Source organism: Eulemur rufifrons, chromosome 28, assembly GCF_041146395.1.
Source record: "Eulemur rufifrons isolate Redbay chromosome 28, OSU_ERuf_1, whole genome shotgun sequence".
Lineage (NCBI taxonomy): Eukaryota > Metazoa > Chordata > Mammalia > Primates > Lemuridae > Eulemur > Eulemur rufifrons.
In genome coordinates, this window is record NC_091010.1 from 45351529 (window position 1) to 45561513 (window position 209985).

Genomic DNA, 209985 nt, shown 5'->3' on the forward strand with positions numbered 1-209985 from the left:
GCATTCCTTTTTAATTGCTTCATTTTAGTTCATTTTTAATTAATTTAAGTTTAAATAACCACGTGTGGCTGGTGGCTACTGTGCTGGACAACCAGGAAGCTCTGGTACCTTCTGGGCCTGAGGCCTCCCAGTGTCTGCTGGTACCCAGTTCCCCAAAGCAGCCAAAGCTTTGGCCAATGACTGAGGCACATCCAGCACATTCTGAGGCCACATGCACTGTATATGTCAACTGACTGAATCCTCGCAGCCACCCTGTCCTGCTGTCATCCCTGACCTAGAGAGCGGGAGACGGAGGCCCAGGGTGATGAGGTAACTCGCTCAAGGTCACACAGCCTGATCCCGGAGCTGGCCGGTGAGGGCAGCAAGGACCCCAGCTGCACACACACAGCGCACACCTGGAGGAAGCACTTTCTAGTTGCATCTCATACTGGCCTTTCTGAGCTAAGGGCTCCCTGGGACCTGGTGCCTCTCTGAGTCAGGAAGGGGTGGCCGATGGGACCCCCGGAGCAGGATTAGGAGTCGTGCCCATCAATTCCCCATGGTTCGTCAATGAGTAACCCAGCCTGTCGGGGTCCCGGTGCCCTCTGTAGTCCCCACTATTAATTGATCTGGGAAGGGGACTCTGTTAATTGCCGACCCAGAGTAAACAGGGCTGGTTAAAACGGGGCTGATAGCAGATAGCTTTCCTTGGCTGTGCTGCCCTTTGCCCTTGGGGAAGGGGCAGTGGCAAGGGGCCACGGAGGGCAGAGGGGAAGGGGCGGTCCTAGGAGTGTCTTTGCAGTGGGGGAGGGAAGATGGGCTCCTTGGGGCCCCCGGGAATCAGTCTGTGTGGCCCCCTGGAAGCAGAGCCCTTGCTGGGCTCCCCATTTGCTGTGCCCTGCCAGGGGGATGGGGAAGGGGCCCGCAGGACTGACATCCAGCTCTCCTCATCCCTCCCTCCATCCATCTGTCCGTCCATCTCTTCATCCTCCTTTCAACATCCTTCCTTTCTTCCATTCACCCATCCTCCCCTTTTATCCATTCATGCATTTCTCCCTCCTCCCTCTCCCCTCCAATTCATCCATTCTTCTCTTATTTATTCATCTGAAGGTCCATGCCTGCCTGGTTCTTCCCTCCCTTTCCACCTCTCCCCACCCCGTCTGCCACGCATTCCTCTTCCTGTCTTCCCTGCCCCTGTGTGGTGACCACACTTCTTGAGAAAGCTAGGGAAGAGGGGGATGGGCGTCCTCTGGTCCCTCAGTGGCGACCAAGCCCAGCTGTGGGGCTGAGTCTGGGCCCTTGTGGCCCTGGCAGAGCTGCCTGCCCGACTGCAGACATGCTGGCCACTCGCTCAAGGTCAGATGGAGTCCCACACTCCCCGAGGGAAGCATAAAACTTTGTTCCTTCAACCTAGGGACTATATAACTTATTGTCCAAACAGGGACACCCTGGAGAGTGAAAGTGGTGCTGTTAACACCAGGAGTTACCACACCTGGGCAAGAGGAGTAGCCTGGGACCGCCCTGGGCAAAGGGGGACATTGTGGCCTCCTTCGGCCCCGGCCTTGGGAGGGCCTGTGACTCAGGCACCCGTTCTCTCCCAGAGCTGAGCTGGATCTCGGGGTTGACCCGTGAGTAGAACATCAACCCCTTGGTCCGAGTTTGGTGTCTGACTCCCTCTGGGATCCCGAAGCCCGTGTTCCGGTATGACGTGGAATAGTCCCTCAAGGGCTTTCCAGAAGTTATCTCACCCAGCAACCCTGCGTGGAGGGCAGCGTGGAGATTGTCACACCCCGTACCGATGGGAACGGGAATGCTGAGGGTGAAGGGATTTGCTAAAGCCTCACGACTGGAGAGACCCCCAAGCCCGCCCTCAGTTTCCTCAGTAAAATAACATACAAGAAAACGAGACCTACAACCCCATGTCCAAGTCCCAAACATGTGCCTGTTTTACAGAGGGGACACCTGAGGCAGGAGTGGGGCGGTGACTTCCTAGTTACACCCCACGGGCTGTGCAGGGATCTTGCCTTTGTCTATCGAGTGAGACAGCTCAACCCCAGGGCAGCCTCTGGCCCAAGGACTCCAAGAACCAGTAATAGTAGCAGCAGCTGCCATTTATTGAGCCACTTTAAGTACTGGACCTGTCCCAGTGCTTTACCTATTTTGCGGTGGCTCAGCCAGTTCAGGTGGGAGAGCAAGGTGGCGGCTGGAGAGCAGCCCGATTTGGAACCCTCTCCTCCTGCTCCCCGCCCTCCCGTGGAGCTCTCAGGTTGGTCTGGGGGGCAGAGTGTGTTCTGCCGGGGCCCTGCCACCTCCCGTCAACCCCTAACCACTGCAGCTGGGAGATAAGATAGAGCTGGCCCATTAATCAAGGCTGCCTGGCAGGGAGGCTGGGGGTGGGGTGAGACAACACTGCATCCCAGGTGGAGATAAGCCCCCTCCTCGGCCCCCCGGGGCTGGGCCAGTGGGGGTTGCTGGGAAGTTTGGCCCAGGTGCGGTTCCCAGGTACCTGGATCGGGTGGGTGGGGCCTATGGCGGGCACTGGGGCAGCCCGGCGCTGGGAGGGCAGCAGGCAGGCTGGGGTGAGAGGAGCCAGGAGGCCTGGGCTCTGGCCTCAGTGCTCTTGCAGTTGCCCGTGTCCTTGGCTAACTCACTGCACCTCTCCTGGCCTCTGTTTCTACATCTGAAAAAAATGGGGAGGGGAGACAGGGATTGGACTAGAGGACATGAAGGACCCTTACACTTTAAAGGTGCTCAGTGACCAGCACTGGGGTAGGTGAGGGGCAGACTCACCTGTCAGTGGGGAGAGGAACAGAGCGTGTGTGTGGGCAGAGGTGCCCCCTGACTAAGGGACAACAGGCTGGATAGGATTCGTCCCAGCACCTGTCTTAGTCACCCTCCCAGGAGAGCAAATGCGTGGTGGCAGTGGGAGGGCCTGGGGGGACAGGAAGGGGAATGGGCCCTGGAGCCACTGTGCACTTCAGGGGACCGTGCCACACACTGGCTAAGCACCCAGGCTCTGGAGTCGTGGCGTCTAATTCACATCCCAGCTCTGCTACTGCCCTGTGTGATCTCGGGTGGGTTACTCAACCTCTGGTATCTCAGTTTCCCCATCTGTACAGTGGGCATGACGGTAGCCTCTAGTTGTCATTTCTGGGAGGATTTCCTAGGAGGATGAATGCAGAGAGCTTAGCTCAATGCCTGGCAGATGGCAAGGGCTCTGTAAATATTAGTTCTCACTTCTTTCCTGTTCATTGCACATTCTCCGTGACTGTGGCAGAGATGGAGCAGCTCAGCCTCAGGGCAATTGCCGGCCCAAGGATGCCGATTATCAGTGTGTTACAGTTTCATAACTAATAAGTGACACATTTAAAATGACCAACATTTATGATCTCGCAATAACATAATAAATAATTATAATGAATAATTCTGTGGATCAGGAATTCGAGTGTCTTAGCTGGGTGGTTCTGACTCAGGGTCTCTCGTGAGGTTGACATCAAGCACTGGCCGGGGCTGTCTGGTCCCAGAGCCTGGCCATTCCCACCACACCAGAACCTCCAGCTCCTGCCACAGCCAAGCCAGCACTGGCTTGGAAGCCACTCAGGACCAGCTGGGGTAAGGGACCTCCTTGGCTGTAGGATTACAGGTAATGTATGAGGCACAGGGCACGGGCAGAGCAGGGACTCTCAGAGCCACACAGACCTGGGTTCGAGTTCTGACTCCAACCTTTGCTTTGTGCCTCAGTTTCCTCATCTGCATGTCAGAAGCAGTGTGATCCACCGGCAGGACGGCTGCAAGGATTAGACGAGGTATGTACGCAGTAGGTGTGCAGTGCTGGCTAGGGATGGGCCAGGTGGCTGGCAAGCTGGGCTGATAGAGGGCTGCCCTCCCTCTGAGCAAAATGTTTTCTTGCTGGGAGCAGTGTCCCCCGTCCTGGTCTGGGGCCCCCAGTCCAGACCTTGTTCAGCAAAGACAGAACATCTGAGGCATGTAGCTGCTTTGCCAGCCCTGTGAGCAGGCCGAGGCCAGGCCGCACCCCTCAGTGCAGGAGCCCCTCGCTGCGGCAGGACTCAGGCCAGGCTACCAACTCCCCCCAGCCCTCCCCACCTGCCTCTTCATAGGCTCAGGGGGTCCTGGCTGGGAGCTCCGCCAGCCCTTCCCTTCTGCCTTCCCAGCGCCTTCCCCTATTTCCAGCTGGGAGGGATCTGGGCGCACTTGTCTGCTTCCGCCAGCAGAGGGAGCAGGTGCTGTGTCTGAGAACATGGGAGGCTCCAGGTGAGGAGACCGCGGGCAGGGGTGTTCTTGTCCCAGATTCAGCCCAGAGGCTGACTGGAGTGGGTGACTTGGAGCAGAGCTGGCAATCGTGGGGGCTGCATCCTAGACCTCCCCCCAGAAAGACCAGTCTCAATTCCTTAGAGACCTGGACAAGGAAGAGAAGGGATGGAGTTTCCTGGGCCTGGGATCTCAGATCTCGCCTCTGCCTTGCCTGCGATCTAGAGGAGGAACAGAAGTCATCACGTTTTACTCCACAATCCATTCTGCACAGTCACTGAGTGCCTACTGTGTGCCAGGCATACAGAGGGGAACAAAGCAGGTGCCAGTGGATTCAGTGTGTGCAGGAAGTAAGCAGGAGGCTGAGATGGGCAGTACCTGGGGGCCCCACTCGCTCACCTAGATTATCAGCTGGGATGGGGTGGAGCGAGTCAGTGAATGGGACCTGCCTCGTCTGCAATGCCCCTCTCAGCTGTGGGCCCCTATTGTCACCAGAAATCACCAAGCGTCCCCATAAGGACGTGGCACTGAGTGCAGGGAGGGGTTAGCCCACCAGACACCTGCAGGATCATCACGGAGCAAACCCGCTGGAGGCCCTGGCTCCTGACCTGGCTCCGTCACTCACCAACTGTGTCACCTTGGCTAAGACACTTCACCTTTCTGTTCTGGCATCCGCAAAGCAGTGATAAGGATTCCTACGTAGTGCAAGGACTGTGATGTGTTAATCCTGCATATGCCCTTGCCAACGTGAGACCTTAAACACCTGTGTACTGGTTTCTATTGCTGTTGTAACAAATGACCACAAGTTCAGCGGTTTAAAACAACACAGATTTATTACCTTGCAGTTTCCACGGGTTGGGAGTCCAGGCACAGGTTAGCTGGGTCCTCTGCTCAGAGTGTCACAAAGCTGCAATTGAGGTGTTGGAGGAGGCAGCCAGGGTCATCTGAGCCTGGGAGGCTTCTTCCAAACTCATGTGGTTTTGGCAGAGTTAATTTCCTGACAGCTGTAGAGCTCATGGAGGCTGCATCTTCAAGGCCAGCTGGAGAGATCTCCCTGGCACATCATCATCTTTAAAAGGGCCCACCTGGTTAGGCCACACCCTCCCAGGGTAACCTCTCTTCTGATGAACTCAAAGTCAACGGATTGTAACATCCCATTTCATTCCTTGGTCCTGCCCACACCCAGGGAGAGGGGATTGTGCAGGGATCTACACACCAGGGGGCCAGAATCTTGGAGGACATCTTAGAATGATCGACATGACAAAATTATTTTCACTAATAATCATGTAATAATCAGTAATTATTTTCATAACTTGTTCTTTAGTTTTGAAACAAACATAAAGGAAGTGTCAATTTTAAAGATATTGTTCAAATTCAGTAAACTATTTCATGTTTATACAGAAGTTGCAGCCGGGCATGGTGGCTCATGCCTGTGGTCTCAGCACTTTGGGAGGCCGAGGTGGGAGGATCACTTGAGGCTGCGAGTTCAAGACCAGTCTGGGCAACAGAGCAAGACCCCTCTCTTAAAAAAAAAAACAAAACGAAATTAAAAGTTGCACTTACCAGGCAAAAGCATTCTATTTCTCAGTTCTCACTCTATATCCCAGTTCTGCCATAAGCCTTTTCTTCTCTCTTTCTGGATCTTCTATTAAAAGTATGATGAACCTTCTCTATCTTCTATGTCTTTTACTTTTGCTTCTATATTTTCCATCTTTAATCTCTCGGTGTTATATTCTGGATAATTTTTTCAGACTTAACTTCCAGTTCACTAATTCTTTCTTCAGCTATATCTAATCTGCTATTAACCCCATCCCTTGAGATCCCAATTTCATTTTTTTTTTCAGGCTAGAATTACTATTCAGTTCTTTTTCAAGTCTGCTATGTCATTTTTTGTAGTCTCTTGTTCCCTGTCAATTTTTTTAAGCTTAGAATTTTATTTTTTTGAACACAGTAAGCATAGTTGTTTTTAGTTTGCACCTAAAAATACTAATATTTCATGTACTTCGGGTCTGTCTCTGTTGTCTGTTGTTTCCTTTATTCTAGTCATGAATTGTGGAATAATATCTTGAAGCCTAGGATTCAAAATCCAGAGGGTATTTTTACTTGCTTCAGCCAAATGCTTGGGAATGTTCACATTCAGGGACTGTCACAATTCAATTTCAAGACTTGCTATTTCCTGGGTGTGAGTCTGTGTGAGGGCTCATTTATATTAGTTTCCTTCCCTGCCTGCCCTGTGCCACATCCAGTGTGTGTAGCCTCAGTTTTGTGCAGAGCATGGGTTTCCAGCATTCCCACCTTCGACAAGCTCTGGGTTTTCACTTTTTCCCCTCCAGCCCAGAGAGGGATGCCCAAAACACGGCCCTCCTCCTGTATCTGTTTCTCCCAGGCAAGCAAATGTCGTTTGCACAAAAGCAGCCTTGTAGGCTGGACTTACCTGTCTGGATTCTTATCTTCTTCCAGGTCTTAGCCCAGCAATTCCTCAGTACTAGATAATCTTTGGTGTTTTCAAGATGTTTTTCGAAATTTTTTGATCACTTCCCTTTCATTGTCCTCAGTGGAAAACTGGCCTGAATTACCATGAACACCACAAGCAAAAGCTTACACAAAGAATGAGCGACAGTGACTTTACTCCCAGAGAAATAGCATCCATGGTCTTATTCTCTAAAGGGGGCTTTGCTGCCTTCCTGGGCTTATTTTCATCACAAAAATCCCCCATATTGGCAAAGATCCCACCTGCCTTAGTCATGCAGGATGGGTAGCACCGTCCTTGTGTAGTTATTCTCTCAGCCCAGATTCTTCTCTTGCAATAGCCCAGGAGTCAGAGATTTGGTTTCAGTGCTGGTTTGCCACTTACTCGTTCCTTGCCCTGGAGGAGAAAGTTACTTCCCCTTTACGCCTTTGTTTTTTTCAAATAGTTTATCTGCAACGTGGGATGAAGCATCAGCTTTTCTAAGATAACGACTGTGAACATCTCCATCATGCTGCTTGACACATCTAGATGCTCAAAAAGTGTTTGATGAATATTAACATGAACCAGTTACATGACTATATCGATTTAGTTTCAAATACTAGAAAATCCCCCAATTAACAATGGCTTCCAACAGAGAGTTTCTTTCTCTCTCTCTCTCTCTCTCTCTCTCTCACTCTCTCTCTCGTGTCCCGGACACCTGGGGGCAGGGAGTCTGGGGCTGGGGGACACCTCCACTTGCCAGGGCCCCAGACGCCGGCCACCTTGCTGTCCCTCCGTCCTTAGCGCAGTGCCCCGTGTCTCAAGGTGCTGCTCAAGCTGCACCTGTTCTTTGGGCAGGGGGAGGAGGCAGGGCAGGAAAAGGGCACACCCGCCCATTCAAGGGGACTTCTTGGCAGTCCTGCATAATACACCTGCTTAATCTCACGGACCAGACCTTCTATATGGCTCGCAAGGAGCTGCCAGGGAAGTGGGGAAATGGAACCTCTGAGCTGGATGGCCCTGGGTGGGCTGTTTGTGCAATTCTTTTTCTGAGGAAGACAAGGAAAAGGGGAATTTGTAGGCAACTGGCAATTTCTGTCACCATGACCTTGACTGAATCATTTTTCCTCGTTGGACTTTAGTTTATCATCTATAGAAATTGGTGGGGAGGCACTATTGGCATTTTGGGTGGCACAGGTCTTCACTGTGTAGAACTGTCCTTTGCCATCTACTGTGTTTAGCTTCCCTGGGCCCTGCCTAATTTTTTTTTTTAATTTTAGAGATAGAGTCTCACTCTTTCACCCTGGCTGGAGTGCAGTGGTGTGATCATAGCTCACTGCAGCCTTGAACTCCTGGGCTTAAGGGGTTCTCCTGCCTCAGCCTCCCAAGTATCTAGGACTACAGGCACCTGCCACCATGCCTGGCTAATTTTAAAATTTTTTGTAGATATAGGGTCTTACGATGTTGCCCAGGCTGGTCTCGAACTTCTGGCCTCAAGTGGTTCTCCCGCCTCAGCCTCCCAAAGTGCTGGGTTTACAGGCGTGAGCCACCGTGCCTAGTGGCCCTGCCTGTTAAATTTATGCCAGTAGCATGCCTAGGCATTGTGACATCGAAACAACCCCACTGTTTTCTAATTGCCCCTAGGGGACAATACTACTCTCTGCTGAGAACCTGAGGACAAGATGATTCTAAAGTCCTTCGAACAGTGGCATTCTGTGGGCCTGTGGTTCTGTAATGCTTGGGTCTCAGCAACGTCAATCTGTCAGGTGTGCAAGGGAAGGGGAGAGGCTGGGAATGCAGATGTCTGTCTCTTCAGCTCTCCCTGTCTTTGAGGGAGAAAGGAATCACTGTACAGCTAGAATCAAGATTGCTGGTCTCCATGTGGTCAGAGAAGGAGAAAGGACAGAAGGATAGAAGGGGCCAGGACAGAACTTTCCAAGGAATGAGAGGGAGGGGACGCAGAAACCAGAACACCCAGTCCCAGCAGGGGCCCACGGCCCCTCCCCAAGCCCCTTCCCGTGTCCCTGGTGTGAGGGATGGAGGGAGAGCCATCTCCCGCGACGCTGGCACACTGGCCTTCATCTGTCATGATGCCCTTATTAGTGGCTCCCACATCCATTGGCGGGACCTCATAAGTGGGGCCTGCCTGACCTTTGGGGCAGCAGATGCCACGTCTGGCAGGGCTAATCAAAGAACTCCGGGGCCAGGAGGCCTCAGGACTGGGCTGGTGCCCAGGCTCTGCCTTTTCTCCTGCAGGCTCTCAGCCGCTTCCTGCCGCTGGTCCTCGCCGCGGTGGCGGCAATTAGGTGGGTCATGTTGTGCTCACCCCAGTGGGTTCTGGTGGAGCCAGAGGGGAGGAGGTGGGTTCACGCTGCCTGGATGCCAAGCTGGTCCCCACACTTACCTGTGTGACTCTGGACAAGCTGCTCAACCTTTCTGTCTCGTTTGTTCTCTCATCTGCAAAGTGGAGATACAACAGCCCCTGTCTCAGGGTTACTGTGAGGCTTACATGAGACAAGCTGGGTAGAGTATGGAGAAGAGTGTGTGCATACAGGAGGCGCTCAGTAAGTGGTAGTCATTGCTATTCTGGGTAGAGCTCCACCTCTCCCTTTGTCCCTGGCCCTGGCGATCCTGGTGCATACACTGTGGCTTGGAGGGTTCAAGCCGTTTGCTGCAGGTTCCACAGTCAGCCAGCGTGGGCAGGGGCTGCCCGCCACCCTGCAGCAAAGAGAGGGGTTCCCTGGAGGGAAGGAGCAACCTCAGCGTGCACCCTGAGCCCCAGCTGCCTCAGCGGAGTCCATGGTAGAGCTCAGAGAGCCCCTCCCTGCAAACACAGGTGCAGACCTGGGCACTGTTAGGGCGTCGTCTTCGGCTATACCGCAGAATGTGTGCTGGGAGGCGGGTAGAAGCATTGGCACAACCCAAAGTGAGATGCCCTTGGGAACTGCCCAGTCTTAGGGAGGGGGGTCTTCCCAGGCCCACTAGTGGCTCCCTGAGTCAGCCAGCAGATCAGGAGCCCGTCCTGCTCCATGCTGGGGAAGGTCGCACACAGCGCGAATGCAGCGGGTCTCAGGGGCCACAGCGAGGCAAACAGAGCCACCATTGGGCCCCCTCGCGTCCCCCCACAGGATCCACCCCTGCCTGCCTGGCACACCAGCTTAGCTGGAGGGGGAGAGGGAGAGTGAGGACTGGGGCAGGGGGACAGAGGGGCTTCTGGCCGATGTGCTGGGTCTGAGGTCAGAAGACCCACGTGCCAGTCCTAGTTTTGGCATTCATTATTATCGAGTATAATATTTAAGCTGACATAATAGTTAACGGTGCTCTCACTACAGATGCCAATGAATAATCAATATGAATTAATAATGAGAATAACTATTTTTTAAGTGCTCACCATGTGCCGGGCATTGTGCCAAGTGCTGTCTATGAACTATCTCCTTCAATCATCTCAGGAATCTAATGAGGAATCTCCCTTTTCAAAGAGGAAACTGCACGGTGACAGCTGGTGACTTGTCACGGTCATGCAGTAGGCAAAGGGTGAAGGCTGGGACTGGATCCCGCGGCGTCCACTCCACAGTCACCCTCTGCGTCATGGACACATGTGCCACCTATTATCTGTAAGCCACTCTACCTCTCTGAACTTCCTTTTGTTCATCAGCAAAATGCTTTCAAATACTTTTATCCTGGTTACGTCACAGAGTAGCAGTTAGAATCAACTGAATGAGGGATGTCACGAGTACTTGTAAGTCCATTCATTATTTAATCAATGGTGACTTACGGAGCCCCTGTCTTGTGCCGGTGGCTATTCTAGGGCCCAGAGATACGGCAGTGGACAGGATAGGCAAGGTCCCTGCTCTCGGGGGATCTAAACTCTAGCGTGAGGGTGGGAGATGTACGAGCAACGAGTCAATGAATAAACAATACGGTGTTTCTTTCTCAGAGTGCTCAGTGCGCAGAATAAAATAACAGGGTGATGGAACTCAATGTATATCAGACGGACTGGCAGAGAGAGGCGGTCTGAGTGGTTACACTTGGAGCGGAAGCCTGTTGACACAAAGGAGCCAGCCATGGAAGGAGCCTTCCTGGGGAGCAGAGAGCGAGGGGGTCTGCCCGGTGGCTGGAGCCCAGCAGGTTGAGGGACAGCAGCACGACAGGACAGTCAGGCTGGTGCCAGGCTGCAGGCACTGGCGGGGTGTTTGGATCTCATTCTCAGGGCACTGGGAGCCGAGTTGTATTGCAGTAAACTAGACCAACAGTGGCATAAACAAATAGAGGTTTATTTTTCTCACTCGAAAAGAAGACTGGAGCCAGATGGCTGTTGCTACTGGCTCGGTGGCTTGACCGTGTTTGGGCTGACATTTCCGTGGCTCTCTGCGCTCTCCTCCTCCTGTTGTAAGTGGCCAGGGCAGCTGTAGGCGTCACATCTACGTACAAGGCAGATTCTGCTGGCTTCTCCTTAATCAGAACTGCTCTTAGCTGCAAGGGAGGCTGGAAAAGGGAGCCAAGTACAGGAATGAACATTTCTGGTCCCAAGGTAGAGACAGGAAGGAGGGCTAGGCTGGAGGGTGGGAGAGGGTGAACCTTGGCATCTGCTGCATCGGCGCATCTCAAACTTTCAGGACATGGGATGCGCCAGTCTGGGCTGGAGCCCGAGATTCTGTGTTTTAGACACGCTTGTAGGAGATGCTGTTGGAAGAACACAGGTGGATGCCACCGGGGAGTTTTAAGTAAGGAAGTGCTCACCTGATTTCTGTGGCTCTGGGGAGAGTCCAGTGTAGGGACCTGGGAAACCATTTGAGAGACCAGAAATCACTTGGTCACTTGGGTTAGGGTGGTGGCAGGGGAGATGGGGCTGGTGGTTGTTTTTTTTTTTTTAATTTGGAACAGAGTCTTGCTCTGTTGCCAGGGCTAGAGTGCTGTGGCGTCAGCCTAGCTCACAGCAACCTCAAACTCCTGGGCTCAAGAGATCCTCCTGCCTCAGCCTCCGGAGTAGCTGGGACTACAGGCATACACACCATGCCCGGCTAATTTTTTCAATATATTTTTAGCTGTTCAGCTAATTTCTTTCTATTTTTTTAATAGAGATGGGGTCTCGCTCTTGCTCAGGCTGGTCTCCAACTCCTGAGCTCAAGGGATCCTCCTGCCTCGGCCTCCCAGAGTGCTAGGATTATAGGCGTGAGCCACCGCCCCTGGCCAAGGGTTTTAAAATATATATATATATATATATATATATATTTTTTTTGAGACAGAGTCTCACTCTGTTGCCCAGGCTAGAGTGAGTGCCGTGGCGTCAGCCTAGCTCACAGCAACCTCAAACTCCTGAGCTCAAGCGATCCTCCTGTCTCAGCCTCCCGAGTAGCTGGGACTACAGGCATGCGCCACCATGCCCGGCTAATTTTTTCTATATATATTTTTAGCTGTCCATATAATTTCTTTCTATTTTTAGTAGAGATGGGGTCTCGCTCTTGCTCAGGCTGGTCTCGAACTCCTGAGCTCAAACGATCCGCCCACCTCGGCCTCCCAGAGTGCTAGGATTACAGGCGTGAGCCACCGCGCCCGGCCAAAAATATATTTTTTGACTTTTTAATGTTTAAAATCATAAAATGTACATAACATAAAATTTACCATTTTAACGACTTTTAAGTGCATACAGTTCAATGGCATTAGGTACACTCACAATGTTATACAACCACCACCACTATTCATTTCCAGAACTTTTTCATCACCCCAAGCAGAAACTCTGGACCCAGTAAACAATAACTTCCTGTTCTCGCTCCCCTCAGTCCCTGGTCACCTCTGTTATACTTTCTGTATCCATCAACGTGACTACTCTTGGTGCCTCATGTATTAGAATCATAGGATATTTTTCCTTCTTCTGTAACTGGCTTATTTTACTTAGCATAATGTCTTCAAGGTTCATGTTTCCTTCCATGTTAAGCTGGGTGACATTCCAGTGTACGGATACACCGCATTTCGTTCCCCTGCCGATGGACGTGTGGGTTGTTTCCACCTTTTGGCCATCATGAATAGTGCCGCTAAGAACACCGGTGCGCAAGGATCGGTTGCATCTGGTGGTTGGTCTTCAGCTGTATTTTGGGGCAGGACCGTCAGTTCTTGCTGACAGGAGGACGCAGGGGCAGGAGGAGAATTAAGAACGACTCCCGGGTTTTTGGCTTGGGAGTGATGGTGGCATTATTAAGTCGGAGAAGAAGCTGTAAAGTGCTCTGCAAACGTCGGGTAGCAGCATTTTATTCAGAACTGTTTTAAGGATTTATCAGCCATGAAACTGCCTTAATAAAGGGACCAAAACCTCCCTTTAATAAGTCACGCACCTGGGGCCTGGGCACTCGGGTTTCCATCCTCTTTCAATAATCGCCTGATTTGAATCAGCAGTTGGCCAAGGGCGGCCCACGGAGCAAGTCCAGCTCACCACCTGGTCCTGTGCTGCCTGAGCTAAGAACAGTTTTCACATTTTTAAATATAAAATGTGAAGAAAAAGACTGTGTAGCCCTTCAGCTAGAACAGTTGGTCAGTTTTGCCTCTTGGCTCTGCAGAGCCTGAAACATTGGGTCTCCGGCCCTTGGCAGGAAGCGTTTGCCGGCCCCTGGGCGACGTCTGCTGCCGTGGCTCCGACTGGAGAAGACAGTGAGCCCGAGTGGAAATAACAAGACGACAAAACCCCCCTCACCACTGCTGACCTACTTCTGGGGAGGTTTCTGTTTGGATGAGCACTTGCTGGTTACAAGACACGGCGAGCCACACCACCCACCCCGGCCCTGCTGTACCTCCCACCCCGGGCGGGTCCTCTGCGGCCACCGCAGAGAACGGCTTCAGCCAGCTGAGCCTATGGAACCGGTTCACGCCAGCGCGGTGCTGTTTCCCAGAACGAGTGATTTACTCAGCTTCTAAATTTCAGATGGTGCCTGTGTTTCCCAGGAAGCTGTCTGGTTTAGAAAATTGCCTACAATAAATCCATTTTTGAACCTAAAGAAAGGTGTTCAAGTCTTATAAGAGACAAGCAATTTCTCCTCATCTTCGCTAAATACGTGTTGTGTAAATAATTACAAAGAACGGTTTGAATGGGTGCTAAATTATCAACTCGCCACAATGTAATTGTGCCTCCTATTTTTCCAATTAATCATGTAACAAATCCATTTGCTGGTTTCTTTCTCCCTGGTGAGGCCTCCTTCCCACCCCTAAATGACCCAGGAATCCGTGGTGCTCACTCAGTCCCGGGGGCTCAGTGGGGCTTGGAAACACGGAGCGGAAAGACGTCTGGAGAGGGCGACCCCTCCACGCAGGGTTTCCAACTGCTGGGACCAGGCCTGGGCGGTCCTGTGCTTCCTCACCTGCTGCTGCAGGGATGCTCTGGTCTGGTTTTCATGCAGGTTGTGGGGCTGCCTGATTCTCAGGCTCTCAAAGTTCTAGTTATTTAAGTTCATGTTCACTCAGCTCTCGAGGGGCTGAGTCCTAAGAGGTCGTGAGCTTCGGTCCTAAGCCGCACCCCCTCCCTGAGACTTCAAGGCCAGGGATTAGGTCTAGACCAGGGCATCCCCACGACCTCTCTGCTTGGAGCCTGTTGTGATTTCTATCAAGTTGATCTCAGTCAGCATCAAAGCACTTCACTGGAGTGAAGCTTTTCAGACTTTCAGGATGTAGGATGCTATGTTCTGACATGTGGATGTCACCTTATTCACCTTTGAGTGCAGGGGTAGGGCAGGACATCCTTCCAAGTTTACTCACCTGGTCTGCAGTAATTACTTCTGTGTACCAAGGGAGATGGGGAGCAGAGGGATTCCCAGGAGTCTCTTCGCCCAGCTGAGAATATTGGTTCCAGAGTGACTTGCTTGTTCACCGGGTGGCAGTGGCCAGCAGCCTCTGTCCTGTGAAGTCCATGCATTCCACAAGTGTTACACAGCACCGCCCAGGCGCTGGCACTGTCCTAGGCACTTGGGGTACACCAGTGAGCAAAACAGGCCAAGATCCCTGCCCCCAGTGAGGCCACAGGGCGGTGTGTTAAGTTCTGCTCTTGAATATGGTGCAGTGCCGGGGGCCCAGAGAGCTGTGGGCATGAGTCCAGGGCGCCGGGAAAGGCTTCCCACGAGAGGAGATGTTTGACAGGGGCCTTGAATGCTGAGTGGGATTCACCAGGACACACAGGGGCAGGGCAGGGGAGGGGCACACCTGTGTGAAGGTCTGGACATGAACAAGAGCTGGGCGAATTCAGACTGGTAGGATCCACGCGGCGGGGGCCCGGGATGCTTCGGAGCACAGTTTGCCCACAGAATTCCCAGTTTTTTGCAAATAAATCAGCTCCAGGAGGAGCCGCTCAGGGAAAAGGCATCTGCCTGTAGGGTGGCCTGGGGCCTGACTCTGAGGGGCTTTGAATGCTTTGCAGAGGGTTTGGACTGTGTGTGTGTAGCCCGGTTCTAAGGGTCCCCAGCAGTGAGCAACTCTACAGGGTACTGTTCACAAAGACCTCAAGGCTAGTGGTGCCCCTGCGGTTGAGTCCTGCCCCCTTCACATCCACGGTTCTGGGTCTCCCCAAGTCTCCCTCCCAGGGCTGGCTCTGTGGGTGCCTGTCCCAGAGGAGCACCCTGACACGCTGGCTCATCCCCAACTGTTCAGGAGATCACGTTGAATAACTTCTCTCCTTCCCAGGTGCTGCGTGCCACACCTCCTGATTTAGGTCCAAAATTCATTAGCGCCTGCTTTGTTCTTGCTCTGGGCACCTCCACGGGTGGGGATGGTTCCCCCCGGGGCCTGTCTTCTAAGCTCAAAGTAGTTCTTTGTGTACAATGTTTCTAACTGTGGACTCGGCCCCAACCCTTGAGTCTCTGAAACAGCAGCAGGTGGGAGTTTAGGGCAGGGGTCCTCACGTTTGGTCCCAGTAGATCTGAGCTGAGGGTCTGCATCTCCAACAGATGAGCAAATGCAGGTCCAAAGAGGTGAAGAGTCTTCCCTAAGTTTACATGACTGGTTTGTGCCAGAGCTGGGATTTGAACCCAGGTCTGCTAGAACACCAAGGCCAGAGTGCCGGCATGACCCCCCACTTTATAGACAGAGGAGCTGAGGCTCAGAGAAGTTAGGACTACCTAAATTGCACCGCGGCAAGTGGGAGGGCTGGGAATGACACCACAGCCTGCGTTCCTAATCACGATGCCAAGCCCTGCCTTCCCACGTGGCGATCATGCCATGTCACAGGCTGTGCTGCTGGACACAGGGCTGGCAGGCACGCCGTGAGCTTCACAAAGAAATATCGGTTAATAGGATTATTGATATTATTCTTAGAGATTGACACTGCTCTCACCTGATATGACTTATATATGTATTTATGGACAAATATACCTGTCATATCAAAGGGAATACATTTTTTAACTTGACATACTCTAAGATGACTAAAATCGCCGTGGCTTGGTGGCAGAGAGGCTGCTTCAAACCATGCTTGGGAGTGACTGGTGCCACTCACTGAAAGCGGTGTTTACTGAGCAGCCAGCACGCGCCGGGTGCTGGGGGCCCCGTGGCAGGTCCTGTGGCAGTCCGTCACAGTCAGCCCCTCCTTGCAGACGGAGCCGTATTTTGTTCTGATGTCAGGCGGCTGCGCATTTCATGACCCTTCTCCAGCTCCAAAGGCCAAATATAAATTAGCCCAAACCCGTCTTCCCTCCGGGTGACACTTACTTGCAGTCCCCTTGCTAGGGGTTGCCTTAGGTCTGGGCCTGTGGTAGGTGCTCCGTGGCCTAGGGACTGGCCAGTGAGCCACCAGCAGAAGCGTGTATGGGGGAGCACCCGGGACCAAGGCATCCACTCCTGTCTTTGGATGTTCTTGTGTGAGCATGAGATGTTTGTCACTGTCACAGGCCTCTGTGACCACGTTGGGCAAAGCCAAGAGAAGGCCAGAGATAACCCCAAACCCTGATTTTGTTGAACACTGAATTGACATCATCCAGAAGTCCCCTGCCTCTAGGTTTCTTGGATGAGATGATAAATGTCCTCATTACTGAGCTACTTTTATTTGGGCATTCTGTGACTTGCAGCCGAAAGCATAACCTAAATTCTTACAGTCCCTACAGAGCTTGCAGGGCTGCTGGGGAGACAAGGAGCACGCTCAGGTGTCAGGAGGTCACCTCCTGGCAGCAGCCAACCTTGGCACCAACCACTGTATAGCACGTGGCAGCAGCAAATACCAACCACCAGCCACGCTGTACAGCATGACATGCTGGGAGGGGAGGGTGCAACCTGCATCTGGGAAGCACTTGCAGAGCAGGAGGAGGGGAGCTGACGAGTGGGTGGACTTGGGATTCAGAGTGATTCAGAGCTTGGGCTTTTGAAACCTGCCTCTACTGCTCACCAGCAGTGAGACCTCGGGAAACAGACTTAAGTCAGTTTGGCCTCAGTTTCCTCATCTGTGAAGTGGGGATAATAAGAGGGCCTAAATCATGGGGCTTTGTGAGGATCTGAAAAGACATCTGGCACAGCGCTGGGCACACAGCAAGCTCTCAAGTGAAATCATGGTGATGATTATTCCGGAGGTAGGAAGCACCATGAGGACCCTGGCTGCAGCCACACTCCTGCCACCTGTCCTGCACCAGCCAAAGTGCTTTCCTTGGCTGGGCACGGTGGCTCACGCCTGTAATGCTAGCATTCTGGGAGGCCGAGGCGGGAGGATCGCTCGAGGTCAGGAGTTTGAGACCAGCCTGAGTAAGAGTGAGACCCCATCTCTACTAAAAATAGAAAGAAATGATCTGGACAGCTAAAAATATATATAGAAAAAAATTAGCCAGGCATGGTGGCGCATGCCTATAGTCCCAGCTACTCGGGAGGCTGAGGTAGAAGGATTGCTTAAGCCCAGGAGTTTGAGGTTGCTGTGAGCTTGACGCCATGGCACTCTAGCCCGGGCAACAGAGCGAGACTCTGTCTCAAACAAACAAACAAACAAACAAAAAAAGTACTTTCCTCCCTCTGGTCTAGGCTCAGGTGTGTATGAAGAAACTTCTGGCAAAGATCTTTCTCCAGGATGCTTCTGTTGTGTCTTGCTTCTGCTGTGGTCTTATTCTATGTGGTTCTAGATTTCAGGGCTCAGCTCTGACCTGGAACCCAGACTTCTGGCTTCATATTGATCCCGAACTGGCCCCAGATTGGTGGCCTTTTTCTGGCCATGAATTTGGAATCCATGGTCTTGAAGATCTTGAGTTACCCCTCTGATCTGCCCCTGTTGGATGCTCTGAGGATAAACGTCCTCGCTGATGAACTGGCTCATAGGCAGCGTGGATTGGTGCTTCTTCACCGTCTGCCTGCAGGCACCCCGTACGCCAGAGGAGCATGAACGCTGTTCCTGTCTGCCACAAGTGAGAAAAGTTTCTGAAGCCTCAGATCTGATCTTTAATTCATGTGGCTTTTGCAGCTTACTTCCTGACTTGAACAAGTTATTATAACACAAGCAGTTTAAAATAACTTACCTTCAGGAAGGAATACAAAAAGCTGCCATAGCTGCCCTGTTCATTAATGCACGGACAGCAGTTGCATTGAATCCAGCTATTTTTTAGTATTGGGCTGAATTGAAAAGAGATCACCTTGCCTAGCAGATCGGTTTCTCTCTTCTGCCCAAGTTACAATATGTTAAAGACCCTGATCCATGTAACTCTGTGGCTGTAAGGGACAACGGCTCTTTGTGCGCTAGCTTTGGGTAATCACTGATGAGAGACACCTGGAATATCATCAGAGCAGTGGGCCGTGGTTCTGCTTTTGTTGGCAGGCCAGACAGTCCAGGAAATGATGAGAATGGACTCCTTGGCCTGGTGATGCCACAGAGCTATGCCTCCTGCTGCCCTCCGGGTCCTTTTCTGGCCTGCCCCAGCTTCTTAACCTGGTCTCAATCATGTGGCTTGAATCCTGCAGCCTGTGTCTGTCTGCCTCTGCTCTTTGAGTCAGATAGGATACAAGTAACAGAAGACCCAGGGGACAGTAGCTTAAATCATAATGACACTGAATTATCTCAGAGGTCTGATCCAGAGTTGAACAGATGAAAAATGTCAACAAGGACTCAGGTCCTTTTGATCTCTCTGCTCAGCTGCTCTCATCATGCTTGCTTTTCTTAAGCTTGTTACCTTTTGATGGCAAGCTGGCTGCCACAGCTCCAGCCATCACGCCCTCACTCAAACACAGTTAAGGCAGAAAGGAGGAGGAACGGGCAGTTTCTTCCATGAAATGTCTATCTCTTTCACCAGGAAGCAAGAAGCCCTACAGCAGATTTGTCCTTGTGTCTCACTGGCTAGAACTGTGTCCTGACTGCAAGGGAAAATGGGATAATGAGGCTCTGGGAAAAGCAAAGGAGATGACAGTGTCAGCCTTAGCCCAGGCATGACTCATCTTCTGGGGCTAGAACAAAAACCAGAGTCTGTAGCAACGAAGAGGAGGAAATGACTGCAGGGTGGGCACTCAACAGCGTCCACCACATCTTTCTAATTCCCTGTGTCACCAAGCACCAAGCACCACCCCGTGCCTGCCTGAGGAGACCTCAGGTCCTGGCCAAGGGGTAGAACATCCCCTTCGTTGTCAGACCCTCCTTTGTAGCTGCTGATGCCCTCATCGGGCCTTGTTATAAAACCTGTCAAACGGAAGAGATGTCCTCTCTCCTCTAACCTTGCAGGGTTGCACCCTGGGCTGTCTGCAGGCTGTAAATGAGCAAGACGGAGACAGCTCTCAACCCAGCACATCCCAAAGACTGCTGTCTCAGGAGAGTAGAGGTTTTTCTGAAGAAAAGGCTGACCACAAGCCTCCCACACAAAATTATTCCCCAAAGCAAGTTTGGGTAAAATAACTGTCCCTTGTAATTGGCTATTGCTGTAGACAAATAATTCCACGCATCTGCCTTGCTATCAAATGCAGCGTAGCCTAGGAGGGCCTTGCTTTCTTCTGGAGGTAGAAGCAAGGGCACAGATTTGGAAGCCGAGGTTTGAGTTGCCAGTGTGACCTGGGGCAAGTCCTTGAACTCCCTGGGCCCTCTGTTTGTGCCCCTCTAAATGGTAGCCACCCTTTGGGGTTGCCGTGAGGATGAACTGGGGTGACTGAGGCTGAAGGACGTCGGGGAGAGGGCTGGAGTGCTCTAAGTGCGGCGTTACTGCCTGCCTTCAAGTCTTCTTCCATGAGTACATTTTCAATTATGTATTTGCACTTGAACTTGAGCCACCTGCTGGCCAACTAACTTTGTTAGAAATCAGGACTATAGCTTATTTGGGAGTGAGGTTCTTACACATCGTTGGCCTTTGTACCTCTTTTTAAGCTTTCCCACAGAGCAGGTAAGCAGGTCTCCAGCCTCTTGGTTTATGGGTGTCCGCGGGAGGCCTTTCCTCTTCTTTCTTCCATTGCTTTTTTTTTATTATTGAGGTGAAATTTACATGGGGGGGAGATAAGAAATTTACATACAATCAAGTCCATAAATCTTTAAATGCACTGTATAGTTTACATATTTTTTTCTACATGTATACACCTGTGTAAGCACCAGCCAGAGAAAGGAACATCTCTGTCACTCCAGAGGCTTCCTCGGCCCCCCTCATCACACCCTCCCCCGCCCCTTCCCCACCAATCCAGCTTGTCCTCAGGTGCCAAGCTGGGGCCTTAGGGAGGGAGTGGATAACACTGGTGGCCCCAGAGAGGTCTGCACCATAGGGGGTGCTCACAGAACACCGGGGGTGTTGGAAGCGGCAGGTACCAGGGCTGGGTGAGTTAGGCATTAGCCTGGCCCTCCACCGAGAGTGGGGGGACATAGGACTTTCAGACAGGGCCCCACCGCGCTGATTGGCAAGCCCGATCTCAGGTGTGGTAAGGCAGGAAGTCCCCCTTCTTCACAAAAGATCCCTCTTGCCTGCCTGCCGACACCATGCTTTCACCTACTTGTCTGTGCAGTGGCCCTTTCCCGGGCCCTGGGTGCGAGGATGCCCTCTGGGCCTGTCGTTCTGAGGGGCTCGCTGTCCAGACAGGCTACACGTGGGTGGCTGCAGGGCAGATCCGGCCCTCAGATGTGCTCGTTTGGCTCCCACAGTTTACAAATGAGGAAATTGCTCACACAGGTCAGATTTCTGTCTTCTCTCGACAAATCAGGAGATCTGGCAACCCCGGTCTACATTCCTCCCGGGCAGCAGATGGCGCCACCGTGGCCCCTCCAGGGGGGCACGCCTTCTCCAGTTCGCTACAGTCCCCACGACCCCCTCTGGCCTCAGCCCGCTGGCTCTGCAGGTATTTCAGCTCCTGGGGATGAATGGGGAGAGCGGGTGCAGGTGCACAGGGGAGGGAACGAGAGGTGACCTCCTTAGAGGGTCCAAGTCTTCTCAGGCTCTTGGGGGGGCGAGTGCCTCCGATCCTCTCTCCTCTCCCGAGAGAGGACTGACAGTGTGTGCTGGGGGGATGGAGGGAGAGCAAGATGCTGCAGTGGTGGCACCAAGGCCCAGGGAAGTGGTTCTTAAGGTACGGACCACCTGGGTCAGGACCACCTGTGGTGCTGGTTCAAAACGCTGACCCCCCGCAGCAGCATCTGGAGGGCCGTTCCCCAGGTGGCGTCCAGCTGGCCTGTATGGGAACCACAAGAGGAGAAGGCTGGGGCTGAGAGGCCCGTGGGCTCAGACACGAATCGTGTGTTCTAGGGCAAAGCTGGCGACCCGACTCCACCTTCCGGTCCCCTGGGGGAGCCTTGTTCCGAGCACCCCCATTCTGGGCACAGCTGATTCCCCACCAGGCTCAGGGCATGAGAAACATCTCCAGCTTTCTGGCTCCTGCACCTGGAGGAAAGGTCACGCTTGCCTTTGCCAAGTCTTGCCATTTCCCAGAATCTTTGAACTGTCCCCCTAGGCAGGGAGCCAACTGTGGGACGTGGGATGGTGGCTGGCTGGCCTGTAAGGGCCACCTTGTGCCCGCTTCCCTTTGATGTGTGTACCTGCTTCTCAGCCAGGTGGCCTGACAGTCACTGGGCTCTGTGCAGGGAAGAGGGGAGGCACACTGGGGATGGCCGGGGCAGGGAGCGGGGAGTATGTAGGGGATGCTCATTCTCAGGTTCCTGGAGCGACCCGAGAGGGAGGGCTCCTTAGCAGTGCAGTGCCTGGGGAGCAAAATGTAGCAGACCCTCATTCTCAGGGTGGGGACGTGCCCTCCTGCTGCTGCGAGAACCTGAGAATGAGGCCTCCCTGAGTGTCATCTCACCTAACCCACCCTCTGCACCCTGGTTAGGGCACTCTGGGAGCCCGAGACATGTGCCTGGACTGAGGTGGAGGACGGAGTGGGGTATGGGGAACCTTGGGGACCCCTTGGACAAGACCACTGCTTCTCAACCTTGGCCACACATGGGAAGCTTCTGGGGAGCTTACAAACTTCCTGATGTCAGGACCCCATCCCCCAAGATTCAGATTTAACCAATCTGGGGTGCAGCCTAGATGTTGGGGTTTTTAAACAACTCCCCAGGGCATTCTCATGTGCAGCAGAGTGTGAGAACCTCTGATCTAAGCAGAGTGGGGTGGGTGTTTACCGGTTTTCCTTTCATTGGTTTTAGTTGTGAGCAACAGACTGACAAGTGGGACACAGACTTCCAAGGGCAATGCCAGAAAACACTCGGCCAAGCGCATGGAATACGAGGAGAGTGGAAAGAAGCCTGAGACCCAGGTTCCCAGCCTGTGCCAGATGCTTCATGTTTGTTACTTAACAACCAATCTGAGGAGGTCAGTATTCTCACGCTCAGTTACAGACGAGGACCCCGAGTCTTGGCTGGGTTAAGGACGCTGACGTGCCCCACTGCCGTGACATAGTAGAGCCTTGCATGAAACTGTCACGTGGCAAGATGCAGGAAGGAGTGAAAGCCAGTACTGTTGCTCTCAGACTGATTTCCCAAACTAAGTATTTTTGGGGTCAGCTGGTGGAGGAGATGACAGGAAGAACTGAGCTCCCACCTCCTCTCTGCCTGGGGAACAGAGGGTAGGGTGCCAAGGGTGCAGGAATGAGTTTCCCATGAACGTACCCAGTAATGCACAATATGATGTAACCAGTTGGACGTCTCCCCCATGTTCCCTTCCATGAGTATCTTCTGGTTGAATTTAAGGAGGTGAAGGCCCTCCGCCTAGCAGATTCTGTTGGAGTCTGGCCTGAGCCAGCTGTCCCAAGTGATTTTAAGGAAAGGTGCCACTGTCTTCTTCTCATTAAAACCAAATAGGTCCCTGGACCCAAAGCAAGTTGACTAGGGTGAGAAAGAGGGGACCCCCCCTTATCTCCAAATCAGCACACCCCCTGGTGCACGCACACACGTGCACACATGCGAGTTGTGCAAGTCCACCAACTGGGTCATTAGATTCAGCCAGAAAACACTCATGGGAGGGTAAATGGGGGAGACCGTCCAATCAGTCACAACACATTGTGGATTCCTGAGTGTCTCTGTGGGGAGCCCATCCCAGCATCTTTGGCAGATGGGTGCCTCCTGGCAGACAGCAAACACCAACACAGGGTGTCTGAAGGTGTAAAGAGAGCATTTAAGGTGAAGCTTGAAAGATGCAGAAAGTTTCTCTTTAACGGGTAACTTTATGCAAAAGAATTGTCACACTGGTTTCCAAAGCAGGTGACAATGGTGTGAGCAGCTTTTTGCTGGGCTGGCAAAAGTCCGCTTATCCTGCTGACAGGGCTTTCTGCTTTCTCGGTGGTTCATGCAGGAGCTGTGGGGCAGGGAGGAGCACCAGGTCTGGCTGGAGTCCTGCCTGGCCGCTTACTAGCTACCTCACCTTGGGAAGGGCCTGGCCTCTGAGATCGGGCTTCCTCATAGACATAATGGGGACTGGAGTTACCTTCCCACCCGAAACAATGAAGAAAACCCAGACAAAATACATAAAATAATTGTTTTCAAGACACTAGATATCAGGCCACAAGGTTCAGGGACCCCAGAGAGCTCTATGATTGTCCCTGCTCATTGCCTTGAGAGCATTTCCAGGACACGGCACTGAGAGGGGAAACTGAAGCCAGGAGGGGAGAAACGGAAGTAACTGTTGTAAGATTCTTACACTTGATGGGAAGTGGTACAACATCACTCGCAGGTAGACTGTGAAAAGGTCAAGATGTATATCACAAATGCTAAAGCAACCACTAAAATAGCCAAGCGTTATAGCTACTAAGCCAACAAAGGAGATAAAATGGAATCATCAAACATAATCCAAAAGAAGACAGAAAGAGAGAATAAGAAACCAGATGGGACAAACAGAAAACAAACAGCAAAATGATAGACTCAGACCTAACCCTATCAATAATCACATTGAATGTAAATGGTCTGAACCATTGAATTTACAGGTTGTCATATCGGATAAAGGAGCAAGACTCAATTATGTGCTGTCTACAAGAAACTCACTTTAAATAGAAAGATACATATGTTCAAAGAAAAAAGGTGGAAAAAGATATACCATACTAACACTAGTCAAAAGAAAGCTGGAATGGCTATATTAATGTCAGACAAAGTCGATTTCAGAACAAAAGCTATTACCTGGTAGATCTATTTTATATATCTGTATCTAATCTATGTTTATACTATAAGGAAACAATGATCCTTGCCGCACTGGATTTTGGTAAGAACTGAGTGAGGTAATACCTGGCAAAGGGCTTCATAGCTGTAAAACGTGACATGGTATGATTGGGCCTTAGTTGTTAGAAGTAGGACCATCTGAATCCTTATAAAGAGTCAGAGAGCCAGGTCTGAACTGTTTGGCTCACATGAAAAAGGAAATCCCAGACAGCAGCAGCTTGGGGGAGGGCAGGGGAGGGCTGGCTGGAGTAGCCAGGGCCCAGAAACTCCACCAGCACTTCTTAGGCCCAGCAAGTTTACCAGAATCTATGGTAGTAAGGCGGCTTCCTTCAGCTGCAGGAGGAAAGACAGGGCCGGCCTGAGCCTGAATCCCTAGGACCCCAGAAACTTTGGTAACCCCAGCAGATGATTGGCTAAAAAGAAAAGTAAGACATGGAGCAGTCACTGCGTTCAGTCTTTTCTGAGCATTTTCTCATTCGTTAGTTCTACTTGGTGGGGACTGGCATCATCATCCCATTGAACAGATGGGGGCATGGGAACTCAGCGCCACAGGGCTGTCACACCACTGAGTCGGGGCTGGGGCCCACGCAGTCTAGACCAGAGCCCGGGCCCTAGTGGCTCCCTAATCCTGAGATGAGGGATGGGGCCCTCAGGCAGCCAGAGGATTGCATCCAGACTCCCACGCAGGGAAGGAGAGGGGCAGAGCTAGGCATGCTCCTTCACCCTCCTCTCCAGGCAGGGCCTCCCTCCTCCCCATGCCCATGCCCCTTACCCACCTTGCAGGGGCCAGCAGGTGAGGAGCGGTGAAGCCAGCTAGGAGGAGCCGGTGCCGGGCAGCAGTGGGGAGCAGGCCTGGGGCTGCACCAGGTCCCCTGACTGTCCTCCTCCTCGGAGTCAGGGGGCCCCAGCCCTGCCTTCGAGCCACACTGAACTTTGGTTTTCTCATCTGCAGAATGGGATGGAAGTACTGACCTCTCGGGGGTGTCTGGGGGTCCATGAGAGTGCTGGCGCCTGGCGCAGAACTGTGGCTGTGCCTCTCCTCTCTGTCCTGCCCCGCTCCTGCCCTGCTTGCTGCTCTCTCACTCGCCGTATTTGTTCTCCTTTGACTCTCTGTGGCCTTCTTGGAGCTGGCGGCTCTGCCCTGCTAGGGGCAGGAGGGAGGGTTCTACTCCTTGACGCTCTGGTTGTGAGGGGTAGGGACTGGGTGGAGGGGACATGAAGGCTGAGTGAGACTGAGTTTTTCTTTTAGTATGTCAGTGGTCTTTTTTTTTTTTGAAGGGAAATTCACATAACATGCAATGAGCCATCTTATAGTGTACAAATCAGTGGCATTGAGTATATTCCCAATGTTGTACAAGCTCCAGTTTCAAAGCCACTAGTTTCAGAATTTTTTATCACCCCAGAAAAACACCCTCTACCCATTAATTAATCAGTCCCCATTCCCTCCCTCCCCTAGCCCCTGGCAACCACTGATTGCTTTTCCTCTTTATGGATTTCCCTATTCTGGTCGTGTCATATAAAAGGAATCATATAAGGCCGGGCGCGGTGGCTCACGCCTGTAATCCTAGCTCTCTGGGAGGCCGAGGTGGGCGGATCGTTTGAGCTCAGGAGTTCGAGACCAGCCTGAGCAAGAGCGAGACCCCACCTCTACTAAAAATAGAAAGAAATTATATGGACAGCTAAAAATATATATAGAAAAAATTAGCCGGGCATGGTGGCACATGCCTGTAGTCCCAGCTACTCGGGAGGCTGAGACAGGAGGATCGCTTGAGCTCAGGAGTTTGAGGTTGCTGTGAGCTAGGCTGACGCCACGGCACTCACTCTAGCCTGGGCAACAGAGTGAGACTCTGTCTCAAAAAAAAAAAAAAAAAAAAAAAAGGAATCATATAATAGGTGGCCTCTTGTGTCTGACTTCCTTCATGTCACATGTTTTCAAGCTTCATCCACGTGGTAGCCCGTGTCCCTGCTTCATTTCTTTCCTCGGCTGAGTAATATTCCACTGCATGTATGTAACACGCTTTGTTTATCCATCCAGCCACCGGCGGACATGTGGGTTGTTCCCACACTGTGGCTATTGCGCATAGCGCTGCTATGAACGTTTGTGAACAGGTATCTGTTTGAGTTGTGTTTTCAATTCTCTTGAACCAAAGGGTGGAATTGTCGGGCCATATGGTAATTCTATGTTTAACTTTTTGAGGAGCCACCAAACTTTTCCACAATGGCTGCACCTCCCTTTAGTTTTAAGATTGTGTTATGCTAAGTGCAGAGATAAGACATGTTAATTAAAAAAATTAATTGGTGAGGTCTATACTTTGGAAAAAGGAGAGATTTGTTTCTCATAAAGGGTAGCAAACTGCTGGGTGGCCATTCCAGCAGGGTGGGAAGCCACACGTGCTTCAAAGAAGAGACAGAAGGGAACAGGATCTTATCCTGAGTGGGGCGGTGAAAGGGACATATTTAACGAGCAATAGGAGGAGTCATGAATATTTATGGAGGGAGATCATATGCATGTAGTGTGCCTCACCTCTCCGCCCCGGCAGGGCTGGGAACTCAGTTTCAAGGTGTTTCTGGGGTCCCCTTGGCTGAGAGAGGCCCATTCAGTTAGCAAAAGGCTTAGGATTTTTAGTTCACAGACAATACCATAGAAAATTTGGAAATTACTTATTGAGCCATTAAAAGAAGTTTTAATTTAAAAAAATTATAAAATTATATGTAAATACATGCTTATTGTAATAATTCAAAGAAATTTCTACAACAAAAAATCCCTTTTTCTGCTCTGCCACCCGAATCCTACTGCCTTCCTCTGGGCTGAGGAGAGTTAACCCTTGAGTGTATGTCTTTCCAGACATTTTCTAGGCATAGAGAGAGTTTTGGATTTTTACTTTTTACACAAACAAGTCATACTATCCATATTATCTTGCTCTGAAATCTTTCTACCCATTTCTTGGGAATTTCAATTGTTCCAGAGACGGTCCAAGGGCCAGGCTGAGGGTCCCAATCTGAGACCTGTCCTTGCTCTTTTAAAAAAGTCTGGAAGTCTGGGCCTCAGGTATGGACAGAGCTGTCCCTGAATGGTTGGATAATGAATGTATGGTAATTTTCCTTTTGTTATCTGCATATACAAATTCTTTGTAAAACAAATATGAATTGCTTTTATGATAAGAAAAAAAAGTAAAGAAGAAATTAAGGGCATACAGGCTCAGCGCCCAGCTTGTACCTTAATTTAGCACTTACTTCATTCTTCCTCGTTGCATAATGAGTTGTTTATGCCCTTGAGGGCGGGACACGCTTATTCATCTCCCTGCCCTCCCCACTGCCCCCCACAGAGCCCAGCCCTGCGCCAGGCACACAGCGGCTTTGCTGAACAAGCAAGTGGCCCCTCCACGGTGGTGGCGGAGGCTGGAAGGAGAGGGCAGGTCCCAGAGATCCCCACGTGCTCTCAGCTCAGGCTCATAAAGGGGTGTGCACAGTCTCGCAGGGACATCTGGGCCCAGCCTGCGTGGGAAGCTGGGTGTGAGCGCAGGTGCATCTATTCCTGGTGGCCTCAGCCAGGGTGTCCATGGCAGGCGGCACCCAGCTGAGGAAGTAATTAGAGCGCTGCCAGGAGCAGGCAGGGGGAGGGGTAGGAGGCTTGGAGGCTCAGGCTCCCTTTCCAGAGTGATAGAAATAGCTGGTCTCTTGGCGGAGGTGGAGAGCCGTACACACAGGAGCAGAGGTGGGGGCAGCCAGCGCCTGGGGCACGGGGTGAGGTGTCTTCTTGGGCTGGTTAGTCAGTCTGGTCTGGGCAGTGAAGGGGAGGGGCATGTGGTCTGCACCGGTAGGGTGCCTGGCCTAGGCCCTCCTTCCCCTGCGTGGGGCTCCCCCATCTGTCCCCACAAGCCTGGCCTGCCAGGGCTCCTGTTCCTGCTGCAGGCTCAGACCACTCGTGGGGGGCATCACGACCGCCCCACAGACCCTTGCCGGTCCCAGCGTCCTGCCTCTACCTTTCCACGAGGAGCGGGCTACTAGGGGTCGGGGTGGGATTCCAGAGCTCAGGGTCATGATGGCATTTCTGAGGGCACAGTCCCTGATGGTGCTGGGCAGCTCCGTGCCTGACTCATCTGCAAACACTTTATAAATAACCTAGCGGAGGGACGTGGGCTGTCCATCTCCATTCCCCCACGCTCTCTGAGCAGGTGGTGGCACCGAGGTCCTGAGGGCTTCAGAGGCGTCCAGGGCAGAGTTCTGGTCGGGAGCCAGGGCCAGGGATGCTGGGAGGGAGTGTTACTGACCTCTGTCCTGTGGTGCTGCAGGGGCGCTGGGCCACCGGAAGTCCCCCATTCAGCTGTGACGTTGTCAGCGCCCCAGCCTTCCACGGGAGCACTGGGATTTCTGGCTGGACAAACTGAGCCACTCTGGTCTAAACTTGCTGGGCGGCCCAGGACAGGTCACTTCCCTTCTCTGGGTCTCAGACCCTCGTTAGTAAAATGAGAGGGTTGTGCTAGGTGAGTACTAAGGTCCTGTCGGCTGTGACATTTTTGACTCTGCTCAGTGGGCACGGGTTGGCTTTCCTAAACTAGCCACCACTGCTCCTTACTGAGCCCCCACGTACCTGGCACTGTGCCAGACACCCCGTGCTAACATACTGCACTAAGGCTCGTGGCTGCTAGTTAGTCCGCTGGCTAGGGACCCGTGCTGGTCAGCCCACATCAGGGTCCTATGCCAGGGCGACAGCTGCGTATGTGTCACTCGTCCAAAGGACCAGCAAGGGGTGTGGCAACGGGTCAGGCAAAGGCAGGAAACGCCTGGCACTGAGAGGGAAGGGCACTGTGGCCTCTGGTGCTTGTTTGAGTTTCTCCCCAGATGGGCCCAGTGACTTGCTCGAGGTCACACAGCCAGAGTGGCGGAGGTCGTATGATAACCCAGGTGGTTTGATTTCAAGCCCAGTTTTCTTGGGAGGAGGGATCGTTATTTCTATCTTCTCTATTTGGAAAGATCTAAAGTTGACAGGATCGTACCAGGAGCCAGATGGCAGAGAAGGCAGGGCCCTGCTTGTCCCTGATTAGGGCCTGCTCTGGTCTCAGACTGGGGAGGACATAGTCTCCTGGCACTCGGCACCGTGTCTGGCACGTCACAAGTGTGACTGAGGGACTAGATGTTCCCACATGGCAAGGTGGGCGTGTGTGGGGCTGGGGCAGACGGAGCCCGTGTGCTGGACAAGCGGTTTCTTACTGGTCAGCCCAGGGGGACACTGGGGACCTCCAGGCCAAGGACAGCACCGGGAGGCCAGGGGTCCAGAGGGTGTGCTCAGGCTGGCCCCCATCATCGTCCCTGAGAAAGAATGGCATGTCGTAAGAAGAGACGTTTGACTGCTTTGCCACAGAAGGTGGGCTGATTTCAGCTTGGCACGGCCTGGGCACCCACTGGGCATTTCTGACTTGTGAGGTGGTGAGCTCCTGGTCCCCGGGTGATGCTCTTCTGGAAGGGTGTGGAGGAGCAGGGCCCTTCCTGACGGGAGGGCTGGACGAGACTGGGCCCAGTGTGCAGTGTGCCAGAGTCCCTGCGGCGGCTTGCTCATAATACGGTTCCCTGATCCTCCCCACCCAGCTGGCTGGGGCTGCCCAGGGCTGGGCGTCTCCGGGCCACACGGCTCCATGTCAGCCCCACGGTCCTGATGCTGTGGTGTGACCGCGAGGGGCTGGGGCTCACTGCGTCCCAGCCTCCCTTGCCCTCGCCCCTGCATTACGCCACTGCCGTAGTAACCATCCACAGGCAGAGAACACAAGCGCAGGGACCAGGAACGTGCAGCTTAACCAACTGGCCTGGCAGCTGTGCAGAGCCCGGACAAGTGGCTTCCTCAGAGGCCACTGAAGAGACTGATGTCAGGCATCGTGCTTTTTGGGATTGGGCCTCTGGGAGGGTTTTGGTGTCTGCTGAGCCACAGGGCCTTCCACAAGCCTCTCTGCTCCTCTGGCCAGCCCGATTCAAAGCCGGCAGCCCGGTGCAGCAGGAGCATGGTCACGGGCAAGTGCAACGCCCCTTTGGACTCTGCTCCTCCTCACTTTGCTGTGTGACTTTGAGCTAGTCTCTCACCCACTCTGGGCCTCTCATTTGTAAAGTGAGGGAGAGGGACTTTCAAATCCTCCCTGACCTGACACATTACAGTATCTCGAAAGACCAGAGCTGGGGTATTTGCCAGTTCCTGGCACCAAACATTGTTCTGGCCTGTTTCACTGCCATGGAGTCTCCCCTCCTTACTTCCCCAAAAGAAGCCCCATCCCCCTCCTTTTTTGTTTCCCACTGTCTGTCGGAAGTTGGCTGGCTTGGCAGATCCGGCTTGAAGGCCTGGTAGCAGCGGATCCAGGGGAATTGGTGGGAGGGAGAGAGTGAGCCTGTGGACGGGCTCAGGCGGTGGGGACAGGCCAGGGGCCACTGCGAGGTGCAGGGGCTCTTCGGGAGGGACCAGAGCAGGGGAATCTGCCAGGAAGCTACAGGCCCTGCCTCGGAGCCAGGACTGGGGCCAGAAGGGGGGATTCTGGGTTATCACACAAGTCCCCGAGAGGTGTGAGGCCTCCCAGGAGCACAATGGCCAAGTGTTGACGCACAGGACACTGGGGTGTTAGGAGGGGTGGACAAGGGGGCATTAGTGCCACCTCCTGAGGCCACGCCCAGGGCCAGGCATTGCATTTGCACTATTTCCAACTCCCACAAAACTCACGGGAGAGGACATCATTTGCCCCAGTTTATAGACAAAGACAGAAAGGCCCAGGTTGAATAATTTACACATAGCCACCTGGCTGGTGAGAGGCAGAGCAGGATCTGAACTTGGGTCTGGCTGATTCTAAAGCGCACAGGGCTCCCTCCGCACCAGGCACCTCCTCTGCTGTTACAAGTGTCATTCTCCTAAAGAGAATGTGGTGGCACCCCTCACCCCAGGTTCTGCGTACATCTGTCTGAGGCCAGGGGTATGTACACAGAAATGAACGTGCATGAAGGAACTGTGATTGAGACTAAGATTGCACTGGAGAAATTTGAGATATCCTAGGATAACCCTACAGAGTGTCGGCAGGATTTGAACCTGATACTTACCTGGTTGCAAAACTGATTGCTGGGGAAACGGAGGTGAATAAGCTCCGGCCCCTGGCCTTGAACTCATGCAGTGTGTGGGAGGCCGGCTTCAGGATCACTGAAATGCCTCGTGTTTCTGGGGAAGAGGGCATGAACCGCTGTGCTGGAAGCCATCAGGGAGGCGTCCCCCAAAGAGGCAGGACTCGAGTTGTCTATCAACTGATGGGTTGGAATTTACGTGGCAGGTGTGGGAGAAGGGAATTCCAGGCAGCTGGAACAGCATCTGCAAAACAATCAGAGGCCTGGAAGGACATGTGCAGCTGGGGACACTGGGAGCAGCATCCTGGGGCTGGAGGCCAGGGGCAGGACAGGCTCTGGAGAGGGTGTGTCTGTGTGACTTTCTGCCTTTGGCTGAGCCTCAGTTTCTCTGTGCGAGGTTGTTGTGAGAGTTAAACTAGGTAACAATGATAAAACTGGCAGCAGTGAGCCCGACACAGGTGCAAAAACTGGTTGTAGCTGCTGTTGGTGACGATGACAGTAATAGTAACTGGGCTTCCTAGTTCCCTTTTAGTGTGTTCTCAACACAGCAGCAAGAGTGATTCTGTTAAGACATAAGGTACATCACAGTCTTCCTCTGCTCACAAGCCTCCAGGGACCCCCATTTTGCTCATAGGAAAAGCCACAGTCCTTGTGACAGTCTTCATGACCTGACTTTCCCCCCACCTCTCTCCCACGTGTCCGATGCTGCTCCCCTTCTGTCACTCTGCTCTAGCCACACCGGCCTCTTTGCCGTGCCTGGAACCTGCTGGGTTACTCCTGCCCCAGGGCCCTTGCACTCGTGCCCCCTTGGCTTGGAATGCTCCTCCTCAGGTATCCACGGGCTCACTCCCTAGCCTCCTTCAGGCCTTTACTAGGGCGTCACCTCCTTAGTCTTTCGGGCATGCCATCTAAAATTGCAAACTGCCTCCTGCCCCGAGCCAGCGCTCCCCAGCTGCCTTTCCTCCTTTGTAGCCCTTGTCAGCATTGATCGCCTTCTAACCTATTACGTATTTGTATCGTGTTGCTTGTCACTCCCATTAGAATATAAGCCTCACGAAAGCAGGGATTTTGTCTGTTTTGTATCCTCAGTATCCTCAGCATCTAGCTGAAAACTGCTGCTCAGCAATATGCATTGTTACCTTCATGTTATCTCTGGAGGACAGGTGGGCCAGCCTTCCCTGCTGGGTGTGGCCAGGCCCATGACCAGGGGCCTCCAAGCTTGCTGCGCTTCTTTGGAAAGGCTCCTGTCCTCAACAGGAGCTCGAGAGGTGCAGGCTCCCAGCTGACACCTCTCCCTTCCTGCAGACATCCCTGCTTATTTCAAAACGCAGCCCCTCTGCTCTGGGCTCCCTCCCTGCTAGGGAACTCAGTGAGCACGGGGGTTGGGAGGCTGGCCGCCCATGTGCCATGTCATTCTGAAGGAATTTCCTCAGTTCCCAAGGCAGCCGAGGGCCTGGAGCCCTGGAGCCCAGTGTCCAGATTTAGATCCTGGGAGCAGGGCCCCAGCCGCAGGCTTCCCTGTCCAGCTGGAACCCGCTCTGCGGCCTTCCCTCCACAGCCTCTCTGGCCTTATGCATCCCCGCCCCAGGGAGCTGCTCTTTCTAGATCACTGGGCTGTACCCGAGCATGGGAGTGAGGTACCACGGTCCCTTGGTCACACTGCTGGGCCAGGCTCCTTTCTTTGGAAGCACCTCCTGGAGCCACCCTTGGGTGTCTCCAGGCCCCCTACTCCCCAATCACACGCTGCTGTGGGCTGTGACGTCTGCTCTGGGGCCTCCCCAGCAAACCTTGTGCACCCACATCCCACTTGCTCGTTGCCTGGCCTGTGGGAGTGGCTGGCAGTCCCATGCGTTCCCCATTTATTGTGTCCCTTCTGGGACCTTCAGGAGATGTGGTGTTTTAATTCTGAGGTGTGGCTAATGGAATTGCAGGCTGGCAGGGGTGGGATTTTGGAATGGGCTGGCCTTCGGTCTCTGAACTTGCATGAGGCCCTTAGCTCAGAGCCCGGCCCCGAGTACAGGTTCGCCAAATGGCAGCGGCACTGCTGCACCGGGCTGCGGGTCAGGGCTTCTTCCTGCTGTGTGCCGAGCCATCGGCGGTGTCCAGCTACCCCACGCCTGTCTGAAGCAATTCAGGAGACAGCTGGTCCCCTGGAAGCTGCCCTGGGCACGAGGCAAGGGCCCCTCTCCCTGGGGTCCAGCTTCTACCTGGCCGCGGCTCTCTGTGCAAACCTGCTTCTCCCAGTTGCTCTTTCTGCCTGACCAGGCGGGGACCTGAGGAAGTGGCCACCCTGGAGCCCGTGGGGGATCCCTGCCTGTTGTGTTTGGCAGACGCTCTGGCACGCAGGGACTTCAATTTCCCAGAGGCCTCTCGGGGATCCCAGTTTCTCGCTGTCTTGTGGATAAAGTGACTCTAAGGATGGAGAGAAACCCAGACCCAGGGGAGCAGCTGGAAGGCAGGAGAGTTTGCACATCTCAGGGTGTCAGGCCTGGGAGAGCCCGTAGGGTCATGAGGTCTGCCCTCCTCTGTCAGTGATGGAGAATCTGAGGTCCAGAGAGGGCCTGTGACCTGTCACATGTCACACAGCTAGCAAGGGACCCAGCTGGGACTCAAACCTGGGTTTTCTGACTCCCCATCCCGTGCTTGGTCCATTGCGCCCCACCAGCTAGGACAGCCAGCACGCTGGTGAGCACACGGGGAGCCCCAGTCTCACTTCCTGCCTCTGCGTCTTGACCCGCACCCCCGTGCCAGATCAAATTAGAAGGTTACAAGGAGCCATTGACACCACAGGGGGTGGCGAGGATTGGAGGGTCTCTGATTCCAAAGGGGCCAATTACAGGAACTGGTCGGCTGCCGTCCGCCACACTCTGTCCGTGCACTTCGTGTAGCCCGGTGTGCTCTCCCTGGCTCTGCTGTCAAAACAGGCTTCGCACACCTCAAAATCTCACACCTCCCGTGGAGCTTTCTCCCAGGCTCCCTGCCGTCCCCACCAGAAAGGAAAGACTGTGAACTATTCTTTTGTGTCCCATATTACACTTTTTAAATGCTGCTTTTGTGGCACTGGCTTCTATGTGTTAATTGTTGGCTGCAGGCCACCCTGACCTTCATGCTAGGAAGTTTGGGAGCCAAGTCAGTTTCAGAGGCCACAGACAGGGAACCAGGGATCGCCTGTGTCCCAACCAGAGCCGAGCCTTTGCTGGCCTGGCTTCATCCCACGCTGTCATCCCACTCGGCCACGCTCTCACCTTCCTTCCCCCAGCCTACTGGAGATGGACCCGTGAGCTCTGAAGTCTTAACAGGTACTTTAGACTAGGGACTGGGTCCTCCTGCAGCCTGGTCTTGTGCAGATGCTCACAGACAAACCCTCATCTCTGTCGCGGGAACCAGAGAGGACAAAGGCACAGGTCCTGAGGCCGGAGGGCCTGGTGCCCACTGTGCCAGCAAAAGGCTGGGGTTTGGTTCGTTTCTCCTGCCTCAAAAGTAAAGGATAAGATGTGGCACCTGCCTCCCCAGGCCCTCCTGCCGAGAGGACCAGCTCTCAGAAACCTCACGCTGCTGTGGGCTGTGGTGTCTGCTTTGCAGCCTGTCGCCACCTCTGTGCGGCACTTCCTGAGTAGCTCCTGCGGGAAGTTGCGCCTCAGAGCCAATCAAATCCTCTGCTGTATCCTCCTCCCAGCATGGACCAGAGAGCCCAGCAAAATCTGAGTGTCTCCACGCAGGGCTTGTGGTTGACACTTAGTGCACTTACTTACCTGGCACTGTGACAAGAGGTTATCTCATGTAAGCACCCCGGTAACCTTTAGCACAGGTGGTGGTGTCACTATTTCAAAGATGCAGAAACTGAGGCCCTGGGCCGTTGAGCCACATGCCCAAGGTCACACAGCTGGAAGGCTGCCGGCTGGGACTGGATTCCAGCTCTCTGACCACAGAGCCTGTGCAAATGACCATCACACCACCCTGCCATCAGGTCACCTCTGCCCCCCAACCCTGACCCCAGCCTTCTAGGATGAGGCCACCATACTTGAAGGGTCTCCAGGTTTGGCTTAAGATGAGCTTAAATGCCACGGGGGTGGCACCCCGCTCCTTCCGTTAGGAAACTGCTGCCCAACCTCAGGGCTTTTGCTGGGAGGAAATGGTTCCCGCCACTAAGCCTAAAATTCCCAGGGATTCATCTCACTCCATTTCACGTAATTATACCCTCTCACGTCCCTCCCCAGTGCTTCCCCTCCCTCGAAAGCCTTCATACCTCTTAGAGCCTTGCACACAGTTACCTTATTCTGCTTCATCTGGCAAAGCCCAGAGCGTGGGTCCTTTCCTGTGCTATAATTTTTCCATTTCCCCCGTTCCTGCATTGTTTCAGATATTTCATCTTTGAACATCCTTCAATTTCAGGGTATATTTCTGGAGCGGTGGTTGCCAAGAACTCAGCGCTGTGATCAGGAGGGGCTCATTAGGAGCAGATGGAGGGAGGGAGCGTCCCCGCTGGGTACAGGTGTGCCCGGGCTGCAGGGCGAGGCCATCTGGGAGGTCTTACTTCCGCCCTTCCTGAGCATCCAGGGCTGCTGGCAGAGGGGGCTTACCAAGTGCCCTCCCCGGTGCAGAGGGGGTGGCTAGAGCCTTCTCTGAGCAGGGACCTGGGTCTGAATTTGTCTGCATGTCCCTCATCTCAGCCTCCTTTCACTACTGTGGTTCAGCTTTTTATTCATTCAGCAAACATTTATTAAGCACCTGCCATATGCCAGACCTAGATCTGGCAGTGGTTGAAGCGCAAGGAGGGCAGGGGCCAGTATCCAGGGAAGGAGAGAGACAGAGGGGCCCCAACTGGTGGCCACAAGGGACCTCTGTGCAGGTGGCACTGCAGCTGAGACCTGAAGGTGGGAAGGACCCTGCTGGGAAAGAAGTGGACAGGTGGGTTTCTGGGAGAGGCCGAAGGATGTGCCAAGCCCTGTGCAGGAAAGGCTTGGCTGAGTGGAAGGGTGGATGGAAGATCCGTGTGCGTGGGCTGAGGTTGGAGGGGAGGCGGCCCCGACTGGGAGGAGTTTACGTGTTTGGAAGTGCCTGGCTTCCCACGGACTCACTGTGTGACACGCAAGTGACTTAACTTAGGTCAGCCTCTGTCTTCTCTTTGGTGAAAGACAGTAATTCCGCCTTCCTAAGGCACACCCTGTTGGATGTGCTGGGCCCAGGACAGTCAGGAGCCCTGGGTGTTGTGGCCTCGGTGAGGAGGGGGCGACACTTTTTAGCCCAGGAAGCTATAGGTCCAGGGGAACAGCAGGGGGCCCAGAAGGAGGGATAGATGACATGGAAGCAGGACATGGTAAACAGCCAGTAGAACTCTGAGGACAACGGAAACGTTCCAATCGCTGGAACTTGCCCTGTGACCTGGCCAATGGTCAGATTCCAGAAGGTCTGTAGCGTTGAGCTGGAAGGGCATGGTAAGATAGGAGCCACAGAGAGGGGCACGGAAAGCCCGGTGTTTGGGGTGGGGTGTTGCAAGAAAGGCTCTCAGCACCGAGGGACTTCAAGATGCACGGGCGAGGTGGGTCTCACAGTGCTGGGGTGGGTGGGGGTAGCACGGCGTTCTCTCCTTCCTGCTAGGGCCCTGCACAGTGCCTGGAACACAGGAGATGCTCAGTGTCAGCCCATGGCTAAGGGCTTCTGGCTTGGGGGCCTCTGGTGGCCCAGCTACCCCTGGAGGAAGCACCTCTGCCTCTCCTTCCCACAGCAGGAGCTATCCTTGGGAGCGTGGGGTTGGCAATGGCCATGTCCTTGACCTCCACTTCCTTCCCAAACTCTATCAGGCTAAGCAAATAGCTATGTTCTTTCCACGGCAATTGGAGCATCTTGTCCAGACATGCAAAGCCAACACGTGAGTCTGAACTAAGGTCTTTATCTATTATGGCCCCACCTCCATTGTCCAGAGTAATTTTGTACCATCTACAAAATGAAATTTTCATTTATACTCCTTCCCATAGAACAAATCAGATGTAAAATGATTGATTCTAACAGTATCTCAGAGAAGCTCCCTTTCCAGAGAATTCTGCTTTAATTGATTCAACAAATATTTATTGAGTCAGACATTATTCTGGGCATTTGGGCTGCAGCCGTGAACATAATAAAGATCCCTACCCAAGATTACAATTTAGCAGGCAGGACAAACAGAAGACATAATAAGGAAATTACATAGTTTTCTAAGAAAAGGTGATGAATGCTGTAGAGAAAGAACAAAAATGGAAACTAAATAGAGAGTTCTCTTCTGCACAAGCGGACCCACCTGAGTGGGAAGGAGGAAGGGAAGGGCAGGAGGGAAGGAAGAGATAGGACACAGCTTCTGTGTTATGGTGCCTAAGCCAGGTTTCCCAAGCAAGACTGAAAAGTCCTTTGTGATTGGAACATACCTCTCCCAATCGGAAGCTTAACACTGGGGTACTAAATGGAGATGTTCCCTTTCCCATAAGTCAACCCACCTGCCTGTACAAATATTAAGTGAGCATCTACTATGTTCCAGGTACTATTGTAGGCACTGGAAATGCAATTGAGGAGACAAAGTTCCTGCCCTCCAGGGGCTTATTGTCTAATAGGGAAGACAAAAAAACTTTAGAAAGGCTACCTGTATAAGCCTTTTGTCCTTGGCTGGAATTTTAAACCAATTGCATGTATCACTTTGATAAAAATAAAAATTAAGTTTAAATAGTGATATAACTATATTGGGAGGTGAAGGCAGCAACATGACCCAAGTTCTCTTCTGTCACTGCACAAAACAGGACAAGTTTTCTAAAGTTAATAAACCAAAAAGTGGAAGTACAGGCGTAATACTTAGCAACGTAAAGATAACTATCAGAAGAATTTAAAGCAGAAACCACTAGAAGAGTGAAAAGTCATTTCTCCTAGAGGAAAATGACAGGGTGGGAAGATGCAGGACAGAGTTGGAGGTGGACTCTTGCCTTCTTTTTAAAATAATTCTTTGTGTATTTGAATTTTTAAAATCATAGGCATGTGTTACTTTGATGATTGAAAAAAATTCTGGGCGGGGCATAGGGGTTCACGCCTGTAATCCTAGCACTCTGGGAGGCTGAGGTGAGAGGATCACTTGAGCTCAGGAGTTCAAAACCAGCCTGAGCAAGAGTAAGACCCCGTCTCTACTAAAAATAGTGAAAAAATGAGCCGGGTGTGGTAGTGCACAACTGTAGTCCCCACTACTCAGGAGGCTGAGGCAAGAGGATCGCTCGAGCCCAGGAGCTTGAGGGCACTGTAGCCCAGGCGACAGAGTGAGATCCCGGAGGGTGCATGGTGAGGGGAGGTGCCTCGGGGGCTTCTGCAGGGAGCAAAGGGAAAGGGGAGGCCGAGCAAGCAAGTTCTGTTTCCCTCCGTCCAAACCCACTTTCTTTTATTTGTTTCATGTACCTGACTTCCACCTGAGATTTGTTTCAACAAAGGGTTCTGCAGCTGAAATTGGTTTGAACTCCATGATCCCTTTTGGCTCTCATAATTAATGATGCGTTATAAGTACCGGTTACCCTTTGTGCTCAAGCTTATTTACTTCCTGAAGTCATTTCCCTAATTTGGCCAGAAGCCTTGCAGACTTGCCCCAGTTGGCTATGGTTTGAATGGATTGGTGAATTTGTTGCCAGTTTGCTTGGTGTGGAAGTGAGACCCTGAGGTCAGTCATTGATGACTGCTACTCCAGAGTGCCTCTGGAGCCCCTGTTAGGACAGGGGTCCCGAGGGCGTTCTGTCTGGCCTCCAGCACAGCGGCTGTTGTAACAACAGGTAAACTTTTTGGCTAATAGTCCCCTGATGTCATCTCAGTATCTTCAGTCTCTCCTGGGGTAGCTAGGAATCTATTTATAGAACCTTGCCTCCCACTCCACTTCCTGGAGAAAGAGACAGAGAGAGAGAGAGAGAGAGAGAGAAAACTGACTATGAATGAAGTTAAGAAAGGGAGGCAACCCTCCTTTGGCTTAGTCACCTCCTAGTGACTGCACTTCCAGACACGTGTCATGGTCTGCCTGCTCTGGTATTATTCTTAGGGCAGGTCCCCTCCATACATTCATGTTTCTGGGGCCTCTGCAGTTGTCCCTGTTTCTGCCTGGCAGCTGCTTTCTTGAGTTTGAGGCTGCAGAGGTTCTGTGTTTTTGGGCACCTTCGTGCCTCCTTGCCTTTGTACGCCATATCCCTTTATCCACCACCTGGGGACGTGACACTAATCCTTGAAGTCCAAGCTCAAATGGCATGCAGTTTGTAAAACTTTTCTGGGTCCCTAGCTCCAAAGAATCTGTCACCACTTTAGCACTTATCACAGACCCTGGCCATTACTCGATTATATACTGGCATCCTTGGAGGGTTGAAAACATCACATGGGCATCTTTCTGCAGCATACAGTGGGTGTTCAGTAACTGCTCACCGAGTGAAATGAAGCATGTTTGCTGATATCTCGTCTGTGTTTTAGGAAATCCTGCTGGGCCTGGAAGAGATGTCAGTGTGGGAAGATCTCCAGCAAGACATCTCCACAAATCTTTTCCCGTTTTCCTCTTGAAAGACCAGATTTGAAAGAGTCAGGTAACATCTAGAGGAGGGCTCCTGTATTTGGGTGGATCCTATCTGGGGAGGGATCATTGTCACCATTTTACAGAGCAGAGCACTGAAGCTCAGAGAGATTGAGACTTGCTAACGATCAGTAAATAGCAGAGCCAGAGGTGGGAGCCCATGTCATCTGACTCCAGAGACGCTGTTTCCTACCACACACTTCCTAGCCGTCTCCGCAACGTGCTGTGAGACGACACCAGTTAAGACTTTCCAGACCACAGTTTCCCCCCGGAGCTTTCATGCAGTTGTTTTCCGTCCAGACCCAAGTGCTGAGAATCCCGTCTCCCTGCTTTTGCCCCGTTTCCCTGAGGGTTACTAGCTCTCTCCCAGGCTCCTCTGCAGCCTGTAGAAGTTCATTCTTCTCTCATCTCTTTCCAGATATCATGGTTTCCAAATCTTTAAACTGGTTTCTTTTTCCGGCTGCGGTCCTTTTTTGGGATGCTTTCCAATGCCGCCGCAGATTGGAGGATGATAACAGTGAATTAGTTAGTGGATCTTCTTTGATGTTATTTTGTGGGTGAGCTCATTAATTTATGACAAAAAACATCAAAGAGCTAGGCTCTTGCGTAGGGCTGGGTTGTCCTAAGGCAAGTGGAGAATGATGGTTAGTCAGATGAAATCTCAAAGGCCTCTCTGCCTCAAAGATAGGAGTTAGAGTCCGGAAGACTGAAGTGTGGGGACATCCCATCCCACAGCACCCGACACAGCCTTGAGTCAGCACAGCTGAGACTGTCCCCATCGTGGATGTGGACCTCTCTCCATGGCTTCCACTTTGACGCCTTCGGGTCTGTCGAGATTGTTTTAACGAACCTGGAGACAATGTAGGGACAAAGGCTGAGGCTGTTAAGGTCTCTTTCCCATCTGAGGAGCTGGATATTGAACGGGATCATTTGTCCTTGCGTGGATGACCTCAGAGCCCTAAACCTGTAATGTCAGTGGGAACAACTCTCTCTGGGCTGCACAGGGAAGTGCCAGCACCATGCATGGCTCATAGCAACTTTCTATACGTACGGGTTGAAAGCGCCTGTTGAGTAGTCATGACGCACAAAGTCTCTGGCTGGTTGAGGTGGAGTGGGGGGTGCTCAGGTTTGTGTTTATGGTACGAAATCTCCTAACCACTCACATCTGTGGCTATTTACCATGTTGCTTTCACCTCCATGTGGAAAATTGTGCTCCTCTCCAAAGCCATCCTCTCTGTGTTCACCCTGGCTCCCATTCCCTGCTGACCTACTAAGGGCTTGCTCTTGCAGCTAACCCTCTTTTTCCTGAACCATCAGTGTTTCCCTCTCTACTAGACTATTCCCGTCAGCGTACAGACATCCCTAGTGTCTGCCAGCTTAAAAAGGACCTCCCTTGCCTCCATGTCTCCCTCAAACCGCACTAGCTTTTGCCCCCTTTATAGTGACGAGCCTCTAAAGGGTTGTCTACACTCTCCGTATCTCTACTTTCTGTCCTCCATTCGGACTCTCAAACCCACTTTAATCTCATCTCCACCCACTAGAATAGCTCTTATCAGAGTCACGGGTGACCTTCCTGCTGCCAAGGCCAGTGGTGATTTCTGGGTCCTCTTCTTATTCTACCTGGGAGCAGCGCTCAGCACAGTGGGCAGGGCCCTCTTCCCAGCCTTCTTTGCTTGGCTCCAGGACACCACCTTACTTGGGTCTCCTCCTGCTTCACTGGCCACTCTCCTCTGTCTCCCTTTGATAGAGTGACAAAGTGTCCCGAATCAGTTCTTGGGCAACTTTTCTAGCTATGCCCACTCCCTAGATGATATCCTCTAGTCCCATAGTTTTAAATACCATTCACATAATGGTGGCTCCTGAAGTTTTATCTCCAGCCTCTTCTCCTCCCCTAAATCCCAACTGCCCAACTGCACTGCTTATAATATGTACACCAAACTTCAAACCTAAAGAGGGGAAGACCACCCAGCCCTCAGTCTTTCCCCCTCAGTAAGTGGCAACTCCCTTCTTCCAGTGGCTCAGATCTCAACACCTGGAATCATCTCTGAGTGTCCTGTTTGACACCATACATCCAACCCATCAGCAGATCCGGTCAGCATTACTTTCAAATTATATCTAGAATCTGCCCACTTCTCACCGCCTTCACTGCTACTCCCCTGTTCTAAGCCACCAGCAGACTTCCAAGCTGGACTACCCTAACAACCTCCTAGTCGGTATCACAGCTTCCAGCCTTGCCTCCCCTCCAACGCTAGCACCCAGAGTCATATTTTTAAAACTGCAATTAGATAATGTCACGTCTCTACGCTAAGCCTTCGGAGGCTTGCCATCTCATTTTATGAGTAGAATCTAAGTCCTTATCATGGTCTACAAGACCCTATAAGACTTGAGTCCTGCCACCTTTCTGGTCTCAACTTCTACCTCTCTTCCCCTCACTCACTCCAGTCTAGCTGCCCTGGTCTCCCAGCTTGCACGTCCCAAGCCCACCCTGCCTTGGGGCCTTGGACTCTGTCCTCTCTGTCTCCTCGCACTTTCTCCGGGTATCTATGTGTCTAGTTCGCTCTCTTCCTTCAGGCTTCTTCCCAAATCTCATCTTATTAAAGACCTTTTCCCTGACTATTCGTTCTAAAATAACCCCCGTCTGTCAATCTCCATCTCCTTACCATGCCTCATGTTCCTTCCTAACGTAGTCACAACTTGACATATTTTATGCACGTTTGCTTATGTTGTGGACCATTACCCCCATTTAATATGTGAATTCAAGAAGAACAGAGTCTTTGTGTTTTTAGTCCCTGCTGTATCCCAAGCCCCTAGAATAGTGCCCAATACACAGTGGGTGTTCAACAAATATACATGGAATGAATGGATCGTTGAATGGGCCCATCCAGGTCTCTAATCATCAGGTGAAGAGAGCAGTTTCCAGATGGTTATCTAAGTAATATGATCAAAATCAAGTGGGAGGAACTGTGAGGTGTACACGGAGATCATCGGATTATGTGTTCACTTATAACCGGTGACCACCATGGGACTCACACATGTTCTGTTTGCTCCTTGGTGCCAAATCGTATGCTGAACTATAAGGTGGAATGAAACATGAGATGTGGTTACTGCTCTGCCAGCTCATGGTCTACGAGGTGCTGGATGGAGGCAGTACAGTTCAGAGGATCAACCCCACCGGCTTTGGAGTTTGACTGCCTGGGTTTGAATCCTGCCTCCATTTCTCACAAGCCGTGTGACCTTGGGCCACATACTCAGTGCCCTTGTTTGTAAAGTGGGAATAACAGAAAGATAACAGCATTTAACTCAAAGAGTAATAGTGTCGATCCCATAATTAATACATGTAAAATGTATAGTGTAGGGATTTGGCACATAGTAAGTGCTCAATAAATGTCAGCCACCATGAACAATTCTGGGGGAATTTCTGAGGGATTATTGCTATTAATGTGTTTTAGGGACAATAAACTACCCCAGAATATTAGATGACATGGAAATTTTAAAGATGTGATAATGATATTGTGCTTATGGAGGAGAACGCTCCTATTGTTAGAAGATACATGGTAAAATACTAAAGGATAAAGCCTAATAATGTCTGTCACTTTCTGATAATCTAGTAACATACATCTCTGTTTCTATGTCAATAAAGCAAGCATGGCATCATGTTAACATGAAGCTAGGTGGACAGTATGGTTTATTGTACTGTTCTTTCAACTTTTCAGTATGTTTAAAAATTTCAAAATAATAGGTTTGAAGGAAAAAAGGAAGGACCCTAGAAGGAGTTTAGTAAGGTCCAACCTCATATTTTACAGAGAGAGGGCCATGAGCTCAGAAAATGAGACATTTGCCCAAGGTCACACAGCTGGAGAAGCGGGGCCAGAACCCAGGCTCCTGTGCCCGGGGGCCCCTCAGGACAAGGCAGCAGTGAGCAGAGGGGACCCACCCAAGGGGTATTGTGCAGGTGTAAAGAGGTGCCTGTGTGGGTGTTTTCTTTTTGTTTATTAAGCAAATAGACAGGTCATTCGCTTGGAAGGAATGATGTCAAAAATATGCCGGCAGTACCAGGACCAGTCCTGCCATCCCGGGAGAGTGGGCACACTGGTTTAGCACCGCCTGCTTGTGATTTACGAGCGGTGGTAGTGGGGGGTGTGTGTGTGTAAACTCTGGGGTTGCAGAGGACAGAGGCATCAGTGAGTGGCGGGGGCCAGAGCCAGGAGGAGCAGCAAGGAGAGACTGGCTTCAATTCCGGAGCTCCCTGAAAGAAGGGACCCCAGTATGGCTGGGAATGAAATGCGGACACGTAAAGAAAGGAAATGATTTTCTGCGGTCTGCAGCCGTCTTTGTCTAGCTAATGGGGTTCAAGGAAGTGCAAAGGAGAGAGAGGGGAGAGGAGGACTGTCCGTGCAAGCCTGGCTGTGTGTGTGTGGAGCTCACAGAGAGGAAACGGGAGAGAAAGAGAGAGAAAAAAAAAATACTGAAGAGGCAGCCTGGAGTAGGGTGGGGGAGGGGTTAGCGCCGCGCTGTTGGGGTGGCTGGAAAGGTAAAGAGGCCGCACCTGGGGGCCCGCGAACAGGTCGGGGACCGTCTCCCCCGTGGGCTGGAGTGTCTTGCCCCAGAAAATTCCTGCCCCCCTCTCTCTCGGGTCTGGAAGTCCCTGGGGCCACGGTAGCGAGCGCAGAGCTCCTGGCGCTTTTGCTGGGGGTGGGGTGGGGAGGGCAGGAAGGAGAGGCGGGGCCTCCGGGCGGGGCGGGAGCGGAGCCTGTGGCCCGGGCGGGGCTCCTCTCCGGCGGGCGCCGGAGTCTGGGGGCCGCGGCGTCCCCCTCCCCGCCCGCCCGCGGAGGCGCCTGGCCCCTCCTCCCCCCGCCGCCCCCACCCCCGCCGCTGCCGCTGTCAAAGCTAAACTCGGCCGTTGCCTGCAGGAGCGGCGGCAGCGGGCGATCGGGCCGTGCGGAGCCTCGGGCGCGGCCTCGCCTCCCGGCCCGGCGCCCGCATCGGCACCGCCGGCGGCACAGCGCCCCTGGCCCGGACCTGGCCGCCGCGCCACAGCCCACCTGCGCCCGGCCCGCGGCGGCCGCATCAGCACCGCGGACAGCGCCCCGAGCCGCACCTCGCCGCCGCCAGCCCGCCCGCTTCCCGAGTCAGCACCGCGGACAGCCCCCCTAGCCGGGCCGCGGCCGCCCCGGAGCCGCCGGCGCCCGAACATGGCCACCGAGGTAGGGGGCGAGCGCCCTGCCCGCAGGCAGTGCCCGGCTGCTGGCACAAATCCCAGGGGCCGGCTGGGCGGGAGGGGAAGGCGGGGGCGAGGGGTGGGATGGGGTGATCCCCTGGCTGAGTTGGAGGGAGGAGGTGGGGATGCAGCGGCAGGGTGGAAGAGAGGAGCTCTTGGTGCGGGCTCATGCCACCCCTGGCCGTCAAGCTTCCCCGTGTCCCACCTGAGCCCCCAAGCTGCCCACACCACTTGTTGGCACTAGCGCCGGGGTTGCTCCAGGGCCCCAGGCTGGGGTTTCCGCTCCCCCTGGACTACACGAGTCCTGAAGCCGCTTTCCTAGAGGACTGGAGGCGCGTGTACGCGCGTGTGTAAGGGGAGGGGAGGCGGCTGTCTGCTGTTGCTATGCAGTCATCCAGCTTCTGAACCCAAAAGCTGGGCTAAGGGATGACAGACTTACCTCCACATCCGCATTTCCTCTGGGGGAGGGAGGTGACAAAGACATCCTCAGGCAGAGAACCCAAACGGTTGCTTTTAACGAGCTGCCTGCACCAGTCCCCACTTTTGCATATCACTCTTTCTCCCCTTTTCACCCCGTTCAAGTTTCCTGTCCCAGGATGTCCAAATTTCCCTTGTGTCTGATGGGAGGTGCTGCTTTCTTCAGGGTGTGCCTATAGGTGTGTCACCTTCAAGGACTTGAACACTGAACCAAGGGACTTGTTAGCTCACAGGGACTCTTGAGATCAGGGATTACCGCCTTTGCCCCTAGGGATTTCCCCTCCCCCTCATTCTGAGAGGAGGATGGGAGCCCTTTATGTTCTCTCTCTGTACCTGATAAAGCCAACATGGGGGGGGGCATTTGATACTCACACAGCATGTGAGCAGCAGAGCTGAAAGTTTCTCCTTTGTATACTATATCTGGAGTGGAACCAGGACAACAGGGTCTCCCCAGTTCTGATGCTGACTTCCTTTGTGGTGTCTCCCTAAGTCCAATGCAGCTGGAACACAACCAGGGGGAGAGCAGAGGCCTTTGAATAATTCTATTCAGTGCCTCTGGGCATCCTGGTGAGCAGTGTGACACCAATGCCAAGTGTTATTGTTGTTATTCTGCTGAAGTCTCTGCCACAGAATAAGGTACAGTTGCTTGGCATTGTTCAGCTTTCTGACAAGGTACGAGGTTAGCTAGGAGGAGGGTTTGCCCCCTAGGACCCGGTGTCGGGGCAAGCCCTCGGCAGGCCCCTGGAGCTCGGTTTCTAGAGTGGAGGAATGCACAGTACTCAGAAAGTGCCAAAGATACCGAGCAGAGCAGGAAGAACAAAGGGAGAAATGGCCAAGGAGCTGGTTCCCTTCCAGGCAGGGCTGCCAGACTGCAGCAGACGCTGCTGGTGTTGGGCAGAAAGGGGGAACTTCAGCTACATGAGCTCAGCTGGGCCAGCAGTGTGGGCAGAAGGCAGCTGCCTCTGGGATGTGATCTGACAGATTCCAACAGGCCCGTCTGTCCCAGTATATCTCCCTCCCAGGTCTGCTGTTGTCCCCAGATTCCAAGGGGCAGCCTCACCTCTCTAGACTGAGGCAGTGTTTCCAGGTGGCTGCTGTTAGGCACACATGACTCTTCCCCTGGGAGAGGCTCTGCTCATAACGCCTCTGTGTACAAAGCACTATCACACATGTGATCTCCTTTGAGCCTTAGAATAACCCTGTGAAGTGGGCAAGGATGGTGTCATTATCCCCAATTAACAGATGAGACAACTGAGGCTCAGAAGCTTGCCTCATCCCTGTGAAGGAGCCAAGGAAGCATCATTATCCCATTTTACAGATGATGCAACTGGAGTGTGTTATTCAAGAAAATACAGCTAAAAGGTGGCAGGGCCAGGATAAGAACTTGAGTCTTTTGCCTCTGTGGCCAGTGTTCTTTTTTTTTTTTTTTTGTTCTGCATCCAAGGTTAGTGTATCCAATTGGCCAATCATGTTGCCTAATAGAGAGGAGGGTGCTCAGGGTCTTGACATGAGGCTTTGATGGGGAGAGGGATGCAAAGGAAGTCGTGAGAGCTGGAGTGTGGGGACTCAGGCCCGTGACTGGCCTGGCTGGGTTGGTTTGAGGGCAGAGGGACAGGAATGTCCAGAAGAGATGGGGAGCTGAGGACAAACATTTGCCACTTCACAGTTTGGCCTGGGGTGGACTCTGGTGGCAGTTCTGAGGGAGGAAGCTTCAGCTCTGCCAAGGCACAGGACTTGCGCGTTTTCTGGGCTGTGGGGTGAATCATTCTCCCCAGGCTGTGTGTACTGTTAGGATTGAGTTGCGATTACCAGGACAAACCTGTCGGGAGAAAGAAAACCTCACTCAGGTTCTCACGCCCATCCCCTTGGGATTCTGGACAGGAAGTCCTCCCTGCCAGCAGGTGTACTAAGAGGAGAGAAGGGGGAAAAGGGGAAGAGAGAGAAAGAGAGAGCAAGAGAGCGAGCTATGAGCGATATCCCTGGATAGAAACTTGATCTTTTCTGCTCCCTAATTTCTGTTTAGGATTTAGCATTAGGGGAGGGGTGTGTGCGAGGAGCTCAGAGGAGGGATGAAGCCTCTTGAGCGATACACTGACCTCATTAGGAAAGCTGTAATGAGCCCATTCCTGAGCAGCAAACCTCGGCGAATGTGTGTCACCGAGAGCAGGGTCTGCCCCAAGACACAGTCCAGATGGCCAAGGACAATGGGGAAGTGTGTGGCTGGGAGGGGCTCCTCTAATTGGTGGAGTTTGGTCTCTAAGAGACATTTAAATGCACCCAAGTAGCCTTATCCAAACAGGGCATTTGGAGGTTTGATCTTCAAGGCATGGAGTTAACAACCAGCCCACAATAAGTCGGGCTTGGGTGCTGCTGTAGGCTGAGAAGGACGGTCTTGTGCCCGCTTTTTCATCCTTAGGTGCAACCTGGCTGCCTGTGACTCACACACCCCTCCCCCACATGCTAGCCAGGGAGCAGAGTGCTGGCACGTCAGCGGAACCCCCTGATTGCTGTGTAGAGCCTCACATGCATCCTATAGAAGGAGGGGGCTTTTTAAAAGATTAAGTTTTTTCTCACATGCCACTTGATTTCATGGAATGGGATGGTTTTTAAAGAGGATGGAGATGTGAGCCAGGTGGGACCTGTGGTCTTGGGCAGACTGGGCCTGGGAGCTCCTTTGCCCTCCAGTGTATGTTCCTCCCCAGCCCAGCCTGGTGACTGTCGGGTGGACAGGCCCTAAATGTGTGACCTGTGGTACCCAGCCTCCCCTTCCTTGGCACGCTGCAGTTTGAAAATTGGAGCCCGAGGGTCTCACCACCAATTTTCTTCCTCATGAAATGCCTCTTGGTCCTTACTCAGCTGCCAGCCGGCCAGGGGCTGGGGATGGGAGAGGGGCAGGATTGGGGAAGGTGAGAAGTGGGGAGAAGCTCAGGTCTCTGGGTCAGTTAAGAAACTCCTGGGGAGCAGCCCAGGGGAGGCACAGGAGCTGCAGCCGCAGAGAGAGGTGGTCACAGACTTTGGGATCCTCCTAGAGGATTTCTGAGCATCATGGGTCCCTGCTGAGAATCCCCACCAGCTTCCTGAAAGCCAAGTGGCTGGCCAGTGACCTGGAGCCTGGCTTCTGGCTCTTGCCCAAGGGCCCTGGCTGTGGGATTCTTTATTCAGAGGTCCTGAACTGGCAGCTCTAGGGATGAGGCTGGTCCACAGGTGTGTCTTTTTTGGTCTTCTTCGTGCTTATACATTTTTTAAATGTTAAGAAAATCTGGATATTTGATGTTAAGAAAATCTGGATTTGTTGCTTCTCTTGAAAAATCAGAAGTGCTGGCACCTGGGCGCACATTCTCAAATGGCAGTGATCAGCTGCCGCCTCGAGACAGGGCACGTTCTCTAATCAGCCTCAGGCCCCACCTGGCCCACTTAGTCCTTCACCTCTGTAAACATATGTGTCAATAATCCCCGATAAAGCCAATAGAATGTCAGAGCTGGAAGGGGCTCGAACGATTACATAGTTCCAACTTCTTAGTTTCCAGTTGAATAAATGGAGGCCCAGAGAAGGGAAGACTTTCCCAGGGTCATGTGGCCCAGGGTGAGGTCCCCTGGGTCCAGGTAAGTGGCCATCTTTCCACCCGGGCTTCTTGGTACTTCACACCTGAGCCCCCACGGATGGAGAGAGCCAGGAGACCCTGCCTGGCCTTGAATCTTGCTCCTCACTAACTACAGATGAGTCTGTACTGTGTGTCCTTTATGTAGGTCTGGGACACTCAGGCTCTGTCATATAAAATGTGTCTGTTACCACCCTCTAGCAACTCAAGACCCCCACAAACACTCTCCAGAGAGAGGAGTGGATCTCTAGTCACCCCGAATCTGAATTGTATTCTAAGGCTCCAAATATTGTTGAGGTTGGAAAGGGTGTTGGCCCTTCCCATTCTGACCATTTTAGAACCCATGGATCAAAGCCAAGAGGACATGGGACTGTATTGTGTAAAGCGGCATCCTAAAATCTTAGTTAAGATTAGGATAGAAATTTGTTTCCTGCTCAGTAAAGTCCCAGACAGGTGTTCCTGATCAGTAGGTGAGTCTCTTCCAGGCAGTTGATTCAGGGACCCAGGCTCTTTCCAACCTGTGGTGGCTGTGTCTTCAACACATGGCCCAACTGGCTTCCATGGAAGGGGAAAGAGCAGGGAGGAGTGGCACAGTTCTATGAGTCAAGCCTAGACCTGGCCTTCATCACTTCCACTCACATTCCACTCATTCAGGTGGCCACACCTAACTGCCAAGGAGGCTGGGAATTAGTCTATCTGTGTGCCTAGGAGGAAGAAGAAATGGCTCTGGTCAACAGCCAGCTGGTCACTAGAGACACATGCTTTCATGACAGCACACGCATGTGTATGCATGTGTGCATGTGGGCACAGACCAGTGAGGGTGCTGGAGGGGAGGAAGCCGAGGCTGTGTCAGAATGGCTGAAGCACTGTTTCTTCCCTTTCTTTCCATTCTCACCATCAGTTTTCTTGATTTAGACCCACTTTAGTTTTCCCCTGGACTTCTCCGAAGAGAATCATCCGTCCAACTGGCACCTCACCCTAGTCTTGCCCACTTCCCAAAAACTGCCAGAATGATCCTTCTAGGACTAGGAAAGTCCATCCTCAGGATCGACTGGCTCTTCTAAGTTGGTTTTAGAAGGGCAGAGGAAGGCCACAGCCCTTCCTTTTCCTTTGAAGATACAACATTACAAAACCTTAACCAGACAGAGCAGACACATTAACGATTAACGAGTTTGTATTACCAAAGAATTCTTTATTTGTAGATGTTACCATAGGATCCTACTACATGTCAAGGGGACTTCCTCCATGAAAACCTTGATTAGAGGAATCAAGGAATATTAAGCCTAGAGGGGCACTTATGCATTATTTAATCCAATTACAATACTTTGGAATCACATTTCTTACATGGATCAAGGTTCACCTGGATTTGGGAAAGTCATCTATAGTATTCTTGGATTCCCACCTTTACAGGACCTTGATGCATCAATTATTTGCTCCTTTTACCTTATTTTATTTTATTTTATATTATTTTTTTTGAGACAGGGTCTCATTCTGTTGCCCTGGGTAGAGTGCAGTGGTGTCATCATAGCTCACGGCAGTCTCCAGCTCCTGGGCTTGAGTGATCCTCTGGCCTCAGCCTTCCCAGTAGCTGGGACTACAGGCGTGTGCCACCATGCCCAGCTAAGTTTTCTATTTTTTGTAGAGACGGGGTCTCACTCTTGCTCAGGCTGGTCTCAAACTCCTGGCCTCAAGCTATACTCCTGCCTTGGCCTCCCAGAGTGCTAGGATTACAGACGTGAGCCACCGTGCCTGGCCTCCTTCCACCGTATTGACAACCTTTCTCTCTCTCTTTCTTCTTTTCCCCGGCTTTTAAGCAAGTTTAAGTATCTTCCATGTTAAAGAGGCCTCCAGCTCCTTGGGATCTGACCCTGCCTCCTCTCACCTCTTACTGCTCTTATGTAATCTGCAAACCAACTCCAGCCTGGCTGAAAGCTGCCTCAGGCCCTTGGCGTAGACCACATGCTCTTCTATCGTCCTCACTTTGCACAGCTGCTCCTTTTGCCGGGGCTGCCTTTTCCTCCCTCTCCCTACTCCCCGCCCGTCCCCTGCCACTGTCTTCCTTCACACTCAACACAGGCCTTAGGAAGCCTTTCTGAGTAAGCATTTCTGGGTAAGATGCTACTTCTCTGTCGCATTTATCACTGTCCAATTCATTATATATTTACTTGTCTTCCTCGTGGAGCTCACAGGCTGTCTTTTGTCGGCCCCTCCAGAGCCTGGCAGTAGCAGGGACTTCATCAGTGAGTGCCGAGTGACTGAATGGATTCAGCTTAATTACACGGGATGGCCTGGACTCCATGTGGCTCCAGCGTTGGGTGGGATGCCTGTCTCGAGTGCGGGTGACAGGCGGGAGAGGTGGAAGGAAGGGGCCTTGTCCTTCTGTGGATTTGAGTCTACAGCCCCAAATGCCGGAGTCTGTATCAATGTCAAGTCCAAAGGAGCGTACCAGGATGGAAATCACCCCAGGCTGTTTCTGCAGTTTCTGGCCTGAGTCCACTTCATCCAGACTTTTCTCTGGGGAAGTTTGGACGCTCACGGGCCCTGTCTTTCCTGTGCTGACAAGTGCTGGATGTGGGGGACATCCGTGGTGCTCTCTGGCCGGTCTCTGAGTTCAGTGGCACGTCAGGTGCTTTTCTGTCCCACATGGTCCCCGTCCCCAACCGTGTCCTAAGATCCACTCAGCAGGGTCTGAGGCTTCCGTCTTGCCCAGCACTGGGTTCCCCAAGCACGGGCCTCATGAGTTGAGAACACTTGGTTCTTGGTGAATGAATGAAAGCGTGAAAGGTCCTGCCGTGTGTGTGTGTGTGTGTGTGTGTGTGTGAAAGAGAGAGAGAGAGAGAGAGAGCGCGCGCGACTGATTGGGAGAAGAGTCTGGGTTGGCCACCAGGAGGTCTCATTCCTCTTGTTAAAATTTGTTTCTGGCTCTGTTGATGGTGCTAGAACCTCTCATTTTGGCTCAGCTTTGGCCCTGCTTTAGGTTTTTAAAAGATCTTTCTGGGATAGCTCAGGGCAGCTTCTCGTGTAAACTCCGCGGTCTGCTCCCCACGGCCCTCCTGGGGCACTGGCGGTGTGGCCAGCTCATTCCCGTGTGCCAGCGACTTTCCTGGTTTTCGTGCCGAAAGACGCATATTCTGGGAAATCCCTCAGTTTCAGATAGACCGAGACGGACGGTCACCCTCCACGCGTGTCTCCTGTACACCTCCTCAGGTCCACAATCTGCAGGAGCTCCGGCGAAGTGCCTCGCTGGCCACCAAGGTCTTTATCCAGAGGGACTACAGCGATGGGACCATCTGTCAGTTCCAGACCAAGTTCCCCCCGGAGCTGGACAGCCGCGTAAGGACGCCTTTTTCTAAGCTTGAAACCCAGGGCCATGACGGAGCTGAGGGTCTCATTGCATGTGTTTTGTCCCAGGATCATATGACACATAATGTCATAGCACACGTGAGTTGTTCAGCCGCTTCAAATGGAAGGATAAATGGCTGTCTCCCCGTACAGAGTTAGAGCCGAAGAAGCCTCAGAGATTATTTTAGTCTAGCAGCTCTCAAATTTCAGCTGCATGAGGATCATGTGGAGAGCTTGTTAAACAAATGGAAATTCCCGACGACACGTGTCATCGCGAGGTGCCGACGCGGTTGTTGGACTGTGATTCAGGAATCTCCATTTCTCAGCAGCTGACCTCAGCCTTGGCTGCACATTAGGATTTCCTGGGGAGCTTAAAAAATCCTGATGCCCGGGCCTCACCCCAAACCAGATAAGTCAGAATCTCTGGGGGTAGGGCCCCACATCAGCATTGTTTTAAATCTTAATTTTAAAATTATTTTAAATCATAATTGTTTAAATCTTAGTGTTTACTAGCCACCCCCCCCCTCGGTGAATCGGAACTGCGTGATTCACAGAGCACACTTGGAGACCTGCTGGGAAAAAGGAGCCTTGCAGGGCGTCGGCTTGGGGAGGGTCGGGCAACGGTGGCCTTTGCTGCTCTGATCCATTCTCCCCTTCCCGGACCCTTTGACTCAGAATCTCTCCGCAGGGAGAGTTGGGCGTCGCAGCTTTAAAAGCTGCTCGGATGACTGTAGTGTGCAGCTGGAGTTGAGAACCACTAAGTCCTTGTTGCTCTAAGTGTGGTCTGTGGACTGACCACGCAGCATCACCTGAGAGCTTGGTAGAAATGCAGACTGTCAGGCCCCACCCTGGATCTACTGAATCCAAATATGCATATTTTTTTAAGAGAAAGGGTCTCGCTTTGTCATCCCAGGAAAGTGCAGTGGTGCCATCATAGCTCACTATAGCCTCGAACTCGGGCTCAAATCATCTTCCCACCTCAGCCTGCTAAGTAGCTAGAACTATAGGCGTGTACCACCATGCCTGGCTAATTTTTAAATTTTTTATAGAGACAAGGTCTCACTATGTTGCCCAGCCTGGTCTCGAACTCCTGGACTTAAGTTGTCCTCCTGTCTCGGCCCCCCAAAGTGCTGGGACTACAGGTGTGAGCCACTGCACCCAGCCCAAATCTGCATATTTAACCAGATCTTTGGGTTATTCATATATGCATTAAAGTTTGAGAGGCACCACACTTGTCCATCCCTCTCAGTTAGAAGAGGAACCGAGGGACAGAAAGAGGAAGTTACTTGTGGGAGTCAGGAAACAGTAGAAGGGCCTCAGTGCCGGCTTCTCTGCTTTTTCCCAGGACTCTCATTTTCTTACTGCTGCAAGTGCATCCCTCGTGGTACAGAGAAAACTAGATGCCTTTGTGACGAGAGTCTTGGCAGGGAAAGCGTGGAGACCCAAAGGAAGAGCTGGAGGCTGCTTTCCCCCCTTCCCTGACTTGGGCAAAGGGGAGAGCCTGACATTCCACCCCGGAGTCTGCCGGGTGTCATCACGGACAGCCAGCCCAGGGCTCTGCCCATGGCCCCCTGCCTCTAGACTCAGCTACCTGGGTGACACACTGGGCACAGGTTCCCTGTGAGGCATCAGCTGCTCCTGGTTCTGAGGGTGCACTCAGCCCTTGTCCCAGGATGCCCTGGAGCTGGCCTGGTGGCCTGGGCTTGGGGAGGGCAGGGCAGATCCTGACCCTTCCATCCTGCAGCTCAGGCAGATCTGAGTGCGTCTGGGAAGCGGGGGCAGGGCTGGCCTTTACTGATCTGACCCCCAACCAGCTTTTGGAGAAAATGTAGGTCCTTTTCTCATCTTAGCATGCCTGTCCTTCGGGGTGGATGACCCCCAGGTAGAGCAGCAAGGCTGTGGCCTGGACGAGATGCGCCCTCGGAGGGCCTGGCGGGCACTGTAAGGGCTTCTTGGATTTTAATTGGAGAGAAATAGGAAGACTTCGGGAGTCCTTGAAGGAAGTTAGGGCAGGGGCAGGGCCAGGCAGGCCAGTGACGGGGCCAGAAATGGTGGTGGCTGGGACCAGGGAGCACATGGTCCATGTGGTCTTAGAACCACAGAGCAGTCCTCACCTGTAAAATGGGGATGGCAGTGTACTTTTCTGATAGAATTGCTATGAGGATTAAGTAAAACAGTATATAAAAAATCCTGGCACATAGAAAGTGCTTAATATATATTAGTTATTATTATGGGTACAGGCAGGACAGCTCAGTTGTCCCAGTACACGGGCTGTGGTGCTCTGGGTGACCTCTTAGCCAGGAGGAAATGCCCCACCGGAGAGACACTCACCCAAGCAGTCTCATGCAGTTGGAGTCCCATCCAAGCAGAGAGCCTCTGTGAATTTGGTCCTGAGCTCTCGCACAACTGTCAAGATGGGAGGTGTCAAAGTCACCAGAATACTTGTCTGTCTGCAGAAAACATCTAGGACACCACGGGAGTTTCCTGTTTCCAAGGGAGGCCAAGCAGCCATTCTAATCCCCGTGTTGTAGATGAGCAGACTGAGGCCTAGACAGTTAGGCCCAGGGTCACACAGCCAGTTGGGGGCCAAGTCTGGACCGGCCCCAGCTCTCCTAACTCCCAGACCAGTGTTCTCTCTGCTCCGCCTGCAGCCTCTCTGGTCCTGTCTGTGTGCCAATATGTCATCGCCCCCGACCCACGCGACCCCACCACTGTCCCCTGAGCCTGGCCTGTGACTGTCCACACTCCAGGGAGGCTAACCGCAGCCTGGCTCTGCCCCTCTCTCCCTCAGATCGAGCGGCAGCTCTTCGAGGAGACCGTGAAGACCCTCAACGGCTTCTACGCGGAGGCTGAGAAGATCGGGGGCAGCTCCTACCTCGAGGGCTGCCTGGCCTGCGCCACGGCCTACTTCATCTTCCTCTGCATGGAGACCCACTACGAGAAGGTGGCCCTGCCTGACCTGCTCTGCGTCCCCTTGCCCAGGGCTGCCCTGCTGCGTGCTCACCCTCCACCCGCCCCTCCTTTTGCAGGTTCTCAAGAAGATTTCCCGCTACATCCAGGAACAGAATGAGAAGATCTTTGCGCCTCGAGGCCTCCTGCTCACGGACCCCGTGGAGCGTGGGATGAGGGTTGTATCCTTCTGGGCTGTTCTGTGCGAGGGCACAGGGCTGACAACCAGTGGGGTCCCTGGGGAGGCTGCCAGGAAATGGGGACTACCCTGGGGGCCTCCGCTCAGGGTTTTCCCAGGATTCCCCACATCAATGCACCCCCTCCCCTATCATAAGTTATTGGGGCTTTGTGAGTTTCAGGGTTTGCACTTACTGAGCTGTGTGCAGTCAGTGCCTAGCGTGTGCCAGATATCGTAGTAAGTACTCTGAAATATGAATTCATGTACTCCTCACAGCAGTCCTACGAGGTGGGTAGCTCTAGTGCCCTTTATAGATGGAGACGCTGATGATAAATAACTGCCGCAGAGTCACGCAGCTGGGGAATGTCAAGGCAGGTTTTCAGCCCAGGCTCACTCTTAACTGCAAGAACCCCTCCAGGAAGATGCAAATCACCACATTCATTTACAGTCCACAATTTCATGCCGTTCTCATTTCATCTTGTGTCCCTTTTTACAGAGAGAAATATGAGATGTAGGATGAGGTGATGTCCCCAAGGTCTCAGTCCCAGTGGGAGTCAGGACCAGGGGTGGGCCACCATTCTGCTGACTTTACCTGATGCAGTGACCAGGTGTGCACATCTCACACCTGGGGTAGTGTGGCCCAGGTGTGCACGCCTCTTACATGGGGTAATGTGGCCCAGGTGTGCACACCTCCCACCTGGGGTGATGTGGCCCCGGCGTTCACACCTCCCACCTGGGGTGGTGTGGCCCGGGCGTGCACACATCCCACCTGGGGTGGTGTGGCCGGGGTGTGCACACATCCCACCTGGGGTGGTGTGGCCGGGGTGTGCACACATCCCACCTGGGGTGGTGTGGCCCGGGCGTGCACACATCCCTCCCCCTATTCAACAGCAAGAAGAGTAGAATTGTTAAAATATAAATTTTGCTGGAACACTGAGGAAAAGAGTAAAGAAAACAAACACCCAGAATCATGTTTACAAAGCCCAGTGACGGGTGCTTCTTTTTATTGAGCCTTTACCATGTGCCAGGTATTGCGCTTGGTGCTTTACATACATTATTTTATCTAATCTACACTCTAACTCCAAGATTCTATTATTATCCCCATCTTACAGATGCCATAGTTGTTGGCTAACAAGTTAAGTGATGGGCCTAAGGTCACTTAGGTGAGTGGGTGAGTCAGGATTTGAATTCAGGACACCAAAGTCCTCACACTTCCCACGCAGTAACACCACCTCCCTGGGCACATCGTGTCCTAACATACGGTCATTAGACCCACTAGAATGTAAGCTCTGTGAGGGCAGGGACTTCATCCCATGTGACCACGGCTGTGCACCCAGCACGGTGCCTGGCCCTGCAAATCTCCGTAACTGTTAGCTGAGTAATGTGCATGGACGGGCTTGGGGAGCCCTGGGGCGTCCAGCTCCCAGGCTGCCACATCCCTGTTGTCCAGGAAGCAGCCCAGCCAGCTTCCCACGCCCCTGCTGGCCTGCACCCACTGGTTCCCGGCTGACCCCTGCTCAGCAGCTGGGCGGCTTCAGTGCTCCTTGACCGCCGACCCCAGATTGAGATCTCCATCTACGAGGACCGGTGCAGCAGTGGCAGCTCCAGCAGCGGCAGCAGCAGTGGCAGTGGCAGCAGCAGCGGTGGGGGCGGTGGGGCTGGGGCCCGGTGACTGGCCGAGAGTCCCTGCAGGGAGGTGTATGGCCGGAGTGAGGGCCTTGCAGACCTGCGGCGGCTGCGCTACCAGAGCACCCGCTTCTGAGTCACTCTCTGGGCCCGCCCTGCTGCCCGGGGTGGGAGGGAGGGTGGCTGGCCTAGTATTTCCTGCAGGCCATCAACCCCTGTCCCCTGCCCCCACCCCCTGGCAGGATCAGTCCACTTCCTGACCGGGGGGCTCTCCTTCCCTGATGGGGCTGGTCTGGGCCACAGGGAGCCAGACCTTCCTAGGGAAGGCGGGGGTGGGGAGAACACAATCTAGACAGCCCCCCTCTTCTGCAGCCCCTCTCCCAGCCCTCCAAGGGGGGCCCAGGTCTGTCACCCAGAGAATTCCCCCCCTGCATGATTCCTGTCCCAAAGCCCATGTCCACCCAGACTCTCTCCCCTCCGGCCCCGCTCCCCGCGGCTGTCTCCCAGAGTCTGCTCCTCCAGTGCCATGCAGGGCCCCTGCCTGTCTGTGATCCTGCCTCTGCCGTGTTCGAGGTCTGGGGAGATGGGTGCCGTGGTGGGGAGCCCTTCAGCCCAGGCCTGGCCTCTTCCAGACCTGTGGCTTTCCTGTCCTGCACCCAGAGCTGGAGGCCGTCTCAGCCCTGGCAAGAAGGGTCCAACTCTGAGACTCTGAAGGCCACCAGCCACTGGTCGGGGAGCACATGGCCTGGGGCTCTGGGAGGTTATATGGGGCCTGGAGAGATGTAGCCTTGGGGGGTTTGACCCTCCTGAATCGGAGCCAGTTTCCTGAGATGAGCCTGTGTGTCTGTGGGAATGAGTGTGTGTGTGCACGTGAGAATGCATGTGTGAGTGCGCTGTGTGCGTGCATGTGGGTGTATCTGTGAGCACATCTGTGTGAGTGTATGCATATCTGTGTGTGCATGAGTGCACGTGTGAATGTGTGTGTCTGTGTGTGAGAGCACCTATACGTTCCCCTTGGCTGCTAGGCCAGTGACTGTCCCTCTGCATTCTGCCTTGTCTTTGCTACATGATGGTCTGTGGCTTCTTTCCAGCACAGGTCCAGCCTGGTCCCCTATAAATAAATGTCCTAAAGTCCCTCGCCCCTTGCCTGGGGCTGCCAGCTTGGCTCTTCTTCCTGGGCTCTCCCCCACCTTCTGACTCTGCTGTGTACATTCCAGCAGAAGAGAAGCAGGGGTTCTAGGAGAGCAGAGCCAAACTTGGGTGGCCTTCGGTGTCCCTCTCCCAGCTCCCATGACAGGATAATGCGGCCACAGACGTTGCATATTCAGCCTGCCTAGGCTGGGGCTCTTTGAGTCTGTGTAGGTGAGGCTCCCTTGGACATTCAAAGGAGCTGGCAACCTGCAGGGGCAAAGGCAGACCCCCTCCTTGCAAGGAAAGAGGGGACATCCAGCCAATGATGCCCTGGCTCCCAGGGCCCAGGGAGCCTGTGGGAAGGCAGCAGCTCTGGGCCTGGTGCCCTGCAGGTGGACAGAAAGGGCTGCCTACCTCAGTCGGCAGGAGGTGCTAGAAGTGGCTATGCAAGACCAGCCACTGCAGGTAGCTTTCTGGAACCAAAGAGGGGCCAGGGTTTTTAGTGGACATGGGAGCAGTGTGTGGGAAGCAGAGCCTACCCTGAGAGCTGGAGAGGGTTGGCCCCATCCCCGAGGCCTCAGGAAGTCCTGAGCCCAATGAGTCCTGGTTCAAGGATCCCCCTGGAGAGCTGCAGCCCCCTGGCCATGGCCCGTGCCACCCTGGCCCGCTGTGTGGCTGGGCATCGTGTCTGACCTGTGCACCTCCCATGGGAGGTCTGGGCACGGGCCATGCTGTGGCCTTTTGTTATTTCTTTTTCCAATAAAAGGATTTGCCCAGCCGGAGGCTCTGTGCTGCTTTCTCTGCCCCATGGTGATGGGGGGCCAGCTCTGTGCCACAGGGTCACGTGAGGGGACACTCGGCTGCCTGAGCTGGACCTGTCACAGGGGCAGGGTGGACCCTGTCTTCTTGTAGCTTATTGTGCCCTGGGGAGGCAGACACTCCAGCGCCTCTAATCTGGAATATCTGGGGCTCTTGCAGCCGTGGGTGCAAGAGGAAGGAACTGATTAGTTACAGATGCTCGTGTCTTGAGCTCTTCCCCTGGGTAGGGCCCTGTTAGGGGCTGGATCCCATGGGTCACTCGGTGCTAAAGTTGAGAAAGTGGTGGATATGGGAACCTTGCAGAGTTGTGTCTTGAATTTTATTGTTTATTGAGCACCTACTGTGTGCCAGATACTTTGCTAAAATCATATGCCAGAGTGGGGAGGGGATTTAAAGATCACCCAAATCCTCTTATCTTATAGGGGTGGAACGGAGGCCCAGAGAGGGTGAGTGACTTGCCCCAGGTCACACAGCTGGCTGTTGATGACAGTGCCCAAGCTTGGAACCAAGGTCTCCTCTGATGCCATGGGAATGGCACCCAGCTGGGATGTTGCCTGAGGCTACCAGGAGGCTGGGGTCACACACTGAGGTCTGTGGGCCAAGGCTCTGTTTCCAGGGAGGATCTCAGCAGACTGTGGGAACAATGGCTCCAGTCCCTTCTGGGTGGTGCTAAATGGGACTCTGGGCGGCTGTCACGCTTGTCCCAAGAGGCAGCTTGGTGCTTGCCCGAGCCATGGGCAGCCTGGACGCACTACCTCTGCTCAACCCGGCTGTGTGTGGGTTGTCACAAGCAAGCTTGTTCTCTAACGTGCAGGCAGGTTCATTCTGTTTGGGGATAGGAAGTTTGTGCTATCCTGAGGCCGCACATGAACCTGCGCCCAGCTGTTCTGGGGAGGGGGTGAGGATTTACCAAACTGGGAAAACCGACTCTGAGTGCTTGTCTGGCTGAGAGACACTCAGCCCTTGCACTTGCAACAGTAGCAATAGTCACCACCATCACCAACAACAACAACTGTAGCTCCATTTATTTAGCACTTACTATGTGCCAGGCACAAGGCTAAGACTACATAATTCACCATTCAATCCTCACAACATCCCTCTATGGTGTGGACTGTTATTCCCATTTTACAGATGAGGACACTGAGGCTCGGAGGAGTAAATAACCTGCCCAGAGTTACACAGCTAGGAGGTGGCAGAGGTTGGCTCTGAATCTAGGCATCTGATCCCACTGCTGGGAGGAAGATAGATCCAGCTTGAGAGGCTGCCTCAGCCCCGTGAGGGCCAGACATCCCAGGGTCATGGTCTGGTTCCCAGGGAAGGGCTTGGAGCTGTGCCTGGGCTCTGAGGCAGGGCTGGTACCTCCATGCCTAGGGCACCCCGGGAGTGTGGGTGGGTTGTGCTCGTGGGCGTGTTGGACCCCCAGGGGCAGCCTGGTGAGAGACAGTGGGGGACCCTACTCACTGTGGCCGGGTGAGGTGTGGCTTCTCTCTATCAGCTCAGTTATGGGGGAAGTGGCCTCTCTCCTGGGTCTGGTGGCAGCCATGTCCCTGTGTCCCCCTTGCCAGCCAGGGACAGGCCCCATCAGGACCCAGGGAGCAGAGGAGCCTTGCTACTGCCTCAGCCAGGGGGTCCCCCAGGTCCCATCCGAATGCCCCAGCCTCACAGGCATGCCCGGGCAGCTCTTGCTGCGCTCTGTGCCCCTCCCTGCCTCCAGCCCTCTGCCGTCCGGCTCCCTTCAGCTGCAGGCAGGGCGTGCGTGAAACCGCAGGTTTACAGAAGCTCGGGGTGCCACTGAGCGGAGGACTCGTGCACTGCACCCGGGAATCAAAGGTGGCCGGGGAGGTGGGCAGAACTAACCAGCTGTTGCAAAACTTCCCCCTGGATCCCACACTGGCGGCTGCTGCCACGTGCAAGCAGCATTCTCTACCTTCTCGAGGTGCTGGGCCAAGGCGGAGGCCGCTGTTGGCGACTCTTTCTCCCCGTGGCCAGTCCCTGTGGCCGTGTCGTCGGGGCACCACCAGCCTGGGAACCTCCACCGCCCTCTGCGAGCACTCCCAGGCATCCCCGCCTGGCGCTGGCTTCACTGTTCGCCCAGGGATAAGGCAAGGCAAGGACCCCTCCGGATCAGACCTGGATTTCAGCTCCGGCTTCATGACATTAGCACAGAGTGGGGACTCCTGGAGCCTCAGTTTCCTCAGCTGTAAAACAGGGATCCTGAGGGTTCAACCTTGGCTTTAATTGGTGCCACCTGGGAGGATGAAAACCAGCAATGCCTGAGCCTAGCCCCAGAGATTCTGATTTGTTTGTGGGCACAGCCTGGGCGTCAGGATTTTAAAAAGCTCCCTTGGTGGTTCCAATGTGAAGGCAAGTTGAAAACCCCGGGTATCAACAACACCTACAGCTGTGAGCCTTTTATAGGCCTCTGAAAGTGTCTGAGACCTGAATGAAAAGTTCACTGGCTCCACAAAGGCAGCCAGACACAAAACGAGTGTGAACTGTTTCATTCCACCTGCAGCAAATTCACAGACAGGCCACAGCAACCTTTGGTGTCGGAGGTCAGGGTCGAGATTGCGCTGGGTGGGGGCAGTGACGGGCAGGGACAGAGGGCCTTCCCGACCAGAGTGCCAGTGACACAGGGCGCTCACTCCTTGGAGTTTCACGGACTTAAGATCTGTGTATTTTTCTGTACTTGTGACATATTTCAGTAAAATTTACCAAAAAAGTGTATTGGCTCCAAAATAGGAAAAGAAAGCACAGAATTGATACTGTACTGATATTCATTAAATATCTACAGAGATACGTCAAATAGACAACTACAGTTCCACTCGACTCTGTGTGTATTTACTGTGGGGTTGCAGATGTATCTGAAAATATTTGATACCGTGAGGGCGGGGCTGTCCCTGGTGCCCAAGAAAATCTTACAACAGCCCAGGTTGCAACAGGAGTCCTTAACCTTGACCTCTACACTTGTACGCATAATACATACCTTTATCTGGAGGAAGAGAGTCCACACTTTCTGTGGATTCTCGAAGGGGCATGCAAACCCCAAAAAGATTAAGAACAACTGGTTTTGAGGAGTCGGTGAGAAGCTGGCTGAGAATGTGCTTGGTATGATATAGGTGCCATTGTCAGTTTATGTCCTTCCTTTCGGAGCCCAGCCCTCAGGGGTCTCCACATGACCCTTCTTGGGGACTTCTAGGAGGATTTATTCTCCCGCAAGCTCGAGGGCAGCCTGCACGGAGCTCATGGCTCTTCCTCCAAGAGGCCGTTCAAAGGGCCAGTCATTTCGGCCCCTGCTGGCCGGCAGAACTTAGCATCTGGCGCTGCACAGGGGCTTGTGTTTGGAATCGGGGGTGAGGGAGGAGGTGGGAAAGCGTGCGGGGAGTCGGAGGGCTGCACCAGCCGGGGGACCCCAGTAATTCACTTAACTCTCCTGAGTCTCAGCTTTGTCATTTGCAAAATGAGAGCATTATGAGAATGCATAAATTTGTAAGTGACAATCTGTTTCTCCAATGTAAAGTGTTATTTCAGAAGTGACACCAGGACCTCATTATACGGTGGCCTCATGATACAGATTTATAGCAGGTTTCAGATACTTGCAGAGAATAAACAGATATTTATCTAAGGGTTCAATGACTCCCTAGTAAATGCCAGGAACATTCATGTACATTGTGATTCCATTGAGTTCTCTAGCACCCTGGTGGGTGGTTATATTTGAAATCTTATTTTATAGATGAGGAAACTGATGTTCCAGGTGGTTAGGTAGCTTGACAAGGGCCCACAGCTACTGTCAGAAGGGAGACTTGAACCTAAGTTTCTGACTCTCACTCTGCCACACTCTGTCACAGTCAGCTGAGAGACTCGGCGGTACCTGGATCGACTCATAAAGACAGATTCCAGACGCAGAGAGAAGCACGTGGGCAAAAGCAGACTCAGAAAAATTAGCTTTGCAGGGGCATGAAGGTGCTAGTTATTTTGGAGTAATTCACATTATCGATTTCTGTAATGGAAAAGTGATTGGGGACCAGCCACCACCTGAGTGCAGTGCTGTGCGAGGCCCGGGAAGGGGGGAACGCTACACACAGCTCACAAGACCTCGCAGGTGGTGACAGTCCTTTCCCCGCTCCCCTAATTGATCGGTAACTCCTTGAGGGTGGGGGTCTTGCCTCACTCATTCTCACCCTCTCCCTCCCCCGCCCCAAGTGCTTGTCACAGGCCTCACCCAGGGCAAGTGAACAGAGATGTACCCATCGCAGCCCGGCAGGAGGCGGCGAGACTATACAGACGTGTCACCCGCAGACCCCGGGGCAATGTGCCAGCAAGCAGCAGCTCAGGCCAATGCACGGGCAGTGGTCACCGAATGACACAATTCACCTGCACACGGTCACCTTATAACTCAATAAAGTGGCCCCAGGCCATGCCCTGTGCTGGGCAGCAGCTGCCGGTAGCATTGCTCTGGCCTTGTTCCTGTGGCTCTGCTCATGGCCCCCACCTGTCCCGGGAGGGGAGGGGAGGAAGTGAGCACCCCTGCTCGGCGCGGAGGAAGCGAGCACCCCTGCTCGGCGCGCCCTGAACACCCCTGTGTTGAGGTGGGCGCTTTGCCTGGGAAGTGTGGGCCTGGGGCCCTGGGGGGTGAACTCCCGTGGGTGGGTGGATAGATGGCTGAATAAGTGGATAGATACAAAAAAGATGGGGGCAGGGAGATGACCGAGGGATCAGAGACGAGCGAGAGGCCTGCCTGGCTTGAGACGGATGCTCGCAGAGCCCGGGGAGGCAGGTGAATGGATGGGGACCGATCGGCCCTGGGCTCCCAGCACAAATCTAAATACAGCCCAGAGCTCTTCAAAGGGGAGATGCTGTGTTAACCCAGCCCCAAAATGAGCTCCACACCTGTAACTCTGAGTGATGGATGTGTCTTGTTCGGAAGGATTCTTAGAAGTCTAATATCGCCCCAGTTAATGACTTACAGATTGGTGTAAAATCAGGCCCTGCTAGAAGTGAAACGAGGAGGCTAGCGGGCCTGGAACAGGTTCTGTGATCATCTCCGCATTTCGTCAGCCCAGGCACTGCACTGGGTGCTCCATGGGCTGTATCCCCACGGAGACTTGCAATGACTCTGAGGGTTTTAACGCTGCCTCCATTTTGCAGATGAAGAAACTGAGGCTCAGAGATGAAGTAACTTGCTTAAGGCCACTTCAGAGTGCACGGGTAGGGTGTCTGGGATTCACGTCTGGCTGATCCAGAGTCTCTGGGTGAGGAAAACATTTTAAGCATGGAAGGAAGGGAGGAGGGAGGGCCATAGGGTTTTTGCACCGGCTGAGAGAGAACAGGGCATTTTGGCACGTGTGAGATATCGCCTGCAGTGGGACGAGGCACTAAGACTTCCCAAGGACCGAGGGCCCTGGAGACGGCCCCAGGTTTCCTTCTCCCTCTCTCCCCTCTGTGCCTGCCTTTGAGGGCTGGAAACCTTGAGTCTGGGGACCTCAAACTGCAGAGAGAGTGTATATTTGGGTCACCTTCTTCCCTTTTGCCTAAACTTGTGCCTCTGCTGTGGTGCCCATGAGCAGTTGGGGAACTTGGGAGTACTCTTCTCTTTGCCCAGGAGCTCTGCACCCAGGTCTGGGCTGGAGGGAGGAAAGTTAGCCCTTAGATTTGGGGGGATGCATTAAATGCTCCTGGAAGATAAGATTCTTCATGGCTGCTCTGCAGCTGACCTTGGAGGAGAAGGAGCTACCTTTACAGGAGTTATTCTGGTCCCAGACGGCTTTCCTTCTGGCAGGCAGGGGGCATGAGGTTCTGGGAAGGGGTGACATAGGTTCTCCCTCTGCCTGGCCCTTATCTTCCCTGCTCCTGCCACCCCTGTCCTCCGCTGGGCAGGCCCCTCCCTGCACTCCGGTCTCTAATCACTTCGATCTCTAATCCCAGCTGTGTCCCAACGGCCCACGTGGCTCTTTTGTTACTTGGTGGGCATGTACCCTGACTCAGTTTCCTCGTCAGCAAATGGGAGGAGCAGGCACTGCGCCCTTATTCCTGAAACTGCTCATACACTGCTGCTTCTGGAATACTTGGAGCTTTCTAGAGAAGGGGGCTGGCAGTGGCTGGGGCTGAGCTCTTCCGAGCAGCAGCGGGCAGAGTGGGCAGGGAGGAGGCAGGAACGTCACAGCTCCTTTTTGGGCCTCAGTTTCCACATCTAAAAAGGATGTGGCAGGACCAGATGATTTCGCGGGTGCCTCTGGGTTTCATGCTTTAGCGTCCTGTGATTGTGAGGGCTGAACCCCCAGCCGGGTTCGCTAGTTCCCGGTGACCTCTGCTCTGTGGAGCCCGGTCGGTCCCACGCCCACCTGCTCGGTTCCCGTACTTTGTGACGGTTCTCTCTGGAAACCGCACCGGGTGAGAACCAAGCTGCGCACAGACAGCCCAGGCCCCAGGAAGAGTGGCTCTGCCCTCTTGTGGCCATTTGTGGTCTTGCCATCTGTTTCCTGCTCACCGTCGGCTCCCAGGTGTCCGGCAGGAGCAGGGTGTGCTGGGAAGCACAGGAGCTTTGGCATTGAATTAGGTCCAGGGCTCCATCTGAACTTGCTACTTCATAGTAATACTATCTCTAATTTATTGGGCGCTTACTCTGTGCTAGGCACCATGTCGAGTTTAATACAATAGCCATGTGATGTATTATCCCATTTCACAGATGAGAAAACTGAGGTTCAAGGACAGCCTGCCCACTCTACGTCTTTGCTCCGACCCGCCCTATTTAGAATGGTGTCCTGCCTCCCTCTTGGCAGCCCCACATTGCCTCGCTGCTGCTCTTCTCCCAGCCCCACCGCACTGACCACCATCTAGCATGCACATGCTCGGGATGCTTATGTTGGCTGCCACGTGTTGCGAGGGCAGGAGTCTTTGCCAGTACTGTTCATGTACAACCCAAGCCACTAGAACAGCACTTGAGCACACAGTGCGTGTCCAATCAATGTATGTCACATGCACACCTGGTTAAATGACTTTCCCAGGTGTCAATTACCGGGACATTGCATAGCATAGGGCTTAAGAACTCAGGCTCTGGAGCCAGGCAGTGGTGGGTTTGAATTATAGCTTTTGCCACTTCAGCTAGCCGTGTGACCTTGCGTAACATATTGTTTCTGAGCCTCAGTTTCTTTGGTAATAAAATAGATTCATAACATTTATCTTGTAGGATGGGTGTGAGGATTCATGGAGACACGTATGTAAGTTCTTGGCATATGGCAGGCACCTCGTAAATGTTAGCTCCTTTCCCTGAGGATGTTTTTCTTCTCTTCTTGCCTCTCACCTTCCCTCTGCTGGCCTCCCCTTTGACCACGTCCCTGCTCTACAGCAGCTCCTTAAGAGGACGAGACGCTGCAGGAGGAGCCGGCATTATCTGTACTGTTAAGCAGCCCCTGCTCTCTTGCCTTCTCCTTCCAGGATGTGTCTGTTGCTAAGGAGACGCAACAGCAGTCCCTGGCGGGTTCCTGGCCCTGTGGCTGGGTTCTGGCCACAGAGAAGGCTGAGCCTGGGGAGGTGGAGGAGGGGAGGGATTCGGCTTGCCTCCTGGGCTGGGAGTCTGGGTGGGGGTATCAATATGGAATATGCTGGAAAAAATTCAGCTGGCTCTCTGAGAAAATGAAGCGTTCATTCTCCCGTCTCCATGTGGCTCTTGGAGGCTGGACTAGAGTTTCTGCGTGGGCCAAGGTCCAGTGGCACTGGTCTGGGTGTGATGCCCAGACCCTAGGAGGGGGCCATAGCAGCCAGAGTGACACATAATCAAACTCCTGGCCCTCAGAATGGCACCTTCCCAGAGCAGGGCTGGTGACCGTGTAGATGCGTGTAGAGAACTCGTGGCTGATTTGCCATTCTGCCTGGCGAGGGGACTCTCCCTACGAACACAGCCATCTCCTCTTGCAGGTTTGAATGTGACCGTGGGGAGGACTGTCTCAGATCACTAGCCCTCTGGGGACTCCATTTTTCCCTCCCAAACCCAGCCCTGGACTCTGGGCAGCACGAGAGATTGGTTTTGCATAAGCCAGCCAGCCACCCCGAATGAAAGAAGGAGCGTAGTTGTGAGGGCAGGCTGGGAGCCAGACTGCTGCAGTCTAGTCCTGCCTTTGTCTGTCCCAGTGTGTGACCCCAGATGAACCCCTTAGCTTATCTGCAAACTTGGGATAATTATAGCACTTTCCTCTTTGGACTGTTGTGAGGACTAACTGAGCTGATTCTTGCAAAGAGTTTGGACCCGACCCGGACACACCGAGGTCACTAAACGTAAGCTATTGTTGTCATCTTAAGGGGTACCTGCCTGCGAAGGGGGAATATTCTTGGCCAAAATAAAAATGTCGTTGTTGTTATTATTATTATTGGGCTTTTCTTGAAAAAGGGAGGTCTGGCGACACTGGCAGAGCTGTGGCTGCCTGGGTCGGGCTGGGCACCGGCTCCTGCATTTGCGGGATCCCTTCCGGGGCCCATTTCATTACTGGCCTGCTCCTGAAGGCATTTACTATTTTTGTTACAAATTCAAGCCCAGCGTAAGCCAACAAAGATGTCAGAAGCCTGAGCAGGGGTAGGGGGCAGAGAACAGACAGACTTGTACCAGCTTAGAAAGGGAAGACAAGGGTTCGAGCCCCCATGGCTCTCAGAGGAAAAGGAATTAGAAGAAAGAAGGGGGTGGGCATGCTGAGCCTGGCTAGCGTGGGGGTGCCCTCGCGCCCACACATCTGTGCTGGTGTAGCACAGACCGTACCTGCACTGAATTTGAGGCATCTGCTCCAAAAGCCTGGACTCCTGGCCCCATCGGGAGGCCCTGGTTTTGGGGGCAGGTAATGTTGAGTTGGTCCAGTACCCACCTGTCCCCTGTATCTTTTACCCTCGTGTTTCTTCCAGCACAAGCATCTTGGTGGCAGGGGATCTGACCTTCTCCTGGGAGAAACCTAGTGCCCGCCATACAGGGAGTTCTCAATAAACGCTTGCTGAATGAATGTATGAGTGAATGAATGCAGAGCCCTGCTTTCTGGAACAGCGACCCAAGTATCCAGCCAGACCTTTCAGAGAATCCCCTTGGTGTGCCACTCCCATCCCACATACGAGGCTAACTCCATCTGGCTGGAGGGGAGGCAGTATGGGGGCGGCAGCCACGTTTCCTTCACTCACCATTGTACGCCTAGAGCCTAGCTCAGCACCTGGCTCATAGTAGGTGCTCAACCAATACTTGTTGAATGAATGAATGAATGAGTCAATTGGAAGCCTTCTTACCCTGGAGTCCAAATGCTGTAGCTGTGCTCTTAGCAGCTGGGGGTACTTGGAACTCCTCTTTGGAACTCACCTGACTCCACCCACCAAGTAGGGTAAAATATACTCTATCCACAGATACACCCTGTTAGAGAAAACTCGATGCGCAAGGATTCATGGTTATCACTGATAAGGCATCCTCTGAAGTTTGTTGTCACCATGAACCTCCTGAAGTCCTTGGCAGGCTGTCTCGATAGTTGTCCTGTCCCTTACTTCTCATGCTGTTACGTGTGGCCAGTCAACGGGCACTACTATCTTGTCATTTACCACTGCATGTGGGACCATTCCTTGCAGGTTTGGGGTTGTACCATCTCACTATCTTAGATCCACTTGCTCATTTTTAAAAAGGCAGCAACTTCCAGAATGGCTGGGGAATAGTCTGAACAGCCGCAGAGCTGCCTGTGAACCCTCTGACGAGGAGGGTGTGCTGGTAAAGGGCTCCAGCCCCGGCCTGGGGACCAGCTGGCTCTGTGACCTTGGGCAGAGTGACCTGGATCACGTCATCTCTCTGAGCCTCACCTCTGGACCCCTTTCAGATCTTTAACTCTGCGTCGATACACAGGAGTGGGCTTTCTTTAGAAGTGGAATGATTTTTAAGTTGGTATATGCTTTTCAGGGAAATTGTAGCTGTTTTCATTTTAAAACTTTTCATTTAAGCTCCTGTTCTGAGTATAAAAACAGCACTAGCTACAAGGAATTCATATTTTGTGATTTATTGGAAGTATTATTTTGATATCAGAAAATGGTAGTTTTTCTGTTAAATATGTTTTTAAAACGCTTGCTGCATTCTTAAGTGTGATTTTATTGTATCTTGGGGTGACTTTTTTCCCCATGAAGAATAGATCTGTGTTTTATAACAAGCCTTTACTACCAAGGCTGGTCGTGCGCACGTTCTGTGGCCTTACATCATCCCCGAAGTGTGCTCTGGCTATAGGAGCTTTCACTTTCCTAAGCATATTGTAGAGGCCAAGTTGCAAGGTGCTTTCTAGAAATCAGGGTAACCTGAGATGAGCCACGCCTATGTCCAGCCACACACTGAGGAGTCTTGCAAAGGACAGGGCCCTTAGGGATATACCAGCCCAACTCCCATGTCATTTAGATTAGGGAAACTGAGTCCCAGAGTGGACAAGTGACTTCCTCCAGGTAAAAGGCCCAGAGTACACCCTCTATGCCTGCCCCTCACTCGTCTTACCTCCCTCACCTGGTCCCAACCCTGGTCCCCCAAATGTGAACATTGCTGCACACACCCACACCACTGCTCCTGCCTGGAGGGGGTACTTTTCCCATAGCATGATTCGCTTTCCAAGCACCCCAGATGGAAGGGCTGCTGCATTCCAACCAGCATCTACTTGCCCCAGATACTTTTTTCCACCAGCTAGGCGCTAATATCTAGCAGAGAGTTTATTGGCATAATTTCTCCAGAAAAGAGGCTGGAAGACTTAGCAAGTTCAAACTTTAACATTTTTATCAACAGTCCCACAGGATCACCCTTTTCCCTCCCATCATCACCTCTGACCCCAATAAGGCTTTCTCTAGCACAGGAAGTCGGGGCGCACAAAGCAGAAACAGCAGGCACATGATACATTATCGAATCCACTGGGCAAGCAATCACTTGGGAGCCATCTTTGTTAAGGGCAAAATAAGAAGCTCACAGGACACTGGAGGATGCAGTGCTATCTTGATTCTTCTGAAGGGGTGAGGGAGGCTGCATGGGGCATTGGGGAGACTTTCCTTTTCTGTTTTCTCAGAAAACATGCAAAGAAAGGCTTCGCAAACAATTAAGGTTGCACCAGTATCTCCCAAACTTCCCTTTTCAAAGATGGCCACCCTGCCGTCCATTCAGAGGGAGCAGGCGGCAGATTCTACCGGGCGTGGAGAGAGAGACAGGCAGCAGGAGAGAGATTTAGTTTTCCACAAAGGTTGTTAGTTTGTTTTGTTTTTTCCTTTATTGATAGGATTTAAAGTGCATATAACTGAAGGCAAAGTCCAAGGCCTAGTGAAAGATATGAGGCCTGAGAGAGAGGCTCAGAGATTCTAAAGGCGGCAGAAGACCCACCTAAAAAGGCCACTTGAGCTGCAAAAAGGATGGGGCAGGGAGACAGAAAATGGGAAAGAGAGAAAGGGGGTGGGGATGGGGTCGGGGTGGAGGAGGGAGTTTGGGAGGAAGAAGACAATTACCAGTTCAGAAATTCAGCCAAAGATGCTTAGCAGGCACTAGTTTCTATCCCAGCTACCAAAATACGGGCTGACTGCAAGGTAGGAACACTCGTTTTAGGAAATGAAAGAAGAGCGATAGCCTCAGGCCGGGACATAGCACCCTGGGGTCCTTCAGGTGATGGCGGCAGTGATGGGGCTTCTCCAAACCTCTGTCATGGTCTTCCCTGGAGGCCCAGTGTGGGTCTAAGGAGACTCTGTCCAGCCAGGAGAAGGCAGGGGCCGGGGCCTTGCTCTGGGGCCCCCCCCGGAGCTCCCCAGTGGAAGGCGCGTCCCTCTGCTGCCGGTCTGCGCTGGGGCCCCACTCACCTACGCAGGCCGTGCCGTCCTCGTTGGGCTCGTAGCCCCGACTGCACTTCTTGTTGGTCCTGCACTTGTAGCTTCCGTAGGTGTTGACACACACGGGCTTGTCTCGAGGGCACACGAATGGGAACTGGATGCATTCGTTGGTGTCTGAAAGGTCAGGGCAGCCACTCACCATGCAGGTGTGGGGCGGGCGGTCCTAGCTCAGGCTCTGCCTGCCCACCCCCTGTGTGGCTTTGGGCATGTCCTCCCTTCTAGGCCTTGGTTTCCTTCAGTTCCTTGGCTGGCTCCTCCTGTACTTGGCCTCTACACGTTGGGGGGGGGGTGCTTGGGCTTGGTCCTGGGACCTCTCCTCTATCCACCACAGCTTCTCTAGGTGATCTCTTCACACACGGTGATTCCAAGCTTCCTACCTCCAGCCACAACCGCACACCGGCCCCTTCCTGCCCCTCGGCACCCGAGCCCTAGGCCTGCCTCCTGCTCCTCGCTCTTCCTTCAGCTCCTTCTGGGCTGGGTCCTTCGCATCCTGCAGGTGTCGGCTCACAGACCCACTTCCCAGAAGGCCTCCTCGACCCCTGGTCCGACGGTATCTGGAGAGCATGCTGCCTACTCGGCTCTTACACTGCCTCCTCCCTCTGTGTGGTCACGTGGCTGGGGTTTGTCTGCCCCCACTAGTGTGAAGGCCCCTCCAGGCGGCGCTCGGCTGGCACCCCAGCCCCCAGCACGCTGCCTGGTGTGCGGGAGGCACAGAAACGCCTGTTGGACGATGAAGAGGCAGACGGACTGGGCCGGGGATCTCAGGGGGTCCTTCCAGCGGGCAGAGAAGACTCTGGAACTCATCTGAGTCTTCACTGTTTGGAGTGGGGCCCACGTGGGGACATGGAGCATGGAGAGGAGTCATTTCCTCTTCAAGCCACCCTTAGCACTGCGCTCCCCACTTCCTCAACTGCGGTCATCTGCCCAGGCAGCACCTGCCACCAGCAGGCTGTCTCCCCTCTCTGTGCCTGTCTTGTTCCTTGTCCTCCCTCAGGTCCCAGCTTAGAATTCCCTTGCCCTGGGGCACCTTCTAGGGCCCCCAGGCTGGTCTAGGGCCCCTGCTTCATGCTCCCAAGGCCCTGCCCTCCCGCATCACGGCCCTGATCACACTGTGGCCATCAGCTGTTTCCTCGTGTGTCTCTCCGTGGTGGTCAGCTCCCTGAGGGTTGGGGTTGTGTGTGTCTTGTTTGTTCTCGTCTCTCAGCAGCCAAGTCATCAGCCGGGCTAATGAGCGGCTGCAGGGTGGACTTCAGAAGCATGCTGCCCAGGGTCTAAGGAAGGAGGAATCCCTGGCCTGACCCCTCCTCACTGGCCACTGGGACGGAAGGGGTTGGGTTGAAGGTCTTCTGGACACGGAGCCTCTAGGCTGCCCCTTCCCATTCCAGGCAGGCCCCTGGACCCTCCCGGAGCTGCCGTCTTGAGAGAGCTGCAGTTGCCTGCCTGTCCCCAGTACCATGCCAGGCTGCGTTCTCCCTTCTGCACTGTGACCACGCTCCGCACCCGGTTCTGCCCAATGCCCTGGAAATGCCCACCCTCGCCTGCCAGCCCCCTTGCTTGCTGCCCTGCACCAGGGTGAAGCACGGCCACCCCAGCCACCACAGTCCCCAGTGTCTAGGTGGCAGTGTGTCTCCTCCCCACGCATGCTCTCCCTGGCAGGGAAGCCCCGGCCAGTTCCCAGAACTGCAGTGATTCAGCCTGTGGTCACTGACGTCACTCTCTCCTTGGTGAGTCTTGGTTGTCTTGGCATCTGGAGCCCCAGAGACCAACAACACCCTGCCCTCTCTGCCTTTCTGCCCCTGGGCTGCACCCTGGACCTTGCCTAGGGTCAGGCTGACGTTACCCAGGGCAATCTGGCCTCTGCCCTAACCCCTGGTGCCTGCGGGCAACTCACCCATGCAATGGCCACTTTCCTGCTGGGAGAATCCTTGGCCGCACTGCAAGGTGGGCAGAAACAGAGACACTAGTGAGTCGAGAAGGTGTCATCTCTGGTTCCCTCCTAGTTACAGCCACAGAGCGCTGTCATCTTAACACCAGAATGAGGGGTGCTCTTAGCTCTGGCCTGACCACTCCCCTGCAAGACCCCTGGGACTAGGAAACTGGGAGGAAGGCCACAAACGGATACAGTTCAAACTCCTGCTCATTTCCCTGTTCATGGGATCCACACGCCCTAGCTGGGACACCTAAGAGAGCCTGTCCCTCCTTAGTGTCACCTAGACACAGAGACTGGGTTTGTCAGGGCAAAGTGTAAGGAGGGCTGGGAGGTGCTTTTTGAGGGGTCTGCTCACTGCCCACCCCCTCTCCTCTGGGAGACCCTCCCCCTCACAGGGGTGGGCACCTGCAAGCCATGTTTGTGTCCCATCTCCCCCAGCCGGGCTGGTGGAGGAGGGGCGGACACCCGGCGGGAGACATGAAGCAGAGGCTTTGTGGCAAGAGTCTGAACTAACTGACACAGAGACAGAGAGCTGGGAGCTGGCCGCGCCGGCTGGGGGGCTCCACTCTGTCTCTGCGGAGGTCCCAGAGACAGCAGCCCGGTGGTGGGGTGGGGGGATTCGAAACAACACTCACACGAGATGGGCAATGTCAGCCATCTGTACTGACGAATGGGGGGCAGGTGGGGGCTGCTGGGGAAGGGTAGCCCCCCCAAAGCCAGTGCACTAATGACAAAGGTCCTTGTGCTCCTGGGGCCGAGGCCATCAAGCTGCCGCCATTCCTACTCATCCTTAGCTTCCCCTTGGATTCTCGAGCTACCCTAGGCCCTCCTTATAAGCCCCTGTCATTTGTGTGACTTTGAGTGGGTTCCTGCTACTTGTAACCGAGTGAACACATCAGAGTTGGAAGGACGCTCTGGATGTGGGCCCAGAGCTGCTCCTCTCAGAGCCCCCAGAGGCCCTGCTACTGGGTCCGCGCCCCACCCTCAGGGCAACAGAAAGCGTCATCAGAGACTTGGAAAGAACTAGGAGGAGAGTGGGAGACCTGGGGTCAATTCCTAGCTCTGCTCGCAACTGGCTATGCAGCCTCGGCTGGCCTTGGTGGGTTCCCTCTCTTGGCCTCTGTTTTCCTCCTCTGTAAAATGGGTGCAAATATACTTGCCCTGCCGATATGCTGGGTTTCTGTGAGAAGCACAAGAGATGTGGGTGTGATAATGTCATGCAAACTACAAATGTAGGAATCGTTATGAAGGCTTCCCTTTGCCAAGATTTCCACCATTCTAGAGGCTAAGTCTGCCTGGGAACCCAGCTTCAGCTTGTGCGGTTGAGAGTGGAGCCTGCTTTTCTGGCTGCCAGGCCCAGACGCCCGTGCCCACCTCCAGTGGGGCTGCATCCTGGAGTCCGTCCTCATCCCGGGGGTAGGGGATCTCCAGCACCGAGTTCATCTCCCCACTGGCCACATTCCGGCTCACCATCTTGCCATCTGGCCACGTCACCTCCACACTGCTGGCTTCGTCCTTCCCTGTGGGACAGAAGCAGAGAGAGTAAGCAGCAGAGGAGAGCGGGAGGCTCTCAGCCACAGTATCAACTTTAATGTATTCATCCATTTAATAAAAATATTAATTGAACACTGTTCTAAGTGCTAGGGAAATGCTGAACGAGACAGATTTGAGGTCCCTCCTCTCCAGAGCAATGCTGTCCAATAGAACTCTCTGCAAGGACAGAAATGTTCTGAATCTGTGCCGTCCAATACGGTAGCCACTACCGTATGTGGCTGTTGAGCACTCAGACCAGCAGGACTGATGAACTGAATTTTAAGTTTTATTTAATTCTAATTAATTTACATTTAAATAGCCACACATGGCTAGTGGCTACCATATTGGATAGTGCAGCTCTAAAACTTACATTCTAGCAGACTGGCCAAGCGGCATGAGGTTGCATGTGGGGAGCAGGTAAGGGCTGGTGGTAAGCAGGTTGACTTGGGCGTCCGGGGTTCAAATCTTGGCTCTCCCACTAACCTGGCACGTTGGAAAGAACGTGGCAGGCGGTGGGCTGCTGGGAGGCCTGGAAACATCCCAGCTCGGCAGCTGCTCACTTTGTCACGCTGGGCATGCCTCCGACATTTATAGTTACTGAGCTCTGCTAGGGGCTGGGCTGTCTTTTGTCACTGGGGATGTCCCTGTTCTCACAGAGCTTCCACTCTAATGGGAAGATAGCCAAACAGACCAACAGGCAAGTAATGCCAGATATTGACAAGCTTTGTGAAGAAACCAAAAATAGGGCAATAGGTCAAGAGGAGCCTGGGGTTGGCCGGGTCCTTTACTAGTCAGGGTGGTCAGGACAGCCTTTTGGGGAGGAGGCATTTGAGCTGAGCCCTAAATAAAGAGCCAGGTGTGCTGGTGTGCACCTGTAGTCCCAGCCACTTGTGGGCCTGAGGCAGGAGGATCTCTTGAGCCCAGGAGTGTGAGGCCAGCCTGGGCAACATAGTGAGACCCGTTTCTCTAAAAAAAAAAAAAAAATTAGAAAAACAACTTAGAAAAGATGTGATGAAGAGCTGGCGGGTGGGGGGCACAGGAGAAAGAGCGTTCTGCAAAGCTGGGATGTTTACAAAAGATAACGTGAAGCTCAGAGAATATTTACGGTGAGCCCGTTCACACACACCCCTAAAGCGACGTTATAGCATGGGCAGGAAGCAGTTTGGAAAGATTTGTCGGGCGTTTAGGCGCTGTCAGAGCCTGTCCCGGCTCCCTGTGTAAGAAACAGGCACTGTGGCCAGGTCAGGCTAATGGTGATGGATTGGGGGCTGGGCCTCACTGGCAGGAAGGTGGGCAGCGTCTCTGTGTCAGCCACCAGGGTGACCAGCTGTGGGGGCACAGGGTCCTGCAGGGGCTCCTCAAATCCATCCATTCCCCCAAGCATCATTCTCGGGCTGCATAAACAATACATCCCCCACGTGTATGCACTGCTACTTTTCCTAACGTGTGTAGATAGTGTTAGAAAACAAATTAAGCTTAAAAGTGCTGTTGAATGTATACTAGCCTTTGGCCATTCCTATCCACCAGTGGATTTTACAGGGATTACTATAGGGGCAGAGGATGGTCTACAAAATATTTTGATGTATAAAAGGGGCTCCCATATTTTAGAAAAGGGGGTTGGAAGCCACATGCAGACCTTGAGGAGAATCTGTGTGTAGATGCCTGGGTGCTGCGGGGCTTGGGCGGCTCAGATGGCATTGTGGAGGACAGGACATCCATGGGGGCTTCCAGAGGAAGTGACACCTTGGGGGCCACACCACCCAGCTTCCTGATCCTCCCTGTGTTTGGCTCCCTTTTGCTCTTGCCCCCTGGAGAGAAGTCTTGTTGGAATGTTCCAGCCTTGCTGCTGCCGTGCTGTGAGTTAATGAGGGCAGGGACCAGCTGCCACACTCTGGAAGAGTGGCAGCGACAGCAGTCACTGCCCCCGTGGGCACACGGGGCCGCAGTAGGGGCCAGGCTTGGAGGGCAGAGACTGTACTCACAGGCCCGTCTCTCCTCCCACAGAGACCCTCTCGTTACTGGCTCTGGGTTTTGCTTTACGAAGCAGAAATTGTTTCCCAGCAGTGCCTAGGCCTCCGCTACCTCCATCCACAGCCAGCCCTCCTGCGGAACGGGGTAGAAACAGGGTGCCGACAACAGATTTTTTTCCTAGTTTTAAGTAGAATCTTGAAGTGCAAGAGATTTGGCATTTTTAGGGTGTATAAGTGCCCCAGCTAAGTGGCACATGTAAAAAGTAAACATTTTCTGTTAAAAAAAAAAAAGAGAAAAAGAAAAGCAAATGTTTCTCACCTAAGACAACAGAACAGCGACACGAATACATTTTCCAGCCTGACTGAAGTGCCACAAATAACTCAAAGGAGTCGCCGAATATTCATAGACAATCGCAAATTTACATCTGGCATTTGCTGCACCCAGTTCTGAGTCCTGCTGCCTCTCGTCCTCCAGGCCCGCGGCTGGGGCTACGAGATGGTCTCCCTCCTCTGCTGCTGAGGACGGGGCTGCCCTGGGCATCCTCTCTAGGCCTCAGTTTCTTCATCTGTAAGATGGGTGCCGGCTGAGAGCCCTAACGCTCCCGGGAAGCGCAGCCCTTCTTCACGGAATAGGAGCGCGGATGATTCACGACCCTGAGCATCCCCGTCGCGTGGGCTCTTAGACATTGGGTCTCCTGCCGTTCCCGGGGGGCTTCCACTTGTTGGTAATGACAGCGAACACTTACAAGGTGCCCCACGCTGAACCAAGTGCTTTACGGTGTTGACCCATCGAATCCTCACATCTCCACGGGGAAGGAACTAGCTTTATGATTCCCATGTTGGCGATGAGACAGCTGAGACTTGGAGCGGTGAAGTGAATTTCCCGAAGTTACCCAGCTAAGTTCTGCCTGATCCCAGAGCCCACCCCACCCCCACCCCTGGTGCCAAGCACTGCGCAGGGATGTGGGATTCCGTAGTGAATGGGACAGGCCCAGGCCCCATTCTGGAGGCGCTGATCCCCGTGGGAGCAAAGAACACAAGTGCCTGGGAAAGGGCAGCAGCAGCACTGGTACCACTCGGTCGGTGAGAGAGGCGGGTCATTTCATTTGGGTACTGCAGGACAAATAGGAGTCTGTGAGGCAGAGAAGGGAAGGAAGGAAGGAGTACTCCAGCCAGAAGACACAGCATGGGCAAAGGTACAGAGGTGTGAACGGGCGTGGTGTGCTGGAAGGTCAGGGAGAAGTTCAAAGTGGGGGAAGCGGAGTGTGAGAATGTGTGTTAGGTGGGGTGGGTGGGAGACGAGACTGGGGAGGGACTTTGGAGCCTGTGCTCCAAACCTACCAGGCGAATGTTTTATCCCCATTCTCCAGATGGGGACATTGAGGCTGGACAACGTGGAGTGACTTGCAGGTGTCTGGGCTAGGACTGGAACCCAGTCTCCTGTCCTCAGCTGACCCCTCTGCCCCAGGCTGCCTGTGAGACATCTTAAGTCTTCACGAGGCCGCAGGACCGACCGAGGGGCCCGGCTCCCAGACACCGCGCAGCAGCAGCCTCCCAGCCGGGCCGCGGGGCAGGGGCACAGGGGACACCCCATGAACCAGCAGAGACGTGAGGTCAGGAGCTGCGGCGAGTCACCTCTGGCAGCCTTTGAAGGACAAAGGCCAAACAGGCACAGAGAATTGCGCTTTTCAGAAGAATTACAAGCAAAACAGATGGTGGGAATACAGTTGGTAGAATATTTTTGCACTTTAATAAAGCAATTTTTATGTGGGCCACTGAATTTTCCTTCCTGAAATGAGCACCAGCCGGTGGGAAGCAGCTCTGAGTCACTTGCAAACAATTAGCTGAGAGGAAGGTGGCTGTGGGGGTGGGGCTGGGGGCGGCCATGTCTGTGCCCAGCTGCCTGAGCCGTGATCCCTAGTGGGCTGGGGAGGCAAGCGGATTGGGGGTGTTTCTGTGGTCTGGTTTGCTAGTGAGACGCCTCTGCCTGCTGCCGGCGAGGAAGTGGAGGTGGGTGCGTGGGGCCTGCAGGGAGAGCCAGAGTTCAGACCAAGAACAAATCCCGTGGCCTGGCAAGGTAGCCAGACTGGCACTCGGGAGGGCTCCCGACCAGGGGCAGTGCCTGTAGCCCTGAGAGTGGGGGGCAGACAGCCCAGAAGGGGTCGTCCCACCCTTGATCCCACCGACGGCCCAGCCAATGCCGCCCAATTGAGGAAGCAGGTCTGTCCTCTGCAGGGGCAGACTCTGGCCAGAGAAGGGACCCAGTGAGGCCCACAAAACACATCTTAAAACAGCAGAGGCTGTCGATGGGACGTGGGGAAGGAGAACCTCAGCCCCAGTCCTGGCCTCACCATGGGTTTGCTACGTGCACCTCAACTTCCTTTTCTGTTCAATGGGGTGGGGTGGATGGCCAGCCAGACACCTGCATAGACGTTCCACCCATGCTACTGCGCCATCACCTTGGTGCTTGGATGGCATCACTGGGGTCACCTGGCAACTGAGGGGATGTGGACGTCCAGTAAGAAAGAAGCATCTCGAAGGGCCCTGCCTGGCTGCACACAGCAGCGACAGTACGTGGTGATGGCAGTGGTCACAACTCAGGCCACGGTGTCCAAGGAGGTGGGGTCCCAATCCAGCTCTGCCTGTTTTCTGGAGTGATCTGGGGCAAGTTACTTGACCTCAGCCTGAGTTTTCTGGATGCGGTCATGATCCATCATGTGGGCAGTGTGTGCCAGGCACTGGGCTCAGTGCTCTGCATAAGCCACAACTTGAGGAATGCCGGCCACTGCCACTCTGCAGGCGAGGACTATGTATTTAAAAGTCATCTTGTGCCTTTAAAGCCAGCAGAGCCAACAGCTGACTTGGGAGTGATAGATGCTCCAACCCCAGGCTGACCCATCAGGGTGAAATAGCCCGAGAACACAATCATATAACCAGGCCCTGGGTCCTCTAAATATTTATTGCTTCTTTTTCAGACTACACATAAATATTATGTGTTCCCTGTAAAAACTGGAGCACACACACGCACACCAAAACACGTGGAAGAAAATAAAAAATCACATACTCTAGGAGGCCTGGGTTTGAATCCCAGCTCTGTCATTTAAGTGACTTTGGGCAGCAGGTTTCTTAATAGTTCTGACCCTCGGTTTTCCAGTTTATAAGACGAGGATAATAGTGTCCATCTCACAAGTTAGTCATGAGGATTAAATGAAGTACTAAGAGCAAGGCGCGTGGCACTGTGTCACTGTGTCTGGAAGAGCGAGAGCTGCTATATTAGTCCAGACACTCAGATAGAATGGTTGTTCTCACTTTTTGCATTGCTTTTTCAGTTTTTTCTGCACATGCGATGTGTATATAATATTAACGTATCTATTTATTAATTTGAGACCATATTGCCTTCTCTTTTTATAGTAAAATTATAGCACCTCTTGCAATGCTAACACACGGAGAAGTTGTCTGACTTTGAACCCAGCAATATTTGACTCAAATGCCTTCTTAATCACTGCATTTTAGTAAAGACCCTCCTGGCGCCTCTGGTGTTTCTCCATGTTTTATCCATTATTATAATCCCCCCTCCTGCCAGAAGACTTTTCAGACGTTTTTCCCTAATCCCATCCTCTACCATGCATTTCTTTAAAAATATTTTATTTTGGAATAATTACATAATCACAGGACGTTGTAAAGATGTGTACCTTTCACCTGGTTCCCCCCAATGGCCACAGCTCACATAACTACGGTCTGACATCAAAACCAGGGATCTGACCCTGTGTGTCACTGTGTGTAGAGTGCCACATCACATGTGTAGGTTCGTGTAACCACCACAGCAAGACACAGAACTGTTCCATCACCACAAAGATCCCCTCCGGCTGTCCCTTTAAAGTCGCAACCGTCCCTCTCCTTCCCATCCTCTCTAACCCCTGGCAACCAGCAATCTGTTTTCCACCTCTACGATTTTGTCACTTCAAGAATGTTTTGTAAACAGAATCATGCAACCTGTGACCTTTGGAGATGAGCCCTGGAGACCTATGATGTTGCGAGTATCAGTAGTTTATTCCTATCACTGCTGAGTAATATTCCAGGGTCCACATGTACCCGTTTGCTGAACCATTAACCTACTGAAGGACATCCAAGCTGTTTCTCGTTTTGGGACCCAACTCACCCAGGCCAAAGTGCGCCACAGGCTCCATCTCGCACAGGTAGCCCGAGCCCCCGTCGATGATCCTCAGGTGGGCCCCGCTCTTCCTGGTGTAGAGCACGACCTTGGCCCCTCTGGCGAAGGCCCCAAACCGGGTCCGAGGCACCACTCGCAGCCAGTTGTTGCTGAAGCCCTGCAGGGAGGGAGACAGGAGGCGCGGGGGCATCAGCGTGGCGGGGGAAGAGCAGGGAGGACGGGAGGACAGGCGGGCAGGAGGACGGAGGAGAAAGAGGAAGAGGAAGAGGGCTAGGAAGGTGAAAGGGGGAAGACAGATTGGCTGAAGGAAGGAGAGGCCCTGGGAAAACGGGAGGGAAAGCCAAGAGACCAGGGAAGCGAGTTTTTGGCAGGGAAGTGACAGCAGATGGCCAAGGGGCTGAGTGCTTGTCCCGGGAGGTGGCCCTTCTTGAGGTTTACTGCCCTGCCAGGAATTCATACGCTTCCTTCCGGCCTAGGGATTATGTATCCCGCCACGCAGGCCAAGCCAGCACCCGGCACCTTGCCCTCGCCCCCAGGATAGCACCCGGGCTGGGGGTTGTGGGTCCAGAGGTCCCTGCACACCTGATTGCCGCGGAAGACGGACAGTGGCTGAGCCATGGACTCTCCGTGGGACACGATGAGGTCTAGCATGCCGTCTCCATCGAAGTCGGTCACCACGCCCCCTACAGGCAATGCAGATTCCCTTCTGGCCATTGGTCAGGAGACCCCAGGGGAGAGGGGCTCCCAACCAGGCCAGTGTCCGCAGGCGGGCGTGGGAGGCAGAGAACAGCACAGCGCTGGGGCAGGGGGACCGGGGCTTCCAGCCTCTCTCCTCTCCTGCCCAAGGGCTGGCTCGAGATAGGGACTCACGAACACAAATTCCCTTCCTTCCCCCAGACCCGCCATGGAGAGGGTGGGTATAAATTACTCGGGCCTTACAGACTTCTTTCTGGTCTATTATGGTTTGAATAATGCATCCCTGTTATTTTTGCACAGCTTTTTGTGAATTTATCTAATGTTTGCCTATACATGTTCCCCTTTTGGTCCTCATTATGACCAGAGAGGTGAGGACGGCAGGTATAATTTCCCCCATTTTATGTATGTGCAGAACAAGACCCAGCAGATAAAGGAGCTTTTCCAAGATGGCAGAGCAGGGCAACGGCACAGCCAGCTCTTGGGACTACTGGCCCAGTGCTCTCTGTCTGACACCACGATGAGTGCCAAGGGGAGGGCTCAGATGGCGGGGTCCCCTGCCTGAGAGCAGGGGGGCTCACTCCTCTCCTCTTCATCCCCACCAGCAAGGCTTGGCCAGAGAAAGCTCCTGCCCACAGACCCCCAGATTCCCATGGCCCCGCCCCCACCCCATCAGCCTGGGGTTGGGGCAATGGACCGTCCCCTCCTCTGCTCCCTGCCTGCAGTCCCTGGGGCTCCCCGACCTCCACTCTCACCCCTGCCCTTGAAGCTCAGCCCTCAGGGATTGGCTGCCCCGACCCCCACCCCCATTCCTCCCGCCCTCACCCCAGGGTATGGGCGGCACTGAGTGGGGGGGGGAGTGTGGGCTGGAGCCCCAGGTACCCCTCACCTGTGCCCCGGCCCTCAGGCTCCAAGGCGTCACCAGGATTGAGCTCCTCGATGAGGGGGTCTCCGTGCTCCCTACGGACGACGCTGCAGGAGAGCAGACAGGACGGTTCTGGTGGGTCCCAGCTGGCCCCCTGGGCCTGAAGGCCCACTTGCTCCATTCCGTTCCCCGAGTGTCCCCAGGTCCCCGTGTGCATGGGCTGCCACCTGGATGCCCACGGAGCCACTCTCTGCTCACAGGCCCTGCCTGCACCCTGGCTGTTCGGGTTTTAATTTACGTTGGTAAATATTGATTTTCCTTTCTCTGATGGATGAATTATAGACAGCCCGGGGAGGGCAGCTGATGGATGGAGAAGGGGCAGGGACACGACTACCTTCAACCGACCTTTGCTTTCCCTCACGTGGCCCCTGGGCTTCCCAGTTCTGGATGCCGCCCAGGACTCAAACCCCACCCACATGCTGCTCCTCCACACCTCCACACCCTCCCTGGTTGTCCTTTGTCACTTGCTGCCCTGCTTAAAAGCTCTGTAAGAATGTGTCTCATCCCCCTGGTCAGAGGGCGCTCTGTGCAGGCTGGGCCCCAGCCTCCGTCATCTCTGCGTCGCTCACAGCATCCAACACAGCATCCGGCTCTCAGAAAGCTCCAGGCATGTGTCTGTGGGACAGGTGGCTGAATTCCAGGGGCACAGCAGAGGCAAGAGGTCCCCTGGGTCACAGGGGTTCTGTCTATTTTGAACTCTGGATCTTGAGAATGTCTGCTTCAGAAAGGCTGCTATACAAGTCCCGCTCCTTTTCCACGCCAAGCTTAACCCTGGTGACGGTGGTGGGCTTTCGGCTCCGGTTTTCCTCACTCGTTATGTTCTCACAGCCCGGGGTGCTCTGGATGTGTGGGGCAAGGAGGGGAGGCGGGAGGCGGGGAGGGACTGGCATCACCCTCCCTACCGCGTTGCAGGTTGCACGTTGCTGCTGTCTGCCCAGATCACAGAGAAACACCCAGGCTGTGATGTGGCCAGTGCTTTCGGGAGGGGGTCGGCGTCCCCTGAGCTGGAGCCTTCGGCGGCTGGATGGCGGAGAGAGTTGGCAGAACGCACAGAAGCCCTGTGAGGTGGACTTGAGGGCAGGCGTGCGTGGGTGTGATGCCTCAGCCTGCTGACAGCCACAGTCCCTTCGACCATTTGTGTGCTGCAGACTCTGCCACAGCTGGGCAGAGACACCTCTTGGTTCAGGCGACAAAGCAGTTAGAGAGTCTTAAGGACAACATCCAGCAATTCCCTGCATTCCTGTGTTCACTGAACACGTTCTTAGGCAGCAGCTATTGTGTGCCAGGCCCAGTGTGGGGGGCCGGGAGGCTGGGGGCACCAGGAAGGACGGAGCTCAGAGTCCACGTGCACAGGAATCCCCCTGCAGGGTGCTGGAGGCCCAGGGAGGGCGGGGATGTGGGCAGTGAGTGCAGGGCTGGGCAATCAGGGAGGGCTTCCGGAGGAAGGGCCAGCTAAGCCAAGACCAGGACGGTGAGTGGTCTTGTGTCACTCCGATGAAGAGGGGCCGGGCCTGGCACAGCCCAGAACTGAAAGCTCACTGTGTCTGGGACTTAGACGTAAACAGGGACGTGGAGGGATCCCAGGGCAATGCGGAGCCTCTAGAGGGTGTTCAGTGGAAGAGGGGTGTGGCCAGACGTGCGTTTGCAACAGCTCACTCTGCAGGACCAGGGACAAGGAGACCAGCTGGAGGGGCGCAGGAATCCCGAGGATGCTGGGTGGAGGACAGATCCGAGGTGTGTCTAGACGTGTCAGTGGGGTGACCAGCCACACCCCAGTTGGCCTAGGAGAGTCCCGTGGTGATTATTAAGATGGCTCCCTTTCACTCTCATTCACCGTCTGGGTGAATTCCCCGGTTGTCCTACTACGTATCATTAAAGGACTCGCAGACTCAAGCACCCCGAAGCTTTGGGTCCCTAGCGCCTGACATGCCCCAGGAGAGCACCAGGGCCAAGGAGCCCACAATGTTCCATTCAGCGACAGGTGAAAAACCCATGCAGTATGGGACAGGCAGGGGTTAAACTTCCAGAGCTTCCAGCTGAGTGGCAGTCCCAGCTGTAGCCCCTCACAAGCTCTGCTGTGTGCTCAGGACCCAGCCATCTGCCACGGGGACTTGAGGCACAGCCACGCACCTGGGCAGTGGCTTCCACTGCTGCTGCACGGAGGCAAACACACCCACCCACTGGGCGGCCACGTGGTGACTCACTCTGTCCACTCAGGCCAGCCCACCCTGTCTTCCCTCCTAGCCCACCCTGGGAGGCTGGAGGGGAGGCTGGGGGTCTGAGGTAGGCTGGACAGGCAGGCAGACAGGGGAGATGCCTGGGTTCTCGGGCCACAGAGACAGAAGCACTAGAGTCCTCAGTGCTCAGGGGCTCTGGCAAGTGACACTTTATTAGGCAGGGAAGGAAAGCAGTGTCTCTGTTAACTAGCAATTGATCTTCTGCAATTAATCTGGAAGTTGTGAATAAGCTTTCTGCAAGGCACCTAATTAGTAAATCTGGTGCCTTCGGGGGGTGATTACCTCCAACCAGGATTGATGCTTTGTTAATAATTACATTTTAAAGCACGCTTAGTCACAGGTCATGCCTTTTATTAATAGCTGGGCCCTCCTGAGAGACAGGGCAGGAGCCTTTCGGGGCTGAGCAGGTGATCTGGCCCACCCTCCTCTCCCCTCCTGGTCCTGAGCCCCGTTAGAACGCTTTAGGCCAGGAACAGGGACATCTCAGGCCACACGCGTTCTGAGGTTTGTTCCTCAACAGTGGTTCGCAAAACTTGAGAGTGATAAGAATCGCCTGGCGCCTACTGCCCACGGGCTTCCTGGGCCTCACCCCCTGAGATTCTAATCCCGAGGCCTGGCATGGGCTCTGGGATTCTGTGCTTAAGCACTCTAGGAAATTCTGATGTCAAGGGTCTCTGGACGCCCTTAGACAAATGTTGCTTCAGAAAATTCCTCCCTAGACACGCTGCTCAGATGCCTGCAGATTCCTTCCATTTCTGAGACTTCCTTTTCCTCGTCTACCAGGGATACTTGTCACCTGGCATTTCCCAAAGGATGGTTTACAGACCACCAGTCCCAAGAGAAAAATCTCTGAAGGAATTGTCCCATGGTCAAATCTATTTGGAATACTCCATGCATCGTTTGGGAAGTTGAAATATTCATAATTATGTTAAAGGCTCTGAGAAGTCCTGCAGTAAATAAACCTGTTTGTCTTGGCGTACCCTGGGTTTACCCAAACAGATTTGGCCCTGTAACCCCCTTTTGTGGTGGTGTGCATTTATGGGCTCTGGGCACACTAGGGCCCTGTCCCTCTGCCATGTCCCTGCAACACTGGGAACACGGTGGCCTAGTACTCTCCTTCTGTTCCCGCAGCCTCTTGCTCAGCCCCTGTCCTGTCTGTCTCTCCATCCTCAGCACCGACTCCCTGGCCCTTGAAACCCTCCCCTCCTGATTCCTAAGCCCTCCTCCCCGACCCCTCCTCCCCACCAGCCCTTAAGGGTGAAAGACCATGAGCCAGGCTGGAGCATCTACCGGAAGAGGCGGTTGGCCGAGGAGCTGCGGTAGGCGATGTTGTTGAAGAAGATCTCCAGCTCCTGGTCATTGTCGAAGTCGGCGGCGATGACTGTGCGGACAGGGGAGGGCATGGAGAACTTGGGCGAGGCGATGTCCTGCAGGAGAGAGGCCTGCGGTCAGCGGATGGGACAGTGGGCACGAGCAAGGGGCCGACTCTGCTGTGCGTGGGGCCATCAAAGTCAAGAGGCAGCCCGACCCTCGCCTCCCCGTAAGGGACGTGCGGTGGCTGCCTTAGGACCACAAGAACCCCAAGCTGCTTGTAGGAGAACAAGGAGGGGAGAACAACAGCCACCGTAGGCGCCAGCGAGGCGCTGAGCTGTTCCCCAGTCAGGACCACACCAAGCCCTCTCAGCAGGCCCTCGCGGCAGCGCAGACATTAGCAGGCCCATTTTCAGGGCAGGTAACTGAGTCCTGGAGAGGAAGGTGAGTCACCCAAGTCACAGCTAATGAGTGGGGCCGAAGCCAGGGCTTCCGATTCCAGATGCTGTGCGCTTTCTGCTACGCGTCCCTCCCACCGTCGGAAGCTGGGTGGGCGCTGAAGTCTGTGCACTTGAATCCGGGCTCCGGCACTGAGCGGCCGTGTGATCCAGGCAAGTTACTAACCCCCTGGATCACAGTATCCTCATCAGTAACTTGCCCGGGTTGTGAGGAGTGCATGTAAAATGCTTGGCACAGAGCCGGCAAGAGACAGATCTCCGGCAACCTGTCCTGCCTTGTCCTGCCCTCAGCCTCACGGAGGGTGGATGTGGCTGCCCGTGGCTCTGCTTTTTGCTGTCTCTACTACTTAATGTTTCTCGGGAGGCTTTTGATTTTTTTTTTTTTTTTTTTTGGTGACATTTGCTTTGAGGAGGCTGCAGTATCAGCTACACCTGTCCAGGACTCATGGGGAGACCCCAGACCCAGGGTAAGTCCAGCTGGGACTCCAAAGTGCTGGGAGGGCCCCAGGTGGCCCTGGCAAAGGGCCCTAGGTGTGGGCCTGCCTTTGAAATAAAAGCAGAGCTGTGCAGGGCGACGTTTTATTTCTGAGCAGAATATCCCCATTATAGGTGGGTTTATCCCTTAAAGACCGAGGAGCCTGTCCAAGCCCCAGGGTCCGTGTGGAGAGGGCTGGGAAGGGCACACTGGTGCCCCCTCCTGCTGCAGGCCCTCTCTGGTGGCTGCAGAATGAGCCGGCTGGGTCAGCCGGTGAGCTGCCGGTTCTGGGGAGGCCAGGAAGGAGGTGGTCCCCATCAGCGCGGTAACGAGGTTGATTAAGAACCTGGCCAGCTGGTTGGGGTGGGCCGAGCAGGGCCTTAAGAGCCAGGGAACAAAGAGACCTCAGGCTCTCTCAGATGTCATTATTCTAGTGATCCTGTAAAAATGGAAGCCTCCACAGCCCCCTTGGGTCGCCCCCTCCGAAGCCTGGGCTTCCAAGATAACGTGCTTTGGCTCCAGCACAGTTCCTGGCACACGGAAGGCACTTGACAAACGGGGCGTTTGCTGTCATCATTGCCATTGCTCCCGTGAGCTGGGAGGAGCCAACAGAATGGTCAACCTGGTCTTCACCCTCGGCCCGTCCACATTGGGGTGGGTAATTCTCTGTCATGGGGGGCTGTCCTGTGCACCGTAGGATGTTCAGCAGCACCCCCTTCCCTAGTTGTGACAACCCCAAAGGTCCCCAGACATTGTCAAATATCCTGGGTCAGGGCAGCAAAACTGTTCCTGTTGAGAACGGAAGCTGAGTGAGGATGGAAATCACCCACCTTGGTCTTCACCAAGGTCCCAGAAGGATCAACTGTGCTGAGCTCAGGACGTGCCCTCCCAACCCCCGAGAGCCGGGGCTCAGGCCTCAGCCGGGAGGGAGCACTGGGCCCAGCACCCCAGGGTGGCGGCCTATGATGGGGGGGCCTTGCGAGGTGGCTTCTCCATTGTCACACACACATAAGGCAAACCCTGAGGTTTCATGGTCCCAGGGACGTCTCCAGGAACGTTCTCACTCACTCGGTTTTTTTGCAAGACCTAGGCACCTCCAGAACGATCCCTGAAATCAGCTTCAGCGATCCCATGCCTTCTGCCGCCCTCCCCGAGGAAGCCCCAAGCCCAAGCCCATCATGCTGGTGGCCCCTCCATGACTGTCACCAACAGTTCTCTCGAATTCTCGGCCTCAGTCTATTGACAGTTCAGGGAGGAGGCACAGAGAGGGTCTGAGGCCACCTTGTCCACCATTCGCTGTTTGTCCCTACAGGTGGCTGTTGAGAATTCTGTGGCCTCAACCTTCCGTTCTCTCCCACCATTTTGCCCTTGGTCTGAAGCTCAATTTGAAAAGCTCAGGCTGGCCGCAGATCAGGTTTTCCAGGAGCCACCAGGAAAAGTGGCCTCGATCCAGAGAACGAAGCCCACCTCACAGGGGCCCCAGCCCACCTTGAGAGGCTGCGCTTCCTCCCCTGCCGACCTGGCTCCTTCTTGGGCACTGGTGTCTTCACCGAGCCTGGGCTGGAGCCCATCGTTCCCCAGCTGTTACCTTCACTGTGACCCCACCCCCTCCAAGCCCCTTCTCAGCCTGGTGGGAGGCACAGGCCAGGGCGGCAGCTCCTGTGACCTGCCGGGGCCACTGCAGTGCAGGGGGGCGGGGGTGAGGTGGGGGAGGGAGAGGCCCCTTCTTACCCGAAAGCGGACCTTCCCGTGGGCGCTCATCTGCAGATAGAGGCGGTGCGGGCCGTTCCAGTTGCCATAGACGATGTCCACTTTGCCGTCACCGTTGAAGTCGGCCAGGGCGACACCTCGCCCGTGCTGGTGGGGGTCGTCCACACCTGGGGGCAGCGGCAGAGACCCTCAGTGTGGCGACCCCACACCCCACACGTACTCACCGTGCTCGAGCTCTGTGACAAGGAACAAAGCATGGTGGCCCTAGAATTGTTCCTGCCCTCCCGGGAGTGGATGGGGAGATACGGCTGCGGTCTCAGAAGTTTTCACAGGGGCAGGAGGTGGGAGGGCCACCCGGTTGCAAACGGGACCAGAGACTTGTCCTCAAGCCACGTCTGCCCGGCAGGTACAGTATTTCTGCTCAGTCTGGGGGCAGCAAGGGTGGGAGGAGGGAGACTGGGGACCCTGGAGGACCCTGGAGGACCAGACCCCGCCCACCAGCCCCAACACTGCCACCGGCGACAGCAGGCTGGTCACGCCACTCCTTTACTTAAATCTCTCAGTGACTTCCCAGTACTCGTGGGTCAAGTTCAAACTCCTGCCTGGGGAACATGAGGCCCTGCCTGGCCGTGGCCCTGCCCACCTTATCTGGTCTGGATCTGCTACCACTCTTCCCGCTATTTGCTGAGCTCTGGTCCTTTTGCTCCTCAGATGACCCAGGCTTTTTCCAGCTTCTGAGCCTTTGCTCAAGCTGGTCTCCCCACCTGGCCCGCTCTCCCATGCTCTAGGGTACCTGGCTCCTGGTTTTCCTGCTCTCAGCCACGTCACCTCCTCAGGGAAGCCTGCCCTGACCATGCATCTGAGACAGCCACTCCGCCCACCCTGTCATGTCCCCGACAGCCTCCATCCTTCTGATCACCCTGTGTGGTCATGTTCCCGTGCGGTTTCCTTGCTCAGGGTCTGGTTTTCCCACTAGCTCTGACACTCTGTGAGGTTAGGACTGTCTTTTTGGTTCCTCTGGGTTTGCACACGCAGTGTCTATCTCAGGGCCTGCGGTGGCCTAGCAGTTGCCAGTAAATACTTGCTGAATGAATGGAGAGATATAAATAACGTGACAGAAAGCAAACATAGGTGACAGCGGAGGAAACGCCGCGGGCAGCGTGCCTGGTGCGATCTGGGAAGGGAAGCCTCTGTGCACAGTGCCCATCCCCCACACCACCCCCTGATCGGGCCCGGGGGAGGATGGAGGGCGGCGTTGCCCAGGTGACGGCCTGACTGGCTGCCCCAGGCCAGTGCAGAGCTGAGAGACAGCGACTCTAGGCGTCCACCCACACTGACCCTTGCCGAGGACAAACAGCTGTCAGTCATCAGGCCCTCTGGGATGTCAGGCAACAGGACAATATGATGGGCGGTGGGGATCAGAGACCCCGGGGCACACACAGAGCTCTTGCCAGCTGCAAGCACAGAGATCTGAGGGTGGGAGCCAGGAGAGGGCAGGGTGGGCCCCTGAAAACCTCAGAAGCTAACCTTCTCCTCTTGGGAGAAGAGGACACAAGGAGAGAGAGGAAGTGGGAGGAGAAGAGGCAGTGAGACCCAGGCTGGAGGAAGAGGGTTTGCAAAGGACTGGGGGCAGCCTCCAATCCCTAGGATTAATACCCCATTAATTCTCTGCAAAACTCCTGGCCCGAGTGTCGGTGGCCTTCTGCGTCGGCCCATTTCTCTCCTATCTATGAGGCACCTTGACAAGGAGCTGGTTCCCTTTCACGGGAATAATCGGTGCCAGGCTGCATTTCACAGCAGCATCTGTTTGGGTGATGAATGCCCTCTTGACATGTCTTGTTAAACCCCTGCAATCACTCTGACTTTCAATTACGGGCCTAGCACCTTGCCTCTCTCCTCCCGCCTGATACCTTCTCCCACTCCAACTTGTTCGCTCACCTCTGCTTCCATCTCTTTAACACCTTATCAAATCCTCTAGGTTTTCTCCCTTCGCTTTATGATTTCTCAGCAATGAGAAAATTTGCTGCCAGAGTACAGCACTGCGAGGGGTGAGCTGGTGGGAGGACAGGCCAGGGGAGCTGCCCCCATTTCGGCTTTGCCAGGGACGGACAAGCGGTGAGGCAAGGATGAGGGCTGACGGGCGACAGCTGGGGCCGGGTGGGTGTTGTGGGCCAGGAGTCCCCCAAAATGGAGCCTCCCAGGCCGAAAGCCGGTACTCTTAATTCAGAGAGTGGACTGGCACATGCCCAGGGGTTTGATGCTGGCTGTTGACAACAGCCAGAGCTTGCGGGACCTTTGATCTATGTGTCTAGATCCCAGTCACCTCTTCTTTTAGGGCCAGAGCTCCTCCCCATGTCTCCAGGAAGAAGGTGAAATCAAATCTTCCATTCTCCGGCAAGGCAGGGGCGGCGGGATGGCCAAGGGGCAGTAGCTGAAGGGCAGACGTGGGATGTGATCCCACATCTGTGGACTTTTCTGAAGTGCTCGCTCTGTCACTCGGCAGAATTTACAGGGTGGCCACCGGGTGGCAAGCATTGTGTCAAGAATGGATAGATCAGTGCCCCGGTCCGTGCAGAGCTCCTAGACAAACCACGATGGCCACATAGGAGCCTGCGTGAGAGGTGCGAGGGGCGGTGGGAACGTGGAGAGGGAAGGGCCAGTCTCCGCCGGGCGGCGCAGAGGGTGGCAGGAAGGGCTTTGCAGGGGAGGCATTTGAGCAGGGTGGGGAAGGGCAAATGGAGGTTCTGCAGGTTGGGGTAGGGGCAGTCCAGGCAGAGGGAAGGGCAGGTGCAAAGGCTCTGAGGTTGATGAGGAATGAGCACAAAGCTGGGAGCCTGGGCACTGTCTCGTGTGGATTTTGTCCCGCTGCTCATTCTAGCTGTTTGTGTCTACAGCTGTTTCTAGAATGTCAGTGCCGTTCTGTGTGTGGGGTGGTCTTAGCTTTATTCATGGCAGCATCCCCAGCTGCTAGCACCAGCCTGGCACTGCGCAGGGGCTCCGTGAATGGTTGCTGGACTGAACTGAATGTTTAGGATAAATGTGGGAGGGGGCCACGGCGGGAGAGGCAGCTCAGAGGGGAAATTAACGCTGAGGACACAGCAGGACTCAGAGGACTGTGGGCCACTTCTGCTGTCGGAAAGTGACACTGGTCCGGAGTTCCAGACTCCCTCTCTCCAGCAGCAAACATGCCCTGTGGCCTGAGCCACATGGGGGATGAGGAATTGGAGTGACAAGCACTGTTCTCTGTGTGGTGCTGAAGACGACTTGTCTCACCCTCCCCGAGGCTGGAGGGGCAGGGCGGCCCGGTGTTCCCCGCGGGTCTGGGGGCTCAGGGGGCTCAGGGTGCGCAGCGCGGCGGCTGCACCCACTCACCAACACTGGCCGCAGCATCCACGAAGGTGCCGTCGCCGCGGTTGTGGAAGAGGAAGTTGGGCCCGTTCTCGTTGTCGCAGAAGATATCTGAGGCGCTACTGCTGAGGATGGGGCCCACGCTGACGCCCCGGCCTCCTAGGAGAGGACAGCGGCCCACAGTGAGTGGCGGAAGCAAAGCCCCAGGCCCTGGGAGGAATTCTGACCTTCTGGATGCGTCCCTGAGCCTGGGCTCACCGTCCCCATGAACCTGTGTGCAGGGAGACAGCACTGAGGGAGCGGCCAGGGAGGAGCTAGACCCAATCACTCTGTGGCAAAGGGCGATTCCATGCGCTAAGGAGCACAGACGGCACAGGCCCCAGATGCCAACGCCCTGCCCTGCCCTTCCGAGAGGGGTGGCTGAATTACGATAGTCCTAAACCCGGCTCTGCCACGCCACTTTGGTGAAGTCACAGACCTCCCGACAGCCTCCCCCACTCCCTCTCTGAGTCACAGATGTGCTGGTCAAGGCCACTGGGTATGCTCTTCTTTTAAGAACCTATAGGAAGAGGTTCCAGCCATAGGCACAAGGATGCTCACTTGGCTTTGTTTGACGTAGGAAACAATTACACATCGATAGTGAAGGGCTGAATGGATTACGGTGCATCCATATGACGGGCCATTCTGTAGCTACTCAAAAGACTGTGTAGATCCACAGGTATTGACTTGGAGGACTGCCCATGATACAGTGTTGAAAAATAAGCAATTCATCAAGTAACGGTATCATGTGATCTTACTTTTATTTTAAAAAGCATAGGAAAATACATGATATTTCTGAGTATACATGTTTGTGCAAGCTTCTTCCGTTTGAAGAAAAGTGGGAAAGGCCACACCCCAAGAGTCAGAAATACCAGGCAGGAAGCAGCCCCACTAGGGCCAGGACATGGATTCTAGTCCCAGCTTGGCTTCTTGCAAACTGTGTGCACTCGGGCAGTTTGCCTTACCCTTCGAGCCTCAGTTTCCTCATCTGTAAAAGGAGGATAGTCTGACCTGCCTTTTCCACTTCAGGGTTTCTGAGAGGACCCAATGAGGTGAGATACACCCTTTAGAACAGGTATTATCAAAAAGACAAAAGATTACGGGTGTTGGTGGGGCTGCAGAGAAAAGGGAGCAAATGCACACGGCAGGTGGGAACGTACATTAGTAAAGCCATTATGGAAAACAGTATGGAGGTTCCGAAAAAAGTTAAAAATAGAACGACCAAATGATCCAGCGATCCCACTGCTGGGTGTACATCCAACAGAAATGAAATCAGCGTGCCTGAGACGTATCCGTGCTCCCCGTTCACTGCAGCGCCACTCACAGCACCCAAGATACCAGGTAAACCTGGGCTTCCATCAATGGATGGATGAAGAAAATGAACATATATACATGATGGAGTGTTATTCAGCCTTAAGAAAGAAGGAAATCCTGTCGTTTCAACAACATGGGTGAACCTGGAAGACACTATGGTCAGTGAAATAAGCCAGGCACAGAGAGACAGATACTGCGTGATCTCACTCATATGTGGAATCTACAAAAGTTGAACTCACAGAAACAGAGACTAGAATGGAGGTTACCAGGGGCTGGGGGACGGGTGGGAGTTAGGGAGGTGTTGGTCAAAGTATACAAAGTATCAGTTTAACAGGAAGAATAAGAGATTATTGTACAGCATGGTGACTGTAGTTAAGAATAGTGCACTGTATACTTGAACTTGCTGAGAGAATAGATTTTAAACATTCTCACTACAAAAAAATGGTAAGTAGGAGAGGTAATGCATGTGTTAATTGGCTTGAGTTAGCCATTCCACAATGCATACTTATTCCAAAATATCATGTTGGACACCGCAAATTTATTAAAAATATAGTGTGATACACCATAAATATATACATTTTTTCAATTAAAAAAATAAGGTGAGCTCCACATGAAAGGGCTTTGGGGACCCTCCAGCCTTGCTGCTCAGAGTCAGACCTGTGGGCAGCTGCAGGAGTGGCACCTCGGAGTTTGCTAGAAATGCCGGATCTTGGTCCCCTACTGAACCAGACCCTGCGTTCTAACCAGACCCCTGGGTGGTGTGTGTGCACTATACAGTTTGAGAAGTACAGCCCTAAAGGGCTGTTCAGTGTAATAAGAGTTATCAGAGCACTCCAGAAGAACTCAATTTTTTTTTTTTTATATATAAATGAGAGCTCAGGCAGACCTGTGTCATGATGGGCCAGCCTCCCACCCCCACCCCCGCCACCCGCAGGTCTCTGGGGCAGAGGTTTCCCCGAAGTGACTGTGCTAATTAGAGACAAGGGTTCTTTTGGTCTCTGGGCTCCTCCCCCCCCCCACCCCGAGAGATGCCCCCAGAGGAAATCATGGGGCCTTTCTCACCTGCCCACCAGAGCTGGCCTCTGGGGCCAGGGAGATGGGGGTGGGAGGGAGGTGGCACTGTCACTCTTTTTGCTGTCATGGTTGGACTTCTTGTTAACACACTCTGGGCCCTATGCCTCCTGCTTCCTCCCAGATAATCTGATTAACTCTCAAAGGGAGCTCAAGCCTCATGAAAATGGAGCCACTAACTTCACATCATTCCCGTGGAGCATCCTCCAAGACATGGCATCTGCTTTTCATGAGAGCCGTGGGGTACAGTGGGGTGGCTTTCAGAGGCCTTTCCTAAAGCCAGCAGGAAAAGGTGCTGGGTTACAACCTGGGCCCTGCCTCTGCCCATGGAAAGAGGAGCCGTTAAGTGGCTGCTGGCAGCTGTCCCCGTCCTGGTCCTGCCAGACGCCAGCCGCGGAACAGCTTCCGTGAGAAACCCTCCGCCTTGCCTAGGCCCCTGGAAATTCCAGGTGGGACCCAGGGGCTGGCCGCCATGCAGCTCCATCCTTCTTCCCCTGCTTCCGCATCCTCCAATTTCCTCTCTGCCTCTGGCTCCCAAGCTGTGACACATTCCCTTCATTTTCTACAAAGCAGGTTATTTCCTTTTTGGACAAATTTCTAAATCTTTCTAATTAACTAATTGGGTTGGGTTGAAGCCTTGTACCATTTGTAACCTGTAATTACTAGAAAATTGCCATGGTAACCACACTACTAATTAGCCACAATTTATTGCCATGGCAACCGGACCATAACAGAGATGTTACCCACAACTCCTTGGCAAGTTGGCTGCACAGTTGGGGAGCAGGTGAGTCGGCAGTCAGGGAGCTGGCCTCCTGGGCACCAGCCCCAGCCCCTTACCCTGGGCGGCTGAAGGGGGGTTTGAGGCAGCGGTGGCCAGGTGTCTGCATTCCTTGCTGATGCCACGGGGGAAACTCTACTCCCAGGTCAACATGCAAGTCCTGTTCAAGCCAATAAAATCCACGCCTTATAAATGTAGGCTGCCCCTTCTATGCCCCGCCAGGACACTGACAAAGACCCCTCATTCAGCAGGTATCTTCCACTAGGACCCTCCCCCTCCTCTTCTTTCTCTTGCCCACCTTCTCCCCCACCTCCTGAGGCTTAGCACACAGCATATGGGTTTCCCAGGGGGCAGGTAGGAACATCTTTATTTAGACTTGGAGAATGATGTAAACTCCACTTTATATCAATTAATTCTTTTACATCTGAGGCCAACACATTCTCTTGGGGACAAACAGTTCCCCAGGTGAGGCTGGAAAGGCAGCACTGGTGGTGGGAAACCACAGGACTGGGGATCAGAAAGTCCAGGTTTGAGCTGTGTGACCTTGGGCACATCACTGAACCTTTCTGGGCTTCTGTTTCCTCAGCTACAACATAAGACTGATCATATAATAATGGCTCCTTTTCAGGGCTGTCATAAATATTAAGTGAGCTGGTTTTTGGAAGGTGCCTTGGAAAATGTCAGGTGCCACATAGTCATTAGCTGGGACAATTTACCACCTGCTGGGTGAATAATATCCCTTTATTTTTCTCTGCACTTTCAAGCTTCAAAGGCCTCCTAGTTCTGCTGTTGGGGTGTGAATGCTCCTCCCTGCTCATCCCTCCCTGAAGGCTTCTCACTCTGCCCACCTGGCTGGGCAGAAAGGGTGGGGTTAGAGGGGCAAATGCCCTTCCGTGGCCCCCATTTCCTCTGGCCACGTTCCAGCATTCTCTCTGATGCTCCGCTCATTGAGCCCAAGCCCCATAGGGCAGCTTTGGTTGTCCTCAAGAACAGCACTCCTTTGGCTGGGTGAGGTGGCTCATGCCTGTAATCCTAGCACTTTGGGAAGCTGAGGCAGGAGGATCACTTGAGGCCAGTTCGAAACCGGCCTGAGCAACACAGCCAGACCCAATCTCTGCAAAAAATAAAAAAATTAGCCGGGCATGGTGGCGCATGCCTGTGGCCCCAGCTACTGGGGAGACTGAGGCAGAAGGATCGCTTGAGCCCAGGAGTTTGAGGTTGCTGTGAACTTTGATCACACCACTGCACTCCAGCCTGGATGATAGAGTGAGACCTTGTTTCTTAAAAAAAAAACTGCACCCCTATACCTCTGAACCCTAGCACATTGGTGATATAGACTCAAGTATAATAACTCAGGTGCAGGTGACCCAGCTCTCACATAGCGCCTGGGCCAGCCCTCGGGGATGGGGTGAGCATGCTGCTGAGCTACTTCCCACTGAGGGCCCGGGGCCCAGGGACGAGGCAACACGGGGTTCATGGTGCTAAGGAAAGGCCTCGAGCTCTTGCTTGGCCTCTGCCCTCTGCACCTGCAGGATCTTGGGACATGTGCTGCCCAAGCCTCAGTCTCCATCCCTGTAAAGTGGGTGGGAGAATGAGAAGATCTCCAAGGTTCCTTCCTGCTGTACTTCTCAATGAATGCATCCTCCAGAGTGGGCCACAGGATAAGTGTGTTGGGAGCCGTTCCAGCTCCCGTCTAGACCCAGCACCTGTGAAGACTCTGAAGTGAGGCCTGCCAGGCCGGGGGGAGGGGGGGTTTAATCTGCTGGGGCTTTGACAGAAGCAGGATTCTGGTAGACGCCAAGGTCTGTAGGCTGCCAAGAACATCCGTGATGTAAAAGAGCAGGGCAAAGATGCTGGAGAACGTGGGATGGAGGAATGGGCGGTGTGTGCATGCCTGCGTGCGTGTGTGCATGCATGCATGCGTGTGCATGTGTGTGAAGGGCAGGGTGGTAACAGGGGCTCCCATCCTAAATTTCTTGAAAAATGCTAAAACAGAGTAACACTGTGTGGGTGCTGGCGTTGCCACTGCCAAGCCCTCTGGAGGCTTCCAGATGCCGGGCAGGGGTCCGGCTGTGTGGAGGGGAGGGCGTTAGACAAAGACAGCTGTTGCCCTCTCGTTCCTGCCCTGTCTCCACTGAGAGTTAAGGGGAGGGAGGGGGGAGAAGGACAGGCCCCATCATTTGTTCCCTGGCAACAGAGGAGGGGTGTGTACTGGCAAGCCTGGGGGTGTAGCCTGGAGTGGCCAGCCACAGGCTTGACATTTCTGTAAAATCTCTTGTGTTAGCTGAGAAAAATGCATACAAAAATTACATTTCCATTCTATAGCATATCTATGTCTGTTTTAAAAGAAAAATGATGTTACCCCCAACCCTGATTGAATGCGTCTACCCCAGGAACATGGTCCCTGTGTATCCTGGGCTTCGGGTACCCCTGGCAGGCCCACGCTGCACTTCCTGGGGGTCCTGAGCCCTGGCTGAGGAGCCTGTCACTGCAGCTCTGCCTGGTCCCTGGCTCTCAGATCTGGCTTTGCTCCTGACAAAAGGCCAGCGCCTGCCTGGGTACCTGGGAGGCTCCCCACTCTGCGGCCCCTGGTCAAGCCCGCTAGTGGGTATCTGCCAGAAGGCCTCAGCTGGGCTTTAGGCATCTCTGTCTCCTCCAATAATGACTTCCTATAAATCAGATCTGCCCTCTGCTTTGTTCCACACTGCTCCCAGCCAACAGCAAAGCTCCCCGCCCGACATCATAAATCCACCTTCACTTTCTTTCCAAATTTCTTTTAAGGCTTCTTTAATCACCACCTTGCAGCCTGGACAGATGCTCCCTCAAAGGGTGAGGCCAAAATGCAGAGTTCCTGGGAGGGGTGGAGGCCTGGGGGTGGCAGGGTCGGGCGGGAAGCAGGGAAGAGAGATGGGGCCAATGGGGAGGGGAGAAAGATGCCCCTGCCCGTGTCGGGGGCTGGAGGTCAGCCTGGGGACACGCAGAGAATGCCTGCAGGGCAGGGGCCCCTCCTTGTGTACGTCCCCCTGTGCCTAGCACAGCACTCCCTGCACCCAGGGGATGCCCCGCCAGAGGGCCCTGGTGTCGCTCTGGCAGCGCCTCAGAGCAGGAGGGTGTTGGTATTTGCTACGCTCCACGGGCACTGCCCATGTGCCAGGCATGTTCCGTGTGTGCCTCCTTTCTTCCTCACAATGCTCCCATTTTGAAGGTGAGAAAACCGGGGCCGGGAGAGGCTAATAGTTTGCCATTGCTGCCTGAATCGGAGCAGGATGTGCACCTGTGGCCTGGTTCCAGACCCTGTGCCCTCAGCCACTCCTAGACTGCAAGCTCAGGGTGCCCAGGGTCACAGGGCTCAGGGCCACACAGGCAGGGCAGGGCAGGACTCTCGGCTTCCACCTACCCTGCACTGGTTCCGTGCCAGGCTCTGCCGTGGCCAGAACCCAGTTCCTAGGATTCCCAGGCAGGGCAGCTGCCCGCACTGTCCTCGGGCAGCCTCTTGGAAGTGGGGGCTTGGGATTTTCAGGGAACCGGGGGTGGGGAAGTGGTGGTCCTACTGCCCCAATCTCTCTGTCTCTCGCTCCGCCACCCTCAAGGGCCCTCAAGTCCCCCGAGAGCAGGCATGGTGGCCGCTAGATGGCACTGTGACCCAGCAGAGCGGAGGTGGCCGCCGGAATCGATAGTGTCTGGAGAGGAGGCCTCTCCTCCCCCTCCCGCAGAGCCCGACAGCCGGTGCACCAGCAGCGCCCTTGCCCGGCCTGCCCCGGGGTGCCCGGGCCTCACCCTGCTGCCCTGAGCACCCCAGCCGGGCAGCTGCTTCCACCACGACAACCTGGGGCTGCAGTTCAAGGCCTGAGTTCCAACCTGGGGCTGCTTCCCAAGGGTGCCGGGCTTCGCCTTCCCCAGCCCCTCCTGTCCTGCAGGCTGGAGCAGGATTCTCCAGCCGAAGCTCAGCAGAAAGGCCAGCTGGCTGTGGCAGCTTAGGCATCAGGAGATGGGGCTCTAAGCGCGGGTTCCCTACAAACTCCTGTGTGACCTTGGAGGGTCCGCCAGACCTCAGTTCTTCAGCAAGACGGGAGGTTCTCCCAGGTCACACAGCTGTCCAGCGGGTGGGTGCTGTGAGGCTTGGCTCCAGGGACCTTCAGCTCCCTGGCTGCACACCCGGCGGTGGCCTGCTTCCCGCCTGCCTGCTCAGGGCCCTGGCACTGGCCTGCGCTGAGCACTGGCCACGTGCCCAGGGCCTCAGCCATCAGGCGGGGCTCAGCACGGTGGCCTCTATGGTTGGGGTCCATCCCTCGGGCTCAGGGGGGCACTCTGGGCTAGTTTTGCAGCCGGTTGTCCATGTGTTGTTAGCCGCATGACAAGGGGAGCTGCAGGGTAGTGTTGGGGGGCTTGGCGGGCAGGGAAAGGGTGGGCTGGGGAAGGCAGGCAGACAGAATAGTAACATGGTGGGCCAAATGGGTTCTTGTCAGCCAAATGGCTCTTGGAAGTCTGCGGAGCTGCTCTAACGTGTCCTCTGGGCACGCCAGCTGCCCAGCCTCCCTCCATGCCTCTGCTGTCGCCTCCTTGAGCTGCCCATCCTTCCAGCCCAGCCGGCACAGTTGGCTGGGGCTCCCATCCCCGCCGTGCTCCTCAGCTGCCTCCTCTGGGTCCCCTCCATCCCCCTGCTCGGTTCCATGCCAGCCCAGCCAGCGTGAACAATGCCCCCTTCATGCTCACCCAGCCGCCACCTCTGAGTTCTTTTATTTCGTGTCTCAGCCGCTCTCCCAGTTGGAGCCTCCCTTCTATCTCATCATTTTCAAGGGCTTCATTCCCCGCCCCAGCCCACCCGCCTTCCCCTGCAAGATCAAGCCACTTAATTGCCACGCTAACCCAGTGCACAGAACTGGGAACTATTCAGAAAAATCGACTGAACAAATCCAGGCTGAAGCGCCTGCATGTTTGTTCCCTTTCCCAGGGAAACGTGGTTTATTACTGAGACGGCCTTTCTGTGGCACGTTCACGCACAGAGCTCTCGGGCACTTTGAGGGGGCTTGAGCTGTGCAAACTAGCTTATTGTCTAGTCATTTGTTTCCACAGACTTTGCCAGACAGGTCAGCATTCATCTCCCCCTTTCTCTGGGGTGGAAAGTTGCTGAGAGGAAGGCACCATAAACTCAGGGGAGGCAGTGACAATCCTTTCTGGGCAGGACTTTGAGATTATGCCACCAGCCAGGTGTCTGGAGGCGACGGGATTTCCCACTCGATCTCTCAAGGATGCTTTCGGCCCCAGCATTTGGACTCAGGCTGGCTGCCACTTTGGAAGTCTCTGTAAGCACAAGACAATCTCTACGTCCGAAGCGCAGGTCGCGCGTGAGTGGGGCTGAGGTTCGCATGAGAAGTTGTTGTGCACAGCTCTGGCTTCCTGATTTTTGGCACCCAAAAGAGGAACTGGATTGCTCTGCCATCAGCAGTCTATTGGCAGATTATCAGAGTTTAGTCAGCAGCCGTGCTGGAATTAGAAAAACAGCCTTCCCTAGAAAGATCTCCCTGTCAGAGACTCTGACAATAGGTCCTCCATCCAGAAAGATGAGGGAGGAGCGTGCCTTCAAAAAAAAGTGCTGGAGAGGTTTTGGAACAAGAACACAATTCTTTGAGCTCAGTTATCTGAGACGGGACCCAACTGAAGCTTAGGGATTTAGCACTCAATTCCTGGCTGCATATGTGTAAGTAAATAATTTCATCTGCTATTTGGCAATAAATAATGCTTTAAATCTCGGCTTTTGTGATTTGTCAGTTTTCTCCTATAGAACCTGCTCACCCATCATTGGGGTTACAGCCGGGAACGGGGCAGGGGTTCCAAGGAGAGGTTGCTGTTGTGTGTTCTCACACCCCACTTTCCTGCAAGCCACTATGCCTGATGTCTCCCATTGGGCACCCCGAAACTCCCACCTGCCAGATGTCTCCACAACCCTTGGACAGGCAGGCAGCAGTGGGGGAGCCTTCTGTGGGTGGTGGGATGGAATAGAGCCTTTATCCCCCTCCACAGGGACATAAGCACACCCTCTCTTTGTAGTCGCTGCTGAATTAGACTCAGCCTTGCCGGGTGCTGGACTCCAGCCCCAGGCCCCATCCCCCCGCTGCACAAGCTGCCAGGTGGCCCTGCATACCTGTGTATTTGCTGACCCCGGCCTCAGCAGCCACATCTCTGAGTGCCAGGATGCCCTGGGACAGGTCACTGGCCTCGGGGTCCATTTCGATGAGCGCATCGGGGCCCACGTTGCCGTAGGCGTAATTGGCAATGTAGATAGAGTAGCGTCCGGAGCCCTGAGGAAGAGGGAAGGAGGCGGGTGAGCAGGCCCCTCTCGGCTCATCCCAGTCTTTCCCCAGAAACCCCCCTGCCCCCTGCAGGGCCATAGCTCTTCCAGGGGGTCTCATTCTTCTCCCCAGGCCTGTTCCGGTGGCCTTGCAGGCTGTGCACGGCACACCTCCAGAGGGGCTTTGCACAAAGGCTACCGCGTGAATGACACCTCCGGGAGTCGTACAGCAAAGCAGCCTGCTTCTCCTTCCATCCTGTTCCAAAAGAACACATCCCTCCCTCTCCCCCACAACCACCTTTTTATAGACAATTTTCTAATGTGCCTCCCTCCAGCTGAGCTCTCTCCAGCTGCCAGCCAGGGTAGCTGCTCAATAAATATTTGCTGATTGATTGATCTACCAATTCCCATTATTCTCAGTCTCTCTCTCTCTCATTCAGGCTCACTCCAGCCAAGATGACAAGCAAATTCCTGAGCCACCTCCCTCTCCCCCTTCCTGCCCTGCGCTTCCTCATGCCTCTATTTTGGTCGCACAAGAGGCACAGACTCGTAGGGGTCCTCCCTCCCTCTTTCACTCCCTCCTTTTCCCCGTATTACCAGAAAGAAAGATTATATTGCTTCTGCCTTCATAACACTGTCTCAAATATTTTATTTTTCCTTTGCATCCAGTGGAGGCCCTGGGCATCGGCTTCTCTTTGCTACAGTCATTCTCTTCTCTAGTCCGAAACGCTGCTGATGAAAGATGCTTCTTTTCCGCCTGTTACTGTAGTGGTGTTATTTCTTCAATGGACGCCTTCTTCCCAGGAGATCCACACAATTTCTAAATCAGTTGTCTAGCTTTCCTTTTCATCACTTCCCTCCAATTAATCAGGTGGTAAATACTTCTTGAGCTCCCACTCTGTGCAAGGCGCTCTGCTATAAATGTACTTCAGACAAAGTCCCTGTCCTTAAGTTGCTTCTAGTCTAGTTTGAAAGGCAAGCCATGAGCACAAAAGGACACCAGAGAAACAGCTGAGCTCAAGGCAACAAAATTGTGCCATCACCCCTCTCTCTCCGCCGGCTTTGCCTGCTTCTACTCCTTATCCAGTGGCACCATGAGCAGAACCCTTCCCCACCTAACTGGTCACCGACTTTGTGCCTGCTGAGGGACCCTCTTCTTTGAGGAAGCTGATTAAGGGCCACTTGAGTCTGCCTGACTAGGGGCTGGGGCCAAGGAAGGAGCTCAGGGTGTCCTGGGGGTGAGGATACATCAACAGTCATAGACACACACGGCAGAGAGTACGCACAGGATTTCCTGGGAGCGCAGAAGAGGGGCTCCTAACCTAGAGGAGGGGCCCGAACTATGGGGAGTGCAGAAAAGGTTTTCTAGGAGGAGTCTCAGCCGGGTGAAACGGAGGGGAGAGAACCTTCCGGGCAGAGATGAGAAAGGGAATGATGGACGTAGGGAAACCACAGCAGTCATGTTAGCTGCATGTTGCTGGAATGTACGATGCAAGACAGTGTCAGGGGACAAAGCCAGAGAAGGTGGTAAAAGCTGTTCCCTACAGACTGCTCTGCGCCTTCTCTTTTGGTCATCTGAGTCTGTCTCCTGCCACCTGGGAATCCGTGCTTTACAAATCTTGTTACTCAAAGTGGTCCCTGGACCAGCGGCTTCGGTGACATCTGGGAACATGTTAGAAAGACAGAATCCCAGGCCCCACCCCAGACCTGTTGAATCACCATCTGCATTTCTGCCAGACTCCCACGTGGTTCTTGTGCAAACCTGCAGTTTGAGATGCTCTGCTTCTCAACACGGCTCCCTGATCAGGGGAGGACTTTGAGAAGTTCTCAGCCGACCCTGCAGCATGTGTGTGTGTGTGTGTGTGTGCGTGTGTGTGTGTGTGGAACGACTGGCTGAGGAGTGAGTGAGGGGCCAAAGGGGAAAGTGTGCCATTCCCGACCCCACCAGCTGGCAGCAATCTCACCCACAAATGAGCAATCAAGCCCAATGGACTGAAATGCAGTCTGCTAGAAATTGGGATATTTATAAAATTCAGTTGTACCTAGTACCTTACTTCAATTTATTGGGCTGATAAAACTGAGAAACATAGATGTGTTTCGGTTGTAGAAGATTGCAGAAATTCACATGTACACTTGACTACAAGGATTCTGGGAGGGTGACCTGATTCCAGGGGAAAGAAGATGTTTCTACAGTTTTGGGTCCAGGGCAGTGGTTCTCACCCTTTCCCCTACATCAAGGCCACCTGGAGGGCTTGTGACAACACGGGCCCTCTCCCCGCAGTCTCTGAGTCAAGAGGTCTGGGGTGGGGCCTGGGAATTTGTATTTCTAACAAGTTCCTGGATGCTGTTGACACTCTTGGTCAACACACTTTGAGAACCGCTGGTCTAGGGCTGGTCGCCTGGGTCCCAGTGCAGGCTCTGTCCCTAACTGGCTCCTTGTCCTTGGGCAAGTCCCTCACAGCCTCCAGGCCGCGTCCCCTCGTGTGTTAAACGGGGATCATGTTCCCCCTGCTTCCTGGCAGGGTTTTTGAGACGATGAAATGAGACAACGTATGTGAAAGGTCTTTGAAGAGATAAAAATGCTATATAAACATGAGGCATAATCATTATCGATCAGGGAACGCTTCTTGTAAGAGACCAGCTTTGAGCTGGATCCAGAAGGGTGGGTGAGTGATGAGTCCGCTGAAGATACAGGACAAGCGGGGGCTCCAGGTTTGGGGCAGAGAATGAGCGAGGGCAGAGGGAGAGGATGGCGCGTGGCGGGGGCTGAGACAGTCACCTGGCGCGACGGCTCTCCGACTTCACACGCATCAGCATCACCTGCAGGGCTGGCTGAACCCCGGATCGCTGGGTGGCCCCAGGGGTTCTGATTCAGGGGAGTCGGGGGGCCTGAGGATGTGTATTCCCAATAACGCTGACGCTGCTGGTCTGGGGCCCACACTTTGAGAATCACTGACCAGGCGCACAGATTAAAAGGCCCCAGGTACAGGCTGTGGGGCTGAGTCAGGATGACTAGGGTGAACACGTGGTTCACCCTAAAACCTAAAACCTGTGGTTGGAAACGTGTGTCTGATACCATTTCACCCAGAGGCAGGGTAGCCGAGGGGTAGTGAGGGATCTGCTTCAATTTGGGGCAAGCAGGACTCATTCCTGGCTTTGCCTGCCACGTCATGTGTGACCAAGGTCAAGTTGCCTAATTGCCGGAAGCCTTAGTTTCCACATCTGTAAAATGGGATAATGATAGCACCTACTGCACGGGCTCATTATTACAAGGGTTCAGGAAGGTGATGCATCTAAACTACTTAGCACAGGGCTTGGCATGTTGTAGTTTAATCAGCCTTAGCTGCTGTTATTGTTATCCTGCTCTTGTGTTTTCCTGCTCCATGCTGCACTCCTCTTGCTCAGCTCCCAGGCTGGCGGCGGCCTCTCTCTGTGCCTCCCCTCACGGTTCTCAGGCCCCAGGGACCGCAAAGGTGGCGGCTGGATGCAGAAAGCAACCCTAGTCCTGGTGGCAGACCGAGGCTTGGGAGCTGAGTCTGGGGCTGAGCACGGGGAGCCCCGGCCTCTGATCACCCACCTCCGGGTGCAGTGCCAGTTCACATGGTGCCTTTGTCCTGTGGTTAAATGCGTGGGTGTGCAGATGACCTTGTGAGGACAAAGAGCACATCTCCTCATGATTAACCTGCCCGCCCCTCCCTCCAGTTCCCGGCGAACTTCCCACGGCAGCTGGGCATGGGGAGCCGGGGTCCTGGAGGAGAGAGACTGCTCCTGAAGGAGGAGGCCGGGCAGAGGCCCCCAGCCGTGCCCAGGCCTGGCACCCCCCCTCTCTGGGGCTGTTCACGGCTCGCCTCCCCGTCCCCTCCCACCAGGCAGGAGTCCAGGTGGCAGAGATTCAGGTCAGGGCTAAATGTGGCTTCACAGCCCAGCTTGGCTTCTCTTCCCAGCACCAGCTTGTTAAGAAATAAATATTTATACCTGGCACCTGCCTTCTCCCAAGGCCTGGAGGCCCCTGCTGTGAAGATTCACGCCGAATCCCCAATCCCCCAGTGCCATCTCAATCCCAAAGTGAGCCCACCCCCTTGCCCCTGCCCCCAGAATGGGCAGCAGCTGGGCCCCTGATTTAGAGATGACTGTTTACTCAGCCAAGGAGGTGGGTGGCAGGGGAGCAGGTGACAGGAGGGATAAATCACCTCCACAGCAAGCCTCCGGCTCTGGCTGGGTCTGCTGGGACCTGGGCCTGGGTGGGTGCCCCCCCCCCCCCAGGGCAGATGGCTGCAGCTGCTCCTGGCCCTCCCCACTCGGCCTTTCCTCCCGTCCACTTTGGGTGGGGCCACTGATACACTACAGTGCTTGTGTATTCAGGTACCCTCTGCCCACCCACCTATGAAGCCCCCACTGTGCCTTCATTTGTCCCTAAGTATTTACGAAGGGGCCCATGGCTCAATGCCTGGCACACAGGACACGCTCTGTAAATGTTAGTTGAATGAGTGAATGAGCACAGGATTTAGAGCTAGAAGGTTGTGACTCATGTCCTGACCACACCCCTAATCCATTCCGTGTCCCCAGGCAAGTCACTGCTCCAAGCTGGGCCTCTGTCCCTCCCAATGTCCAGTGGACACAATGACCCCCAGTCAGCTTCCTCACTGGTTGCTGGAGGGCCGCATGGGAGAAAGGATGTGAAAGGTCTATTGCAGCTCATCCTGCAAGGCTTAGTCATTAGCATTTAGCAGCCACTCTGTGCAAGACACTCTGCAGGCCACCGCACTGGTGAGAGCCACCACTCTGCCGGGGGATGTCTCCCTGGTGGCTCCTCTTCTGGCTGTCATTGCTGTGTGTCCTCTGCTTCTCCCCAGCCCCCCTCCATGCGCCCCTGCACTCACCTTCCTGTCCACACAGGCCACAGAGCGTCCGGCAAAGAGGCTGGCCACGCCACGGGCCACATTGACCTCGTCACTCAGGATGTCTTCCCACCGGTTATTGCGGAACTTGAACAACTTGTCGGTGTACGTGGCCACCCCTGGAGACAGGAAGAAAGGGAGGGCTGGTGGACAGCGGACCAGGGTCCAGGTTCTAATCTCTGTGCATGTCTCGTAGCACCTGCCACGAGGTGGTTGGGCCTGAGGTGGATGGTCCATCTGCTGCAGGAGACCTCAAGCAGGTGAGACTCCTCCCTGTTTGGGTGACACTCAGATGCTCTCAGCTGTGAGAGACTGAAGCTTATGAAGGTGGCCAGCCCAGGCCTCAGGAGCTAGGGAAGAATGCTACTGCTCCTACGTGTCTGGGATGACCTTCAACAGCTGGATTTCACACCCTGCACCATGTGCTCCTGCAAAATCATGAAGGAGAGCCTGGGACTGCCCATATTTCAACACCCAGACCCAACCCAGAGCAGCTGTCCTTATGTCCTCTGCTGGATCGTAGGAGAACTTGGGTCTCAGCAGAAATGGTCCTGGTTGGTGGGGAGGCCTTAGTCCACACTGAGGAAGGCACTGGAAGTTGAGCTCTGAGAGGGTGAGGGGTGACGGGTGCTTCTGCCTGGGCTGTGAGAAGGGGTTTGGGCAGCCCTGGGCAGCCCTGGTCTCAGGACTGGGGAGCCCTGGTGGGCTGTGGTCTCCACCTCTTTTGGATAACTGACCCCTTTGAGAACTGGATGGAGGCCAATGACCTTCAGCACCATACGATGTTCTGTATGTAATGTCAGGAGATCTGTGGCCTTCTGAAGCTCTTCCTGACTAAGAAGCCTGTTCTGGGGAACTGGGAAGAACTCCCGGTGGCTGGAGCCTCAAGCCTTTCTGAGCTCTCCCCTCCACCACCACCCTTAGTTTATTTCCTATTACAGCAAGACCCAGAGCATTGGTAGCTTAGGAGGGGCCACGTCCCACCCTCAGGGCCCGGCACAGGAAACACAGGGAGGGGAGCAGCTGGAGGAATTGGGGAAGGTGAACGTGGGGAAGAGTGGACTTGGGGCCAGAACCCTGAACTTGACTGGCGGGCTGGCAGGGAAAAGGCAGTGGGTGTAGACTGAAGGGTGACCACGTGGCCCAGGGGAGGAATTCCCGGCTTCCAGGAGATGGGCCGGAGTCCCAATCCCAGGGCTCCCTGGATTCTCCATCCAGGCTCTAGACTTCAGGCAAGGTGCTTAGCATCTCTGAGCCTCGGTTCTCTTATTCATGAATGGAGATGACAAAAATAACTGCATTCAAATTTACTGCAAGGAGTAGGTGATGCACATTAAAGGTTGGCTTCCCCCCCACCCCCAAAGTGGTCGCTATTACTAGGCAGAAATGAGTTTTCCTGTTTTATAGATGAGCTACTTTCTAAGGTCTTTTAGAGACATCAGCTCTGCACCGCAGGGGCTTGGTGAGAGTCGGTGATTCCGTGAGTGAGTGTGTGAGTGAGATTGAGTGTGCACATGCGAGTGTGTGGGAGAGGATGAGCACGAGAATGAGTGTGAACTGTGGAACAGAGTGTGACCATGACAATGAGAGCGAGTGTGAATGAATGAGTGTGTAAGAGTATGGGTGAGGATGTGTGAAAGTGAGTGTGAGAACGTGTGAGTGTATGAGCACAAGAGTGAGTGTGTCAGTGACGGCGCGTGGTGGGAATAAGAGTGTGCGAGAGCATGTGTAAGAGACTGAGAGACTGTGGGAGAGTGTGGGTGTGAGAGAATGAGTGTGAGAACGAGTGTGAGTGAGAGACTCAATGAGTGACTGCGGGAACGAGGGAGTGTGAGAAAGTGAGCGTCACGTGAGAACACGGGAGTGACTGTGTGAACGCCGACTGCAGGCGTGTGTAGGGGGACCAGAGTAATGGCCCCTCAGGTGGCTCAGCCCAGCAGAGGGCAGAGGGTTTGGTCCCAGGGGCCTCCCGCTGGGCCTCCTGAGACCATGGGACCCCCAGGGGCGGAGTGTCATCCGTGGGCCCTGGAGTTGGCCTCAGGGATGCCCACCGGACACCAGGGGGCAGAGGCCCTGACCCCGGGAGGAGGAAAAGGCCCTTCACGGGGAGGAGCCGGGGGGAGACAGACCCAGAAGGCCTGCCGGTGTCTGGGTGGCAGCGTGAGCTCAGGACCATCTCTGAGGAGCCCACACAGGGACCTGCACAGAGCTGCCGTGCTTGGGGGGACGCCCACAGGGAGACGGAGGAGCTGGTTCCCGGGACAAAAACACAGGTACCCGACCCAGTCGGCCCGAGTCTCCTCCTGTCAGCTGTGAGGTCTGGGGCAAGTCCCTGATCCTCTTCCAGTCTTGGTTTCCACTGAAAGTCGTGCATAACAGCTGTGCCTCTCTCCCAGCGTCGCGTGGGAATTACACGAGAAAACGCACGTCGAGAGCTGGCGACAGCTCCGAGAGACCCCAGGCCCACAGCCCCAGGCCCACCATCCCTGGGGTCCAGATGTGTTTAGAAAGTTGGATTTTTTCCTTCATGCTTTAGAACGTAACACAGCGCACACGCCGGTTATTACATAACAGCCCCGGCAGGGACTGGGGCAGCACCCTGTAATTAAACACATTAATATTTCTGCAGTAAAACATGAATATTCACACCAAATGGGATAAATAAAGCCTATAAATAGCTCATATCAGCTCAGGACAGGTTTTGCTATCAAATGAGTTTCCCCCAAACTTGAAAAAAGCACTTGAGGCTTTCAGACTGTTCTGGATTTCAGGACTGTGGTGAAGGCACTTGGACTTTGGCTGCCGTCTTCACGGCTGTCCCAGAGGCAGTGGCAGGCTTGTCACTGCTTCCAGACACCTGGGGGGCCTCTGAGGATGGCCCCCGCAGGCTTCTGGGTCCCCAGCCTTCCCCCACAGCAAGCAACCCTTGCCCATCTGTCCAACCAGGGCCCCCTTGGCCCTGTACCTGCAGCCAGCCTAGTCCTTTCCCGAAATACCCTGGCTCCACTGCTGCACAGCTTGGGCCACAGCGAGAAAGTGGCCGTGGCAGCCAGGGCTCCACAGAGCTCTGATGGGCACCCCTGGATTCAGCAGAAGGAATTCCTCAAGCTGCTGAGCTCCTGCCTCAGCTAGGAAAGGGTGACCTGCTTTGTTCACCTCCTCACCTCCAACTCCCTCTGTCCAACCCAGACAGCCTTTCCCCCTGTGTGCTTTGTGGGACCCTAGTCTCTGTGAGCTGCCTGGAGAAAGGGTTCCATGATCATCTGAGTTTGGGAAGGACTGCACGCCCACCTGCCTCTTGGAGATTCACAAAGACGTTGGTCTGTCAAAACTTTGAAAAGTCCTGCAATAATTACCTGCTTAATTTTTTTTTTAACCCAGCCTTACCCAAATGTTCCTTGGCCATGGAACCCCTTTTTGCAGACCACCTATTAGCACCCTGCAGAACCAGCACTGTCCTTGGCAAATTGCCATCCTAGGGTGCTAATGTCCGGCCAGGCTCTGGCTTTTTGGCCAGAGGGGTTAGGGTGCCTCGTGCCGTTGGCACCATCCCTCTTCAGCCTCCTGGCCTCCGAGCTCACCAGGGACGCCCAGAAGAATAAACTAATTAAGGTAAAATGTGCAACAGCGATGCGGAGCCTTGTAGATCATAAATGGGAACGGCAAAATCAATGGCAGCCCTTCTGCAGGCAGAGGCCCGGAGGCCGGGGCGGCAGAAGCGATGGGAGCCCGTGATTTAGGAAGAGCAAACGCTCTGGCAGCTGCAACCTGGGTAATTAGGTGTGTCAGGAAGACAGATAAACAGCGAGCTGTGCAGGTCGATGGCACAGGCAATAAACACCCAGCACTGGCCCCCGGCCCGTGTCCGCGTGTAATCCTGCCTTCTGGCTCCTTGTAGCTGCATCCCGCCCTGGGGGCCCCTCACTGGGCCAGGGGGCAGCTGCTCTGCAGGAGGAGAGGCTGTCAGGGGCAGGAGAGAGGGACTTTTGAGTACCTGGAGGAGACACTGAGAGGGTGGAGGCCTGGAAGAAACAGCGGGGGAATCGTGGGGTGGGGACAGGGGGCTCTGGGAGGTCATAGCCCGCATGAGAGGCAAGTCTGGGAATTTCCATTCCCACCCTGACTCTGGCATCTTTGTATTGAAAGAGCCTTGGAGGTCTCAGAGTGCAGTGGAAGTGCCAGTTGTTGCCAGGCGGCCATGGGAAGACGCCACCGTGCTTGCTGCGGCCAGGCGCCATGCCAGGTGCTGCGGGAGGCCACGGGAAGTGCCAGCCTTGGTCCTTGCCTTGGGTGCTAACAGTCCATTCACAACACAAGGAGTAAGTAAAGGAGAGGCCATGAGGCAGCAGTGACACTGAGGACACCTGCCAACTCCACAGCACCTTCTCTGTGCCAGGGGCTTCACATATACTCACTCGCCCTCACCACACCCACGAGGTGGGTCTCATGCCTCCTTTACACATGAAATGCCTGAGCCATGAGAGCTGCGGTGCTTTGCCTAGGAGCCCACAGCTAGCAGAGCCCAGCAGGGCAGGACGGGACTGTACATCCAGGAGACGCCATGAAATCAGGACAGAAGAGGTTGCTGGGATCAGGGAGGCCTTCCTGAGGGAGGAGGCACCTGACCTGGGACTTGAAGAGTCACAGTAACAACAGCAATGACTCTCGTATGTATGGGGCACTTAGCATGGCCCGGTTCTGCATGAAGCACTTTCTTGTTTTTACAACCATTATCTCGTCTAAACCCTACAGACCCTGAGTGGTGGTGTGGCCCCATTTTACAGATGGAGAAATTAAGGGGGGAGAGGTTAAGTCAATTACCCAAGGTCACAGATCTGGTAAGGGGTAGAGAGAGAGTCAAACCCAGGTCCTCCGACTCTAAAGCCTGGGTCAGCACTGCACTCCACAGCTCAGGCAGACGGGAGGAGTGGTGCTCTAGCAGGCAGGACGGCAAGAAAAAGGCACAGAGGGGACACTGAGCTGGCCTAGAGAGGAGGAGAAACATGGCGGGGCAGGGGAGACCCAGCAACCCCAGAACTGAGGGCAAGGGGCCATTCATTGGTGGCTTCTGATCTGGGGAAAGTCAGGGGAAGACAGTGTTTCTAGAAGATTGAGTTGGCCGTGGAGTGAGCTAGCAGGGGAGAAAATGCAGTGAGCAGCCACTTCTGCAGGAGCTCAGGCTTGACTGGGGTGTTGACAGTGGGGGTGGGGAGGAAGCGCCCATGGCAGGGGCCACAACAGGAGGCCAGGAGGGACCCGCTGAGTGTGGCTGCAGAGCAGGGGAGCTGTCCACAGTGTGGGGATGGTGACCCAAACAGGGATGCTGGGCCAGCTGGAGGTGAGGAGCAGGAGCTTGGCTTCAGAGAGTTTGCATTTGAAGTGGTCAGGAGGTAGCCAAGAGGTCACTGGCCATTAGGGGTGGCAGCAGCGGGGCTGGAGCTGGGGAGGGGAAAGACCAGGCCAAAGCCTGAGTCCCAGGGAGCAGCCACATTTGGGGTAAAGGAGGGAGAAGGGGCAGAGAAGGAGTTATTAGACAAACAGAAAATTAGAACTACAGGGCAGCCTGGAGCCATGCCAGGGTGAGACTGGGTCATAAAGAGCTGTTCTTCAGGACCACTGGGTGGAGTGCCCCCTCCCCAGGGGCTAGCCCCTCCCGGGAGATGGCCTGACTCATGGTCTGACACTGGTGACACAGAGAAGGGCGGGCAGGTGTGTGCGGCAGGGCAGAGGCCTCAACCTCCAACCTCACCCATGAGGCAAACAGCAGGGCTGGCGGGGTAGCCAGGAACATGCCTTCGTCTAGGCTGACCTTGGGCAAGTCATGAACTTGGCTTTTTCTCATCTGGAAAATGGGATCCTGAGAATGGGCACATATTTACCAGGTTGTTGTGAGGGTTAAATTAGATAACGTATGTAAAGCACTTAGAACAATGCCTGGCACACGATAACTCCAGTAAATAATAACAATGCCATCCTCATCCTCATCCTCATCCAGGGAATTACAGGGCATGACCACAGCAGATCCTCAGTGATCCACACCCCAGGACGCAACGGTGATGTTAAGTATAAAAGGCTTTACAAGGCTCAGTCAATGGAAAGCCAGCAAGGCAGTGATGGCTCCAGGGGAAGAAAGTAGCTCGGACAAAGGACACTGTAGCAGAGAAGGCCAGGCTCCCCTGGGTCCCATATAATTGCTGGCCCCTGCCCTCCTTCCTCCATGCCAGGGGGAAGGGGGAAACCCCTTCGGCTCCTGCCGGGAGCTCTGCCCACATTGGCTCCTTCAGTCCTGTCCGTGGTCATGCCAGGAGCATGGAGTCTTCATTCAGCAGAGCGAAATCAGGGCTCAGCGGGTTCAATCCTTTGCCTAAGGCTGCACAGCTGCTGTGAGGTGGCAACGCTGTGCTTCAGACAACGGTCTGCAAAGCCCCCTCACGTGGTATGAGAGAGCTGGGGCTGCTCGTGGGGGACAGCGCCAGCTCGCAAGGAGCCGTGTTCTTCGTCAGGACCATGGACGTGGCCTCCTCGCTCCCTCCCTGCTGCTCACTGGGCCACGTGTGTTGAGGAGCCCGAGCAGGTCCCCAGGCGCGGCCGTGCTGGGACAGCTGCAAATCAGGATGCTGCATCCACGTGAAGGCTGGCTGGGGATCAGGAGACCCTAGAATCCGATTTAGGACCTAGAGGAGCCTAGGAAGAGAGGGCGGAGACTCGGGGCAGTACATCTCAGGAAGATTAAAATACAGATTCTGGCCTAGGAGCTCTGGGAGCTGAGAGCCTGCATTTGTAGGAGCTTCCAGCTGGTCCCAGCGCTGCTGGGCTGTGCATCACACTCTGAGTCGTGAGGTGTAGAGTCCCTGGGCGCGGCTGGCACTGGCCGTGGGGGGAGGACCCGCCGCACGAGGGGTGCTTCTCTCGAGAGCAGACGGCTCATCTGCTGTGAAGGCAGAAGAGGCTGGAAGTGCCACCACCCGAATCCCCCTCTTTCCTCTAGCACAGTAATTGATGCCACCTCTCTTCTCTAGGAGGTCACAAAAGCCCCTCCTGAAGGTCTCTCTAAGTATGACACAGAGCCAGAAGCCATAAAAGAGTGATAAATCCACGTCCATAAAGATGAAAATTTTCCACATTACAAAACCCACCATGAGCAAAGACACAAGAAAAATGACAAACAAGGGAAAACTAACTATTTGCACCTTGCATTACAAAGGGCTGATTTCCCTAATTTATAAAGAGGTGTTACAAATCAATAGGAAAAAGACCAATAATCAATAGAAAAAATGGACAAAGGCTAGGAGCAGACAAGAGATTCAAATATATAAAAATATTCTCAGCCTCACTCATTTTAAGAAAAATGAAAATTAACACTATACTTGGATATCAATATTTTCCCATCAGATTGGCAAATACTAAAAAAATTGATGAAACATTGTGCTGGGGAGTGTTGGAAAGTGCCTGCTCGCATGTGTGGCCGACGGGAACGGAACGAGGAGTGTCCCCGTGCGGGGCAGTCTGGCAACGCCTACCCAAGCTGCACACTTACAGTCCTTTGGCGCAGTAATTCCATTTCCAGGAACTTACGTTACAAATACACCTGCCATTGTGGAAAACAGCATGTTGGACAAGCTTATTCATTTGGTGGCACTCTTTGTAAGGCCAAAAGATTGCAAGTAATCTTTCATCAATAGAGGACTGATCCAATTAATGGCAAATCTATACAATGGAGTACTATACAGCCATGAAAAGAATGAGAAAGCTCTCTGTGTACTGCTAGGAAATCATATCCAAAATATATTGTTAAATAAACAAAGAGCAAGGGGAGGAACTGTGAGTAGGACACACCACTATTTGTGCAGGAAGGAGGGAGGGACGTGTATTCTTTTAGCAGGGCCCTGCACATGGCGGATCTTCAATGAACATTTTGTTGAATTAAGTGAAAATGAGGTAGTGGCGGGGATCACGGTTCACACTGACCCATATGCTACCCACGCTCCCCTTTCCCGGGCCAGGCCACGTGGGCAGGACAGCTTGGGCTGCCCAGTGGAGCAGCCGGCATGGGCTGGAGCCCAGGCGATGGGCTCTGACCAGGAGCTGCAGGGATCCGGGGGTCCCCTCTGCCCCGCACACTCTCCCACCTGGTTTTCACTGACTAGTGCCGCCTGAAGTACCCGGGCTTGTATTTTTCTAGGTCAATTACACCATAAGCTGGTTTCCGGGCCCAGGCCTCCTTGGATGATGGTCAAGCTTCCTCCTTTTGTTTCCCCTTCCCTACATGCCAATTCCTAACCCTTGACCCAAGTTCACCTGGAGCCCTCGTCTGGGCAGTGTCTTGTTCATACATGGTCCTTTTCTGTCTCTGCTCCTAGGGCCTCTCTCCCACGGGCCAGCAGGACGGCCAGGGTGCCTTTACAAGCTCTGACCTTCTTCATAGCCACAGAATGACAATGGCTTTTGCTCAGAGTGCGTAAGTCTGAGGCACCATAACAAGTGCTTTTCATTCATTATCTCAAATATTTATTCAAAAACATGTATTTAGTGCTCGCTAAGGGACTAGCACTTGTTTGGGTCTGGAGCAGTGAACAAGACAAAGTTCCTGGCCCCACGGTGTTAAGACTGCAGCGGGGGAGACGGACGGCAAACAGCGTATTTTCAGATGAGTGCTGGGTGCAGTGAAGGAAAATCAGCCAGTTGAGGGCATGGGGAGGAATGGGGCTGTGACTTTAGATCAGGTGCTCAGGGAAGACCTCCTCTGAGCAGGGCCCTGAGTGAAGAGAAGTGAGCCTTGAGGACATCAGGGGAAAAGCATTTTAGGCAAAGGGAACAGCAAGTACGAAGGCAGCAGGCAGGAATGTCATGAGTGAGGACGAATCGGAGGAAGGCGGCCAGAAAGGCAGGCTGGGTCACACTGGGAGCGATGGCAAAGACTTTGGTCATAGTCTCCCGGGCCATTGCAGGGAGGGGGTGTATGAAGTCAGTATGTTTCCTGTCCTGCAGATGAGGGAGTGGGCACAGAGAGGTCAAGTGTCTTGCCCACGGTCACCCAGTAAGGGGCAGACCCCGGGTTTGTACAAACTCGCTCCCACAGGACACTGCCGGGAGCAGGTTCTCAGTCCTCTTCTGGGGACTGCAATGCCAGCTTCCCTAAGGCTGGCTGAGGCAGGGGAGAGGGACTGTCCTTCTGTGGGTCCCTCCAACACCCTGGCGCGGGCTGCTGAAGCCCACAGCTGAATGCCACAGCTGTGCCGGGGCTGGCCGGGGCCTCTGGAGAGGCTCTCAGGTTCCCCACAGTGGGCAGAGTGTCAATGGCTGAGCGCCGTGCCAGGGACCGAAGGAAGTGCTGACACGACACAAATGTCCCGGCTCCACACCCCACCCACTGTCGATGAGTCAATGGAACCACTCAACTGAAAAATTAACTCAACCCACAGACATCCCTCAAACCCACAGAAGGGCAGCAGGAGGTGTGGGCCTGGGGCTGAGGCTGCCGGCCACTGTCATCCTTACCCCAGCCCTGGGCCAGCTCCAGCCTGTCCAGATGTGCCCTCAATCCCAGGAAGCCCAGGGCTGAATGTCCAGCGAGGGCCAAAGGGGACCACAAAACGAACAACACAGGGACTTTGCCCTCAAGGTGCTTTGAGTGCAGGGGCTTGGGAGAGAGGAGTCAGATACCTGGAGAGATATACGGGACAGAGAACTGAGGACAGAGAGTGAACTCCACGAGGGCAGGATCCTTGTGTTTCGTTCACTGAGGCATCCTCCGTGCCTATGATGGTGCCTGGCACATACTACGTGCTCCATACTCGAGTCGGGCTATTGCTGGGCTGGGCGTGGAACTAATGTGATGCCAAGTTAGTGGCCTTTAACCTCAGCTGCACATGGAAATCACCTGGGGAGCTTTGTGATCCGGTGACAGGGTCTCACCCCCAGGTTCTGAGGGGACCGACAGAGTGCAGCTCAGCTAGGATGGGTGACAGCTCCCAGGTGGCTCTGATGTGCAGCCTGGGTGGGGAACCGCTGCTCTCGGATCCCCAGTGGAGCACGCTAAGAGCGTGGGAAGGGCTGGGCTTCGGAGCCACCTGGTGGGTCCTCTTGCCAGGGCCCCTCGCTTGTTGAGTAGGGGCGAGTGTGCCCCTTCCTCTGGCATCCTGCCTGCCGGGCCACACTGAACGTCCCTTCCACGGTTCTCGTCCCTACTTCCCAGCCCTCCGGAGTCTTCCTTGGGACTCCCCTTTTATAGGCAGCCCTTGACATTGCTCCCTTCCTGACCTTGTCCCACATTAAAGAGTTTATCAGCCCATCAATTAATTGTGTCCTAATCCAATCTTGGCTTGGCTGGAGAGAGGGCAGTAAATCCAGCTGGGTAATCATGCCCTGATATTTGTGTAGGGATAATTACTATCGCTCGGGCCTCACTTGGTGGCACGATGAGATGAAAACCCATAAAACACCACTTGGGGCTGTGGCTCATTGTTTCTTGGCTGCACTGGGCTGGCCGCCCGCCAGCGCGCCCGCCCCTGCCCCTGGCAGGGGCCCCAACCTCGTCCCCTCCCATTCATGCCGCTGGCAAGGCTCAACGTCACGGCAGTCTGGGGGCTGGGTCCTGGCTTGGACTTGACATTGTGACCCAGGGGAAAGCCAGTGTGTGTGGTTGAGGGGCAGAGAAAGGTGGTCCCAAAGCCAGGCAGTCACTGACTCCAGGAGGCTGGGAGGTCCCAGACGGTGACTGCTCGGGTCTGAAGTACAGGGTCTCATCCAGAGCCAACACAAGAGGCTGCTGCCATCTGGAGGAGTCCAGTGCACGCCGGACCTGGCCCCACAGGGACACAAGGCCCTCTGTCCTCCTGGTGGGTGCCATGGCCTGGGACTCCCGCATACGGCCCCACAGGAGTGGACTTCATTCTAGGGGGCCGAGATCCTGGGATCTGAGCCTGAGAAAATGTGAGCGTCGGGGCAGGAACCACCTTCATCTGCAGTCCCAGGGACACGGCCCCCAGTTCACGAGGCACCGAGCAACTGCTGTGAGTCCGGCTCCTCACTGGGCTGAGGACACAGGATGGGGGAAAAGCCACAGTGTCCTGACTACAAGGACGGTCTGGAATCAGACTCCTGGGTGTGAATTCTGGGACTTACAAGCTGTGTGGCCTTGTGCCTCAGTTTCCTCAACCATAAAGTGGGTTTACCAGTTCCTCCCTCATCGAGGGAGTGAGACCTAAATGAAATAGTTAACGTCAACACTTAGATCAGGGCCTGGCCCAGAGTAGGCGCTTACGGATCAGCTGTCATCACACTGTTACTGCCGTGTAGCCTTCTGGGCATCACTTGCCCTCCTCCCCTCCTGGTGTGCCGGCCCTGCCCACTCAGAGTGTAGTCCCTGGCGCAGAAGCACCCTAGCCTGGGAGCGGGGCAGAAACGCAGGGCCTCGCCCCACCCCCCGGACCTGCCGAGTCAGTCCTGCATTTACACGAGACCCCAGGGGACTCGGGTGCACACTCCAGCGTGAGAAGCTCTGGGCTAGAACAGGCTCCATGGGCTCCAGGTCTGTCTTCCTCAAAGTTGCATCCCCAGCACCTCTAGTCAGGCACAGAGTGGGTGCTCGGCAAGAATTGGTGGAATGAATAAACGAGCTCAGCTGCAAGTAGTGGGGGGGCCTTGAAGGATCTCCTAGCATCTTGGAAAGCCCCCTGTGAGCCAGCGTGGGGTTCCAGGGCAGCTGCCGGTTACGGCATAACCCAGGTGACAGTGGTGAGTGCCTGCACCAGGGCGGGAGCAGCGGGGCGGAGGCGAGGGGGGGGTCACGAGGGCTGGGGCTCGGCCTGGGAGGTGAGGAAGACACGGGCTGGGAGAGCACTGGCCTCCTCTGTCCACTCCACCCATCTCCAGATCCCGGCCCTGGAGGTGAGAGCTATGAGCTCAGGCACAAGAGAAGGGGTCGTTCTGGGACCAGGGGAGGTCCCGGAGGCAGCAGGGGACTGTGGCTGCGGCCGGGATCCCCAAGGCCCTCCCCCCAGTCAGTGCTGGGAGGGAGAAGGGGGGAAGCAGGAAGAGGCCCGAGGCCCCAATCCCTACCTGAGAAGGCGTTGTTGGTGTTGAGGAAGTAGATCTCTTCACGGCCATCCCCGTCGATGTCGCAAGCTGTGACCCCGATGGCATTCCCCTGCCGGTCCCGCAGCGCATAGTAGGGTGAGCTGCGCTCGTCCACCGCAATGTTCACCAGCCGCTTCTGGGCCCGGTCGTACTTCAGAACCAGGTTGGGGCCGTTGTACCTGGAGGGGAAGCCGGGAGGGGATGTTGGAAAGGAGCAGCTGGGCCCACCCAGTCCCACCTGGCCAGAGCACTGGGCTCAGAGTCCTCCTGGACACACTGTGGGGCAATTCAGTGATCCTGGCAAATCCTCCCCAGCCTTACCTGGGGGGGTCCCTGAGTCCCTGAATCAGATACCGGCCCAGGCCAAGTGAGAGCCAGCTGGGCCCGTGTGGGACACGCTATAAGGAGCAGGGTGGTGGAGGGGAGTGGGCAGCTTGTGACAAGCCCTTACCACAGGCTTCACTGAAGAAAACAAAAACCTCCCTGATGTTTACTTTGCCCATTTCAATGTATATATAATAAAAGGCACTTTCAACTTCTGATCTCGTGAATTTGAATCTAACAACAACTAATGAGGTTCATCAGGGAAACTGAAAGCTAAGAGAGGTTGAGTGCCTTTCCCAACGTAACACAGTAAGCAACAGGTGCTGGGACTTGAACCCAGGCCCTTACTGCTATTCCAAGAACCCCTGTGTGAACGAGCCGTGGAGGAGTAGAAGGCTTTGCTGTTAAGGTTTGAACAACTCTTTTCTGCCACAAAGTCCCAGCATTTAAACAGTAGCTTGGAGTTAGCGTCTCGGATGGGAGAATACGAACACATCTGAAGTTATTAGATGGAGCTGCTGGATCTCTTTCTCCAAGGCACTCAGGACAAAAGATTACCGAGCCCGTCACTCCTCACGTCTCCCGTTATCTCCTGTGTCTACACCACCTCCTCGCTGCACTGAAGCCCCAGGTATGTTCCTGCCTCAGGGACTTTGCACTTGCTGTTCGCTCTGGCCAGGATGCTGTTTCTCCAGATATGCCCAAGGCCGGCTCCCTGCTTCTCCTGCTTTGGGCCCTTGCTCAACTGTTCCTTCTCTGCGAGGCCTTACCTGCTCCCGCTCTCACAGTGTGCAGGCGCCACACCACCCTGCACTCTTCATCCCTCACCACTGCCCTCTTCCCGCAGCTTTGACTCCCAGCTGGCAACTCTCTGTCCTCTTGTTTATCTCTTCCCTCTCTGTCTGGTCCCACAAGAAAATTAGCTCCAGGAGGGCAGGACTTTTTGTCCATTTTGTTCCTCAGTGCCTGGCACACAATAGATGCTCAATAAATATTTGCTGAATGATTGAATGAATGAAACCTCAGAGCTCACATCTGAGTCATAAAAGCTTAGCTATCCCATGGTCAACTTCTTCCCGTCGCCTTTGCATGTGGAGCCCTGCAGGAAAGCAGTGTGCCCAAGGTCACCCCCAGGTAGCACAGGCACAAATGTCTGAGGCCTCCTCCCGTCTCCTGGGAGCACCAGCTTGCCAGGCTCTCCAAAGGAAGCCGGCCAAATCCCACCCACGCAGTGCCCGACCTCTTGCCCACGTTTCAGCCTGAGTGTGCACATCCTCAGTGAAGTCCAGGTGCCGGGTTCTGCACCGCTCCCAGCTGGGAACACCTGGGGAGGGCGGAAAGAACTCTCCAAGGTCTTGGAGACAAATCACTTCTTTTTTTCCTGAAACACATCCGACCTGCCCTTTCCTTCATCCCCAGGATGCAGAAGCCGGTGAGGTTTGGGGGATGCTGAGCAGCTGGCCGGGTGCCTCCTGGCACCCTCAGGGTGCGACAGGCGAGATGGAGCTCACTGGGGGCTGAGTCAGCGCCCGCTGATGGAAGGCTGTGCCTCAGACACTTTGACGAAGAGTGTCTGAGGGCTGCGCCTCGAGGGCGCGGCATGACCTATGGAGACATGTCTACGCTGGGAGACAGAACGCTTGGGTTCCAGCACTGTCAGCAGCTGGCTCCAGCCCTCGGGGACAGGAAGTGCCTGGTGAGGGCTAAACACTAGGCCCGAAGCCTCGGGTCTTCTGTTCCTCCATCACTGCTGCCCCTGGTAAGACGGCTCCATTCACAGAGTGCTTGGCCTTGTTAGGAGCACTTTCGCGTGCATCGTCTCGCTTAAGCCCTGCATAATCCCAGAAAGAAGGTAGGGAACGTGTCTTTCTAGAACAGGAAACTAAAGTGAGGTCCAAGGTTACACAGCTCGTAAGTGGCAGCGCTGGGCCTCTCTGTCTCCAGGGCCCAAATCCTTTGTTGTTTCCACACTGCCTAGGACACCAACACTCAGTCCTGCACATTTTTTTTTCTGGCCCCAAAGTGGCGACCCTGAGAAATGCCCGAGAACTTCACGTAGATGTAGATGGCAGAGATAATGATAATCTTACATCTCCACAGCACTTTACAGTTTACAAATCACTTTCTCATCCTTGATCTCATTTGCTTCTGAAGGGTCCTAGCTCTGCCAGAGATTGGGTTGGTGGCCTTGGGCGGGTCAGTTCCCTCTCTAGGCTCTGGGTTTCTCTTCTGTGAAATGGGAGAGCTGGACTAAATCAGAGAGTCACAAAATGCGTGCACAAATGCAGCCATCAGTGTGGCGCTGGACCCTCCACTCTCAGTTTCAAGCAGGGCATTTCTGTGCTGATGCATTTTATTTTATGCATCACATTCCACAGCACTTGTTTGAGCAAAGGATTCCAGAGCCGGAGTTTAAAAGCTCCTGGACTAGAAGCTCTGTGGATCCCTGAGTCTGACTGTCCTCTTCTGAGATGAGCAGAGCAGGTGTCCCCTCCCCCAGGCTAAGCTGGGGAGCCACTGCATGAAGCTCAGCATTGACACCCCTCCTTTACACCCTCTGCCCCTTGGCTCTCCCGGAATGTCTTCACCACCCCTGAAGCCAGCTCCCAGCGGGAGGCGAGGGACATGGCCTCCCACATGTTGGAGGCCAGGCCTTTTGCCCTGCGTCTGGGGTGGCTGGGCTACACACAAGGTTCCTGCACGCCTGGCAGTGACCCTGGGGAAGCAGATGGCCCTGGCTCATCCCTTCTTGGAAGAAAGTGGGGGGTAGTTTCAGGGCACCCGCTAAAGGGATCACAGGCTGGGTCAGATTCTTCAATGTGTTACAGAGTGAGCACATGCCATAGAGGCCTCCCCAAATCTACATGGTGGCCTGGGATGAATCCTGACACTCGGGCCCTCCCCCAACCCCCCAATCAACTCCTAGGGACTACAGACACAAAGCCAGACCAGCAGCTCCTAGGCTGGGGTCTTGACACCCCGTGGAGCAAGGCTGGGGGCAGAGCATGGAGTTGCCACTCCCTGCACCCACCCTGGCCGCCCTTCGCTGCGCCTGCTGGACCGACTGCCAGAGCCACTCCCCGGCTTCTCCCCCAGGAGAAGCAGCCTCACTCCCTCCCCCTCTTCTCCAGGAGCTGACGCTCCAGTTTGCTTCCTCGCCTTCCGCTGAATACTTTGTCCTTTCGGGCTCCTGTGGCTTTGCTCAGCTGCAGCCGCCGTCTCCCGTGCAGAATGTACTCCCCACCATCCCTCCCATCCTCCCACGGAGCTGCCCCGGCTGCCCTGGCTGGCTGTGACCTTCTCTTCTCTGGATACCCACAGCGTTTTGCACCGTGTTTATTCCTGTGAGGGCAGAGCTGTCTGCGTTCCAGCATCACTTCCCTCATTAAAACATATGCTTCTTGCGCCCAGGAAAAGCGGCTGCATCTCTGCATTTGCTGTGCCTGAAGCCACGCTGGCACACAGCAGGTGCTCACCCAACGTCTGCTTGATGCAAGAGTGAGTGAGTGAACGAGCGAGTGAGTGAAGGAGTAAAAATAGCCGTGGGCAGCAGTAGGAGAGCAGTCGCCATGTGCCAAGCACTACTCTAAGCACTTTATACCCACTATCTCATTTCATCCTCACGACAGTCCCAGCACACGGGTTTTGTTGACATCCCCATTTTACAGATGTGGAGACTGAGGTGCAGAGGTTCGATGACTTGCCCATAATCACTGTGCAGTGTCAGTGCCCAGCTGACCAGCCTGGGGAGATGGAGCTTCCTGGGATTACAATTTCCTCTCCCCGACACCTGCCAGAGATTTGGGGCCACTTGTAGAAATCCAGGAGGCTTTGAGGCTCAGTTAAACAGAGCAGGGAAGCAGAACAAGGTCCTGCATTCCTGGAAAGCAGTTGTGGCTTCCTAATGTCAAAGGATGGGCCAGCAGGCAGAGGGACTGTCTCGGTGGCAACTGTAAAATCTGCTTGAGAGACACCATCAAGGGCACCACCGGTGCTGTGAGTGCCAGTTCACTGGGACAGCGCTGCCTCGGGGAGGACGGGGCCTGGGGCCCGGCCAAGGGCAGCTGGGGGTGGGGTCCTGGCCCTGCCACCGCCTGGCTCTGACCTTGAGCTCGTCATTCAATTCCTCTAAGCTCCAGCGTCCTCACCTGTAACTCGGGCTGCCATACAGCTCGCAGGATGGGCGTGAGGACCAAGTGCAAGAGTGTGTGTGACAACACTTGGTAAACTGAAGAGTTGCACAATCTGAAGTTCTCATCATTATTGGGGGAAAAAAAAGCAGCCCCGAGGCACCATCTCTCACTCTCTGGTGATCATGTTGGCAGTTTCCAAACACACTCTAGTTTCTCCTCCCGAAATACCCACCCTGATCACTCATCCTCCGCAGGTATCTTTCCTTAGTCCCTTTATAACCAAGATTCTCAAAGCAGTTGTCTTCATGAGGCGTCTCCACTGTCCCACTGCCCCTGTCCCTCCTCCTTTTCCCCAACTCTGCCAACGCCGCTCTTGCTACTATCATGGGAGGCTTCTGTGTGGCCACATCTCAGGGCACCCTTTTTCTGTCCTTATCCCCCTGGCCCCTCAGCTGTATTCGGCTCATCCCTGCTCCTCCTGCCTCTGCCCCGCTCTCCCCTCTGAGAGTACAGTCCTTGCCGGCTCTAGCGTGCCACCCTCTGGTTCCTGCCCTCTCCCCGGCTTCTGTCCTTTCCCCTCTGCACCCTCTCACTGTTGGCATCCCCAGGCCTGGCCCTGGGCCCTCTTCTCTTCCCTCCCCTTTCACTAGAGGACAGCAGTCGTTCCCACGACCGACAGCTCCCGAATTCATGTCTCCAACCCAGGTCCCAGTCCCAGCTCAGACCCACATATCCTCCCGCCCGCCTGACGTCTCTCCTTGCACGGCCCACAGCCATTGCTTCTGGGACACGTCCAGATGGGACTGTCGATGGCGCAACCCCTCCCCCTGCTACATTAGCACCCTAAGGCCAGGAGCCTGGCGTCCGCCTTGGTTCTCCCTCCCCCCACCCCGTGTTCACATCGAATCTGTCAGCCGATCCTGTCATTTCCACCTCCTAAAATATTTCAAACCTTTCTCTTCTTTCGTCCCTCACCACTGTGTCTGGAGAGCTTCCTTTTTCTGTTTCCTCACCTGCCCCTCCCCAAATCTAATTCCACCGTAGCCAGAGCCATCCTTTTAACACATAAATCGGATCATTCCATGCTCCTGCCTAAAACCCTTTGGTGGCTTCCCATTGTGTCGGAATGAAGCCCGGACCCATAACCTCTCGTGGCCCCTCTCCTGGCCCAGGAGCCCAGCGTGGTCTGCTCCCTGCCTCCTCCAGCCACGCCTCTCCTTTCCGCTCCTGGCAGCCCAGCGGGCACGTTCCCAGCCCAGGGTGCTCTTGCAGAACTGCCCCCTGCACCTGGGCCCTCTGCCTCCACTGCCCTCCCACTCGGTCCTTCTGGCCCTTAGGTCTCGCCCTCAACGGCCCCTCCGAGAGACCTTCTCCCTCGTTGTATTCTCATCACTACACCCGTCCAGGCCCTGCTCTTGCTTGTTCATGGATTCATTGCCCGTTTCTCCCAGTAAACTGTGGGCTTCGGGAGGGCTGGGGCTGTGTCTGCTCTGTCCACTTTTCTCTCCCCATCCCCCTGCGCATGCTGAGCGCTCAGTAAACACTTGCAGGGAGAACAGAAGCCTGTGAAAGGTGCAAGAAGCTGAACAGAAGGTTGACTGAGCCACCAGTCTCTCGTTTGGCCTTTGAACCTGCACTCTCATTAACTCCCGAAAGATATGCACGAGCAGAGTAATGACCAAGAGCTGCCAGAACCAAGAATTGGTGTCCCCGGGAAGGGGAGAGAAATAACAAAATGTTAAGGATACAGAGGATCGACTTCTGTTCTGTTTAGAATCACTGACCCATGGGAAAGAGATCACTTAGACGACCACATAAGGGGAAGCCAGATAAGAAGATGTAATAATTGAGTACCAACTATATACCAGATGCTGTGCTAAGTAATTTACATATGATATGTCACTTTATATAAATAGAAACTTTTCTTAGATTTGAAAGATATGTTAAATATGCCATTTTGAAAATTAAGAACAGGAATATTATTTTCATTAAAGCATTCTTTCACTGAAAAGTTAAAAAAAAATTCAACATAGTAGTCACGGGAGAGAGGCAGGGCAGAAGAAGAGCTCACACGAATATACAAAAATGGAAATGAGGAAATATACAAAAAGCGGGGAATAAACCCTATAAGCCAAGAGAGAAAAACACACATAAACACAGATAAGAAGACAGACCCACACAGAAACAGAGACCATGGAGAGGGGGTCTGCAGAGCTACAGAGACAAATGCAGAGACCCCAGGAAGACTCAGTCTCAGACACAGCAACAGGACTCCAAGATGTTATCACAGAGAAACAAACCCATCTTGTGGCCATTTGGGGCATTTCCTCTAAAGATTTTTTAAAGATGGGTTGCATTTTCACAACTAGCGCATAAAAGAGTTTTTTTAAAACTTGGCCACTTTCATACTTTTATTTTATACATAAAGAGAGTTTTAGGCTGGGCATGGTGGCTCACGCCTGTAATCCTAGCACTCTGGGAGGCCAAGGTGGGCGGATCGCTTGAGTCCAGGAGTTTGAGACCAGCCTGAGCAAGAGCAAGACCCTGGCTCCAAAACAAAAAAAAAAGAAAGTGAGTTTCAGAGAAAAGCCGCTTTATAAAAGTCAAACACCTAATCATTAGATAAAATAAACTAAAAGACAAATTTATCCCTTGCTCTAAAGCAGAAATCAGCAAACTGTGGCCTGTGAACCAAATCTGGCCTGCTGCTTATTTTTGTCAATAAAGTTTTATTGGAACATAGACAAGCTCATTCATTTACATATTCTCTACAGCTGCATTGGCTAAACAACAGAGTTGAGTAGTTGCAACAGAGAGTGTATGGCCCCAAACCTGAAAATATTTACCATCTGGCTCTTTACGGAAAAAGATTGCCAACCCTGATCTAAAGGGTTGTCAGCCTTATCTTTAAGAGTGTGTTAAAAGTTTTAAATGATCATTATCGAGACAGAACAAAAAATCAGAATACAGTTTAGTAAAAATTAATTTGGGGCCAGTACTTAGGAATACACAGTTTCCTGAAACAAGTATTTCAGGGAGAAATGCTTGGATGTGTGGAAGATGTTAGGTCTTAGGATGGACATTGCGAGGTAAGATAACCTTTGGGGAATAAAGGGACTGAGAAGAAAGAGTCACTTAAGATGAGAATGGTGTTCAATCGAAGGCTAAGAAATAAATAAGAACATGTGCACTCCAAGTGAGGTAAGTGGTAGATGGTCCCTAAAAATGGTCACTGCCATTGCCTTGCTTCTCTGTATGCATGTGTGTCTTCACCATTGAGAGGTGGAGTCTATTTCTCCCCGCCTGGAATTTGGGCTGGCTTCGTGACTCGCCTTCACTGGCAGGATATGGTGGAAGTGATGCTGGGCCAGTTTAGGCCCAGCAGTTTCCACTTTGTCTCTGGGGGAAGCCAGTAACATGTAAGCAACTTGACTACCCTGGGGACCGCCATGCTTTGAAGAAGCCCAGACTAGCCCCGTGGAGAGGCACGTGGTAGAGCACCGAGGCATCCGGCGCGGAAGCGAGGACTTCTCAGACCTTCGGTCTCGCCGGTCGACAGTCACACGCAGCTGCTAAGTGCAGCCAAGTGAGCGACACCGGCTCTTGTCACGTGCAGCAGAAGAGCCACCCACAGGAGCTCTGCCCAAATTCCCGACCCACAGAATTGTGAGAAATAATAAATTGTTTTTAAGTCCCTAAGTTTTTAAAGACGAAAGCAGATAATGATGACCTATCATCTCACACCTAAGAGGAAGAGGAATTTATACCTGGAAAGTAGGAAAAAGGATTATTCAAAAATCAATGGAATTCTCTAGACTACCATTTGACTTCACAGTAGACAGGTCGCCCTACGGGAGGCCTGGACCCAGTTGGGTTGGTACCTGGATCTCAGGGTATCTCAGGGTCTGTGCAGAGCCTGAGGGTGGAAGGGCGGTAAGAAATACAGGCATTCCAGAAACTCCTATTTTCTACTCCTCCTTATCTTTCTTCTTTCCTTTCTAGCCATATCTAAATGTTTCCCATTTTGAATGCACACCCTTAAGCATAGATCATTTCTTTGGAAATGTGTATAATGCTCTTTTTTTTCCTTTTTACACATTTCATTCTTTGAGAGCCATTGAAGTTAAATAGGACCAGAAAACATATGGGAAGACATTCAAACAGGCGAGTCACAGATTGTATCCTGGAATAGCATCTATCCAGAGGCCACATATTAGTGTAGAAAAATAGAGGCTTTGGTAATGGGAGGGCCCTGGGCACGATGAGGAATCTAGGGTGGGGATTCCATAGGGAATAAATTGGGTAAAGTTGGAAAAACAACAACAACCAGAGTTGATCCTGATTTAGGAGCTGGCCAGGGTGGAGAAGACCCCACAAACAGATGGCTCTATTGAAAAAGGTAACTTTAAGAAAAAAGAGGAAAACCTAAGGCGTAGGTGGTTTTTTCAAGAAAGGGATGTTTGGCACCAAAAGGTCAGAATAATCTGCAGTGATGAGTGTCTGTGTTCTGTAAAAACTCCACGCAGACTGATTGATTTATGCCTTGTTCTAAAAAAGATCTGTGCTCAGCATGTGCTCTGTGCCCTTGGAATTTCTTATATTTTGATGAGCATAGAAGCACCCAGAAGGCAGAGACTATCACATGCAGCTGTACCCCCCACCACACCTAGGACAATGCCAGGGAAGAGCAGGTGCTCAGTCGTGTGTGTTGATCACGATGCAGACGACCATTCCTCAACACGTGTTTCCAGGAAAAGAGGAAGACAGGGAGGCAGGAATTCCATAAACTGTCAAAGAAGTGATTCCAGTGACAGATGGAGGCTGTATTAATCAGGATTCTTTGGTTGCAAAGTGACAAACACTCAACCTGAACTAGTTGAGGAATTTATTGGCTCAGATGTCCACACTGCAGGAGCGAGCAGGGTGCAGCTAGGCCTCTGGGGTGACTGGGACCAGGAAGTGGTCAGGACTTCCTCTTCCTTCTCTCTCCCTCTTTTCTCCACCTGTGGGCCTCATTCTCTCACACCATCCTCCTTCCCAAGGCTTCCACAGAGGCAGCACTCCCAGCCTCACATCTCAGCTTCAGCACCAGTGGGGAAGATGCTTTCTCTCCTCAGTTGCAATGTGAAAAACCCCAGGGAAGAGATCTTATTGGCCCAGATTGGGTCACCTGTCCATCCCAGAGGTAAAAGCTGGGAGCCTGTGGTTGGCAGAGCCTTTGACTAGTAGCAGAGCCACTGAGTGGCATCTCAGGAGCCAAGTATCTTTAGGAAGAGAAGTGCCAGGAAGTCATGACGGATGTGTCTCTAGGTGCCAGTGACTCATTTGGGTACGTACAATCTGGAGACAACCTGACCAGGGCTCCTGATGGAAGGCAATGCTTTCTTGGCACCACTGGGCCCCTGTATCCTCCAGACACTTCTCAAGGTTCCCCCTGTTCCCCTCTAGAGTCCCCAGAAAGAGGTAAACACAGAAAGTGGAACAACTGTTTGACCCAGTGGGTTCTGTAAATGGGCCTGGTTCTTGGCCTCCTGCCTGGTCCTCAAGATTGTGTTCCAGGAGCACGCTGGGCTGCAGGGAGGCAGGAGGGCACCGAGAGTTGGCAGCAACAAGGCCAGCAAGTTGATCACAGCGTCTGGCCAGAGCTCATCCACCTGCTGTGGATCCAGGCCAATCACTAACTGTGTGGTCACAAAACTTTAAATCTCTACTCAAACTTTCTTTCATGCTCTGACTACCTAGAAGCTTCTAGATAAAAAGCTGTTTGTCTTTGTCTCTCTTTCAGTTGAAGAGTTCAGCCAATTTAGGGCAGAAGCCAATGGATGCTTCATTGATTCATTCATTCTTCTTTTTTTTTTTGAGACAGAGTCTCACTCTGTTGCCCAGGCTAGAGTGCCACAGTGTCATCATGGCTCACTGCAACCTCCAACTCCTGGCTTCAAGGGATCCTCCTGTCTCAGCCTCTCAAGTAGCTGGGACTACAGGTGTGTGCCACCATGCCCGGCTAATTTTTCCATTTTTTTGTAGAGTCGGGGTCTTGCTCTTGCTCAGGATGGTCTTGAACTTCTAGCCTGAAGAGATCCTCCTGCCTCAGCCTCCCAGAGTGCTAGGATTACAGGCATGAGCCAGCATGCCTGGCCTCATTCTTCTTTAAGAGTAAAAAAAGATAAGTCCGTCATTAACTTCATCCCACCCTCTGGGATCCATTTCTAGGTTGGCACACGGCTAGGTACTATGATGGATACACACAGTGGCGTATGTTGCAATTCTTTGCTCAGGGAGTCTCCAGCCTAGTCCAGCAAATAAGGAGTGTCCCCAATCCTAAGCTTTCAGAGGAGGAGAGGTCACTTTTGCCAGGGTAAAGTCTTCATAAAGAAGGTTTATTTGATCTTGAACTTGAAGGAGGTATAGGATTTCAGTAAGAGATGTATGGGTCAGACATTAATAAAAGCAATGGTGTGAGGAGGGAACACAGAAGTACGTTTAGGGAATGCATAGCCTAGCCTAGCTGGACAACATGGAAACGTGTGTTGGACAGTAGTGGGAAATAGTGGAAGGCAGACCGGGAGGGCACACGGCAGCTAGGACTGTGGGAGACGTGGCATGTAAACTAAGGCTGCAGACTGCATGTGTAGGAAGCGGGGGGCCACTGGCGGAATCTGAGCAGGGTGCACTATTGTATCGACGCGCTGTTTTGGAGAGCGCTGTTGGCTGTGGGCATGAAGGACTGGCCAAGGAAGAGAACTGAAACAATCGTGCACAATAATGGAAATTGGATTCTGTGACATTCCCCTGAGTGATTCCAAAAGCTCTTCTGAGCTAACTCAAGCAGGTTTCTGCTCCTTACAAGCAAATGACTCCTAAGACAGAGTAGAGGCAAGAAAGCACAGAAATCAGGAAAGCAAGGGTTAAAAGGAGAGGCATGGTCAACAGTCTCAAACGCCTTTGAGGGGTCAAAAAGGCCAAGGACTGGAGGCAGCAGGTGGATCTGGCAATTTGGAAGCCACTGATGACCTCCCAGGAGGCTGTCTCCTTAGAAAGGAGAGGGGAGCTAGACTGAGGCACGTGGGAGTGGACGGGGCCGCCGTGTGGATGACTTGCTGAGGACGAAAAGGGCTCGGAAAATTGGCCAGGGGACACGGGGTTAAGTGAGGGTTTCACCAAGCTCTGAGGCCCGTGCATGTTTGTGGGCATGAGGAAAAGCCCAGCAGGGCAGTGGATTCCGAGCGCACCGGCAAGATGCGTAGGAGGTGAAGGGAACGGGCTGTCATGTGCCAGCCGACGGGTTAGGCCTGGAATTAAGAGGACAGGAAGCCAGGATGGGCAAGAAGATAGGACGATGCAGGAGAGAGTGACTTGAAAATGGTGCCCAGAGACCCGGGTCTCCCCAGAGGTAAATAAGGGGTGAGGTTCTCAGCTGAGAGGGTGCAGAGGTCACGGCTTGAGAAAGGAGAAGTTGGAACAGCAAGCGGCATAACCACGGCCATCGACCATGAGAGGTGGGGTGTTCAGGGTCAGCCGCCTCAGAGGCTGAAGCCAGTACAGCTTGAGGAATGTGAGCTGCAGAAGGCAGGTGCTGGGAGCCGGTCCCACGGAGGAGAAAGGCCCTGCACCAGGACGGGGTGACCCGTGCAGGGGGGCCAGGGAGCGACCTGGCCAACAGGACCGGGGCAGAGGTGGTGCACAGGCAGGGCGGCCTCAGGGACCCGAACCCGGGTGGGGTGGGCAGCCCTGCAGGATCTGGGGCAGGAGTTTAGGGTCTTGGGACCCAGGGCAGGGGTCACCTGCCCTCGTTCCTGGGGAGTGTCTGGGTAAAGGTGGCAGAAGCATCTGCTCTCCACAGTGAGGTGGGCTCTGCGGGGGCAACATGGAGTGGCAGAGAGAGCACTGGGCTTGGAGTCAGAACGTGCAGGCTGAGAGGCAGTATAGCTCTGCGGTGAGGCTCTGTACTGGGACTCAGATCGCCTGAGGGCACATTCCTGCTCTGCAGCTCTCCAGCTGTGTGTGTGGGACCCTCAGACAGGTCACCCAACTGGTCCATGCCTCAGTTTCCTCACGTGTGAATGAGGATGTCAACATCTGCTCCCAAGCCATGGGGGTGCCAAGGATTAAGATAACGCCTGCAAAATAGTTAATACAGAGCTTGGCACAGAGCAAATGCTCAATAAACACGCGCTAGCGTGTCTGTCTTCTCCCTTATATACTCAGTGCCTGACACAAAATGGGAACTCCATAAATATTTTTGAAAGAATGAATTATTATTATTACCTATGTAGCCTTGAGCACAGGAGCCTGTGAGCTCCACGGAGTTCTGGACTATATTTTATTCTTCTAGCCCCTCACACATGTTTGATAAAGGAACCTGCTTATATTTGCTAGGATTCAGTTTCCTCATCTATAAAGTGGGGCTAATACTATTTGCTCTACAAGATCAAATGAGATTAATATATGTAAACCATGACACAGCTATAGGTTTTGCATGCACATACACACACACACACACACACACACAGACAGTATATGGCTGCTGTCTGCAGCAGAGGCAGCTGCCTGGGACCTCGGGGAGCCCTAGCTCCTCCACGCAACTCGACAAGAGCTGAATGATAGGCCTACTTACCTGCAGGAATGCCCTGCCGCAGGGAGAGGAAATGCATTTGTAGAGGGCCTGGTCACCAGGCAGCTGCGGTTTTCTCCAGCAGGGAGGAAGTCCAGGGTTGGACTGGAGATGTATAGGAGGCTGCTCTAAGCCAGCCTGGCCTGGGTGGGACAAGCAAGGAGACGCAGGTCGGAAGACACGGGTCACAGGCCCCGGTGAGGGGCAGAGAGCAGACAGAGCTGTCATGCAAAGACAAGGCCCAGGTAGGCTCCTGTGGTCACAGCTCATAGGGGAACAGACAGGCCATCTTCAGATCAGAAAGGGCCGGTCTTCTAGCCCAGGGCTCTGTCCAACCAGAGAGAGGGTTAGGCCTGGAATTAAGAGGACGAGAAGCCAGGGTGGGCAAGAAGATAGGATGAAGTGGAAGAGAGCAACTCGAAAGTGATGCCCAGAGACCTGGGTCTCCTTGGAGGAAAATAAGGGGTGAGGTTCTCAGCCGAGAGAGGGTGTGGAGGTCACAGCGTGAGGAAGAAGTTGGAAGAGCAACTGAGAGGATAGCTGGGTGGCTGGCCCATTACAGTGGGGAAATCAGGATCCTTCTAGTTTTCTCTCTCCTGCTGCAGCTAATGGGGATACACCCGATCGTGTCTCGAGAAATAATAGCTGGAGGAAGCAGCGAAAGCCCTCCAGTTGCTATGGAGTGTTAACTGATAGATTAAACTCTTCACTTTGATTTGAAGAAAACAGTCCTAGAAGGGACTCTTGCTTTAAGAAAATACAAAGCTGCCAACTACTAAAGGAGGTCATTCAGAGGGGTCTTTGTTGCTGGCTTGAGTTCCCTAAGCCAAGCATTAACACTCATCGGAATCCGGCTGTCGGAGCAAATGTGCATTAAAGTTTAGGAATCAAAAAGTGTTGGGTGTTAAGTATTAGTCAGAAAGTAGCAAATTGTACCTAGATATTTATTTCTTTAAAGTGCTTGCTGTGTAAAAATTACCTACCTGACTAGAAGTTAAGATAAACAGTTATTTTAATTACAAATGAAAAGTACACGACTATAATCTAAGATATTAGGTAAGCAGACATTTTACGGTTTGAATCATCCATCTAGAACAAAGCCCCTGCTAGAGCCGGTACATCCTGATTGCAGGAAAACAATAGCAGGTAGATTCCTGCTACTCAAAGTGTGGGGTGGGGACCCGTGGCAACGGCATCACTTGGGAGCATGTTTAAAAATGCAAAATTTTGGGCCCCAATCCAGAATCAGAATCTCCACTTTAACAGTGCACCCTGGGGATTCACGTGCACATTAATGTTTCAGAAGGGCCGGTCTGGATCTGTGTGACTCAAAGAGTAGCCTGTAGACCACTTATAATGCAAACATCTGGCGAGCTTGTTAAAAGTTAAAAATGCACATTCTGCAGCATCCCCCAGACCTACTGAATCAGAATTGCTAGAAGTGGAGCCCAGGAATCCGCATTCCAAACAAACTCCCAGGGGAGTTTGTGTTTGCCACAATGTGAGACCCGTCCCTGGTCCTTCTAATCTCATCAAGATGCATTAAGGACCAGCGGTGTTCTGAGTCCAGTACAAAAGGACTTGGATAAATCTCATGCCTGCCATTTAGGGGTTTGTAACAACAGCACTGCAGTTGAACATGTAGAGAACAAGCTGTGGAATGAATGCCTAGAAGGATTATATTATTGATTAATTTACAATTCACAATGCATATAATTCTCCCTTCCACACTCGTGAATATACATCCTCCCTGAGGGTGGAGAACAACAAACACGTTGTCCTCATCCTTCCCAGTTCTCTGGAGCTGGGTAGATTCCCACACCAAGGAACCAGGCATTCCTTTAAGCCACTGGGCTCAGCCATTCTAGCGTACTGCTCAGAGCAGACAGGAAACCAGTGATTTATTTCATCAGCCTTTTGTACAGACCTTGCCCCTTCCTCCTGGCACCCACCACCCCTTCCAAGGGCCAGTCACCCATCCCTCTGCAGCTCTGCCCAAGTCCAGTTCCCAAGACACAGGTCAGAACAGGGTCAGATCAGTCTAGGCATCTGCAAACGCTCAGTCCTTTGGGATGGCAGGACGAGCTTTCTTCTTTGCCTTTTGATGTGTGCATTTGGTTCTTTCAGAAAGAGAGACGCGAACCATAACGCTCACTTTTGGAGATAAGAGAGACCAGCCAGCATCTTTTGAAATTCAATGTATGACAAGCAGAGATGGAACAAGGTGCGATAGGAGTCTGGCTGGGGGTCTCTGTTGACGCACAGCCTGTATAAACGGCCAGGAGGCCCTTGAGAGAGGGGCTTTAGTGGAACAGTATCTGTGTTGGGCTAACCCGGCCCCGGCCTCAGGACTCAAAACACAGAAGCAAAGAGGGGCAAGGCATCCCCTCCCTGTCACCTGCGTATGCAGTCACGTAGCGCTTTATGGTTTACCTACATCGATGACTTAATCCTCTCTGCAAGGCGGTGGAGTCGTTACTTATCTCCCCACTTTTAAATGAGAAACTAAGGCCAGAGGTTAGTCCTGTGCCCAAGTCCCTCAGCTAGCAAGTGGCAGGCAGGCTGGGCTTTGAATTTGGTTCCCCTGATTCTAAATTCTAATTTCTTTTTACCCGACCATAATACTTTGTTTTTCTTCTATTCATGAGCTAACATATTATTTTAACTAGACCAGGGATTCCTTTTGGCAAAGCTTTCTCCAAATTATACCAGTGAGTGCAGAAATAGCATGTGATACCCCCTCAGTGGGTGGGGTGGCCAAAAAAAAAAAAAAAAAAAGAGTTACTGCTTCTTTACTTTGTGGCTCCAGCAAATTCTCGGGAGGTACAGCTGAAAAATCAATGCCAGATGGCTGTCGTGGAAAAGTCTCTATGGTTTGGCTGCTGTGGGGTCCACCTGGGGAGAACCTCTTTGCAGCTGAGGAACGTGGCAAGACCACGCTAGACCCCAGACCGCACGGGCCTCTTGGTCACTCGGAAGCAATGTATACCCAACTTGGCTCAGTGCCACCTTCCCGGGAAAGGCTCATGTTGAAGTGAGATGAGGGGAGAGGACACATAGCAAGAACAGTACCTAGGAGGCATTATTGCTCGTCTCGAAAGCCCCCCCTACCCCAGGTCTAAATGCAGATGATGATAAAGTGCCACACCGACAGCACAAATAAAGCTCCCATCCGCGAGATGATTAGACTCAACAGATAAATGCAGGCCCGTTGTCAGAAGTGACAATCTGGGTATTACAAATAACCGGCTCGACATTGTGATCGCTGGAGCCCAGGTTCAGGAGGAAAGTGGAAACCAGAGCAGTGACCCAGATTCTGCCCTTTGAAGGGCCTTGAAGGGTGGAGAGGATTGCTGCCCGCGTGCAGGAGTGCGGCGGGCGCCTCTCAGGCATCACCCCAGGGATTCCGGCACCTGCCCCCGCCATCATCTTCGGGTGAAACAATTCCCAGATACGGGGCATGAGCTGGGGCCACACTGGGGTGACGATCCCCGTGTTAGTCCCTTAGGGCTGCCATGACAAAGTACCGCAAACTGGGTGGCCTCACACAGACATTTATCCTCTGGCAGTACAGAGGCCAGAAATCAAGGTTTCAACAAGGTCGTGCTCCCTTGGGGGCTTGGGGGAGATTGTGTTCCTTGTCTGTTGTTCTGGGAGCTCAGCCTTGCTTGGCTTGTGGCTGCTTTGCTTTAAGATAAACTCTTCTCAAGATATTAAACTTTATCATGGCTTTTGTCATGTAAGGTGATGTTCACAGGTTCCGGGGATTAGGACATAGATATATCTTTTAGGAGGCCACCATTCAACCACCACACCTCCCTCTGGATTAACACTGATTTCCCCATAAAAAGTATCAGTTAGCATATTAATAGTAGCTGGAGAGTATCCTAGATGCTTCATTGGCATTAACCCATTGAATCTTCCCAACAGCTCTGTAATTTACTGAGCTGATATTTACATTCTCTTTCACAAAGAGAAAACAGAAGCTCTGAAGTCCACTCTCCTTTGGCTTCACCAGAGCTTCCCAAGGGCCCCGAGGGGAACACGGGAGAAGGAGAAGGGCACCGGGCCCCAGCTCCCTTCAGCCCAGCAGCTGCACTCGGATCTGACTTCTGTGTCAGGGTGCTAAGTAAGATTTTCTTTTTGTTCCAGACGGTTACAACTGAGAAGATACAGTCCAAAAGCCGGACTCTACCTGGCGCTGCTTTTTGTTGCTTGCACAGGAGCCCAGGTCAGGAGCCCCATCTCTACAGTCAGACACACCTGGGCTCAAATCTCCTCTCTATCCTTTCTGCTGTGAGTCCTTGGGCAAGTTACCTAACCTCTCTGAGCATCGTGCTTTTCATTTGTGCAATGGAAATAACAACAGTATCTACCTTAAAGGGCTCTTGTGAGAACTGAATGAGATAACACACAGATAATTGCCTAAAGAGGCTCAAGAAAGAAGAACTATCATTTTCATTGTTATTTTCTTTGGCTCATGCATGCCCCTACTGCTCGGTCCCCTGGGTACTCAGTCTGGGACTTCTTCAAAGTAAAAATGTTTATCCAAAACAGGTGGGTCCAGCTGTGCTTCTCTCACTAGAGCTTCCAGATGAGATGGCTGGTCGCTGTGGGGCAATGGCATGCTCCTCCTGGCTCATATATGAGGCCACTGTCATCCACACTGTGCCCAAAGGGTCCATATCACATGCATGGGTGCATGGTGATAAATTCCAAAGTGCAGCCACTGCCTCAGACAGGAGTCCCTGAGAGGCTGTGATGGTTCAAACTGCAAAGGCTGGGCCCCATAGGGAGATGGGGGAGCTTTCTTGATATTTTTGATAATCACAAAGATTTATTTAATGACATCTATTGGCTTCTAGATGACCTTGGAGTGGGCAAGTGACACCCATGTGGCCAAGCACAACTCACGGTAAGGGGCCACCTAAGTGGCAAAGGGAAGCATACCGGCTTCTGTTAAGCACCTACGACTACATCTGATTGGATGGAACACTCGAATTCCAGGAGGCAGGCTGACCGACACCAAGCTCTTCCATAGATTCCGAAGCAGATGCTTTGAGCACAGGTTCCGACTGCATTTTAGAATGCATCCCTTCATAATGACAGCTTGGCACGTAGTGACTGCTTACTGCCTGCCAGGCACGGGCTAAGAACTTTATATGCATGTTCTCACGTTCCCCCAAATGAACCTATTATCCCTTTTTACAGATGAGGCATAGGAGCTCAAGTGACTCCCCGAAGGTCACTTGCTATAAAGCACTGGCGCATGGCTCAGACCGGGATCCGAGTTAGTTTCTGGAAGCTGTGCTTCAATCCAGCTCACGATGCCACTCTCGGACCTGTTCTTCAGAACGTGCACTGCCTGCTCTTGGGCATCTTTATTTTTAACAGGATCTTATCCTTGTCATTAAAAATAAACTGTTATATTCACTGAGAGTGGCAATTTAGCAAAGCAAAGCAAAACAAAACAAACAACCAACCACCACTACCAAAACACAAACAAACAAATGAACTAAAATTTCTTTGGACCTGTTCTCCTCTAAATCACAGATTTCTATGACAATAGGCTTGCCAGAGGGACAAACACTCATATAGACCTAGGCTGTTGCCCTGAAGGCATGGTGATGTGCCAGGGTGACAACAGTGATCTCGGATGGAGGTGCCAGGCAGAACTCTGGAAAGTACACACTGAGAGGCTGGGCACTTATTCAAGAGAAGAAGTACCTCTTTGGAGAGGAGAAGATAATGCTTCAAAAGGACATTGGGACAAGGGTGTGTCTGGTGTTGGCATCTCTCTGGAGGGGGGTGAAGGTAGACTTCCTAGAATGGGGAGAGACAGGCAACAGAACTGAGTGCCGAGGGGCGGCACAGAAAGGGAGTGAGTGATCATAAAGGAGCCTGCTTTCCTTGTGCAGTTCAGCTGAACTGTCTCACTTAATCCTCACACTCTGTAAGGTAGGAATCATTGGTACTTCTGTTCTACTGATGAGAAAACAAAGGCTCAACAAGGGTCAGTAATTTGCCTGAGGTTGCACAGCTGGAAACCAGCAAAGCCCAATTCAAATTCAGGCCTGTGAGATCCTAGAGGTGTGTTCTTAACACAGTTTTCTTCTTGGCTGTTCCTTGCACTCTATCCTCTGAAGGTGGATGCATTTTGGATACAGTGGGGACTGTCCCCTTGCATTGTCTGTGTTTATCCTATTAGGATGCAATGGCCCCTCCACCCCCAGGAGGTTGGGCTTAAAGTGCATGTGATGCCAAAAACACACTGAGTAGGGGGTCGGGGAGAGAAGACGGTGGGTTCCAGGCTTAGAAACAGGAAGCGGCAATGACATTCATTGTCGCATATCACAACCTCTCGCCACTTCCTGTGTCACTCACATGTAGGTTTGAATTTGGGGGTGGCTGGGGCAGGTCCTATGAGGTCCTCCTCCTCCAGTCCCTGGACCACCCCCAGGGCTGCAGAAGGGAACCGTTGCTGCCTCCTTTGCCTCCTCTAACCCCTGCCAGGGTCTTGTCGCAGCCCTGGCAGAAACGTGGGGGCTACTGGAAACAGGATACTCATAAAAAGGGTAATTCCATGATAAACTGGTTCCTGCATCCCCAGGGCTCCCTCGGTGAAGGAAGCAGTTTAACAACAGAGAACTGGGCGTTCTATGCCCTCTCAGGCTGGGGAGAGGATGGCGCATCACCTGCCAGTTGGCAAAAGAAAGGGACAATTTCTTCTCTCTCAAAGACATTTCAGGGCATTGAATGGAGACAGCAGTGGGGAATGTTAGAAGTTAGTCACGCTTTTAAGAAAGTGGCCGTCTCTGGCTGCCCTAATCTGTACCCCGCACCACACTGGGAGAGCTGTTGTGTGTCCTTGTTTTTTTGTTTTTTGGGTGTTTCTTTTTTTTTAAAGAGCAGCTTTAGGTTCAAAGAAAAATTGAGGAGAAAGAACAGAGAGTACCCACACCCCCTGCTCCCCACCCCTGCCATTGGCATCCCACACCTTAGCAGTATGTTTGTCACCATAATGAACCCACACTGTCACCTCCTTGTCACCTGGAGTCCATAGTGTACAGTAGGGTCCACTCTTGGTGGTGTGTTTTCTATGGGTTTTGGAGCATGACTCTTTTCATGTGACAGGAAAACGAAGGGGTGATTGGCTGGTGGCCACCCAGTGGGGTCAGGCTGCAGCCAGCATTAGTCCTCAACTCCCGGTTAGCCCGCACACCGCCTTTGCCAGAAATCACAGCCGCCTGCTCTCCAGGGGGCAGATAACAGGAAGGAGGGACAGAGAGAATCCACGGGGGAAACTAACAGGGGTAAATTCCGTCCGCCCTAAAAGGTAGAGGCCACTCCCTGCCCCTGCTCTGCAAGGCCATCTGCTTGGTGGTTCATTCATTCTCATCCCCGAAGACACTGAGACGAGACTTGGGGGGTCTGGAGATCTGAGGACTCTCCATTCAGGTGTCAGACCAGCGTGGCAGCAAGTATTAAGGACCCGCAGGCCACTGTGTGCCTCTGTGGGACAAGCCAGTCTTCAGAGTTAGAGCAGGGTCCAAGTCCTGGGTCTGTGAGTTAGCAGTAATAAGTGCAGAATTGCTATAAGCAGTACATGATGTGATGAGTATCACACGCTGTGGATCAGGGGTCCTAAGACCACCCCCAGGCTCAATAATTCACTGGGAGGACACGTAAGACCCAGCATATAATCATGGCTAAACTTTATTCCTGTTAAAGGACAAAAAGCAAAATCAGCAAAGGGAAAAGGCACGTCGGGGGAAGTTCGGAGCTATCTGGGCACAAGCTTCCATGGGTTCCCTCCCAGTTCAGTCACACAGACAGCGTTCAATGCCCCCAGCCACAGATAGTGACAACACATGTGAAATGTTGTCTGTCTACCAGGAAACCCCATTAGAGACTCAGTGCCCAGGGTTTTTATTGGTGGGCTGGCCTCATAGACTACCCTCTCTGTAGCATGTACCAAAATTCTCATCTCCCAGAAGGAAAGCAGGTGTTCAGAATGAACATCAGTTCTGGGGACCCTCCCCAAGTCCAAGTTCCCAGACATTAGCCAGAGGCCGACCTCGCGAGCAGGTCTCTCTGAGGCTAGCAGACTCAGGCCTGCTGTAACTCTTTTCTGCACAGCCTGCTTCACTGTTTGGCACATAGTAGATACTCACTAAATTGTAGCTCTTACTGTCAGCAGCATTGCATATTTGTACCTTTCTCTACAGCAAAGAGAGACCATCCTATAAATACTAGTCTCCTCTAAGTCAAACTGAGTACCACTTGGAAAACGAAGGACACGTGCCTACATACATACATATGCATATGTATATATATAGCACATGTTTCCATGATGGTCTCTCTGTACACACAAGTGTGTATCTAAGATAAAGTAACTGCTTACATAATAAATCTTTTTCTCTCCAAATGTCTCATCATTATTCTTCCATCTCTGGTCTTGGTTTGCCATTTACAATTCTGATTAGCTGCCTTCCAAGTCTTTAGTGGAGTGATTGATAAAAATGAGCTCGACGAGGCAGGGGCCCAGGACAGAGCCTTTCTTCCAGCTCTGGAGTCAAACTTCGGGGCGTGATTCTAGCTAAGAGAATGATCATATGGCTCATGGGTCAACATATTCGTTGTGATACCATGTGGGGAGACTGTTAACTGCTTTGCTAAAATAAAAATAAATGATGTCTACAGCATTCTGACAATCCACCAGCCAAATGCCTCCTTGCAAGGAAACGAGGGTAGTTGTGTGTAGATTATTCTTAGGCAGCCAGAGCTCATTCCTGATGGTCACCACACCAAGTCCTAAAATTGTATAAGCCATTTGTTTGAACTTACTGTTCTTTAATTTTCAGATCTACTCTTTTTTTTTTATGTTTGAAATAATTTTCCTGTTCTCTTCCTTGACTGTGCCATTTTCCGGATCACTGTGTGTCATTAAGAGCATCACTGCATCTTATCTTGTAATTTTATTTCAGACGCCCAGACACATAGTAGATACTCAATAAACGTGCACCTCGCCTGCCTTAGGCTGCAGTTCCCGTAGTAGATTATTGGTTCTACCTGCTCAGGTTTGAAGGCCCTGCATGGAGAAGGTGGAAGTCAACAGAAGTTGTAACTTCCACCTTCTTTGTCTCCCTTGCAAGATTATACCCCATCTCCCAAAACAACCCGTTCTCTTTCTCCTCCGTTACTACTTCAAACAGAAGTATGATAGCACCACACTCCAGGACAGCAATAATTAGGGGGAAAAAGTCACAAAAAACCCACCAAAATGACAGGGTGTTCATTACAGTATTCTGCCTACTTTTGTATATCTTTATAATTTTCCAACATAATTTTTTTTTCAAAAATCAACCCAAAATATGTCAACGATATTAGGAAACATAAATTATCAGTCTGGATCTTGGGTCAGAGGCAAAGGGGGTTCATTCAGCGGGTGAACATGAAGGAGACCGAGTAAGACATAGGATCTTGGAGAAGTCATTAACTTCTCTAGGGCCTCAAAATCCTAAACCCGAAAGCCAAAATGCACCTTTCCTAGTACTTCCTCCCCTTAGGGTGGGGATGGCTAAGAAAGAGAATTCTGACTCCATTTAAGCACAGACACCCAATGTCCCAGGCATTACTCTTACACTGTCCCCTATGATAAGCACCTACGCCAGGCTGGCATCTAATTTTAATGGTAACTGGTTAATTTCCGTATGTAGTTGGTGTTTGTGTCATCTTTACATCTACCCTCTTTGGTGGTGTCCCTTTTAGAACACAAGATCCCAAAAGACAGTTTCCATGTGTTTAACCTTCAGAAAGCCATGGAACATCACTGTGTTCAGGAGCCAAGAAAATCCCTGTTCTGGGATGCGCAGCCTCTGTGCTTACGGTTCTCCTTCCTCCCCCCGTGCCTGTCTGGGTACGGGCCTCGGGTCACACGGTTTGGGGCTGCGGCAGGCTGTCCAGGTGCTAACTCCACCCTCCAGGCCAGGAGAAGGATTGCAGATCGCAAGCAGCCTTCCCGAACAAGACTACAAGGGGGGAGATCACAGCCAACTACCTGGGAGAAGTTTCTGACCCACAGAAAACAGGACACTCTGCATCAGTAAGAAACACCCAGAGCCATTTTTCAAAACCAGCAGCTGGGAAGACATTAACGCAGATCTCCGTTTAGCACACACACACTCGTTCCTCCCTGCAAGAGCTTCACGGTCGTTATTAAAGAACACATTTCAGAACGTAATATTATTAGGCTATTGATTGTTGTTTGTTTCGATGTTTAATTCAGTAACAACTCGAGTTGTGGAACGCTGTAAATGAAACAGATGCTCTGAGGACCTGCACAAACGTTCCAATTTTCCACCGGGTTTCACAGGAGCTTTGGCAATGCCGTGGGGACCAGGGCTCCCGATGCCACGAGGTCCTTGCAGGCGGGGAGTTCAGGGGCTGGCTGCTGAGCGACGCTCTGCGGTCTTTCGGCACAGAAAATAGAAAAGGCGGAGAGTTCCACATGAATCCAAACGACATCCTCTCCCTCTGTCACCACGCATTAAATGATCTGGGACCGAAATTCAATACACACCTCGGGCACTCTTGCGGAACGGTACCCGCGAGTCTCAGTGGCATCAACATCCCGGGAGGAATAGAATAGCAAAAAAAGAAAAAAAAGCTCCTCCCTTGAACATACACTGACGTGCACAGACATAAAAGAGACCACACTGAGAAACCCAGCCTCAGCTGGGATGACAGGACTAAAGGTTCCAAAGGGACAGCCAGGCCCACGCAACTGCAGCACCTGCTCTCCCCCGAAGTCGGTGGGATGGCAGGACCTCAAAGGTGTATGGGACATCCAGGCACAAGCAAACCCTGAGGACAGACTTAGAGGTGGCCTGGCCCCAATGTCCCTTGTGGTCATTGTTTCCTGTCCATTCCACCCCTAAAGCGCCACCGCCATGGTGCACTCCTTGGTGCCTGTCTTTTTTGTCTGCAAGCCCTCTTCTTTTGTCTGTGGGCCCCACAGCATCCGCAGCACCGCCTGGGAGCCTGTTAAAAATGCACATTCTCAGGCCCCACCCCAGACCTCTTGAATCAGAAACTCTGAGGATGAGGCCCAGCAACCTGTGCTTTCAAGAAGGCTTCCAGATGATTCTGACGCACGTTCAGTTTTGAGAACCACCAGCCCTGACCATTGCGACAGTTTATAATGGTCTCCTGCCTCTAGTGCATCCCCCATCCTGCCTCCAGAGCCCCCTCAAACACAAACCCAACCAGCCTCAGGGCCTGGCACAGCCTGGCACATCGTAAGTGCACAATAAATATTTATTGACTGACTAAATGCAATATGACATCTGCTCTAAAAATGTTGATGGCTACTCAAGGCCTATAAAAAATAAAGTAGAAACTCCTCAGTAGAATAATATTTATCTGATTGTTACTGCTTGTTAGTACTATTTTTTTGTTCTTTTTCTTTAATGGATGCACAGATTCCACTGTTAGTACTAGTTTTATTAGTAGTTATGATGTGTGGAGCACCTACCTCGCTCCAGGCACTTTGGTAAACACTGTGTAGATGTTTATTAATTTATTTAACCTCTCAGCCCTGACAGGTGGATGTAGGTAGTTGGCCTTTACAGAAGAGGAAACCGAGGCTCAGAGAGGTTATAGAACTTGCCTAAGGACATACAGGTAGCAAGGGGTGAGCTGGAGTTCAAATCCAGGTTTGCTTGTCTCCAAGGCCCATGCCTTAAACATATGCCTTGCAGAATCAGACCTCAGTGTCCTTTCTACTCTTTCCACCATGACACCTCCATGTTCTAGTGTGTGCTGTTCCCTCTTTCCAGCACGCCCTTTCCCCCTTCTCCTACTCGGAGAACTGACAGTCGTCTAAACCCTCTCTGATTCTAATGCAAGACAGAATGAACTACTTGCTGGTTATACTCATAATCCGGTTGCATTACGTCGGGTGGCTTACGGGGGCCTAAAAGCCCTTTGCTGAATATTGCCTGGGGTGTGGTGCTCAGATCACCTGCGTCAGAATCACGCAGGGAGCACGTGAGAAAGGCAGAGCCCCGGGCCATGCACCCTCCCTGCAGTTCTCACACAGTGGGCTTGGCGCGGGGCCTCCTTCCTACGCACCCCGCTCCCCCACGACTGTTCTGCACACTAACGTTTGAGGGCCGCTGCCCTGGAGCACGAGTCTGTCTTCATTCTCATGGGTCCCCTGCAGCAAGTGCGCAGGGGCTGCCTCTTGACAGGCCTTCAGAGAATGAATGAGTGAGCCCTTTTCTCTCACAAGGATCGAGGTGGTGGCGGGGGGGGGGGTGTGTGTCCCATAAAACACTCATAGGAGACAAGAAGCCACAGCAGAAACAGGCTTTCCAGATGTGGCACCAGCTGTTGACATGTAAGAGACAAGCTTGAGTGTGAATGGAAGACACATGTTCCGAGCCACAAAAACTTGACGTATCGACTTTGGCAAGGCTTGCTGACCACACGGTGCTGATAATGTTATTAACGCTGAATGTATCTGCGTGACCTTATCAGGCTGTACAAAGAGCACAGGTGTCTAATTAAGTTCAAGTGCCAGCACCTCTAACTTCTTTTTCGATAGTTAGAGCCCATCATTTACCCTGATGGTCCTGAAATGATCGGGCTTTAAAACCAAAGGAAGTTGGTCATTAGCATGTGTAAGGCACTTGTCATGATTTGTGGGAAGACTAACCTGGTGCCCGGAGATGGAGGGTATTTCATTCTACTTGGCATGACACCAGCCCAGCTGGTAGGAGACCTGGCCTTATCACCCCATCACACTCGCCACCAGGCTCTGCCCTCTGTCCCCTTCTATTCAACGTGCACACAGATGAATCCGAAGGCGACACTGTCGGGCTTTCTGAGCAAATGAGCAGATGACATAAAATCGGGAGAGGACGCCAGAGTGCTGGGTGTCAGAGCGGGGGTCCAAAAGGGACCCGTGAGTCAGGAGTGATTTACCAGCGGCTGGTGGAAGTTCTTCTTACTGGACTGTCTCTACCTCAGAACAAATATTAAAATAATAGCCAAACAACAGCAAACCTTTGTGTAGTATTTTTGTGTGCCAGAAACTTGGTCCAAGCACCTTTATGCACACTAATTCATTTAATCCCCAACACCCTGTGAGGAAGGTTCTATCACTATTTTTGTTTTATTTTCTTTTTAAGTTTTCTTTTTAAAATTTTTGACATTGCTTGGTTGGCTTCGGGATCATTATTCCCATTTTAAAGATGAGGAAACTGAGGCAAGAGCAGTTAAGTAACTTGTCCTGAGGAATGTAAACATTATTGGGTTCAACCTCCATTTTCAGTTCCACCCACCAAATTTCCCTTTTCTTTGTAGCTGCCGCTCCCAATCTTGGAACACTATCTCCAGAGGCAACCCTTTTCTTTCTTTTTTTGTTTTTCAGTAAGCTTGAACTTTGCAGAAAGTCATTCCTTATGTTGAGTGTACTGGAGCTGTTTGAAAAAAAAAAATTGGAATCTTGCATTGGAGATATTAGTGTGAGCTGGCTGCTCCCCAAAGTAAGTCATGGAAGTCACTGTGGGCTATACTAATAGAGATACATGTGTATGAACTGAAGGAGGTGACAGGCCTCCTCTTCCCTGGCTTCCCTGGGCCGCCACACACAAGCGTTATGTTCAGTTCCGGGCACCTCATTGAACTTGGGTGGGCACTTGTCAAACTGAGCTGTGCCTGAAGAAGGGTGACCTGGTCAGTGAGAGAAGCTGAACCCAGGACCCAGAGGAGCTTACGAAGCGGGTGGAGATAACTGACTTGGAGACGAGATGATAGGGTGGGGGAGAGGGGAGTATGATGACTGCTCCCCGGGAGGGGCCTGGAGGGACACAGGGTTGACCGTGTGTCCGTTCCACGGAATTAACTCAGAAACAACCCGTTCCAGGTTGTTTCTGAGTTAATTCAAGCCAAGGACAGAGCCAAAGCCATTACATAGGTAGGGAAGGCTGATTTTCTTTTTTAAACACACATTTTAGTTTACAACAGTTTTAGACTTACAGAAAAATTGCAAACATAGTACAGAGAGTTCCCCCACACGCCCACTCAGTTTCCTCTACCATCTACATCCTATACTAGTACGTTACACTGGTCACAGTCACTGAACCAATACCAACATGAGATTCTTAACTAATGGCCATACTTTATTCACATTTCCTTAGTTTTCACCTAACGTCCTTTTTCTCTTCCAGAATCCCACCGGGATGCCACATTCCATTTAGCTGTCAGGTCTCCTAAGCTCCTCTTGCTCGCGACAGTCGTTCTCTCCCCTTGGTTTTGATGACCTGGACAGTTCTGAGGGGTTCTAGTCATGAATTTTGCAGAATGTCACTCAACTGGGATTCGTCTGATGTTCTCGTGGTTAGACTGGGGTGACTGGGTTTTTGGGAGGAAGACCACAGAGGCAATGTGCCACCTTCATCACATCACACTCCGAGGGCACACACGGCAATGGGACTTATCCCTGTTGACGCTGGTGTTGATGGCCCGGCTGAGGCCGTGTTTGCCGAGTTTCTCCATTGTAAAGTCCCCCCCTACCCACCATACTGCATTCTTCAGAAGGAAGTCACTCTGCAGAGCCTACACTTAATAGGGAGTTATGCTTCACTTCCTTGAGGATGGTGTATCTGCATAAATTTTTAAGAATTATTCTACATGGGAGATTTGTCTGTTCTCCCTCATTTATTTATTTATGCAATCACTTATTTATATCAGTATAGGTTCACTGATATTTATTTTACACTTTAGGTTATAACCCAATACAACTTTATGTTGCTGCTCAGATTGGTCCAGCGTTGGCCACTGGGAGCTCCTTTAGTTGGCTCCTGTGTCTCTTTGACATACCTATCACGGTGGCTTTTCTGAGCATTTCCTTACTGTATGGCCCTACCAGATGCTCCTGGCTCATTTTATATATTTCTTGTCCCAGTCCTAGAATCAGCTATTTCTCTGAGTTCTGGTTTGTTTAATTGGAGAATGGTATTAGAAACCAAGATCTGGGCACAAGGTGTGCTCGTTGCTATCGGGGTGTCAGTTGCTTCTAGGGCCCCTGAGGTGACAGATCGAGGAAATATATGTATGTATACCAACTCATGTATACACACATATCTATAAATATTTCTATATGTAACCATCTGTATCTATATTAAACTAAACATGAGTTCACACTGTTTCCAATTCCAATCCATTACCACATGAATCATCCTATCCTAGGGGAGGCTGATTTTTAAACAACATTAAAAAAGAAAATTCTGCAAAGTCGGAGCTGGTTGCTTCCGGAGATTTACTATCTATTCTATTCTCTATTCTATTGTTCTATTGTCACCGAGGATATTCAAGCAGACTGGGCTACAAGGAAAGAGGAGATCTGGTGGACAGAATTGGAAGAGTTCAATTTAACTACGTTCAAGGTCCCTTCCAGCCCTGTGATTGTTGAAACAGAGGTGCCACATAAGGAACTGCACGTATAAAGTATACATGGTTTCCGAGGGGATTCATCATCTTCTAGCTTTCAGGAGTCGAGGAGAAAGAGCTGGCATGTAGACAAATAAAGGGAGCACTATTCAACAGGTAGGAAATTTATGGGATTTGTAATCCAAAGAAGAGAAAACAGGCTTAAAATATAAATGAAGCTCAAAAAGGCTTTAAATTCACAGATGACAGAGACAGAATGCATTATTGAAGGGGAACGGACGCTCGTGGGAGGGACACTTGCCAGGGCATTGACATCTAGGAGTTAATCCTGATGTCCCTTTAGGAGCCAGAAGGACAATTCTTTATGTTTTACTGCAGTAGCCCGGGATCTAGTCAGGGACAACGGGGCAGCCCAGAGTCCAAGAGAAGGAAACAAGGAGCTGACCGTCCTGAACACGCACAGGGGCTGAGTTCCCCAGCAAGGCAGCACTCCCCCAGCTTCAGGACGTGTTAGAAATGGGACAGCCACCCTACTGCGGGAAAGATGATCCCTCCTCGCCCAGCAGTTCCTCCTCCTTGCTAAAGCCTTGTCTGAAATGACCATGAATCATCTCTTGCGGAAGGAAGGAGATGATGGGACAAAGAGAGAAATCCTACATGGGGCTGGGGTGGGGGGGGGTTACTAAAAATGCAGACCGTGGGTCCCATCCCGAAAGATTTTGAGCCAGTACATCTGGAGATGAGCTCAGAGGCTTATTTTTAAAATCATCTCTCTAGGTGATGCTGATACTGGAATTTCTCAGCCACACTTGGAGCTCCGCTGGTGGGCTTAACACCAGAGTTTGCTTAGGACAGTCCGAGTTTACACTTGCTGTGCTGGGTAATTATTAGTAGGTCCCCTTTCCCCCCAGGTCAAAAGTGTCCTGGTTTGGGTGAAAAATTATATGATCACTCTTCTTAATACTGACATGTCCCTGAGGAGCAGGTGAGAAGTCGTGCATTGGTGAGCATCCTCTCTGGCCAAGCACTGCGGATCCTTCCCAGCTCCCATCTGAGAATATTCACCATGAAAGTGAGGCAGGAGGGAGTTCTAGAATCTCCTGGGGTCAGAGAAAACTAGATTGACAAAGCTCCCTGGGTGTTTTGATGTTCCTGCCCCCTCCCCAGCCCCTTGACAATCACTGTTTTAAAGAAGCAGCCAGCACATAGGACGGGCTGCACTCCAGCCCAACTGCCCTTCGGGCCCTCGCCCTTTCCCTCTCTCCTCCCCAGTATGCATTGTCCCCGTCAACATGGAAGGGCCACCAATGTGCTCTGCCCTATTGATGATGACTCCTGAGATTAAGGAGTTCACTGATCTTTGGTCAAATGTAACCATGGAAATCTGAGACATTAAGCATTGCCTGCTGGGACCTCTGATGGGAAGCTCTCAGACTTCTCCATGCCCAGAAGAGACGGGATGAAGCACAGGCGGTCCTACAAAGCCACTGATCTGAAACACAGACCTGATCGTGTCTTTTCTCCCCACCGGTGCCCACTCCCTGCCCTGTAACCCTCTGAGCGCCATAACTATGCCAAAGGGTCCAGTCTCTCCTGACATGGGAGGCAGCCAGCTTAGTCACTGAGCATCTCCTCTCTCTTTTATCCATTCTCACTCCTTGGTGGCCTCACACAGGAGCAGGGCGTTAAATACCATCTATACGCTGACAACTCCCAGATTTATATCTCCATTCCAGACCTCCTCCCTGAACTCCAGACTCATATATCCAACTGCCTTCTCGACATTGCTCTTGAATGTTTAATAGACATTTCAAACTTAACTTGTCAAAAACTGAGCTCCCAATTGCCCGTCTAGATCTACTCCTGCTGTCTTTCTTTTCGCAACTTCTGAATTCCAGGTGCTTGGGCCAAAAGCTAGAAGTCTTACTGACTCCTCCTCCACCCCACATCAATGCCTATGGCCACACCTATCGGCTCTACCTCACGGCACACACGTCTGCTAACCCCTGGTCTGAGCTCCATCGTCTTTCATTTGAATCACTGCAGCGACTTCTGAACAGATCTCTCTGCTTCCCTTCTGTCCTTCCCCCAGTCTATCCTCAAAACTAAAATCAGAGCAATCCTTCTAAAGTGCCAGCCACACCACATCATGCTGGGCTCAAAATCCCTCTCCCAACTGCTTTCTTATCACTCAGAGAATGGAGCCAAAGTCTGAGCAACCAGCCCTCAGGGCCAGCATGGTCTGCCACTCTGGTCACACTTACGTCTTGCCTGCGACCCTGTTCCCAGATTCCGCTGGGGCTGCCACCTCCCCTCCCTCTGGCTTGCTGCAAACTCCTCAGGGAGGCCTTCCCTGACACCCGGCCCCAACACTTCTAGTCCCTTCCCCATTTAAACTTTTCTCCCTAGCACCTACGCCATCTAACATATTACATGTCTTGTTCAACGTCTTTCTCCCTCACTAGGAGGTAAACTCTACAAGGGCAGGGACTCTTGTCTGATGCTCACAGCAGTCTCTCCAATGCCTAGACGGTGCGACACAGACAGGAGGCACTACAAGAATAGTGTTTGAACTATTCACTCATCTATAAGGAACGCATATAAAGTAATAAGTAAAACACTACATCTTTAATAGGAAAATGATTAGAGGACATAAAAAGACAATTTACAAAGAGGAAACACACCCTAGCTAATGAAGTTATAAAAAAAGTTCACCTTCATTAGAAACGATTAAACAAATGTATATTAAAACTGTGACATGCTATATTTCTAGTATCAAAGTAACAAAAATAGCCCGGTGCAGTGGCTCATGCCTGTAATCCCAGCACTTTGGGCAGAGGCAGGAGACTCATTTGAGGTCAGGAGTTCGAGACCAGCCTGGGTAACATGGTGAGACCCCATCTCTACAAAAAATTTTAAAAAATTAGAGGTAGTGGCACACGCTTGTAGTCCCAGCTACTCGGGAGGCTGAGGCAGGAGGATCGCTTGAGCCCAGGAGTTTGAGGTTGCTGTGAGCTATGGTGATGCCACTGCACTCCAGCCTGGGTGACAGAGTAAGACCCTGTCTCTAAAAAGAATAATAATTTTAAAAAAGTAACAAAAATAAACAAAACAATAATATCCAATGCTGACATACACACTTATACACTGACAGAAGTAGTGTAAATTTGTGAAAAGTTTTTGGAAAGCAATTTGGCAATATAAATAAAGAGCCTAAAATTTTTTGATACCTTTGAAGTGATGACTAGGAATCTATTCTAGAGAAATGGCCTAAAATACAGACAAAAGCTTATGAATACTGACGGGTGAGTAGGTAAACAGGATGTGGTATATACACACAATGGAATATTATTAGGCCTTGAAAAGGAAGAAAATTCTGACACCTGCTACAACATGCATGAACCTTGAGAAAATTATACTAAATGAAAGAAGCCAGTCACAAAGTATATGATTCTACTTATATGTGGTATCTAAAGTAGTCAAATTCATAGACAGAAAGTAGAATGATGGTTGCCAGGAGCTGGGGAGAGGGGGAAACAGGGAGTTAGTGTTTAATGGGTATAGAGTTCCAATTTTGAAAGATGAAAAGAGTTGGATGGTGGCGGTGATGGTGGTGCAGCAATGTGAATGGGATTTAATGCCATTAAACTGTGCATGCAAATGGTTAAGAAGGCAAATTTTATGTTATGCGTATTTTACTAAAATTTAAAGAAAAAGCTACAGAGCTGCACGTGGAGCTGCAGCTAAGTTCACCAGTAGTTAATTTATATACCTTGGAGAGAGAGAAAGGGCATGTATGTTTTTCAAAGATAAGTCTTATTATACCATATCAATGTTTAGCTGTGGTGTACATTTATCCATTTTGAGAGCCCCCAGCTAAATTGGGGTTCCAGTACCAGAGCAGCTAGTGACCCTGCCCTAATAGGAAGTGAAGGGGAGCTGGATGTGTTTACAGCGTGCCTTTCGCGGGGTACTTCTTTCCCTAGTGGACAGCCTAATACCAAGTTGTCCAGCCCGAGACCAGAACTCCTTTACATGGGAAGCTTGTTTATACTGGCAGATGCCCTTGGCTCTTGTCTGACCCATGCCCAGCTTATGCCTGCCTGACTCTGTGCCCGGGGAAAACCCAGCCCGGGGCAGCCCCTGGGTCTTCAGATGGAAGGCACGAAGTCAAAACATCACCACAATAGGAAACAAGTTCAAAGATTTTTACTTACAGATCCTGGGCAAGGAGGGTGCAATGCATCAGAAGGGCAGCCAGTGTCTTGGGAGCACACAGGACAGGAAGGAAGAGTCAGGCAGAGAGACAGCGTGTGACAACCAGCAGTATATATAAGGGAATAGGGCATGGGTTGCTGCAAATTCTTGGGCAAATGCCTGAATGGTCCTCTTAAGGGCAGCTGCAGGAAAGCAGGGAGCCCAGATGCTAGGCGGGAGAGATACCCCTAAGCTCTTATCTCTGGCCACTGGCTTGACTATGTGGAGACGGGGTAGAACTGGAAATTGTGTCTGTGTCAAGGCTGACTGGGCCCCGCTTCTGGTATGAGACAGTTAAACTTGTGTTCAAAATGGATGCCAAGGTAACATAAAAATATAAGCATTCACTACATTATCTCTGAGTAAAATATTAAAAGCAAAAAACAAAATAAAAAAGGTCACGCATACCATTTCTCACTGAGGTACTATATATAATAGTAGTAAAAAATCAACACAGCACCTATTGATAGGGAAATGGTTGTGTAAATGGTGGAATATCCATGTAATGGAACATTATGCAGCTGTAAAAATTATTTTTACAAATACTTTTATAACCTGGAGAATTCTTGTGATGTAATTCTGAGTAAAGAAGCAAGATACGAGATTGAAATATGATGAGAAATGAAAAATATACATAGCTTTATTTCATCCATTCCAAGGCCTTGATGGAATTCCGAGGATTTTTCCCCCCACATTTTAACCTATCTGAAATGGAATGTGACTCATTCTCTCTGATAAGAAGACATGCCAAGTGCAACTGCACGTTCTTAGTGGCAGAGAAAGTAATGATGTGCTCCCAAATGACAGTGTCTCAGATTTAATGAAACAGTGTGTAAAAGAAGACTAAAACACGTAATATGCCAAAATGTTAACAGTAATTATGAGTATGTGCTTCTTTATATTTTTTCATATTTTCAAGAAATTTCTATAATGAGCTTGTATTACTTTTAGAATTGGAGAAAAAAAAAAAGGATGTGAAAAATCTCTCTTCAATGGCTGTTCATCGCCTGACAGGGCAGCGCACAAACTCCTCAGCCCCTGCGCCCTCTGGCTCTGGCTTCGCTGTCCAGAGTCATCTCCCTCCAGCCCTCCCCTCACGGAATCCACACAACAAATGATTCCTGGACCTCCAGACACAGCAGGTCTTCCCAACCACCACCTCTGTGAAAATGCCCTCTTCCTGCCTGGAACGCTCTCCCCAGCGCCCCCCCCCCCAAGCCCCGTTCTACCTGGCGACTTCCTGTTTATTTTTCAACAGCCCATCTCAAAAATTGACTCCTCTGAGAAGACTTCCTGTTTACTTCCCTCCCAGAAAGCACTTGTTGCCACTTGCCCTTCCGCCCAGGATTTCTGTCCTTCCTGTCCCCACCATCTTGCCTCCAGGGCTCACCTTGAAAATCAAACTTCCTCCTTCCCCACTGCAAATTTTCTCCCAGGTTACCGCCAACAACCACCTGCTGATTTTTAATTCTAATGACTATTTCTCAGTCCTTATGTTCTCTGAGCTTTCTGAGGCATCTGGTGGGCACCACTTCCTCCACCCTGAACCCTCTTTGGCCTACTGCTTCAGTGACAACTTTTCTAGAACGTTCTCCACCTAACTTCTCCTTCCTGACCATTGTCACTGAGTCTTCTTTTTAGACAGTCATTGAAATGCCATTGACCCCAGCCTTCCTTCCTTGGCCCCATGGTTCCTATTTGGAAGTCAGTGGGTCTGTGGATAGGCCCTAGGGGTTCATGGAACTGTTTGCAGAAGTCTATGATTATAAGAGTGTCCACATGGCTTGGGGAGACAGCCATAGCATTCTTGTCTCATAAAAGATCCCCTAACCAGAAAAAAAAAAAAAAAAAAAGGTTAAAAATGACTGCCCTACACATTCTTCGGTGACCTCATCTACTTTTGATTTTAAGATGAAATACCACTTATATTTTTATCTCCCCTCAGAGAACTTCTAAAGGATGGGCGCTGCCTGCTGTGTTGTGTGCAGGAGATATTTTTGCATGGGGAGGAGGCGTTTTCTCTTAAGTCACAACTCAGCCTGCTCTGCCTACACGCGTTAGGAGGAGGGGAAGCGCGTGCCGGTGTGTAGTAGGGAGGACTGTACGAGAGAAGCTGCCATGGAATCGGACCCAGGAGGAGCCAGGCCCGCAGGCATGCCCCCCGCCGCGAGACAGGCGGCTAACTTTGTCGTATTATGCGTTTCGTGTCTAATCACAACACGAAGCCTGGCGGTTCCCGTGCGCTCAGGCACCTCCGGTTACTGCTTGAGCAGCAAGGTCATCTGCTTACAAGTTAGAAAAAAATCAGAGACAACATTGCTCAGAGCATCTGAATAGAATTCCGGCCCCAGGACTGGCAAGTCAGCCTCTTTCAACACTTCCCAATTTTCTCCAAAATAAAGAAAAAAAACATTAATCTAGAGGGGGAGAAATAGCTTTGGTGGAGATTGCTTTCTGCTCGGAGTCTCCAGGGCTGTTTAACTCTTGAAGATATCAAATGGATTTCCTCTCCGGTGCCTCGGCGACCCCTCCCCACTCCCCCGACCCCCGCGCCTCCTCGCCGCCGGCCACCCGCCGCCTCTGCAGGGGGCCCGGGGAGCGGGGCTGGGGCCGGCGCTGCCTCCCGGTCGGGATCAGGGAGGACGAGCCCGGATCCTAAGGCCGGCATTCATGCTCCCTGCTCGGAGACAGGAAAAAAGACCCTTTTCTTCTGCTTGATATATTTAGTAACGACCTTAAAGAGTCTGCGAGGCTGAATGAATTGGTGCATCTCGCTGCATTGGAAGCAGCTGCCGCGGCGCAGACAGGGGGAGGGAGAGACTGGAGGGAAGGGGGAGGCGGCGGGAGCCGGTGGGGAAAGGGAGCGGGAGGCAGGGGGAGGAGAGGGCGAGAGCGCGGGGCCGGCGGGGCGCAGGCCGCGGTGTGCTCGGCCCGGGCCGCCCCAGCGGGCGGGATCGATCCCCGGTGGCTGCGAGGGTCAGCCCCGAGGGTGGCGGTGGGGGCGGCGGCGGCCGGAGCCTACCGTTAAATCTGGCTAAATGGCAGCACTTAAGGGCCGTGTGGAGGAATCCAATTTGCGCACAAGGATCGCCTACGAATTTATATGTCGGCATTTAACACAAAATGCTCCCGGACCAATCCCAGGGCGGAGAGGGGCCTGGGGCCTGGCTGCGGGATTCGGCGGGCCCTCGGTCGCCTGGCAGGAAGCGCGGGGCGGGAGGCGGCAGCACCTGTCCCCGGCCCGCCTCCTGGCTGGAAGGTTCACAGGTCCAGTGTGCGGAGATGTCAGGGAGTGTGGGGGATGCAGGGAGGGGGTGACGGGGAGCTTGCAGACCTCTTTCTCTCCTCATCACTTGGCATCCAAGAGGAGAACGAGGATTAACCCTGTCGGTACTTTGGCCCAGGTCAGAAACGAGCCCAGTCTTTTCTGCCTTAAGGATTTGGGGGTTGTTGCCAGGTGGCACCATTTCCCTTAAAACTGTCAGCCACATCTCTTTTGCATAGTCCTACATGACCCCTTCCGTGAAGGACAAAAAGGTGCCCCTTCCTCCAAGCCTGCAGGGCCTCCCCTGTGGTAGGGCTGAGGGGCAGAGCAGAGGCTGGATTTCCTCCCACTCACAGAGGCCCTGTCTAAAGGCCACTTCTCCCGCGGCACCCACAGCCTCTCCCGCCTGAGGGAAGCCGGGTGCACTTGGCAGAGCTTGCGCCTCCGCCTGTCTGTGAACAGTCCCAAGTCAGGAAGCCAGGGAAGAAAGAGGAACCATCTCCCGGTGTGTGGGTCCCCCTCCCCCAACCACGTCTTACATCTTAGGGCCCCTAAAGGGACCCAAAACCCTAGGGGTAGAGAGACGGGCTTGGCTGGCCTCTGAGGACTGTAAGGACTCCCAGGGTGGGGGAGCTGCAGGCCTGGAGAGCCCTCGCTCGGCTTTCTAGAGCTGGGAAAGGCAGGCTGCCGCAAGCTCGCTGCCATCAAGGGTTTCGCTGATTAGGTGGCTCAAAAGCCCACAGTGAGGTATAAACAAACATCTTCAGTAGGTCCTCAGTGCTTACTCTACTTCTAACAAAGCTCAACAGAGTTGATTAGTGATTTAAAAATGATGGTAATAAAAAAGAAAACTAAGTCTCTTGTACATAGAAGCAAAAGAGAGTTTCATAGTTAACAGCTTGGGCACTGGTTCCAGGCTGCCTGGGTTCAGATCCCAGCTCCCCATGGACTCGTATTTGGCCTGGGGCAGGTTACCTGACCTTGCTGGACTTTACCTGTCTCACCTGTAAAATGGGGATGACATAAGTACCCACCTCACGGGGTTAAGGAGATGATCAGATGAGCTAACACACACAAAGCACTCAGGACCGCATCTGATACGTGGTAGGAGCTTAATACATGGTCGCAATGATTAGTTTCACTAAAAATGCTTATCCCCCAGTTGAAATTCTGTCTGTTCCGTGGGCAAACCAGAGCCATTGCTACCCCTTCCATGAGGTCATCCCAGACTTTTCTAGTTAGAATTAATCTCCTCTCCCACCCGGCTCTGATCCTGCTTCTAATCCAGAGTTTACCACATTCTATTCTGTGTACCAGGTATTTGTGGATGTGTCTGTTTATGGGCTCAACTATAATAAATTCCAATTTTCTTGATTACAGGACTGCACTTTATATATCTTTGTTTCTCCTCCAGTGATTGGCAAAGTTCCTTCATACAGCCCAATGAGTGTTTGTAGAATTGAATAAAATGTCGACAAATACAGGCTGGCTCAGTCATTTTTGTTCATTTAGGCCCTAGTGGAAAGGTGTGAAGTAGATACTCCCTCAGAGCCTCAGAGTCTTTGCTGGACCTTCAAGATGTCACAGGAAAAGTGGGAGCATTTGCTGAGCATTTCTATGTAGTTGGCATTCACGTGCAGTTTGCCTGGAATGTGTAGGTAAGTTCTGAACAGCTGGGCCAGGCGGGCCCCTGACAGCTAAGCGGGCCCAGGGTAATTGATAAAGGGGCCGCCACTCAGGCATCTTTTGTGACAGGTTCTGTAAGTCCTTTGGCAAGCTGCTCGTCATGACAGAGCTGAATGTGACGTCTGGAACGCTGTGGTCAGGGTAGGAGAGCAGCAGCTCCGGGGACACTGTCTGGCACGTGAGCAGGATGGGAGCGAGGCCCAGGAGCTGTAATCACATCTCGGTGGGCTCTCTGTAGGACCGCCTCTGCTCACCCAGTGGGGCGGGGGCCCTGTGAACGGTCCCCCACATCAAGTCTTGTCAGTTTTTTTCCCTCTCTGGGCAGCAGTGCAACGACATTCCTGCTGTTAGAAAGCCAGCTGCTTACACTCTATGCTGATTTTTTTCTGGAATAATCTTAACAGATACTCTCCAGGGTACCAACCCAAATTTGAGCCTGGAGAGCCCTGGGGAGGGTCATCAGCTCTGAGACCCTGAGAGGAGCAACTGGTTAGCAAGGAGCCAGAAGGCAGCTATGCCATCTTTGGAAATGTAACTAAGAAGAGAAATGTTGGCTTCATGGAGTTGGTTTTTGCTATCAAAACTGAAACCTGAAATAACTCAACAAGTTCCCTGTTGGAATTGATGAGCACCTCACCAGCGTAAATCAGAGTGGCAGGGAACCAACATGCTGCAATTGGTATGTATGGCCCGGCCAGAGGCTGTGCCTAAGACAAAGGAGGGATTTGACACCAGCCTGGACTCCAGCCTCTCAGCTGTTCCTGAGCAGGAGGGCGGTCTCCACTGCCTCTTCCTAGGGTTTTAGATCAGTGCCTGAAAGGACATCAGCCTCTGATACCGGGCTGCTGAATAGGGTGCGGGCAGGTGACATAGTCCACCTGATCAAATAGCCAGAATAGGAAATAATCCGGAACCCCCTACCCCCAATGCTGAGCAAATGGCCACAGCTGGCATCCATGATGACCCAAGACTTTGCTTCTCAAAGTGTGGTCCACGGACCAGTAGGACTGACGTCACCTGGGAGCTTGCCAACAATTCAGAATCTCAGGCCCTGCCCAGGCCTACCCAGTGAGAATCTGCATTTTAACAAGTTCCCCAGTGATTTGTGTGCATGTGCGTGTTTGAGAAGCACTGCCTTGAGCTCCATTTCTTACCAGCCTTGGCACCTGGTCCCTGCAGCCCCTCTCCACCTCAGTTTTTTCATATAAAAAAACGGGGAGAAATACTCCCTTTCTTCTTATATCCTAGGGATGTTAAGAGGCTCCAACAAGAGAACAGATGTAAAAAAGTTTCTGGTGCTAGGAAACACAAGCGGCTGTCGTGCACACATCAGCCTCGGCTTGCTTTCTGTGAGCTCACTCCTGCCCCAGGTGTTTTTGCACCAGCTCTTTGCTCTGCCTATGACACTTGGAGTCCGTAGCTCCCTTGATAACTCCTTATTCTCAAGGGCCCATTCACAACGTTCTAGACTTAGGGGCTCTTCTCCCAGGTCCTTGAGCTCCTTTTGTCATTCAAATCTCAGCTCCAATGTCCTCCCTTCAGAAACGCCTTCTTGCTTCTCCAGTCTAGGGCTACGCTCACCCTGCCTTCTTCCTGTCACTTACCACTCTCTGAAATTATCTTGCTTATTTGTTACTTGCTTGGTGCTTCCCTACCAGAGCTCCATGGAGGTAAGGATCTGGTCTGATTTATCTACCTTTCTTCTTCTCGCCACTAGAACACAGCCTAGATTCAGTAGGCACCACCTACATCTTGCCGAATGATGACTTCACACTGGTGTCTGGAAGTGTGTAATAATCCGTGATGGAGGGAGGAGATGGGGGTGAGGCTGGTCCTTGACTCTGTGAGGATGCCCCAGTGGTGTCCCCTGCAAATGTTACAGTCAAAGGGTCTAAGACCCAACCTAAAAGCTCCCTCAGGGGAACTCCTGATCCAAAGCACAATTCTGCACTGGCCCGTATGCATGCTTCTATGGCATGGGGTCAATGACAGTGGTCTGCCAAGGGTGTTCTCACCAGCAGCATTAGTGCCACTCTGGGGCTGCTATATCATTGGCAACTACGTCCTGCAATTGGTTTCAACAAGCCCTCTGTGTGACTCTGATACACCTGAAACTTGCCAACCACCGTGGTAACGGAACAAGAGAACTCCCCTCTTTGCCCAAGCTCTGGCCTATGCGGCGCCTTGAGGGCCTTGGGTTGGGGGGTCCAGTCAGGAGCTGGGGAGTGAACAGACACCAAGACCGAGGTCACACCTGCTGGCCAGTTTGCTTTTCTTCTTTCAGCCCTTCCATGACTCCCTCTGATGCTGGGCTGGACGTGGGAAACAGTTGGTCCGCACTGAGCGATTCTTTTCCCAGTGTTTTTTTTAGAGTCATGTCAGGCTGATTTAATTTTAATCAGCCGAGGCAGCAGAGCGGTTGTTCTCAGCCCTGGCTGCACTTTGGAATCACCCCGAGTGCTTTAAGATACTGAAGCCTGGGGCCCACCCGAGTCCAGTTAAATCAGACTGTCTCTGGGGTGGAGCCGGCCACCAGGATTTGTTTTACAAGCTCCCCAGATGATTCTAACTTGAAGCCGCAGAGCTGAGAACCACTGCAGTGTTGTCAAACGCCATTCTCCCCCAAGCTCGCCTGTGGTAAGGGTGACCAGGGACACTTGTTAAAACTCCTCATGTCCCACCTGAATCAGAGAAGCTCCCAAGGACCTGGGGACTGTCTCTTAGCAAATGCCCAGGCTCACTCTTCTGACCAAGCCTAGGACACACTGGAGCTATGGCCTGTGGAGCTCTGGGACTGAGTTTTAGCTTTGCAACTTAAAGCAGCCTCAGCAAAGGTTTCTTATGACTCTGTTTCCTCATCTGTAAAATGGAGGAAATAATAGTCTATCTCTGAAGATGGCCGAGGACTAGATGAGGAGATTCATGTACAGGGCTCAGCACCATGCCAGGCATACAGTAGGTGCTCAACCACGGCTACTTGCCACCTCCACCCTCATATAAAGTGGGTTCTAGGAAGCTGTTTCTAGCAATGCACTTGCGTTTATTTCAGTTTGAGACAGATGTTTGGATCCTGCCTCTCCTTTAAGTTAAGGACCACGGCTACAATTTGCCTCTAAGCCTCCAGAGCCTCTAATACTAGATTCTACACTCCGAGACGTCCACAGCTGCCAACCGCAGGGTGAGTTTTAATCCACCATCAGTAGTGCCTGGGAGGAAGTCCTGGGATTCACCTCCACAAAACGTCACAATTGGGCTCTTAGGAATAAGGTGAGGATAGAGGAAGTGACCAATTTCAAGTATCATAGAAGCAATCCAGGTTGACGTTGAAGACATTAGATCAAATAGTCCAACTTCCTCGGGTCACAGCAAGGAGACAGAAGGCTTTTAATGTCTAACACACTGACACCAACTTAGAGGGAAAGAAACTGAGGCAGCCATACACCCGGGCAGAGGCTCAAAGAAGTCTGGCACAAAGAGGAGACAAAAAAATGACCCACGAAGGTGTCTAGTATTCCTCCAATGGTTAAAAACACTGTAGATGTAAGTGCCACACACACACACGGAGTAGTCACCAGCTCCCCTGCTATTCCAGGACTAAGAGCTGCTGAATAAGAATGAATCTGTCACTGAGCTCTGCAAAGAGCATCTCGGAAACCTTCTGAGTTAAGACAATTATTGAGGAACATGTTTGCAACTCCATCCTGCAACATCAGACAGAAGGATCTGGAGAGTCCCTGTGATTCCTGACAAGGTGCAGGAAATCATCAAGCAGCTAAAAAAACAAGGCATCTGGAGCCAATGGTATTTATGCTCCAATTTTCCAAATTAGGTGAAGAGAAACACATGTTGCTCTCCCTGTTCTCATCCTGAGGATCTGAAATGCTGCAAAAACTTCTTGGGCGGCCTTATCTATGAATGTTGAGATTATGATCATTAAAAGTTTTTCCTGATTATTAAAAAAAAGTACTTTGTGCAAATTTTACAAAAATTGGAAAAATCAGAAAAGCATAAAGAAGAAAATAAAAATCACCTCTAAATCAACCACCTAGAATAACTTTTAGTACTTTGGTGTATTTCCTTCTCATCCTTTTTCTGTGCATATTTAAATATTTCACAGAGTTAGAATCGTACTGCATCAAGTTTTACACCAGGCTTCTTTCCCTTAGTTATGAGATCATGAATATTCTCTCATGTCCTTAAACATTCTTTGAAAATAATATTTAGTGACCACATAGTATTTCATCATGTTGCTATTCCATAATTTACTTAACCACCTTATTATTAACAGATCTTTGAAGTTGCTTGGCATTTTTTCTGTTATAAGAAGGTACAACAAGTAGCTTTGCACATACATTTTTGTCCATATTTTTCTGATTATTTCCCCAGGACAGAGGTAGAGAAGTAGAATTATAGAGTCAAAAGGTCTGTGTATTTTTAAAGGCTCTTTGTGCCTCTTAGCAAATTTCTTTCCAGATTTTTGAACTCTCACTCGTAGTTCATGAAAATATCCATCTCATCACACCTTTGCCAACATTGAGTAGTATAATCTGCCTAATTTTGCCATTTTTGTTAGTGAAAACTATAGTCTGATCTTACGCAGCATCTTAAAAATTCTTAGTTGAAGTTGTATTTTTTTTCGTTTCTATTGGCCATTTGCATCTCTTCTTTTGCGAATTACTGGTTATAATTATTTTAAGAATTCATACACAAAGTGAAAGTGCACCTGTTACATTATAGGACATCCTGTGCATGAGCTGTCTCCTTCCAGCATCTCACTGTGGCTTTAAGTCATGTGGACTCAGACTCCTAAATGGCTACTTTTACCTCTTGCCACTGGCAAGAAAAACTCAGGAACTATAATCCTATTTTTCTATACCTTATCTGATTTCATGAAAGCTTCTCACTCAAATGATAGCTACTATTGGAAGATGCTCATCTATATAAACGTCCACCAAAACGTGCCAACATTTATTTTCCCTGTGATGCTGTATGGGCAGAAATCTTTGATAATGTGTAAAATTTCTGACCCTTCAAGGTCAACACAAAGTCAAACAAGGTTGAATTTTGTTCTAATGCTCCTTGACATTTCCTTTCTGATGGTAAGTTATATCCCTAACCATCTCCTAGCATGAAGTTAAATCAGTCAGTGGACAGTAAATCTCTGCTGACTCTGAGGGAAAAGTAAAACTCACTCTGATCTAATCAAATCTAATCATCAAGCTCAAAAATGCTGCTGCTGCTGCTGCTTTAATTTCAGTAACAGATCTTCACACAACTGTCAACATCATTACCAAAACACATCGGAAAATTGGATGAAAGCGCAACACGTAGACAATCATAATCCCCCATCATCAATCTCTAGCGGCCCCCAGTTGACAATTCAGATCAGGGGGTGAGCCTCTAGGGGACACACTTTGGAAATCAACTTCACAAAAGAGTAATATTAACCCCAGCAGCACCTCCACTGCATGAATTCAGGCACAGGCCAACTGAAAAACAGGAATTAAAAGAGCATCACAACATTCAAACAAAGTTTATGAGCTAGCCTGTTGTGAGATGACAGCACACAGACAACTAAGAGTTGAGGGAAGTGGGGAAGCTGTTGCCTATTGGAAGAGGTTTTCAAATACACAAAGTAAATGAACAAATGACTTTCAACAAGCAACAGCCAAGAGCACTGGGCAGTGGTCAGTTGATAGCAGCTCTGCTGGGTGAAGCACATGGACTCTCGAGATGGACCTCACATGCTAGCGTGGTGATTGAGCACCCTCAGGAGAATGGCAAAACAACGTTTTTGAGAATAAGCACCAAACAAGTATGAAACACGCCAAGGGGCAACAGTGGTGTCCACCATGGGGAGGGAGGCCACCATCAGACTCCCCTCGATGACCAGGGAAGCCACAGAGTTACAGCTGAAAGGACCCTAGGAGTCATCCCACTCACCCCCAAATACTTATTGAGCACCTCTTTTGTGCCAAGCACTGCGTTTACACTCAAGAAAACCAGTTCAGAGAGGTTAAATAATTTGTCCAAGGTCAGACAGATGGTTAAAGCCAAGGTATCCACCGAGAAACTAGCATTTCAATTTTTTATGACAAGAGATAGAAAAAGAATGTTTGACAGAAATGAGTTACAGAACAAATAAATAATCCAAGACTGTCTTCGAGCCTGCCAAAAGTAGAGATTCTTCTCTCCCTCCCCTCAATGGGCTGTGATCTTTTGATCACAAAGAGATAGAAATTGCAAAGACACCAAGAGACAGAAATCAATTCTGAAAGCTTCACTCTTCCTTTGTTTCCCCATCAAAAGACACATCAAGAACTACCACATTTCATCTGCCCCCTGCCCGAAAGTGGGATTCTTCAAATTGTTGAAATGGTCCAGGACCCTGGACCTGGCAGTGGCGTAGGGGTAGATGACAGAGAGTTTATCTGTTCCTCTTGCCTGATCGCATGTGAACACAGCCAGGTGATCATATCAAGATGGGGATGGAGTAGAGTGTGTTCCACCCACACTAATGGTTCAGTTTGGATCCCAGAGTGTCATCCAAACATGTGTATGCATACAATACACAATACACACACACACACACACACACACACACTCTTATTTTGGGAAACCTAATGGCAAGCCTTTCCCCAGTCTAAGAGAAAGTTTAAAAGCAAGGAAGCATGACGCCTACACAGGGGCTTTAAAGCAGGCATTTGCTGATGGATGTTACATGTTCTCTTATTTTAGATTTGTAGCCCATCCTTGGGCAGATGACACACATCTTGCTTAGGAGCAAGACACAATAGCCACTGCCTGTTAAACCTCATCTGCTTCCCATGTGAAGGGGGAAACCTTACATGACTACATCTAGGGGGTGGGCAGGGGTCTCAGGCTGCATGTAGGGAATATTCCAAAGGTCTTTAAAACAAGTCTAATTCTTAGGCTTAAAAATACGTCTCTACCATAGAGTGTGACTTTTAGTTACTGAGATGGGCTTTAATAAATATACTGGAATATATGTATCCAAATGAGTGCGCTCCCCCTTTTGAGCAGTCATCAGAGATGCCACAATTTATCCCCAGGTTGCTGCCATTGTTCCAGACAGTTCAGGGGCTCCCTTGAAAATTTTCTTCAAATCGATGCCACATTATTTGGAATAAGCACAATGGTGGCAGATCCTCATCCTGTGAGGCTGGATTTTATTTTTGGAAACAGTCAAGAGGCTTTTTGGCATTTGTAGCCAAGCCCAGTGAATAACCAGCTGATTGAGCTGGTAATGTTGTTTTGGGTCCAAATTGCAGCCTGGTTATATGGTCCCGTGTTCTTGCGTGGCATGGAAACGGGCTCCCAAGGTCATTTCAAATGAGGAGATCCTGTGCTGCTCGAGGGAAGGCGGTACCACTGAACCAGCTCTATGACCTTCCGGAGTCCCCTGCGAAGAGGACAATACTAATTTGGGTGGGTGAGCTCAGTGGGATTCTTTGGTTGTAAGCAACAGAAACTGACTCTGCCTTACTTATGTGAAAAGGAAATTGACTGGCAGGCTACTGGGAGCTCGCTGGTTCAAAGAGAAGGCCGAAGGACCTGTCTTGGAACAGACAGCTCCAGAAGGAGCCCAGATCCTCTGACAGTCCGGCTTACGTGCTGCAACGAAAATGACTAAATTCCAAATCATTCTTCCATCCTTGCATTGCTCTGTCCAAAAAGGAAAGACTCGGGGTAGATTCCAATTGGATGCATGTAGGACTCATGCCCACCTCTTGGTTCTACCCCTTGGCATCTGATAGAAGAAACTCCAGGGAACCTTTTGGATCCTTCTGTAGAGTGAGGGCAGTATTCCTTGATTACCATTTCTCCAAACTGCCCACCAAATGGAAGAAGCCATTTCTTACCAGGAAAAAAAGGTGTTTTTAGGAAGAGGGAGTAGATGCTGGGCACCAAAATCTGATAATCGGAATCACAGCTACATCCTGTTATTATTCTTACTATTACCATATAATATTATGTGTAAGTTTTGCTCTATGTGTCAACATTTTTCTCATGTTGTAAATTACATTGGCCTCATTAGCCATCTCCAGTTCCATGAGCTGATGGAGTCTTTCTCCTTTATCTGACAGCTCCTGAAAATACGTTGGTCTATGGGATGCTCCATCTTCTCCAGCCTGAGCCAGGACTTACCCCTTTCCCTCGAGTGCTCATGAGTCCAGGAGCCAGCTCAGTTCTTCTCCTCTTCCTGGTGAAGAGAACAGGTTCTCTTTCTGTTTGCAGTAGCCTGCTATGGCCACCTTTGGCAGCCACGTGGAGGCCACCGTGCAGTTGTCTCTGTGGATGAGCTGGGCTATGAGTGACAATAGCCTTTGGTCAGCCCAGAGATGTGCTTGGCTCTGCAAAGCACCATGGCCCCCTGAGTAGACAGAACGTACATGCTCCCAAGAAAACTATCCACAGCCTGTGCAGAGGGAAACCATCTTCCAAGCCCTGCACACAGAGGGAAGGTCACGTACATGCACCAAGACCATTATTAACATGCAAGGCAGGCCCCCAGGCAGTAGCTGGCCCACTCATCCCAGCCTGCCATGCACTGCAATAAGAGATCTCTTTGTGAACTGCAGAGAGCTCTGGGGAACCCATTTGACCTCAGTGTCCCTGGTCAGCAAGGGACAGAAGCCCACAGCCCACAGGCTCCCTACTGAGGCTCTTTGGGAAGTTCTTCCAAGCCAGAGAACCAAAAGAAGGCCACGAAAGCTGGTCTCAGCCCTCTACAATACTGTTTATGGAGGCTCTGAGAGCAATCAAGACTGTAGTATATGGAGGAAGGAGGAACTGTGAAGGGACGATGAGGCTGTGTCCCCAGCAGGCCCAGGACTGGGATGACAGCTGCGTGGGGGTGAGATGCACGGAGGGCAGGGACACTCTGGGTTCACAAGCAGCTGCTGCCACCCAGGGGAGAGTGGAGGTGCAGGGTTTGAGCCCAAGACCCTCAGCAGGCACCCTCACCTCTCTGAGCCTGTTTCCTAATCTGTAAAACCAAGGCAAGACCTTCCTTTAGTGGTTTGGTCTCTAATGAGACAACATATGAAAACCATCCAGCCTGGGCCCGGTGGGCACTTGGTGAAGGGCAGTGCTTCTTTTGGGAGATGCCAGTGTTACCTAGGGCAGTGCTTTCCAAACTCTGAGATTTCATGGCATAGTGAATTTTCAAAACACAAACTTTGGAATACTCAGTGCAGGACTGCCAATGTTTTATTTTGCCAACTAAGGACAATACAAAAAACAAAACAAAACCAAACCCCTACCATCTACCATATAACCATAAAAATACTTTTTAGCACTGAAAAAAACAAGGACAACATCTTAGAATTAACAAAATTCAGTCCTTTAGATGAAATATTTTTAGCTTTATGAAACTATTACACCATCCTTATTTAATTTTTCTATAAAATGAAAACAACTTCATTCCAGACTGGCCCAACCTAGGAATGGGCATTTGGGAACCGGGGCCAGGGAGGAAAGAGTTTGGGCCCAACAGACCACAGTCACCTCCCGGTTCTGCCCCTTACTAACGACGTGACCTTCAGCAACAGACCTGCCCTCTTGATCTCACTTTCCTCCTTTACAAATCAGAAATAACAGAACCTCCTTGACAAATAAGAATACGTGTGAAGGGCAAAGCACAGAGTTTGGTCCACTGTAGGTGCTCATTAAATACTTATGCCAGAGCCTCTTCAATGTGAGAGAGGACTGGGTCACTTCTGGTTTTTGAGACTCTCAGTATATTAAAAAATGAACAAATGCCAAAACAGGGTTACAAAATCATTCACATCATTTTAAAATATCACATTAAAAGCAAATATTTGAAACACATCCATACACAGATACAATGGTGGTATATATCGCCTTATGAATCTCCATTTATGAGAATGAGGTTGGAGCCCAGGAGCCCCTCGGCCCCCAGGAACAGGGTCTGGTGGACTCCTTTCCAAGTCATCGTTCTCATGGAGGACTCTGAGATGCTGTTTTTACTCATCTTTCTTCTCCTTTGTTCTTTTTCCCTGACTGGGGTTCATCCGGAATAATTCTCCAGGCCTCCCTACCTTTAGTTCATAATTCTGAGCATGCAAATTTCTTGGAAATCTAGCTGGTGTCTTCTTTGCATCATTGGATCTCAATAGGTTTGGAAAGGACTAAAATTGAGGGTTAGAAGGGAAGATAAATGGGTGCTGAAGTGGATGATTTAACCAGGGGATTCCAGGGCAACCAGGGAAGGGGAAGGGGTGTGTGCTGGAGGGCTGCTGAGGAAGGCATGTTAGCACAAGGCACAGCGAGCTTTCCCCTGCGAGAGGCGTTCACGTGCACGTGTGCACACGCATCTGTGTAACCCTGTTTCTCTGCAGAAATCCAGCTTTCCTGTTTCTTTGTTTATTGCTGTCTCCCCTACTAGAATGTCAGCTCCGTGAGAGCAGGGACTATGCATGTCTTGGCCACCACAGTGTTTCTAGTGCTGAATACAGGGTTGGGCACAAAGTCGGTGCTCAAAAAAGGTTTGCTGAATAAGGGACTGTACGGTGACCATGTGTCTGCTCAGCACTCTTCCTTCTCAGATCCAGGAACAGACCCCCTTACGTTTGGAAGATCAATCCTTCCCCCTTTCCCAACCATATGGTTCATACGACTTCCCTGAACCACGGGGATGGGCATGTGGCCACCCAGAATCCTTTTCTTGTAACTGGAACTTTCTCTTTCGTGGTGGGGCTGGGAAGATATATGCCTGGGGTTGCTGGCAGCTGTGGTGCCAGACTCACAGAGAAAGATGCTCTGAAATCATTAAGCAGACAGGCCAAGACACAGACCCAGGGATGCGAGGCAGAGACACAGAGAGAGTGATGCTGATCCTGTGTGGTCTTTGGCTCTTGTCAGACCTGCTGCCCCCCTGCTGTCCCTGTGCCTGCTTTCTCCAGGTTCAGTTGACAGATTTTCTTTGAGTTATATGAGTGGCCCCAGTACGCCTCCGCTAGATCCTTTGGCGGGGGCGGGGGGGGGGGGTTGAGGGGGGGAGTTAGCAAAGGGTTAGTTTCCATTGCACTCAAAAGAGCTCTGATGAATCCGCTTTGTTAAAGACGAGAATTGGCCAGAAATAGCACTCAGGTATCCTCTGATAGGTAAGACTCTGAAAGATCTTGCAGGCAAATGCAAGGTGGGACAGGAAGAAATGATGGTCATGGTGGGGACAGCTAATATTTGAGTACTTTCCTTGTGTCAGACACAGGACCAAGCATTTTGTGTGCATTATATTAACTGTTGTGATGTTTAATGTTACATGTCAATTTGAGTAGGTCACAGGGCACCCAGATTAAATATTGTTTCTGGGTGTGTCTGTGAAGGCGTTTCCAGATGAGATTAGCATTTGAATCTGTGGACGCAGTAGACTGTCCTCCTCTGTGTGTTTGAACAGAACAAAAGGCGGTGAGGGAGGAATTTGTCCCTTATTTCCTGCCTCACTGCTGAACTGGGACATCTCATCTTCTCCTGCCCTGGAACTGGCTTTACATCATCAGCCCCTCTGGTTCTCAGGCCTTCGGACCCAGACTGAATTGCAGCACCGGCTTTCCTGGGTCTCCAGCTTGAAGAGAAAGATCATGGGACTTCTCAGCCTCCACAATTGCATGCCAATTCCTTATGATAAATCACTCTCTCTCTCCTTTCTCTCTCTCTCTCTCTCTCTCTATCTATATACACACACACACACACACACACACACACATATATACACACAATCCCGCATCACTTAATAACTGGGATACATTCTGAGAAATGTATCATTAGGTGATTTCGTTGTCGTGGGAACGTCATAGTGTGTACTCATACAAACCTAGATGTACAACCCACTGACACAGTGAGGCTATGTGCTCTAGGCTATATTGCTCCTAGGCTACAAATCTGTACAGCATGTTACTGTACTGAATACTGAAGGCAATTGTAACATGATGGTAAGTATTTGTGCATCTCAATATGCTAAACACAGACAAGGTACAATAAGAATATGATATTATAATCTGTGGGACCACTCTTGTATATGCCATCCGTCATTGACCTAAATGTTGTCATGCAGTACATGACATATCTTCTATTGGTTCTTTTCTCCTGGTAGAGAACCCGAATACAACATTCCCACAGTGCTACACAGTAGGCTATTAGTTATTACTGTCACTACTTTATAGATGAGGACCCAAAACTCAGAGAGGTTAGGTAACTTGTTCTAAGCTCCCACAGCCAGCAAGAGAAGGAGCTAGAATTTCAACACAGATTTGTGTGACTCCATAATTCCCCACCCCCACATCTTATGTGCATTTCTTCTCTCTTCTTTTTCTTCTTTTCTCACTCCTCTGTTCTCTCATCCTTTCTCCGTGTCTTGTCTGAAATCTCTCTGTCTTCTTTCACTGACCCTTCTCAGGCTCCTTTTAATCCCATTTTCATGAGAGTACACAAGCATGTTTTACGACCATGGCTTTCAACTCTTTTCAAGTATAAGATACCTTTTAGTGTTTTAAAAAATCTCCATCTATTGGTAGCTGGACTAGCACCTATTGATGAAATGCCCCTGCACAGACGGATTCTCAGATGCCTCGTAATAACTGCATGACCTCTAGGTCGGAATTCACTACTTTAAATATATGAGAGAATCCATATAACCATCCCTCTTACTGCCCCCTGCCTAGTTTGTTACAATATAGAAAAGGCTTATAAATGCTGCTTTAGAGCTCGATTTTGCTCACCCTCTGCCTTAAGGCTACTAATTTCTTCTGAAATGTGGTCTCTCTGTCCCTCCTTTAATGTGTTTAATTATTTAAGGCGGCATGAACTCTGATACTTGCATTTTATATATCACCTCTTGATTATTCAGGGGCTGATTAATTCATGGATTGCCTAAGTCGTATCTTTCTCCTTTCTATCCCGGTTTTGTTTCATCATTCCGTTTCTTATTAGCGTCTTTTAGCAAGAATGGACAGTGGGGATGAGAAATGATTCTGGTTACAAATTAAGAATTCGGATAAAAGACTTGGTGGGAGGAATCTGAAATTATTTCCCAAAGTAAGACTTTCTTTAATTCATCAGGCATATTGACTGTCTCCGAGCTCTGTGCAGGCAGGAGTTACTCTCGTTTACTGCTCACCTCCAGGGCTCAGCAAGGTGCCTGGCACGTGGCAGCTTAATAAAAAAAAATAAAATAAAATTGTAGAATGAATGAATAAGAGCTGACTAATAAAAGAGGGGTGAATACACTTTCTCCTAGGTGGGACATGGACTTAGAGGAAACTAAGTAAAATACAAGATAACTTATTTTAGGGTTGCATGTCTGCAGGCAACAACAGGATTCAACAATGTTTAAGTGACTGTGTTAAAAATTAACAACAAAGGATACATAGTTCTAATTAAAAGATGAACAAACAAACAAAAAAAATGTACAGTGCCATGTTATCCCACTAGTGAAAGGAGGGATTAAGGGACACTGAGGTCTCTAAGATAAGGGTTGGTCCAGGAAGACCCTTCCTGTTTTATCAAGCATTAAATAAACACGATTACCCTCAATACGCTAACAATTGAGCACTTAGTATGTGTCAGGTGCTGTGCTGAGCAATTTATGTGCCTTATAGCATTGGCCTTCACCACAACTTAGGAAGTACTATTATCTCTGATAGGCATCAGAAACTTACCAGTGTTCCTTGAAAATTTCTTTAGCTCTCCAGCTTTTTGAACCAAGAATAAACTTGTCTTCTTTTTTATTTCCTGGTTTTTAAATTAAAGATTTATTTTCCCATGAAATGTTGGGTGTGCTCGAAAGATTGATTTAGATTGTAGATACGCCCTTGGAAACTTTGAGGTATCTGTTATTTCACTATCTCTTGCTTTTTGACATTAATGAATTGTCTGGAAAAGAAACTTGTATAATAGGACTTGCCATACTTTTCAAAGTCTTCCTCATTTGTGGAAGTAAAATGGGTTGCACGTGGAATGCAGCGAGGGAAGGCCAGGGTCTCTGGGCCTGTCCCGTGTGGTGCTGTCCAGGAATCAGGTGCTGGAATGGCTTAACCAAGGCCTTCTCAGGCCAGCCAGGTGCAGCAGTAGCCGAGCCGGGTTGGGGGAATGCAGCCTCGGCTGCAGCCTGGTGCAGCCACAGCTTCCCAGGACAGGGAAGCAACTTTAAAAGATCCTGGAGGAACTGGAATTATAGCCCATCTCATTTGGAGGGGCTGAGGGAAATAGCTAGCTGTCTCCCTCCTCCTCCTCCTTCCATATTTTGCTTTAGCTTGGAGGGAAGGATATGGACAACAGGTTACTGATAGAAAAATATATGTTAAAAAAAACAAGGCTAATTATGGGAAACCGTATGGAAGTTCCTCAAAAAATTAAAAATAGAACTGCCATATGATCCAGAAATCCCACTCCTGGGTATACATCCAAAGGAAATGAAATCAGCGTATTGAAAAGATATCTGTACTCCCATGTTCACTGCAGCACTATCACAATGGCTAAAACATGGAATCATTCTAACTGTCCACCGATGGATGAATGGATAAAGAACATGTGGTGCATATATACGCAATGGAATAGTATTCCGCCTTTAAAGACAATCCTGTCATTTGCAACAACATGGATGAACCTGGAGGACATTATGTCAAGTGAAATAAGCCCAGCACAGAAAGACATATAGCACACGATCTCACTTACATGTAGAACCTAAAAAAGTTGCATTTGTAGAAGCAGAGAGTAGAATGGTGGTTACCAGGGGTTGGGGGTGGGAGAGGGAGATGTTGGTCAAAGGATACAAAATTTCAGATAGGAAGAATAAGTTCAACAGATCTATGGTACAAATGGCAACTACAGGTAATAACAATGCACTGTATTCTTGAAAATGCCTAAGAGAGTACATTATAAGTGTTCTCACCACAAGAAATAAATACGTGGGGTAATGTATATGTTAATTAGCTCAATTTAGCCATTCCACAATGTACATATTTCATAACATCATTTATACATGATAAATAGATACAACTTTTATTTGTTGATTAAAACAAAAACAAGCCTGGCATTTGTACAACTGGTTAGTGGTGTGTTTTGGAGTATTTCACTGCCTCTCTGAGGTGTTAGACAGGAACCAGGAAAAGCCAGGACTGGAGGAGGCTCAGTGATATTGTCAGTCCCTTGGGACTACTGGGCCAACAAACAATTATTGTGGTTTAATGAAAAGGAAATTAATGTAAGGACTTTGGCTTTAATAGTAAAAGATCAAACCCGTGACATCAGAGAAATTCCAGAGAAGGGAATAAAGCCATATTACTACTATCTCAGATGAAATTCAGTATTTATGAGAAACTGGAATATTCACTGGGGACGTGAACCTGACAAATGTGCTGAACAGGGAGGGAGCAACTCCTCTCTGGCACACAGGACACTCTATTATTTCCAGATATGCCTTATGTCTTTTACGACTGAAATGGCTGGGAGGAAGAGATCATGTTCTTGTATCTGCCCAAGCACCGAGCACACAGCTATGCACACGGTAGGGAGGCATGTAGAGTGTGCTTATGGGGTTGATTAATGTTGCTCTCAAGGGTTAGGTCTGTGACTCAATCACTTCTGAGTATAGAAGTAATGTTTATTACTTTCATTAATCCCCTTATCTAAGATTCTCCATCCATCCATAAGACGCTTGCCTATTTCATTTTATTGAACAGTGACTATGTGATAGGCACTGTAGGTGTGCAGATGAAAAAGATAAAGCTCCTGCCTTTAAAAGTCTGTAATCTAATGGGAGAGGAGAAATTTTAAAAAGAATTATTGATCAATGTGTGTATAGAGAATGTTTACTGTTTAATTAAATAACATAAATAACATTGGAATAATGCTTTTGGTTTGAGGGTTTTTTTTTTTTTTTCTTTTAGACAGAGTCTCTCTCTGTTGCCCGGGCTAGAGTGCAGCGGTGTTATCATAGCTCACAATAACCTCAAACTCCCGGGCTCCAGTGATCCTCCTGCCTCAGCCTCTTGAGTAGCTGGGACTATAGGTGTGCACAACAATACCCAGCTAATTTTTCTATTTTTAGTAGACATGAGGTCTCGCTCTTGCTCAGGCTAGTCTTGAACTCCTGAGCTCAAGTGATCCTCCCACCTCAGCCTCCCAGAGTGCTAGGATTACCGGCGTGCCTGGACTGAGTTTTTTTAAAAATTTGATCCAACCAGCAAAACTCCTTCAGAAACATAGGTTAACATCAATCACATACTGTCAAATGTTCTTAAATATTCTCAAGAATCTTCTCTCTGACTAGACAGCCACAGCATCTCCTTCGGGACTAGGGGTGGTTAAGCTCTGGTCTGTAACACAGCACTGGATAGGGTGCTTGCTCTGGTCTGCAAAGAAGCTTGCCTGGCCTGATTTATAAGCCATGAGATCTGGTATTAGATGAGAAAAGTAGCTGTAGAGAAAAGGAGGAGGAGGAGGATTTATTGGAGGTCTGCAAGGGTGTTCCTAGAATTGAGGAGAGCTATGGGAGACCCATAGATCTGGGGACTTTGGGGACAAGAACCATGGCCTTGATGTCCCCAGGATTCTCTCTGGGTGTCATCATTCTCTCAGGTTCCTCCTCCATGAGATGGGGACTAGGAACGGTGGTAGTTGTGACATATTCCTTCAACTCATGATCGAAGAGCAAAGAGAGAACTTTCGTTCTTGGATTCAAAATGGTAAATCCCAGATCAAGACCTAAGATTAGATGGTCTTAGGTCCCAGGAAACCCTGGACTAATCCCTAGTGGCCAAAGGACTCCTTTGACTGGCAGCCCCACAGGATTCTGTGATTGACACAGTTCTACAAAGGAGGGGGTGCTCCTCCCAGAAGAAGGCACGGGGGTGCCATGGAGGCACCTGTGGGAGGAGCCCACTAGTGCAATGCTGCTTCCCAGGACAGCTGCCAACACTCTTTGCACTACTCGTCTTTGCACTGCCCACTCCTGGACAGTGCACGGACTGACTACAACACTAAGGCATGCCAAAGGATACTGCGTACTTGTTCATGACCTCATATGGCTGTAAGCATTTTATAAACAACATGGGAAGATGGCTGCTGAAAGGGAAGGGGTCCTTTTTGACATGCACAGTCACATGTTTTCTTTGGCACAGCCAAACACCAGTGACCTCAGGTGGTATCATCTATGCTGGCAATGGGCTCTGATCTGGAACTCCCATGCTATTCTAGGGAGGCACAGTCCAAAGGTCTGGCCTGGTATTTGAGTGTATGGGGCTTACTGCACATGCTTCTCTCCCTGTACGCACGCACACACCCCTCCTTGTCTATCTCATGCCCAAATCTCCCATGCTACAGAGCGCTCCCTATTTTGCAAGAAGTGAGTTCAAGCATCTCTTAACAGCAAAGGGAGAGGACCTCTTAAATACTACTTCCTTTAGTTGCACATACCCTCTCATGTCTTCTTGGTAATAGAAAGAACATAAACTTTGGAGATGCTGAGTCTATTTTTCTGTTTCCATCTGTATGCAGACCTCTGAAGGACCCTAGTACTACTGAACAAGTAGATCCCAGACAAAACATATTTTTTATGCATTACTGGGCTCAAAAAGTTAAGGGAAATCTCCAAGCACCACCACATCACACAGAAAAGGGAGCTGAAATTTGACCTGGCAGCAGTGATTGGTAAACAAATGGAAATAAGGGGCTCAGAGCACTGTGAAGTATGCTACTAACCCTTGAACTGGCAGCAAGGTGGGGAAGCTGAACCCCAAAATCTCATATGAAGCCAGAACCCTTGGACAGAGCTAGGGTGATCCCAGGTCAGTGGCACCCCCTGGCCCTCAGTAGAGGTGGATATATATCCTCTCTGGTAAAAAGTGTCTTCAATTTAGGCCCACAGAACGCCCACATTTTAAAACCAAACAAACATAATAAGGAGAAAAGGCACCCCAAATAAGGAGCAACAAAAACAACTAAGAACACATTTAACCCCCAAGGACTATAGATAATAAACTTGTTGAATATAGGATATAACTATGTCCAAAGTGTTTAAAGAAAGAAAGGATGTACTCACAAAAGTGAGTAAGCAATAATACACTATCAGAAATTACTAGAGAGATTTGAAGAGGACCATATGAAACTTCTAAAAATGAAAAAAAATTTGAAATGAAAAAAATCAGCAGTCTAGATGCAATTGAAGAAAGAATTAGTGAACTGGAAGATACAACTGGAAAATTACCCAGAATGCAGCAGCACAGAGAGACAGAAGATGAAATAATGTGAGAAAGGTTAAGAGATTTGGAAGCTGGAATGAGAAAACTTGACGTGTCTGAGTTGAGTTCCAGAAAGAGTGAGTAGAAAGAGAAAGACTTTTAAAAAGATCATGACTGACAATAATTCAGAACTGATGAGAGATATGAATCCTTAGATTTGGGAAGCACAGACGGGGTTAAAAAAAAGAGAGAGAGAGAGAGAGAGAGAGAGATCCCTGTCTATATACATGATAGCAAAACTGCAAAATCCAAAAGATGAAAAAGAAACAAAGACAAGAGACAGATCACCTGCAAAGGAACAACATGGCTAATGACAGGCATCTGAAAAGCAACAATGGCAGCTAGAAGACAGCAGAATAATAACCATCAACCTGAAATTTTGAATGCAGAAAAATGATCTTTCAAGAATAAAGATACAATAAAGATATTTTTAGATTAAACAAAAGCTAAGAGAGTTTACCAAGATGAGGCATTCAGCAAAGGAACATCTTTAGAAGAAAAATAATCCCAGGACTTTCTGAGATGCAAGAGGGAAAGATGAGCAAATTGAATGGTAAAAACTGATGTACATAAAAAACACTGCATTTATATAACAACAACAACAACAACAACAACAATAATAATTATAACTGGCACCTTTAACAAAGGGCAAGACTAAAATATTCTGTGTATGCCAAGAAGGGGTGTTTAGAGTTAATTAAGTATCCTAAAGTACTTACATTGTTACAGAAAGGGGTTAAGATAATTTCAGTTTGTTATGTTAAAATGTATCATAAAATTTTGAAGTAAACCACTAAAAATACAGAAGTAGCATGTATAAACCCCAAATTAATAGAGGAAAAACTGGGATTTAGAAAACAAGAAGCTTCCTCCACCCTTGATAAATAAATACCTTCAATCAATTAAATTTTAAAAAGCGAGAAAGAAAAAGGAAAGAAGCATTGAAAACATGGAAAGTGGAAAAGATGAGATAAAAGAAACAGGTTAAAACATATCAGTATTCCCACTAAATGTAAGTGGACTGGACTAACCAGTGAAAGGACAGACGTGGTCAAATGGTTGAAAAAACTTAAGCTACATATATGCTGCATACAAGAAACACACATAAAACATAAGGACTTTGAAAAGTTCAAAGTAAAAGTATGGAAAAAGATACACCTGGTAAACACTAACCCAAAGAAAGCTGGCATATCTATCATAACAGCAGACAAAAAGCATAATTAGGGATGGATGAGGTCACTTCATAGTGATAATGGCTCCATTCACTAGGAAAATATAAGAATTGTGAAATTGCATCTGATTTGGCCCCAACATATACAAAACGAAAATTGACAGAATCACAGGAAAAAAGTGGACCGCCACTGTAGGATATTATAAAACAAGCCTATCAGTTATTAACAGGCCAGTAGAAAAATATGTAATAAAGATTATGATTTGAGCAAGACAATAAGCTTAATTTAGTGGGCATGTACAGAATAATAGTTCCACCTTTTACCATCTCTGTGACCCTAGGCACACCTCCGGACTCAGTTTCCTTATCTGCAAAGCGGGGACAGCACTATTTACAGTGTGTTCATCAAATTTAAGGTGTCATTGGCAACAAAACTCACTATTATTTTATGTATCTCTAGGAAAGGAAAAGTTCTGCCAAGTAAATGAAAGCTTCCAATTGTAAGTGCCATCTCAATTTTAGAGATATTAAAATATAACCACAATGAGATATCACTTAACTCCAGTGAGAATGGCTTTTATCAAAAAGTCCCCAAACAACAAATGTTGGCATGGATGTGGAGAGATAGGAACACTCATACACTGCTGGTGGGACTGCAAACCAGTACAAACTCTATGGAAAGTAATATGGAGATACCTTAAAGAGCTAAAAGTAGAACTACCATTTGATCCAGCAATCCCATTACTGGGCATCTACCCAGAGGAAAAAAAGACATTCTGTAAAAAAGACATCTACACACGAATGTTTATAGCAGCACAATCCACAATTGCAAAGATGTGGAAACAACCCAAGTGCCCGAGACATGAGTGGATTAATAAAATGTGGTATATGCATACCATGGAGTACTACTCAGCCACAAAAACAATGGTGATCTAGCACCTCTTGTATTATCCTGGATGGAGCTGGAGCCCATTCTCCTAAGTGAAGTATCCCAAGAATGGAAAAACAAGCACCACATGTACTCACCATCAAATTGGTACTAAGTGAACAACACTTATATGCACATATAGTAGCAACATTCATCTGGTGTCAGGCAGATGGGAGGGGGGAGGAACGGATGAGTATATTCACACCTAACAGGTGCGGTGTGCATTGTCTGGGGGATGGCCACACTTGTAGCTCTGACTTGGGCGGGGCAAAGGCAATATATGTAACCTAAACATTTGTACTCCCTGTAATATTCTGAAATTTAAAAAACCACACACACAAAAAAAGAAGCTGCAATATAGAGTAACTTGTCCAAGTCAGCTGATTAATGACAGTCAGGATTAATTGAGCAAAATTCCTTTTCCTCCCAACAAAGCCCTTTCCCCACAATAGTTTCTTTGGACCAGAATGTAGTCATTCCTTGTAAGATTATTTCTATAACAAAATGTAGGTCAAAGTCTTGCCTCACAAATAAAATTCTGAAACAGAAAAAAAAAATGTGTTACTTAGAATCCATCAAATGCTGCATGTCACATGGGCTGCGTGACGGTTCAAACGAGAAGTTGGAAGTAAAATGCCAGACTTGAGGTGCGCCTGCTCCCCACCCCTTCGAAACTGCAGTCTGCACGCAGGTGAAGGCAAACCAGGGGCGAGCACGGTAAAAACACGAAGTGCAAATGTTTGTTTTTAGCTTCCTCACATCCTTCTGTGTTTTTCTAGATACTCGCACCTCAAAAATAACTTCAAAAATTTCCTCAGAGGGAAAATTAAGTCAGAACCACAGCATCCTTGTACAAAAGGGATGAGCCCACCTGCCGGCCAGGGCAGCAGGACGAGGGAGGAGGAGGGGTGTGTTTAGCAAAGCATAGGAGGGGGAGGCTGGGGCCGCACCCACCCCCAGAGCAGAAGGGATCCTGAGATTGGGAGCTGTGTATCCTCCAAAGAGCAGGGGAGGGATGAGGAAGGCCCGCGCTGCAAGGCTCTGGCCTGCGCCTTTGGCAGCCTGCAGTGGGGCCCCCCCAGGACTAAGAGGGCCCTTCGGCCAGCCCAGCACTTAGAGGAACAGAGAGAAGAAAGACTTCAAGGAAAGTGATTGGAGACAAGGCATACGTCTACTTTCTAAATGGATGAAACATTCAGACTACTAAAAGTAGCTTTGCCGTTTTCAGCAGAGGCAATTTTAGTGTTTTAATTATATTACTATTTTTGAATGGCTTTTTATAAATACTCTTCACGGCTTTGTGAAAAATCAGGTTTTTTGTTAACATCCTTTTTTAAAAATAAATGTAAAAACAAACAAACAACAACAAATAAGCCTAAAATGATCTTTGACCTGGAGAGGCCTTTGTCCCCTTGCTGAACAGACCTTTGGGCTGCCTGTCCTCCCAAGGGCACCCAAATGCCACCCAGACCCTCCAGATTCCCAAGCACCAGAGATGCTTGCATGTCTCTGGTGGCACTGGGCACTTGTGACCTCACCCAGTGTGAGTGCATTTGTCCCACCAAGGACAGTGAGATCTTTAAAAACTCTGAATTCCCTCTCCCTCCGCTAACAACCCACAGTAGTGGGTGTCAAACAGTGAGCTGCAGGGTGAATTAATTCACCAAGGAATGGTCACCAAGGAACAAAGTGTGCTTTTAGGAAGTTTTTCCAAAACTACGCTTGTTCCTTTGACAGAGGTTGATGCTGATGAGAAAGAATACATTTATTGGTGGTGTATTTCTTTTATTGTTGTGAAAGTATAAAAATAATCCTGTTAAAATTCCCTGAGGTAATACCCATCACCTCTCTGAAAAGTGACCCCAAACACTCAAACTTTTACCTGCTGTATTAGTTTCCTGTGGCTGCCATGACAAATTACCACAAACTTAATGGCTTAATACAAATGGATTATATTACAGTTTTGCATGTTAGAAGTCTCACATTGGTCTCACTGGGCTGAAATCAAGGTGTTACAGGGCTGCACCCCCTTCTAGAAGCTCTAGGAGTAAATCAATTTCCTTATCTTTTCCATCTTCTGGAGGCCACCCATATTCCTTGGCTCTTACCCCTCCCTCCATCCTCAATGCTAGAAATAGTGGGTTGGATCCTTCTCACATCGAATCCCTCTGAGCTCCCCCTACTGCCTCCTTTTCCCCACTTTTAAGGGCCTGTGATTACACTGGGCCTATTCAGATAATGCAGGATAAACTCCCCATCTCAAGGTCCTTAACTTAATCCTGTCTGCAAAGCCCCTTTTGCCATGTATGATATATTTATGGGTTCTGGGGATTTGAATGTGGGCATCTTGGGGAGGCCACTATTCTACCTGCTATACCTACTGACAGGTTTGCTCTTTGTGTGTGTGTGTGTGTGTGTGTGTGTGCGCATGTGTGTGTCTGGGGTGATTACAGGGAGCCTCAGACCTTTGAGGGGTCAGGGGAGTCTGTAATTTGGGGGGAGGAGACAGAGGTGGAATTTCTGCCCATTGCTTATGGCTGTCCAGGGCTGGGGAGAAGGAAGTGTGGACACAGCAAGGGACATCTCTAATAAACTGCCATGCACTGCTGAGTAAACTTTTCAGAAAAGTTTTAAGAATGGGTTAAAAAGCGCTGGCTCCTGCTGCAACTCAGATTTTATTAGTATTCAAAATCAGGGGTATTCCATGCAAAACCACAGCAGAAGAGCTGGCACCCCACAATCGTTCTCCTGTGACCCCAATGACAATGAATCTCAGGGCTAAGGATGACCCGTTTAAGAAATATATTTTCGCAGAGGAGGCTTCAGAGGAAGTCCTTTCACAGCAGTTTGAATCAGAAAGTATTGAAGTCCTCAATCCAGTTTTAACAGCAGCAGCTTCCTTTGCAGATGTAGAATAGGCCCTTTTTTCCTTCTTGGAATAGTTAAATCTAAATTGATAAAGTTCAGACCCTCAAACATATGTGGCTGTACACATACTAGGTGCTTGAATAGCTGGTGAACTGAATAACCCTGAAGCTCACCTTTTATTTTTAGGCTACAAGTAAGCAGAAAAATATTGAGATTGGAAGCAATTTGGTGATATCTATTAAGATTTAAAATGTGCATATCCGTGACCCCACATTTCCACTTCTTGGTGTCCATCCTGGAGAAACATTTGCATATGTTTAGCGTAAGGATGTGTATGCAGCACGGTGGCGTTTGCAATGGCCACAGATCAGAATCAGCTTACATGTCACTGAGGAATGGCGGAATGAATACGGTACAGCCACACAAAGCAACTAAAAAAAAAAAAAAAAAAAGCTAGATCTATATGTTTGAACATATACAGTGAAAAAAAGTAAGTTTTGTAACAATATGTATCAGTGTGATTCCTCCAAAGATTATATATTTTGTAATATGTACATCATAAAAATGTATATAACATAGGATCTCTCCCTGTGTCTCTGTCTCTCACGCACGTGCCTTCTCTCTCTATATATAAAACATAGAAATTTCTGGAAGTATAAACACCAAACTGAAAACAGCCAGAGGTGGGAGTGTGTTATCATGGGAGGTGACTATGAACTAGGAGCAAAAGTGGGGGATTGGTAAAGATGGATTTTTACCTTCATCTATATCATGTGGATTTTTTTTGCAATGTATTAACTGTAAAAAAAGTAAAATATATTTTAAGTTTATAAAGAAAGAGAAACACAATGAAATAATCTAACATTTTAAGATAATGACAAAACTGATGATCAAATCTATGAAAATTTTGTATTTTACAAAGCAACAGTTAAGACTGAAAGTTCAAAAATATTTATTCCTATTTTGTTAAAAGCTCGTGTGTGTGTATATATTTAGATATATAGTATATATCTATCTACTGTATTTATCCATGCATACATATTATATATCTTTATACTACATGTATCTATCTATATATACTTATAATAAAATGCATAAATACTGCTTTGGTTAAATCATGAATAAATTTCTTATTTTTTTATCACTGCTCTTATTTATAATGGCAAAAATATCTCCCCTATAATTATGATTAATCTGGTAATTGAAAACAGTTTGCCTTTTAAATAATTCAATTAACTTTAGTAAATTAAAAAAGTTTCCTGTCATAGTTACAAAATTAAGAAAAAACTCAAACACCGCTTTACAATACATAGCATCCCTTTAAACGAAACCCTTCCAAGTGTGAAGAATGCGTTAAGGTTTTATCAAATGAATGATCTTTGGGTAGAAAAACTGATGTCAGTTGTGATTTAAACTGTACAATCACTATAATCTTTCCATTTGAGCAAACTCCTGTTGGAAACTGAGAGGGTAGGGGGGTTATCGCAAACCTCTGGGGATATCCCAGGAAACAAAAGCTGCTCTAAAAGAATTGTGTAAGATTGACACCAACAGGAATTCTTTCCAGACTCCATGAGACTGTAGATTGGGGGTTTGGTTCCACTGAGAAAAGGGGAAGCCACTGGGGTTTCTATTTAGCCGGGGAAACCAGTGCTGAAGTTCCTCGATGGTCTGTGCGTGTATGGGAGTCTCCATTGGTGATCAAATCCTCCCCCGGCCACGCAGGGAGCAGACTGCAATCAGGCACCTGCCGCCTGACAGATAAGCCCTCCATATGCGGATGCACTCGCCCAGATGTGCTGGAGGAGACAAGCCAGCCCCTTCCCTCCCCCACCCCCGCAGAACAAAGGGCGGTCATTCCCTGCTCCTCCCAGAGTCAGAGACATGCACACGCCTTCCATCACAATTAACTCAACAATCTGAAACACAACACAAACCCACCGCAACATGCTCAAAATCAATGCTGTCAATACCAGGAACGAGGACACCAAAAAAGCAAAACAAAACAAACCTATTCAAAGAGTAAATACTCAAAGCAACAGGGCTCCAGTCAGACATACTACAAGGTCAACAAATCCAAGACAAGTTCACGGACCGAGCACTTTAGGAACTGAAGAGCTGGCCATTCTCCCAGGGGTGGCAAAAGGAAATGTCTTCGGGGGCCGGGGAACGGAAAGGAGATGGAGAGCGGGCCTGTCGTGAGCTGGACCACAGGCGCTCTAGGAAAGGCCTTCACATTCAATTTTTAAAAATTTCAACTTCTGCTATGTGATTCTTAAACAGAGAGTCTACAATCAAGCCGGGAAGGAAGCAGAGTTAAATATGGATGTCGGGTGGGTGAAATGGAGTAAGAGTCAAAGTCAGAAATGTTGCCAAGGAGTCACATGGGACGGAAGGCAGGGCAGTGATCCTGCTTTCGTTATCTGAAGGGATGGTGATCACTCGGTTTATATCTTCAAAGGCAATAGCAAAACAGAAGCTAAAAGAAACAGCTTTTGAGCTCTAATATAAAGGATCCAGATTAATCAGATCAGTTCTTGACATCAGCAAATATCGAGCGGGATTACAAAAAGACTGCACACTTTCCCTTGATGGCTCTACGTAAATGGAGCCTCCAAATGCTATAGGTGTGGTCTTACCGTAAGGCTAGGGGTGGCCAAATGACCTCCCAAGGTCCTGATTTAAATATGTCTATATAGTCAACTTTTGGTTATCCAGCCCAAAGAAGAAGACAGTGACAAATCATCCTAAGCTGAAGATAATAAAAAGTTATATTTGCCTTTGGAATGTATTTTGGTACTCAAATGAGAATGTGTCTTTCCGATGCTCTGAGAATTCACAATGCTTCACAACAGCCACAAAGAAAGCCTGAACCGGAGCTGGGAGGCTGCCCAATTTCGCCATCCTGTCTTCTGCGTAACTCTTATTCTTTGCTGGGGGTGAGCAATAAATATCGTCTTTCAGAATAACACCCAGCAGTCCAAGCTTTCTCGGACAGAAGCTGCCTGGCTCAATCTTTCCCTGGGAGGAGAGAACTGCGTCTTTCCAAATGGCTGGTCCAGGATCAACACCTAGGATGGTCCGGTTCTTATTTCTAGGGGATGACTCCAAAGTCCTGCAGGACCCACGGTAAGCAGCAAACTAGGCAAGGATTAGACATAGACTCTAAATTGACTGCAAATGAGGGTCTAGCTTCTCTGCCATAGACCACACAAAAGCCAATTTCTTGAGTTTCTTGGATGAGAAACAGAAAAAGACATCACTGAAGGGGAAGATGAAATGCATGCCCAGCACTTGGAAAGAAAGAAGCTGAACACTCAGGAGCTGCAGGATTGATCCCCTGCACATCAAAGGATGGGTGGGATAGAGACCTGCTCATGAAGCCCACGTTTAAACACTGGGCTCAGGTAACTGACCTCAGCAGGTGGGTCTGTGGGTGCACCTATCACTCCCTTTGCTTTGGAAAGGACACAGAGACTGAAGATTCTGCCACTGAACAGTTCTGCTTCTTCCCAAACAGACCCAGGCCAGGACCAGCCCTGGAGCCAAGACCTTCTGTTAGTTCTGTTGTCTGCAGCCAAAAGGTAAGTAGAGTCATGAGCAGGGCAATGTAGCCTGTGACCACCAGTTCAGTACGTCTTTGAGAGAAAGGCCTTGGAACGGGGCAAAACAATAATGAAAACATCAAAGTAAGCTGTAAGGGGCTCTTTGCTCAGCTCTTTTGCCCTTTCTCTCCCTCCATCTGGAACCTTGGAGGAGTTGGCAACAGAGCAGGAGAAAACCAAGGTCTGCTGCAATGGCCAGGGGAGATGGAGGGCCCGCCTGTGAGCCGATGCTGGCTGCTCAGTGTGGGGGAGCACAGTCCTGAAATCAGAGACACCCTCCCACGGAGACGTGAGAGATTTTCCGTGTGCTGGAGCCTGGCTAGCTCCTGCCAGGTGTCCAGGTCCCAGAAGGGGAAGAAAATACATCTCAGGGCTTAATTTTTCCATATTAATTTGTGGAAATGCAGATCATATCATCTTCCAGGATGAAAGGAGAGCATGTTTGTAGTAGTAACTTGGGGAGGGAGGGGGGCAGAACGAGAGAAGGATGGTTGCCGAGCTGTTCTCTGTCCTCTGTCAGGTCCACCTGGGGAGGCTGGGGTCACCCAGCAGGGGGCAGGGCCAATCAGAACATCTCAGAAATGCATCACAGTCCTTTAACCACAGACTCTGGCAGGGTGGCACGCAGCTCTGGGAGTCAGGTTGGCGTGGATTTGGACAGGGGGGCTCCTCCCTGATTCAGAAAGCAACTGGACAGTCACAGAACTGATGGTGACGGGCAAGCTGCTTGGCCACAGCTCTGCTCAGGTCACCTCAGGTAGAGAGGGTCACTACAACCATCCCTATTTCTCCTTTTTCTGTCACACTCTGCTCTTTAGTTTTTCCTTCTAAAAGCCCAGAACTGTACTGGCCAATTTAAATGTGGCTATTTAATCAAAATTAAATAAAAATAAAAATTCAGTTCCTTGGTTGCTGTAGCCACCATTTCTGGTGCTCAATGGCTCCATGTGGCTAGTGGCCACCACCCTGGATGGCACCAACACAGAACGTTTACATCATCACGGACAGTTCAGTAGGACGGCACAGCAATCTAGACCGTCCAGAATGTAGACAGTTTAGAAGAAATGAATAAGTGAAAGAAAAGCTGCACTTCACTAAGTATCCTTCCTATCGTCACCGCGGACCCTCACGACTGCCCTGGGAGGTGGGCGGGTAGATTTCAATACGCCCATCTTATAGATGAGGAAATGGGTCTTCACAAAGTAAACTGCAACCATTAGGTTAGGTATGGTTAGAATTAAAACCAAGTCTTCTAATTCCAAGGTCAATGCTTTCTCCTGTTATATGCAACTGCTACAAATAATGTTACCTGCCAGTTATCTTTGTTTAGTGCTACCATAAAAGCTCGGGGCTCCCAGAATGAGGTCGACAGGCCCCTGTAGTGTTTTTATTGATTGGCTGATTTTTGAAGGGATAACTAAACTTTGTAGAGTGTAGTTTGGCAGCTCCAGAGTCAGGAAGCCTTGGGGTTCAGATCCTCACTCATCTACACACTATTTACTCAGCAGAGGGCAAGGTGCTTACTGTCTCTGAACCCCACTTTGCTGTCTCTGAATGGGGATGAGAGCAACTTACCTCACAGTGTTGTCAGGGGAGGAAATAAGTCAATGCATGTAAAATAAGATGATGCACCATACCTGGCACATATTAGCGCTCAACAGATAATAATTATGGTGACTGGCAGCGTTTGCAGTGCACTGTCATGTGCGGTAGCCTCACTGAGGCTTCAGGACAACAAGGCATTACAGCTTTTCCACCTTTTTACAGATGGCGTATCCGAATCTCAGCCAGTAAGGGACTGACTCTGGGTCACACAGCTCGAGAGCTGCACATCCAGGGCATGAACTCGGGCTTTTTGGCCTCCCATTTATGCTTTTCCTGCTATACCGTGTTGCTTTCCAGGACAGAAGGGAGCACCAAGGCATGGTGAGAGGAGGTTTAGCTCTCCCTCTTAATTTCCGTCTTCCTTCCTTCTTTGAAATGGTCAACTGATGTTTTCTTAGTCTTGTGTAAAGTGCTGTGCAAAGGAGGCTTTGAGCATTCCTTCTACCATAATTGTCACTCTTAAGCCCCTCTTGTATAGAGACCCTGGAGCCCCACCAGTAAGGAAGTAACACTAGGAGGTAGAACCAAGGAGGCTTAAATATGAGAAGAGAGTGCCTTAAGGCAGAGCGTTCCAATTTTCTCCCTGAAAAGCCTGTGGATCAAACACCCTTCTTCCAAACCTCCCTCCATCCCAACTCACTGCTATAGCAAAAGGCAAAGCCACGGCATCCCAGAACTCCAGCTGAGCCCGGCTACGCTACAGCTGAGCTGCAGACGACCACAGACCTGCCAGTAAAACTGTGTGCTGTTGCAAGTCACTGGGTTTGGAGTTATTTGTTACACAGCCTCACCACAGCAAAAGCGGATGAATATATCTGTCACACCCAGGGTGGGAGCCACTTACCCTGCCACGACGATCTCAAAGTCCCCATCATGGTCCACATCAGTAACTGCCACACCATAGTTGAGCTGGGTGGGGTTGCTGTCATAGTCAGGGGGCAGCACCGAGTTGGTGACTGCAGTGAACATGGGTTCAGCCCGCTGGGATCCCTCAGTGAGGGGCAGGAACCACAGCAGCAGCAGAAACAGTAACATCCTGAACATCTGAAACCAAAAGTTACAAACGTTACCGAAAGAACCTGTAGGCAAAGCAGGCCGGGAAAACTGAATCCCGGTAGGCCCAGAAGTGCCTCTCTGCCACTCATGAGGGCTTGGCCATTCCTAGGCTGCTGCTCTTCTGCAAGCCCTGTCCTGCCCACCCTCTTTCCAACTGCAGCCTGCACCCCTGTGCTGATGACCTCCCTCGTCCTGCTCTGCTTTTCTTTTTCTGTGGTGCCTATCACCGCAGGACATACAGCGTAATTTACTCATTATTTCCCTCTCCCTCCGCCAGAATGGAAGCTTCACTTGGGCAAGGATCCTTGTCTGTTTCCTTCACTGACGTACAGCAAGCCAAGGACAGTGCACATCAAAGGCACTCTGTTCATATTTATTGGATGAAAAAACGAATGAAGGAAAGAAGGACGGACGGAGTAGAGTATAAATACATAGGCATTTCCCATACTATGGGAAAAGACTGGGAGGACAGAGACTATAACAGTTCTCAAACAGTGCAGCATTTGGGTGAGACCCTCAGAAGTATCCAGATCTAGAACGACCGAGGCAGTGAAGGATTGTCCTGTGGGACACACCCCAGAGGCAGCCTGGGGGGAATCTGTAACTTGGCAGGCTCCCCAAGCCAAGATCCCTCCCTGGGGCAGCCAGCCGTCACCTCCAGAGCAAGGAGCAGTTAGTTAGAGGAGGCATTCCAGCAGGATCCGGCAGGTAGCACATCATTCACTTGGAGAAATTAAACCATTGTGTGTGTGTTTTATTATAAATTAATTATGTATAATGCATTGTATAATTCATTATTAAATCTCTAACATAACTCAGGGTGTTGCCAAGCAGCCTGGGGCCATGGGAGCCGGTGGTACACACCCAGGAGACCGATGAGAATGGGCAAGGAGGTGGAAGAACTCCACCCGCTTTGAGCTTGAGCAAGGGAGACACTTCGAACACTACAGATGGCACCACCCTGAGATTCTGCCCACAGGCCTAGAATCAGAACTCAGAGTGTTTTAAGAACTCCACTGGAATGAGTCCCAAAAAGCCTGCGTGGGTCTAGTCCCAGCAGGCAAAGCGGTACTTTCCTGCCTTCAGAAGGCAGCAAACCTCTTCTGGAGGGAACTTTTCCTGCTGGCTTGTCAGTGCGTCTGGCAGCCGAGAGCACGGCTGAGTGAGGCTGATGTCTTAATGAAGGGAAGAGCAAGGAAGATCTGAAGACTGTCTCCCCATATGGAGACAGATGCTCCTGCCAGCAAATGAGCTTGCTCCTGTTCAAGGACCCAGAGACCAAAGCGAAGGGCCCAGGCATTGCCTTCGGAGCCAAACATGATTCGGAAGCTTCCCTAATGCTTTGCTGGAGAGGCTGCAGAGAGACACAGAGGCAAGGCTCCAATTGCAGGACAGAAAATGACCTCAGTCAGCCTTCCTGGAAAGGAGGTTCTTGTAGCGTGCTCATAGGGCACACGGTGGGTGTTGTGATACCACACTGAGGTCATTCTAAATTACAGAGACGTCTGAACAGGACAGCATCTTCTGCTGGGCTGTCTAATTACTAAAGACAAATGCATCACTACAAGAGCCTTGCAACTTGGCAGGAAGTTTGATTGGATAAAGGAAAGTCATAATTGGATTAATGAATAGCTGGGTGTGTGGAGGGGTGGATGAGAAACTAAAGAGTATTTAATAACTAATGTAGACATGCTGAAATGTAGCATGAATCTGAAGGTCACTGGACTTTTCAAGGTATGACCTCTATTGTAGTGAAGGCAAATGAATTTCAACTTGAGAGCCAAATCCAATTGATTGGCAGGGGCCGGAAAGAGTGCTGTGATCAGCTCACAACATCAGCAGTAGGCATGGAAGAGAACACTGGCATCGGATGTGCCTTCTAGAAGCTGGTTAGTTCCTTCCAGACACCACACCTGCAATTGGGGTCACTGCCATCAGGGAGGCAGGTCCTATTTAGGGTTCTACAAGCTTAACTGGTATAAAACTTCTAATGAAGGCCATGAGGGGTAAGAACCATGATCTAGCCTCTTGATTTTTACCTTTTCTCTGAAAAGTAGAACTTTTAATTAAAGGAGCCATATGAAAGAAGTAGCTACTCTGTGTTATCCACTTCTAGATAAACAACTTAAAGCAAGATGAAAAAGAAATAATGTACTTATGGGCTGACCTCTATTTTGCTTGATGACCTTGAACAAGTCACAACCTCTTTGGGTCTCAGCCTTTTTCTCCAAAATGAAGGTTTGAGAGGAGTTCTCTAAAAGTCCTTTCTGACTCTAAAATTCTATGATGGATTAAAGGATTTCTTTTTTAGAAGCAGATTTTCAGCAGTTTTTTTTCCCTCTGAGCTTCTTCTGTAAACTTCAGACCAACCTGTGTGGTTTTTCTTTCTAAGCATATTAAATATATTTTGAACAAAACAGCTTCTCGGCAGGGTTCTACAGTAGCTCTCTCACAGGGGCCAAGGCCAGAGAGGAGCGGGCCATCATTAGTGTGGATGTGAACTCACCCAGCATGGGCAGACCAGTGGATGGCCTCACCCTGAGGCCAGAGAGGGAGTGGGGGACAGGGAGAACACATCCTTTACATTTCATTCCTCTGCCACGCCAAAGGCACCCAGGGCACACACCACGACTGCCTAGTACCAGTAGAAAGTTAGAGAGTAAGCACTGGGCTATCTTGACAGTGGATTGGGAAACAGCTGTGGTGACAAAGCTTAGAAGAAGGTCTGGTAAATATCTATCCTCTATTATCAGGGCTTGCATGAAAGAGACCATTGAAATAGTCTTCTACCTCCTGGGTACCCAGAGCGGTCTGCCAATCCATAGCATCGGCATCATTTAGGAGGCGGTTAGAAATGCAGACACTTGGGTCCCACTCTCAACCTAATAAATAAGAATATGCATTTAACAAGATTTCGGGTGATTTGAGTGCCTATTAAAAGTTGAGAAACACTGCTCAATCTTGGCTGTACATTGAAATCACCTGGGGAAGCTTGCAAAAAATTCTCATCCCTGACAATAATTTCTTGGATAAGATACCAGAAGCACAGGCAACAAAAGAAAAAAATAGATAAAACAGACTAAATCAAAATCAAAAATTTTTGTGCATCAAAGGACACTATGAAAAGAGTGAAAAGGCAACCCACAGAATGGGAGATACATTTGCAAATCATATATCTGATAAGGTATTAATATTCAGAATACATAAAGAACTCCTATACCTCAACAACAAAAACTAAACAACCTGATCAAAAATGGGCAAAGGACTTGAATAGACATTTCTCTAAAGGTATATAAATGCCCAATAAGTACAAAAAGTATCATTAATCATTAGGGAAATGCAAATCAAAACCACAATGAGATTTCACTATTTCACACCCATTAGAATGGCTATAATTTTAAAAAAGTAACAAATGTTGGTGCAGATACGGAGAAATTGGAACACTTGTGCATTGCTGGTGGGAATGTAAAATGGCGCAGCTGCTGTGAAAAACAGTATGGCAGTTCCTCAAAAAATTCAAATTAGAATTGTCATATGCTCCTGTAATTCCACTTCTGGATATATACCCAAAAGAAGTGAAAAAAGAGACTCAAACAGACAGTTGTACATTCATGTTCATAGCAGCATTATTCACAACAGCCAAAAGGTGAAAGCAGCCCAAGTGTTCATCGATGATTGGATAAACAAATGATTGAACAGATAAATAAAAATGTGGGATATATATACACATACATAATACATATATACAATACAATGGAATATTATTCAGCCTTAAAAAGGAAGGAAATTCTGATACATGCTACAAGGTAGATAAATTTTGAAGACATTGTGCTAAGTGAAATAAAAGTCACAAAAGGACAAATATTGTGTGATTCCACTTATACGAGGTATCCAGAGTATTCAAATTAATAGAGACAGAAAGAAGAATGAACGTTGGTTACTAGGGGCTGGGGGGCCGGGTATGGGGAGTTAGTGTTTAACAGGTACAGAGTTTCAGTTTCGAAAGATGAAAAGAGCTCTGTGGATGACGGTGGTGATGTTGCACAATGATGTAAATGTGCATAATGTCACTGAACTATACACTTAAATATCGTTAAAATGACAGGTTTTATGTTCTGTATATTTCACCACAATAAAAAAATACTAATACTTGGGTCTCATCCCAAGATTGTCTGACTTAATTGGCAAAGCATGCAGCCTGGGCATCAGATTTTTTAAAGCTCCCACGTGATTCTAACACGTTGCAAAATTTGAGAAGCACCGTTCTATTCCAGTGCTTTGGTGCTTCTTAAACGTGAACGTGTATATGAATCACCTGATGGTCTTGTTAAAATGCAGATTCTGATCCAGTAACTCTGCACTAGAGCCCAAGATTCTATATTTCTAACAGGCTCCCAGGTGGTGTGGGTGATGCTGTTCCATAAACTACAGAACTACACATCGACTAGAGAAAGGTTCTATACTACAGCTCCCAGCCATGACACCAGGCAATATACTACAGTGAAGGTACAAGATTGGTTCATGAACATTCTCCTCTGCCTCTAGATCTAAGGAGCTGAAATCAATCCCAGGGCTATGCAATCCCCAGGGCTTCCCAGGCACGGTTTATCTTTACACATTCAAAGTACCAGCTGTCTTCAGCTCAAGGTCAAATTACCACAGTGGGCAGGAGTGACAAGAGGGAGAAGGGTGGGAGCTGGAGGCTGGGTCAGGCCAAGGAGACAAGAGACAGGGACCATCGGGCAGAGCCTAGAGAGAACGGTACGGGCAGGAACTTGCAGGCGAAGATAGAGACGCATGTTCCCAGAAACCGTCATAGTATCTGGTACCTCGCAGGCACTCTATTAATATTTCTTAAATAAGAGAAGGAAGGAATATGTCCAAATGATAATGTGAATCAGCAGAAACTGCTTGCAACTTGTCACAGTTGTTTAAAAACTGTTCTTTCTCTAAAGCAACGCTTCTCAAACCGTAACGTGCTTACCAATCACTTGAGCACCGTGTTAAAATGCAGATTCTGATTCAGTTGGTCTGGGGTGGCACCCGAGAGTCTGCACACCCAACAGGCTGTCAGGGGTTGCCTGGGCAAGACTAGACCAGTGGCCCTGAACCCTGACTGCCCCAAAGAGTCACCTGGCACAGGGTGTGTGTAGGGATATGCTGCTGCCCAGCTCCCTCACCCTGCTTCTTGATTTAATTGGTCTGGCGTGGGGTTTGGGTGCTTTATATTTTTAGAAGCTGCCTAGATAATGTTAATGGACAGTCTGGGCTGAGAACCACTGCCCCAGACTCATGGTCCCCCGATGGGAGTGTAAACTGCAATCTGATTTGAAGTGAAAAATGTCTCTGCTACCAAAATTCATCACCGGCTGGTTGAAGTATATAAAGAAAATCTATTTATCTAGGGAGTGTCAAAGGAGGAGGGGGGGATGAAATTTGGGGAAGAAAGCAGAGCAGGATGATACTGCCTGAAGCACAGGACAGCAGCACCCGGAGTGACCTCGCATTTTACGTGGCTGACTCGGGAAGCCGCTTGTCACACTGCTGTGCACATTTGAATCCTTTGGGAGAACAGGTAGAAAGGTTAAAAATAGAATGAAAAAATAGGTTGAACGGAACTTTTTTGTTTTCTTGACTGCTTGTGTACCAAGCACCTACTGTGTATTAGAGCACTGTGAGTAGTACTCACCCTGCTCCTGTACCAAGCACCTACTGTGCATTAGAGCACTGTGGGTAGTACTCACCAGCAGGAGTGGCACTAGAGTAGTACATAGTACACAGTACCCCATACTCCATGCAAAGATGAATAAAACCTGGTCCTTGCCTTCAAGGAGCTCTCCCAGGAGGCAGTGTAGCAGCTGTGTAATCCTAGGTGTGACACCCTGAGTAAGGGCAGTGGAAGGCTCCCCGGGGGCACAGCAGCCCTGAGGAGGCTAAATATCAAGGCAGAGCTTGGGCAGAGGGGCTTGGGGCCAGAGCACACGGCACCTCTGCAAGGAACGTGAGCTCCTCCTGCGGGGGGGGGGGGGAAGGGGGGAAAAGAAGGGTCTTCATAAGGGCCAGAGATGGTAGGACTTGTGTTTCAGGCTATGAGAAGAATTGCTTTGTTATAATAATTTCTTAAAAAATGCTCTATAAGCAAACTTTTTCAATAATCCTCAGCAAGATGGAGAGCAGGGGAGAGTGAGAAAGAGAAAGAAGCCAAAGCTTGGAGTCAGTGATCTGGATTTGGGTCTCAACTCCACCACACGGTAGCCTTGGGCCTTTCTTTAATCCTTCTGATCTCTGGCGTCCTTATGTGTAACATGGGGATCATGTGACCTGCTGAGGTTTCAAGGGTTAAGCGAGCTATACAGGGAAGGCGTCCCGAAGGCCAGGCAGGAGGCAGCCTCCTTGCTCATTTCCCTTCCTTTTACACAGAGAACTTGAAAGTTAGATGGCCTTCAGACATGGCTGTGGGTCACATGGAGCCAAACGCCGTTTCCTGTGTCCTCGGGACTTTCCTGAAATGGGTCTGAAAACTAGTAACCAAGCAACCTGGACTGTCTGACGTGGGGTCAGGCAGCTGTGGGGTGAGGCTTCCAGGGCAATTTTCAGGGTAAGCAGCTTTCACAATTATTGAAAGAGCCAAGGACACACCCCAAGTTCTTGCAAAAACATGAGGCCCAAATGATTCAGATGCTGGGAACAAGGAGAGAACACAGACCCTTTTCAGACACTTGTAGGGACGCTGAGACATGCTGAGACACGAGGGAGAGGAACACTCTGCCCCGCAGGGGCTGGGGCACCAGAGACCCACAAAAGGGCTCCTGGAACTCAGGCAACGTTGGAGAAGAGATAACAGAAGCTGCCCTGGCTCACTAACCCATAACAACACTTCCTGTGGCTCCTCAATGAGCCTGGCATCGTGCTAGGCCCTGGGGTCACAGGAAGAAAGCTGTCAGTCCAACATCCCAACATGGGCAGTACAGGGCGAGGGGTGCTGGGAGGAGGGGCACAGAGAGATCTCAGTTAGCCAGTGGCGGGAGCTGGGAGCACTTCCTAGAGGAACGGTGCTGTGGCTGAACTTTGAGGATGCTACAAAGTTAGCTAGACAAGGAGAGGCAGGAGGAGGAGTGGGAAGGAAGAGCAAAGTAGACAGAGTGGACCCCTGCAAAGGTGGGGGGACTCACCTGTTGCCACAGGTCCTGTGCCTGGGTCACACGTTGCGAGGGAGCCCTTGTTTCCCACCCCTCATGTTTCCTGCTGGAGGACTTTTCCGTCAGACTAGAGCAGTGGTTCCCAACAGGGGCAATTTTGTTACCCTCTGTCATTTGGCAGTATCTGGGGAGAGCTGGCCTGCCGAATCTCATCTCCATCTGCCCGAGCCCCACCTCTCTCCCCCTTCCTCCCTCTCAGTTGGTTGTGCATCTGAGTCAGGGCGTGGGATGCCAGTCACTGGGCCCCTCCAACCCCAGCCCCTGAGCCTGGCGATCTGGCGTCAAACTCGCTGCTTCATCCTTCACAACCACTGGCTCACCGAGCCGATTCTGTTGCATAAACCTCTCAGAGCTGCCCAGTCTTTCTGTCCCTACTGCCAGGGATGTGACATGGGCCCAACAGGTCAGAGAATGCCCCGGCTGCAGGGGAGTTAGAAGGAATACTGCAGCAGCGTGGAGAAGGCCACAAGAGGGCTGGAAGGGAAGCAGAGAGGCCAGGTAGGAGGTAAATATTGTGAGTGGCCCAAGTGAGCAAGAATGCTGCCATCCATCCATCCATCCATCCATTCATTATGTCTTGTGTACCTACTCTCTGTCCCGTCTTGGTCCTCTGCATGGCCAGCCTGGAAGACAAACTCCAGACATTTGCACCTCCCCACCCTCCAGATGCATACATGTCCTATGCACCTTCCCCAGTGCCAAGAAAATATAAGGCTTCCTCTTCCTTCCCCCTGCCTGGAGAGAGCTCCAGACACTGCCGGTGGCAGCACTCACAGACAGATAGGAGACTTGGTCCTGCTCCAGCAAAAGGCAGACAAAAGCTCAGGAGACCCAGGCTAGGAGGTGCCACAGAAGCCAGTGGGCTAATGAAATGGTGTTTCTGAAAGTGAGAGGACAAATGGAGTCTCCTAGCCTTAGGCACAAGGCATAGTTCTTTTTTTTTTTTTTTTTTGAGACAGAGTCTCGCTTTGTTGCCGGGGCTAGAGTGAGTGCCGTGGCGTCAGCCTAGCTCACAGCAACCTCAAACTCCTGGGATCAAGCAATCCTCCTGCCTCAGCCTCCCGAGTAGCTGGGACTACAGGCATGCGCCACCATACCCGGCTAATTTTTTTCTATATATATATTTTTTACTTGGCCAGATAATTTCTATTTTTAGTAGAGATGGGGTCTTGCTCTTGCTCAGGCTGGTCTCGAACTCCTGACCTCGAGCGATCCTCCCGCCTCGGCCTCCCAGAGTGCTAGGATTACAGGCGTTGAGCCACCGCGCCCGGCCGGCATAGTAGTTCTTAATAAGAATTATTAAGTGCTCAGACTTCCAGTTCTGTAAAATGGGAAGTAATGCTTATCAGGTTGCCATGAGGATGACGTGAGTTGCCGGTTAAGTGATGAGCACAGTGCCCGGCACAGAGTAAGTCCATACACAGTAGGTAATGGTAGCAATAATCACACTATTACTACTACTCCTGTCTCTTGAACTTACGAATGCATCTCAGGAGATGGATTCTGGGCCCACTAGGTGCTCCACTTCCAGGAGTAGTTGACATAGGTTGAATGGAATACTCTGGAATTTGAGGAATGGTCTTGCCTCTGTTACTAATCTGTCTAGAGACCCTAGCGGAGTTCTTTGACTCCTTAAATACTGCTTTCCATATGCAGAACCCCTCAGCATACTATGCTATACACAATATACTTTTATTCTCCAAACATTTAGAAGACGCCTATGGGCCAGGTTAGAAATTATGAAGAAAGCCTGGCCTCTGACCTCAAGGAGCTTCCAGTCTTTCAGGGGTGAGTTGCAATACAGTGGGGTAAGTTCAGAGTAGCAACAGGTACAAAGTCCATGTAGGCCGTGGGAGAGAGAGATTAACTAGCAAGGTGGGTGGGACGGGCAGGCACGACAGGCTCTCCGGAGAAGGTGAATTGGGGTTCCAGGTGTGGAGACCTGTGGACCAAAGGCATGGGTATGAGCCGGCTTGCTGCATGCTGCGAATGTAGTCGCTGCTGCTGGATGTGGTATCTGGGACGTGGGGTGGAGGAGAGAGAAGGGAGGGCAGGGAGAAGGGGGAAACAGTCAGGCACGCAGGCAGCCGCTGGGCCAGCAGAGCCTGCTGTGCCAAGGTAAGGAGCCTGGAGTCACACCGTAGGGGAGGTTTTGGAAGTTGGGTGAAGACATGACCGACTTGCATTTTTGAAAGGGTGTTTTAGACTTTGGGCAGCAGTGTGCAGGCTGGATAGACTGTGTTTCTGAAAAGCAAGTGACAGTATCACATCGGAGACTTGAACACACTGGGGCGGGGGTGGGGCGGGGCCATTGGATGACCTCCGAAGTTCTTTTCCAGGCCTAATAGTCTGTAGTCCAGGTTTTTTTTTTTTTTCCCCACTAAATCATTTAAAATGCATTAGTGGATCTTGCTATTTAAAAACATCCTCCCAGGAATCTTTCTGTGAAGCAATGATTCACTCTTTAGTTTGTCTTCAGTGGAAATCCAAATTTTCCTCTATTCTATTGGCTTAAAGCGAGGTAAACATGCACCGAGCTTCCTTGCAGTGGGCTGGTGGGAAGGGGGGCGGGGAGCAGCCAGAGGGTGGTGAAGAGGAGGAGAAACTCGGCCTTGCCCAAGGCTCAGAGCCAGCCACCATCTCATGGGTTGGGCCTCACACGGGGCCCTCAAGCCCTGCTGGACCGGTGGGACCCTCAGAGGTCTGCACAGCCCTGGCACCTAGTGTCGGCTCTGGGAAGTAGCTAGAAGGGAAGCAGGCATCCCTGAGTGAGGCCAGTTTGAAGAGCCACTTTATACCAAGGGCCACCTCTGCCCCAGAATGGCCACCTTCATCCACTTACTCATTTTGCACCCTTTGAGCCCCTGTACGTGCTGAGTGCCATGCCAGGCACTGAATCTGCAGCTGAGAACAAATGGCAGTGTCTTCCCCGCACTGTTCACAAGGTAGCATTTTCCCTTCTTGGGGACTCTTACATCTCCACCTGCAAGAGCCTCTTTAGATATACACAGCTTCTCAGATGAAAGGTGCATGATTATGATTTCTAAGAAAGAGGCTGTTCTTAGAGACCAGGGTGAGAGGGAATGACATCACTTAGAGGAAGAAACTGCCAGTGATGGAAAGGGCCTGTCACCCAACTCCTCTGATTACAGGGACTGACCTCCAGAAGCTAAGGGACCTGCCTCGGGACACACGGGAGAGGCATGGCGGGAATCTATGCAGTGATGCTCCCATGTGGGTAGGGAGGGATGTAACCTCAGTTCTCTAGTGGGGCCTCAAGTGACTTCCTGTCTCTAATCCTGAGCACAAGGAGGACAAGACCAGGGCCTCGAGGCGACGCGAGGCTGTTCCCACCAATCTTACATGATCTCCTCTGCCCATTCATTCAGCAGGGGAAATTCGGGCTCCCAGGCCTGTTCCCCCTCCTGAGAGCCATGTCAAGATTTGCATAACATGACGGTTCCTTTAAGATAGATATACACCAAAGGAGGGCTGGGGTGCCAGTGCAGAAATCTCCACGGCGGTGGCTGCTCTCTAGGCAGACAAAGGCTGATGTAAGGGAGAGAGGAAGTCCCTGCAGGCTCTCCTCTGGTCTCTGGTCTCCAGGACACGCCCAGAGCTCAGCAGTGATTCCCACAACGTTGTCACTGTACTTGTCAGGTGCAAACAAAGATAAGAGTAACTGGAAACAACAGAGAGGGTCATTTTATACTCTCTGCACTCTCGATTCTTCTATAGCTAATTAAAGTAATATGTCAAAACGTCCCTTGGAAGAGCTCTTTAAGAATATGTCTGTTAAGTAAACAAGGTTTTACTAATTAATGACACACCTTCCCATCCCTCATTGAAGTTCCTTGCAGAACTTCCCTGTGCCAAGAGGGCTGAGTAGGAAAGGGCGGCAGAGAAGTCAAAGTTGCCATCTCCCTTTCTCACAGGGAGTGGGGACAAATCCAGTCTCTTGTCATTTGTGGAGCTATCAGTTTCTCCTCCGGATGTTGATCAGATTTCCTGGGCTGGAACCAACTCACAGGGCCATGGTACTGGAATTTTTCCAAGAAGTAAACGCTTTGCTTCTTACGAAGTCAACATGATTTCTTTCAAGGAAAATTTCTATTTTTTTTTAAGTGTCTAGGGTTTTTGAAGGGCAAATCTAAAGAGAATGATTATGATGTACTTATTTTTTGCTAAGACCACCCCCCACCACACACACACTCATGGAGAGGCAAGGGCGTGGGGGAATGATGTGTCCAATATGATACAATGAGTCAGTGCCATAGCCAGAAATAGAACTTGCCAAACTCCCTGATTCTTAATAACAGCAATATTAATATAGTCTCCTTATAATTTTCTAAGTGTTTTCACAGCTCACATTTAATTTTCACAACAACTTTGGGAGAGTCTGGGTCAGTCAGTCTCAGGGGAGAGCAGATCTGAATCCCAGACCATCTCTGCCACTTGCTCTCTGTATGACCCTGGCTGGTCCCCTCTCCTCTCTGGATCTCAGTGTCCTCAGCGGTGAAGTGGGAGAACTGGATGAGTACTTGTAAAATCCCTCCCACTGCTCATGTGCTGTGATTCCAAGCTACAATGCTCTAGTCCATGGTTTCTCAAATCTTAGCACTATTGACATTTTGGGCCAGATAATTCTCTGTTGTGGGTGTGCCCTGTGCATTACAGGAGGTTTATCATCCCTGGCCTCTACCCAGTAGGTACTAGTAGCACCCCTTACCCTAGTTCTAAAAATAAAAAAATGTCTCCAGCCATTGACATATGTCGGTATGTGTGTGCGGGGGAGGGGGGGGGTGTAACTCCTCTAGTCACTGCCCAAGGACTTCAATAAGGTCAAGATCATGAGTGGTTCAGTGGAAAAAAGGTTTTCCTGTCCCCTCCTTTTCCCCAACCCCTTCACACCTTTCTGCACTTTTCAAACACAACCTCTCAGTCCTTTGCTGCTTCTTGTTTCTTAAATGCCCTAAGTGGTCCAGGGTGTGTTTGGTGTGATAATGAACCAATTGATTTCATACTTTCTCCTAAACAGAGTTCACAGGTTTATGTCCCCTAAGCAACCAGCCAGGCTCTCCAGAAATTCCTAGCAGAGCCCAGGCTGGCCCGGGAGCCTGTATCTGCAGCCTGCAGGAGGTTCGGTGAGCATGGATTTGTCAGCACTCTTAAATCACTGGGCTCTGAGGAAGGCTTCTCCCAGCAGAAAGATCCTTCCTTAGGAATCAATAGCTCAGGGCCCTCCATCACATTCAGAATTATCCTGGGACCTGTAAAATTTCTTTTTCCCAAGCATGGCAGAACCCCAAAGTGAAAACCCTGAGGTGGGGGAGGGGAAAAGGCAAGGAGGGAGCCCTGCCAAGAAGGCCTTGTCCATCAACCCCGATGTTGCTGTGAGCAGAGGCTGATGTGCAGACCTGGACACTCAGCCTTACCTGCTGGGACAAAGATGACCCTGGGGGTTCCTGATGATTCAGCAGGAATATCCCTTTCCAACCAAATACCTCTTTACACCTTACCAAGGGCAGAGGCACACTACACCAAAGATTGTCTTCCTCAATCTTTGCTATCCTACCCCCATCACGTGGCTGCCAGCTTCACCATTTAGCAGAGGAGGAAACCGAGACATGCAGAGGCTTAGTGGTCTGTGCAAGGTCTCTAAGCCAGGAAGCAGGGAGCCAGATTCTAAGCATAAGTACTTACCATTACAATGGGTGTGGGGTAAGGACCAACTACCTAGTGGGGTTTGAGAAAGGGACCACTCCTTGTTTTCTCAGTGTCTAACGCCACTTCTCAAACTCTATACCTCCTTCCCCGTTCAAACAACAATCCACAGGGCTCGTGTTATCACTGGATTTTACATAATTAAATTCCGCTGGTCTTTTCTAGAACTAGACCAAGCCAAGGCAGGCACATTTCCCCAGCCAGAGCTGGCAGTGGACAAGATCTCAAGCACAGCCCCTTGGGACTCCACTTGAAAGAAAGTGGCTGTTGCTCTCTGGTGGCCCACATTATCCTGCCACCTCCCTCGTCCCCCTGACGATGAAGACTCAACCTGTCTGTGAATGTGAAGGAGATGAGAAGACTCGAGCATCTTCCCTGGCAACAAGCATCCCTTTCGTGAGTCTTAGGGAGAGAAGAGGATTCTGCCTGTCAGAGTTCTGGCGGCAGTGGGTTCCCCACGAGGTTGGGCCATGCCAAGGTGTGCTGAGGCTCCGAGGGGAACCCAGAGGAAGTCCATACAGTATGCAAGGAAGCCAGGTGGGGAGAGGAAAACGAGGGGGCAGCCCAGAGGCCACTCAGCAAACCTTCCCAGAGCCCAGCTCAGATGTCGACAGCCAGACTCACAGAAGAGAAGAAAGGGCAGTGGAAATGGTAGAATCTTCCAGGTCACCCAAGAAACTTGAACATAAGGATTTTGCAAAAATAGAACATCCTAGCTCTCTGACCTTGAGCTGGGAGCAGCGAGGATGGGGGAGATAGGCAAATACTCATTGGAAAGTCTCCAATTCATCTAGGATCTGAGCATGGGAGGTCCCACCGGCAGTGGTGTGGCTGCAGGACAGAGAGACCCCACTCCAGCAGCCCTTACTGGAGGAAAAGAAGAGCTCCAGGCCTTGGTCCCAGGACTGCTGTGAGGGACTGGGCACTTCTGATTCCTAAATGTATGGACAGAAACCTGGAGTTGCATGGCTTTTGCCTAAGACACTACTGGGAATACTGAGACAAGACAGTGGAGGAGTGGTAAAGAACAACTAGGGTATCTATGACTTGTGCATGTACATTACAAGAACTTTCTCTTCTCACCTCCTCACTCTAAATAACAGATTCAAAGGAAAACTCCCCAAATTTACTAGATTTATTGATTTATTAAGGTCTGGGCAGTCAGTAATTCCAAGTGCCTACTGCATAGGGAACCTTCATAGTGAAGAGGAAGCAGGTCACTGAGGTGGAAAGAGCTCTGCAGAGAGCAGGAGTCCTAGGAACTAGGCCCATCTCTTCCATCAAATAGCCATGTGACCTTGGGCAATACACTTGCCTTTATTGGGCTTCAGTTTTCTCATCTGTAAACCAAGCGTGCACGCGAGCATTGGGGATGGGATGGGGTGGACTAGATGCTCTCCAAGGCTCCTTTCTTCTAGCTCTAATGTTCCTGGACTCTGAGACCTTAAAGAACTCAAAGACTACATCAGCGCCAAGCACAAAGGAATGATCTCAGAGAGCCGGTAGGGCTGTGTACCAGCTCTGTCTCCTTGGAATGTTGTCCTTGCACCTGGCCCATTGCACCTAAAGTCATAGGACCACCGGAAATCCAGAAAGCACGTGGTAGAAGACCTCCAATTACAGTGGTGACGGCTGAGGGCTGTGGCCTGAGCTGGTTTAAAGCATGAAGTTGCTATGGCCAGTGAAGGACAAGAAGTGAGAAAGTCAGTGGTCCTGAGCCAGGTACCTTTGGCGCCCCCTACTGGACACCAAAGAGCCTGCTCCACCTTTAAACTTCCACCACCTCAGCAGGCAGCAAGGAAGCCTGAGAACCGGAGGCTGTCACAAGCTGTTTAGAAGGACTGCCTTCCTGGTAGGTGGCCTGATCCCTACAAGAGTCTTATGTTTCACTCCATAGCATTACACAGGCCATTGGTCCACACATTCCCAGGAGCACCCCCGTGCAGCCATAGGACGTCTAAGCCAAACATCAAGGTGCCAAGAAATAAACATCAAGGTTTAGAACACCAGGTGCAGCCCAGATGGAGAGAAGGGAAGAAAGAGCAACAAGCAGGTATTTTGCTGCAGAAGTCCCCAGTGGTGAGAAGGTCTTTGGAAATGCAGCAGAAAAATGTAGACTGCAGGCAGAGGAAAGACTGGGGTTTGGGATATGGATCGATAGGCCCCGTAAAAGATCTCCAGGCTGGAGCAGCTACCCTAGGAATTTGAACACCCATGTTCAGAGATCGGGTAAGGTGAAGGAGACAGCCCCAACTGGACAGTTGCAGAGAGGTAACCACCACCCCACCTTCGACCTTCTCCAGAGTCCATTAGTACCAACTGGAATATTCTAGTTGGGGTCTTCTGTGTCAGCAACAAGACCATAAACTCCCTGCGTTGCCTCTTAAATTGACTTTAGGACCAGTTAGCAGAAGGATGTTCTTAACCGAGTCAGAGAGAGAGAACACTTCCTCAAGAACCATATTGGAACAGCTGCCATGTCCCCACTTGTCAGCCTCCACATCTCCCTCTCCGTGGCTGAGAGTGAGGTGCAGGCTGACTCCTGAATTAGCTCTGATTCAGTCTTGGATATCTCCAGCCGCAAGTCATCAGGGTCTAAATTCTCCCATCAGTAGCTTTTCCCACATGAGTTTTTCATTGACTCAAGACAGCACCATAGAGCTGCCCTCTATTGCCGGAACACTCTTCCCTTCTTTTCCACCTGGCTTCACTTAGGAAGTCCTGCACCCATCCCAGAAGATACCTCAAGTGTGACTCAAGAACGTGTCCTGCCAGGAGAATAAGCGCACCTCCTGGGGCCGAGAGAAGCCACACTAGGTGCACCCACCAGCAGCAGCAGCAGCAGCAGCAATATTCATTAGTCATTCCCAGAGGAAGCTCCCCCTCCTCAGCCCTAGGAGCATTTCCCCGCCACTCTGGGAGGCTCCATCCAGGCTGGGATGACTTTGAATTCTTGAGTTGGTTTCTGCAGAAGCGGGACTAACAAGGGCTCCCAACTACTGTACTGCACAGAAGGGCGCTGCATTGCTGGGCATGCCCCCAAGCCCGGCCTGCTGCCCCATCAAAGCCTCCAAGTGCTCCTACGGGGTCAAGGGGGACCCCCAGCTCCCCCGAAATGCCTGAAGCGAGCTTGTCTCAGACAGCCTGAAAGCAAGACCACACCTCGGTCCAGCAAAAGGCGGCTAGCAGCTAACGTCGCGCGCGGGGCTGGCTCCCGGAGCTCTCTGCCACCCAGCGCTGTGCCCGGGAGCTCGGCCTCCCCCGGGAAGAAGAGCCAGCCTCCCGGGGCTCTTCCCCAGCCCAGAAGCGTAGACACTCGGCCGGCCGACTCTTCCCCAGCCCGGAGCTCAGCTTGGCTGGCTGGGTGACTCCCCCATTCCCCCAGCACATCCCTCCTCACCTGCTCCGCCCCTCCCAGCCCCGGCGCCCCCTCCCCAAATAGCTGACCTCCAGTGCTCCCCCAACACCTTCCCTGCCAGCCGCGTGCCGTCGCCCCCACACCTCGGCTCCCACCTCTCCGCCACCTCCAGCCCGGCGCCCGCCTCGCCCCCAGCCCGCGGGGGAGGCTCAGCGCGCCAATCGAGTCCACCGCCTCTCGGCAAGTTGGGAGCAAAGCCGCCGCCTTCCCGATTCGGTCTTCCCCGGTTCCCAGGCGGCATCCCCGCCAGCCCTGCGGGCGGATCCAGAGGGGCGAGGAGGCTGGAAAAACTTTCTCCGCCTGAGGGGTGGGGGCACGGGGAGCGGGTACTCACGCCGGGGTCCGAGCTCGCAGCCATCCTCTGGCTCTCTCAGCCCCGCCGCCTGGGGGCGTCGCAGCGCGGGCGCTCGCTGCCGCCTCTGCCGCCGCCTTCCAGCTCCCAGCCCCGGTCCCGGGCTGGCCTCGAGCCTCCCGCCCCGACGCCGCGCGCTCGCTTTATACAACTCCACTCGAGCGCGCCCCGGCTTATGTAAAGGCTGGCGGAGGCCCGCAGCCAATGGCGCGACAGCTGGAGCCGCGGGCCCGGGGTGGGGGGCGCCCGCGCGGCCAATCGCGTCCCGGGGAGCCGGGGGAGCCGGGTGGGGGGAGGGGGCGCCTCCCCGCGCTGATTTAGGAGCCGGGATTGCGGTGGCAGCAGCCGGCAGCCTGGCTGGCCCGGCGCGGCGGGCACTGGGGTGGGCGGCGGCGCAGGCGGCGGCGAGGGCGGGCGCCCCCCGCGCCCCGCCGCTGCGTCGCGTAACCTTCAGGAGGCAGCGGGGCCTGGCAAGGGGGGAGAGGGCGCCTGGCGGGGTGCGGGGCCCCGGGCCAGCGGGAAGCAGGTGTCCCTCGGGAGTAAGCGCCGGGAAGGAAGGGGAAGGGGGAGGGGAGGGCGGCCAGCCCCAGGACCCCGCAGCCGCCCCGCACGCAGGGCCGAGGGTGGCAGCGGGAGCAGCGGCGCTGCCTTCCCTTTCCCCCGAGATAGCGATCTGGCGTCGCCGGGCCGGGCCAGAGCGGCCGAGCGAGCCGCGCTGATGGCGAGATTTCGCGCTGCGGAGCGAGCGCCGAGCCGATCTTTATCCAGCCTGGGGACGTGTCCCAGCGCCTCCCGGGGACTGCTCAGTATGGAGAGCAGAGCTTCGCGACGGCCCCGGCGGGCGGGGAGCGGGCGAGCACAGCTAGGAGATCCGGTGCAGAGGCCGAGGAGGCTGCGGGCAGCGCCTCTTCCACCCTCCCGCCGCCCCCCGCCGGCGGTGTCCCCACCGCGGCCTGCCTAGCCCCCTCCCCAGCAGTGCCCGGGCTGCGCCTGGCCCACCTGCACTGGCCCCATGCGTCCTACCAGCCTCCCTCACCGCTTAGCTCACAGGTACTGCTTCCTCCTCCTCACCCCCTGCCCGCTGGGCTGAGTGGGATGGCTTCAGCCTCTCTGGACTAGGGGCCAAGGGAGTGGGGGGGGGGGGCGCGGAGGGGCGGCTAAGCCCTCGAAGAACACGCTTGATCAGCAACGCTCCAAATACCCGTGTCCAGGGCAGGAAACTGGCCTAGGTCCATAACGCTCTAAAGGCCAGTCCCTTATTTTGTGCCTAGAACAGAGCCTGACACATAGTAGGTGCTCAACAAGTATTTATTGAATGAATTTTGAGCTTCCGTGAGCAAGGCCTTTGGGTTTCTGAAAGCTGGGGCACAGGGCTTTAAAGACCTGGGAATTTGCCATCAGAGAGGAAAGGAGCTAGGACTGTTTTTCCATATATTGATGCCATTGTGGTCATCACTCACTAGTCTGCCTTCTGGGCACTTGACTCTTAAAATGACTTAATGTGTTCTTTTATAGAGAGCTCGCTAGCCAGTCCCTGGCCCCAGATCTTGTTATGCTCAGATTTTGAGCAGAACTACCAGAATGTACTCTGGGCCCTGTTTTCGGGCCTCTGATCTTTCCCTGAAAAGAAGTAGCTTAGCATCAACAAACCTTCCAGCTTCCTGAGCCCCTATCAAACCTTTGAGGGCTGTGGACTCCTTTGAGAATCTGGCAAAAAATATTGAATCTTTTTTCCTAGAAAAATATACAAACACATACATCCACACACCCCTCTAGAATATAATTGCAAGATCATTGGACCCCAAGTTTCTTGGGGCTCTGCCTAATGTCAACCTGTTTATCCACGGGTTTAGGACAGTAGTTTACGATCACCTTCCTTCTAAGGATCACAGACCCTTTTGAACCTTTCAAGAATCTGATAAATGTATGAATCCGTTTCTAAGAAAAACGCTCACTCACATAGTCACACATTGACAGACAACTTGAGGGGGGTACATGGATCATTAAAACTTAATCTAGGGCCCCAGACCAAGAGCCTTCACCTAGCAGCAACAGACTGTGTCCCAAGGGCACATCTGATCCCCAGCTCTCTCCATAAAGAGTCCAGTTGGCTCCGCATCCTGCTGGATCATGCCACCAGCCTGTTCTTATTTTTTATTTTTTTTAATTTTTTATTATTTTTTGGAGACAGGGTTTCGCCCTGTTGCCTGGGCTGGAGTGCAGTGGCGCCATCATGGCTCACTGTAACCTCAAACTCCTGGCCTCAAGCTATCCTCCCGCCTTGCCCTCCCAAAGGGTTGGGATTACAGGCGTGAGCCAGGGCGCCTGGCTGCCACCACCCTGTTCTGAGGGCATGTGAGTCACATCCACATGGGTCTGACACTTGGCACCTGAGAGACTGCCTCCACACTTTCGCTGCATCTTGGTCCCTGCCACCCTCGTCGTGTGGAAGTAAGTTGCAGGTTGTCATATTCTGTCTGATCCATGAGCATTCCTTAGCCAGAAACTCCAACTCAGGGAGACAGCAAGTGACTGGTAATTAACCAGTTTCACTCAATCTCAAGCGCCTGAGCACACCTTTCTTGGTTTTTGTTCTCACCTCTCTCTCTGCCAGCGAAGCTGTGAGCAGCAGCCCCAGCTGTAGAGCTTCACCTCACCGAAACCCGTCAGATTTAGTAACCAGCACGGTAATTATGAGCATTAGCCATCCAGATGTGACTAGGTTCTCTGCACAAAACAACTCTATAATGATCTCACGCTTTCCTGCAGCTAGCCAGGTAAGGGGACAACATGCCAGAGGTGCTGGGGAAGGACAGAGAAACACAGGGAATGATGGAGATGTTCTATCCAGAAAATTCTCCAGGGAATACAGTCTGGTTTCAGCATTTGAACTTGTGAGGGTTGAGCCCAAGGGGCCAAGCAGTCCTGGCCCTAAAATTTTTTTAATTCTGCTAATGTCCTTCATGTCCCTTCACTCAGTTCATGTCAGTGTCCACTCACCGTTCCAGCCCTGCCCATCCCGTGGTAGACATCTTGTGCTCCCAAACTGCCCAGACACGCCTCTCCCACCAAATTCATGTGTTGAAGCCCTAACCCCCAATGTGACTGCTTTTGGAGATAGGGCCTTTAAGGAGATAATTACAGTTAAATGAGGGCATAAGTGGGGTGGGGGTTAATCCAATAGGACTAGTGTCCTCACAAGAAGAGAAAGAGACCCTGGAGATCTCCATCTCTGTCCACGTGCACGCAGAGGAAAGGCCACATGAGGACACAGAGGCCATCTGCAAGCCAGGGAGAGAGGCCTTGGAAGAAACCAAACCTACTAGCACCTCAATGTGGGACTTCCAGACTCCAGAACTGTGAGGAAATGGATGTCTGTTGTGCAAGCCACCCAGTCTGGGGTGTTTGTTACGGCAGCCCGAGCCGACTCATACCCACACATTTTCAGCACTCTCCTTACCCAATCCATCATGTTCAGTCTCTTTCCAGCACTTTCACTCCAGCCTTCTCTACTCTAGTGACATCTTTCTTCAGAGTGTCCCCCCACAAACTTTGACCATTCTTATGTGAAGAACTTGCTTAAAATGTTTCCTCATCTGCTGATACCCAAACTAAGTCTCTCCTCCTTCTGCACCTTCCCAGATGGCCCTGGCTAGCAGTTTTCAGCTTCCCCGCAGGCCTGCGACATCTTACCCTGGATCGCACACGTTGACTTCTTTTCTCTCTGACTGCTTTGTGTGCATAAAACCTGGCCTTCCTATCAGAACGTGAGCCCCTCGAAGTCCAGAGTTTGTGCCCTATATTTGATTACCTCACAGGACCCAGCAGGAGACTGGGCACAGAGTGAGCACACAGTTTGCTGACTAATTATTCCAATTAAAGTCATTTACTTTAAAAAATGCTAGAAAGATTACGTAGTTCTTCATTTTCTAAAAGCTCAAGACATGCGGTGTGTGTTAGTCATCTTCAAAGCCCACTGGAGCAGGGTTCTCAGGAACTGGCTCCCTCCTATAGCCCAGGCTCAGAGAGGTCACCCAAGCTGCTCACGGTCACATGTCAAGTCAACAACAGAAGAAAGACTGTAGAAAACACTGAAGACTACCCCCAGATCCTCCCCCCTTTCATTTATGACTTTGTTAATCCTTTCTGTACATCAGAAGATTTGCAATCCTTGGGTTCCTTGTGACCCTCACTGATGCACTGGGCTGTCTTCTCAATCTCCAGATGGAGAGGAAAGGTCAGGAAACCTTGGATCTTTGAGATGTTTCTGTTCCAAGAGATCTGTCGCAGAAGAACAGAGAGGTTGGTACATTTCTTCAAGCCCTTGTCTGTAACCCTTGAAGCCAGAGGCATTTAGAATTCAGAAAGGTACCATGCATTTGGAAACATCTCCAGTGAGGTCTTGGGCAGCGTCTTGAAATCAGATACGTTAATATTTCTGCAATGAAATATATGAAGTTTTACACTAAGTGGGTGTGAGGATAAAGTAACTTCACATCAGTTTAAGGCAGATTTTTGTCACCACAGGAGTTTTGGCATCAAACTTGTCAAAACAAAACAAAAAACTCTTGATTTTCAGAATTCAGGAATTTGGAATCGCAGATAAGGGATTGTGGAATGGTATCTCAGGCTTGATTATCCCAAAAGAAATGAATTTTTTGCTGTTTTTTTTTTGTTTGTTTGTTTGTTTTTTGAGACAGAGTCTTTACTCTGTCGCCCAGGCTAGAGTGCCGTGACATCAGACTAGCTCACAGCAACCTCAAACTCCTGGGCTCAAGAGATCCTCCTGTCTCAGCCTCCTGAGTAGCTGGGACTACAGGTGCGCACCAGCATGGCCCAACTACTTTTTTCTATTTTTAGTAGAGATGGGGTCTCACTCTTGCTCAGGCCGGTCTTGAACTCCTGACCTCAAGCAATCCTCGTGCCTCAGCCTCCCAGAGTGCTAGGATTTACAGGCATGAGCCACCTCGCCCCCGGCCGAAATTAATGTTTTTGTAAGGGTGTGGAAAAGCAGCAATAGTGGAAAACAGGAAACCACAAACTGTGGAAGAAGTGAAGAGTTTGAGTGTGAAGAAATAACCCTGTCTCAAACCAAGTTGTTTCAGGGTGTGGTCCCTTTTTTCCAAGGAGGTCACAGTGATCACATGGCTGGTGAGTTTCAGATGCAGTGGAGTTAGCAGTCACTGGTAAGAGGCAGATGTATAGAATGGGCTTTTGCAGGGAGGCACGTAGAGGTAAAAATGGACGGAAGCTCCTTTAGAGGAGCCACAATCCCTGGGGGATGGCTCGGTCCAGGGGCAGGGCTGTCACAGACACAGAAAGGAGTCTTCCAGATGGCCAGAGAGGATTAGTTCAGAAGAGCTGGAATTGGGAGTGCCCGCTACAGGCAAACTCTTCCAGGTAGAGAGCAGCCCCAGGAAAGGGGTGCTGGGTAAAGGGGGGCGTGATGGAATGCTGGAAGCCTGTGAGGGCTGGGGAAGTGTGGGGCGATGTCTGCTCATCATGTTCATCTGTGCCGAGATGGCCTGGGTTCCAGGAACTCACCTGCCTGTGTGCAGAGCATGCTTTGATGTTTTCCCACCCCGTAGTGGAGGTGGCTCTGCAATCTGAGGGGCTTGTTGAGAGTGTGATGCAGGGACAGAGACAGGAAAAGTGAGAGCCATGGTGGACCCAGACCACACAGCTCTCTATCACTGCTGAGATGATCCTCCAGCAGTCTTCTCCATGGTAAGGGGGTCCCCGGAGCCCAAGGCCCACCACAGGGAAGCCTCACCTTGAATTTTAAGGTCGGCCTTCTTGCTGGCCTTGGTCCTGCTCTGCCTTTGTTCCCGGGTCCTAGTAGCTGACTCTTACCTTTTTCTTCTAACAGAGCTCTTTTTGGTACCCCCAGCTCCAGTCACTGGGTCTCCATCCCCTTCTCAATCCCGGTGCCCTACTCCATGACCCAGGACCTCAGGGACTAGCATTCTGGGGTCCAGATACTTTGCTTTCTTCCCTGTGGCTGGTCTTTACCTCCTACCAGCTTCCTTTGATGTGCCTCCAACCTGGCCTCACTTCCTCCCACACCGGCTGCCAGGACCTCCCCAGATCCTGGCCCTGCCTTCGTGGGCAGGTCTTGTTCCAGGTTCCAGCCCCTCCTGGCCTGGCATATCCAGCTGCCAACCCAGCCATGGTTCTGACAGACATGAGTTTATGGTCATAGTTTAAAGAAGGGGGAAAAAAAAACCCTTTATCAGTTGAATAGTGGTAGCAGACATTTACTAGCAGCAAATGCCAGGGAGCTCTTGGGCTGGGGGTGTCCTTGCCAGTTTCATCCCAAGAGAAAAAAGAGAAATGGGTGAAAAGTGAACAGGAGAGGAAGGTGAACAGGAAGGAGAAAGTAAAAGGAGGGGAAGAATCAGGAGAAGAGAGAAGAGGAAGGGAGGTGTTAGGAGAGGAAGCAAAGGATTGAGGGAGAATGTTCGTGACCTGTTTTCAACGTCTAAACTGAGCATGAAGGTCTCGTCATCAACAGAGAGTCAAGCAGTGACACGAATGAAGATGGAAAGGATAATTGAGCCTCAGTGTGTGTGTGTGAGAGAGAGAGAGAGAGAGGACACGGGAAAAAGAGAGAGGGAGGAGGGAGGACAGGGACTGCCCAGGAAGTAGGTAGGATAGACGTGTAGAAGTAGAGGGCTAATGGGAATGGGTGGACAAAAACTGATGGCATGCGGAGAAAGGACTCATGTTGGAAATTTTAGTGACAGTACTTCTGATTACTTCCCCCTGATTTCATTAACTGGGGTTTGTCGAGGACTACTTCCCCTCCCACCTAGCTCTGCACTTCTCGGTTCTTCCCTGGTTTTTTCTGAAACCCCACCCCATCCTGACACCAAATTCCATTAAAGGTAGGATGGATCCTCCACAGGTTCCGCTTCAGGGTCCAGAGGTGTGTTACGACCGGTCAGATGCAGGGGTAAAATGAGAATAATAAAACCTTATTACAGGGCTTTTATTAGGAGCACGTGAGGGGGTGTCCACACAGCACTTAGCAGAGTGCCTGGCACTCAGTGAGTGTTCCATGAATGATAACCAGCATCCTTCCTCCCTTCTCTTTCCTGCATTCTCTGTGCCCAACCGTCACCTTCTCCTGCCTGTCCTTCCTGTGAAATGCCACTCACTTTCATCCCTTTCTCTGCCTCCCAGCACTTCAGCAGGTCACGTTTGTATTTCTCCCATGACAGATATGTATGTCAGCCCTGCTTTCACAGTCTCCCCACCCCAATCTATGGTAATCTTTTAATCTGTGTAACACTTTGCAGCATAAACAAACCCTAGTAACACTTGCCTCTATGAAGTAGACACACACACAGAGGCTCAGAGAGGTGAATTGGCTTGCCCAACGCAGCACAGCTAATGAAAGGCAGAGCTGGGCCAAAATCATGCATTATCCACTGTCTACAGGGTTGAGTCAGTAAGTGATTCTTTCATGGTGCTACTTTTGAGCATAGAGACCTGGCTTTATATTTCCCCTAGATCTGGCCCACAAGAGGCCCTCAATCAGTGGCAGTGGATTCACTTCCAGGCACCCAAAGGAGCTCGGAACCACCTTTGGCTCAGCCCTGCCCCCATGGTAGAAGGGACCCCTCTGCTTCAGTCTTGCTCTGCTCACACCTCAGAGGCAGGAGCCCAGCTCTGACCCAGGGCTGCGTAGATGAGGGCTGACCAGCAGCAAAGCCAATATTCCATACTCTGATCAGGCAGGGTGAAAATCATGAGAAAT

At 51.5% G+C, this 209985-nt stretch overlaps 1 protein-coding gene and 1 pseudogene across 2 annotated transcripts; one reads left to right on the forward strand and one right to left on the reverse strand.

Moving 5' to 3' along the window:
* Positions 1-56598: 56598 nt before the first annotated feature.
* Positions 56599-202372, reverse strand: CRTAC1 (cartilage acidic protein 1). Of its 2 annotated transcripts, none has more exons than XM_069460248.1 (15): positions 202206-202372; positions 185319-185518; positions 118258-118454; positions 106180-106316; positions 101153-101309; positions 91833-91967; positions 88482-88627; positions 85797-85933; positions 82234-82316; positions 81234-81334; positions 80640-80808; positions 74352-74497; positions 72939-72981; positions 71018-71161; positions 56599-57313 (listed from the first exon to the last, which is right to left on the reverse strand). In XM_069460248.1, the coding sequence occupies exons 1-15, from the start codon at positions 202227-202229 to the stop codon at positions 57162-57164; spliced, it is 1971 nt and encodes a 656-aa protein (XP_069316349.1). In that variant the 5' UTR covers positions 202230-202372; the 3' UTR covers positions 56599-57161. The 2 variants fall into 2 exon arrangements, with proteins under 2 accessions (XP_069316349.1, XP_069316350.1); XM_069460249.1 differs by lacking the exon at positions 56599-57313 and adding an exon at positions 70422-70568.
* Positions 59937-61407, forward strand: LOC138376541 (uncharacterized; annotated as a pseudogene).
* Positions 202373-209985: the final 7613 nt, after the last annotated feature.

What these genes read in the sequence shown, in the direction of transcription:
- CRTAC1 (XM_069460248.1), bottom strand. Translation starts at nt 202,229, where the DNA reads ATGGCTGCGAGCTCGGACCCCGGC. An exon ending in CCGTCTTCCGCGGCAATCAG is followed by an intron (nt 80,809 to 81,233) that starts GTGTGCAGGGAC and finishes CCCTCCCTGCAG; the next exon opens with GGCTTCAGCAACAACTGGCT. An exon ending in GGAAAGTGGCCATTGCATGG is followed by an intron (nt 71,162 to 72,938) that starts GTGAGTTGCCCG and finishes CTGACCTTTCAG; the next exon opens with ACACCAACGAATGCATCCAG.